Source organism: Macrosteles quadrilineatus, unplaced genomic scaffold (assembly GCF_028750875.1).
Source record: "Macrosteles quadrilineatus isolate MER2022 unplaced genomic scaffold, UCM_ALF_1.0 Scaffold_7__1_contigs__length_78375512, whole genome shotgun sequence".
In the NCBI taxonomy this organism is placed as follows: domain Eukaryota; kingdom Metazoa; phylum Arthropoda; class Insecta; order Hemiptera; family Cicadellidae; genus Macrosteles; species Macrosteles quadrilineatus.
Window position 1 is genome coordinate 13,169,020 of NW_026542600.1, and position 288,358 is coordinate 13,457,377.

The window sequence follows — 288,358 nt, forward strand, 5'->3', positions numbered from 1 at the left end:
ACTAGTAGTATGAAAATCCGCAATTCAGTTCCGTTGAAAATAGTCTGTCAATTCATATTTAAAATTCTGATACTTTCTTCCATGTAAGTATTATAAAAATACAGAATAGCATGGTTTAAATAGAGATATACCTCCAAAACACAAATCTCTTTCAATAGTACAAAACTCTTGAAACTGCAAATAGTACTAAAAATAAAAGTTAGTGAATATTTTGTGAGAATTTTTTTAAAACCTTTAAACCCTTTGTTTGTAATACGAGACAAATATATGGGGGATGTGTAGTCTGATTGGGAATTGAGCATTCAATTAAACCAGCCCCAACTGAATCTAATCCTACCATCAATGTAACACTAGTAGTACGGAGGCAGTGTCAGCATTGATCTGTAACCTGAAATATTCTACACTAAGTAGCAGTAATTACTATATTAATTTGGAAGTACCAGGGGGTCGAGCATTGCTCGTTGTGTTTAATTAGTTGGAGACATACAAAAATAAACACAGACCTAAATATACAGGGTGTATTTTTAAACACTTGCTTCCTTATTTATGTAAACTGCAATGGATGGAAATATGCAGTTTGCAGGAATCATCTATTGACCTAGAGGCCACAATTGTTGTGAATTTAATGTGAAGTTCCCATTCACCCCCTTTCTACTCCTAACCTTAACTTAAAATGTTTAAACTGCAAAGTACACCTTTTGTCATATAAAATGTCAGGGCATGTACCGAAAAAAGGAAAAGAATGGCGCAAACTAGAGATCTCTACGTCAATCTTATCAAAATTTGAATTTTCGCCCCTATTTTTTAAGAAAAACACGTTGTTTTAAACGGCTGTAGCTCGAAAAATGTAAGAGCTAGATCAAAGATTTGAAAGAATTTTCATGGTCAGGAACTACAAAACACACCTGTGCGATTTTGAATACGAATTTGAAGGTTCATCTTCAAAAATCACCCTACTTCTTAAGTTTTAAAATTTTCTTCCTTAAGTTTTTCTTTGATTTTTTACGGTTTTTTTTATTGAAGAACTATTTTCAAAGGTGTGGATAGCTGGCATTAGATTAGAGTAATTAATTAATTAGAGAATTATTAATCAGAGGAAATCGTCGGAGCCATGTTTGAAATCATTGTGCGCAAATGTTACTCGTATTATAGTATAGATAGATATTGTTATAGGGGCTTTTACGCACCAAAATTACGAGTTTCGTTAGACACTTTTTATCGAAAAACATGCACGCATGTTTGGTATCCCTGTTTTCTTTACTTCATTTACTTTCAGCTAATATTTGTTGTTGGATAGTTATCTATTTGTGTTAGTGTTATTGGGGCTTTCTTTATGAAAATGGGTCAACTTGGTGTTTTTGCAAAGCTCAAAGAGAAAAATTATTGTACATTAATAGTAAATTGTTGGTTTTATACCAAGAAAGATTTGAAATAATGCTTCTAGGTGTGATTCCAGTATCTTAAAAGTCAAATGATCAATAAATTTCAAAATTTAAGGAAACGGGATCTGTAGGGAAAAAACGTAGAAATTCAATAATAATGAGAACAAACAATTTGGAAATGAAATGAAGAAAAAAGGAATACCTACATATGGGATGGTTTTTTTGTTGAAAGGTGTCTCAAGGTCGTTGAATTATTTGTGTTTCGTTATAAGAAACACCTGTATTATAAGTTGTTTGTTATAACACCACCATTATATTTCACCATTGACAATGCTTCTCATACTGTAATACTTTATCTTGCTTTTACATGCAAATACACGTGTTCTTAGTTAACGTTGTTTCTTTCATAGATTTTCTTACATCCATCTGTTGTTAGTATAACAAAATTCAACGTATAATACCATAAGGAAATGCAATTACATCATATAAAACTATGGTAAAAAATAGAGACATTTTATTGAGTGTAAAATAGGTTTTATTAGTTTTAAAATGCGGAAAATAGAATGCAATGCGACATGATTAGTCTCTAGATTACGTTTATACAAATACACGGTTTGAATTACTTTTGTTAATGTGAATGATTCTGTTCTCGTTTCTAAGAGGACCGAAAGCCTTTGAACATAAAGTATCATAATATAACATATAGTTTGTTCCAACCATATTTATTCCTGCAGTTGTGGAGGATGTCATAAACATTTAGACAAATATAAATATACAAATATGAAAAAAACTAAAGTAATTTAACAGATCATGATAGTGAGTCATTACCCCAAAATCACTAGCTATTCAAATAAAAAAAACAAACCTTCAAGTTTAATATAATATTCATCTAATAGGGTTAAAACAGGGAAGTTTGGAAGAACAGGCCCTTGAAAACACTTAAATGTATTTTAATGTATAAAAGAATGGTGTTTCAAAAATTTTTAGAAATCAGTGTTCATAATTTACGGGAAACACAACTTGCTAGTTTGCAATATAAATGCAAATGCTTCATTTTTAACTATGCCAAACCTTGTCGATCGTAGCGCATACAATTATGTTTAATTTCTACATGGCTCGGTTCTCAAAAGTAATTTTTAATTTATAAATGTTTCGTCAACTGTTTCAACAAATACTAATAAAGCTAGAACAGACCGGCGATCTAGTGTGGGGGGGGGGATAATTGAACTAGCCACATATCAGTATAATCCTTCCTCCGTAGGGATGCGGATAAAACTATAACTAATGTAGCCAATATCTGGGACTTATACGAGTAGGGAAAATATTGCATAGAGAAATACCACCCTGGGAATATATAGTAACCAATAAATTCGGAAACATAATTTATCGTTTATGTTTACTTTTTAGTTTCTTACTTTACGGTTAAATTAGTTCCATCAAAGTCATAATCTCTTAATTGTTCTTCAACCAAAAAAAACAATTGACATTGTCAAAAATAATATCATATAACAATATCATATGGCATGACATCTTATCGTTAATTTAACAAAGAGATCGAATAAATTTACATAAGCGTTCAGTAACCTCAACATTTCAATAAAATAAAAAACACTTTATTGTCTAACTTGTAGCAGCAAACCTTAGTACTCATAAAACCTAATTTTATTTCAAGACGGAATAAATCTGGAAATATTAAGGAAATATTTTACAGAAAATTCAACCTGGCAATTTAAAATTCACTTAGTCTGCAGGTGTGCTGTGGTGGAGGTAGTTTAAGCTGTTAGTGCAGCCTTTATCTTTTACCATTAATTAAATATGAAGGAGACAGATTTTTGCTGAGATAAAAAATGTGATTTTATACGTATAATACCATTGTATAACATCATATGTATAACAATAATGAAATTCAATAACAAAACGTTTATCGTTGAAAACTGAATATTTAGCGATTGCTAACGACAGTTCAATGTTGTTTGTTCAATTTCAACAAATGGATCTTTAGTTAACAGGTTTTTTAAAAGGTTGCCTATACAGTAGCTACCAATATTTTTCTTTACGTCATTTATTGTTTTACGACTTCACAAAGTATAATTAATCAATTAAACCGTCTAGTGTTTTATTCCTGTATTGATTGATTATATTGAATCATTGAATTGATACAATTCAAGATAAAATACTTTATACTGGTAAATACAAACAACATACCAATTGTAACGTGTGTACAGGATTTGATCTTAATATTTGAATTAAATTCATGTCAGATTTTCATTATCGCATTAATATATCTACAAAGATTTTGATGGCTTTATTTAAATATGGTATCCTTTGTCAATTGTTTTAAACTAAAGAACTCCTTGACTTGGTGAAGAATTGATACTTCCGGTCCTTATATAAGCTGTCATAAGAATGTACTCTTTATTTTAATATACGAATGAGAGTTTTTTTCTTTGTTTTTAACAAAACTCTAAGGTAGTCGCAAATTCAATGAAGCATGGCAGATCAATAAGTCCTTTGATTTTTAATTGAACAAAAGCTTATATTGAATTTGCATTGCTATCGCATGTTTTGGTGGAAAATACATAACATAAAGTTCTTAATTAACAGGAATTTTACATAATCGAAAATTAACTTCAACTAAAAGTTAATTTGATCTACCTTGCGATAAGGCTCTGATTTGCTTTCCTACTAGATAATTAAATGAAACAATAGATATACACGATGTACCAAATCTTCTATTACAATACTCGTATACTAGATTTGGGTAAACTCCTACTGTATACAGCTGAATACATAAATAATGCTTAGTAAAACAGCATTAAAGAGAAAAAAAGGAGAAACACAGATGTTCATTGACAAATTTCAGCGAGTTACAGACAAAAGAAATCATAAGGACATTTTTTAAATTGTAAGGTGGTCGATTCCGTAGTACAGTTCAAAACACAATATGCCTTGAGAAATTCATTCTACTTAAGTATGGAACGTTATTTTACATTATTACTTATTAATTACTAAGAAACTTCTTAAATAAACATAATTGTTAGTTGCAACAACTATTTTAACTTGTATGTAAGTAAAATAAAATAGAATGATCACTATCAATTAAGATGAGGACACCACCTAGGTATGTATTGTAACTCAATATGAGTGAAGAATTAGTGTGAAATCTAGTAAGATTATCTTTGTTACTGACTAAGATCAGCTGTTTCATTAGACAGGCTTTTTATTATTTAAACCCCAATGATTAGGTATAGCTGTGTTCAGTTTCAAACCATAAAGAGCTACTACTGTCTTTTCTCAGGATCTGGAACCTTTTGATTGTTAAATGAGCACTAAACCATGGAGCTACCCATCCAGTTATTGATTGTATCCTTTATTGAGGTGAACTTAGGACCTCATGGTCCTTTATTACTTTTAACCTCTAAAAACTAATAATAACAAAACATTAACAAAGACAATAATGAATGTACTGTATTTAAAAGATAAGTATATACGAAATAGTTATTTGTGCAACTAGTGAGCAAAGGGAGCAATTGACTCACTCGAGAGAAATACTTACTCACGAGCCGTAGGCGAGTGAAGAATGGTTTCTCGAGTGAGGCAATTGCACTTTGCACTCGAGTTGCACATTATATTTTTCCTACAGTTACCATGAAACAAATAAATTGGTAAAGAAACGTGACATATTTTTACACAGAAGTGAACTTTTAATATGAAATTTAATGATACAACAGTTACAACAGCTGACCAGCTGATTTACAGCTAGTATTGCCAACGTATTTCGCGCGCATACGACGTTGCCTGCATGTTACGCGCTCACTATTTCGTGCCTTCACGTTGCAAATCTGGAGTGAGTGAGACAAAGTAATTAGAGTGAGACAATGTTAACATTGTCTCACTGATGAGCGAATTGGCCACTTTGCTTTCTCAAATCAGTGAGAGAACATGTACATTGTTAGGTAACTGTAGGAAAACTAAATTTGTCTAACATAGTTGAAATCCTATTTTCAGCCTAGAACAGTAGATCAAAGAATAGTTATTTGTGCAACTAGTGAGAAAAGTGAGCAATTGACTCACTCGAGAGAAATCCTTACTCACGAGCCGTAGGCGAGTGAGGATTGGTTTCTCGAGTGAGGCAATTGTACTTTGAACTCGAGTTGCACATTATACTTTTCCTACAGTTACCATAAAACAAATAAATTTGTGAAGAAACATAACCTATTTTTACACAGAAGTGAACTTTTAATATAACATTTAATGTGAAGTGACAAATACAACAGTACAACAGCTGACCAGCTGATTTACGGCCAGTGCTGCCAACGTATTTCGCGCGCATACGACGTTGCCTGCATGTTACGCGCTCACTATTTCGTGCCTTCACCTTGCAAATCTGGAGTGAGACAAAGTAATTAGAGTGAGACAATGTTAACATTGTCTCACTGATGAGCGAATTGGCCACTTTGCTATCTCAAATCAGTGAGAGAACATGTACATTGTTAGGTAACTGTAGGAAAAAAAATTTGCCATACGTCCGCTATCAAATTGACACTCGATAGGGAAAATGGGAGGAAGATTTAATAACTGAACAAAGTATTAATTTTTGTAAAGAAAAGCATATTTGTAAAAAAAACTTCATAACTGGGATAACCTGTTATAGGAAGAAGTTACTTTAAATTCCTGTGGTATCTATGAAACGTGTATTAAGGAGATTCGGAAACCTGGTAAAGTTTAACACATTTTTTAAACTGTTTTATACGTATTTATCACCTATTACGAGTATATAAATAATATGTGTTGATACATCAAAGGGTTTTAGAAATTGTTAACAATAAGCTAATAATACTTATCGTGGTCATAAAAAAGCTATTTATTCTTTTTGACCCCTAAACAGATATGGGTAGTAACCAACGGATAAAATTAGTAGTATTAAACCTCAATATCATCAGATATTGTATTATCGTTATTAAATTTCCATAAAAAATCTACCATATAATTTAATATTTTGTGTTTAATGATATATTTTAATAAATGTAATGTGCTGTAGTAAATTATACTCTAAAGGAAAACAAATAGTGATTGAAATCAGTTTTCAGAATAAAACATTGACTGCTATCCTTAATTAAGTAATTGACATTTAAATATGCACTGATTACCTTTTATATTAGGACAACTAAAACTGTATTCAATAAAATACTCTTACTGATAATTGTAGTTTGAATTGGTAGTGAGCTCCTGTTCAGGGATCTAGGCAACGTACTTAATATCAGATTGTTCTAATTGGAAGAGTGGATTTCCTGAATCAGATACCATCGCTGGGCTCTTCTTTTTATATGGAACACACATTCTGTTGCTTTAGAGTTTATTAAGGTTTATAGATCTATATACCTATGAAAACACAATATGGACAAGAAAGATTAAGAAATAGACATCTGAAATATTAATTTATAAACGTGTTTTCATTACTTTGATTTAACATGCAGTATAGATCAGAATTTTGCACAAAAATTAGACCGGAGAGTTGTATAGTCCCATAACCTGTACATGATTTCTTAAAACATAGTGCAATTTTGAATTGTTTGACTTCTCTACCTTCACCTCTATCCCTAAATCAACCTACAACTTTAACTATCACCTTATGGTCCCCTGATTGAAATTATGAATTCAGAGGGTATTTATAGAGTTTATTATTTATATTATGCATATTTAGTGCCCCAAATAATGGCTCAGTGCATTCGTGGTTATAGTATAGTACAAACTATAAGGCAGGAATGGCTGCTCCATGACCTTATCTAACATTATCTATGCCTCGATGTATCTTATACAGTAACAATAATTAATTGTCTTAAAATCATCACACAGACAAGCATCTAAATATGACAAGCAGTTGAGGTGTTGCAAAGAAATAGCGTTCAATTGCTTAGTTAATGCATTAGAAACACATTTTCATCGAATGCAGAACACAAATACGATTTAACGAGTTGTTAAATTACGAAAGAGTGTCGAACTATAAGTGTAAAATTATCTAGTGTCAACTGTATTGGCTGACCCTTATTTATTTCAGGTTATCTAAATTCGTAATTTACTTTATACACGCTATGGTTAGTGTTAAAGTACCCAACTTTCTAAATACTGCTTAAATAAAACCAGATCCCTGATGCACTCTTTTTTCGTTCAAGTAATCAGGAAAAATGTATCTACACCGTAATGAATTATAATATTGGCGAGACATAATTCGATATCACACTGTATAGTTACGACTAATTACTCTACTTGAAGTACTTCGAAGTTCCACGGTGTATGATTGAACGGTATTTCCTCGAACTATCTGATCGGCTCGGCGGGAGGGAGAGAGTTCGAGAGTGCTATTTTAGACATAAACATCCGTCGCCTCTCAAACATACTCGAGAGCAACCAGATTGGTCGAAGGACAATTAACACTGCTATCTTGTTTTATCACGGAAAGTAGAACAGAACCGAACGTGCGAAAACAGAATTCTCTGCTTGAATAAATGTTTGTACTTCAGGTAAAAAATGCCCTCCTCCATTCTTACGAAAACCACTCTCCATCGACTACGAAATGAGATGGTTGGTGTGGTTCGTTTCAACCGGAATCTACATAGTGTAACTTTGGGAATGTGTTGCTAAACAAATAGGTTTCTACTGTGTGATACATTAGATTATATGCAATCTACTTATGTGAAAACCTCATTACAATAATTTATTATCGAACTGTTTAAGTGTAAATCCTATCTGTATAATTTAAAATTATATAAACGGCCGGTTAGGGGTATTTAATTCTTCACACTTGGACGAGGAAAATAAAATAAATTAGGAATATAATTTTCATAACAGGTAAATTATGATAAATATATGTACATACAATATAATTTTTCTAAATATATTGTGAGTTATTCTCAAACAATAGTACGCGTGTAAAATTAGGGCTTTGCATGTATATTCTGTTATAAAAAGTTATGCATATGCTTTTTTACACAGTAAATAATTGATTATTTATGGGTTTAGAAAAGAATTTGAACTATTTAAGTTCATTAAAAATGAAAGAGCAACCATTCATTAATTTAGGTTTGTAATAGCACTCACATTTAAATATTGAAAATGTAACCATAAACTCGTTATGCCTGTATTATATTGTGCAGGGTTTAAATTGTACAAAAAATTAAAATAGAGTCTTTAAAAATGATCTAGCAATTCATATGCGATTATCGTAAAATAATTTCGATATTTTTCTTCTAGTGTTCTTCTAATACAATTGAACCAAAACCCAACGAACACTGAAAGTTCCAAGCATTAAATTATTATTTATTTATGAATAAACCTATACAGGAGAATGATGAAGGAAACATTACCTAAATGGCATTTCCTAGCACCCTTTATTTAAAGCTGGTACAAAGGCAATAACTATTAGGCCTCTTGCTTGGCATCGGTGATAATCTTAGTGGAAACCAATGCCAGTTATCCTGTACAGCATGTACTATTTCTTTACCAACTAATTCTTTTATTAACATGCCTTATGCACTGAATTAAACTTAACTCCTGAAAATATAAGTGTTTTTACCCACGCTTTTTAAACTCAGGCTGTAATTTTATAACTGAACTCAACGACACTGTAGTCATTGAAACTAGTACAAAAATTGATGAAAGCATGTCGCATTTTTTTTCTTCAAACTTAATTATTGGCATTATTAATATTGTTTTATATTAAAAGCAGTTTTTTACATTACTTATGCTTTTAACCGTGGTGTAGTGTCCCAGGCCTAAAATCAATCCAAGTCCTACAGGCAATCTCCACTTTGTAATTGATTAATTGGCTTCAACTGAATCCGTACAGATGTACTATTTTGCCTGCCACCACATTGGACCAGATTTAGCCCTGAGAGAATGGGTCAAATGTCATTCTTGATAGCCAGAGTTAGGTTGAGTGTGAAAGACTCAAACTCCGTGGTACATGATAGACAGAGGTCTAGTTTTTACATACCACGTTTGTATCTATCCCAGCATACTAACCAAGGCCGCGAAACTTAACTGATCCAGTCAGTGATGCTAATGATATCATATTTGATTGAAGCTTCCCATCATTAGATAATATCATCAATGGGGAGAACAGTTGGAAGTTGATTGAGAGCAACCTGTTTATAGTAGTTTACGCAACGATTGCGTTAAGTGAGTCTTTACGACACGAGTAGAAAATTTAAGGCACGAGCCTTGGCGAGTGCCTTAAAAACTTCTACGAGTGTCGTAAAGACTATTAACGCGAGTTGCGTACACTACTTTACCTACGACCGTTTTTTAATTACTATCAATCTGGATTTAATTACTAACAATCACTAATGATAACTTTTTAGAGAGGTTATGTTTTCGTGTATTGTCATTGCCACTGAAAGTGATGCAACGACTTGTTGTATAATCAGCTGATTTCCTGTAATTACGTGTTTGTTAAACTTCGTTAAATATTACATTGCTAGCAGCATTCTTACCATAAATAATATTGTATCAGGTACAATTCGGCAAATATTTCATTTATTTTTGGACTTCCACCAACTTAATTAAGAATACGCGAGTATCAACATGAACAAGTCGGATCAACAATTAAATTGGTCAACTGATCAGCTGATCAGCTGATTAGTTGACGTTCGAAGCATTACAATTTTAATTCTTTTCTCTCAATACTTGTACCTCATTGGTCCGTTACCTGTGTGGATATGAGAAAACTATGCTGATATGAAATGAAACTATGCGGATATGAAAGTAAACAGCTGTAAAGTGAAACTTTTCAATTCTAAGAACTGGACTGAAATGGCTACTTTAAAAAACGGTCGTAGGTAAAACATTTTACAATATATAAATAATGGTCATAAAGTTGCTGGTTTGTTTCCTGCCAAGCCATGTGCAAGTTGTTGGAGTACTGCATGAGACAAAAAGTACTATCTATACGTGAACACGAATATCTTTGCAAGCCACTTCTTGTTTGAGATGAGAATACTAAACAAAGTTAATTCTGTGAAGGGAAGAACCACACACGAATATCCTTCAAATTTAGTAGAGATTTCAAATTTAGTAGGGTAGTCAAATCAAGGTTTCCACAACTGATAAAACAATAATTCTTTAAGCTAGAAAGTTGGTTTCAATCTAATGGGCTTTTATTGAATCAGTAATTAACTTTCAAAACACTTACCTCAATACAAATTTTTCACATTACAATAATACCACTCTACCATACAGTTTTTCCGACTGTACAAAACAATAAATTAACCGGGAAAACTCACATTACAGAAGTTATAAAAAAGTTAAATAAAACATATTTTTCTATTCTTATTCTACCTAGATCAGTAGATTCTTATGATGGTGTACTATGGATATTTTTATCCTTTTCTTAACTATGGAATATTTTTTGGGGCAATTCTGACAAAAGGAAACATGTATTAAAATTGCAAAAACGAATCATTGGGATAATTTATTCCCTCAAAACTAGAGATGTATTTAAAGATATATTTAAAATTAACAAAATTCTGAATTTTCCTAGCATGTACATCTATAATGTACTAAATTTATGAAACAAAATATCTCTAAGTGTTCTGATAGTTCAGACAACCACAATTATTAAGCCAGACACAAAGACTACCTCGCATTTCCCAAACACATTATTCTACTTTTGAATTTTCGCCCAACTACTGTGGTATTGCATTTTATAATAACCGGCCTGATTCCATTAGGTCTGCACCTTCCCTCAGATCGTTTTAAAAATTATTTGAGTTTTTATGTAACAAATGCTGCTATATGTCAACGACTTTTTCCATTGACTGTTGTATTGTTTATATTAATAGTTTTATGTTTATATTCTTGATACTAGCGAGACTATTCATCTATATTTTGTACAAAATGAATACAGGATGATTTTATTTTTATTTTTTACAAGATATGGGCAACCCGAGAGCCTAAAATCGGTTAAGTTCATCAAAGCCTTTGAGCTTGAAAAGATTATCCAAAGAAAGTGTTATGTATATCATTAGTCAATGGTTTTCTGACTATGTGATTATCGTTTCTCTGTTCACCTGATGTTTCAAAGGTGGCTAAATAAAAGAATGTGTACTTAGTTTGTTCAAAAACCGTTTCACCTTTCAAGAAAATAACGACCAGTAAAGTAGATAAATTCGTGATACGTCTACATTTTAGTAGGTCGATGTGAGTTATTATGTAAATTTGTGTGTTAGGACTCGTAAACCTCACAAATTAACAAATTCCTCGAGCCTTTAAAAGGAACTGTTACTAAACAAGCAAACCAGTTCTAGTGCTTACGAGAAAGATTTAGATTTTTCTATTAGCTTTAGGATACCTTCTGTGCAGCTAAGTCCTTACGTATCAAATTGAAATTATCTTAATAAGATTATAATAATTTCTATCAAAAACTAAGGCATTACTTATACAGGGTTTTGGATTTTATGATCTCTAAGAATCAATTGACTATTTATTCATCCATTTGACACGTGTAGGCCTACTCCTTCCCCCTTTTTAACAATATATATACTCATATTGAATTAAAAATATGATCTATACCCCTTTAAATTAGCTATGAGGTAATATACTAAAATAAAATTATACTTGCATAATTATGCACTGTTAAATATTCTCAATTACTGCTATTGTAAATATGTCTCATTCATAGGGGCCCCTCTTTGAAAATTCCTGATGTTGTTTGTATTTTTTAGTACTTAGATAATAACCAATTTAGATAGCGTTTGGTTGTTCGTTTTTTTTCTGCAGACTGTACGGGATAAAACGCTTATTATGTTATGTCACGAAAATCACATGTTGGTAAACTGGTCTAGTCACGGGTACTTCCATGCTACGCCAGCACTTGCACTCATGAGATCAAGATAGTGAAGAGTTTTAATATGTTTAATTTATTATAGTTTAATACTCATAGTTTTAATGGGGTATAGCTGTGAGCTTACACTCCTTTCAATATAGGTGGTTTTACTTTAAATTTGAAAGTTTAACTTATAATTAAACATTTATTTGTTATTTCAATTACAATAAATTATTAACATTTTAATTTTAGTAACTCCGACTTTGCCTACATTTTGAAATGTTGTACTATTTTGTTACCCACACCAAAGCAAACCTGCAGACTAAGGTATTTAAAGTTGCATAATTGTGTTTTAAATAAAATATTTGTTTTACGAAGTCATATGGATTCAATAAAAAAGTATTGTGTACTTAGGTTTGCTGCTGCGTGGAAGCGGGAAAATATTGTTTTCAACTGTCAAATTGTAAAGGATGAAATATGTAAAATTGTCAAATTTGATAAATCTATAGCATAGGCAACCAAGGAAAAACTACTCTTTTCTGTATTAGGCCTACCATGAGAAAAAATTACAATTTTATATGAACAGTTTTTTTTTTACTTATCCACAACCTTAAGTTGTACACCAGTTCTCCAAAATACAAAATTGTTAGTGGTGAAGTGAACTGAAAAAGGTAGTGGCAGGTACCAGGCTCCGAGCTTACGACATCGCTGCCTTGAGCCCGACGTCCGTGGCGCTACCGACTGAGCCACCGACTCACCTAAATCTCCCTGCACGAAAATAAATTAATCTAACTCAACCACAATATCATGCTTACAGTTGATAAAACATAAACATTTCATTTTTCTTTTAAATAATAATTTTGAAAAATACAGTTTTTTTGTTCTTTTTTGTTAAGGATAATCTTACAACTTAATTTTCTATAAGAGAAATTAGAGTGAAATCTCAAGGGGATTTTCCTCAAATATACTAATCTAAGATGCACATTAAGGGATATATATGCATCCGCAGTCAAAGTGGAGTATACAGGTGCATGGAGACATGGAGATGGAGATTGGGGGAGGGTAGTGTAGGAGAGAGAGGGAGGGAGATTGATCTGAGCCAAGACAACAAGAGGCAGGAGAGAGATGGAGAACTGTGAGAGGCAAGTCCGCTTCAACTCAGGAGCAGATCTGTTTTGAGAAATCATCTCGATCCCTCTACGACTAACAATACCACTTTTTGCACTGGAGCGGTCGTTGGAAGGCTTCACATTCTGTATTGAATCGTCCAAGATTATATTTTAGCTTTTTGTAATCTTACACATGAAAAAGGCTGGTTTGCCTTTCATAATGAAGCACAAAAAATTATAACTGAAGTTGTAATACGTAGCATTTAGTTTTGTTGTTTTGAATACCGTTATTCGTAGATTTCACATTTGTGTTAAATTAATTGAAAACTAAATAGGAATACGTTTATTGAATCTTGAAACATAAATTTACTCTTATACTGTTGACTAACAAGACATGCATTTAATCGTTAGTTGTGATGTATACCATATTGGACATTCAAATCATCATCAGACCCAATAGGAGAATGGTTGGATTCGATGATGATCATCTGCCTATTGGGTCTGATGATGATTGGAGTGTCTAATCGAAATCGATCACAACTTACTACCATCTGTTAAATGTATTTACCGCCTTGTGAGTCAACACTATAAGTGTATAAAATATGTTTCAAGGGTTATTAGACACACGTATAATGCTGAACAAGAAGTTATTTAGTTAAATTTAATTCATGGTATCAAACAGTGAATCGCCAAATAAACTTTTTACTATCATGAAAGCATTTCATGTTGACAAATTGACAAATTCAGTGTTTAAAAATTCGACATGTAGTGACTATAGTACAGTTGTCAATTTATAACCAAAAAGGGTCGGTTCTTAACAGGCTGTATGCTGAACTCATTTGACATTTTTAAATGGGAAATTAATGTTTATTTACATAAACCAGACAAAGTGAGATATTACATTTTGTATTATTATATAGATAGTACGGTACGTGTACCGACAGATTATAACGAATCAAACAAATAATTAAGACGGTTTTATAAAAACATCGTTTATTGTGTTTGCATATATAAAACGGACTACTAAAACCAACCTATAATCTATACCTATCTATGTATAACGTAGGCATATTAGTATATGGTATTACGTGAAAGCGCTAATAAATATTATTTTAGAAGTTTCCTTAGTACAAGTGTATTATTTCTTGTAAGGTTTTACAATCGCCTTTATTAAATTTTAACGTGTTATGAACTTCATTATTTTACAGGTTAAACAAGTTCATAATTGGTTCTCTCTTTGTTTTAGGTAAGCCCCAAAACAAGATGGATTCGTATGTTATCACAACATACCAAATAGTTGAAGCAAGTAAGTTGTTGTGAACCTTTTCTTTGACATGTAAGTACATTGCCGTAATTAAAACATATTTAGTAGAAAGTTTGCTTGTAAGGGTAGATTTTTTTTAATAAGCCAGTTAAGTATAGATATGATAGTTTAAACGTTTGCTATTGGTGGAAACACGTGGTATATATTTTTTTGTGTAAATATTTAAGACCCCTCAGAATTATATATTTACTTAAGTTGTTTGTAACGTATAACTTCAAATTGGAAATTGGACAGAGCTGTGCTCATAATGTCAACATCTCCTTTCCTCGTCGAATACTAAGTTTATCGAAGATTTGCGTTTTTTGAGAGATCGAAATTGGGGATGTGTATATGGCAAAAAATTCAAATTGGTTGTTATACTTTTTTTGTTTTCAAAGCTCGAAATTTTTTTATTTTTCATTATAGGGTGTTGATATTTTTCGCCTGAAAACAAAAAGTACGCCTAATATCACTTGTAATAATATATTTACACTCGTACTGTTGACTCACAATACGGTAAATAGATATAAAAAAGGTAAGTGGTGATAGATTTCGATAGGACACTCCAATCATCATTAGACCCAATTAGCGAATGGATGGTAAGTATTTTTACATGTTTTTGATTACTTAGACCATGGGAATTATTTTGGCCCAGAGAATAGCTTTTTTATTTTCAATTAGGCTAATGCTGATATTTGGTTTTGTAGTTTTTAAGTCAAACAACTGTTGATTTAAGGTGTATTAATGATGATATTCTTAAATTAACTGTTTGATCAAATGAAGAAAGTACGGGTTGTTTTTGTTTCCAAGAAAATAACTTTGTTTTATTTTTCAATAAGGTCAGTGTTGTACGTTTCGCAATATTCCGTTTTATATTTTGATAGTTAATACGATTTAAAAGTTCACAATAGGGCGTGTCAAATATATTGTTATCAGATACTATACTGGGGGGGGGGGTGTTCGTTTGGCCAAGAAAGAAACTTTACCAATTATTGGTGATATTTATTTACAGTTAAGGTATATTCTCCACGGTTGCCGGTTGCCGGTTGTCGGTTGTCGGTTGTCGGGGGGCAATGCACGGGTGCACGGTGGCGGGGTGGCGTAGGTGGCACATGCGCGTTGTGAAGGTGGCAGCGTGGCGGCGGCAGTGGTGGTGGAGTATAGTCAGTCGTGTCCGGGCATTGTTCGCGTCCGTACATCTACCCCTTCAGTCCCCTGCCCACGTGCTTACGGTAAACGGTACACGGCACACGCTTGGCATACTGTATAGTGCAGTGCAGTGGTAGTGGCAGTGATTAGCAGTGATGTGTAGTGATTTGTAGTGATACCGGGCACCACCAGTCACCCACGACCGTATGTACCTAGGGATGACAGAGTCTCAAATGGGATACTAACTAATATCGACCCATTTCTCTTATCGTAATTAATTAGTCTTTTACACGAGAGTAAATGTAGGTTTAATTCTGGCATCTGGTTGATTTGTTTAGTTTGGTTACGTTCCACCCCTTTTAAGTTTTTCAGTATTTTTATTTTTTTCACCTAATATACGTTAGGGTCATCAACAATATGTCTACATAAACAAAATCTACTTATACCAGTAATAATTCTTTAACTATAAAAATATTTACTAATAAAATTAAATTTGCATACTGAAAATAGGAAAAAATCATAGAACACAATAATTTACCTATACTAGTACAATCTTACCAAAGAATATCCATTAAAATCAAAGCCACGTTGCAAACAAAGAATTTAACCTAAAACGTGTCAGTGCCGGTGATATAAATACTTGCAGGGCCGAGTGTACTTTTATGATATAAACACATGTGTATAGTGTATAGCTGCCAGGTAGGTAATAACTATTGGCTGGGGTTTATGAGCTATGAGCTAGCAGCGAGTATAGAGAAACTAGGGGAGATCCATTTTCAAGGGCAATATCGAGGGGCATCCAACGCTCCCTCATTATGTAGCGGCGTTTCCGCATTTTCCCTTTTCGCTTTTGAAATACCTGTCTTTGTTTCACGAAATAAATTCCCAACTTTCTCGCCACCATATCGATGCAAAGAATTAACGTTGAATCGAAGTTAAATTAATTTTAATCATTCAGTTTTCCCGAGTATTATTTTCCTTCGTTTATTATTTGTTAGGATTTTCACTAAAATAGTTCCGCAGGGAAAGTCCTTTGAGAGGCCCGGCGTTAGACTATTTTAGTTCAAAATCAAGTAGGAAAATATATCTTCCTTTTAAAATGTAACAGCACGATTTTGTTTATTTCTCTCACTGGCACGGTTTTTACTTTCACTAGTTAAAATATTTGCATGCATAAAAAAACGTTCAAAATTAAGCTATATACACACCGAATTTAAACATTTAATAGATCATATTACCTTAATTAACACGCGTATTAATACCCCTCATATTCGACCGTAAATGTTTATCGCTTTAACAGTGTTATTACTTGTATATAAATAATACTTGTAATTAGCTATTGGTTGATTATAATTTTAATGCATTGATAGAGATGATTTAAATTCTGAAACATTATTGCATAAAATATCGTGTATTTGAAATACATATTTTCTATTTCCTAACTTTGAGTCTTGTTCTAGTACATAACAAGATATTCTTATTAACCAACATCTTAAACCACTCGATATATCATGATTACTAACAACCTTCACATAATTATTATTATATTTATGTATTAAAATACGATGGAGGTTATATAAAATAGTTAAATTAATTTATAACACAGTATACATTTTATTAAAACTAGTTACTACGTATATAGCGGATTTATTATTAATCCTAATTTAACGAAATGTACACTTTTTGGTACAAACCAAAACAAAAATATAATAGGATAGGTATGTTTAGATCAAAACAAAGAGTTACAATATATTTAATGGTATCGTACGACTTAAATATTGTAACCACTTTTTCGTAGCCGACGGCCGGAGATGAGTTCAGTAAAGACTGTATCAATAATATCTTACTAATATTATATAGATGTTGTCGTAGAGCTCTGTACAAGTAATTTTGTCGGTAAACAGTATTTACTAAGACAATGTTTTACAACTTTAGTGAATGAATGGATCATTAACTAGTTTTTTAACAGTACATGTCACACACGTGATTGGAATTGTGAAGATTCATGCTTATGACTCTTAATCCATATTTAGAAAACTAACCCTCAAAATATTATTTATAGTAGTTTGACATGAGTTTTCATACATGTAGTCAATAATAACCAAAACAGAAACATAAAACAAATTACTTTTATTTTCTAGCGTACATTAAAGTCATTAGCCTAAATATACAGAGGTTTTTTCCTTACTTTAATTATTTTACATAAAATTACTTAAGCCATATTTAAAATTTATTGCTTTGAAGGTAACATAATTTACATTGGATCATTTTATACTAAATGCCAAATATTTAATGAATAATTTAAATACGTTGTCATTAATTTTTTTTTCTAATTAAGGAAAATTGTTTGTAATTTATGCTATTTCCATGTATTCGTTTTAATTTCTTTAACAATCGAAAATGTATAGTTTTATACCCAAATTTATAAAAAATGTTGAACTAAAAGTTAATAAAACCAAAGTTATTTACGTTTGCTAATTCAATTAACTAATTTAAGTCTAGAAAGAGTGTTGAAGATTAAAATATTTCACCGGAGGAATACACGGAATTTTTCTCTAAGACAGACACATGAAAATATTTCATTAGTTATAATAAACCAACTCCTAGAGTCTTGCCTTGTCAAATCACCAGAGAAAAGAGATCAAAAAGAAATGTTTGTAATCCTAATTTAAGAAAGTAAGTTAGAATGCGACTAACAATTTGTAATGTTATCAGCATTAAATTAACTATATTTAGTTATGCTTACGTTTATTAGTTTTCCAACGGCTTCAAAACAGTAGTAAAATTAGAAATTTCCATTAAAAAGTGCTAAAGGAAGTAAAATGAAAAGAAAGAGTTTGAAATCCCAAAGCCCAGCGCATGGTCTGATAACATTATTTATACACGTTCGTGTCTTCGGTCCTAACTATTTTCCCTTTTACCAGAGGGGTTTTTATATTTATAAAATATAGCTTCAATTTCTACCTACTACCGATCTTTTCATAACTTATACATATATTTATTTGCAATCCCAAGCTTATACTTAGTTGTAATAATCGCAAAAGTCAAATTTAGAAAACCTATTTATTGAAAAAATTAATCGAATTACCAAATCATCAAGAAAATTGAATTTAAATGTGTTATTTAGTGTTTGGAAATTTTAAAATAAGTAATTTCAACATAATTACATATCTTATTAAATATAAACATATTTATTGCTAGTTCCCCCACATTTACGGCTATAACAATTATTTCTTACCTCTTAACGTAATACATATTTGTGTCTGTACACCACGTAATACTAATTGTTTTTTTGTTAATGAGTAGAACCAATGAAATAAATATTAAAATGACCACAAACTAACCATTATTACCATTATTTTTATTATTGTAATTCATTTTATACCATAATAAGAACATACAGAACATTCTGCGATTGAAATATATATTCGCCGGTTTCTCACAACTCTGTATCTTTTTTACATTCTTCTTTGTTAAGGGGTTTATAGGTAATGTTAAAATTTTAAATGCCATTCATTTATTTAAATTTCATATCTTGTTATATAAATTGAATTGGATAGTGCATAAGCATTAAGAAGCATAGTTTCGGTTTTTTGTCAGTAGATATTTTATCTAGATTATACAAGGCTGAAGATGTAAGTTGAATTTAAAATAATTCAGTTTTGTTTGGAAAAACTAAAAATTATTTATTTGTATTGACATAAAAATAATAAAATTAGAAATATTGTTGCAATTTATAGAGTAAGTTAATGAAACATACGTATATAACGCGTTAACGTTATAATCATTTTACTCATTTTTTCATAACATATATTTTTTCTCTTTTCGGTATTGCACTTAGTTTTAAGATAAATATGTATTTATCGTCCTAAAGGTAATGTTTTTCTGTTCGAATCATAGTTAATTATTTGTTATTCTTTAATGTAATTGGAGTTTGTAATTCATTAGTTTAAATTAATTTTTTTGTTATTGTTAATATTTATTTCACATAAATTAGGAAGTAAAAATCCGAAAGTTAGATTGAAAATATATGGGTAACATGAAAGATTATTTTTTAAATTTATTAATTACATATTTATTTTATTATTTATTTTTAAAATATGTAAAATTATGCGTAGAAGACATACATAGTTTATTTATACTGTAATATGTTGCTGTACAAGCACAGTAATTTTAATATTTTAAAAGTTATATTAGGAAGTATTTAACAATCTTTTTTTATGAAAAGAAAACGTAGCAATGGCATAAGCAGTTAATTTATTGTTGAGCATTATTAAAAAAAGAACTATGGGTTAGTAATAATCGTAAATTTAAATTTGGTCAAAAATATTAGATCTAATAGGGTAAATTTTAACGACCTATACATTTAAAGATCGTATTAATGATCGCTGATATTGGGAGGACAAAAATTATACCAGTTCTTAGAACAGTTGTACATCAAACTTGATACGGATATTAAAAGCTTGTTTTAATTATTTATACTTTGAAAATAAACCCTTATTTAAATACATATCATATACACTCAAAAATATTAATTATTAATAAATATTAAAATATTTATTATATAAATCAAAATATTAAGCTTTTATTCACAATTAGAGTAAAAATAAATAGTTTTTTTAGCCAAAAAAGTAAAAAAAATACATTTTAGTGTAGAGTGTATTTACCTGAAAAGGAATACTGCATTTAGGGAAGGATCAAAACAATATACGGTAGGAATTATAAGACTAACCTTCCGAATGAAATGTTGTATTACTAACATGCTGGTTTCATGTATGAAATAGTTTTAAAATAGCTAATTTGTTTGGTTTTCAGTTACCTTTTATAGTAAAGAAAGTGAAACCATGTCCCGAGTTTTGTTGTTATCTTAATAACCTATATTGCATGGTTAATATTAGCAATTACTTTCTCTAGAATAATTAAACAATTCCTAAATACGAGTATTATTGAACTAAATTATGACATTTTACGTTTTTACATTGCGTAGACAAAAATAAATCAATATTGACCAATAGTAAAATAAAATTACTAATCTTTGGTTTGGAATTGTAAAATCATGAACACTTTACCTATATGTAAGAAGTATGTGGTAAGAACTTTTAAATAAAGCTATTGCTATAAAATTCTTGTTACATTTTGTTCGTATATAGATTTCTTTTGTATACAGTAAATATCAGCGTAGTTAAACTAAAAGAAAATCATATTTAAACTAATATAAATATATCTATATGATTCCACTACACAGACTTGCATTAGTAAGATAAGTAACACATACACAACATCCTGTTTGGATTATGTTTATTAATATGTTTAATCGCCTTTTTTGTATTTATTTGTTTAAGAGTTAATCTTGGTCATACTTAAAATATTAAGACAGTTTTATTAGTTTGGGATAACTTTCATTACCAAAGTTTTTAAAATAAATTCATTAATTATAGTTATTATATCTAGAGGTTTTTTACTAAACAAAAATATAAATTACTTCTATTCCGAAGAGTATACTTCTTGAATATTTATATTAAACTAATTTCATTTAATTAAAGCAAGTCACACAACATTTGTTGTTTTATCCTGATAGAAATAATTAATAATTAATTAATTTGAATTGAATTAATCAGAGTACAAATGATAGGTTGAATCGACAACCTACAAACTCATCATTCTTTTGATTCTTTCGTCTTATATAACAAATATCTTTAAGATCATTAATAATTACTCGATACATTAAACACTCCCTAAAGATATATAACTTATGTATCAGCTGAGTACAATTTTGACATTGGTACCGTCTGGTTCACACATTTTGCAATTACTATGTATTTACAAAATCTACTGCTGTCCCAAGGTAGGCCTACTATGACAACCAACCGGAGTACAAAATAGTAAAAACTATATAAAATACGTGCAAAACACAAGAACCGGGATACTTTAACCGGGGCTTGACGTAAACAAACACACACAAATAACCTTTTTATTTACCACAGGATGAGTAGTCTACTTGTAATATTCAAATGCTATAAATAATTGAAATAATTTCAAGGGTAAAATTAATTTAAACCATTTTATTGTGTTTACCTATGATTAGTAAGTCATAGGGGGTGGTCTACGATACATTTATAGATTTGATGTAAACGACTCACTACAACAGAAATTAATTGATTGATTAAATTATGTACTAACTAATAAATGTGTCATTTTGCACATTAACATGAATTACTCCTAATATTTTTAAACATGAAAAGTAATTCCACACTATTGATATTGTTATTGAAGAGCTGAGTGGTATAGGGTATAGGTGGCGATACAATAGTACATTTATGAAGACGACTCTTCAATTGTGAACAGTTAAAACTAATACCAGAATAATTTGTATCACTATAACATAGCAGAAATATTTAAGACTTTAAAATTGCCCATAGTATTTTATGCAGTAGAATTTATTACGCTCTCCTGTCAAAATTATGGAAGAGGAGGGAAGATAAGGGGTAGGTGACGATACACTCGTAGTTTTGATGAAGACGACTCACTACGAGAGATAGCGTGAGTCTATCGCGTGATTCATCTGTCTGTCTGTCTGTCTGTGTTGTTTTGTAAACATGATAAATCGAGAGGACACCGTGACGTATAACGTTTGTCATATCCGCGATACGCAAAACCAGATTGTCTTGAGAAATGGCTTTTAGACCCGGAGTGCCCCGGCCTTCCAGCGAAGATAAACTTTTAATGTATTGTTTAACGCGACTTTATTTTCTCGGCTTAAAGAGTTACGGTGATTTTGTGAAAGTGTGTAGATTTAAGGCTATAAAAGTGAATTTTGTCACTGTTTGGGATTGAGTATTTGAATGTTTACACGAATGATCCCTCTTATGATAGCCAGTGTTTTATACTAAAAGAAAAACAAAATACGTTTTCCTATATTTTGAGATACATCAACACGAATGATGGAAAAAATAACATGACAGTACATATTAATAATATGTTTTCAATGGCAATATATTTGAGAAGTCAGATAAAAGGAACATAAAGTAAATTGTCCAAGCAATTATGTTCTTTAATTTCTTACATTAACAATGGTTCATTTCATAAAACTTTCAAAAAACTTTCCCACAAAATGATGACATTTCCTGGTAATCTGAAAAAAAGATGTACTATATGCGTTGTATAGTGTATCTTATCTCATTTGGCTTCATGATCATTATGGCAGGTAAAAATAGGTTGCCATGGTTATATAAATATATTTTTATTTCAATTAAGTATATAGATTCATATAATTCTTACAAATGTTTATAACTACCGTAGATAAAATAAACACGTTAAATACCGTATTTAATCATATTTTTAAATCGCACTAAGATAAAATTCTACTCATAAAGTTATTTTTTGATGCGATGTAAATTATATTGTAAAAAATATGTTTCTGTAATGTTGGTTTGTAACCGACTTTACTTAGTAAATTTTGCAAAATAGAAAATACTTAAAACATATTGTAAGATTATCACAATAATAATCAACACATCAGAGAAAATCTTAAGGTCTTAACACTAGGCCTATCTGTGAATTAAATTATATTTAAGTTAATATATAATAACACTAGTTCAAGTTTTTCGTTTCCGTTATCCTAGGAATAAGGTTTTTAAAGTATTATGAGAAAATAGTTTTCTTAGGTTATCAACTGTAATGTTAACCTCTTTTAAAATAGTCGAAACGTGTAAGGCTAAATTCTGTCTCCAAAACAAACATATGATTGGAATGGAAATTCAAATGTATTAATCCTTGACCTGCATATAATAAAAAGTTTCTTAAACGCGTTTATTTTAGAATAATATTTATTGAATATATTGATGTATATAACAAATAATTTCCTATCAGAATTCGACAAGGTATTACATCTAAATAAGTTGTTTTCCCTAAGACGAGTTGTGGTATGGTTTCAAAAACAAACAATCTACTCAGACAAATTAATGGGACCTTAGTGTTAAGTGGATAGTTATTATTATATTTTACACAGCTGAGTATTCAATGTTTAACTTTAGAAAGGTACATCTGCTGAACCGTTCATCATCTTAAATTATTAGAAGTATTTTCTCAGACTGTTAAATAACAAGCCTTATTTGTTTAAAAAATATGGATTTCGGTTCAAGGTTCTTTAGTAAAATGATTTCAATTACAAATATAAAAACGGGGATCAGCATAAAGGTTGATGAAAATACATTGTTTATGGATGAATTGGACAACGGCTACCGAGAGAATTTTAATGAAGTGGGGACAATCCTTTGAAAGAGAATAGATCTAAAAGAGCTTTTCTGGAATCCTCATATGTGAAGGACAAATTGTAAATTTAATAAGTAACTACGTTTTATGTCTTGAAATCGAATGTTTTATCTTCCCTTACACAAGAAATCATAAGAAAATAGATGACTGTGACCCTTTTTCGGATTTAGGGGATTTTGTATGTTAATGCAAATAACAAGAAGCCTTTGTTATTTCAGGTCTAGGTTAGAAAACGTCTCTAGTTTTATGAATATAAAGAATAGAGGTTATGTTGGAAAAGGAAGAATGAGGATCTTTATAAATTGGCCATTCGGTTTAACATAAAAAAGAAAAATATTCACCATAATTAAGCCGTTTAAAAGTGTTAAAATTTAGAAATTATTTATAACAGAAATGTAGATCGATGCGTATTATTAACTTGGTGAAGCATTCTTCTAAATGGTTTTCTTCAACGTCAATGTCATTAAATAATTTAATAAGTATTACATAGTTTAGTATCGGTTTATATAAATCGATCTATCATAATTTTGTTCTGTTTACCTTTTGGTTAAGGGGTTTTAGGTGCAGAATGCACCAACTATTCAACTATTTTTTGAGTTTTTCAAATTATTTTTTTTGCCGCAACGTTTGTTACAGTATGTCTGGTGAGGCTAAGGGGAGAAAGTTCTTGACATTTCGTGGGTGGAGAAAAGAGTTTTGATATTTGAATTATTGATTTAAGATGATTCTGTATATTTGACGTCTTGAGTCAAAAGGGTTCTTGATATTTGGCGTCTGAGTCAAGAGGCTTGATAGTGGCCGCTTGAGTCAAATTGGTTAGAAAGAGGTCGTAGACCTCTTAAAACCGCCTGCTCTATGTGTTGATGGGTCGGGGGTTTTCGTTGTTAGGAAATGTTTGACTTCATGCGAGTTTTGTTTATAACATATTCCGGCGATTTCGATTGAAATTTTCACATTGGTGGTTTTATAAATAGTTGTGGATCAAAACTCTTTGAAACCATAAATTGTTTTTAAAACTAATACATGTAACTTGGAATTATATACTTATTCCTTCTGAAGTACTAATTTGATTTAGTTCACGATTTCCACGATAGAAGTTTAATTCTGTTACAAAACATGTACAGAGTATTTTCTGGCGTAATAATTATCTGAGATCAACTAAGGCAAAGACAGTCCACACAGAGACACTAGGACAGGAGGCATGGACCAAGGTTAGGTGACGTGTACAAGCACATACCGGGCAGTAAAGATCGGTTGGCCGTTTATCTTGTGTTAGAGAGACGATCCTTTCTCAGTAAATACGTAATGTCCTCTTTAGTGGTGAGAGGGGGGCATTACTAGTGTAAATTCACCGACACCCTCTGAATCCTAACAGCTTCTCGCAGGTCCACTAAAAGTTTATCTGAAGCGATATCATGGCTACTCTATCCACCTGTTTTCTTTATCACCTTAATTTCGGCTAAGAAGATTACACGTGTAAAATTTAACTTTGCCTTGTTTGGTTTAGTGTATGTGTTACTAGATAGCTTTTTGTATCACGTTTAATTTTATATTGTGATTACTTCCCCACCTTAGGTTTAAATATTTATTAGGCCTAACCATATTCTACGTTGAAATTGGGCAAATAATGTCCAAACTATAAAAGCTATGTGATATTATAAATCAAGAATTATCCGCACCTTTTCAAGCGTAATCTACCCTCCAGTTATTTTACACCTTAAGTAAAGCTAGATATTACATCAAACCTAGAAACCTTTCTAGAACTGTATATTGCTATTCAATCTATATCCGTATACTGTCAAAAAATATAAAGAGGTATTTTTTCTATTATGGCTAAAGTATCCTATTCAATACATTGCCATGCGCAAAACCACAAGCAATGGTAAACGATTCTAGCAAATGTGTTGGGAATATATATACAAAGTTAAAATCACGTCAAAATATAGTTTTACCACACATTAAACAGCCCTCAAGTAGCGACAGGTTGTAATTCTCTTGGGATTTTCTGGCTGGAAACAAGGTTTTTGTTGGATGGTGTCTAATGTGTGATATTGTTATAAGTTTCAATCCTTCTTTTTTGTTCTAAAATGCTAAATTTGTGTAGGTAATATGAAATATATCGCTGAAACTAATATTTTAACACTGAAATTGTTTAGTTTAATCAAGCGAAAGATTACGGAATCGTTCGTCATATAGCGTATCATTTTTATCATTCAGCGTTCGTCAGATAGTGCATAATCATACGCAAAGCATATATTAAAGTAAAAATATATGAGGAAACAGTTGGAAATTACTAATAATAAGGAAATTGCTTAGTGGAACAGTAGTAATTATTTTAGCGACTTATTTATAAAAAAGGGTTAAGATCACAAATTACTTTAAGGCACAACTGCAATCGTATTTCTTTGCAGAACAGGTAAAAGTTTTAAATGTACTTCATTTAGGATTATATAACAATGAGTTATAAACGATTATACACTTAATTGTTTTTCTTAATTCACGAATTTAGGTCGTTACGTTTAGGCTATTACCAAATATTAGCTTTATGTAAACAATGTGTAAAAAAATATGGTTATGTTAAAAAATAAATTTGAATATTATTGCATATTTTATTAGGAAAAAATTTAGTTGGAAAAAATTAGGAATATATTTTTACTCAGAATAAATGTTTGGTAACAAGTGTAAAGTGAATTTACAATTTAAATTATATCATACAAGGTTTTGTTGTAATGATAATTTGTCAATAATTACAAATGTAGTTTTATTGAGAATTTAGGAACATCTATCCAAAGGAAAAGCGATGGCTAAAACAAAATTCATAACACATATGTTTGTTTAATAATGCTGTTACTTGAAGCAGAAACAATGAAAAATAACGACTATCAAAATTGCATTTCCGCGTCAGCTGCCACGGTGGTTAGAAAAATGTCATACAAAATGTTTGCTGCTGAGGCATTGTTTTGTGGCATTCTTTTATATTGGGGGACATTTCACGTTTGTTGCCATATAAGTTTTTTAAAAACATAATGTATAATGTAGTGAAAATATACATTGCTTTAACAGTTGTCCTTATGATATTTATTATACACTACTCGGTAAGTTTCAGAAGTATATTAATGGTTTTTTTTACTCAAATTATATTACCTTCCATTGTCTTGTTGGATGTCAATATATTTGATACATATTAATATTCCATTCATTTGGTTATTTTTTAGTTTCGTCATTATCATATATTTATCATAAGTATTTATATGTTTAATTGTTTTAATGATATTTAAATCAAAATACATAACATAGAGCTTTAAACGAACTGATATTGTACTTACTAAAGTTTAGAACTTCTGCTAATACAATATGAAGATTTTACCAACTTAACAAAGATTGTAAGACAGGATATTTTTTCGTATTATTCTGTAGAGGAATTTTTCATGGCCATTATTGTAATTTGTGTAATTTAGAGTCCGATACGAATAAAAACCCTATCTTTGATCAGTTAAGTGTGTTTGTGAATGGTAAATATATTTTGTTAATATTCCTTTTAAATCACTAGTAAATAATATATTTAACTTAGACATATACAGCGAAAGTACATCGATAATAATTTATTTAAACTTATATAGTTTTTAGTCACAAAACGGTAAATACATATTAAAGATTGTAATTGGTAATCCATTTCAATCGGACACTCCAATGATCATCAGACCCAAAGGCGAATATGCTGATGATAGGTTAGTACAATTTTAAAACAAATCTAATGTGAGTTTTTTACTCTTTTATTTTAGTGCCGATAGTTAATAATTAATTAAATTAAATTGGGCTGCTTAGATGGAAAGCATTTAAGTTCTTAAAGCTTAGAAAATGGTCCTTATATACAGTTTTTTTCTCTTATATCAAAACAAATTAACATTTTTTATAAAACTTTTAACCCAAATTCATTTAAACGTCTTGTACCGAACCTCCGTAGGTTCATGCAATAATTCAATAAATAATTCACATAATTATTCTTATAATAATCCGGACAAAGTTGATCTTTATACATTTACATGATGGGAATTTAAAAAAAGAATATTTATTAATCCAAGTATAATTTTTCTGTTCAATAAATCGTAAAAAATGGTATTTGAATACAAGTTTATTGGCTTAAAGAATGTCAATTTGTGGTTAGAAACTGTAGTGCAACAATACGTTAAAAAAATAATTTATACCCAAGCGCTTTAAATTTCCAAACGTAAAAACAAATTCAATGTCGATTCCTATATGCTACGTATAGTTCTGTCAGCTGCGTAGTTTGACGGACAAATGGATGAGGATTATCACATGATAGATAAGTGATAACATTGATAAGGCTTATCAATGACACTATTGATTTACCATAACATCCTGCACCTTGACTAGCACACCTGCCAGTTTACAAAGACCTAGGAAAATGCAGTTAATGGAGGGTAAGATGGAGAGAAGTTAAATGTAACATATTACAAGAGTAACTCTAGTAGGATTTTGTTTTCGCCATTTACCATGTTTATGCTGTACACTCTGTAAAACAACTGTGGTTTACAATACATTCTTATAACTTTCTCTGTAAAGTGTTGGCTTATGGCTATTGAATTTATTACGCTTACTAGTTACGGTTTACATGCCAATGAACTATAGCACATTTACAACACCTTAATATTAATGCATCTATTTAAGGTTTTGAGGAGCTAGAGTCATGTATTTTGTGCAATGTTTAAATTAATAAAGGAAGCGATAGCCAAGCAGTTAAAAAAATTAAATATTTTAAGATGGAGATTTATCTTTTTATGTTTTGATTATGCAACAATTAATTAATGAGTGTTGAACAATTGCTCACTGTTCTATTGTTTATGGACAAAGCTTTTATTTGTTGTCATCATCATAATGGTTGCATATAGAAAGACACAATCGACAAAACCTAATTTTCTACGATTGGGATTTTTGAAAAAATAATAGTAAGCTAAACTAGATAGTTGCTTATGAATATCCACTTGTTTACATATATAAAATAGATTCCTCTTGGTAGCTATGCATCAACCCGTCTTATAACCTTTGCACGCCGTATAAAAAGTCAAGAGATTTAATACGAGATTCAACAGATTTATCGTTCGTTGCCTACTTTGTGCCTTCGAAACTTCACTATATATTGCCCTTCGAACGTTGCGCCTTCTGCAAAAATATCTAACCCAACTTTATGTTATAAAAGAAATGCCCACGACCTAGTAGGTTGTATCTTATTTTGACAGCTTTTCTTAAACATTTACTGTAATCTTTGTTATTTAAAATGGAATCATACGACTTTAACTCACTAATATATTTTTCGTTGTGTAAAATGGCTCACTGTTTGAAATTGATTTTCTTTTTTTTATGACCTAGAATAGGATAGTCATGAATCTTGAAATATTTTACTATGCAAATTTTAATTATAACTATAAGTAAAAGTATTAATTAAAGTAAAATACGATATACATACATGCAAGTTACATTATTTGTCATATAATGGTGAAATAACTACTATAGTATTACATCTATACACATGTCAGCCTACTTTTGGATTGGTTTAACAATTATTATAAGAAAAAGTTTTATAAGAAATTGAAGCTATGATGTTTATTTTTGCTTGTTACTATTAAAATATTAAACGTTTAAACTTCTGTGCGAGAGGGACGCATTCTATCCCTGACAAAGCCCAAAAGAGTTGGGGGTAATCGTACATAAAACCCTTAGTAATTGTATCTTGAAATATGTAATTAATTACTGCTTGTTTAACCCAAAAAACCATTTTAACCTCTAGTATGTATAGAGGTCATATTAAGTTATCATGTAGGTGACCCTAAAATTTTATGAAATATTATATGAATATAATATGAGTATTATATTAATTGAATGTCGTGTATAAACATATCGAAGTTTTCAAAAGTAAACCACCAATAGAATAAGAATATAAATTTAATCCATTAAATAATTTTGATTTGAACTATTTGTGCTATAAATAATTCGAGGTATCACATACACGGTAGGATGTTCTGTACAGTATGATGTGAACCAGCGGAAACCATACGTAGTCACTTAAAACTGGACGACCAATGACTGATTTACCACTTGAATTCTCCTAAACAATCTTTTCAACATTCACCGTAAAGATTCTAAAAATATTACACACATGGCGGATTGTTCTGCACAATAAAATATGAACCAGTGAATACAATACGTGGTGCATGACGTCCTGAAATAGTTGTTACCCAGAAATGCATCGACAAGACTGGGGCTCGGACGGGGGCATAGTGTTGTTCTTATCGCCACCATGCTCCAGAAATACCCCCGCGTGCGTGATTGTTTGTACGGCCAGTGTATACAACGCGGCCTGTTTAATCTCGAACCCAAACACTGCTTGAGCGTTCGAACCTCGACAGCTTTATGTGAAGGTTAAAAGGAACGCGTAAATCTGCTAGGTTATACCTGTCAGACTGGCGGGGTTGCAGTTTTTGAAGAAGGTAAAAGGAAAATTTTACAATAAGGAAGGGCTGTTTAATTAGTGAACTAGAATGACTATCAATGATTCTTTGTCATAATTGTTTGTTAGTTTTAACACCAATGACATTTGCAATAGAATTTACTTTTAAATTACGTCTTATCTTTATGGGAAAACCAGTGGGAGAGCGAGCTGGTCTAGTGGTTAGAGCACGGCACTTCGGTCTCTGAGTTCTGGGGTTCAATTCCCGTCAAAAGACAAAAAAGAATCGATTCCTAACCCAGTCTACCCGTAAGCCAAAAGACTCCATCACCACGTTAGGGTACCGAAGAACCTGGTAAGTCGTATTTGATCCTAAAAATGAATATTAACGGCAATGCATTACAGGATGGTTTGATCATGAGGAAAGGCAAAAGCGTTATGTTCCGAAACTGAATGGAGCCGTCCTTGATCAATGTGACTTTAATTAATTAGACGAAAAACCAGCATATCTTAGTCACAAAGCTCTTTTATTTTTGTCTTATTTATTCATACTTCACTCGTCTTTCCCTTCATAATCTGTTGTCAAAGTAGAACAAATGGAATCCAATCTAATCTGTTGGGTAAGACTGTTTAATCAGCTTTGTTACTGTCCGAAAAAATTCAAAACCCCCATTAATTGATCCCAATAAGCATAAAAAACCCAGGTTAAGACTCGATATATTAAAGGTTCATATTCGGAGACATTGTATATACATTATACTCACCCTAAGGAGTAGAGTTTTTTGCCATAAATAGCTATAAGTAGTCATTTATTGACTTAAGTTTGATCCCTTGCTGAATTTATTGCTGCATTATAATATCTACAAATCGGTCCGATTCATTATTGTTATACACCCAGACTGCACTACCTAATTTGTATCTATGTACTTTGCACTGACTGTTCTAATACGGGGTTAAGGATGGGATGTCTATAAGAGTTAAATGGTTAGTTTTACTTATCCTGTATGGTTCTTAGAATGATTCATGATTTTGCAATCCCTATTAGCTATTATTCATGTAGAACTACCAATACAATTCGTTTTACAAAATTATTGGTCTGCATTTACCACTAGAAATGATATTAAGTAATGATTGATAATGGGGAAGAATTTGATTTTGGAATATTCAAGATTGGTATTTTGGTATGTCAAAAGTTTCAAAATATTAGAAGTAGATGTTTTGAATATTTTTTCTAAAACACTATAACCGCTTACAACCACACACTGACCTTCTTTAATTCAAAAGAAACTGTACTACAAAATTTCCACAAGAAATCGTAAAATTATCTTTAAGAATTTTTACTATGCGATTCTATGAAGACCGACTCAATATAAAAAGAAAAAAATATATATATATTTATTTTAATAAAATAAAATAAAAATTCTAATCGCGGCCGTTTAAATTTTTTTATTGAAATTGCAAGAAAATGGCTAGAACACATTCATTTAGCATTTAAAATTTCCTATCAAACGTCACCAAGTTCAAAAAATCGATTAAAAAAAATAACTGAAATATCATGATTTTTAGTTGTAAAATGATTTTGAACTAGTCAGGTTTTCCTCATAACTGTTTACTTATGGGACACCCTGTATTGTACTATTTATTCGTTGTATTTTAAAATGGAATTGTTTACAAATTATAACCAATCTCAATTACATTTCAAACGTTACAGAACCACATTGCTTTGCCTACCGTTTGCAATCACACGGCCTAATTAATCTTCAATCCCTCATCTCAAGATGTCTAATGTACAATTCACTCCCTTTGTGTTAACATACGTTAATAATTATGAAATTGTATGTATAGACATCATGTATATGTCATGTTCCGTACACTAACAGCCTTGGTGTTACAAAATACCTTCTTTGCATCAAACCTATGGACTAAGCGATTTCCATTTGTCTGATGGATTTTTACTACAATTTTTCCATAAACAAGTTATAATTATTTTCCCCTTTTACAGTGCGGGAAAGGGTAAAAGTATTTTAAAACAAATGATTATAGTGTAGTATGAAATAAATAAATTAGCAAAATAATTTATGCTAATGCATGTAAAAAGAAGCAAAAGAAATCAGTTTTCCTTTCCCTATAAGGATAACATAGTAATTTCTTTTGAATTTTCTCCGTAAAATTTTATTCCTAGAACAATACTTCAATATCTCAAATTATTTTTAAGCTCTACGCTTTTTATGGCTGTAATGAAAATTTTAAAAACTAATTTTGTGAAATGTAAAAACCCCATAACACCCTATTTATATTACCCGATCATACTGTTTCGCCAGCTCACTCAGGTTTATTCAGCTGTGTTTACACACTCACAACAGATTTCATCAAAGTCGGCTTAAAGTTACTCGAGTACTCTGGTGACATCAAAATGAAAAATTAAATCGATCCCGGCTCTAGGTCTTTTTGTGTAACAACGGTACTAAATTCCTCCCGATAGAATTCGCAAAATTCAAATCTAAATATACATATTAAAATTATTGTCTGATTGACTAATCGACGTGCATCATAAAATACAGTATCAATAGCATTCCGTTTAACATAGGTTACTTACATACCAACACTATTTGATAAAAATGGTGATGGTCTTGGCTAAAAAACTAGATATTTTGGAAATACATTTTTGACATTAAAAAAAGTCCTGCTTAGTAAAATTTTTTACTAAATCCTTAGGGCTTTGTCCGATCCTTATAAAGAAACTATTTGTATACATTTAATTGAACCGCTGAAAACTGCAATGTGTATACAAGTATTTCAGAAAAAAAATTTTATTGAAGGGACCGTGATTAAACAAGGGATCATTTGGGAACATGTGAGTCTACTTTTTAGTTTAAATAAATATTTTACAAAATTTTCTGTGGTTGTGAAATTGGCTTTTACAGTATAATATTTTTTTAAGTAGTGTTATGGAAATGTTTAAAGTAGTAAAATTACGTTTTATTATGGAACCTAAGGAGGATTTCAATGTTAAAGGAACAAATAATTTTGTTAGATTAACATTACAGTACTTGTTAAAAAGAGTGTTTATACAGTGTAAGAAGTGTTACATATAATTTTGGTTCTTTTGATATATTGGTAACCTATGAGTCAAGACCTATTAGGGGCATGTATCGCACCTCTACATGTTATAACGTTATTATTCTGCTTAGTATCTCCGTTAGAGTTCCAATGCTCGATGTCGATCACCAAATAAATCTTATACCGAAAATACCAAATTCGTAGTTAAATGGGTCATATAATATGTTGTCGTGGCTTGGTGACGTGGTATATTTACAAGACATGCTCACTGCGCAGTGCCGGACATGGAATACGCTGAGTCGCCGACGCCGTGACAAGCTCTAAACAAACACACGTGTGTACTGATTCTCACAGAAAATAGTTCCGGAAAAGAATGATAAATTAATAGGCAACAGCAATAGTAAAACATATAATATATTATATCGAAGATCGAATTGTTTTTGTACGATTATTACTAACGGAGAAAATAAAAAATAAATTAAAAATCCCCATGTTATTTTTTATGGAGCGTATTTCGATCAAACTTGGCAAATTTATTTAATTTTATACTAAACTATTAATATTTTACTAAAACCACACTTATTAGTTTCCTTGTAGCAGAAAACCTAGGTACTCGGTAAACCTAATGTTATTTAAATAAAATTGAAAGTGAATTCAGACAATGGAAATTCGCTTAGTTGGCAGGTTTGCTGCGGCACGTATTTAATATACTTGTGAATAATAACATGATGGACGATTTATTTAGTTGAGTAGATTGAGAGATTCATTGCAAACAAAATATGAACTTTTATGGTATTCAAAACAAAAAACATTAAAAGTTATATTCAAAACATTTAAAAGACGTTATTGTGAAACAAAAAACATCCTGACAACAGTCTGTATTTTAGCAGAAGTTATTTCTTTTAAATCAGGTTTTTAAATATAACATCATTTGGGTGAATCACTGTAAAAATGTTTATTGGATATGACATTTTTTGTTGACTATTGTGGAAATGTATCAAAGATTTTATAATAAAATGACTACACAACATATTAGTAATAATTTGTAAGTAAGCAACAAAAAATTTAATTTTTATCATCTCGGACCATTTAGTTTTACCTCAGTAAATGCATAACCGAACAAAATAAAGGGAAATATGCATGTAATATATATTTGACTGATAAATATGATAAAAACAATCACATATCAGATAGAATCTAAAAATTATGTATCCATGTATTAAATTTGAAAATAAGTTACTTTAGCCTTTGATGTAAAATATTGGAACGAGGCATTTTTAAGAAAAGGCAAGTTTCATACAAATGGAAAAGTTAGCTCTTACATGAGGTAGCCCAGTGAAGTAACAAGTTGCTTCAATGAAGATGTAGTAATGGTAGTTAGGCTGAAACTTGCCCCATCCTGGTCAAAATTGCCTGTTGTGGATGCGCTTACCTTACTTTTTCCTAAACTCAACGCGTTCATCCCAAAACCGAGTACTGGTATACAACAGGTTGTATGAAACACGCTGTATCATGTAGGAGCTTAAAGTATTTTATGGTTACTCAGATTCAGATTCAGATTCAGAAACACTTTATTCAAGATTTACATTTTACAAATATAAATGCATAATGGCGTCAATAAATACAATTAATTCTATAAAATATTATCAAAATGCTCACTAAATGAGTAGTAACATTTGCTTATTATAAATATTTTCAATTTCTTTTTAAATGTCTTAATATTATTAATTTCCATTATTTCTTTAGGCAGAGAATAAAAAAACCTAGTACCTGCAGCAGTGGGTTTTTTATTATAAAACTCTAAATTATGCCTCTGGATGGCTGGGTAGTTCCGATGCCGAGTATTATAATTATGTGTCATTCCCAATTTCGGAAGTGTATGTGTATTCATTCCACTTTTTAGGTTAACTATAGTTTTATAAATATATAATCCATACGCTGTAAAGATATTTAATTTAGCAAAATAATGTTTTGCCGATTGGTTTTCTCCTAAGTTTAACATGATACGTATGGCTCTCTTTTGTAAAATTAATATACTATCTAAATTTTGAATGGTTGTTGCACCATATAATTCAATGCCGAATGCAATATGTGAGTTTATGTGAGCATAGTAAACCTTCAGTAAAACATTCAACGAGCAGAGTTTAGACAAGTTGTGCAGCATAAATAGACCTGAACAAATTTTACATTTTAGTTTATCAATGTGGTACAACCAAGATAAATGTTGATCAATTATTAGTCCTAAGAATTTAGTTTGAGTCACTTGAGTTAAGTAATTGTTATCAATTTTTAAATGAGGTTTTAAAGGTTTTTTTTGGGCAGTTGAAAAATTTATGTAATTGGTTTTCTCTGAGTTAAGCAATAAGTTTTTGCAAGATAAATATTCATATATAGATTCAAGGCTACTATTGCCTATATATTCAATGTCATTTTTTGATCTACCAGAAATAGAGGCATAATTTCCTGTTTAAGTTTGTTAGAGCTGAAGGCAGGCCTTTTATATAACAGAGGGATAAAATTGGACCAAGAATAGACCCCTGAGGGACTCCATATTTGACTTGTTTTAGAGATGATTTGACTTTAAGTAATTGATTGAATTCTGTAATCGTATTCAGTTCAACATATTGCTGCCTGTTTTCTAAATTACTGAGAATGTCATTATTATTATTCTGGTAAAAAATACATTTCCAAAAAATACAGTTGGTTGTGTAACTTACAAAAATCTAAACTTAACTTATCATGATGCAGTATTGATATTTAGGACTAACATAATAAAGTCGAATAGGCACTATCCAATCACAAACATTAAGTTTTAGACTAAAACAAATATTTACTTGAATTATAGAGTTCATGTAGAGCCTAATTAATATAAATTCACCGGTTACAAAAAGTAAGTAATAGTCTTCACCTTACAGTGTAATTGGGCAGTGGATTGAAAAGTGTTATGACAACAAACAACCTTGATTTCTCAGAATTATGTTCAATGGTCAGGGTGTAACCATTGGTGTGTTTGTTCAGTTAGAAAATATGAATGTTTATCTTATTTACATTTAGGCTAAGATTAATAGGGTGAGGAATTTCTGTTACCAGTAAAAGGTATTAGGAAACTTTAATGTTTCCTAAGGGACAATTATTTTTTATTTCATTTTATGATTTATCTTCCATAATTAGTCTTTGTAATTTTCATTTCCATTGCCCTCATCATCTGTATCACTATAAAAAAGAATAAAAATGATAATTCTATTAGTAGTAAGATATATAAGCAGTGCATTTTGGTTCGGAAACATCACAAACCTAATAAATAACATCCAAATGTGACGTACAACTTAAATGGTGAATTTATTCGTCATCACTGGAAAATTAAACATTACTTCGATGACGAAGCACCTTAAAATGACGTTTGCGAAACACATATTCTTATTTTAGGTTATTTTACAGCCTTTTCAGACTAAATAATCCAAGTTCATTGGACAAAGGTATTTTTATAACCTATATATGTACGCATATATCTAGTTCCTGAAAAAAAACATGATACTGTCGAAATAATTGATTTATCAGTGTGATATGTGTATTGTGTATACGAATTTAATACAAGATTTCTGCCTTTCCGTTCTCATTCAACTATAATTTTTGACAATGTTCTAGTGAAAACCACTAAATATGGTGGAGCTAGCGTTGAATTTCGTTAGCAGGGGCTGGGCTGAAACCTTCATAACTCCATATACTTAGTCCACATCTTCCGCATTCACGTTGCCATGGTTAAAGTAAAACACCACACTTAAATGCTATGATTAAAAGGTTTATGAAAAATAAAATTCAATATATAATTATTATATAGCAAATGTAATAAGGTATCGGGTGTTTCCAAAGGCGTAAATTACGTAGTATTCTTAAATATATAAGATAGGAGAATCTAATTGGTTTTAACGGGTAAACCTAACGTATTACAACAATAAGTGAGTAATACAATAATTAGATAATAGTTAATGTCACACAGAAACATAAATATAGCGCCATAATATACCAGGAAATAGTGATACCAATAAACAAAAAACAATACATGAAAATACAAAAATTCAACTATTCGTAAAACAAGCTTTAACATAATATTCTGAAAGTTTAGCTTTAAAAACTTGTACAAAATGCAACCACAAATTAACTCAATAGGGTGGATCTAGACCTACGTAATAGATTATTTCCCTTCTAAAAGTCCACGAAAGGGTTGTTTTTTAATGAGGGTAATATTTATTATCTTATAGTTAATAATAACAACTTACGTCAATCAATCCAGTATGTTTATGGAGGACGCACGTTTCGACCTTTAGGTCATCTTCTGCTCCGCTTTTTCACTAGGTTGTTACGTACTTAGTTGCAACATAGTGAAAAAGCGGAGCAGAAGATGACCTAAAGGTCGAAACGTGCGTCCTCCATAAACATACTGGATTGATTGACGTAAGTTGTTATTATTAAGTTAAACATCAATCCGTTTGCTACGAATCAATCATGATCTTATAGTTAGCTAAATATGGTTCATATCCGATACGGATAGATTAAGTAAGTGATTCTTTCTCCACTAAATACCTTTATATATTTTAAAAGGCAATAAAAAGTAACTGTAATTGGTTAAGTGGTCTTAACAGTTCTAGAACATTCATAACTTTCAAGTATACACTATTTTACTTTTAAGCCTATTATCTTATAAAGTTTTCTAGGACAGTAATTTCCTAGAAAAGCGTTGACAATTCTGGTATTTACCTGTAACGGAGGCAGATTATTGGTTGATAAGAGAACTTAATATCCACCATATGCTACTTTCATCGTCATCTTCCTGTACAATTTCCTCGGCAATAGTGCGGCTGTTACCAGGCAATGGGTAAAGTTAGACGATTGCATTGGTTTGCTTGTAAGATGGCTAAAATTAATCATGTCCACTAATATGCTCACAAAATTACAGTTTGGTGCAGTTTTAATTTATTTGTTGTATTTTAAAATTCACTTGAAAGCCAAACATGTGTTTGCTATGGTTAGTCGGTTTACACCAATTGTTGGTTCAAAAACAAAATGGCAGAATCAAAATTGATAATTAATGATCTTATATGTATTCTTCTGGAAATACAAATATAATTAAATACCACTTTCCATACTCAACAATACACTTGTGCACTAATACTGAAACCATTTGGAAGACGCTTAATACTTTCCGGATACATTTCCAACAGTTCCAGGTGCACCTTTGAACAACATTGTAGGCCTACGATTTTGTTTCCATCTTTTACTTTCTCCCCCTATACGATAGTATATGGAGAAAGTATTGTTTTCGACAAAAAACCCCACATTTTTGGGTTCAGGGGGATCCAAAATGGATGAGTGGATATATCCATTGATGTCCAGTGATGTCTGTGTGTGTGGATGTGTACAGAGCTACAGATTACAAATGTAGTCCGATTTTGATTACATTTGGTATGTTGGCACTAATCAATCCATGGTATCTAGAGGCCATTTTTAAATTTTTCAGAAATTTTGATTTTTAAAGGGGATTTTTCCATAAAACCCAATAAAATAACGGAAAAATCTGACTTTCTCAAAAATGGCCCAAACGATTTTGATAAAAATGTTGTATGTTATAGTCCTTTCGATTCTGAACAAAACTGTACAAATCCCATTTCCATATAAAATTACGGTTCAAAAGTTATTGTAACTTATGTTATTGTCCCATAAAAAATCGTATAAAATTACAAAATTCGGATTTTGAAAAAACCCTGGTATTGATTAAAACTAATGCGTTATGCGTAACAATAATTCTAAACAAAATAAGGCAACCCCCATTACTGTAAAAATTACGGTTCAAAAGTTATTGCAACATTTGTGATTTTTCCCCTACAAAATTATCATAGTTACTTCCGCCGCTTACCCATGATAAAGGTTGTTGGCAAGCTTATGTGTCAGATTACATGAATATACTCTATCACTCATCTTTCATATAGAAAGTATTGATTTTGAAAAAAAAATATATGAATAATCTTTTTCCCTAAATTACAGACATCTAAAATTCTCTATAAAATGAATCGTAAATCTTAAAGGGATTGATCGGTTTCAGTAAAAATAAACTGAATATATAATTTAAAATAATTGGTTATGTACATTATGTACAACATTGACTCAACTAACCACCATAAAACATAGGGATCATACCAAACAAAACGTTTCCTAAATTTAATTAATATTAAGGGTCTCTTCGTAGAGACAAACTAAAACACAAGTTTCTCATGTCACTCTGAGATATGTTCTAATTTACATATGATGGAGTATAAAGTATATGTCCTTTGAAAGCAAACATGACAAATATAATGAGGTTATCCTGCTTTTGTATTCTATCTAGATAAGTGTACTTTGAATACTAATAAATCATGACGGATTTCAAGAATCACGTTCATCTTCAATATTAACACGAAACTAACTTTTCTGTTCGTGTTCTGAAACCGTGAAACGAAATTTCGTCAAAACAATACTGGATGTTTTTAATGCTTGAATTATTTCGTAACATTGGAACAACCTAACACAAATTGAAAGTTGAATACATTTCTATACATTGTTAAATTTACCTTTTTTGGTTCCCCAATCTTTAAATATTTTTAACCGCTGCAATTTCCGTTGAGCCACTGGCTTCTATACGCCATAGTATCGCCAGTTTTCATTGATGGAATTATTATAATTTTATTCAATGAGATGATTATTAAATCCATAATGAATAGCAGGTAATAATTATTCTTTAACTACGTAGTTTCGTATATATTTTCAACAAAGCTGTTCGCCAAAATCGTTAAGTAATAAACCAGCTTAAAACATGTTGATATATTACACTTTGTACTCTACATCTGTTTATAGAGATTACAAATTATAAATGCATTTTGTTTGCTCTATGTTATTCCAATAGAGAATAAATTAATAACAGGTATAAAAGGTATCATATCCTAGTCATTGTCGTGTCGGTTTATTCGTATATATTTATAAAACTTGACAAACCTTTTTATTTCCAACGACTATTTCAACATTTTGCCAAAACAACCAATTTCTATGCTCCTTGTAGAAGCTAACAATGGTAACCATAGTCCAAAGTAAGTTTTTTTATTGGGCGAGGAACTAAGTTCAAATGTTATTTATTTATGAACCTATTACAACAAAACACTTTACTAACTAGCTTGCTTACCCTGCTAGTTTTCTGAACGGATTTTTCATTACATTTTGACTTTATTTGAGGTCAAACTGGCTTAATAATTATGCCAGATTATTCTAAATTGTTTCGGTTAAATTATTTAACTGTTCTAAAGGCCATTTACTATTAAAACTTCTTTTTCCTACACTCACCTGTCAAAGTGGCTTTTCTTGCACTGATAATAGCACAGAAAGTTGCTAATTGCTGCATCTACTTACTTTTGCCGCACACTTTTTACTTTTCCTGCACAGTTTTTTTAGCCGCACACCAGTATTCCAACCAAACAACACTAAAAAGTGTGCTTTTATTAGGCACGTAATACGTGTACGCTTGAAAATGTGTTAGCAACACTAAAAGATATTATGACTACGATCAGCTGGTGCAGCGTTTCCAATTTCGTTAAATGTTTGGACCTAATCTAAGAACGTGTTGTACAGTGTTTGAAAAGCTAATTATTCATATGCTTTATGGTAACTGTAGGATAAATATAATGTGTAATGCGAATGCAAACTGTCTTTGCTGCACTCGAGAAACTTTCCACACTCGCCTACTGCTCGTGCGTAAACATATCTCTCTCGTGTGCAGCAAAGTGCCCCTTCGCCCACTAGTTACACAAATAACTAGTGTAGGCAGCCTAAAGGGCCGTACAATATAAAGTCAGTTTCGAAACTGAGTGGTGTTATATCCGAGTAGTTATCGTGATCGCCCTCTAATCTTATGGCGACTGGTTCGATCCCAGTAAGGTGGTACAAAAAGTCAACTTGCCAAAGATGCTAGGGGTAAAATTACCCCAACTCCCCAAAAAAAGGTGGGGCCGATTTTAAACCCAGATGTCATTGGCCTAACATGATCCATTGGGTTTGGATTTGTTTGGGTATCAATTAATCATAGTCCAAACTGAAAAATAACTTTCCATTTTCTTAGATTTGTAGGGTAACTTAAAGAGTAATATTTATTTATTTTTAATCCAATAGTTACCCTTACCTCATCCATAATAACATAATCTTTGAGTAAGGTAAGCAATTATGGTGATCAAAAATAAATAAACTGTTAAATTAAATTATTAATAATTAAAAAATTAAATACTGTTTGTTACTACCTATGATATTATTACTTTAAAATTATTTTTTTAATTACCACGTAATATAAAAGTGACGAGGACGGGCTTTGGGTGGAAGTAGAAGGCTTGAGGGCAGCTATCGACCCCTGTATCGAGTACTCAGTACCTTGATATATGGGAGTCCTTACACGGAAACCTCCTAAATTAACCCCTTACTGACACCATTTTTGGCCCTTTTATTCCTCCAGGACACTTTGAATTGAATCTTCTAAACGTCCATACTTTATTAAGATAAAATATTTTATATTCTGCAAAAAATGAAGAAATAGGTTTCGTTATCAACTGTCTTGGTTACAGTTAAAACGGTGTGGTAATTTTATAAAATTATTGATAATTTAGATAACATCAGTTGTTGACTTCCATAGAAATTATAGGACAAGCTTCTTTGGAAGGTATTTTTATAGCAATGTTAATACTAGCACTTGTTCGTCCACAGCAATATGTGTTTATGTATTTAAAATTCTAAAGCTATTGGTTTTAATATTATACTGTTTTTAATACATGGCCCTTTGAGTTAAATTATCCACACATTGGTTTTTGTTTAAAACTCTTGATTTCTCGATTAAATGATTTTATGCCCTATTTGTAAGTAAGATTTTTTTATTATGGGAGTGAGGTAAAATAATTAAACAATATATAATTTAATAGATTAATTGTATGCGGTCGATAGGACTGATATTAAGAATATCTTTGTGTAAAATGTTTTTTTCGCAATCGTTTTAGTTCTAGATTATTTTAAATCATACCTTATTTCCAACATGTTAATGTAAAATATAATAATGTAGCTATATTTTTATTTTATTATTTTTATCATTGTGACGATTTATTTTATTCATGATCTAACATAAACAATTATCACTAAATTATTTTCATCTTTTCTTAATAGGCGTTGAGTTGATTTTAGTTTCCTTACATTATTCATATTGTAGTACTACTTAATAAAGCAACTAGAAATTGGTTTTGTCTGCAGGTTTGCCACATTATAGGGATTAAAATCATTTGAGGGTAAAATAGGATGAACTAGGACTACTACAGTTTACATTTTTACTACAATAATTAAGGTTATTCAAATACAATCTAAATTTTAGCACTCATCAAATTACGTTTGGGGATTGTTTGGTAATAGCTGTTTAGATTAGTGTTAGTATATACTGTAAACAATGACGGTAACTATTAACATTAAATTTGCTATAAAGCAAACAAATGACAAGTAAGCAAACAAATCTTATAAACTTATGTAGATCACACAGTCATCAATATTAACTTATTTTATCGATATATTTCTATATACTGATTGAGTCTTATTTATAAAATCATGGTCAATTCTTCGTATCTTATTACATATTCGAATTTTACCATGAAAATTAAGTAGTGTAAATGAAAATTCTAATCTTAATGGTAAGCACTATTGCACTGTACTTTCGCCTTTGTTAAACCTAATGTTTCAGTAAAATCAGTAAAAAAAAATCAAAATGTTCAACAGGATACACTGTTATTTGATCTGAGCAAAGCTCGGTCCCCAAGTGTTTCCTATTGGCTAGTGATTTGACCCGTTGTTTTGTTTGAATGTTGAATGTTCTCAGAGTCCAATCGGAAGTTAGCTTTGCGATATTGAAGGTACTTAGTCTAATAGTTTCCATGCAGAGTTGGATTACACTACTGTACTGGGATCAGATCAATGGTTGAACAATCAATTGCGTTGTTCCCTTAAGTAATTCGTAGTACGATTAGACGAGCTTGATTGATTGGTTGGATATTAAAATGATGTTAGGTGTTTCCTAGCCCTCCTTGTAGTTTTATTTTGAATAAATACATCGATATCGGTGTATGAAAACCTTCATGTGTATCCATCGCCTATCTAGGAATACCAAAGTTGATTTTGTTGAGATATTCACTGCAATTGTTGGCCACAAGGGGGGTAGAATTGCAATTTCTAGTTTATATCCGCATTTGGGTTGAAAGGTAATGTTTGAATAATATCGTGACTTGTATCCTTTGCTGCTTGCTGTATTTTTGTGATTAATATACAGGGTTAGTAAAAAGTCTGGAGACCCCTGTTAATTTTTGAACGGCCGATACTAGAAAAACTAAATTTGGCACACCTTTATGGCATGTTATGAAGTACTTTTTGGGCATAACCTCCTCATTTTGAAGGTCCTGGTAAAAAAACCAACAACGCAAATTAGAGGTCTCTATCTCAATCCAGTAAACTATCCCAGCTGATTGAAATCTTTAGAAATCGGAATTAACTTGCAATTTTATATTCAATTGGCTGCCATATTTTACTGTGTTAAGATAGAGACCTCTAGTTTACGTTGCTAGTTTTCTTTTATCACGACCTTCAAAATGAGGGCTCACTCAATGGGGCTTAACATTTAAAATCTTTGAGTTTCCCCCAAAATCACCCATTTCGGGTTTAGGAACCAGGTAGCAATTAGGCTCAAAAAGTACTTCATAACATGCCATAAAGGTACGTGTAGAGTTTAGTTTTCCTAGTGCAAGCCGTTACAAAATTTACAGGGGGTCTCCAGACTTGGAAAGCTGTAAGTTAAATATAACTTCTGAAAATTTCAATTGGCTCCCATTTTGTACCGGATTGAGATAGAGGCCTCTAGTTTGCGTTGTTGGTTTTCTTTTACCATGGCCTTCAAAATGAGCTTCGATGGGTCTTACCGTTTGAAACTTTTGAGTTTCAATGATGTACACCAAGTGGAGGTTATGCCCAAAAAGGTCTTCATAACATGCCATAAAGGCCGAGTTTTGTTTTTCTAGTATGGGCCGTTAACAAATTAACAGGGGGGTCTCCAGACTTTTTACTAACCCTGTATATTTAAACTACCTAATACAAATAAATATGCGACTGATATTTTGAATTGTTGTTTGAAAGCTAGGCCATATTATACACTTAGAGACATTTGAGAACTACCTCATAAGCCTGTAAATAACCGACATTTAGGTTTTTAAAGTCCAAAAGTATCGTATAAAAACCCGATGGTCCACGGAAGTCTTTATATTTTGTAAACATTATTTGTATTGTAAATTTTCGTGACGCAGCCTATCCAACATATGCTGGTATCAAGATAAGGAGGAGCTAATAAGGTAATTTTTACTAGATGCAATTACTAAAAATTGCATCAAGTCATATTTAATTGTTGCGAACTCTTTAAGTTGGGTTTGTAAAAAAAATGTGTCTGACTTCTCATGACGTTCTCATTACTTATACGATTGAGTTTCCTAATTTTTTTTCTATGGTTCTGCTTTAAAAGAATGCTTTTCACCATTTAATTCGTAGCCAAGTAAGTAGGAAAGAATTCGTGTACAAGGCTAACTTTCATTGCTCAAACGTATTTATAGCAGAAGTATGCTGCAATAAGTCACCTGTACTGTGCCAGGTGGTCTATACTACTGCACACAAACTAAAACAGTGACAAATGATTATACCTAGTAACCTTCTCCATCTGCTGCGTTTACTGTTTATTACATACAGAAAATATTGATTATCGTGTCTATTTCGTAAAAAATAACAACTCAATAGCCGTTTTCAAGCAAAATGAAAAGACAAATTTGGTTTTTATAAAAAAATATATTGCAAAAAAACATGCTCAAAAGAAAATAAATATTCTTATTCTTATCCATAAAACAAACCTTTAATTGCATACGTATTGAAATAAACACCAAGGGGGCTTTTTTGCACGTGTGTACCATATTTCATTGAAATCGGTTTATTTTCACTATCTACGGATGGTGTTTTGGTAACTGAGGACATCGACAATAAGAAGTAAATCGGTTTATTCCAAAGCAATGTTACATATAGTATTTGACCCTTTTAACAAACAATTTTAGAAAAGAAAATATTTATCTTTATTGCTTAAGATAAGATGTCAACTTACAAATAGTGGAATTAAAACAATGGACAATTTTTGAATTTGTGTTAGGATTTGACATACACTTAGTTTTGTTGCAAAAAGTGTAATCCTTTAAAGGTTCAAAAAAGCTTAGTTTTATTATTGTGCAAGTGTAAAAAGAAGATTCTGATTGGGAAACAAAGCTATGTTTATATGGCTTAAAAAATAATTTTAAGAATTTACTGTACAGTCCTTTTAAGACGTCAGATATTATACATGAAATCCTAAAATTATTTTAAGGATCTGACTAATTTTAATATTTTTTATATTTTGAAGGTGTTGAGTAGGCAATTGTCGTTGTAGCGTGGTCAGCGTTGAGGTTCATTGACGAGGTACCGCTGTAACAGTTAACGCCCGGGATGCTGCAGTAAGTCACTGTTACTGTGACAAGTGTTCCTGGCCATGTGTAGTGTTGTCATTTTGTCGTGTTGTTTGGTTGAGTAGGCATTTGTCGTTGTAGCGTGGTCAGCGTTGAGGTTCATTGACGAGGTACCGCTGTAACAGTTAACGCACGGGATGCTGCAGTAAGTCACTGTTACTGTGACAGGTGTTCCTTGCCATGTGTAGTGTTGTCCTTTTGTCGCATTGTTTGGTTGAGTAGGCATTTGTCGTTGTAGCGTGGTCAGCGTTTATGTTCATTGACGAGGTACCGCTGTAACAGTTCACGCCCGGGATGCTGCAGTAAGTCACTGTTACTATGACAGGTGTTCCTGGCCATGTGTAGTGTTGTCATTTCGTCGTGTTGACCGGTTGAGTAGGCATTTGTCGTTGCAATGGGGTCAGCGTTGAGGTTCAGCCTGTGCATATTGATCCCCGCCTCACTGCTCTAGAGTTTCCCTTCCCGCTCTCTCTCTGTCTATTTTACTCCCTCTGGACTGAAATAATGTAACTCGCCCCGTCGTAGTCACGTGGTCCTACAACCCACGTGGTTGTGAGCTACTCTCAATGGTAAAATCTGTTGTGAAAAATGTTTACGGAAAACTCTTCGACTCTATTAAAACTTGTATTCCATGAAATTCACTGTCTGTGTTATAATTAGACTTGACTTATTAGGAAAATACATTTCAATGTTGAAAACCAAAAGGTTGTACCAGTAAAAACGTATATAGGCTTACCTACATAGGCTATTTATTTTTTGGGCCCCATTTTGATTCCAATTTTCCTTATTGCTCTGACTGCTGGTTTATAAATGTTTCAGATATGTTAGATTTGTATTATCTTTTCACTAATAAAAATACCTACAACACCTATACTGGATACCAAGGAAATAACTGATTTTGATATTTTCCTTTCGATTTAAACTTGTATCATATGTGTATATTTAAGAGTTGTTTTGTCATTTTTCATGATATCCTGATTTAAAAACTGATTAGTGATTAAACAAAATTCGGAATCTTTTGTTCTTTGGCCGTAGTTAATCTCAGACAAACTTACTTTCAGAAAATCTTTCTAAAAAGTGTTTTGTCGTGGATCTTCAATATGATCAATGTTGAAATTAATGAAATAATAATAATAATAATATTATAAAAGTTAGTTTAGATTGGTTCTATGAAATTGCTGGCAGATTTTGTCCCGTAACGAATGTAACAAAGAGAGCTTTCGAAAAATATTTTACTTTTATACTTTAAAAAATTACAATGATAATGAAAAAGTCATGCAATTGTTTCTTTGAAATGCACTTTTTGAAATAATTTAACAAGGACATGTAAGATCTACAATATTACTTAAACTAAATAAACACTCAAACTGACAGTAAATTATATACTCTTGTTACTCATACACTAACGCATTGACTAGTTCAAACAAACTGTAATTGTTTATTTATCTATTGTAATATTTATAAATATACACTACAATAGTGAATAAAAAAATAGTACATCGTTAGGTCCAAGATAAGTTGTTTGATAAATTTACGATTAAATTGTAAGTGTCTATACACCTACCAATCGAAACCTAGGACATAAAATGAATATAGATACATATGTAACGGGTTGTTCAACTATTAAATGTAGTTACTGCCCTCAAGCCATTTTAAACAAAATGATTAGGCCCTACTAGAGACGAATAAACTCCAAAAAAAAAACCTTAAGATGGTGATTAGAGGTTGTGGTTGATATCACATCAAATTATTTTATATACATAGATCTTTTCAGTAAGATTATATATTTCAATATATATTTATCTATTCTGAATATATCTGAACATGAACATGTAACAACATGAACATGTAATCATTTCAGTTAAATGTATCATTTGTATTGGGTTTCTATGCAATAAGTAAACTTAAAGCACAATTTGAAGTTTTTGATTTACACATAATTAAATACATTAACATTATTTGCTTCTAATTGTAATGTTATTTTTATAATTGATGTTTTAAATGTTGATTTTTTAGCTGTGAAGACAGAAAATATTAGTAAACTAAATTGTTCTGCTCACAACAGTTTAGAAGTCAATATTAATGAATGAATTGAAATATAAATAAAAAAAACATACATCACTAAACATTATTATATTATTATATTATGATTATTTTAAATAAATGTATCACTTTCCAATAGAATGTACACTAATCGTACAAATAAGTTTATTTTTATGCTACTGCTCACATTCGTAAGTAAAAGAAGGAATTATATTAGAAACCAACTAAATCAATGGTGACTTGATATGTTTTATATTAAAATACAATGCCTCTATATTTAATCACAAAAGTATATCTTTTAGGATATAAATAAATGAACATATATAAAATTAATATATGAAACGAAATGAATATATAAACTTTCCAATATCATGAACACAAATCTCATTTATTGTCTGCTTTTGTTCACGTTTGTTGTACAATGTTGAATTATTTATTGTGTTTCGTATATGAGGTTTATGAAATTATGATTGAAAATATTACGCCTCTATAATAAACTAAGCATAGCTGTACAATAGTCAATTATATTAATGGATGCGGTTAATTTCAAATAAAATGTACCCTAAACTCTTATTATAATGTACCTGCATATGTTCGTTGTAGAAGAGTCAATAATATTTAAAACAGAGTAGAAAACCTAGTTGTGCTCAATTTAGAATTCGAAAGAGATATTTTATATTTTATTAATCGCGTTGCAAAAGAGAGCTCATAGTACACATAACTAACCGTATAGATAAATGTAGTTGATTAACAATAGCTAAACTAGACTCTTTTACTATCTGCAGCGCGCGTTGGTTGTACAAGAGTGGATGTGTCGTCAGCGCTCAATTGTCGTCTGCAAGGTCATTGCCACGTAACTACTATCAGCTGTGAGCTCAGCATCTCAGGCTGATTCACCCACCCCCACCCAGTCATCCCCTAACTCACACGAAGCTATCGATTGCCCCGCACTCATGACCGTCCGTCCCGCTTGTCACTTTCACTCCAATCTCTTCCCTGGAACCCGGAACTGAATCGGAATCAAGGTTTAGACCAGGGGATGTGTATAGTCGATATGGATAAAGCCAGCTGAAATGTGTGATGCTATGGAATATTTTAGTTGAAAAGTTATAGTAATTATTAATCGTTGTGTTTTAGATACAAGTAATTAATTAATTTAAAAGAAAATATGTGGTAAAAAGTTGACATACATGGTGGACTAGCTTTTAATACATTTGCTTCATTTCTTCATTGAAACAAATTACTAATAATTTGAATCGAATATATAAATATTTTACAGTAAACATTACTAATATACTTTGCGTCGTGGAAGTTAGTTATAATGAAACTTATTATTTGCTTCGATCAGCAATATTAATAGAGTAATTGTTTGGTAAACAAATAAAATAAGCGATCATTTGTTGATAAAGCATACGTGCACGAACTTTTATTATTCTTTTCTGTGCTATAATAATGTTTTCATCTAAATAGACAGTGAGGTGTTACAGTCAATTGTTACTTTAAAAAAACGGTTTAGATCTATTTGAATTGGTAATACTATTGTTTATTATATTTGTTTTGTAATTAACACGATGTTGTTAATATTAAACTTGATTAAGTTACTATTATTAAATTGGACTTTTCCAACATGTCTTGTGTTTAAAACTACACAACATTTCTGGATGTGGATCATCTTCTCTCATTATGAAATTAAAATTTGTATTCTTCATTAATCTTTATTGGCCCTCAAAAGGTGGCCCGTCACAAAAAAACTGCTTACTACAAACTACTATTTACAACCTATAATAATTGATTATGTTACGGATTTATTTCCATGCAGTGGCCATAATATGGACTCAGTTGCTTTACCAAAGGCACATTACACACATTAATGTTACTATCACGAAAATATTATTCACTAGTACAGTATATAATGAATGTATGGTGTGTTTCATAACACAATGTGTAGGGGTTGAAAGGCAACAATACTGTACTATCTGAACAGCCTACCATGAACTACTTTATTACCCAATCGTAGGTTATACCTCATCTCTGGAAGGGTCAATCTTTACTAGCGTTTGGAATGACTACTTACGATTTCTTACGATAGAGTGCGATTTTAGATGTTATTGAGAACACTCCGTTGACAATGTAATCTTTGGTTTCACGTTATTAGACGAACGCTAGCGTTTGGGACACTGGTAAGACGCATGGGTGAAATCATTCTACCTATGGTAAAACATGTCAATGAAATCTCCTATTGCATGAAACCTTTGGATTAAGTAAATTGTAAAGTGTTATAATGAGGTTGTATGTGATCTCAAATTACATATCAGCTTAAAATAAACTCTTATTCGGATCACACCCAATTTAAATAACACAGGCGTAATGAGTAACACAAAATAAATGTAGTTTTGTTTGGATTTCCTAAGACTGAGGAGATACGGGATGCTTCTTTCATCAATCCACTGTCATGTAGTCAGTGATTTCTGTCTTGTTAGATTTACTAGAAGGTCAAATTGTTTTAGTTAGTAGAGTTTTTTATATTTGATCTTGTGTACATTTCATTAAAAACTTGACTATTCCAATGCAATGTAATTTTGTAATTCTGGAATAAAGAACTTATGACTTATGACTTAATCCAATCTGACTAGTTCTTGAAGTGATACATGCGAATGTTGTTTTGCATAATTTTTCCTAAAAATGTCAAAAACAATGTTTCCTGGATGAAAGTAAATTAGTTTGCGAAAATACACCAATAGCAATATGATACGATAGACATAACAAACTAGACAACTTTACCTTGGCAAATTGGATGCATTTAGTCTGACAACCTAGGTTCGTTGAAAATGGCAAACCAGACACCTTTACCTTGGCAAACTGGATGTGTTAACCCTGACAAACTAGATAACTTTACCTAGGCAAACTAGATATCTTTACCTTGGCAAACTAAATACGTGTACCTTGCCAAAATAGATACTTTTACCGTTTTACCTAGGCAAATTAGATCATGTTCTCTGGCAAACTACATACGATAGCCTTGGAAAACTAACTTCAACTATGCAAAATAAGTATATTTCCCTTGAATTTTAAAGTTCGTTTATCACATTTCCAATAATACTGTCATTTCCTCTTTTGAGTTTGTCTTATATTTCATAATTGGGAGAGCTGTCATCCACATGAGCTAATGTCAAGTGACGACTCGTAGCCGAGATGATGGTTGTAGGGGGTGTAGGGTGTAGTAGAGCGGCCTGGTCGGTCAAAGGGCCACCAGGCTGGGGCCGGGGTTGCAAGAGGGTCCTCGAGGCCTCTTTACCTCACACGCTCGCTTGCCTCGAGTGAGGGGCCTGAGACCCACACGACTGTTTGCAAATTAGGGGCGGAAGCAAGCCCAAGAGTGCAACGACACTTTCCTGTACTGGTTTACCTTTTATATTTCACACGTGGAAGGTTTTGTAAGAGGGACACGTGTGTTAACAAACCATCGACAAAAGAATTGCTCACTGTTGGGATTTTATGTGGTCAATTTGTTGTTTTTTATGAAACATAGAAACACTATACCGGACCTATTTTATTAAATAAAATCAATTATGTCTTAGACGTCATTGTTGCGTTTTGAGACATATTATTATATATTTTATGATATATTTATGACAAGTTAATATTTTACTTGAAAACTTATAGTTATTGTATCTTTTTGACGTGTATTCCTCTTGAAGTTCAGAAATTAAATATAAAAATTTACAATTTATTCATTTATAATATCACAACTAATTGTATTGTTTTGTGTGTTTTACATAGCAGCTGTAAACCTAACTGCGTTAGATGTAACTTTTATACCAGATGCGTTGTTGAAACTTTAATGCTCATACTTTAGGTATGAAATTAGATTTTCTGTTGTGTTGTTACAACTGTAACACATACATGCAAGCCTAGCCTCTCAGATGAAAATACAAGAATAGTATATTTTCAAGCAAATTAAAGTAGTTTGTAATCAAATTGGCAAACTCATAATAATTCTTGTTCACAAAATATTTTTCATTTTGTGGGAGGAGTGAGCTGATAAAGTTTAGATAAGTTGAATCATAAATGTAATAATGAATGTATAGAATCAGATTTTTTACAATTTGTAAGGGTGGTAGCATGCATACTAATATATAATAACTCAATATGATTAGACTTTTGAGAAATGTTCGTTTCTTTATTAAGAACGTAATAATTAAAAAATAAATGTTAAGTTTATGTGGTGCTTTGACTGGGATTGAATTGATGAGCCACCTGGAAGTACTATGACTATAATTCAGACCCTATAATAGTCTGAAGCTTTTAACTATTTATCTTAAACATTAATTTGATTCTAGAAATACTTCCTTGAAAGAAAAAAAAAACTAGAATTTGCTTGTATTTTTAAGAAAATAGCTCTGATAACTAAACTGTAAACATGCCGCATGAGTATTATTTTGTAGTATCGCAGTTTTACACATTAAGTAGGGTTTTTCAAAAAGGTAGGTTAAAACAATTAACAATTTAAAGGGTTTAACAATACTAACATAGTAAAATTGTTATTGTTAAAAATGTCTCTTACGAGTATGCATTTGTTAAATGCATGCAAATTCATTCTCCTTTACTAATAAGGTGACAATACTAGTATGTTTTAGGGGAGCAAAGTTAACCTGGGTATATTTTGCATTTGATAATTGAACAGTAAAAAAAAAACTAGTTAACTGAGCAAAACTCGTAACATACAATATCAAAAGACAAAATCTCGCCAGACAAAAGAATGGATAAAAATAAATCGCAATATTATTGTTATAGAAGTACGCTTCAGTTGCCAAAATACAGAGCCATTAGTTTAGCTCCATATAATTAAAACTCATAACTTGTTTGGGAGTAAAACAAAGTTGTCTAAGTAGCCGGCACAGTTGTTTAAAAACTAATAAGGAGTTAATCTGAGGAATAAATTATTCTTAGATCCTGGCAACTGCTTAAGTTCTTCTCAAAAGTCTGTTGTTTGGATGTCTTGTGACCTTTAATCCGGCTTGCGCTTATTGCCATTACAAGTCCACTGTGCTCTGGTGATAATATCATTTAAACAATGGTGCCCTTGATTTTATTTTAAAGTGGAAAATTAAAAATTTATATTTCCTTATAGCTACAGTAATATTTCGCAAGTTGTAACACACAAATATCTGCAAATAAATTCCTGCGCTGTTTTTACTTTGTAACACTTGTTCCTTATACTTGTATACACTAGTTGCAACTTGCCGTAACTTTTGCTAGCAACATAAAAACAGAAGCAAATACCTCTTAGAAGCCAGACGAGGTTATGTAAGGTACGAGTAATGAATTCTGCAACAGACACACACACATAATGGTATCTTCCTAGTTAATAACCTTTTCGTCATAAATAATAATGAATTACCGTATTACTAATTTCTTGATTTAAATAACTATTTATTTTGTAGTGAAATCTATGCAAATGTTAATAAATAAATAAAATAAATAAAGCCAATAAACAAAAAAAGTAGTCGGAAATTTCCTTGGATATTTCGTTAGACCTACTCCTTAATACCGATACGTATCAAGGGAAGTACAAAAGGTTTACCCTTTATGCTTAAGTTAGACATTAAAAAGAAATATGCAATTTGTGTGTTATATTTACTGCAACAAATGTTTAATGAGAACTCGTGTGTGGTATCTAGGCATAGGTGAAAGAGTAGACGTTTGCAATATACAAACTATTCCGTACTCACCATTGTATAGAAAATTGTTCTATTTATAGAAACTAATTTAATTCTATAAAGAAATGTATTTTCCTTGCTGAACTCAATGGTGTTTCTGATTATTTATATTTGGTGTCCACTAAATCTCTAGTCATTGTAAGATTTTCATGCTATGTTATGGTTTGACATCACTGGATTTTAAGTAAACTAATATATTACTATAACTCATAAACTTAGCAAGATCTAATTAACATGTTATAATACTTAGATGTTGCACTTTATTGAAGGCATATACTGAGGTATACTTAATATACTAGATGTAAATAGGCTCAGAATATACAGGGTTTAAAATATATAAACAGGAATAATAGATAAATTTCACACCTTTATGTACTGTTTTGTTAACCTTAGTTAAGTGACATATGTCTTAGTTTTGAATTTCAAGATTTTAAATTAAAAATTATCAATGTAAACAAAACTTTACTACAGCCCAATATAAAAATTACACAAACAAATTCCATTCTAACTTATGAGGGACAAATTTATTCCATAGATTGGCACATTATATGATTAAATAAGTCGTCAATCTCGTCAAAATAATACAATTCATTTATCTTATCAGTTTTCAGTAAACAGCTAACAGGTTTGTACGTGTGCTACCTATTTTTGCACAAACGGAATTACCCTAGTAATAATTTCAAAACTTTTCATTCTTTCAATATTTCTTCGTCTCTACAAAGAATGAAACGGGTTAATGTTTAACAGCTAACGTAAGATATTATTAATTCGGTTAAAAAATCCTAAATGTGAAATATTTTATTTTACAGTAAATACCATGTAAACCATGTTTAACAGAAGGCAGTAACAATTATAGTGTACGGTTTAAACAACTTTAAAAGGTAAGGAAATGAAAAAAAGTAACTTCTTGAGTTCGCATTAAGAGACGTGTAAAAGCAATAAGAGTGTACAAACGTTTCTTTTAAAACCTTGGATTGGTTAATCCTAAGAATCCAAACGAGTTTTATACTCTTATAATCGCTTGTGTCATGAGCGTTTTGCTAGCAAACTTTACCCTAAGTCCTGTTTATGGAGTTTCTAGACTACCCTTAAGCACGTGCCGCTCATTTTATGCGATGTTTTAGCTCCTAATGACCGTGCAATAGTTATTTTACTTAAACCAGGTTTAATTGTCCCAAAAGATTTTAGTTTAACCTTAGATCGCAAAGAATACGTGAGCCATATACAAGCCATATAAAGTGATATATTTATTACACAGAATTGATGTTTTTGTATTAATTTAAATTCATAATCAAATGCAATATTTGAAATATTTGGGATTTATTTAGTTTGCATATACGTGCAGATCTCTTGGTTACTGCTATCCATTACGGGAGGTATGAGTGTATAGAAACATTTTATATGTGAGCCAGACGGAGCTACAACGATGACAGTAAACTTCGACATAGCTTTTATTATTACAAAAAATGAAGCCCTTATACTTGTTTGACTGGTATGTTGCTTACATAGAATAAATTCATTGGCATAGCGAACTTAAATATGAATTTGATCTCAAAATGGGATTTTATCCATATTTCTAATAAAATACTGGATAAAACTATCAATTAGCTAGCAAATTATACATACCTATGTAAAGTTTCCTCTTCCATTGGGTCATTTTAATAAAAAAATTAAGAGGAACTTTTAGCCTTTAAACTAGACTGGGTTGTGAAGTATAACAGAAAACTATATATTGCAATGGTAAATCAACTATAAAAATTGTCGCATATTCAGGGTATATATATATTTAGTAACTTTAATAAATATATTTTCAAAGTATATCTATTATCTTTGTATATCTATAATGGGAGCATAATTGGCAACAAAAACAACAGCATGAAAATAATGTATTGGTAAAATACCAAAAAGTGAAGACTTCTAGGATAATCTCCAACAGCTAAATACACAAATAATGTTTTTAAATTTCTTATTTTTTAAATATAAACGATAAACTGTTACTTTAATTCATAGGAAACTTGAACAATTCAAATGTTTTACAGGTCTGATTACTTTACAATACCATAAAAAATTTAGTAATTAGACTGCACTAACCATGACCAAATATTAAACTCTAAAAATAGTTTTTCATAAAATGAGATAATTCATATCTGTATATAAAACACATTTCTGTGAATTTAGCAAAACATGTGTGCAGAGACGGAGTAGCTAAAACCACAAACGTCGTTCCAATTGATCTCTTAATTTGACAATTAAACATTCAGAAATGTATTCATCAGCCTGGTAAATAATTTGTTTCTTACGCAAATTCTGCCGGTTTAATAAAGGACTTAATATAAAGTCTGTGCAAGTAAATAATCGCGTACTCTTGACAGTATTGTTTAAACGCGACTGCCGGTCGCGCCGTGAGGGGGCTGCTACGTGATGGTGGGGGCATGTTTGGGGGTAGAGTACGTGGGGGGGGGGTGCTTAGTGAGGCAGACTCCAGCTCTAAATAGATTTACTGCTTTTCCCAAGAAAGTTGCCAGTATTAAACCGTGCATTGCCAATAGCTACTTCTTCCTTTTCTTTATAAACGGCACCTCCTAGCCGAGCTTATACGTAAAGGGGGTTTTGCAATATTGACACATCACTTGGATTTTATCCATGTATTAACCGAGCTAAACATTGCCACTACCACTGTGACAGTTCTTTCCATTATACTACAGTCGTGGTTATAATAACACTAGTTGTTTACATCCCTTTTCATATATAGAACACTTCTCTTTTTCATTTGTTTAGATATCATTTTACATTACAATAAGCTAGATTACTTTGCTAAAAAAATACTACCCTGAAACACCTTTTAATGAATCTTAATTACTCATAATTATAGGTATTGAATTAAAATATAATTTTTCTATTTTCCATACTACTTACTTCATTTCATTTCATTCATCGTAGCCAAAATAGACCGATTTCCAGCTAAATGATTATCAACCATATACTATCAATAAATATTTAACTAGAATTACCACTCAAGTCAATTATAGTTCCAAACACAACCGTCTGCTAAGCGTGTGCCGTCACCACTAATGAGTTTTCTTCTTTTTCAGGAACGTTCTTTTATAGTAGTCTTTCTGATAGGCCTATACCTCTGTGTGTCTTCAAACTTTTATACTTTGTGAAGTTTTCGGTGCTATAGTAGTAGTTAGTGCTATATAGTGCCGTAGTGTTGGTTGGTTTGGTGAAGTGTTTTGTTACTCGGAGTACATTCAAGCCGCCAAAATTGAGGCGTACATTCAGCCGGGGGCGCCGGACACGCTCTACGATCCGGAAGGTAAGTTTACATTGTTAAGTGAAGATCAATACACTTTATATAGTATAAGATGTATGAGACGGAGAGGAAAATCAATGCTCACATGTGATTATGAGATAAACAGTTTTATAATGTTGAGAAGAGTTAAATGTTAGCACATATAGCGGAGTGAAATTTAAATGCTTACTTTTAGTCTTTACGTAATTACTACAACGAGAAGTGCAAAGGTTGATGTATTAAATGAGGCAAATCAATTTGTATTGTTGGGGGAGGATAAGCATGCAAACCTTATAGAGTAGAAGCAGTAGATAGAGTGAAACATCAATGCTCACTCTTTGTCAATTATACATATTTAATCATATATGTTACAATAGAGGGATACACCGCTACGTATTCAATTGAGACGATTGTAAACAAACAAGAAATTAGGGATTATTTTACATATAATGAAACTTTATAAATAAAACAATAATTTTGAAAATCTGCAAATGTTTTACAGACAACAAATTTATTGTGATATGTTAATTTATAATAATTAACTACTACTATATTATTCGGTAGATTGCCAATTCAATACGGAGGAATGCCAGTGAATATCTGTCCTTAACCATTAGAATGTAAATATTGGTCTTGGATAAAACGAAAAATAGCTTGTCCCAGTCGGTAACAAATATACAAGGTTTCGCAATCCAGGCTGTATCCATCCTCCACTTATAATCATATAAAAATACACCACATTATATTCCAGTCTCAACTATAGTTATATAGATATTTTTGATATATCGATATCTGTATAGAGGGTTTAACATTACTTCTGTATAGTGAGTTTAAAATGGTTCCTTCTTTACTTTATCTATGGTTTTAACACATAAGTCAACTACTCAATATTGTTGACTGAATTTAAAGTGGTAATAGGTAGTACTACTATAGTACTGATTGTCCTATTACAAATATAGACGTCATTTATAGGCTACCATTAGAATGGATTGGAATAGAATGGATGTAATAGTAACCATAAAAATGTGATTCGGATTCAACTATAAACTGTAGGTCCCTTATTAGCCATTAGCTGTATGGGCTATTAATAATTATTAACAGCTGTGTCTAAGGAATAAGTCGGCCTTAGTCACTAACAAGACTACAAGATCACGCCACTCATCCTACACTCAACTTCATTCATATTTGGGTTAAAATACCTACTTTCTATGGTCGCCATTTCATTGAAAAGTATTAAAGTATTAAGTTATAAAATTTAAAGATGGACTTATATGTAACTTTTTACAGAGAGTATATACGAGTACGTTTAATAACAATTTAAACATATAATTTACACTTGTACAGTAACTTTTTACATAAAACATGATACCGTTATCAGTTTACATTATTTCCTACTTATTTGTTGATGCTATCTTGGGGAAAATTAAAATAAAATATCTGATAACCAGAAAATCAAGTTTTGGAAACCCAAAAATATATAATGTATGTAAAATGTGTTCTTGATTTGAAAACATAAATCGTATATAAAAGCTGCTTATAAATCCATCGCTAGTTACGGTATTAATAAGATTTACAGCATTAAAAAACCTATTTTGGTCGTAGCTAAGGCAGTATAGCCATTCCGAGCCTGAGAAAGACGACTTCGGAGTTTAAAACACGTACACCGTTTGATTGCATAAGTTATAGTAAGCCTACGTGATATCTATGCTATATAGCCAGGCCCACTTCTCCATCCATCTTGGAATTTAATCTCAACTGGTATAAAAAATGTTACCTTAAAAGTGGGCATTATGGAAATAATAAACCTGTCCTTGAATAAAAACAGACATATAATTTAGACAATGTCCAAAATGTAATAAAGAAAATACGAGCATTGTCTGTGAATAATTAAGGTCTCCACGGAGTTTCGGTCAGAACTAATCAAGCTAGTTCAAATCTGAGACGAACTTAGATTTTCTTTCTCTATTCCCTCCATTCTAGCTTGTTACCACCCTTAGGAGACTGTAATCTGGTCATAGTATTGGAAAACTATGTGAAAGAAAATTTACGCTGTTGCCCAGTATGAATCACTATCTGTGGTTAGGTTTCTATAGAAGGGGGGGGGGGGTTCTATTCCTGGTGATTCATGTGGCCAGTTGACAGATTGGTATGCAGAAAAGTAGTCCGACGTGGTAAATGTGCATTAGTGGGTTGGCGAGTGCGTAGAAGCCCATACATATTTGCAAAACAATACCAGAATCGAGTGTCCATCAGTTTCCATCATGACAATGATGGAATTTGAGAAAATTTATCTTGTAGATATGTGCGATTAAGACTTTAGGGTTAACTGTAGGTTTTTCATAGTCTTACATAGTCGTCCCATTTCGGAAATTGCTATAGTTCTGGCACGCCATAATCCGCATGCAAAATTACCGTAATTTTGGGCAAATTAGACTGATCCACAAGAGCCATCACCATGGATAATATCGTGGAAATGTTAAATATTGTATCAAAAACTGCATTTACTCTTCGCATATTTTCTACGTCTAAATAATCAACCACATTCATGTCTGTCAGCTGGTGATTTACAATAGCATTTGACGACTGAGAGCGCAGAATCTTAAAAAAAATCTAATACTTTGGCAAGACTAATCGTTCCACAAGGGTGGTAACCGTAGTAGATGAAGTAAAGAACAAAATCTTGGCCTCAGATTTAAACTTGGCTGTGACGGAGCTCCATGGAGACCAAAATTTTACGGATAGCCTTCTAGTGTCATAATTGATAAACTGCAAATAATCAATACACACATCCCTAGTATATTACTTTATATCAAGAAGTTGTAAATTATTCAAGAGGTTAGTGTTCTTATTTAACCTTGAATTTTCTGACCAAGTGAGCTTCGGACCTGTTTGTGGTATCAAAGCAAGGGATGAGCCGGTAAAGTAGAATGATAGGACAATTAAATGTTCTTGTAGAGACAATATTTAGTTGGCCAATTTTAGTCAAGTCGGTTGCGTTAGTTTGAAATATCTATGTACAAAAAAGTTTTAACTATACGATTCACCCATTGAAATTACTAATAAAAAATAGACATTACAAACGTAAATTGTATACAATCTAGAACCCGTAATTATATCCAAATACGTTATTATTAAGGACCGAGTATAGGATTCACACAGCCACTATTTACACAACGGTTAGGTTAAGGAAATTGGAGTTCAGGTAGAAAACGTAAACACCATTCCAAAAATAGCAATAATTTATAAAACATTGAATTCACATTTTTAACTGCCTTGGCAAATTTTAATTCTCTATATGACAATGCAGTGTAGTTGTCCAACCTATATGTATGTTTAATATATTTCAAACATTTTATTTAGATTTTTCAATACAATTATTTATTGGAGTTCGATTAAAGAATCACCACATGGCCACTAGATGGGTATAAAGATAAGAGAGAGTTAGATTGACATGGGCGAGCAACGCGGCGCCGATGGTTTATGGGGACAACTACCAATTTCGTCAACGGTTGTATTAGGGTCGCCCCAACAAAATTGCTGAACATTGATTTTATCATTGTGCAAACGTAAAATGTCGTCAATAAAATTTTGATTTGACTGGTGATTAAAATTGTTTTTGGAATTGCAATTGTTTTTGAAATTGCGATGATTATATTGTTTATGTTTTAATAGTGTTGATTGTTTATGCTTTTGTGGCAATGGAAATTGTATATTATGGTTTTGGAAAAATAAACGTTATACTGATTAAAATAAATATTATTAATTGTAAACACAATTTGAAAGTAATGATAAAATGTCAATAATTGTTGTATTCATTTCTGACCATTCACATTTAACAATGGTGATTATTTCTTATTATTGGCTCAAATCGTGCTAAATGTGTACGGAAACTGGATTAACTATTTTCTCATGTTAACTGAGCTGGGTGCTTTATAAATAGAATAGAATAGAATAGACTTTACTTTATTACTATTAAATAATAGTAATACTACACATGTTTAAACCCTTAGACCAACAACACTAATGTTTAAGAATTAATCAAACCATTGGTGTTTTTTTAAGGGAGCTACTGAATATATTGTAGACATTTTACCAATCCGCATGTGCGCCTGCAGATTTTTGGTTTTTAGAAGGACGAGAAATATTGAGTACATTTTAATACACTTAACCTGAGGTGAGGTTTAATGTACTTAGAAGTATTACAAATATAAATGACACAATCTTATAGTAACAGACATTTCAGTTTCTTCCAATAGCTTTTAAGTTGACAATGGTCTATGTGTTCGCTGGTCTATACATTGTGATAAGCATTAGGCCTATACATTAGCTATTGATATATGCATAGATAGTTTATACGTATAAGACTAGGAAAAAGGTTATATGAAAAAAACTTTGAATTAATTACTTTGACTGTTGCTTGATGCTTGTTAAAAAAGTAAAAACGTGATATACAATTTAAAATGATAAGAACACAACAAAACCAACGAGTAAAATGATTAAAACAAATCGAAACGTTTTTTGTTACAATGTAATACCATTCCCTCTTTCCTCTTGATTAATTTTACTTTACAAGAATGTTACAAGTTTTCCGGGGCATGACCAATTTTGTAAATGTTTATGAAATAATTGATTTCCTTTGTTACTGAAATTATGCGATATCTAAATGTGATACTGAATGAAATATTGAGACTTAATTAAAATAATTGCACGGTAAAATAATGCTTCAATACACTAATTATATTTATTTTGGGTTACTTTCTTGTATGTTACTGTCCGATTTAAGTGTTCCATGATTTTTGTTTTGAAGCCCGCATCCCTTACGCCAAATGTTGAACACCCCCATGACAATTGTCTTAGTTCCTTTGTGTAGACATTTTTAAAGATTCTTACTTTAACCCGAGAGTTCCAGGCACTCAATTGAATTTCTTTTTTTTTATTTTGGTTAAGGTATTTAAGTGTAAGAATAAAAGATGTTGACCAAGTGGTTGATGGTACAGTTGAATCACCAGTCAGATTGAAACAAATAATTTTTAACTAGTAATCAGGCTTTTACATACAGGTATATATTGATAAACAAATAATGTTTAATGAAAAAAATAATTAATTATGGAATTTTTTTTTAATATTTATGTTTTCATGGATATTTTCTATCCACAAGTATTTCACGTTATCAATCATTCTTATGTGTCGTACATTCTTTATACATATTTTGTTAGCAAAGCAAAATATCTGCATACTATAATACATGATTCATAAAATGAAAAATATAATTGTTTTCCAATTTAATTTAGGTATAAAGCAGTAACGGAAGACTGCGAAGTCTTTCTTATAGGAAAATTTACTAACATGTCAAAACTGTGAAAACATGGTCATAAAAACCTGTTTTGTACTCACGGTAACGGAAAACATGCACAATTAATTATCCCTCAAATAAAATAAACTTACCATCATCAAAGATTATATAAAGTTCAATTTATTATTTATAGGTTTATTAAATATATTTCTTAAAAACTATAAAAGAGGCTATAAATTTTATGAGAATATCTGAATTCATCCCCTCTTTTCAACTACCACAAGGTTTCACTTAAAGACAGAGCAGCAGATACATGTGGGCCTCCCCCCTCGTCGTACCCCCCTCCTTTGCCCCCCAAGTGAGGGGTAATGAGTCCTTCTTGTGACACAATCAGCCACCGTACCCTTGATGATGTCTGACATGCATCTAACGAACAGCCGGCATCATCCTGCTGCGACTATCATGTAGTTGAATCTACAATCTACAATTGAATACATAGACTCGTGTAATTTTGACTTTGAAAAACCATTTATATGTTAAAATTAAGTGACACTTCTACAAAGAATATCGTAGTTTAACATAATGCTGTATTTATTTTATCAGTAAACAGAGACAAGAATACTATAAGTAGGTAATGCAGTTGAGCAAGTGACAAATTTACAATAAATATAATTAAAATTCATTTTTAGCCCCTGAGCTGTGGTGTAGATAAAAATTGGGTTTACCTTTCGTCTACATCTCAATAAGTTGTAACTTGCGTTACGGTCGTTTCGGCATTAGCCATCATCAGACATCTTCGGCTGAAGCAGCGTCGTCACAGTAGAAACACATAACACATCAATAACTAAAGAACTAAATATAATCAAGCACATAGCATCATCAAATGGCTACGACAATAATATGTTTGACATATTATTAAGTAAGAAGAAGAAGAATAATACAAATTCTAAAGATGTTCAACAACAGAAGAGGTATGTGTGTGTAAAATACTCATATTCAATTCAATACACACTTAAAAAAGAATTGAAATAACATGATATTGAATTAGCGTTTAAGACAGACAACAAGACAATTAACGTGTCGGATAGTATAATTGACAAAAGTGAGAAGTCAGGTGTGTGCAAAATTAAATATGCAAGTTGCTCCAGGTTTTACATAGGAAAAACTGGACATACATTCGGAACTAGATACAAAGGACATCGTCCATGCCCAAGAACCGACCAACAAAAATCCTCTTTTGCACAACATCTGGTTCATGAAAATCATGACATGTATAATCTGAACACTGGCCTAGAGATACTCCACACAAGTAAGAAAGGAAATAAACTGGATACACTCGAAGAATATGAAATTTACAGAGCTTTTAAAGAAAATAGTTTAGATGACACAATTTTAAATGACAAACTGAAATACAAATCACACTTCATATTCAATAGTATTTAAACCAGGATCGTGCAAAAACACTTCGATATACTGAATTGTTTGTTTTTTAAGCTCTTTAAAATGGTCTAGAGAGAAATTGGGAAATTTTGAAGGTCAAAAATTAGAAAAATGAACTTTTACCCCATAAAACCCCCCGTAAAATGCCGTTCCCATGGTCCGATTATGGTGGTTCGCGAACTCATTCAAGTTTACCCCGCCTAACACCTTCAAACCAAATTTCATCAAAATACTTAAGTTACTGCGTTTAATGACACCTATATATACATATATATCTGTATATATATACATATATATAAATTTTAACGATAATTGTTTTTGGCCTCTGGAGCCATGAAAATTAAAAATTTTATCGGTCCCGGGCCTAGGTCTTACCAAGCCACCGAAAGTAAGTTACTTTCCTTTAGGGAAATTCGTTAAAAGACTGCATTCTTGTAACTTTGAAGAAGAAATCCAAACATATATTTAGTAAGTAGGAACAATTAAAATATTGCATAGTAGTTACTTTTTTTATCATGACAATTAATGTATTTTACATTATGGTATGACAATTAATTTGTATTTATAGGTCATTATACACAGCATTTAAAATTTGTTTGTTATGAGGGACTATAATTGGACAAACTATGGCGTGAAACATTTAATATCCCTAGCTAATAATCTCATTGATGTCAACTAGGTGTTTGAAACTAAAATGGCATCCATGGATGTTGAGCATAACAACATTTATGTTAAAAATAATTTCGTTATCTATTGTTGGTTTTTGATTGCTTTTAAAGCTAACAGGCTATGCATGAAGGGTGGGCATAAATCGCTATCCCCAGAATGAGTTCTACAACTCCATCTAAACAATGATTTTTGTATCCTAGTCGTTTGACGGACATTGATATTTACTGTAATATCTGTTATAGAATTAAAGGAAACTCAAATTAAATAAAATTAAATTAAATTAATTATTTAATTAAATTAAATTGTTGTTATTGATTTGAAGGAAACTCAAATACAGTAAAATACTTTGTTCAGTTTTTGTATTTACTATTGTCAGTTGATTTTGAATTAAATCTGCCTTGCATCAAATGTATTAGTACCGATATGTAGGATATGTAGGATGTAGTACCGATATGTGGTCACCTTTTCCCACCACTTAGACGAATAGGAGCCACTCCAGTGTAATTTTTTTATTTGTCAATTAAAAAACCAATTTTTAATCACTATATAGTTTTACATATAACTTCCTGTGGTTGTAATCTAACTGATTCAATTTATAAAAAATAACACGGTACCACTCATAGTGCCAAGGGTTAGAAAACAAAGTAATAAAATACGTTAATTTAAAAAATGTTAATGCCTTTTCCATATACTGAATAAACTTCGTGTACTGTAAACCAACATATAATCTGTAAAATATTACAATTTCCAATATATATGACACTGAATTATACAGGGTGTCCCGTAACTCTCTGGACATATGTATATAGCGTTATTCCTTAGGTCAAGACAAACACATTTCGCCATAGGAACATGGGTCTGTGGTGCCTAGTTTTCCGTCTGTCTGTATGTATGTGTTTTTTACAACAACAACAAAAACTAATAACTCCTAAACTGTTTGAGATACAGTGTTGATATTTTGCAAACATGTTTATCTTATTAAGACCTATTATCGATATCAATTATACTAAAAGATCATTAACTGTTTCAAAATGGCAGCCGTTTAAAATATTTGATGCCAAATTTCATGAAAACCGTTAACTTTAAAATAATGACATGAGACAAAAAAGTTATTAAATTTCATGTAGTTTTCACTGATACCTTAGTTGTCAAGATTGGATAAATAATAACAGAGAAACGTGTTATTTTCGTAATATATGACCACTTTTCTCCATTTAAACCATGTAAAAGGAGTATTAGCATTGTTTAAATGGAGAAAAGTGGTCACCACCTATGGAATAACGCTATATACATATGTCCAGAGAGTTACGGGACACCCTGTATAATTGCATTGCCTTAGACCAAGTGTTGGTTTCGATTATGTGTTTCTTAACATTTGAAATTAGAACACTGTAAAAAAAAATCAGCTAGTGTATTAAGGAAAACCTAAATCTCAAAACAGGACGCTCCTTATACCTTGTGCACAGATTAAATGAAAGAACATCGGATTAACAACTTCTTTTAAACATTGCCCATTGTAATGGTATTGTCAAATTGTAAACGAAATCCCCATAATGACAGATATTGATACTGTATGAATTCAAGAAACAGAAAAAATTACACTGCAGAGTACAGTTCATTGGTTTTGATTGGTAATTTTTAACAAGTTAAATAGGTGAAACTATCAATGTATTTAATGCAACATGACAGCTCAAACATTAAAACCAGAAGTTTGTATTGTTACTAATTACTTTAAATGAAGAAAAGTAAGTCTAGGTACGTATTTAATCTGAATATAGATACAGGGTGTAGAGTGGAGCGTAGGTAGGCGAAACGTGTAGATGTTTTTTTTAGCCAGGTCTATTTATTAAAATCTCTATAATCAAGGACGCCATTTTTTAGCCACCAAAAAGCTACTGACGTTTCAAAGGACCTAACCAGTGGCGATATCTTAACCATCAGGTGAACACTGAACAAATTATCTCTCCTCACGAATTTTTAAAATTACGAAATTAATAATAACAGTAATTATCTAGTAGGTAATCAACATAATAGATATATCGTAAAGCATTATGGCAAAAAATTTTACCTTTTTTTAGAAGGCAATTCACGTATATTCTTATTTCACTTTGATGTTTTTGGTTTTAGAAATAGTAACCTTACAAGTGATTTTCTACGCTTGGTGAAGCACAGAGCCTTGCACGTGGTCTCCACACTAACAATAGAGAATTGTATATAAACCCCACTATTATAGCTGGAACAGATTATGGTTTGCGCCAGTTAACTTCTCTGTAGGATGTTCATGGGACGTAACATTTATGGAACAGAACTTCTTTAGCTGTACGTTCGCTTTGACAGATATTTCTGCTAGTTTCAACGACGTTTGTTAGGTTGTTGATAGTTTACATAGTCTAGATCAACAGTAAAACTGCAGCATGCATACTTTTATCATGTTATTTTGTTATTTAGAATTCGAAAGATGTATATAATTTTTGTATATCCAAACAGGTAACATCGTTACACTTAGAATAAATAGGATAGTTAGGACTTTCTCAATATTCTTTTCACATCAACTATTCATTTTCCTATCATTTTATTGCGTATTTTCATATCAACGCACCTTATCCGGATTGTTTCAAAATAAAAAAGCTGATTTTATATGTTTATTTTGAAAAATGTTAACCAGACATAAAACATTGTGTAAAGCAAAGAATAAATTTTCATTGTTGTACTATCTTATTTCCTATTATTATAAAATTGGTTTATTTTTATTACATTCTTGTAAAATGCTGTAACTTCTCAAGGAACACCTTTTGGTATTTTGGTGAACGAAAGTTTTGACAAGAATTCAAAAAGCGGCCACCTTGGCCCGAAGGAATTTATCACTAGCATTGAACTTTCGAAAAAAAAAAAAAACCATCACAAGACGATCTCAATAATCAGGAAAAGTGTCTGAAAAGGCTGTAATGAAACATAAAAAAATAATGTGTTGGGAAATGATAGTGTGCCATCAGCTGAAGCGACAGTGAAACTTATTTTTTTTATCCAATGACGTAAAGATCATGCTTCGTAAATTAATAGATTTAAAGTAATACACATTCAAATTATGCTAATTTTGAAACATCCTGCATATTATTTTACTTATATACCACGTAATTGTATACAACTAGGAACATTTCAAACTTAAAAGTTCAGGATAACGTTTTTTCACTCATTGAGTGAGTGTTTTTCTTTTGCTGTAAACAGAGGACACATTATTGACGCTTCGTTTATAATTCAGACCCTTTTAGTTTACGTTTACAAAATCAGAGTGCATACAGTTTATCTAAATAGACAAACAAAAGCAAATAGCTTTAAGCCCTATCAACTATTAACTATTGAGTTATACCAGCGGTCGAGTTACCTATGTTGTTGCTCAAGACTTATGCTATATGCAAGCCAAGATACAGGTATGGCTTAGAAACCTCTTTACAGAATTAGGTTAACTACTATTTGAGTTTCAACTTTAAAGTTTTAATGCAACTTAGTAAGCAAACACTGAGATTTTTTCCCAATGAGTAAACTAAAAAGGGTTTTGTGTATAAAGCTTTTAGAATATTCTTTGAGGTAATTTGAAATAGAAGGTCCTTAAACAAATTTAAGAACAAAGTAAAATACACCTGTCAAAAACACTCTTACTAAATAAATTTACAGTATGGATTTGAATTTTCGTCAGAAGTATGTTTACACCCACACCTTCACCTGAGAAAAGTTTATCATCCTTCAGAAGTAATTAGATTTCTAGCAAAGGGGTTTCTGTTGGAAATGTTGAAAATCACCATTTAATCGAAGAGTTAAACCAAAATTTCATGTTCCACAAACAATGAATCTCCAATCAAATCAGAGTTAACCATAAAAATTATGGCAAGGAAGGTAACATAGAGACTATTTAATATCTAAGTTACTAATAAGTATAGTAATGTGTTGTCAGAAATTTTAGTCACCGTTAATTTAAAGATCAATAGTGATAAAGGTTTCAGAAAATATTAAACCTTTTTTTGGGAAATCAACCAAAAGTATCATTTTGTGGTACAAATTTCCCTAAAACGCCGTTATCTCGAGGTTTGTATGGGGTGTTAAACCCCATTTTGATATGCACGCTGCTGTGCACTTTTTAATAGAATCATAATATAAGATGTACAGTTTAAAAATATTATTGCGAAAATATTTATAAACATATTTAAACATATTTTTCTCGTGAGGACACTTAAGAAACGGTACAATAGTTTCAGGCCTACGTTTTAATATGAATAATTCGATAACTACCTCTGCCGTGTACAGTAATTTGAAAATTGTTTACAAAGGAAACCTTCCAAAAACAAAAGAAAGAATTTTTGATTTGATGGTTTTGTGTTTTCAGAATAAAGATTACCCTTTGAATATTACAGAAAATCGAGTGCAGTATATCCAAAGCCTTGAGGTGGTTACGGGCTATTTGACTAGATCAAGCTAGGTTTTGTTGCATTAGCTAGAATAAACACCATCTGAAAACCAATACTACTTCTAGGTAAAGAGAAGCAAATCCTTTATATAGGTTACATCCATCGACGATCTCAGTGTTGTATGCTTTTTTAATACTGTTATCAATAATATTTTTAGATCATTTATAGCAATCAATTGAAATCATGGGCTATGTGAGCAAGAAACGGTGATCATAATTCAATATCCCTTCTTGTTCTGTTAAATCTTCAAAAGAGTGCGAGCTAAAGTAGTAGTATAACGTGGATCCCGGGTTTAAATCCCGCTAATCCCCAATGGTCTTTAGCTACCTTATAATACCGTAACATTATTACTAAGCATAGACTAAAGTAAAGTGTAAAATACCCCCGGTATAAAAGGTAGTTCCAATGTAAAAGGCCATAAATAAAAAAGTATGCATTTTGGATAAAACGTCTAATTGCATTATATTGTATTCTCAATCTGCAATCATTTCATCCATCCAAGGCTATTATGGTAACATGAACGTCCATGAACACTACTTCTGTCCCAGTATGATACACACACGTGCACATAAACACACACACACACACACACACACACACACACACAAAGGGCAATGAGACGAAGCTGTGTTAACGTGCTTGCACCATAACATGATGTTATTGAAGCCTAGGATTAGACCAGCCAACAGCAACGGACGTTGTGTCGAGGTGAACTCATCCAACCTAACCGCACACATTCTGTCACCAACCGCTCAACAATATCATCACACCTGTTTTGTATCATCTATATAATAAAATTACTTTTAGCAAACTCGTACATAACAGTTCAACACTAACACAAAACGTCCTTTGGATTTATAAAAAAAATAACAACATCCAGGCAGAGACTACAATGTCATTAGAATATTGGGTTTCATATGACCAAAACTTGGCTGTATATTTAGTTGTAAATTGTGTAGCCCTTGGGTACACATATTTACCCAAATATAAACATCACATCAATATGGACCATTCTTATTTTTTGGTTAGTAAATTTTAATGATGCTGCTAGTTGATGTTGTCCTTTACAGACTATGCTACTGTCGGACTTTTCTTTTTTTTAATTTTGTATTTTCAAACGATATAGTTCATATGGACGAAATGAGGTCTATAGTGTACGTAAGCTACCATTTTGGTCTCATTAAAAGGTGTGTGTGTGTAAAAGAACCATGATTTAATGTTGGATCAGTTAAAATAAGATCTTTAACTCGTTAAACTAACAAAACTTTAACTTAATAACACTCATACATTAATCTATTTAAATTTCCAAAACATACTCATCTTAATAATCTTATTTTTTACGTCTTGATCACAAATGAAAGGTACAACTGGAATATTCTCTTATTTTCAAATAAAGAATTATAAAACTCCGATATTCCCATCCATACAATTTTTAAACAACACCACATTTTTAATGTAATTAGCGAATATTTATTTATGATGGTGTCAAATATTTTACTCAAATACTCCCATTTCAGGAGGGGGGAGGTGAGGTGAGGTATCTTTCTGTCAATAGTTGCCTCCATTGTTTTACTTGTTAATATACTTAGATAAATCTAAGAAGAGAGTTTTCTTTTTATGGAAAGCTACTTGACCGATCAGGTGACGATAACAATAAAGCTAACACATGAAAGTATCAAATACATGTATTTAAAATTATAATAAATATCATACAAAAACCTAATCGAATGTGCTTAGTTGGCCTTCACAACGAAAAAACAGTCAAAAAGGTATTCCAAAATCAGTGAGACAACATCCTCTTGGTACGATGTCCCCATTTTAAGGCATTCCAAAATCAGTGAGACAACATCCACTTGGTACGATGTCCCCATTTTAAGGCATTCCAAAATCAGTGAGACAACATCCACTTGGTACGATGTCCCCATTTTAAGGCATTCCAAAATCAGTGAGACAACATCCACTTGGTACGATGTCACCATTTTAAGGCATTCCAAAATCAGTGAGGCAACATCCACTTGGTACGATGTCCCCATTTTAAGGCATTCCAAAATCAGTGAGGCAACATCCACTTGGTACGATGTCCCCATTTTAAGACCAATATTATTGATACCTGTATGTGTTTTTATGTTTATAGTAGGTTTTATTAAATATTTTAGAGCATTATTAATTACGATAGAGCAAAGTAGCCCTTTTTTCAAACGAGGGAAAAATGTTGCCGAACAACATTGTTGCAAAGTAATATTGTTGTAGTCTTTAATAATTGTTACTCCACCGCTATGCCTGCATTTTGTTTGCTTATGTTATTGTTGGGGGTAAGCATATTAGTGAGCAAAGAAGTAGGCTAGGAGAAACCAACTGCTTTACAAACTATGCCATTTCGTAAATCCAACAGTTGTATTATGAAATGACATAGTCTGTAAAGCAGTTACTGTAGTCAAAATGTGTGAATCGAATTTATCAATTTGTATTTTCATTATACACACCAATAATTTCATTACATTGCGATAAATCATTGACAAAATCATGTTCAGCAATTATATAACGCAAATGTTTAACTTTCATTACTAGCAACCACTGCATTGTGAACGAATGTATTATGGGATCGGAATTGTAGGGGTAGAAAGTGCGAACCAGCGCGGCATTGAACCGTTCATACGAGCAGAGCGACGGGCGAACCAGTGAGAGGGTGGGACAGAGCCGGGCTCAATGACAATTTATGAAGCTATTCGTCATGTGCAAACATTGACTGAACGTGAGTTAAATAAAGTTCCGTCTATGCTAACCAGTCGAAAAAGTCCCGATTCTTGCTTACACTATCAACGAATATTGATTGTAAAAAATTTTTGATCGAAGGTTTGCAACCGGTGTGGAAATGATTTAATTGCGATTGTTTGGTGCATAGTTATATGTTTAGTACTGCTTTGGATTTTTGTAGTATTTTTGATGAAAATATGTTTCAGTAGTGTCATAATGCTATTATAAACTGCATTGACTAAGATTAACAAGTCATTAACACCTAGTTGCTGAATACGGTATTTCATCACAAGTGCTTACATAAACTCTTTTCGATAAGCGTTAAAGTTTCAAGAGTCAAGAAGACAATTTTTCGCGTGTTATGAATCATATTCTTTGTGTTGCATTCGCATTCTTTATGCAAAATAATTTACAGCAGTAACGTTTGATTATTTAAACTTTATAGGTTGACTTCCAGGATTGCTTCGATTTTGTTTTGCTACTATAAATAAACATGTTACCGAGGTATTATTCTTTACAATCTAGATGTTTAAGATGTTGTTTAGATGTGTTCTAGATGTTGTTGTGGTTACACATCGTATGACCTTTAGCTTAAAGTTTTTCAACCAAGCGATGAAATGGACTACTCACGCTTTACAACACATGTTTTGCAAACAACCAATTTCATTTGAGTATGATGATGAAAGATTATGTTAAACCACCTCGTTCGCTAATCGCCATGCAGTGGGAAGTCATGTCATAGAAGGTGTACCTTAACATCAGTTACAGAACTTTAAACGTTAGGGTGTTTACAAACTAGTTACAAGTCAGCGGAAGTTAACAAATTCAAAAGATAATTGATGCTGTAAGTACTGTATAATATATTATACAATGATACTAATGATACTAATGATATAATTATTATATATTATAATATATAAGATACTGTAAGTATATTAAAATCACCTTGTTTTCTGAACAGCCTTAGAGTGCTATTTGTCCGTTTTGGGCTTCATTGTTCACAGGATTGGAGTCAAAACGACGGGGAAATTCTTTCCAAAAATATGGCGGATTTTATATTTTTAGTGATTGAAATGCTGACATCAATTTACGGAAGAATCAGAGAAAAGCTTGTACTCGCAGTGTTTTAATATACAGGGTGACCGTTAAGTCTTAGGACGACTTTATAACTTCTAAACGACAAACGATATCACAACCACATTTGGTATACCGTTACTGGAAATTGTAAGCTACTTTTCTGTGTACATGGTGGTCGGATATCACCTTTGGGGGACGGCCCGTCGGGGGTCAGAAGAAAATCTTTAATGACAGCCTATATTAGGAACATTACAGAAATCATTAATCTTTGATTTAACAGTTCTTAACAATTTACAGACAATGTTAGTTTGTGACTTCATTGAAGGGTCTTAGAAGTTTTTTTTTTTTTTTTTTTTTGGGATTCTGAATTTAAAAAAATAATGTACCTTGTTGTATTGCATTGTGGAACTTTTTATTTAATAAGTGACTCATCAAAAATAAAAATTTTTACGGTGCAATTGGACATTGTTTTAAGCACTTACATGCAATTAATTCTAATTACCTTTTTAAAAATACATAAGCTTAGTTTTATGGTGAGTACACGTTTAAACTAACACGAATGTGTTTCTAGACTACTTGTGAGCTTTTTGGACTTCAGTACGAGGGAGACGGGTTCGATCCTGAAAACATCCAAAAGTTTTTGAGGGACCTTCGAAATCGTTTCCCACAAAAATTTGTGTAGGCTACTAAAAATAATAAAAACCCTAATCCCCAATTTAAATCTGGTTTACATATAAATGACCGTGTAGGGTGGTGTGTGGAGTATTCAGCGGGTTTTATCCAGCAATTTGTATATGGTCAGACCGAGTGAGCGATGATGACATAAACGTGTCCTTGGTGACTTGTTGTATCCAACGAGTTATGGTGATTGGTCTGTCAGTTTTACACCTTGCCGTGCTTATAACTCGTGTTTAATACTTCCCTGGACAAACGGCGTGTAAAACCACTGCGCTTGATATTTCAGTTTAACGTTTTACATTTAAATCGAAAACAAAAGTGGACCTAAATACCTCCTTTGGGGGACTCCAATATGTGTGGTTCTAAGTGATTTGTAAAGTGCATGGGTTATAGTTGAATAGTGGAAAAGAAGTAAAGGTTCTATTATATACTTTAAAGAAAATCAAGTTTATAGAGTTACAAAAATATTTTTAATTGCTAGAAATAAAAAAAAATATTTATTGTATTACATTTTACCTATCTACTTAGGCTGCATAAAAATTGAAATTTAATATACTATGAACAAAGCTAACGTAATTCAACTTTAAATGTTATATTAAGGACCAAACAAAAATATTAATTTAAAGGCTGCTTTGCTTTTCTATATTTTTATACAAGAACGTTGTACATGTGATAAGTCGGCATAGACAAGTCAAAAATATACACATATATTCTAATTTCAATTTTATTTTCATTGGATTGAAGTAGATTTGTTTCTTTTTTTACTGTCAAGAATTTGAAAGTATATTAGTTTAGACCAATGTACAGCAAATTTTCCACAGTTGAATTTAAACAAATATTCTTTTATATATATTTTCAATGTTTAGTTTCATAACTAATGGGGCCGATTTGTTATAAGTGTTTGTTATTTCTTATTTAGTAATTCAAATTCACTTATTTTCAATTAAATTATTGTTATAATTCTGGAAAGGGTTGCATAACAAAATTAATTTTGGAGATTGTACCTCAGACCGTTCATGTGACCGTTCCTAAAATCTTGAAGTCTACGAACACATCAGAATACACAATCACATATTATCACTGGAATTTATTATTACTTTCTCGTTGTTTCCCTCTATTATTATTTTCGTTTTTGATATGAAACATACTCCTTTAAATGTTGGTTAACCATCACGTACTATGTAGACTATTAAAATAGAAGTGCAATATTATATTTATTATTTAATGACATTTTATTATACTAGTCCTTGTCACTGTCAGTGACACAATGGACTTGGACCGACTTTGCAATAACTGTTCAACTATAACCCCCTATTCTGACCTCTTTTAATACTTTTATAATTAATATTTCTTTATTTTCACCTCACTCTTTACCTTTTTATAACGATAAAAATACAGCTTTGAAATTTACCAATTTACGAAAGCTGATTTGAATTAATAATACTAATGATTTTATGCCAAAACTCTTGAAACACTGTGAAACAACAAAACAAAATTGTGTATTATCAAGTATATGTACCTCACATATCTTTTTACGATACCGGTTGCTCTCCCTTTATTGAAGATTCAACTTAAATAATAACGGAATAAATCAATATGTACTGAATAGTCCTCCAATGAGGAACCTATTTTATTTCAACACAACCGACAATTACTCGAATGTTTACGATTTTAGCTGTACCAAAGGGTTTCCAGCCATGTAGAGAGTTGTACATATTCATCCCTCTTTCTCTCTCTCACCTGATGCCATTCTATCTTTGTTTATCTTGTCACCCTCTGCAATGTTAGTCTTGATATATGGCTTCATATATTTCCATTCGCTGTCCCAACAGCAAATATTGTAGTGGTAAAGTTTTATTTAGTTGATCCTATCCAGTTTGTAGGTTTCCGAGACAAGACCTTTTGTGACGTCCCAACAGTTTTCAGTCCAGGGAATACATGTTGTTCACATCAGTCATCGTTTATACCTCAGATGTTTTACTTTTGCTTCTGTTTTTGCCTTGCTGTAAATAGTTGTATTATTTTAACGAATATGGATCTCTAATTTGTGCATTTAAAAGTACATATGTATTCCACACGGTTGAACGTAAACTGTAGTCATTTACCCGGAAGCAAACATAAAATGTACAATATGTTACTATATCGAACACTATATCAGGCCCAATGACACAATAAGACTCTGGATGCAACATATTTTATATTTACTTTATTGTAACTGCTGATAGTCTAAAAAAAGAAGAGAGAATAATTGTCTAGTAATGTTTTTCGCCTTACACTAATTTGATTTAATGGACTTTCCACGCACGAATTTAGTCTAGTAAACAGCTGTTTGCCACCTGCTTAATCAAATGGGGTTTCATTGCGTACTACTGTACGGTAATGTAATCTTACCAGTCAACAGCTGATTAAAATTTTCAGTGAGTGGTTATAGACAAAAACATAATCAGGCAGAGAAGTTGTGGATAGTTATTGATAATTCCTGTAGTAGTATGTATATACATAACAGATTTGTACAGTTTTCGTTATTGTTAGGTTTAGGTTAGCTGTTAGGTTAGCTGATTAAAATTTGTAGTGAGTGGTTATAGACAAAAACATAACCAGTCAGAGAAGTTGTGAATAGTTATTGATAAGTCATGTAGTAGTATGTATATACATAACAGATTTGTACAGTTTTCGTTATTGTTAGGTTGGTTTAGAGTAGTATGGCAAAAAATATCGTACGTTAATGGCCCAAAATTTGTTTACTAGGATTCCCCCGCTCGACTCACGCGAGAACGACCATACTCAACCGGGAAAGACCTATTTTCCGGACTAGTAAGGTAAATAGACTATAACATTAAAATGCTTATTACAAATTTTTTACAATTGTGTTATTGTTTTAAAATTGTATAAGTATTCGTTTATATAAGCGAAAATTTAATATATAGGGATAAACATCATCCGTTTAGAGAATAGGTGAAATGTTGAAAAAGTCCATAAACAAACGTTTGCTTGTTTATGAATATATTCTGTTAAATTATTGCATACTATAATATATTTTTTTACATTTCATAATAAGCTATTTATATTGTACTAAACACGCCTTATTACATACATTCCTTGTAACAACAACCTAAGACTAATTGAAGCTAATTTAATTCAAAAAGGGAATACACATACACCATTTTGTTGGAAAATCTAATCAGGCAAATATAAATTCGCTTAGTCAGCAGGTTTGCTGTGGAGATGTTTTAATCACACACCACCTAAAATATGTATATTGCGAAGACCGTGGAATATTGGCAGTTATTTTTTTCAGTTATATTTGCTTACTATTGGTAATTGTGTGTGATCAAACGATGTAATGTAAATTTAAATGATATTTCAATACCATACAATATTTTGGACATAGTTATATGATATTGACTTAAAATTAGAGGCAACAAAAACACAAACAAAATATAATTCCAATGTACGTAAATAACCATTCTATGCCGTCATTATGGCCTTATTGTATTAGCTGAATGAATATTTACTGCTATTAAATCAAAATGAATATTCAATTTCGAAGTATATTACTTCAACAATGTCCCCATTATGTGTTAAGCGAATACATAACCAACATAGAGGAGTGATACATTTAGATAGAAGTAACCACTTATACAAACAATTTCTCGACCTTGGGAAGCAAAAATGTACATGATGAAACCTTATTGACGGTTCATCGTATTCACACAAAAACTTTTACCATCCTAAAGAGTATGTATCATAATTTACATTTCTGTCAATGAATAATCGGAAATTGATCTATTCCTGGTTGTTTCAGACCTGATAAGAAGGAGTTAACATGATACAATTTTTAAGTGTAGTTGTTCAAAATATTCTGTTGAAGGATTCTTACATTTGAAAATTGTGAAATATAAAAGGTATTTTATAACCAATTAGGTGAACTTATTGAAAATGAATATCACTGATTTATTGGTATAATGTAACAAATTTTGAAAAATTCCTAAACACCTAGTATAGACCTACACCCCCTGAACCCGCAGCCGCACCCAGAGTATGGCCATACAGTATTATTCGTTCCTAAAAATGTTTGTTTGTGTTCGTTTTCGTTATTTATTCGTCTCGTTGAAATCTTTATGACGACCTCCTAGGAGCAACAACCACGTCTAGGCTTGACCACTAAGCACCATAAGTACCACAAGCACCATAAGTGTGTCGAAACCGCTAGCCATTACGACTACCAAGTATTACGTTGACAACAAGGTATTTAACCTCTAGAGTAGTTTATATATATTCAGCCAACAGTCTTTGCCCAAAAAAGGATATAATGTGTAACTCGGCGCTTGTAGTGATTGAATCTTTATATGAAGGTTTGTGTGCTACAGTACCACAAATTCTTATTGTACTATCATAACACAGATACCATTATATATTAAAGAAAGGTCGATGTTGATAGTAGGGTGTTGTGCACAATAAGCTGTTCCAGCTGCGATGCAATACCATGGTCTCTTGTAAGCCTAGCCCTCTGTAAAAAAAACTTGGGTTTGGGCTGTGCTTAAAATAAGACGTCAGAAAAGCTGGTATTTCCAACAACCTCGAAAAGAACAAAACATATAAAATAAAATGTTGCCATTTTTATAGCTGTGTATTTTTAAACAATTAAACACGCTAGTGGGTTCAAAAGACCTAAAAACTAATTTACAACTTAACACTACTAAAATATCAATAAGACGTCAACCAGTGTTCATATATAATATTTGAAGAGAATATATGTATACCTTACATATAAATTGTAACAGATTCCGAGAGAAAAACTCGAAATAGTCTGTAAAACATGCATCGAGACATATTTCAAAATGGTCTGATTGAAACCCATATGGCAGCTTCGTGGCAGAAGCACATGTGGCTCATTCCATTCCTATATAATAGTATTCCTAGCTCCTCTGCTCGGAGTGTGTTATTGTTTTATCAAATCCTTATATATGACTGCATTGGTCGACTTGTAAAATATTTCGTTGAAATTCATTTTATAACTAAGTTAAAATGTTAAGTTTTTTGTGAACAAAATAATTATTGGTTTAACAAGTGCTTTTGGTTTGTCTGATTGGTTTACTTAAATGGTTTTAAAGTCAAAATATTTCTATAGGTTAGTTTTAGTATATTGTTTTTGGTTTGTGTTATGACCTGAGTCTTCTTAAACTAGTTTGTAACTAAATGGTTGAAAATAAAGATTCGATTAATAATTTATTTATGGCTTCCCATAGCTCATCTAAGGTTATCTAAAATAAATAATGATTAAAGTGGCATACAAGTATTTATCGAGCATAACTGCATTTTGATATTGTAAATGGCATTGAAATTGAAAATAAAGTAAAATAAAAAAAAACATTTGTTTAACTAAACTAATGTAATAAGCATTTACAGAACCCTAATGCTAACCTGTAATACATATTTCCTATAGCATATTAGCTATGTAAAAATGACTTATTTGTTTCAGGCATTAATTAAAATACTAACAATTTGGTAAATTCTAAATAAATACGTGTACTGAAGGGTAGATTTGTAATATGTAGGTTTACCATAAAGTCATATATCTATAATATTTTCTTCTGTATAATGCTATGACATTTTTACTGTACTCTAGGAAATAATCTGCTTTTCTATAAATTAAAAGTGATATAAAGTTTTCTGTGCTCTTAAGTGAAAAATATTTTGTAGTTTATACATTTTTCTTTTCGTTTCAGGTAAGAAAGGCGGTAGTGTTAAATACGTGATTGCTATGGTAAGTATGGGCTCAAGATACTAGATTTAAATATCAATACTTACCCATGGCATGTATATTTAATATTATATTTTGGTGTACTAACCTATCACATGAAAATAGTTTTACTGTACTATGAAACGAAAGCAGTTTAAGCAAATATATCCCATTTAAATGACCCTAATTATCATACAAGCCATTTAACTCGACCTATTTATAATACATTAATTGTTTTCAGGAATTACAAAATGTATTTTTTATCAGTTTAGCAATTCTAAAAACTAGAAAACCCTTTAAGTTAAAACAACGTACACACAAAGTAAATATAAATTAAATTACTTAATACTACGTTAACGTACCACATTGACGAATTACAAACCTTATAGTGTTGATAGTTTCTGCGCTTATGTTCGGAATAGTTCAACGCCAAAGGGAACTCGGAAAACTCAAACTCAGTGTCTGGATGTAAGTGAAATTTCTCCCTCGGTGTGTACGGAAGGAAAGAAAACTGAAGAAAGTCGGGAGTAGCTGTCACCATAAATATGGGATGAAACCCAGCGTGAAAACAAGGAGTATACCTGAGAGGCCTGGATCTGTTAGCGTATGACTTTGACGGCAAATGCACTCTTATGTTTTGGCACTTTGTAATTATTGCAATAAAACAAGATTTCAAATCCTTCATGAATAAGGCGATATGATTACGCAATATCAGCATTAAGTAAACTATAACATTACTTTGACGTTTATAGTCTGTTTCCCAAGCTGTCTATCGACATTTGAGAGAATTTTGATGACATCATAACATTTATCTTTTGGAACGTTGAAACAAGATTAATGTTAATTAATTTAGGACCTTTTGCAATCGATGTCCAAACATACCCTTTACAATATAATACGTAAAAAACAGGAAACACCTAAAACATTAGTTACAGGTGACTCTTTGTAGATTAATAAAAAATCCTAATAATAATGTTGTTTAAAAATATTCAAAATAATTTAGGCTGACATTTTCCCTTTTGATTCAAAACCCAATTACCTTCAAAACAATTTAATTACTTGATTGTTGCCGTGTTAACTTCTAGTACACAGAAAGTTTCATCCTCAATATTAAAATGAGTGTAAATACTTTATATCATTGTTTATATTCAATGAAAACATTTCATTACCACTCAATCTTTGGCCACATTATCATCATTTTGAATTATTTGTTGTTTCCTTTATGTCCGGTTACATATTGAAATTTTTATTGATTTATTATTGTCACGTTGTATTTACTTACAAATTAATTTTACACATAGTTATGCAATTATTTATTTCTTAAGGTAACTAATTATGATGGCTTATACTGATCCAAGCAACCTTGCTATTGAAACAAAAAAATCACAAAACACATGTTAATTGATAGTAAATTACCGAATACAACAGAAGATTTTTCCAGATTTTTTCAAAATGCGGTGAAACAACCACAGTTTACATTATACTTTACATAACTATTAGATCATAAATGACGGGGCATTTTCATTACGTAGAGCATTAGTGCTAATTATTTGGACACAGACTAATCCTTGTTGTTTTATGAACGCCGGCCAGTTTTATTTGTTCTCATTAAAAGGACAATCGATATTGGCGCTAATGAACGAAAACGTTTATTGGCGTAAATTAAACAACACAAGTTGAGTCAGGGTTTAAAGTTCATTGCATGGATGTCTTACTGTTTTATTTTGTGTTTACAAGTTACAGCACTAATTTTCATTTTATCATTTGAAAAAAGGTTTAGTTTTTTCAACAAACTTTTTTGTTAATAGGGTTTTACATAATTGTTCGCCACTTCCCAAGTAGTCAGTTTTTGACCGAAAACAAATTGACGGAGTTCGTTGTTTTTTACGTAATGTTAAACATTTTAGAGTAAAAGTCATTATTTAAGGTTTTTCATAAAGGGGTAAAAGTTCTAATCTTAAAAAATGAATGAAATTTTGATATTGTCATCAGATATACACATAGATGAACATTTATCCATGAAATTCCAAAATCTATTGAGCGAATCGCACATTAATAAATTTAAAAACAAATGGCCGGTCAAAATATTTTGCACTAGCAAAATTTATAAAAAGCAGACACTTTATTTACGATACCGCAATAAACGATGTAAATTTTGGGAAAGTTCCAAAACGTCTACTATACTCAATGTGCTAGTAGAGACAATATTAGTCCTATATTAAATGTTGTTTCTTCCATTAGGAAGAGAAATAACTATTTTCTAGCATCCTTTGTAAAATACAAAAACAAAGAGAACATACATGTACTTTTTGTAAATTTACAAATTCAGTTTCAACTGTACGATATAAGTCTAGGATCCAACGAATACAATTTACGTATAAAATTAAGGTTTGTAATATCTCCAGAGCACTGACGTAAAAATCGCACCTGAAAATGTTGGCAAGGAATATATCCTTTAAAACAACTTTCTTGGCCTGGTAAACTCTTTCTCGGAAAGTTTTTCTTTAATACGTCTTTCAAATTAAAGTCTTGCCTAATTTTGATAATGGAAACCCCACCATAAAACCTTTTTATTCAACTTTCTTTAAGGAAATATATTTAAATGCATGTAACGGTGCATGACTTGGTAATAATAATTGTCTTATGGTAGATGTTATTTATTTATATATCAGTTTAATGTTAATATGCATCTTCTTTGGAGAAATTAAATGTAGAATAATAACTTCTTAATACAATAAGTAAAAGCGAGTACTAGATTAATTTCATCTTCACAGTAAACTTTATATCAAATACATTTGACTCGTTTTCGTATATTTTAATATATGACTACCAAACCTCATTACTGTAAAACTTATATTATGACAATAATAAACAGGGTTAAAAGTGCTATATAAGATCTTACATCATTGCTACCCTCCAACTGAAGTGAAAATAGTAGATAAAGACGAAAGCAATGCGTTGTAGTTACCACATATTATTCAACTACTTCATGTTTCTTTAATTGTATTCAGGAAACACATCTGTGTTACCTAGAAAGGTTCATGCAACATGCCTTTGTACCTTTTGTTACACTCTCCACGATATCCAAAGAACATAAAGTACTTAAGGGCAAAATGGTTGAAGTTTACCAATAGTAAAGGGGGTAATGCATAAAATAATAAAACTAAAAAAAATCTGATAATCAATAATAAGAGACGAATTTATAGTAAAATACAAATACCATCTGATACTTGTGAACGGCAAAAATATGTATTTTAAATTTTTTCTGAAAGTGAAACATTTTAAAAGATAAGAATGACTACCCGCTCCTTGCTTAGTCAAAAACAAAGTGCATACAAAAATTGGTTGCACAAATTAAAATATGATTTTCAATATTTCCAAATTGAACTAAAATATCGTCCTCACATGTTTTTTTGTATTACTTTAAAACTTTAATTATTGGAAGTAGGCTAACAAGAATATAATTTTAAAATGAATCAGGTTAAATTTCAATGAGCAAGAACACTTTGCAAAAGTATAACGTCAATTTAAACCTAATGGCAAATATACCTGAATTAGTATATAAAATAAAAATACAAATAAGTTTTACTCATTTAAAAATACAACTGTAGATTTTATGAATGGTATGTTTGTAATGGATGTTCCTTATTGTAAAGGAAACTGTAATTAAATGAGGTTGGCTGGGATAAAATACTTCAAGTTTTGTTTTATCTTGTTCTTCCTAATAATTTACTTAGACTGGAATCTTTTCGACGAAATTGTTTTGAAATTATAATTGTTATGTATTTGCATCTTCACTGGATTCCACAAATATCCAAGAAAAGTTTGTGTTCTTCTAAGTTCCCCCTTGGGGGTTTTACTAGTAAATATTTTAAGACTGTAAATCTTTGATCTTGGCAATAAGTTAATGGACCAAGAAAAGGGTACAAACTATTTAGTCAAATATGTCTTTATCTGGAAACCCCTCATAAACTATGCTAAGAGTCACATTAACATGTCGGTCTTATCTTCAACAAAATGTTACAAAAAGTATAAACATTTAATATTTTTTCATAATATTTTACAATAAATGCAAGTGCACAAATAACACGATTTTCATTTATTTCGTGACCTCAGTAAACTAATACAAATGGAACTCTTTTGTTACATTTCGACTTGTTTTATACTATTGCAGAAAGTTATATTGAAACATAATACGTATAAAGAATATATTTAAAAAGCATCATGGTTGAAGTAGTTTATTTACAAATAAACTAATATAGTTTAACATTTGTAACTTTAGTAGGTCATACTAGGTATCTATTATTATGACTTACGATCATAATGACATCAAACCATTGAAACAGTTACTTAGCTACATAGAGGAATATACAAAATCCATTCGTGCAAAACTTAAAAATAATGATAGTTTTCTCTAAACAAATTGAATCGCCTTTTAGTTTTAGATGAAATCTTGTACTTTATGATAGTCCAGCAGACATAAATCTTGAAAAGATTTGGGGTAGTAAAAACTAATATAAGTTATTTATAAATCAGCTGTACGATTATAAAACCATCAGTTGTATAAATAAGTGTAAAATAGGACGTCAAAGTCTTAGTATAAACCTCACTCATCTCGGAATTCAAGACAGCAGATTTGAACACATTGAACTGTTACGCAGACAATATTATGTTTAATGTCAGGCCTGATCATCCTTAGCGAAGGTTTTTTAGGGAATTGTCCCAATTGATTATCATATTTTAATTAGCTACCTCATGAGTATATTTAGATTGTACTTTTGATAAACTGGGTTTAAAATTATTTAACTTATTGTAATGTATTCCATGTTTTATATTGAACCACCGCAGATATCTAGCCCGGTTACAAAATGGCATGTAATAATAAGTGCCTAATGGTAAGAGCCGGAGGAGGCTGAGTTTTCAATTTCAGCTTTGTGCCGGTCCGCTTCACTTCCATCCCGCCGTATGACCCACAGTCGCCCCTCCGCTCCCCCTAACAAAGATTTCCCCCATCCAGTGCTAGCAATTCGATATTTTCTTTTTGCTTTATCATCTTTGAAAGGTTTACGTTTAGAGTTTTTCGATCATAAATGTAATTTTAACATAAAAATGGAATTGTGTGTGCGCAGTTGTTAATCAATACTGTACTCGAAAAACATATATCAAAAAGCTATTCATGCGAGTTTCATTAAATCGTGTTTTCAAACTATCTCAAGTAAAGACTGAAATCTAGGATCTAGACAATTACAGATAGATCATTGCAGGTACAGTGAGAAGTATCAAATGTTTATTTTTTACCTTCATGGCCCTGAAAAAGTCATATAGCTTAGAGCTCTTAATATCTTGAGAAAGACTTTTATACAATCAAGGGACAAAATTAAAGAAAGACTCTTTCCAACTTCAAGCACCACTTTAGTAAAACGAAACCTGCGTCCCTGTCTTTGTGACGCCTGTCAAATTAATGATGTATTGGTATTACGGAAAGTAAATAAAAGAAAGTCTTATAACACTTATAACATATATTTACGCTTATACTGTTACTCACAAGACGGTAAATATACAAAATACCCCCGCCGCAGCAAACCTGCCGACTAAGCGAATTTCCACTTGTCTGAATTGATTTTCAGTTAAATATATTTTAATAACATTAGGTTTAACGAGTACCTAGGTTTGCTGCAACAAGGAAACTAATAAAGTGTGTTTTTGAGTAAAATATTGATAGCTTAGTACAAAATAAATAAATTTGCCAAGTTTGATCAAAATATATCCATAAACAAGCAAACTACAACATTTGACAATATTCTCCATAAGAATAACATGGGAATTTTAAATTTACAATTTTTTTAATTTTCTCCGTTACTAATAATCGAACAAAAATACTTTTATATACTAAATTATTTGTTTTTTTAAGCTCTTTAAAAAGGTCTAAGGAGAAATCGGGAAATTTTGTGTTTTGAGGGTCAAAAGTGAGAAAAACCAATTTTTACCCCATAAAACCCCCCGTAAAGCCCCGTTTCCATAGTCCGATTGTGCTGGTTCGCGAACTCATTCAAGTTTATCCCGCTTTACACCTTTAAACCAAATTTCATCAAAATCGGACCAAAATTACTCAAGTTATCGCGTTCACGGACGTATATATATATAAGTCTATATATATATATATATATATATAAGTCTATATATATATATATATATATATACATATATAAAAATTTGAACGAATGGTGTTTTTGGCCTCTGGGGACATCAAAATGAAAAAGTAAATCGGTCCCGGGTCTAGGTCTTACCGTGCCACCTACGGTAATAGCTACTTCCCTATAGGGAAATTCGCTAAAAGATGGTAAGTGGTGATCGATTTCGATTGGACACTCCAATCATCATCAGACCCAATAGGCGAATGTTTTCATGTTTAAATGTTACATTTGCCTATTGGGTCTGATGATGATTGCAGTGTACAACCGAAATGGATCGTTTTATGTACTTTCCGTAAATTTAATAACACGTACAATGCTGGTCAAGAAGGTATTGGTATTGCAAAAATAATCCGGACTAACTTGTTGTGCTTTATATTTATATCTTTTATATCTTTTTAGGCGTGTAAGAAGTTGGAAAGGGCTAAGAATTATAACGTGGGGATTCTCTATTGCTTTAAATTAAAATAATATACATATAAAATTTCCTTTTGATGCGTGTCAATGTTTTTACTCTGTGGCCCGAGGTCCACCTTAAGCTATAGTTTCAAATATATTTACCGAAAAAAACTATTTTAACTTTTTTTTGTTGCATGTTCTTATTATACCAATAACACCTAAAAACAAAACTGTTCTAATCCAACCTAACCTAACCAAACTTGCTGTAACATTTCACAAGTTCGTTTGATAGCAGAAATGACATGTAGGAATATAAAACAGCGAGTTTAGTTAGGTTAGGTTGGTTTAGAACAGTTTCATTTTATCGTTGTGGTTGTTATAATATGAAAGTACAGTTTTTTTTAATTTGTCACTTTCAAACCTAGATTTATTCAAGCTAACCAACACAACGAATAACCATTGAACACTGAAACGCATTGTGTGAATACTGTATAGAATCGTTTGATTGAAGTACACAATCATTTTTAGGGGTTTAGATGGGGGAGTATTTGTCCATTATTTCCTTTCACCTCATATTGACTATTTTAACTGCTCCAGGTTATGGCCAAACTTCACCAATTCTATTGTTATTTCATAAAAGATTATAGAAAGTTGGATATTATTTTGATTTGTAATTGTAAGTAAAAGCCTGGTTTATTTTCAAAAGTATGATGTTGAGCGTTTAATAATTCTTTTTTAAGTAATTTCTTAATAGAGAAAAATTCACTTTTAAACCAACCTTACATATAAAATAACGTTTTTCGAAAGTTATGCACTTGTGAAATATGTGTATATCATAATGTTTTGTGGTGTAATGTTTCGTATTCATAAACACATTTACATTAATTCTAGTACTCTAACTACTATGTCTAAGCCAACTAGATTTCAATTGTCTTAATATCAAATGTGAAACAGTGGTTCAAGTATGTAATAATCTAATAAAATAATGCATTAAAACGTCACAAAAATAGATTCGCAGCACAATTTAGAAACGCTGCAACGACCAATGCATTCATTGGCAAAGGCGCATGTGAGTAAACGCGTTTTGGCAACGCCAACAAACTAATAAAGTCGGATTTACAACTGTAGTGCAGAGTGTTGTTAAATACTTCATTATTTTATAATGCTGTAGCTATTTAAGAATATTTTATTCTATATAATCAATATAGCTTTGAAAAGTAAAAAACGAGATTAAAAATCAAGTTCCTTTTTGTAAGCATTTATATTTTATACAGATATTTTATAGTAGTTTACGCAACGATTGCGTAAAGATAGTGTTAACAACACGAGTACTTAAAAACTTCTACGAGTGTCGTTAACACTATTTACGCGAGTTGCGTACACTACTTTACCTACGACGGTGAATTACTAAAAATCACTACTCATAACTTCTAAGATAGGTTATGTTTTTGTTTATAACCTCTAATTGCCACTGACAGTGATGCAACGAAACATTGTATCAAAATACTAATTGCACCAATCAACAATTAAATTGGCATGAACAGCTGATTAGTTGAATTTCGAATCATAAAAATTTTGCTTCTCCTCTCTCAATCCTTGAACCTCATTGGTCCGTCACCCGTGTTGTTATGAGTAAAACTATGCTGTTATGAAAGTAAACAATGCTGTTATGAGATACTTTTCAATTCTAAGAACTGTACTGAAACGGCTACTTTAAAAAACGGTCTTAGGTAAAATAGTTTTACCTATTCTAATCGTATGTTAATTATTATTTTATTTAGATTTACACGTATATTTTTGCATCAAAACCACTCTGAAATGGTTAAGTCATATAAAGTTTGTAATAATCTACTATGAAAATGACAAAAAGAAATATGTTGTACCAAACGATATTGAAACGCTGTGTTGACGCGAACACAGCATGCATATTTGGGGGACGAGCTGGGGAGTCGGTCATCAAAACGGCATTACTAGAAAGCTGTTCCTACCACCAAGACACAGTTCCATTCGTCATTTGTATCATGTAACCCATGTAGAAGTTGTTCCAAACATTTTGATGCGACTTTTATGTTTTACGCATATTTCCAAAACATTACATTTACATATCTTGGTAGTGGTTTTGTTTTTGTTTTTCCGTTGTGATATTTTAGTAATTTTTTGTACTCGATGCTAAAACTGAAGTGAGGATGGGTGAATGGAAAAATTTATTAAATATTTTGTTTGTTTTTATGCCATTGGTATTGTTGAAGGTAAGATCTGTAAATAACTAGAAAGTCTAGATAACCAAGTGGAGATTATTAAGTTCTTTAAAACTAATATACAATGTTATTTCAAAGATAATTGATGAAGCAAACTTTGAACAACCTTGTGTAAAGATTTCGTACAAAAACAATTTAGTTTGTAGCTTGTGAGTAAAATCACTTTTGTGGATTTATAAACTTTTAGGAAGCATTTAAAATTAAATTTTTGTATCAGTGTTGAAACGTGAAATATGTATCAAAATTATTTAATAAACAAGGTCAATTTCTGCAATTAACTGTTTCTATGCATGTAGAAAAAGCATGTATGTATTCGACATATATATTTTCAACATATATATATTTTTCTTTTGTTTTGGGTGAAAATATCCCCTTTACCCAAAATATAATATTCTAAATTATGTATGTGAGTGAGATTTTTTCATGTTTAGAATTTTTTTATATATTTAGAAATTTTGATTTTTTATGATAAAAACATATAATTTAACGAAAATCCGATTTTCATAAAAACGGTAACGACCACTGTGAAAACAACTTTTATGGCCTTTTTACTCCAATCAGAATGGCACAACAACCCCAAATGCTGTAAAAATTACAGTTTGAAAGTCATTGCAATTTTTGTTATTTTCTCCATGAATGTTATAGTTAATCTCACCAATTAATTGTCCATTATGAAATTGTTTTTGTTGTTGACAAGCTAATGGAAGAAAGTATGTGTAAATTTGCTGATGCCATTTATTTCTAAATGGGATATAATTTTAATTTTGGATATTAGTTAAACCTTGTGCTTACGGAGGAAAAATTCACTATTGTGCTCGACTAACATCATAGCAAGATTATGTAGTTTTAAATGTTCGCAATACTTTATACCAAGGATTATTCTCGCTTCAAACAATAGAAAGGATAATTACAGTGACATGATCTCGATCAAACAGCAACCTTTAAAGCTGCACAGGATTTACAAATTGTAATCCTGGCAGACTACATGTGTATATTAGCCAGAGTATTATGGTTCCATCCATGAATTATTAATATTCCGGAATGGGACTTACCACTATTAGTCCAGTAGATATTCACTTTTTACCTGTAAAGTATTCCGAACTTGGTGGAATTTTTACATGTTGTCCGGGGGTACTCTGGGATGTATATCCTGAGTTTTCAACCTCTAGCACCCTGTGCTAACCTTATGAGAGGTCAAAAACATCAAATTGTTGGTATATTTTATGTTTCTTGTTTATTTGTTGTAAATTAAACATATTTTGTGTACCATTGTGCAATACAAAGCTGTAAAGAATAACTATTCCTAAATTTTTGTTGGTAAAAAAAATTTTTAGACTCAATATTAATTGGGATACGACCGAACAAAGTTTAATTTCTTTTTTTTATGTAAGCAAATAGTTGAAAACGGAAAGTTTCGGCCTTATAGGCCTACATATTTATTACTATCTTTGCTATGTAGTTATTTTAAAAACTCATCAATATTAACATATTGGAATACCTATTGACCCCCCCCCCCAACACCCTTCATGCACTCACCAAACACTTTCGGTGAAAACTTGATCAAAATTGGTCCAGAAGTTTTCATTAAATCGCTGAAAATATATACGTACACATATTATGTAAAAAAAGTTTGGACGAAAGAAATCCCAAAATGTAAAAAAAACTATTTATTTGGAAAATTAGTATACTTTCTTTATAAAATAGCAGTGGAAAATCTAAAACTGACATGGTTAACATTCAATATAGTATTCACAATATCTGAATTATTTAAAACACTAGATTTAAAGATAACTTCTGTATCATTTGATATATTCATCGACTGGACTATATCATTCCTTTTACTTGTTTAAGGCTTTTGCTAATTTGTTATTGGTTTCACATGTGGATATACAATTAGAAATCTGCAATGAATTGTAATACATTAGACTTTCATAAAACTGTATTGAATGGTAAAAGACGTAATTGTGTCCACTTTGAGTGAATTTAAGTATTTAAATTAAATGTTTCCATTTCATATGTTACCACATGGTATCTATTAGGTGTTCTGTGCCATATCTAGTTAATGAAAATAATTTAAGGCTCTAAAAAGCATATTATATGAAAAACGTGCGCATCCTGGTATATTTACTTGTGAATCATTTAACATATTACGTAATTGGCTATGGTGCGAATTGATTAGTCAAATGTTATATAATTAATTGACTAACCACTGCTGTTCTGGAAATTGGTACCATTTTTTTTATTGATTGACAAATTTTTATGATATGGTGTAGGCGTTGATTTGCATCAGTTTTATATTTGACAATTCGATAACAAAACCCTCAATAGCACGTCACCCTTTACTACAAGTAGAATTTTTAAATAACCTTGATTATGTACTTCTCCTAATTGATCAAAAATGTCTCCTTTGATAATCCACATGAGATATTTGCTATCGAAGTTCTACTGTTTTATAACTAAACTATTATGGACCGAAATTTCAGAGCTAGTCACCAGTAAATTATATGTTATAATTTAAATAATACAACTTGTTTCTCAATTAATTAAGGCAAATGGTTATGTTCTGCGAATTGATCCCCTAGTTGTCTCAGTATGGTCGCTAAAAGTGAGGTCTGGATAAAGCATGTTAACTGTTGTCATAATATTTTAAAGTTTAGTTTTCGAACTATAATAGGGGTTTCACTAAATATCTAATATGCATTTGTATAGCATAAATGTTGTAATAATTCCAGAATAGCCAGTTCCTTTCCATCATAAAATTACTTTTGAGAAACTATCAGAGAGTAGTATTTCCATCAAAACTTATAAAAATTTTAATTTGAAAGCAAAAATGACTAAGTCCATCATGTTTATTATTAAGTTAGTACCATCTAATTAGCGTACATATTTAAATACTTTTAATGCCTAAAAATATGTCAAATTAATTGCAACATATTGTGTATGATCCTCATTTGAGTGTCTAAAGCCTTGAATATAGTTTAATACACGAATTAATATAATAAATACTCATTTTAAGTGTCATTAATTCGAATATAAATTAGACAATATCCCCTGAAAATAAATGTATTCCTTCAAAAAAGTTTAGTATACTGTCACATGCAGTTATCAAATTGCAAAACACAGTTTATTAATATTTTGAAAATATAAATAACGGTTGGATTCTTATATGAACAGCCAATATCAGAATATCAATCAGTCACCAGGATTAGATTCACATAAATTACAATGAGGTCCACTCATAATCCTCTCCCAAATACTCGAGCTTCGTACATCATTATTGTATGAACAAATCATACCATTGCTTTCACCGTTGCTGTAAATGAAAGTGATCTTTTTGTCTATTTTTGTTTCAAACTTTTTCTCCTTTGTTTTGCATTATTTCCAATAAAACACATATTATACAGAATTTATCAACAAAGAACGAAATAGGTTTTTGAAATAATTGTAGGCCCTAACCAGTGTTAAATATTAGTTGGATTTTTATCTTAATTTCCAATTAAATGGTAAGATAGTTTTTAGATGTTACGTTTTCCTTTGGGCTATATTATTTAATTTTATGTATTTAGTACTCAGTATTGTAAAATTAATCAAGTTAATAGTGATACGAAACAATAAAATATCATATTATCAGATTTGACTATAATATTAAATCCAACTAAATTGTATTTAGACAATTTTGCAGGTTATTTTATCACAGGTTAAAGAAAAAAACGAGACTATTTAGGTTTTGTTAAAAAAAGGAACATTCACCAAGTGGGACCCTAAACTGAATTACGGAAAGGCTGTTTTTCACTGATGAACAATGAGAATAAATTACCAACGATAAGAAATTGTGTATACACTTGTTTAAGCTTTATAAATTAAATATTTAGTTTAAGCTGTGTCTCACCTTATAACACTGTTATTAAAAAGAAATTGAACGGTCATAATATAATCTTCAATTTAGTGTAATATGTAAGCACTGTACTTTTTATTTTACTCCGTTAAATGTTTTATGAAACGAATAATGGGCATAAACGAATACAGTAAATAATGGAGGCTTTATTTTTTTACCCATCACTTCTACTACGTATATATGTAACTAAAATTATTGTTTTCCTCCGTAAGTTCGTGTCTATTATAACTAAATGTATGTTTTTCTTACCTCGTCATAAGTAAAACTAATGACATTCATTTCGTTGTAAACACCATTACAAGATCTGCTTCCAAACATTATGTGTTATTTTTAGATATTTGAGATGTATTCAAGAATATTTTTGTTGGTAGTCTAAGCTAAGGTGATAAGCGACACTCTTGGGTGCCTAGTGCCTTTTGTGCCTTTTTATTGATTTTTGGCCTAAAACATGACCTGTCAACATTACAAATAGAGAAATCCATAAATAAATACGTCTACTTAAAATTTAGGAAAACTGAAATTGTTTATGGGCAATAGCTCTTTTTGGGGTATTATTTTTACACGACTCTGATAAACAAAACTGTACACAAAAATTAGGAAACATGTTAGCAAAATTGTTTCTTATAATGAGATATTTTGGTCAAATTTCGGATTTTGTCCCCAAACTCGGCAGTACGATGTCAACATTTTCCATCTCTGGGCTCCAGCCCCCGCATGTCAAGGGGTAGATCTCCTACGTCCCTAGGGGTTCTCTCAGTTGCACACATTTTACGCTACCTTTCCCCTCTTTCCTATTTCATATGTGCTCCCTTATTTACAGTCATAGCCCAGTTTGGATATGGCCTAGGCTACGATAGCTTACAGGAAAGTAAGGTTCACCCTCACAGTATTTTAAGTTTGGCCAAACAAAAGTGAAAATTCCATTATATTAGAGTTTAGTTATCAAAATAGGGCTGGGAAAACACACATGAGTTAGTAATATATGATTTGGTTTTGCTTCAACAATGTTTAATATGATAAAATAGTTTGTTTTGATGACAAAAGCTAGAAAACAACGCATTTTGGCATGTCTTGCTCGGTGTACTGACTTTTGCTACCACTGTCATTCGCTACCAATAAGGTCAATTCCTACGATTCCCACCGTCACCATCCCCGTGCGCCCCAACCACTGTGGTAATTGTAATTAGTGCAATGGTTGCAAATCGAATTTGAACTGAGAATTGTGAAAACAAACTTTACAATCTTGAAGCCTAGAAGTTACCATCTCCAGACGCACGTTTTGAGTCCTCACATCGCATATTTTGTATGGATTGACAAAAAAAAATCAACTTAAGGCTGGCCTCTCTGCGGGTCTTTGAAAGCTGTCAAGCAATACGATCAGCTGATGTTTGTTGGCCTTTAGAATGATTCATGACCATTAATCTATTTTCATTTACACACATTGTGCTAAGTCTGAGAAAATTTCAGGACATTTTAAAATTCTATAAGCTGATGAATCTAAAATTGTATTTCATAATATTTTAGCCAATGACACACAACTTTTGAATTGCTACCTTTAACCCATTATCTAAATACTCCTATCATATCAAATACCTTTGATGACGCATTCAGTTTAAAAAAATATTTAGAATGAGTAAAGATAAAAAGAGTAAAATTGCATTCTACTTTATTACAACGTCCTGTTATATATGTAGATACATGACAGGTAATGTAATTTCCATCATAAAAACCCTATCAGACAGTTTTACAATGGTGTATAGTAAGCTGTCCAATTTTGTTTTTAAAACCAAACACAAAAAGGAAAATTGTACCTGGTGAAATACACTAACAGAGCATGGTGTTATTTATAGTCAATATAATTGCTTACCAAGCAGACCTGTACGAGTCTATTGCAGTGCATGGAAATCTGTGGCCTAAATATTCAAAAATATTTCCTGATTGCATGCTAACGACGTAAGCGGATCCGCGTTCATATTGTCATGAAAATTGGTTCAGTGGTTTCGGAGATTTCGTGATGGGTCAGAGCCGGCTATTCGGCAATCCGATAGGCCTGCTATCTAATAATTCATGTTTCACAGGATCAATCTTGAGTTGTAAGAGCAATTTGTATCATTTCCCCAACTTATATCAAATAATTGTATTTAGGAAGTGAATTCAAGATATTTAACCACAAGACGTTCAAGTTCCATATTACGTGTGTTCTTAATTCATTAGTAAGGGTAGTACTGTAGAATCACTAATTTTCTAGGAAATTCATTTATTGTCTTCAAAGGTCCTGCAACTCCCAAAAGAACTTTCCTTTAGAAGGGATCAGATCCCACATTCAGCAATAATTCTAATCCTCAATACTAGGTGGTGGTAGACCGAACCTACAGATAGGCGTGGCAGCTAGGAGAGAAGGTTTAATGTGTATTTTAAATATTTACACGCAGTGAAACCTCGTATATCACCTTTATTTACTCGTATATCAATAGTTAGTGTAATTTACTTACTAAACTATACATGACATACTACAAACTATAATCAATAGAAGCGAGAATACGTTTTAATGTCACTTTATACAAAATCTACATTCATAGCTATATAATTTAAACACGTTAAGCAAAAACAACAATAGGGTACAGTTATATATAAAAAGTCTATCAAATTGAAAATGTTTAAAAATCGTCAAAAATTTACATTTGAGCATATTGGGGATTAAGTAATCTAACCACAAATAGAAACTAAGTATGATAACTATTGATTTATACAAACCTACAAACTTAATATAACAGTGATAGGAAACATTGTTACTTGATCCAATCGATAATCTAAACAATTTAAAGATTCATTGACAGTATTTTAGTTTCAAAGGCTAGAATAATTATTCTAAAAAATCATTCTATGTCGAAACTTTATTATAACACAAGGAATTTTACTAATTTTCAAATTTTGAAATTTTCAATTCATTTGTAGGAAGGAATACAAATACTTAAAATATGTTTTGGTTGGCAGCGAGAACAAGTATTCGATTATGGATTTTAATGCTATTTTATTACAGCTTCACCTACTATGTCAAATGTACGACAGAACTTACATTGAATATTGGCAAATTTGTTGAACACGTGAACAACAACTCACATCAACAGGTAAACAATTGGTTTACTGTAGAGAACCAACATTTCCCAACAAACAGCTACGCCCTTATATCGAACATAACCATTTACTTACAATAGAGCGGTAATATTGGAAATTACTGCACTTGGCAATATTATTGCAGCCCTTGTAAAATACTGAGTTGCGAATTTATATGTGGTTGAAGTAGTTGTGTAAGGAATAGTTAGAAAAGCCAAGTGGGAAAATACGCAATAGGTAAATTTGATATTATTTATTATGTGTATTTACACATCGTGTTTTAGATCTATTTCCGAGGCTTATGAAATTAGATTACACCAATAACAGAAAAATCTTTAAAATTATAAGAAACATTTCACCAATAGGTTTTTAAAGCAATTATCATAAATAAAAGGTTATTTTTCATTGATTCTGACAGGTGCTTTCCTACAACCTCCTTAGCTGGTTGAATATTATTTAGGTTATGTCCGACCCTCATTAAATGTCCGTCCAAATTATGTCAATTGTTGGTTAGAGCATGTTTAAAGTCTGAACAGTCTCAACTTGACTTGTACTTGTTTATCTTGACACAGATCTTAAAAAGTAGACATAGTTGTCGAAACGTTCGCCATAGTCTCGTAGAAAAGGTTACTAAATCATCTGACGGAATCAAGGTACATGCCTTTCTATTATTACGTCAAACGATTTTGAAGAATACGTGGAGATTGAAGCAATCGTCAACAAGTGACCTCTAATTTTAAACTTTGAAGATTGGAAAACATAACCATTCACCTTTATATATTGAATATTAATTATAATTAAATATGCGAAAATTTGTAGATGGAAAATTGTAGTTACAATATAAGTTTTCTAGAGGTAGTCTTAGAACATTAAACTTAGTCCTGCTATACTATTTAATGCCATTTACTATGCCAGATTAGTGGTTACGAAACATTAAATCAATCGGTAAAAAATCTTAAATTCAAACTAAACAACTTTTTTGTGAAGTAACTTTCTGTAACAAATCCAGGTGGAATTATTTTTGCATAAGATTATTGTACGTTATTAAGTGTGGAACTTTCATTATAAAAACAATTAATAAATATGTATTAAGTTACTTGTCAGTATTCAGTAATTGTATTAAGAAAATTATTTTGATTGTTGTATTATCAATTTAATTGCAATCAGTTATGAGGGGCATGACTTGGCTAAGCCAGGATTAACAGTGCTTGGTTCCTAATCCTAGAGTACCCGTTATGAAACTTTGTTCATTGTGTGGGTAAGTCCACATCTCATACCATCGATTGAAAACAACTTGTCCTTTTAGTTTTATTCATATTAAAATCACATGAACAATTTCTAGTTTTTCTACATATTTAATATACAGAAATAAACAGAAAATACGTATTAGTTCACGAAAATTGAAATTACGTACCAAAAGTCACTACTTTTGGTGACACACAGACCAGTCAATTTCAGCCCAAATCAATTCGCAGATCAGTCCAACTGCTTTGATACAGATAACCAGCCTGTTATTGTAAGGCAAAAATCCCCATCACTCGTCATTTAAACCACGTAGAATACCGTGATACGTTATTCAGGCATAACATACATGTTTGTACTAAATTGGATTATTGATATGAACCTTTTGTTATTAGGACTAGCTCATTATTGGTCTCATTGGCAATGATTACTAATTGATTGTCCAGTTCATTCCTTATATTGAACATCAACAATGTTCAAGTATTTCATAAAAGACAAATTGGGTATCTTCAAAGTATATTGTTGTCAATATAGGGTATGAGAGAATAACTATACCATAAACAGATTTTATTAATTTTGAAATCGTAACCTTTTAGCCTTAAAAATTTTTTTAAGGAATTTGGGGTTCTATGTATCGCTAAATCAAACAGCAATTTATGTGTAATCAATTAACGAGAAAAACACCATACAGTGGATAAAACGAATAAAAATCATACTCGACAGCGTTGTAGTTCTTGTTTACATCGCAAACCCTACGTTAAAAGACCAAAATGACAGAGAAGTCACGAATAAGATCGTAAAACTCGTGATATGAGCTAAATAAATAAAAATTGCCCGTGTAGAGATGAGCAAATCGTGGTTTTCAATTTCAGCTCCACCACGGCCCGCTTCACCCTCCCCCTCCCCCCTAAACCTTATTGAAGCTCTGGCATATTGCGGACAAGACGTATCCTACTTGCTATATTTACACACAGTTCGACAAAAATATTAAATCTGCATTTTCAGTTATGTGTATAAAGGGGAAAATTGAAATCTTAAGAAAATATAAAACATATGTTTTGTATTGAACTTTTGAGGATTCGGCGTATTTTATCCATTTGCCAGACCTTCTAATTAGGGAATTAAAACTTTGAAGTTGCAATTGTATTGTATTATAATTTTGTGCTGTTGAATTGTATTGTTCATTAGTTTTGCATTGTTACTTAGTTTTAGTATTTAGCCATGAAGAGTAACTCACTATATTGTAATTCATTATTGTAAATTGGTGAAGTCCGTTGGCAATAAATAAATAAAGTGTAAATATAATATAAATAAATAAATAAAAATGTGTTCATTTATAAGTAATTTTCAACTAAAGACTTCCTGACTTCATGCTAAAGTTCTTCCTCCGTGCCGTTTCTGAACGACAAGTCAATAAATTACCTCTCAATTAATTGAGTCCCAAATTGCAGTTGCCCATTTACCCATTTAAAATTTTTTTGAAGGAATAAATACATTTTCTATTAAAATATTTTGTGTCCTTAAGGATACAGTGAAAATTAACTATTAATGTGTTTCACACATTGAATCCCTCCTATCTTAATTAGATTTTCAATTTTTATTTAAAACTTAGGAATTAAAAGAAACCTTGAAACTATTTAGGGCTTATACCATGACAAATGAAAATAATCTATACCTATACTCAAGGTGAAAATAAAATTAACACAAGTTTAAAAGGCGAAGAACTAATATTTTATAAACCATAGCAAGTAGAATTTTATATCTACTCGTAAAACAAACAGCAGCTGGCAAAATAGAAATAATATCTCCACTAGAGGGAACTGAACGACAGGTATTTCACGAAGTACATAGATACATTTAGTCAATAATAGTGGAGAAAGCTCAAGGGATGTCTAGAATTGACAATCCTGGATTGTGTCCTACTTGCACACCCTTTTATCCCTACGTCACCGATAGCCTCCTTTACCTTGTACCTTGGAAAGATGGAAAAACAAACACATTTAACACATTTTAAAGTTTTTATTGCTGGTTTTTGACTCCGAATAGTATGTGTTCGTTCACATAAAATGCATACTAACATATATGTTGTAAAATTAAATTATTTATAGAATAAAAACAATTTTCTTAGCAGAATAGTTATGTTTGGCTATTTAATGAAAATAATTTTCACAATTTTCGTTGTTATTTATATTATCATATAATTTTTATATTGATCCGAATTGCATCTCTATGTTGTTGTTGAAATAATTGGTCCATTTCAAAATAATTCATTGCGATTGTATACAGACAGGTTAGGCACTTTAATTATGTGACACTCCGCATACTTTTTTATCAGCACTACTATTCCCTCGTTAGGTTAGGGACCATCTGTAATAATTTCCACTGTAAGTAAATTTAATGACCGTCTTATTACCAATCTAAACAAAATTATTGTAAATAGGGTTATTTTTGTGATGCTCGATGAAATAATTGTAAACTTAATACATTTTATTTTTGTCGACATCAGGTTTGTAGGCCTAATGCTTTGCTCACGTTTTTAAAACCTTTTACAATTATTAGATAATTCTTTAAATATTAAACATCTTGCAACCATATACTACTAAAAGATTGGTCTACTACATTACTATTGTTATAATGTTTTCAAGCAAATAGTACTGTACATATCAAAAGTTCATTGGAATAAAATAAAATCATGTTTTGGCATATATGACATTTGTTTTCAGTACTAAAAATATTCTAAATGGTTTACTATGGTTAACTATGTTATAAAATATTATATTTAGATATATTAATGACGTAGCTAGAGAATATAAGGTGTTAAACTACTTCTGTATCATTATTTTCCAACTAGTTACTTCAAAATGTACTACGTCAACTATATTAATATTCACAAAAAGCTAAATCTAAAAAATATTTAATATTTCTTTGCAATGCATATTTTTACAATAATCGAAAATAATTTACACAATATATACTTACATAATTGAATACCTAGACCTTTTGCTAGGGAGATACAATCTACCTTCCCTAGGCCACACTACAATTCTCATCACTCTAGGTATATTTAAGAGCTTGCAACTAAGTGGTTTCAATTTGTTCAAAAAATATAGAAAGATTTTAATGATTTCTTAAGAATAATACTCTTTAATAATGATCCCCGATTTTTATTGACGTCTTTACACTTTATACTTTATATTTTTATACTTCTCGTTCGTATTTTTACTTTAAAAATCTAAAGTATTGATAATACTCAATAAATGAGCAACTATCCATTAGTAATTCATCCTATATCTATATTTGTTTAGTTAGGTCAAATGCAATCTAATCAATAAAAGGAAGTAATGAAACATCATGACTGTCTTGTATAAGCAAGATGATTGGATTGCATTGGGCTATAAAAATCCTTAAATGGTTTACATTTGTGTATAATTAATAAATGATTATTTATCCTGTTTTTCCTGACTTATGTGCATATAATATAAATAATATTAAAAATCCAGCCATATAAATTACACATCCTGAAATCAAGAAGAATATTATATTTCATAAATCACAGTCAACTAAATAGAAATTAGCCACAGATGATCTGTTTACACATATTATTGGAATGTCAGTCGTACCAACTTAAAACTACTATGCAATAAAATTATAATTCAATAGTTGAATATTTCAAACTTTTGAGTAACATAGAGTAACAAAGTTTCATGTGTAAAGACTGAATAAAAAATTGCACAGCTGTGTTAATATTGGGTGCCTACATTGTTTGATTTACGATTATACATAAACCAGCTGATCAATACGTCTGAAGAGCGTGGTTCTGTAAATAATTGACCAGGTAAATCTTATCATGACAGGTATAAATTTTTAGGTTGCATGTTGTTCATTTACATACCACGCCCGAATAGTGTTGCAGTACGAGTATTGTGTACTTCAAATTTATTACCATTCATAATTCATTTTAATTCAATTTGACTTTTCACTTTCAGAATATGACTCGAACTCAAAATATTCATTGTTTACTACTTAAGAATATTTAAGTAGGTCAAAGCTTAAAATAATTTCATCACTGAATTTATTTATCTATATGTAATAATCCTAAGTGGATATTTAAAATATTCAAAACTTAATGTTAAAACTATTTTAAAACTGTCTTAAACTATTCTTAAAATTTAAGTTAGACAGCTACTTTATTATATAATTTAACCACCTTATTAAATATCAAAAATATAGGACGTTTTATTATTGTAAAAATACGTTATAGTACTATAATATATAATTATACAAATTATGAATATATTGAGTTGCCGATTGAAGGCATAAAAATCAAATTATATAGCCTAGTATCATGAAAAATAAACAGAATCATAGTTGTATATGTGCATATATGTTCTTTTAAAATAATGTGATAAATATCTATGATCAAACGATGATGATGGAAATGCCATTTTCATATATGCAAAGTCAGCCATTGATAATATTTGCGTGAATGTAGAGATAAAACATTTGCTAGTTATGTTTTCAATAGCGACTGTAAACATCACTATTGGATTTTACATTGTCCGTGTTGTCCAGCATTGTAAACGCCAAGATTCAGCTGAGCTGTGCAATAATTTCTGATGAACATGTTTTACTTAGTTAAAATTAAACTAAAAAAAAACATTTAAAAAATGTTTAACGTTTATATTACTATAGCGTAAATGAATGTAACGTTTACGTAAATGGCAATATGTAAGGTTAACTCAGTAGATAAAGAATATTTATTTTTAACTGTAGACTATTCATACAGTAAAGCTTTAAAAATAAAATTGTGTTTAGTTTTTCTTTTCTCATACCAATGATTTGAAATACTTCCGGGCTTAAATATTTCAAACTTTTGTCATACTAATCCAAAATATAAGATAAACCTAAATGAAATTATTATTGTAAATAAAATGACACAATAGCGTTTAACTTAACTTAAGTTACATTATAACTTCTAAATATGTTAATCCTGAATATTATATGAATTACTTGTTTACATGGATACTGTTATGAATGGTGTAGGTATACTGTATAACACTTCAAAATTGTAATTATGTTTGTAGGAAAAAGGCAATTTTATAAATTACATTCGCGCATTTAATCGGTTAATTATACCACTCGAGCTTACTATTTTGTGAATAATTACAGTAAATCATACATATTGTAACAAAACACAAAAATATCTTTTGAAAAAAAACGTGTTTGATCAAATTATTAAAATTTATTATCAAAACCTTTGAAAAATCCAAGATTGCAATCTTATTTTGCGATCAATCATATTTCTCATTCCTCAGTCAGCCATATTTTACTAGCATAGTATATAATACTTTTGTAATTCACTTTAAAATTGATGTGAATAAATAAAATATATTGGATTAGCATTATTCAGTTGTAGAGGTGTAATAGTTGAAACGAAAACGAACGTACGGGAGTTGATTATTTACAGTTTTAATCGGACGAAAACATTAACGAATGTAAAATAAGAACAACTAGAAAGAGTTGTTTATTCAAATTGCAACGCTTGACTGAACACAGTACTTTAAATAAGATTTATTAAGTAATTGAGACACTAGAATCCAAACCGGGATTAAATTAAAGTACCTCTCTTCGTTGTAGAAAGTAATTATACATCTTGAATCAATAGAAGAGGCAATATTTGACTTTGCTTTCTATTCAACAGTTGTGAGACCCAATATAACTCAGTCAAGGGGGGAACGAAGGGGAATTAAAGTAATTGTTTTACCATAAGGGTAAAACGTAATTTAAAAAATATTTTAAGTGCATACTTTTCCTTCTTTGGTTTTGGTAAATGAGAAGGTATATTTAGTCTTACGTAATTAATAGATATTTATATTCACGTTGTTTTGAGATTTTATACGGATAGAGATTTGCACTTAAAATCATAACAAAATGTTACACTTTAAGAGGAAAGAAATTAAGCTATATAAGTTAAGGTAAGAGGACTTTTATCTAAGGTGAAAATCCTTTTACTCTAAATTCGCTTGTTTTAGACTTGGAAATTCAAAATATTTTGCGAACCTTAAATATTCTTTTGAAATAGACATTGACTTAGCTATACTACGTAAATCTTTTATTGAAATAATATTGTAGATTACAGCTTTTACATTTAGGGTATTTCAGAACCTACTCAGCCTACTTAGGGTATTATATTTTGACAGGCAATGAACACTTAATAACTTCTTGATCTAAGGTAAATGAACACTTACTTTACGTAAATGAACACTTGTGTTTATTTTTTGTTTACTTGTATTACACAATATTTTTAAGACCTTATTTATCGTAAAGATTACTTTATCAAAGTTATATAAAGTTTTCAGAGGCATAAATGAACGTTTCTACCATAGAAATATGTCTAAGAATTACATTGTACGTCAGATGTGAAGCCTACTTCGCTTTATATCTCATAGTACTATCGTACTGGCTGGTAGGAAAATCGTATCTCAACGATCAATCTCTGTCTTGATTTTTATCGGTGTGGCCTAATCCTCCGTACCAGGGCGAATTTCTTTGTGTTACGCAATCTTAAGAAACGGTGAAGAATTATGTAAACAAACGTAAGCACCTAACAGTAATCAATCCCTTACGGCCTACCTGTGCTAATTAAATCACTTTGTTCAGTACATTAATTACTTATGAAATGACTACGGGTTTTCAGATTAATATACAGGGTGTATACGAATTTCCTGAAGAGATTTTGTGTCTTTATTTCTTTATATAAACAAATAAAACACATCGTACTATTATGGGTCCAAATTGCTTGGTTTTCTGTCTGCTTGTAAGTGTTTTTGACCAAATTTACCCATAAATTTTGCACCCATTAATTGATTGAATCTTTAAACTTAGTAAATGAGTAATGACAGAGGACCAATCTTTGCACTTAGTATCAGATAACCAAATTTTGCTGTCTAAAATGGCAATCGTTAAGTATTTTTGTCTTAAAAACTAGTAATTTTACCAAAAACTATTAGCAGTCTCGTATTTTGAAAATTCTATGGCTAATCAAATGATGATTCAATTGTAAAAATTGACAAAGAAGGGACGAAGATGTTTGATATTTTTTGAGACCATGTATGAATTTAATCTAGGCATTTAATGTTGCACAACAATTGTAATATCTTCCTTGTTTATTATCAACTGAAGATGACCTGTTTTGGTAAATAAATACCCATTATAGCCTGAAGTAAACAGCTCCTATAGTATTTGATTGTTACGAAGGGAAGGGCAGCGATTGAAAAAGCAGAAATCCATTCAGTGGAAATCACAGTTATGGATAGAACACATTGTTCTGAACTTGATATTATTATTGAACTAAACATATAAAATACATATATAGTTAAAAAAAGTTTATCATGAGATTTAGGATTAAAAAACTAGGTTTTATAAAAAAGTCGGCTAACTTTCGGGTTACAGAATAATATCCTTCACTATCAATGAATCTCTGATTGAAACCCAATTGAAACTAATATACTATCACACCATCGTAACTATTTAGCTTAAACGGTTTTACGTTATTTTTTTTATCCAACAATCTTATTTTTATCCTTCTTTAGAAGATCTTTATAGAAATTTATCAATTAATGTCATTACATTTATGTTTTTTTGGATTGTAGGGCACAAGCATGTTAAGTTTCAATATGATTTGATACGTATGAGAATAGATTGTTTACACAGAAAATAATTATATGGAATTATTTTCATATACCGAATATTGTAAAACTGGTCAGAGAACTGAAAAGGTATCTGGAAGGAGGAGGGGGTAAACCCAACTTAGAAAACGGGTAGGCCGCTAAGTGCTAAAAGCTGTCCCCGGCTACAGAATGGATGTAATGGAGAGTGTGCCACGCCGGACCGGCTCGATAAAGTATATATACTTCTTTATTATATATAATTATATATTTACTTCATAATATATCAGGAACACGTTTTTATAAATAGTATTTTAATGTTATTACAAACCTTTATAATGTACTCAAAAGATAAGAGTCGTCCGGGATGGACAAATTATACGTTCACGTGATTTGATCTTTCAATATACTGTTCAATGTTTACTCAAGACCTGGCAAATGAAATTCCACCTTGATGAATGAAATACAATTTATGAGGAGAGTTTCCTCATTGATCTATTTTCTTTATAGTTCGTTTTCTTTATTTTCCCCTCTAGGTTCTATCCCGGAATTGTTTTCCACATTACTTCAGGCTATATATAGAGGGGGTCGTGGTGTTATCACTTAGATTAAATCCATTGGTTATCGGTGGGTTTTGACCGCGCTCTACCACTAGACCAGCTCACTCCCCAACGGATATGCCGGTGACTGAATCGAAGTTAGAAACGTGTACCACTGGGCTAGTAATGCTCCCCCCTTTTTCTGTCTTTTGTTTGATCGGTAGGTTGGCCAACATATGAAAATGTGCTAGGAACGTCCAGTTTGCGTGCATAGGCGAAATTGTAACCTTAGCATCCAGTCCGAAGATTTGAGCTCCTACCATTGGACCAGCCACATCCCTCCTTAAAGAAGGAAAAATGCCGTTGAATTCCATACACCTATTATAAATCCAATTATGCCACTGAAAACACCAAAATTTAAATAATATTTCAAACTAACTGTGTTATTTTAACCATTAAAAACATCCAATGTTATATAATATTTTCTCAGTTTTTACGTTGTACCCCTTATTATGTAAACTCCTTGATCTGTCCCAATTGTACAGTAAAGAAGACTCAATTTAAAAACACTAATGCAAGAACACTGTACCCACAATATACTCACTTTCTTTGGAACTCCGTCGCAGCGCTCGGGGCAGTCATTCCCATTGACGACTGTGTCTTTGAAAGTTGTGTCCAAAACATAAAGCCTGAGGCAGCGGTGCAAAGGAATAACACAACTGTCTTTAACAGTCCAGCCGCATTTCCTATCATTCTTGTCTTATTTGTTCTTACAAGTATATTCAACTTGGTTACAAACTGTTTTCATTTAGTGAACTCACCCCTATTGTCTACAGGTCCATATATTTCCCAGCTCATACACAATACAATAGTTTTTAGTAATAGTATTTATACTAAGAGCGTATCGATAAATATGATAAAATATAACGTGATGGAACCCAAGAAGAGATAGTTTGCACTTACACTTTTAATTTTAAGGGATTCGCATTTGGCGGTAAAAAGATCAGAAGGTGTTAATATTTTCTTTTGTCATTTTAAGATGGTTGTACTTTTCAGTTGTTATTTTACCTTGGGTGGATTCTAAAATCTTCGACACACCAGACGACAGTTTGATGACATCCATGTTTACACATTTCGGCCAATGTCTGAATAAAATACCCACTCCGTGACGTGAGTATTTCACATTTCCACATCGCTATATGTCCTTATTCGGAGTTTGATCTTAACATAGATACCTCTAATATGAGTACAAAAAGTTACATAGGTGGAAATACAAGGTAAGTAGAAAGTATTGGCACTACATGTGATATTTTATGTATTATTTATATGTTAAAATTAAAACAATCATCAGGTTTTGAGGAAATTAGGAAATCGTCAGAGCTTATCTTCACTCTTTCCCCTCTGTTTAGTTTGAGTGTATATGTCTGTATGTGTGCAACAATTGCCCCCAATTGAGTGAGACTCCTTAAATGTTCTGATTCGAATTTTTGAGCTACCAGCTCCGATAGTTAGTTGAAGGCTGGTTTTCAAATTGAGATTTAAATGTTATAGTATATGTATACATTTAATGTATACAGTCGTGGCATTTTTAGAGAAACGAGTGACATTTTTGTGTCCCTTAAAGTTTTCCCAAACACTTATAAAATTTATTTATACTACTATTAGACCAATTTATAATTTAGATTTATCTGATGAGAATAAACAGATTAATAATGAGATATTTCAAAATTGCTCTTTCGCTCTGCAGAACATGGGATTTTTTTAAGCTCGGATACAGTTGGTACATGGGCTCAACACATTCTCTCGTTTTTCATGAGCAACTGCTCCCTATTACTTCAAATGTGTAAACATTCTTTTCAGACCTATCATACCTTCATTTTGAATTGTTTTCTGACGAAAGTTTTCTTAAAAATTAATTACAAATAAACTTTACTTGTAATTCCAATTATGGCATAGTTGCAGGCTATACCCCAGAGTTTAATTAACATAATACTACGTAACATTTGCTGAACACGCGTGGTTACTTTGTAATGGGTAGTAAGATAAGCTAGTATGACATTATATATTCAACTTGTAATCTAATAAATGGCCAATCTATTTAGATTGGGAATCATTCTTTTACATGAAATTCACACGATATACAACATTGAACACTAAATACACTTATAGATTTTAACATTTTGGGACATATTTGAGGAGTAATCTTCATATGGAAAGAATTGTATGTTTGTTTTTTGGATTTCTCTCTGTTTTGGATGTTTGCCAACCATATTCCCATAATTCCCATCATATCTAATTACCTAGAATTACCATCATTATCTCTAGGTCTTGTCATCCAACTTCATTTACTGCCTGAACGTTTTAAATGCGTACGTTCTCGTCCTTCACTATATAAAGCCCCATTCGGACCTGGAGTCTAAGCATCAAGTAAGGAGGTTGTAGGTGGCATCTGTTATCTTGATGACGGATGTCAGTTGGAGTTCAATGTAGTTTGATAATTTTGTTCAAGCCTAAGTTCAAAAAAGTTAGTCAAAAAACACCGAGTAACTTTTTTGAACTTAGGCTTGAACAAAATTATCAATCTACTTTTTACTCCATCTGACATCCGTCATCAAGATAACAGACTGGTGGATCAGTCATTGAAAAGTAAAGAGTGCAAAATAGGGGCCGAAATGTCATTGATTTGCGTCCTAACCTTTGTATCAGTGATTACAACCCCAGCTACCATATGGAATTTTCATACACAGTTCTATATGAAACGTGAGTCCATATAGGAGGGTTTCCTTAGAGTCCTATATGGACGGGTAAACTCTAGGTTAAGAGAGGCAACCAACATATTAAAAAAGTAAACATTTTAAATACAGGGTGATTGATATAAGTGTGCCAGCCGTTTTATTCGAAAACCATAAGAGATATAAAAAAAGTTAAATGGTAAGTGCCTTGGATTTTTTATTTAAAAAATTGTAGTCGAGTCAAAAAAAAATTTTTATCCGCCATTTTTCCAATATGGCCGCCAACTTTGATTTTTCATACGGAACACCCTGTATTTTATGATGTATTCTGGTAGAAAATGTAACTTTAAGACGATTTTATTCATGTGATTTGTTTCATAAACCTAACCGTTTCAAAGATAATAATGGTTTAAGTTGTGAAATTTTGAATGGTTTTCGAATAAAACAGCTGGAACGCTTGCTTAAGGCCTTTATGGAAACTCTTTCTCATGCAGAAATTTCAAAACTTTAACCATTATTATCTTTGAAACGGTTAGGTTTATGAAAAAAATCACAAGAATAAAATCTTCTTAAAGTTACGTTTTCTACCAGAATACATCATAAAATACAGGGTGTTCCGTAAGAAAAATCAAAGTTGGCGGCCATATTGGAAAAATGGCGGATAAAATAATTTTTTTGACTCGACTACAATTTTTTTATAAAAAATCCAAGGCACCTACCATTTAACTTTTTTTGATATCTCTTTTAGTTTTCGAATAAAACGGCTGGCACACTTATTTCAATCACCCTGTATAGTAGATTTCTAAGTAATTTTATACTACAGAGGATCACAATATAAAAACTAAATAATATGTAAATTAACGTATTTATATCAATTTGTTTGATAAAAACTATTATTCAATTCCCCAATTGAACTTGTGTAAATGTCAAATACCATATCGGAGTAATATTTGTCCATACAGTGAAATACAACAATAATCTTGTTCAATAATGAGGTCAAACACAAAATGAGAAATAATTTTTTCGCGAGAACATGGAAATTACAATGTGTTTTGATGTTTCACAACGGCTGTCAATGTAATGTTATAATGTAATACTAAAATCAGATCTGTAGGGGATACAACAGCTTTCAATTACTGGTAATTCACCCCTCCTGCATGTTCCACCCTTCACATCCCAGATTTTTACCGTTCGCCCCCCATTTCAATGTATTTGGAAATTTAGGAATTTTCATTGCCAGCAGTACTTACTTGTTTGTAAAATTTAATTTCAACTAGATTTTCGTTTTAACTACTTAAAGAAAAAGAAACTGAACAGTAATAATAAATACTTATAAATATTAAAATAAATGCCTAATAAAACGGGTAATTTTTAGATTCGTTTCAAGCTAATTAATTAATGGATTTATTTATTTATTTATTCCAACAGCAGACTATCAATTTACAATGTGGATGCAAGAAGCCTATGTGATAACAGCATGCATTTTACAGGAAAACCGTACTTATTTTACATAGCAAAAGCAACATCGGTAACAGGATATATAAACTTGACTACATAAGCAACAATATAACAATGAAACACAAAATAAAATATGAAAACTATAACAATGGTAAATATTTTATACAACGATAACATTTTTAAATTAAACAACAATTCTGAGCCAAAGGCGAGTAGTACCTATATGCTTAAACAATTTAGATAGCATTGTCTACAAAATATAAGGGTTAGGGATACATTAATACCTTACATTCTAAAAAAAGTAACGACATAATCTTACTAAATTTAATGATAAAATATACTACATACCATTTCGCGTATTTTAATACGATGTTCTCGTAAAATATGTTTTAAGTCGGACGTAGTAATTATTTTATTATAATGCATACCATAAATTGGAGGTTAATTGATAACAGACAAAATACATGAATTAAAGCTGGTTCGCCACTATGTATAAATAATTGAAGCTCCCGATTTCACTGCAAACTGAGTTTATGGTTTACACGGGTTTTTGGTGGCCTTGACCAAAAACGTTCACGCTCCACTGGCTGGAAAATCTTGTTTAAATTGGAGCAGGGTTGTGTTTAGCCTTCCAATGAAAGTGTTTACGTATGTAACATTTTTGGTCAAAGTGTGAATTTTTTTTGTTCGTCTTATGTTGTACACATGACTGTTCGTGCAATCGGGTTTGTTCTTCTGTGGGGAAAGTGAAATATTGATTGTACATATCTTTTATATATCATTTTAAGTACACAAATAGTGTGAATATTCGATACCTTAATACACAAGTGAAATTTACGTATGTCTGCCAAACAGCCAACCTGGTTGAAAGATTTTTCAGTGTAATTATTGTAATGGATTTTTTTTTTAGTTTCACGTTTAGATCTTGTTTTTGATGTTTATTGTTAGTAAATGTTTATATTTTTATTTTGAGTGAGGGTGGAGACTGTTAGAATTTTTATTTGCAAGTGACTATTTAACATTATTTATCTTTGTACTTAACTATTTTTAAAATTCTATTTTATTACATATTGATATACAAAAGCAACATCTCAACCTCTCGTTAAAACAAGCAGTCAGTAGAAGCAGGTAATACTTAAACTTAATATTGAACGTATTAATTTTGTATGTATCATAATTGGAACGATCTAAAAAGCAATACTGTATAACACTAAGCAAAAATAGAAAATATAACAAACCTCTATCAGTTACAATTAATCATACAATGAGAAAGGATATTTTAATCACTACGCTTTTAAGCAAAATATAAAATTTACGTAATCACTGTAAGTTATAACTACATATTACTTGTTATATACCATGAATTTCTACCAAATTGATGAGCGTCAAAGGAACGATCGTTTTTAATTTTTAACCACCTTGGAGAAATGTTACACGAACGTTCCTTGTAATTCCTAAACATTTTTAATTCTTATTAAGAGTAATCGACAAGTAAATGACATGGCTGAGTAATTCAATGGTGAGGGTAAAACTGTATCTCTTATTTAGTACTTATAAAAATTTTAGATCTTTATTTTTATTAATGTAAAATTCTTTCTTGATTGGTCGTATACAGTGTGTAAATTAAGTCTTGAAACAAATCTGTATTTTTTATACCGAAATAAATAGAAATCTTTTGTTTGTGGCGTTGATTGTTAACAAAGGTTCCGTAATTTTTTACATCAACAATATTTTTTAACCCCCCTAACAGGGTAGGGGGTTGAGGGTGACTTATTTTTTTGAAATAGCAACCCCAATTAAGTGTCTACTCATTTTGAAAGATTTGTCAAAAGAAACACAATGACGCAAACCCGAGGTGGATATCTCACCCCTAGCAAAAATGGTAGGTAATTCCAAAATTGGATTAACTGTATGTGAAAACATTAAGAAAAATATGGAAACAAATCTGTATTTTTAAATCCGAAATATACAAATATATTCTGTTTGGGAATTGATTGTTAACATAGGTTCCCACATTTATACATCGAGAATATTTTTTAACCCCTTAAACAGGGTAGGGGGTAGGTCTGATTTATTTTTGTAAATAACAACCCCTATTGAGTGACCCCTCGTTTTGAAGGGTTTATCAAAAGATATACAATGAAGCAGACCCGAGTTATTTCATCCATAGCTTAAATGGCGCGTAATCCAAAATTTTATTTATGTGAAATAGCACCCATTTTGGAATACCTGCCATTTTGGCTAGGGGTGAGATATTCACCTCGGGTTTACGTCAGTGTGATTTTTTTTAACAAACCCTTCAAAATGAGGGGTCACTTAATAGGGGTTGCTATTAAAAAAAGAATAACCCCCTACCCCCTACTCTGTTAGGGGGGTTAAAAATTTTTTGTGTAAAAAGATGCGAAACCTTTGATAAGAATCAATGCTACAAACAGAATATTTCTATCTATTTCGGTTTTTAATATACATATTTTTGTTTTGAGACTTAATTTACACACTGTATACCTTGTCAAACATTTGGTTAGAAATTGAATGGGTGATATAAAATTGTGTATATTCAAATAACAGTAAATATTTGATTTGTTTTTTAGCATACTCGTATAATTTAAGGCTTTTCGTCTTACAAAAGTGAAACGAGATATCTTGCTAACTTGGCTAATTGGCTAAAGTAGTTGACATCCAAAAAGCCCCTCTGCATGAAAGACCGGGAAAGACAATGCGCTCTAAGATGGACAATTCGTGGCTTAACCTGAGTGCGGCCGGAGGCCTAACATTTGTTTAACTGGCTTATTACAACAATGGCTTTTGTCCATGTTGTGGAAGACACGAGGAGTTAAATTAAACAGGTTTTAAGAACAAAGAAATAAAGAAAACGATAGCTACACAACCTTACAAAAAAACTACTTCCGTAATGGTTCTAATATAATTTAAATTATTATAGTCTTGTCCATCGTACATGGCTGTTTCCGTGGCTGGAGTCATCTTTATGGTTTGGACATGACAGAATAAATAGATTGCTCCAGCCTTAGAAAACCTACAGACTAAGCGAATTTCCATTTGCCTGATGGGAGTTTTACTTAAGTATTTGCTTACACATGTCTGGTTCATCACTGCTTGATTAACATTTGATAAAAATAGTACTAAATATTGCTGCTTCAGGGAAGGTGATGTGGTTTTTAGCAATATGATAACAGCTTACGATGAGGTTTTATCATGTCGATCGTTAAATACTTGGAAAAGGAGTTTCGCAAATCAACCTACCTCATACAACGAATTCATAAAAACAGTTCTGGTTAGTCCGTTCCCATATTGAGTCGAATAAGGATTTTGTTCATAGTGCAGCCCATCTACATCTTCAGTTTAGTCGAATTAAAGATAGTGGAAGAACTCAGACAACAAAAAGGTTTTCTGACTACTACAAGCAGTTGCCATTTATGATCCCGGCTTACAACACAGGGAAAGGGAAGTCTGTAAACCCCGCTTTATCAAGCAAAGCTTGGCCTTCTAGATGTTTTAAAGTTAATTAATTCACGGAAATTTGTGTTTTGTTAGAACTAACGAAGCGAACCGACTTTTATTAGGAACAGAAAGTTTTGTAAGCGCAATTCGCTGTCTCGTTGAGTTGGAGCTAACATTATGTTAGAGGCAGGGTAGGCAGATGCCTCTGGCAGGCATTGACTATACACTAAACAGGGTCTATGTTTCCGGCCCAATGACTGTGTAATGCAATAACGTGGCTAAATGCTCGGCCCGCTAGAACCGTTCTGCCTGCAGAGCCTGTTCTACTTTATCACTATAGCCTACATCTGTTAATAGCTTTTTTGTATATTCCGGTTGTACGTTCTGCTAGGTTTGTTATCCTTGAAAGTTAGAGTTTTTAACGTTTCACTAAACTTATACAAGGTCAAGAAGTTGTTTTGTAGGTAAAAGTATAGATTTGTTTTATTTGGGAATTAGATAAAAACACATTTTAAGACAAGGCTTTTTATGTATATGACAGTATTACGACGGTTTGACTTCAAGTATCTTAAAGGCAAGCATTAACTTTTTTTATACAAAAATATTTAAGTAGAGAACCACTATTTCCACCCCCATATCTATGTCAAGATTGAATATAAGACATTTAGTAAGATTCTTGTTTAAGCACAATTCAATGCATTCAAGAAGAGTAGAGCCATACTCATTCCAAAACCGCATTAGAAATTGTGTTTACCTGCAAAAGTTTTTTTTAAAGTAGCCGTTTCAGTTAGGTTCTTAGAATTGAATCTTTCTCATAACAGAATTGTTTACTTTCATGACAGCATAGTTTTACTCACAACAACACGAGTAAAGGATCAATGAGGTTCAAGGATTTAGAGAGAAAAAGTAAAATTGTAATCGAACTTCAACTAATCAGCTGTTCAGACCAATTTAATTGTTGCGTGGTGCAATTTGTGTTTGGCACAATGTTTAGTTGCATCACTGTCAGTGGCAATGGGAGGTTATAAACGACAACATAACCTATCTTAGAAATTATGAGAAGTGATTTATAGTAATTAAATCACTGTCGTAGGTAAAGTAGTGTATTCTACTCGCGTAAGTAGTGTTAACGCAATCGTTGCGTAAACTACTTTTATAATTACATCGCGTTTCGTTACATAATAATAAGTAGGATTCTATGGAGAAAGTTTGAGATTTTAATGGTCGACATCTATATAATCGTAAGTACCTTTTTTTAGTAATTTTTTATTGTATAATAGTCGTCATAAGTGAACCGATTCACCGTAAAGAGATATAAATAAGATTTTTACTTACGATAACCTAGTTTTGTTGTACTGTATCTGCATGTAACATATACAGATTTGCTTATGACTTATGATAACTCTAACAAACCCAAACACGTGATGCCCTAAACGCTTTCACTAACCACCTAGGTAAACAAATCTACTAAACGGGTTCTACAAATCAACATACAAGAATTGTTTTCAAGTGCCAGGTGTATTTTAATATGTGAAATAGTGGATGCTGGTTAATGTATAAAAGTAGTCGAGTCAATATAGGCACTTGAGATAGAACAAATTCCAACAAATGGTTTTTCGACGGTTTTTGGTAGTAATAGGTGTAGAAAGTACCAGGAAAAAAGTCTACCAAAATCGGACAACCGGGAGTCGGGTTTTTCCAAGATGGCCGCCGCGAGGCCCTCAAATCGACAAGATGACTGCAAATTCGTCGATTCATAGTTCCAGGATTGGCCGATTTCCACGAAAATTGGTAAACACATGTAGAACTATATTTCCAACCTTAAATATGAAAACTAGGCAGACAAAGTAACCCAAAGATGAATTTTCAGGGTATTATGTGCTAAAAAAATAAGATTTTTTTACCTCAAATATATGTTTTTCTAATATTTTGTACAAAGTTTGTTATAATTTCAAATTTATTTTTTCACCATTAGATTCAACACAAAAAACCTAACAATTAAGTATATTGAATCTTTGTTCTGCTTCAATTTGTTAAAAGTAATATTGAAAGTAATAAATTTAGTATGTTTTCTTGCCGAGATAGCTCAATGTTAATCTTATGGAGAATAAGCATAAATATTAATATCATTTTTCATTAAACCTATATAGATAAGACTTTTTTCCTGCTTCATATTATCTGTTTTAATATTTTTTTACTAAAAATTCCTTTTTTGGCAGTTACCATTGCAGCAAACCTACGTATTCGGTTCCTCAGTTTTAATAATAAAGAGAATAAGCAAAAATCAATTTTTTTATTAGTCCGAGAAGTAAAGAATATTACCTAAAAAAATTGCAAGAAAAAGTTTTATGGTTTTATGTTGTAGTTTTGGGTGTGCAGAGTCGGATTTTCCCAACATTGGACAGATTTGGAAAAAAAGATACCATAAGCATTTTCTATGCACAATTTTCTAAATATTGACTTGGGACCAACATCGATATTTATTAGGTGGTCAGTACTTCATTTCGATGGGAAACGTATTTTGGCCGCCATTTTGGATCCACCTTATTGGATATAATTTTTTGTTGTTTTAACGACAGTGTTGTGACACATTATAACTATATATACTAGATTTTCACGCATATTCCATTGCCGAAATCCGTTTTTAAATACATTTTTTTGTTTTAAACGTTTTGTACTTACTATTTATTTAGTAGATTATTTTCCTTATCTTCAGTTAGTAGTTCATTCTTAAATAATTAATGATGTAAGGGCTTACATTTGAGCTATTGATCATTAAAATCAGACGAGTTAAGGACTAGTTACCAACCCCAACAAAATATTAAATTTCACTTTTTAGAAATACATTTTTATTAAAATATTTATATCTCGGGTTCTTAATACGCCACCAAGTTCTTTCTGGTTTCAAATTACTTATTAAATGTTTGGGTTAATTTTTTTAATCATTAAATAAAATGTGACAAATTTAATATGGGTTCGTCTTATTTAACAATAATTTATTTTTTCGAGATTAGTCTTTAGCTTAAGACATCTACCCCCAAATCGAAAAATAACTCCCAATACTCTTTATAATCTTAAAAGATTCATCAAAGTATTGACTTTTACTGTAGTTATGGATTATTTATTGGGAATTGTTAGAATTGGGGATATATTTACTTAACTAAAGACAAATTTCAAATGCAAATAATTTAATATTAAATTAAGGTGCATGACTCATTTTTTATTAATTAGTCAGATATTATTTAGTGACTAATAAAATAAAAAACCCAATTCTCTACTGAGTAATTTGAGACAAGAAAGAACTTGGTGACGTATTAAGAACCCGATATATAAATCATTTAAAAACTGATTTATAAAAAGTTAAATTTAATATTTTGTTGGGGTTGGTAACTAGTCTCTAACTCGTCAGATTTTAATGATCAATAGCTCAAATGAAAGCCCTTACATCATTAATTACAAGTACAAAACGTTTAAAACAAAAAAATGTATTTAAAAACGGATTTCGGCAATGGAATATGCGTGAAAATCTAGTATATATAGTTATAATGTGTCACAATACTGTCGTTAAAACAACAAAAAATTATATCCAATAAGGTGGATCCAAAATGGCGGCCAAAATACGTTTCCCATCGAAATGAAGTACTGACCACCTAATAAACATCGATGTTGGTCCCAAGTCAATATTTAGAAAAATGTGCATAGTTGCTTATGGTATCTTTTTTTCAAAATCTGTTCAATGTTGGGAAAATCCGACTCTGCACACCCAAAACTACAACATAAAACCATAAAACGTTTTCTTGCAATTTTTTTAGGTAATATTCTATACTTCTCGGACTAATAAAAAAATAGATTTTTGCTTATTCTCTTTATTATTAAAACTGAGGAACCGAATACGTAGGTTTGCTGCAATGGTAACTGCCAAAAAAGGAATTTTTAGTAAAAAAATATTAAAACAGATAATATGAAGCAGAAAAAAAGTCTTATCTATATAGGTTTAATGAAAAATGATATTAATATTTATGCTTATTCTCCATAAGATTAACATTGAGCTATCTCGGCAAGAAAACATACTAAATTTATTACTTTCAATATTACTTTTAACAAATTGAAGCAGAACAAAGATTCAATATACTTAATTGTTAGGTTTTTTGTGTTGAATCTAATGGTGAAAAAATAAATTTGAAATTATAACAAACTTTGTACAAAATATTAGAAAAACATATATTTGAGGTAAAAAAATCTTATTTTTTTAGCACATAATACCCTGAAAATTCATCTTTGGGTTACTTTGTCTGCCTAGTTTTCATATTTAAGGTTGGAAATATAGTTCTACATGTGTTTACCAATTTTCGTGGAAATCGGCCAATCCTGGAACTATGAATCGACGAATTTGCAGTCATCTTGTCGATTTGAGGGCCTCGCGGCGGCCATCTTGGAAAAACCCGACTCCCGGTTGTCCGATTTTGGTAGACTTTTTTCCTGGTACTTTCTACACCTATTACTACCAAAAACCGTCGAAAAACCATTTGTTGGAATTTGTTCTATCTTAGAGGCTTTTTTGGGCTAAATCGACTCGTCTAAAGGTACAATAACGTGAATGTACGTATCTCCGATTTGCATGGAATGTCTTTACTTGAAAGAACTGTCCTATACAGAATATTGGGCTTATATAAATGTGAAGTAAGAAAATCTACTTGTAAATTCCTTCCATTTATTTTAAAACTTAACCTAAACACATGAAATGGTTTTACATTGGCAGTCACCATTCAAACAGTACGGTAAACTGTTCTTTATGGATTACCATTGGTTTGAACATAATTCAAAGGAAAACTGGATTGAACACCATCCATGTATGTAATTTATATTCAACACAAATCCATCGCTATGGGGAGGTGTGTAAATTCAAATAAAACTCCCCAACACTAATATTACGTTGTTGAAAATGTCGATTTTCCAGCCAGTGACCTGAAAATGACCATCCGCAGTTGGCATCGCCGCGAAACTCAATACGAGGTTTGGATTATGAAATTCCGGGTTAGCGTTGGATGGACGTAAATTATTATACCATTATTTAAATCACGATTTATGTAAAAAAACGTTTGTATGCGTTGTATTTTTATACTAAAGTTTTCTATTTGGAATCCACCAATGAAAATGGTAATGTCAATTCCTCAATGCCATTCTAAATTAGCAAACAATACTTTATGCAGAAAATAAAAAAAAGGTCTTCAAAAGTTTGAAATAAGACCTGATAGATAAATGTTTATATTTATTAGAATTTAGAGTTTTCATCTTCAGTTTTACTAGAACTTCTGAAGACCACGTATTTCAGCTGTGTCGTAATTTGATTTGGGAACACTCCAATTATAATTTATATTATATTTCTATATTTATCTGATGTTCCACTAATATAAATATTGCTATACTCATTTATTTATTGTTATTCTATTGAGTTATCGAATGTATTGTTAAGTTATTTTGTTAGTCGCAACCAATTTCGTACTCTGTAGTATCTACTCTCTCTCAATCTTATGTATTGGCTTAAGCCGTTGGCATGTAAATAAACAATTTTACAACTTATGGACAATAGGTACGATTTAAACTAAGAGTTAGGACTGAATTTTATTAGTTAAAACCTTGGTATAATTTTTTCATAATATAAAAATATTTACAAATCATTGCGTGCTGTTTTATGAAAAAAAAAACAACTTCAAAAACTTTAGTTTTCTATTAGGTTTAAGAGTAACAAGTTTGGGTTACTTAAATGTACTTATACCACCAAGGTCTGTGAATGATTTGTATAGGTTAAATAAAATCTCTAATGCTATTTGCTTGTTACATTCGTGGCACATATTACCTACGATATAACTATGTTATAAAATGCCTGTTATCTGATATAAACTTTGTATCAACGGCTTACCCTGAACGGATGGCAATGATAATAATCATTCATAAAAAAACACATTTGGGTATTAAAAAATATTCAGTCGTAGTGAAAAAAATCATTTGGTCACAGAAGAGAACACGGAATACTTACCAATGTTACTTAAAAACTACTCAAAGTATCAAAGAAATAACGAAAATATTGCTTTTAGCCTAGAGATCGTGTACATTTTTAATTTTTCTCTGTTTTTTGTCTGTTTTTTTTTTATTTTGAATACATGTGTTTATTTAAATGTTAAGGTAATATTTAAAATTGTATTGCAATTGTTTTTCACGTGCACTAACTTTTCTTCTGTTTTCAGGTATGTTGAAACGCATCTACCTCTCGTTTAATGTAAGTATGTTTTTGAGATTGAAAATGTCTATTTAATTTTTCAAAACTTTTAGTTTTATTAGCTTTCAGAACACGTTATTGTAAACATTTATATTGCCGTTCTAGAATAAAGTGATGATGATGAATTATTATAATTTCAATGGTCCAATTGTTTTGTTTTATATTTATACATCTATTATTTATTATTAAATCTATTATTTAACTGAACAAATCTAGCTTATTTGAATTTTTTTTTGATTTCGTGGATTTTATGAAGAAGGGCATAGCACACTTATCCGATGTTAAAACTTATCCGTGAACTTCATCAGACGTTATTATTATTATTTTTTTTAAAATGTGCGTTTGTTTACTTCATATTTTGACTTGATATAAAAATAAAAATTTTAATACTAAGTGTTATAAAAGTTTTTGTATAGAATTTTTAATATTTTATCCCTGTTGAATGTCTTGAACGTCTTGACAATCAGAATTCTGTGGGTGTGACCCTGAAAAATGTCAGCAGTTTTTTTATGCCCTAAACTTGTACCCAACTGTCCTTGATCATCTCGAATTCAATTAATTACACGGTTAATGGAGTTGCTGTTTTAGTAAAAACCTACAAATACGTAATATACTCTATTCTACACTCACTTGCAGTCACGTAGCTATGTTTATAGAACGTAGCTTAAACTAGAAACAAACAGTAGATTGCTGTCATACTGAAGCAATACTGAGTGATGTTCAATGGCTGTGAAAATATTTTTAATATTTTATCTCTCTAGTGCTTTTATTTTGACCAAAGAACTATTTTCTATAATGGGATAGCGCAAGGAGATGGAACAGGGTGCCCAATATTCCCATCCAGCGCCGCCACCCCAGGCTTTGTGTTTTGGACACAACTTTCAAAGAGACAGTCGCTGATGGAAATGACGGCCTCCGGCTAGCGTTTGAAAACGTTGTTACTAGACCTTGAACAGATATTTTTGTTTAAGATGTGATCAAATAGCTTTCGTAAATTTGTATGAACCCGATAAAAATGTATTCAGTTTTTAAAAATAGGGGGTTTTTATCATTATTTTATTATTTTATGTTTAGACCGATTTAATGGTTTGCGCATTTCCAACCTCTCTTTATGATGATGGATTAACTTATTGACTATAAACTAAATTAAGGCTATTTGTGTTGATATTTTTGAACGTATAATGGTATGCTGGATAATGCAATTGCACTTGTTTTAAGTGATTAATTTTTGTAATAATACTAATATATTCCTGTGTAATAATACTGTGTATTTATATTACAGCTGTAAAAAAAAAAACTAAGAATCAAATTAGATATAATAATGCGATATTTTTTCAATTGTTCTCTTTCATTTTTATATCGTTGCTCGTATTGGGTTTCAATATAAACTAGAATTTCTTATTATTGTATACAATTCTTTGTTGAAATATTTAATCAAATCACTTTTGAAAGTTTCGATATCAATTATCAACTTTACTATTCCGCAATAAAAGTATGTTTCTACTTAAAACATTATCGGGTAGCGTGCTGGTCTAAAGGTAGAGCACAGGGCTTCGGTGACCAAGGTCCCGGGTTCAAATCCCTACAATCACCAATGGATTTTATCCATGGGATAATGCCGAAACCTCTAGTTCTAGCCTGAAGTATTGTGTTAAAACAGTTCCGGGCCAGAACTAGCGTCCTAGGATGTGAAAGTGGGACAACAAAAACTTCAAACATTATTACAGCCTCAGTTACAGGCCGTCAATTAGTTTTTTCCTACAGTCACCCAACAAAGTGGGCTTCCTTGCACAGATTATGGTACAGATAGTCTTTCTTTGGTGCACAGTTTTTACTTTGACGCACACCAGTATTCCAATCAAACGATACATAAAAGTGTGCTTTTATTATGCACATAATCCGTGTACGCTTGAATATAAGTTGGCAGCACTTTGAGATATTAAGACTACGATCAACTGGTGCAGCATTTCATTTCGTTTATTTTTGGATTCAATCTAACCTAAAAACCTGTTGTACAGTGTTTGAAAGAGTAATTAATTATTTATATAATTTAACTGTAGGAAAAATATAATGTGTAACAAGGGACAAAAACTGCTTTTGTCCACTAGTTACACAAATAACTATTCTATAAAGCGTAGACCTTTTTACTACAGATAAAGAATAGTAGCACCACAACCAAAATTGATTTTTCTGACTGGGGCGTAGAAAAGATTTGAGAAGCGTAACGAAAAAACGTATATACTTTCATATATTTGATAAAGATAGCAGTAGACACAATTTCTTCGTAATTAAGATGTAAATATTCGTGCATTATCATACGTGAAACTGCTCGGGTTAACTAGTATTATATATAAATCGTTTTAATTAAACTAAGAGGAATTTAGAACAATTCCTATCGATATGAATACCAAAAGATTCTACGAGGTTGACATGTCATACAGCGACAGTAAAACACTCCAGTTATGGAGGAATTATAACGAGCTGTATAAGCGCTTCGAGTATCGACTGCTCCGGTTTACAATTCACTGCCTTTTTCACGGGCTCGCTCGAAACCCGCGCTTTGTTTCGGTAAAAAGATTTAAAAAGCATTAAGAGCCTCACATTTACGGTACGTTGAGTTGAATATATAAGGGCAAAAAATAATCCTTGCAGCCACACATTTTGTGTTTAATAATGTGTAAACCCATTCACGTTCTTCCCTTTGCCGTTAACTCCTTTGTACTTTGGTGGTTTCAACTCAAATCTGTCAGTGCCTTTCGTGCCGATTTCTACAAAATGATAATTATAACTAGTGTTTTAGGTTATTTACAGTCATTGCTGTCAGATAAAGTGAAAGATTTAGTTCAGAGATATATTATAGCTCACTAGTCTCCCTGTTTTATAAAATTTTGTGTTTTCGTTCGTCATCGTTAACTTGATAATGTTGATAACTTCAATGATAACTATTCGTTATTGATAACAAAATACCACACGAGAAGAATTAATTATGATTTTAAAAACGTTTAAAAATTATAGTGAACAGTTTGTTATTTACTGTGGTAATTACAAAGGGTTTCAACGAAGTATAAGTAAAAACTCAAACGTTTTATTCCTTAGGAACAGCAAACCTGTAGCAGCAAACCGAAAAAAAACCTACTCTTTAAATTAATATTACTTGAATAGAAGTTGTATCTGACAATTTTGAGGGAATATTTAAGTGAAAATCCAACCAGGTACATAGAAATACGCTTATTCCACAGGTTTGCTGCGTCAAGGGTACATTTAACAATTTCACAAAAACTTGATAATACTGAGAGTTTTTCAAACAATAGTTTTTTCATAGTAAATCATTTAGTAAATGTAGTTATAAACGACCAAACGTAGAACTAACTGGTCTTCAATCCAGTTCTACAGCATCAGTTATTTATACACTTATGTTGAGTTCCCGATTTCCCGTAGTAAGGTAACCAGAGGCATTTAGGTCCTGATTATTATAAATACGATTAGTTAACTTTATGAATCAATGTCCACAATTATGGTGTATTTTTGTTATTGAGAGTAGTATTGAATTCGTTTTAAAGAGGAATGCATAAATCCACTTCACAAAATTTTAAATAAAGTTTAATGCTTTGCGTAAGTATTCACAAGTATTTTGGAGCTTTTGAATTTATATACCACTGATCAAACAGTTTGTACAACGGTTTTGGTCAGTAAAATAGAAGAACTGTAGGGCCTACTTTAGTTTTTGGACCTTAGTAAAATTACCTCGAATCATTTTAAACTTAAAACTGAACTTACAACATTCGATAACCTATGTTTTTCGTAGTTTTCCTAATGTAGTTGGATGTATTTGATTTTGATATAATAAATTATGGGCTTTTGTATACGCGATTTGTGATGTGGAGTATTTTAACCCTTGCCTTCAGTTACCAGATCCCGGGCTCTAACCACTCCTTCTCCTCTAGACACCCCTCCTCAGCCCTTCTTTTACAGCCGTTGACTTAACTGTAACCAACAATAATTTTACTAACTTGATTGTCTTACAACTTTTTTGCAGCTCAGTTTTTAACCTTTTTACTACTTTTTTATGCAATTCCTTTTCACCCATATTCAATTGTTAACACATCTCCTTAATCCTGTTTTATAATCATCAATAATATTAATTTATTTACACACAACGTCCAAGACCCATACACTTGCTGCCCACGCCAGTAAAAATACCTACTTGTAGTTACTAGTAGTTAAATATATACCTATATATAGGTATATTTTATAATTGTTATCAGTTTGTATGAAATATTATTGTAAATATATTTCGTTTTCCGCATAGATGTATTTCTATTAGTTTCAATCAACCTTGTGAGAAATTATGTAAACGAGACTTGTTCGTCGTTAGTTCTCGATTTTAACTTAAGCCTCGGGCGTGTTTTCTCAACCAGAATGCAATTCTAGCCTCAATTGCGCTATAGGGCATGGAATCATTCGCCCAGGTTAGTTTTGAGAGAGCTCGATGCCACTTCTGAAAACTCGAGGGCTTGAGGAGTGTGATATCACGTCGATCTGGTGGCTTCCACCCCCTCAAATGAGCCCCTCAGCTCATTCAATCTCCCCTCTTCTTTGCCGGCGAATTTCCCCATTTACTTTTTTTACTTACTAACAGTAATTCGATAATTGCCTTCCCACTCTACAAAAACGCAAATAATCGCATAATTCATTTATACTTAATGTCATTGACAAGTACGTGGTCATAGGAATAGTCAGTGAACAGTCAACAAGCAATTATTATAAAACGATTTTTACAATTGGGCTTAAATGTTTGTATTATAAGAGGTAAACTAGTTGAGTAGAGTGATAATATTCTTAACGCTTGTTTCTAAAAAAACTATTTGGTAGGTAGCATCATAGATAAAAAGAGTATCTATGGTAGCACTAGAAATCAGGCTTATGCCAGTTATAAGACATGTTTCATTTAATAAAGTATTAACTTCTGTTTCTTATTCACAACTCACACCACAAGTCTTATGGCAGCAAATCATGTAGACAATTTATTAAACAAAAAAGGTTGTGTAAGACAGTATTCCAAAAATTTTGAATGTAAGTAGACACTGATATATGAAATAAAGCAAATATTTTCTCACGTACTGTATTTTATTTATAGTCAAATACGATGATTTTGTTCAGGCACAATATTTAAGATGTAAAATCAGCTTCTATGTTGTTTTGTTTAATGTAATTTTTTTTTAAACAAGGAAATCAGAAATTAAGGTTAAGAATATACCAAACCCACCATTTGAATACAAGAACCGTTCAGTGCTACAGGTTGAATAAAGTGCTTGTTACTGTTCACTTCAATGTTTGTGGGTTTCCCGGTTCTCGGCCTTGGTTAGGGACTCCACTTGAAAATAACGTCAAGAGTTTGCATTCAACCAAACATATACATCTTACATTAAAAAATATATTAAGCATGTTGATATAATTTTAAATTTTTCTGACATAATGAAAAACTTTATTGGTATATTGACAGAAAAGGTAAATAGATTAAGGTACGATTCGTGTAGTTCTACTCGGTTGTATTGCTAACAACAGCAGTTAAGGAACATTAGGCTATGCGATGTCAAAGGTATTTTTACTGCAGGTATGGCTGGTGTACCAATGTTTGAATGGCCGTTGTGATGAGGTTTGTTAATTTCGACTCCCTACTGGGAGCGTTTGAATTAGATGGTAAGACCAGTAATGATCGTTATTGTATGACTAGAATAGGCACACAGCAGGTAAGGAATGGGACGCTGTGATGAAGTCTGTTGAATCTAACTCAGTACAGACTGGGGTTGGAGAAGTGGGGAAGATAGGGAATGATCGTAATGGGATGGCTAGTAAAGACACACAGCAGATACGGAGTGGGATGTTGTGATGAAGTCTGTTGATTCCAACTCAGTATAGACTGGGGTTGGAGAAGTGGGGAAGATAGGGAACGATCGTTATGAGATGGCTAGTATAGGCACACAGCAGGTACGGAATGAGACGTTGTGATGAAGTCTGTTGATTTCAACCCAGTATAGACTGGGGTTGGAGAAGTGGGGAAGATAGGGAATGATCGTTATGAGATGGCTAGTATAGGGACACAGAAGGTACGGAATGGGACGTTGTGATGAAGTCTGTTGATTCTAACCCAGTATAGACTGGGGTTGGAGAAGTGGGGAAGATAGGGAATGATCGTTATGAGATGGCTAGTATAGGCACACAGCAGGTACGGAATGGGACGTTGTGATGAAGTCTGTTGATTCCAACCCAGTACAGACTGGGGTTGGAGAAGTGGGGAAGATAGGGAATGATCGTAATGGGATGGCTAGTAAAGACACACAGCAGATACGGAATGGGATGTTGTGATGAAGTCTGTTGATTCCAACTCAGTATAGACTGGGGTTGGAGAAGTGGGGAAGATAGGGAACGATCGTTATGAGATGGCTAGTATAGGCACACAGCAGGTACGGAATGAGACGTTGTGATGAAGTCTGTTGATTTCAACCCAGTATAGACTGGGGTTGGAGAAGTGGGGAAGATAGGGAATGATCGTTATGAGATGGCTAGTATAGGGACACAGAAGGTACGGAATGGGACGTTGTGATGAAGTCTGTTGATTCTAACCCAGTATAGACTGGGGTTGGAGAAGTGGGGAAGATAGGGAATGATCGTTATGAGATGGCTAGTATAGGCACACAGCAGGTACGGAATGGGACGTTGTGATGAAGTCTGTTGATTCCAACCCAGTATAGACTGGGGTTGGAGAAGTGGGGAAGATAGGGAATGATCGTTATGAGATGGCTAGTATAGGGACACAGAAGGTACGGAATGGGACGTTGTGATGAAGTCTGTTGATTCCAACCCAGTATAGACTGGGGTTGGAGAAGTGGGGAAGATAGGGAATGATCGTTATGAGATGGCGCTGCGAAAGGCTCTATTCAAATCAGAGATATTCCAGTCCTCCCGAGACGAGTCATTTTTAAGTGGCTGCTTTCAAACGCAACGCTAATACTTTTCTTGAGACATTTTGTTATATTAGTTTACGTATATTAAAAAAATTACCATCATCACATTTTTTTTCATTTCAACGTACGTATCATTCCAATACAAACTGTTTGTATAACGTTTAAACATATAATTCGTAACGAAGTAGTACTCTTCCGGTAATAATCTTTTTTTAAATTATTTTTTAGCGAGTTTTCTTTAGGTTTATGTCAATTTGATCAATCTATTAATCAAATACTATACATCCAATATATTTATTATCTGTATTAATATGATGGAACGATTTAATATTGTACGTACATAATAAGTTGATGAATGTAAAAGTATCTTAGTCGTTTGGAATAATAATCAGTGCTGGGGGACAATTGTTGTAGAAAAACTAATAAAATTTTATTAGTGGTTAAAAACAAACAACATATTTTGGATTTTCATTTTTTTAAGTCGGGTAAACACTCTCAATTTATTAAAATATAGTTCAAGGCTCTTACGCTGCAAACCATTAATGAATATGTATTCATTAGTATTTACTATGGTAACAAATGTACTTGAGTAAAAAACCAAAGTATAAATACAAATAAGGTGATAAAACATAAACCAGCTAGACCCCGAAAAATATATTTTCCATACGTAGATTTTTAATTACTGCTGATAGAGTTGGGAGTGAATTGAACAGAATAATCTCTTATTGTATAACAATACTAACGTATATTGACATCATCCCGATTTACGAAAATGCACTTAAACAAGGTAATTAAAAGCTTTAGCCTGTTGAAATGGCGGTTAATTGATTTCATAACTATTTTAAACGAACCGGAAAATACCGTTTTCACAACATGAGGTAGGTTTGGTTCAATGGAGCTTTTGGGCTGGGGTTGTGTCAAAAGAACCGGTGAGGCGGGAAACAAAAATACTCCTCCTAAATCGTCGCAGGTAATTGCTACGAGCGTCACAATTATTTTCAATCGTCTCCCGGAATTCATCTAAAAAACTTCCAAGTCGATATCAAATCGTTCACGCTCCGTGTATTTAGGAAAGGATTCTAAATTAAAGTCACTGAGGGGTTTCCTGAAATTTATGTCTATTTAGAATAAATTATGGTAATTAGTTATAAAAAAATATATAATAGGAAAAATCTGATATTTATATAACATTATTAATTTTCATTGGTTTCCTTACTGAGTACTAGCTGTACCCGCGGGCTTTGCCCCGTTTAACTTCATAAGTATTCGCATGGCTCAATCACGTCCTGGTTGAAGTTCGTTCGCTACGCTCACTCACCTTTAGGTTGGAGCTCGTTCGCTACGCTAACTCGCCTCTAGTTTGAAGTTCGTTCGCTACGCTCACTCACCTTTTGGTTGCAAATTAGCTGTTGTCATAAATTAAAAAAAATAATTGTGCTGCACCCTGTTGGTAATCCTTGTAACTTTAATGCTATTGAACATCATAGAACAGAACCAACTTGTTGAATTGAAACAGCTGTTAAGTTTCATTAATTCCTTTTAAATATGAAAATTCATAAGGCTAACATGGGAAACTCCAGAGCCTCTGGGGTGGAGCCCGATAGCCCGATCAGAATAAAAACTACTTAGTTTTCCTATTTAATGCCCAAAGAATCGGTGTACCGAATTCCAGCCTCCTAGTAGATGGGAAGTGGGAGAATTAGTGATGAGTGAGTGAGTGTGTGAGTGAGTGAGTCAGTGAGGGCTTTGACTTTTATATATTTATATGACTTCCTCAAACATTTAATATCAAACCTACTAATACCAAGTAAATGATTACAAAATGTAGTACTAATGGGTAAACCGATAATAGTAGTTTATACCTTTCTCTTTATAAACAAATTCATAGTTTTTTTTTACAATATTATTCTACTCATCTGCAATACTAGATGTATAATATGTGTTTATACCTTTATATAAATAATATTTATAAATGTTTTTTATTATAATTCTTGCAGCCTGATCTCGTTATAAAAACGTTTAACATTTTTGAGACAAGCTTTTTTATCTATCACTCTTGATACATAAAAAAATGTATATATATGTATATCTTTGCATAGTATTTAGTGTGTGTTTTAAATCACAAATAATGTAATAAATACATTAAAACCCGTACTTTAAACAATAGAAAAAACATTTCAGACTGCTACCCATCGAACGAAATACAATCTAAAATATATTTCCCATCACACGATGATTCGTAAATGACACGTCGCGATAATTTACCTTGACCTAGAAAATCGTGGGATTTTTTCCCAGCGTAAAAAACTACCTTGACCTTATTTTAAAGTTGAATGTCCTTTCAACATGAAGGGCAGCCCAAGGCTACTGTGGGGGTGGGTTGGAGGGTTGGGGAGAATTAAGGGAGACCCATTACAGACTTGTATAGTGGTTGCGTCGTCCCTCTAGCTTAGGCCACTTAGTGATCGCTACAAACAAAGCTAACGGTAACTTTGCGAGTTCCCCTCAGTGGCTGCCACTAATTCATTTGTAAGCGTTATACATTTAAATTCCCCCATGTGTGACTTAAAAAAATACTTCGAGTTATTGTGGTTTATGTGTATTTGTGTCCTTTATTTGTGTTACAACTTAGTTCTCTCTGTGTAAGCTGCTTTCACTGATGTTTGTATGACCGGGTAGTTGTCTTTTACAGTCTAGTGTCCCTAGAAACGTAGATTAATGGGGTGTATACGTTTTTAATGTATGCTAGAAATCAAGAAAGCACTGCACATGCAATTTCTTATATGTATAGACACGAGAACTCTTTCAAATCATCAAGCTTTATACATTTTTATGAACATATCAACTAACATATTTTAACATAATTCTAAGTAAGCCGATTAAGAATCTATCAAACAGATTATATACATATTGAAATAAAATGTTTCAGCAGCGAATGAATATTCAGCATCATAAAAAAATATTCAGTATAAAAACCAGCTCAAAAAGACACATAGCTTAGTATATGGATACATATGGATTACTTATCACGTTTAACATTTCAGGCGAATTGGTTACCAAATATATAAAGTATTAAACTCCTTATGTTTCATCTGTTTTCTCTTACGGATCATTGTTATTTTATTAGACAGCTTATTGGTTTATTTATTGACGGAAAACTCCATTTTACATGTTCATGCAATGATGGTAAAACTCGACATTTCAGACTTATTACATCTCATACATGAAGACAGAACAATAAAAAATTATTCATATAAAAATATACCAATGCCAGACCATAATCAACAACAATAAAATAACAATGTAACAATCAACAAGGGAAACGACAAGTTTTTTTTTATTAGCTAATACTAATATAGAATCAAAAACAAGTAACAGTAGAATAAATCTCTCAATTATTGACAACAATAAAAAGCAGACTTAACAAACCTAAATCAACATAATACAAAACAAGAAAACATGTGAAGACTACGTAACAAGTAAATAAATGTGCAAAATACAAAGATATTTAGTAAACGAAGAAATGTAACAAATTGCAAATTGATACTGATGACTGCCAAGCGAAGAGTTTCTTCAGACTATTTCTAAAAACCTCTTCAGTCGTGGTGGTAAGTGGCTTATTTATTTATATAAATCCTCAACGCTTTATAGATTTTCTTGATTTGATAATAGGAGCAGCAAACCTCAGTATTCGTTAAATCTAATAGTCTTTTACAATTTTACTATAAACGGGTCCTTGTATTATTTGTAGGACAAAACCCAACTGCTCAAGCATAATACGTTATGAACCGTATTCCGCTTGCATACAAATTGTATTATTCAATCACAAAATCGCCTACTTGGAAGTTTTCTGCAACGGGGGTGCTTTTTGTTTTTGATTACAACTTTTTTGTTTATCTGACGCATCAGCATTGCATCCTTAATTTTGGTAGGTAATTTGAGTTGTATGCGTTTACGCATACAGTGATACAGTCATTATTGCATTTATTAGAATTTAACTGTTCAGGTTTGAAACGTAAAGAATAATATCGATGCGACATAAACAATTAAAAAGTCCTTGCGTAAAAATATAGATTTAAAACAATCTTGAGAACCATAACGCCAATATTTTGATGAATTTTGTCAAAAGTTGCCAAAATATTGTATTTTAGCCACCTATTTGTTCTTAATAGCACATAGATACATACTTCGACGTATTTTAGTTACTTAATGTAGATACATGTATAGCACGTGCGAATATTGTCAAACAAATTTGGAAAATACGGTCTGGAAAATTGTTGTAAAGCGGTGTTCCCTCGAAACGAATACGTCATCCATCATCAGTATTGACAGCTTTGCTTATTGACAACCAATCAACCGTGGCTCTCCCACCAACGATATTATTAAATATAGAACGCCTACTGAACGGTGAACTAAATTAGTTACAAATTCCCATCGTGATAAACGATAAAGGGTTAAATATCTAAACCCATTTTCGTGACATAAATATCAAATTTATTTGCCCTAATGGGAGGTGTTTGATTGAAATGGAGCCCAACTTTGTTTGAACAAATAAATTATATGTTTCACAAAACATAACGGTTACAATTTGGTCTACCTCACACTACATTATGTGATGCCTCGAGAAAAATTCAGAATCCTCAAGTTTATACAGGGTGTCCCGGAACTCTCTACCAATATTTTAGGGCATTGCTTCTGGGTAAGAAACATACCTAAATATCATATTTAAATTGTCCGGAAGTCCTAAGTTACTCTCACAGCCGCCATTTTGGTTTTTTCAGTTGTTAATTTTTTTCTAGAGAATGGTTAAACAAACTAAATGGAAACTTTGGACAAACATTTATGACAACTAGACAAAGCTACAAAAAAATTATGACAATTTTTTCAAATTCATAAAACAAATTGCGGCCATTTAAAATATTTTTAAAAATCAACGGTTTTTGAGTTATTTAAGAAACAAAATTTTAAATGGCCGCCATTTTGTTTCATGAATTTGAAAAATCTTCATAATTTTTTCGGAGCTATGTCTAGTTGTCATCAATGTTTGTGCAAAGTTTCCATTTCGAATGTTTAACCATTCTTTAGGAAAAAATTAATAACTGAAAAAAAAAACAAAATGGCGGCTGTGTGAGTACCTAAGGACTTCCGGACAATGTAAATATGATATTTAGGTATGGTTCTTACCCAGGAGCAATGCCCTAAAATATTGGTAGAGAGTTCCGGGACACCCTGTATTTAATAGAGATTAGGGGACGTAGTGCATTACTGATCGATGTTAGCCTCCTGATTGCTGTATAATACTTAAAGTGGTTTAAATACCTGCATTTAAGTAATCCAATTCGTTGCTTGTCCTGCAACCGGTTTCAACTCCCTGGAGTCATCTTTAGGCTTCCAAGGATATGAGAATGAGTCCACGCAATTGAAACCAGCTGCAACGTAAGCAACAAATTGGATTACTTAAATGCAGGTATCTAAACCACTTTAAGTAGTGCATTAGTTTTAGATCTTATTTAATCATATATAAAATTATTGCATTCGAGAGCTTTTTCAGCAATAAACTATAAACGAATATCCAGAATCGCTGTTCAACAAAGATAACGTTTTCAATGGGTTTTGGTACTAACGTTTCTTTATATCCAATTAGAATACTTGTTATACTTGTATTCATTATCAACCAAACAGTTAAATGAACGGAAAATCTAAATATTAATAACTACATAGCAGGAACCGAAGTATAGATAGCTAAAATAAAATTTATTTACTCGTACGAATGTAAGGAAAACGCAACATAATAAATTATCACATGTAAAAGAGTGTATGTGTGGATAAATTCACATTTAAGTGCTGTGAGGGTGGTAAGAATTTAAATGCTATCGTTGCAAGTGAAGCATCGTCAATCACCGTTTCATAACGACAGCTGCGGAGAATCATCATCAAGTTATCGCCTTATTTTCGGTAACTCGTTTTTCAGTTTTATTTAAATTAATTTTTATAGAATTTTGTTACATAGTTTATTTTGAAATTATCTTAATATGTAATTAAATTGTATTGTATTGTATCGAATGTCTATGTAAAATCACGCGAATTTCATGAAACAATTGCGAATCAATTAATACTGCAGCGAAATCTTAAATATTGTTGCAGAACTTACTGCTTTGTTTTAATTATTGCTGAGCGAATGTTATTAAGGAAATTAAATCGAATTGAAATAAAATAAAACAGATATAGGTGTATTAAAAACGTTACTAATAGCATTGGGAAGAAATTGCACAATATCTATATATTAATAGGCAAATGTTTCATTAAAACCTTTTTTCTCAGCTCGTGTGCATCGCAGGGAAAATCCTCGCATACTGTTAGAAAGATATTTTCCTGTAGATGTGCACAACCTCTTTATAAATTAAAATAGGATCAAAAATAAGTACGAAAAATGAATTTAAAAAGTTATACAAATTTAACATGGGTTTTGTGGGTCGCCATGTTGGTGATGAAATAACAATAAAATTTGAACAGAAAATCAAAACAAATGGAAGAAATTCCAATCACATGTTTTATTTACAGCATGGGGTGAACATTGAGAAGTCTGTAGATTACATATTTTTGGCCGAGTTTCCGACATCTAGTTAATATAAAAGATTGACTACTCACTACCTAGTGACTTAGTTTAATTTAATTAACTATACGATGGACGAACTGTAGGTGACATTTGGAAATCATAAATAAACCATTACAAACTAGTTAAAATTTAAGTTTACTTGTGACTATGAATATAAGTATTTCCAGTATTGAAATATGAATACTAATCGTGCAATCGTTGAATAGTTTTGAATAATTTTTTATGTCCTAGGACGCTATAGTCCAGTAAATCTGTCAGAAAATATGGGGTTGCTGTGCAAAAGGTCGGGTAGTTCTGATTTTTGGATATGTTGTTAGTATTGGGCCCATAACATAAAATCCAAGTTATCCACCTCGAGATGCTACCGCTCGCCGCGGGGCGCGCCACTTGTTATCGAAATATAAAAAATATGACAATTCCTATTGTTTTTCACTCAATATCGCGAACCACTCATTTTACCGAAAATTTAATATTATTACATTAAAGAAGAATAAATTTGTGACAGTTTAAGCCCAACAGCAAGTATGTAGCGTAAATAATGTTCAAAATACAGACCATCAAAATAAATAAATTTTCCAAAGACCGATAAAAATTGTGGGTTTTTCAATATTTCCACAATTTTAGTGTTTGAAGCAAACACCGTATTGATTTAGAGAGTATGCCAGTTTATTTGCTATTAATAGAAAATAAATGAAAGTATGAATAAAAATACCCCCACCTCAGCAAACCTGCAGACTAAGCGAATTTCCATTTGCTTGATTTGATTTTCACAAACCTATTTAAATAACATTAGGTTTATCTGGTGCCTAGGTTTGCTGCTACAGGGAGGGTAAATAAATTTACCCAATTTTATAAAAATGTGTCTATAAATAAGGAAAAAAAAACAATAATTAAAAATCTTCGCTATTGGAATAACTTGAGGTTTTTTAATTTACATTTTTTAATTTTCTCCGTAACCAATACCTGTAAAAAACATTTTAATGTACTAAATTATTTGTTTTTAAGCTCTACAAAATTATCTAATGATACAATTGTAAAATTGTATGTTTTGAGGGTTAAAAATGACAAAAAAAAATTTCTTACCGGCAAAATACCTATAAAGCAACCGTTCCTATGGCCTTATCATGCCGATAATGCCTTGCGAACTCGTTTTAATAAATAAATGTACGTGTGCATGATTCAATGATTTATAAAGGTTATTAAGCAAAAGCAATAGGCTAAGTCACTTACAATACAAAGTAAATGATAAATAGTCCATCTCTTGATTCACAAATAAAAGTAATGTTTGTACCAAATTCCACTAAATCGGATGATTTTTGGGAATCATCGTGCTAACGGACGATAATAACTTTTTTGGATACAGTTTAGTAAAATCTTTAGTTTTTTTTTTTTGATACAGGGTCTCCAAAAAACTTACATAGTTTGAAAATTTATTTATTTATTGTACTAGATACAAACTACCTTTCAACGACTGATACATAAAGTAATGCTAATATGGTATCATAATAAAATATGGTATGATAATAAAATAAAAGTTATTTTAACACTATCACACCTCAATATGCGAACCATTTGTAGCCCTGCAGACATGCAAGCTATTTTTACTCATTTGTATCATTAATATTTTATAATTTGTATTATAATTTATTACCAAAACTATGTTCAAGGTCAAATAGGTGCACGCAACTCATTGCCAACGTACGAAACTAAAACTTTGAAGTATACTCTACACAGCACGAAATGATTATTACTCATCCATTTGAACAATAGTATCGTGAGGTATGTTTAAAACTATTGAGTCTTTTTCGGACACCCAGTATATATATATTTATATATGTTATAACAATTTGAACCAACAGTATTTATGGCCTCTTGGAATACCAAAATGAAAAAGTAAATCGGTCCCGGGTCTAGGTCTTACCATGAGACCTACTGTAATAGCGTATTCCCTATAAGGGAAATTTGATAATAATCAGCATATCATTTATATTGAATGGTGTGTGTTGAGGAAACCACTATTAAATCTTTTCATCAATTTCGTTGTCTCGAGCAATGCGAGAATGGCGCACGTCAACATGTTGCTCACTGTTGTTCAACTGACGTCATTTTTTATAATATTTCTCAACTTCCTACAGATTTGATGAGGACTGATCATCCCAAGCGCCCATCAAGTTACAACTTCATTGTCTTTATGAGGGCCTGTTCGATGGCCTAATCAGACCAAATTCCACACCAGAACTTGTCTGTACGTCTTGTAGTGAAATTTCCGATCTTTGTGAATTTTTTGTATTCTTCAATATCAATCCTGTATTTCAATTCATATTCAGCATGTCCTGTATAGATGGGCGCACTTGGCGTAGAAAAATTACCCGCTGCATGGAAGATCTGTAGAGTGATTGTAATTGGAAGATCTTATTTGCCTGATCTTTCAGCCTCAATAAACTGTTAACTATGTTAAACTGTTTTATTTTGTTTTCATGTGAAAGTATTGTACCCAAAGCTTAGCTTAAATGTTTATGTATAAACATTTGACAGCTTTGGGAAGGGTAGTTTTTCCGTTGAAGATATATTTTGAAGGTCTGATTTTCGGCATGTAAACCTAAAACGAGTTCGCGAAGCATGATCATTGAAGTATAAGACAAAACTTAGGAAGTTAATTTATGTTTTTAGAAACGTACGCGAAATTCTTAACATTAATGAAACAAAAATGTTATACTATGCATTTGTCCAATCGGTACTCGGTACTTCAATATGGAATTATAGTATGGGGAGAAGCTAGTAGCAATATTTTAAAGCCACTTTTTGTCATACGAAAACTGATTATTAAAATAGCTTTTTAATTCAACAGGCGTTTACCTACAAATTTATTATTCAAAAACACTCATTACTTTCGGTGCGTCAACTTTTTATCAAAACTTTACTTGTATATACCTATTCCAATCAAGATTTGATAGTGACGCCAATCACACATAACTATTCCACCAGAGGAGCTGTAAATGTAGGTATGCAGGTACCCCGAGTTTTCAAGTCTGCAAACCTTACCAATGCTTTTTATACTGCGAATTTTTTGTATCAGAGATTAGAGATCTACAATATCTCTTCCGGTTTATAAACGTTCGGTAATCAGTTGGCTGTCGGAGATTGGGCTCGATCAGTCTGAGACACTTATCAGTTCAGTATACAATACGTATAACAATAATAAATACACAAGTACACCAAACAATATTTAGCGTAGTAACTGCAACTCCATTCACTCGACTACCTTTTACTTAGCACTGTTCCTTTAGCTGTCTCATAGCTTAGTTGTAAATAGTATTTTGATTAATTTGGTTTTAATTTTTAAGAATATTACTAATTTGATTTGTAATAGAGCTCGTCCTGCGCACAGGTCTTTTACGGCCTATGCGGGACTATTGTTCGTATTTTGTATACCGTATGTATACAGGGTGATTGATATAAGTGTGCCAGCCGTTTTATTCGAAAACTATAAGAGATATCAAAAAAAGTTAAACGGTAAGTGCCTTAGATTTTTTATTTAAAAAACAAAAAAAAATATTTTAGCTGCCATTTTTCCAATATGGCCGCCATCTTTGGTTTTTCTTACGGAACACCCTGTATTTTATGATGTATTCTGGTAGAAAAAGTAATTTTAAGACGATTTTATTCTTGTGATTTTTTTCATAAACCTTACCGTTTTAAAGATAATAATGGTTAAAGTTTTGAAATTTCTGCATGAGAAAGAGTTTCGATAAAGGCCTAAGCAAGCATGCCAGCTGTTTTGCTCAAAAACCATTCAAAATTTCACAACTTAAACCATTATTATCTTTGAAACGGTTAGGTTTATGAAAAAAATTACAAGAATAAAATCGTCTTAAAATTACTTTTTCTACCAGAATACATCATAAAATACAGGGTGTTCCATAAGAAAAATCAAAGTTGGCGGCCATATTGGAAAAATGGCGGCTAAAATAATTTTTTTGACTCGACTATAATTTTTTTAATAAAAAATCCAAGGCACTTACCATTTAACTTTTTTTGATATCTCTTATAGTTTTCGAATAAAACGGCTGGCACACTTATATCAATCACCCTGTATATTGTAAAAAAATTTTGGAAATAAAACAGATTTTGATTTGATTTGATCAGGCCATGGGAACGGTTGCTTTATGGGGTTTTTTTGTTAAGAACGGGTTTTTCGTATTTTTGACCCTTAAAACATACAATTTTACAATGTATCTCTAGATCATTTTGTAGAGCTTAAAAAAAATAATTTAGTACATTAAAATGTTTTTTTACAGTTATTGGTTACGGGGAAAATTAAAAAATGTAAATTAAAAAACCTCAAGTTATTCCAATAGCGAAGATTTTTAATTATTGTTTTTTTCCTTATTTATAGACACATTTATATAAAATTGGGTAAATTGATTTGTTTCTTATCATACTATTATTATTTTATATACTCTATTACCCTTCCTGTAGCAGCAAACCTAGGCACCAGTTAAACCTAATGTTATTTAAATAGGTTTGTGAAAATCAAATCAAGCAAATGGAAATTCGCTTAGTCTGCAGGTTTGCTGAGGTGGGGGTATTTTTATTCATACTTTCATTTATTTTCTATTTAATAGCAAATAAACTGGCATACTCTCTAAATCAATACGGTGTTTGCTTCAAACACTAAAATTGTGGAAATATTGAAAAAAACCACAATTTTTATCGGTCTTTGGAAAATTTATTTATTTTGATGGTCTGTATTTTGACCATTATTTACGCTACATACTTGCTGTTGTGCTTAAACTGTCACAAATTTATTCTTCTTTAATGTAATAATATAAAATTTTCGGTAAAATGAGCGGTTCGCGATATTGAGTGAAAAACAATAGGAATTGTCATATTTTTTTATATTTCGATAACAAGTGGCGCGCCCCGCGGCGAGCGGCAGCATCTCGAGGTGGATAACTTGGATTTTATGTTATGGGCCCAATACTAACAACATATCCAAAAATCAGAACTACCCGACCTTTTGCATACCAAAATGTCTTATTTTACTGGACTACTAGGCACGAGTCTGGGATTGTTTTTTACATTACTTCAGCCTAGACCTAGGGTTTGCGGCATTATCGCTTAAAAATCCATTGGTGACTTGGCGGGGATCGAACCCGGGACCTCAGGGACTGAAGTCCCGCCCTCTAACCACTATGCCAGCTCGCTCCCCGTTTTGAATACTAGCAACGACATAATTACAATTTTACGTAATACGTTTACTCACCAAATGAAATGGTGGCTCAGGTTTTCATTTCGATATATGTGTGCAAGGATTAGGATGATACTTATAGCTTCTTGCAATATTAGTTGTTGACAGGTCGGTTCCTGGTGTCTATATATTTAGTTGGGATCTGGTTACAAAACAATATACTTAACAAATTCATTTATGGTTTAGTAATAATTTAATTTAACTTTTCAAATGGTTAACTAATACTTTTCAAATGGGTTATCAAAGTTAATTCCGTCAATAAAATGTGTATAATTTACTGAATATATAAATTCATTCAAATAATTCAACCGAATGTGTTAGACCAGAACAGCGTTTGTCCACCATACGGTCTTTTAGAGGAAAACATTCGTTTTTAACAGTCATAAATAACCTCGGAAGAGGGAATTAGTCGGTAGTTTCACTACTTTAACCTAGTTGTTTCGTTCGGGGCTATTGGGCGCTATATATCATTGCGATCTCTGTCGCTTAGGCCAATCGCTTTGTTCGATATCCTATTAAGAATGTGAATATTGTCAGGCCTAATAATGATAGTGTAACAGGGATTTTTCTGATATCGAGAAGAGAACTATTTAACTATGCAAAACTATTGAGAAATATATTTACTTCTCTGCATGTTCATAATTATTTGCTCAAGTTACTATGCTTAAATAGATTCTCCCACTATTATTAAGCATTTTACTTTATATTATAATAGGTAGTCCATGTCCAATAAAGGTATTTTCAAAACTCTCCCCCGAAACTCCGTGGTCATGTTCTTTAGGTCAAAACAAACAAAAAATATCATATAAACATATGCTCTATCTCGCTTCGTTTTCCTTTTGTCGGTGTGTATGCATGTTTTACATGGCTTCCCATAACTTTCGAATCACTTAAGCTACCAACTTCAAACTTGGTAGCTGGAAAATAACATTTTCTGAAGTTAAAACAAAACATTTGGGAAAATTCAATAAATTAGCAGGTATTACCTAAAAAAAGTGCAATCTTTTTCGTTATTTGTGTTATGAACCTATGCAAATTATACTTTTATGTAAAGGAAACTAAATTTCTATTATTTTTGTAAATTGTAACCTTTTTTAAATCCTATGGTTTTTTAGTTATTAAGTTAAAAAAATTAAAAAGGTCGTTATTTTGAAATTATACAAAGTAGAAACTTGATTCTTTGTGAAAGAATAGTTTCTATAAGTCATCAAACACGTACCAAGTTTGAATTTGGCACCTTAAGTCATTTCAAAGTTATTTTAGTTATGTAAAAAATTAATACGGACACCGACAGATGTAAAATGAAACGAGATAGGGCATATGTTTATGTAATATTTTTGGTTTGTTTTGACCTAAGGAACATGCCAGTTCCTCAGTTCCAGGAGAGAGTTTCGAAACACTCTGTATATTTAACTATGGATAATTATTATTATATGTCTATTTAGGTATTCTACCGATTGTAGAGTAGTATACTTCACTTAAGTGTAAATAAATACAATTTAATAAAGCTAAGTATTTCTCACAATCCCAGTACTCGTATGGGTTTTTATTTAAGATTTTTAAGAATCATATTATTTTTAAGGAGCTACCTACTTAAATGCCTCTCAAATAATATTTGGTAAGTCGGTGGCTCAGTTGGTAGCGTCTCGGACTTCGGGCCCTTGGCAGCGATGTCGTGGGTTCGGATCCTGGTCACTGCCACTTAAATTGATCAGTACGGTTCACTTTTGTACTGTACTGGCTCATCCCTTGCTTTGCTGGATACGTTCCACGCACATATCTGTAGTCAATGTGGACGGGCAAATGCAAGGTTAAAAGAGGTCGCCTACCTTTTAATATATATATATAAAATAATAAAATATTAAAACATAAAACCTCAAAATATTATACGAACTCAAAACACGAAATCCTATCACAAAATTTGTGTCGGTGTTAAACGTAAACAAAGAGTTATAAAGCTAAATTAGGTTTATGAACGGAGATGGGGAGATTGCATCTTGTAAATTAATTTCAGTTTGCATAAATCGATTACAACGACGCGTAAGCTAGCATATTGAACAACACTCGTTGGTGGCATTTTTATTCTCCTACCTCCCGCCTAAACACAAAAGCCCATTCACCCTTAGTTAATGAGGGTTCTAATTACAGAAGCATTGACGTAACACGTTGCCAGTTTCTACACTCTCCGTCAGTTCTGCGAAACGTACCACGATATATTTGTGCGTAGTTTGGCTCTATTTACGTTTCATGGATTGTTTAACACGTTATTTTCATACGTTCTGATAAGTGTTTGAATTTGTTTCTATTATTAAGAATGGTCAAAATCGAGGAATGAAGATAGTATGCAATAAGTAGGGACATTTTTATAAAACAAAATGATCGGAATAAAAGTTTTTTCAAAGGATTGATAAAATGCATTCGGTTTTAAAAATATTACCTAAATATAGTAATTAGGTATATCTTTATTAAGTTACTGAAAAAGCAAATTATGAAAAATTGAATCAATATAAAACTTTAGTAGGCCGAGTAATTTTAGTGTTCACGTAGCAAACTAAAGGTTTTGGGTTCGATCCTATAAAATTTTAGCAATAAGTCAATAAGTCATTTATTGGGCGAAACTGACAATACTTGCATTAGCCAAGTCAATACAAGAAAAAATAAGGTATAAAACAAGCAGATTTTGGTAGTTCAAAACTGGACCCAGCAGTCAATGATCGTTGGGTGGGGGAGGATATATGTATATATATATATATATATATATAAAAGGCAAAGCCCTCACTGACTCACTGACTGACTCACTCACTCACACACTCATCACTAATTCTCTTACTTCTCATTTACCTAGGAGGCTGAAATTTGGTACACTGATTCTTTAGGCATTAAATAGGAAAACTAAGCTGTTTTTATTCTGATCGGACTCTCGGGCTCTGGAGTTTCCCATGTTAACCTTATGAGTACTCATATTTAAATGGAATTAATGAATCTTAACAGCTGTTTATTAAACATTTTGGTTCTGTTCTATGATGTTCAATACCATTAAAGTTACAAGGAATACCAACAGGGTGCAGTCAGCATCTTTTTATTTTTTACACAAACAAATAAATATTTGAAACCTTATCTCTTGCATTGACTATACTATTATTTCTTTTACATTTATGACAACAGCTAATTTGCAACCAAAAGTTGAGTGAGCGTAAAGAACGAACTTCAACCTGGAGGCGAGTTAGCGTAGTGAACGAGCTCCAACCTAAAAGTGAGTGAGCGTAGCGATCGAACTTCAACCAAGACGTGATTGAGCCATGCGAACGAGCTCACTTATGAAGATAGTGAGGTAGAGCTCACTAGGTACAGCTAGTATATGTATATAGCCTTATGGTAGGGTTTGAGGAACGTAGTTGTTAAAAAAGTAAGTTATTTAATTTTATTATAACAGTTCAAACGGATCATAAAAAATCACAAATGAAGTCCAAAAAACATCAATAATAATGAGTCATTTCCAATTAAACTCAGCACTAATACTGGCTTCAAGTGGCCTGATTTATTGGCCTAGAAACAATAGCGTTCTATCAGGGATTGTCTATGTCTATCGATTTTGAAATAATCTCGTTTCTATTATCTCAAAAAATCAGAAAAATATTTCAGGGATTAAATATGTGTGTAGTGACATTAATTAAGATCAGAGGTCAAAAGAAAAAAATTCAGTGAAATGCATTATTTTTTACGAACAATCCCGTTTCTTAGACGAATTAGCTTTTAATTTTATCTGTTAATAAGTCGTATAAGAAACCGGTTTCAAACAATATAAATTTTTGTAGAAACGTTAAAATATAAACTGTTAAGGGATTTATGTGATTTTTAATAGAGTAATATTGTGTAAACCTGTTTTTTTTGTTTTACAAAAATAACTTGTTCGTTTTACTTCGTCTATACACTATCCTCAAAGGTGTAATAGTGATCGTTTGTATTTATTTAGATGAATATAGCCTATTTGAACTCCTTGTCCCTAGATATTCTTTACGAGTGACCAAATAAATTGTCTACATCCACAACATACAAATTTTAATTTTATTTTAGAATATACCATTTCAAACAGCGTATATGTGTTAGTGTGCAACCAACAATAAAATCTTCTATTGCCATTTGTAAAATAAATCTTTGAATGTAAACCTTTCTTTTTAACAATTGTGTATAGAACATTTCTACGATAAACCCCATAGTTACATAAACTTACCATAATCAAAAAGGAAGTAGAAAAAATAAATTTAGTAAAGAATAAAATGTTTAGATAATCTCAATAAATTAAACAACAATTAGGATATGAGGATTAGAGATATGAGATTGCCTCAATGAATGAGTTACAACTGACCTTTTTCTACCATACTTAGAGCCAATTTTGAAAATAATTTTCTGTCCCTGTGAATGCACAAATAAAGCTATATTATACATATGAAGCAATATAAAGCTTTAATGTCTACAAAATTTTATTATTATTTTAAAAAGATTTCTTGTTAAAACTATCTTGCATGATTATGTTATTGAAAATAAAATATAACTTTAACTAATGTTGTGTCACAAAGAAAAAAAACACCAAACAATCCAAATATGAATCCACAATGTGCGGACTGATTGTGTCAAAGCTATTATGAATCCGAAGGTTAAGAAAAACTCAGAATCTATAAGGAATGAGTTCTATAAAGTACAATTGTCTACTAAAGACAATTATTTAATATGCAAATGCAAAGCAGTCTAGAGGATAATTCCAATACTTGTGGACAGGAACTGTGCAAGGATCAGTGTAGACAGCCATGTTACTTCTCTCGTATCTTTTATCTTTGCAAATTAAGTAGGTTTAATCTTTAATACAAATTTGTATAGATATATTTTTTTAAGCTAACATTAATTCTATCCGGCCCACGTATGTGTCATTTAAAGCTACATAACATTGTTAAAAAAATTTACTTAAGTGTCAAGGACCAAAATTTTCTTTTAATTTTCTCCAATATAGTCTGTATGTATGTTTCCGTTAGTACTATAACTCACATAAAAATGATCTGAATTGTATTAAGTTTGGTACAAACATATAAACCAACTTTTATTCGAACGAGTTCGCGAACCAGCATGATCAGACTATGGAAACGGAGTTTTATGGGAATTTCCCCATTTGTTCCCCTTAAAACACAAAAGTCTGCAATTTTTCTCTAAACCATTTAGTAGACCGCTTTATTAAGTATATTGAAGTGTGGTTTTTAAAATTATGGCTTCGAAGAAAATTTTATGAGATATATAAATTTAAATTTCCTATTGGCAACTCTTGGCAACTTTTGGCAACTCTTTTTTATTTTAAATTAAACTATTTATTTCAATTTGACTAAAAAACCCACCAACCTTCCCTGTAGCAGCATCCTAAGTACCCGTTAAATCTAATGGTATAAATTAGGAAATACATCTGACGTATTTTTTGACTTACTGTAGTGAAGATCCAACCAGAACAATTGAAATTTGCTAAGTCTGTAGATTAGCTGCTGTGGAGGTATTTCCCATTTTGTTAAGTATGAATATATACGAATAAATTACCAACATTTACATTATTTGGATGTGAAATACATCTGCTTTTGCAACGAGGTAGTGCTCTGCCCGTAGACTAATTTTCTCTCTTGCAACTCGTAGCCGAGCATTATCATAACATACATATTTAGAGAATTTGTCTCACTCCGTATTTCTATCTGAATGTTATTTGTTTCTACTATTTCGTTTCGGTAACAATGCTCTTTCCTTTATAGAGCGCTCCAGTATACATTACTTCATTAAAACCTATTTTAAAGTTATTATGCTAAATGCAACTACTCAAAATTCTTAGGAATATACTTTTATAGGATACGTCCAATAAATGCAAATTGTTGTAAAAATAATATTGCAAATCGATAAATAACTTTCGATTAAATAGCAAACACATTTTGATATTTAAAAAAATTATGTTTTTGCCCAAATATTAGGAAGTAACAAAGAAATAAATATGCATCCAAGAAATGCAAATTATTGGGAAATATATATTCCTCGATGTAGAGAAAATATACTCGTTATTTTGGACCAGTCTTTGTATTTCAGTTATTAGATAATAATAAACTTAATGAGATTGTATCGTATGTATCTATGTATGTATCTGTATGTATGTATTGTATGTATCTACTCTGGTTAGCGTAGGTAGGCTACGTTTTTATTCACTAGAACTTAATGTTATTAAAACTTATTATTCAGGTGATCCGGGAAATAAATGCACTATTGACCTACTTAAAGAATGGCAGAATAAAAGAGTATATACCGAAATTCATATGGATTTTCGGCTAGGAAACGAATTCTCAACCCATGTTGACCTCTATAGCGACATCCTAGTTTCACTAAAACAAAAAATCCTATACAATAAAATTACACTCAAATTCATTTTAAAGCTATGTAATAAAAATGTATTTATTAGTTGAATTTTTTATAGAATGCATAATTAAACGATTGTTAAAATGTAAAATTATTTACATTCTTATCTAATTCAGTTTAGTTCTTTCATGGTTGCATTTCACAAACATGACTTAAAAGCTACAGTATAACGAATAACATTTAAAAACAAATACACTGATTACCTGTCAATGTTCTTTACGGACATAATCAATTAATTGATAAATCAAAAATAATTATAAAGTATTTGAGATGGGGATGCTTCCTAAGTGAGTATACTAACCCAAATATGAGTGTGTGTTGTAATGGTGTGAAATATTCTAGCTATGTTACTGACAAAGATCAGCTTTTTCATCAGTCAGGATCATTTATTGAAAGCCAATGATCAGGAATAGCTGGTTCCGGTTTCGAGCAATCAAAAAGCTATTGAATTTTTTTATCGAACCGGCAAACTTTTGATTGCCAGGCTCACTCGCATTCATAGCCATAGAAACAGAAAAAGAAATATAAGCAGATTTTTCAGTAAGTTTTAAATAACTTCTAAATCAGCATTATACGTGTCATTTATTTTACCCAAATTAAAAAAAAAATACGTCTAATGACACTTAAAACATATATGCACTTATACTGTTTTAAACAAGACAGTAAATTCATGTATATAAAAGATTGTAATGGTGATCGATTTCGATTGGACACTCTAAACATCATCAGACTCAATAGGCGAATGACAAGAATTTTGAATGGTATTTTCACTTATATCCTATTGGCTACCGGACAAGACATTTCTATAATGTAAGTACAACTGGAGTCAACATTTATTTATTTTTGGAGACATGGCTTTTAAATCAAACGCTTCAAAATAGTCAAGCTATCTTTGTAATGGAACTTCATGTTACTCCATTCACCTGACTCCAAATCTTCATAGAAGTCAAGTAAGGTATTTTCTTCCGTTCTTTCCCATGTGCCACAAGTTCTTTTGCCTCTTTTGCTTGCCCAATTAAAATGTCATAATAGAGCTATCTTTTCAGTTGCATTATCTAACTTCCGATGAGTGTGGCCCATTCACCTCCATTACTCATAGTATAAGTAAATTTAAATTTTGAAAAATTATTAACTTATAACAATAACTAAATGATATTTATACATAGTTTCATAAGTAAAATGTATATAATTTATTTTTCAAACACCTCTCTTCAATTATTAAGAAAATTAAAAGCAAAAGCAAGCTAATTCTCCTTTACATACTTTTCTCTTTAAAAATACAGTCAGTACAATATTAGCAGTAATTAAACTTCCTCAGCGTACATATATTACATCATCGAACTTGATTACGAATCTTAGGGCTATTATCACGATTGCAATTAGTAAATAAGTTTGTTTACTCTGCGATAAATTAAAAAAGGTTCGCAGTTAATATGTATCTTAATCTTGCGCTATAAACAGGCTAAATATTATGCTATTTATTCTTCAAAGAGCTAATTTATTGCATTAAAAAGTATTATTTTATAACTGAAGGGTGACTAAGGTGCGGTTCTTATGCTGTTAAACCAAAAATGATCTGTGAATGTAGACACTCTCTAGAATCCTTATAAACTTCTATGAGGCTGTATCATACAACATCAAGCAGGTTATAGTGTTTCAATACAGTAAATCTTGCTGCTAGAAGAGCTAGAAGTAATTTATGTAAGGGTTGACTTTGATATCAGTGGTTGGCCAGGTACTAGGTCCTTTGCAAGACTGGGTAAAGGGTATGTTTGACAGTCCAGTAGCCAACTCTAACTGTGACTGGATGAGGGGGAGGGGGCAGAACAACGTGACGGGTGACTAAATATGTATGAGATGCTAATGGGAGGGAGGAGTGAGAAGAAGTGAGGGAGAGGAATTATTGTCTTCCCAGCAAACTTACTGGCATGACAAAACGGAAAAAAATCTTCCTCGATATTTCTTCATTAGCTTTCATTAAGTGCTATGTAACTTTCTTGGCTATTTATCATGAGAGTTCTATCACAATCATAAAATCCACGATCTTCGGGATACATTTTTTGTATTGTGTGATAAACTTTCTAATGAAATGCATTATCTAAATATGATCAAAAATTTAACAGGTGAAGAATAAGGATAAAAACTACATTGAGGTGTAGATGTTATAAAGTGCATCAACTAGTTGCCACACATTTACTGGCCTATTTTCATAAACATCTAACCGTTTTGTAGTTGAAACTCAATTTAAAGTCACATTCTTGTTGGAAAATTCTAAAGTAGTTTAGCAAATATTACATATATGGAAACGTACCTTCATGCTAACGATAATTGTTGAACAATTGGTATTTAAGAAAATAATTATTTAGATTTCATTAATATTCAAAGTTAGACTATTTTACAATTAATATGTCATATAAAAAAAAAAAAAAAACATTTATTTCTTATCACTATAAATCTGTTATGTAGTTCAAACTTTGTCGAAGAATGTTGATTGTAATGTTTTCTTAATTAGTAATAAAATAAAAATGATACTAAAATTGACCTCACTGCTAGTTATTTTATGTTTTAAATTGCGCATTGTTGGTTGGAATCGTACGATAACATAATTTGTTCAGGCCTCTCTAAAAATTCATGTGTACTTAAATATGAAAAACCCTATCGGACAGTTTTTATTCCTTTATTTCAAAATTGTTTTTACATAAAATGTCAAAAACATTCTGTAAATACAAACCAACTTATATCTTAGTAAATTAAGTTAAACAACTGATATCATAGTTCAAGTTCGTTATACAAGAGCTCGGAAGAATTAAGCAAAAAGAATCAAATATGTGCATTTAAAGTGGCTGAGAGGGGCAAGTCGGACGTAGCTTTAAGGTTGTATCAGAGTGTGGTGACTGGGGGGGGGGGCTGTTTGAAGGGGGGTTGGGGGGCTAGGAGCGTGGCTGAAATTGTAATTAGCACACTCATGAGTCCGGATCGGCCCAGTGCTCGGTTCCTTTGTTTTCAAAACATATACTTCTTGAATTAAAAGATTAAGAACTGCGAGTTTCTTCATTTGTGAAACTTCAAATTCGTCTTTGATATTCTGATATTAAATATAAATATAAATGTAGCCTATACAATTTTTTATATAATGATACATATAAAACATATTAACTCTTTTGACGTTGTATTGTTAATTTTCTCAACGTCTTGTTGGACATTTTGAAAAGTAGTAAATTCCTTCTAATGAACGATTTTTATCTCATTGTCAACGATAAAATTGTTATCATTTTTTGTTTATCTATCAATTTTGCCATCCTAACTATTATTCAGTTGGTTGACAAATTAATTTACACTATTCAAGAGGATTTTCCTCAGTAGAATTAAATTCTATTATATGGTACTGGGCGGTTTTTAAATTTCTGCATAATTTTTTAGTGGACTTAAAATCTACCTGATTGTCAATATATTAAACCTACATCAAATGAAATGTAGGTTATTATATAAATATTACTATACAACGCGATCATATGCGACGTGATACATATGTGAAATAATGTAAGAATGTTCAAACTAGTAATATGTTAGTAATACTGTGTTCAGTTATATAACTTATATTAACTCTCGTGGACATAAAAATTAGTTGAAAAAGATCCTAAAATGATTTTATATACCAAATTCTAGCTGAAGCTGTTTAAATGATTATATGGGATTGCGATGGTCGTTCAATAAATTTATATTTTTCAAGATATTGTTTGCGAGAGTAGGTTTTAAGAACAACACTAAAATTTCCAGTCGTTTTGAATATTGTTCAGTCGTTGATCGAACAAAAATTACATAGTCATATCGACAAATTATTCAAATGATTTTATTTTAACCTGCAACCCTATAACACGATTTTTCATAGAGTCATCTGTAAAAACAGTCATGCTAAGCTTAAACTTTTTTAATACTAAAATAAAGCAAATATTGTATGGCTGGTGTTAGGGTTTTTTGTGTTTGTATGCACAGAAAATGTGAAATAACTCCATATTCTTTCTTATACTTGTATAAAACCCGGCTACTGTATAACTAGACGAACCCATTCAGCCAATGAGTTGTAAGTACTGTACTCTATAATATCAAAATACATTTTAGGACTCTCGCATATATTGTTTATCGTTTTCAGTTATCTTTTATATTCGCCCGATTCGCCTATTGGGTCTGATGATGATTGGAGTGTCCAATCGTAATCGATCACCACTTACTATCTTTTTTGTATTTTTACTATCTTGTGAGTAACAGTATAAGCGTTAATATATGTTTTAAGTGTTATAAGACGTCTCTTTATTTACTTTCCGCAAATTTAATAACACGTGCAATGCTGATCAAGAAGTTGTTAACTTTTATTAAACTGCTTTCATTTAAATTTTAGAATAGACAAAAAAGCTTCTCTTTGAAGATTCTAAATCATCAAAAAACCTAATGAAGTGGTTTTGGTAACCCATATTAAATTAAATATAAAACTTTCAGTATTAGTATAAATTTACTAACAGGCACAAGATTAAAATTATTATTTATACCACTAAGTCCATGAAACAGCTAAATATAACCTTTGCATACATGTTCAGAAGCAGCACAAAGAAACTAATTCATTATGGTTTGAAATTAAGCGGATAAGCCACAACGTCGGGCTACAAGCCCTTGGATAAAGCCACTTTAAAATCTACACTTATCCCTCACCCTTGTGACCTGGCGTTGTTTGGTTAGCTTCACGTTTTCTGAACATTTTCTGCTGGTAGCAACATATGGAAAATAACACATCTAAGCCTTGTGAACAGTTAAACATATACAGGGTGTTTTGAAACTCCCTCACGAAACTCTGTGGTCATGTTCCTTAGGTCACAAAAAATCATACAAACATAAAATGCCCTATATCGCTTTGTTTTCCGTCTTTCGGTGTGTATATTTTTTTACATAAATTCCCATAACTTTTGAACCACTTCAGGTACCAATTTCAAACTTGGTAAGTGTATAATGACTAATAACTATCTCTTTGCAAAGCAGCGAGTTTCTACTTTATATGATTTCAAAATGGTGGCCATTTTAATGTTTCAAAGCTTAATTACCGTACTCAAAAACTATAGGATTTATTTAAAAGTTGCAAATAACAAAAAGGATGGAAATGTAATTTTAAAATTATACTAAGTAGAAACTTGATTCTTTGCTACAAAATAGATCCTATTAGTCATAATACACGTACTAAGTTTGGAGTTGGTACCTTTAGTGGTTCCAAAGTTATAGTTATGTAAAAAAATACATACCACCAACATGCGGAAAATGACCCGAGATAAGGCATGTGTTTATATAATATTTTTGTTTGTTTTTAATAAAAATAACTAGTTTATTGGACCAATTATAGACATATCTACATGTATTGGTTACGTAAATATAGTACAATATACAATGGCATATATCTTACAATAATAAAATAACTTTAAACATAATATTTACAATTTATTTTGTTTCCAATGATAATTTAAAATCTAGCCGTCAGTCAGGAAGTCACGGACGCTTTAGTAGCATTTATTTAATAGAAATGATTTTAACTTCCTTTGAATTTCAGATAGTCTGACTCTGCCTTTAGATGCGTTGGAAAGTTAAAGATATTTACTGCATTGTAACGGAGATTTTTTGTAAAAAAGGTTGTATAGTAGACCGGGACAGGGAGATTATAAGAAGTTCTTAAATTGTAATCATGGTTATGGGAAATATTGAACTTGTTTTTTTTTATATTTTTTTTATGACAAGCTTTTGTCATTCCTAATGTATAGGAATTACATACGTTAGGTTATGTTAGGAATGACATGTATTCCTAATTTAGGTTTTGTCCTAAATGTAAAGGGATGGAAACGTTAAGATGTTTGAAAAACCGGTTTTCAAGTTTGTCGTATTTTTAAGGAAAATATAGATCTAATTGCCCGCTTCTGGAAACGGAATAGAAATAAGGTCCACTTATTCTCATGCCCCCATATGAACAAGGTGGTTGCCCTATTGGATATATTTTACAAAATTTTAACCATACCAAAATAAATTCTTAAAAAATAAAGGGGAGTGCCCCAAAAGAAGTTAACTCTGTATCTTATAATAAAAAAGTTAGCCATTGGTTCACCTAATATGAGACACCCTATATATAGGTATAGGTATGTATTGCACAATGATCAGTAAACATTGCACAGTGACCGTAAATAGTACACAATAGTGAATATTGAAAATTTATCAATATTAAACTAACAATGAGCAATGAGATTTAAAAATTACCCAGTTCTCAGTGAGTAATAGATAGAAAAGACTGAATAGTGAAAAACGAATGGTGAAAGCTTTTACCTATACGGCGTGTGCAGATTTCAAAAGGCTGATCAGCAGTTAGTTTAAATCAGCTAAATTCAGTTGTGTTTGTTTAACAGTTAAGTAAAAGTTAAAATAACTAGTAAACAGTAAACAGTGAGCATTGATTAGATAACACTGAGCAGTGAGCACCAAGCAGTAAGTGGTGGCTCGCCGCGGCCAGCCTTACCACAACCCGCTTTTACTAAGCCACTTATAAAAGATACAAATTGCGGTCGCAGGAGAAGCACCAGACCTCGTTTGTTATTTATAACACACACGAGAGTAAGAGCATTAACAATGTTATCTTCAAATTACAATTACTTTGTTCTGTTTCCCTCACACCTAACATGTATTCACCATGGAAACACGGGGTTTAAATACTTTTTATCGATAAATATTCGATTTACAATTCTGTCAAACTATTAAATGGTTAACGATTTGAAATAAAATTTTGGAATTCTTAAGAATAATATAACTTATCAAAACCTCAATAAACTTAATTTCGTTCAAGTAGACAATAGCACACAAACAGATTTCTGTGAATATGTTATTGTTAAATTTTTATATCTGATCTAACTTTCAAGCATAAATTCGACTGAACCTTTGATCAATTATTTCATTGTTATTACAGTTTTATAATTACTTGAATTTTTATAAATATTTTACATTTTAGTTCAATCGTTTCTAAACATAATTTTATTTTTCTTATGTCTCAATAAACTAACAACCACTATAATACCAAGGTAGTGAATTTATAAGCAGCATATCAAAACAGCAAACATGTGTAGTTGTTAATGTACATGACAAATATAGTAGAGTTAACTTTTCAGAATAAGCCTACGTACTATGACACCTGTAATTCACAGCTTTACACTATGAACAATTAAAACTAATAAGCTTTTACATTCATACTTTAAATAGACACCTAATATTTAACCCATATAGTTGTTTACAACTAATACCGTGGCTGCAAAATTCCTACTGTATAACTTTATACCTTTATTCCTTTATACCATGTGTCCATCGATGACCAGTAGTTACTGGATAGATTTCGTCAAAGAAAAAAACATTTAAAAACATTTAAGTTTGAATACTTTATATAACGTTAATACTATCGTTTTAATTGTTATCCTTATGTCATTCATAAACAGAAATTCATTGTAAACGTAAATAAACAAAATACAATACAAATGAGCTGCAGGACTTGATGCAGGAAAATTATCCAAGCAATGTATTAGATAATCATATGGAGTAAAATTATCACTAATTTTAATATTCAAAAAGAAAATAAATTCAGGCCCCTACCGAAATAAATCCGATATTGATGGTGATAACTAAAGTAAATAATGAAGGTTAATTATACATACTGTAATTGGCATTTTTTGTTCAATTTAATTGTAGAAAATAGCAATGTTAAACAAGTTTGAATTAAAATCAACGTGCTAACGAAATTATTTAATATGATAAACTTTGCGGAAATTGAATGATCATTATTTGAATTTTGAATATGGATTACTGTGGGCAGTGCGGAGTGGTAGAAGTGCAGGTTTTTAAGTGGCTTAAGCCAAAGGCTCGCGGCCGTGGCTTAGCAGTTTAATTTCCGCTTATGATGAATTATTTTCTTTGTTTAAGCTAGGAAACGCATAAAGGCGATTCAAAATTTGCGAGTTTTAGCATTTCAAAAGTACGGCTTGGCGGAAAGGCTCACTGTTTCGCTAAAGGATTTCGTTTGCGTAATTCATAGCCTAAATGTTATAAAATAGAAATTGAAATATCACTCCCAACATTGCTTGTACATTTGCTCTTTTTGTAAACCATGATAGTTAGTATATGAGATAACTACAAACTTCATGTTACATAAATTCGTGATAAATAAACTGCAAATTTATCGAAGTAACAATTTTAGTATAAAAATGTATTATTTATGTAACAACTCAGTAATTCACATTTTGTCATTTTGTACATATTACTAAACCATCTTTGAATTTTTCCATACACTTTAGCAGAGCCCTAAGAGACAAATTAGGTATCTTCTGTGATTTGCTTCCATGACAAAAAGGCCTGATAATACGGTTAAACATATATTGAGTTATTAGTCTCCGTATTGCTTAATTAACTTTGTGATTTGAAAATAACTTTTAAGTGCATTTCGTTAATACCTAAGAGGTGAATAGTAATAGGCGTAAGTAAAAATTATGCATACATTATAATTTCATTGCATTATAAAGAAACGATAATATTTTTCTTTTTTGGTTTATGTTGATACCTTATTTAAAAAAAAGGGAAACAGCCAAACTAAGCTGTTTGGCTAGTCAATAATTATTGGCTGGTCAGGGTGACACATTTTGCCTCATTTTACAGCTAAAAAAGTTATATTTTAAGAAACTCAATATGTTTATTGTCATTTGATGGAATATTTTAAATGATGAATAAAAGTGATAATGTTAACTCTTAATAAAATTGGCCATTCTTTAGTAATTTAAGTTATATAACAATTTTCGCAATTCTAAAATCTAAAATAGGACAATCTTAATGTTTTATAACATTGGTCTCTACTTCTTTAAAATACCTAGGCCTACCAAGTTTCATGAAAATGGGTCGGAAAAATACAAAGATAAAAAAAGTTTATGTAAAACACAAAAGTGTGGTTAACTGGCTAACAATGCTTTTTTGAGTAATCTCTCTTTATTTTGACCCATGTTTATGCTAATGATCATGTTTAGTAAAATGAAAATCAAATTACTATACCACTGTCAAAAGTACAAAATATTTGTTCCTATTTATAATAAATGATTCATACACTGCTGTCTTTATTTTTGAAGCTAATATCCAATAAGCTAATGCACTATTATTTTTTTTTGTAGTTTAGGGGAAAAGTTTTTATGATTTAATTGGTTAAGTACAATTTAGTACTTCACATGGTAGTCACTATTTAATAGGAATAAGTTCAAGTAATACGCAGAATTAAGTTTTATGAACATAATTTTATTAATATGCATTAACATTTTCGTTCCCTAACTTATAGTTTGAAGGGCTTAAATCAAGATTCATTAAATACCCCATATTAGGGTAAAGAAAAGTGTTTTATTTCTCCATATAATGTATTTATACCTTAATTATTTCATACTTACCTCATAAAAATTAATATTTTCAAAACGTATTTGATATGTTATTGGCTAATGTCATGTGTTAATTTTATTTGTATTGCCTCGGTTCCTGAACACCTTGCTTCGCAGATACCCAATTTCAGAGTTATTTGTCTTTGCATACAAATTTGAAATATTGCTTATTTTAAATAAATATTTTTTGAGTATCTTATTTGAGTCGTGCATTATTTTATGTTGTTCACCGATAGCAAACATTTAAATTCAAATACCAGATGATGTTTTTCAATTGTTTGAGCAAAGCACAATTGTTTTTATTTTAATTTTAGACGTAAAGATATATTTTGTTTGACATGACTAATGCAAATTTGTATTTGTTACTTTGGTTTAATAAACGAGTTATTGAGTTATTGAGTTATTGAGTTATTAATTGATAGCAACAATAGCTAAAAAAGCCTATTCTATGACTATGCTTCCGTACAAGCCACAATCGGAACATAAAAGAAACTAATTTATCTTCTTGTAATACATTTTTAAAGACCTTTTCAAAAAAGTGATTATTGTAAAGTTACCTAAAAACTATGTTTGATTCATAACTATCAGTATTATTTTAACTTAGTTTAGTAGAAAAGTTATGGTTGATATGATTCATGTTGTCTACTCATAAAACTACATTGGCATTATTATACTTATACTAACCAACAAAACAACCAGGCCCCGCTCGTGACACTCCCACCACTCAACTCAAATCCATGCGTTCTTTATGCGCCACCCATGTTGAATGATATTGTTTTATGACTGCCACTACAGAAGACTGACATTTTTTTCTACCATTAATTACGTTCTATTTTCAATTTCTATTGTAAAAATTTTTGTTGTGCAGGTATGTCCACAGTGTACAAGGCTAACATCTAATTGCTACGATGTAAATAGAATATTGCTGTTTTTTACTATTGTAAATCTTAAATACTTTGTCAATTTGTTTCAGGTTTTAAAAATGCAAATTTATTTTACTATAAAATTTGTGAGAAGCATTCATTTTGTTTGAAATTAAATTTTGGATTTAAATAAAATAATTTTAGGAAATTATAATGTATATTAACATTTAAAATTAAACTCGGGACATTTAAAACACTATAAAAATAAAGTAGCCATATTGGGCTTACAGATTTATTAAATGTTAAATTATCTATTGCTGTACCACGAAATAAACAGAATGCAATTGCAACGATATTTTACAGAATATTATTTCTAAGTTTAGCAATCGCTCCGTCCGCATACATCATTCAGTAGTCTTTAAATAAACGAACATCTGTTTTGAATTGCTTAGTGAAACACGTGTAGGGGAAACAGAACAAAGTAATTGTAATTTGAAGATAACATTGTTAATGCTCTTACTCTCGTGTGTGTTATAAATAACAAACGAGGTCTGGTGCTTCTCCTGCGACCGCAATTTGTATCTTTTATAAGTGGCTTAGTAAAAGCGGGTTGTGGTAAGGCTGGCCGCGGCGAGCCACCACTTACTGCTTGGTGCTCACTGCTCAGTGTTATCTAATCAATGCTCACTGTTTACTGCTCTATGATAACCGCTTACTGCTCATTGGTTACAGTAAAATAACCACTGCTCACTACCTAATTATCTACTAATAACTCGCTGATAGGCATTCAATGAACACTTACCCGCTCCACACGCCTTACCGACTATCGTTTATAATCAACGTTCAATGCTCATTTTAAAATTGTGAAATGCTAATTGCTCACTATACATATACTATCAAATGTTGTTTATAGTTACCCACAGGTCAAGTATAATCTAATTTAGACAATACAACTAGCATTCTTCTGAATATTTATTTATGTAACTAAAAATAATATAAAATAAAAGGTGTTCAATTTAATCATCTCCAACAGTTTGGTGTTAATATAAACTTTCATATTTTACAGCAAGTAATGCACTAACAGAATACCGCTATAAAGTAGGAACTAGTGTTGCTTCAAATCCAATGTAGGACAGAAGGTACGTGAACACCGTAGATGACATGAAATTAAACCATTTCATTTCAACACCGTAGATGCATTTCTTCATGATGTAAACGTTCTTTAACAAAAACATTGAATATCGATATGCAATTAATATAGTTTTGTGTGTTTTCAGGTATGTCTTGCTGTCAGAAACTAGAATGTGGGTAAAGTATTAGTAGTAAGCAATTGATAACTTAAGAGTTATAAGTTCAAAGTATGATAATTGAAACGCAATTCCTAGTCATCATAACATTCGATAAATATATAATAATAAGTGTACCATGGAAGTATAAGTAATCTTTTCCAAAACATATTCGTTCGTTCACCCTATAACGGTTTTCTACTTAATGTTGTAGCTACGCTTCGGTTATTGTATTTCTTCTACCAAAACAAGAGTTACAGCTACATTTCGATTATCAAATGTATTCATCGCATTTCTACTTAACTCATATCAGTGATGTCTATATTTCTAGTATCGTAGTTCCTTTTTGTACACAACGAAAGCTGTTTTGGTAATATATAGCATCCGTATACTTACCGGTGGCAGCTACGCCTCGAGTGGCGTATGTCTTCACCACACACCCAGCATACATCCTCCTCTGTTTTGAGTATCATATATCCTCCCCACTCATAGTGGATTTAGCTACGTTTTTAGTATCGTATTCCTTAGATGTTGTTAGCGTAGTTTACTAGGTGGATGTTCCAGGCGAAGAAATGAAACCTGACGTCATGCCTTTTCTTACTAATCGATAGAAAGGTTACGTTACTCCTTATAAGGAAATTACATTCGTTAAATAAACAGTTACTGATTTACATGAAGTTATTTTATTCCTTCGGGGATGAATTTGACTTAAAATGTCAATCGTAGATTTTTATTCACAGATATTTTTGACATCTTAGTATGAATTACACAATGGTATATATATATATATATATATATATATAGTGATCTGTCACTCGTTTATATTTTACTTAATTTGTTCTTTTTATAAATAGAGACAGTGGTTTCTTTGAAAACCTGAAGTTACTAATGTGTTGTCAAATTTCCTGACAATGATTTATCAACTTTCAATGGAGTGATGAAAATATCTTTTGTCTTTGTGTGACTACAAAAGGATACAATAACTAACATATTTGATTAAATAACTAAAAAGTGTTACTATTGATGATTATTTTAATTTCACATAATCCATTTCCATTCATAATTAAAACACATTTCCAAAACTCATAGGTTGTTTGATTTCATATTTTAGTATAATCACTTAATTTATATCCATACTATCCTCCTTTACTTTACAAAATAGTCTTGATGAAATCTGCAAATACACATAGCAAAGTTACTAAGCTACTGAACCTCACAAGTTCAAGAATTGAGTAACATTATCTTACTCTCTGGGACGGAATAATTTTGAATAAAAATTCAGAGATAAAAACTTTAGAAATCCTTTTTATGAAACTCCTTATCTGAGGGTGCAATAACGGCGCATGTTGTCCCAGGCGTGGCGCGCTTTTACTGTAAACATGGCTGCATTCTGGTGGGATGGCGGGGAACTATTGTCAACATGCTCTTCTCCTCACACGCACCGCTAGCTTCTGTGTTACTTCTGCTGGAAGTGAAATTCCAACGCAAATCCTAGTCTGTTTCGTTATAATTTTAATTTTGTTTGAAACAATTCCAGGCGAATGTCTTTTATGCGATCCCCTCGCTTTATTTAGAGGAAACGCTTCTGAATAGAAATGGAACTTGGTTTTGTAAGAGTAACGAGGTGGTTCAATAATGAACAAGTTCTAAAATAGTGGGTTTTTTATAGCTGTATACACATGCTGTTTTATGTGTAAACCCCCTTATGGTTTGTCACAAATAGTCTACTAGACGCTTTTGCTCTGAACAAATCATTCGTAAAAGTACTTCAATTAATTGTGTGATGGTTTAAATCCCAAATCCCAATTCTTCGGTTTACATTTATACGGTTTATATTTATTCATCGAGATTTTTCTTATGTTGTTTGGATAAAGATAAACTTTGTGGACTTAACAAAGACACGTATATCTGGGTCTTCATGATACGAAGGTGATATAACCTAAGCAAAGGTTATTGTTTCTCCCAATATCTATAGATACTGTACTTGTAAAAATAAAAAATAAAAACTTAAAGTATCTTGTGTGACTTTCAGAGTTAGTTATCATTGTAGAATTGGTTTGATGCATTGTACACATTGTATCTTGTAGTATCATTATTGTTCTTGCTGGGAGGGAAAATAGAATCTCAATGTTGGCTTTACTGGATTTTTATCGGCGTGGCCCAATATTCTGTACTGGAGGTATATTTACGGAGAGTAAATAGTAAAACTTCTAATAACACTTGAATATATATTTACACTTGTACTGTTCTAAACAATATAGTAAATATATACATAGGATGGTAATATTGATCGATTTCGATTGGACACCATCAGACATCATCAGACCTAATAGTTAAATTACAAGAATCTTGAAAGGCGTTCCTACGTATATCCTATTGGTTACCGGAAGAACCGGCGGAGTCAACATTTACTTGTTCATTAAGCAACTTATTCATATTTTTACATTTCCCTTATAAATATACAACTCTTCCCAAGCATTCATTGCATATCCTTTTTTTAAATTCCTTAATATACATAGATCATCCATAATTTCCCCCATAGAGTGGCCGTTTTGTAACAGGTATTGTGCGTATTTTTATCTTTCCGGTTTGTTAAAATAAGTAGGGACGCCCTTCAAGTTTCTTGTTATTCGGCCTATTGGGTCTGACGATGATTGGTTTCCAATCAAAAACAATTAATTACCTAAAATATTTTATATATTTATCATTTTGTTTAAAACGGTATAAGTGTAAATACATGTTTCAAGTGTTATTACACGTATTTTAATTTACTTTCCGTTACTTAATTTACGCTGATTAAGAAGGTTCATCTATGTTTTGTGTTCTTTAAGGAAATGGTGAATAGCAATATCTAGTACAGTATATCTGTATACGGGGTGAATAAAAGGCAAGACCCCCCTCTTCTAATATTTGTCTAAGTGAATATGCAGAGATATTCTTTTAGTGGTCATGTAATCTTAGCAGGAAGTTTCATTTTACGATTTTAAAATTTTTGAGTGTCCCCCCAAAAAGGGGGAATTGGGGGGCAATTCAAAATGTTTAAACATAAACCCCTATCAAGTGACACCTCATTTTAAATTGTTTACTAAAACTTAAAGATGGTGAAAACCAGAGTTCGCTATTTCTTCTGTATTAAAAATTGCATACATTTATTTTCTTGTGTAATAAGTAATTTTTCTCCCTCTAATTTGTTCTTAAGTAAATATTACAGAGTTATACTTTGGATGGTCATGCTGCCTTGACAGGAAGATTCATTTTATGATTTTGAAAATTTTGAATGCCCCAAAAAGGGGGGACTTTGGGGACAACTTAAAAAACTTTAATGTAAACCCCTTTCAAGTGACACCTCATTTTGAAGTGTTTACAAAAACTTAAAGAATAATGAAGAACAGAGTTCGCTATCTCTTCCTTATCTAAAATGGTAGCCAATATTACCATTACGAACCAATATTACCATTGATTTTCCACAACATTTGACGGGCTACGATTTTGGACAGAGAAGAGATAGCAAGCTCTAGTTTTCACCATTCTTTAAGTTTTTGTAAGCACTTCAAAATGAGGTATCACTTGATCGGGGTTTACTTTTTTGGGAGGGCACTCAAAAATGTAAAAAATCATAAAATTAAACTTCCTGCTAAGATTGCACGACCACCAAAAGGATATTTCTGTGTATTTACTTAAAAAGATATTAGAGGGGGGGGGGTCTTGACTTTTTATTCACCCTGTATAGATGTGGTGAGGTGTTTATTGTAGATTTGTGTGTATTGGTCTGGTATACAAGGGGAAGGTTGTGTAATAGGAGATAAAGAGAGACTGTTAGTCACCATTACAGAGGTGGCGTGGGGTCGGCACGTTCATTACTAGCACGCGCCTTAGTTCTACCACAGTCCTTATCTTATTTAGCCATCCTAAAAACCACGTTGTAAATTATCACAGTATATTTTAATACATTGTTTGAGCTCGTCTATTGGTATTATTTGGCGGGGACCAAGTCATATATAAACCATTATAGTTCAATTAGTTCCATGGGAAAACCTACTAGTTTTTCTAGGGGTATTATATTTAAATAGTATAATTAGCTGCATAACTGCTTAACATCTTTGCTTATGTCCATTCAATTTTTTGTTTCGTGTGGATCACGTTTCAATTGTGTTTTACTACACGCTTTTTACAGTTTCTGCAAATCGTTGAAAGTATCATATATGTTTTATACCACTAAGCGGATTTACAGACAATTTGTTTCATGGTACAATAAAATGTTTATCAACGATGATTGCTACCAAATCTAATTTTTACTATTTTCTAGTTAGCTTGGTTGGTCAGAGCTTGGAGTACGTGACTTCAGTCACGAAACCCAAACGGTTCAAAACGGTTCAAGCAGTGGATACACTTGTCGGTTTCGGTCCGGTCAGGTCCTTACCCATTATAGGTGGTAATTATAACCATTAAAGGTGGTTATCTAGAGTGTGGGGGGTTCCCTCTGGAACCTCAATTGAGTTAAGGGTGTCGCCACCTTTGGTGGATAGGTTCATCCGGGTGGGTCCCACTTCTAAACCCGCCTCCTTTTGGGAAACCCTGAGGGCCTGGCAGTGATGTTGGGCTTGATGGGCAAACGAAGTAGATCGGGTGTTGGGATCAAGCCCGCTAGGGGTATCTGGGGATCTATCACCCTGGGTATCCCTGGTTTCCCAGCAAAGGGATGGCCTCGATCGGATAGTGGTAGAAATGGGGGGTTGGGGTTCCTCCGTCAGCTTGCTGGCGGTCCCCTTCCTCCTGGCTTTGATGGCGGGTTTTGGCCTGTCAGGGATTGGATAGGTCCCGAGTGTTGCTTGCACTAAATGCGTCAGGGCATTTCATTATGGGCCTTCAGGTTTTGTACCTGCTGGTTCCAGGTGGAGTGACGCTTAAACAAGTAGCCGGTATCCCTTGTTAGGATTGAGGGGCAACCCTCTTTCCGAAGGGTTGCTTCGGCAGCCGGTGAGCCTGATGACCTTAAGTCATCCGCCCATGGTGTGTTAAGGTTGGTGAGTATGCTCCGGCTTACACCATGGGGCCCGGGTATGTTTAATTATAGGTACCGGGTTGCAGTTGAGGGCCTTTGGCTCTTTCGACACAAACGAATCGAAATCGAAATCGAAAATCGGCCAGGTCCTTCAAAATGCGGAACAATGCTTCCCATGTATTTGAATGGAGGCGGCAACGCTCTGGTTTGGTGCGAAATAGTCGTCCAGAGAGCATTCATCCACATTTGGCGGAGGAAAGCGGAGCGGACCGGAGCGGATCTGACAAGTGTATCCACATACTTCCGAAGTTCGGGTGAGGATCGGGGAGTTCCGGCTATTTCCGACGACACGTGGTTACCGTTGAACGTGTGTGTCCTTCCAAATATCGTTCAAGCGTAGCCACCTCTTCCGGCAGAATCGGACAAGTCTAATAGCCACCCCTCACAAATTCTGGCCGGACTGAACCGGACCGGACCGATTCGGACAAGTGTAGCCCTATACATTCCGTTACAATGAGAAACAAATATTAATATTTTAATCATGAAACAAGAAAATATTATGCCCATTATTTAGAAACATGGTTGTAAAAAAATAACAAAAGAGCGAAGTCAAATAAAGTTGTATAGCATGTTTAACAGAGACTATTATTGGCTTGTAGTACACCTCTGAGCTTTTGATGCCCGGAAGTGTGTTGCTTAGCGGAAATTGAGTGTAGTAGTCTAGAGTCTGCGTGCTCTCAGCATACATCACCACTAGTCCATAACCTGAGCTTGACTCTTGATACTAGGTCAAACTACTGCTTAGCTTTCTATGAATAATGTATATCGGTAACGTGTTTATGATCTCCCTTATAGTTCGCTACATCCCTGCCGTTCTAAATCTCAAACTTCTTCACTGAAGAATCGCCACGATGCATATTTACATTTTACTTTTGTAAATGCGAAGTGTGATAGAACCAATCGGACACTGTGAAATGTGGAGTCATATTTTGTACTTTTATATTTTTTACGGAGTTACATTAGACCATCGTAATGTAATAATATAGCATACCTTTATAGAGTTAATTTACTATCTACTTAATAAATTTTCGCTGTAGCCTATTAAAGTAATATACAGGGGGGCTGGTGATCAGTGTTACATATTTTTTTTGGCGTAAGTACAAAGTAAATGCAGTGTTATGATTCATATAAAAGGTTCAAAGTCCAAAAATTAGCTTCCCAAAGAATTATTTTATGTTTTTCAAAAATAACTATGTTTTCAAACTTAATACAGCTATTTCTCAATTACCGGTAAATGGATTTGAGTAGACAATGTCATTTTCGTGTTCTACATTAAATTTTGAATAAGAATAATAGAAAATTACGGAGGATCAGTTGTAAAAACACCTTTGTAAATAGATTCAAAGATAAAGATTTAGATATTTGATACAAATTTAAAAAAAACTTTGGTCTATTGTATTTGTTCACACCCTGTATACAAGAAAGTGGCCGATTATGTTAAAAACTGCGCCATTTTATAAGCTTTCTAACCATATGCTACACTATTGAGGTTAGATATTCTGTTGTTTGTTTTAGTGGTTTGAATACCAGAAAACAGGGAACTTTTTTACTGTTTTTACTGTTCAAGCTGAAACAAAAATACAAATTTTGCTTAATACCTGCCGGCTTTCTATGTTTGAAATGTTAAAGACACCCTGTTTTCTGGTATTCAAACCACTAAAACAAACAACAGAATATCTAAACCTCAATAGTGTAGCATATGGTTAGAAAGCTTATAAAATGGCGCAGTTTTTAACATAATCGGCCACTTTCTTGTATACAGGGTGTGAACAAATACAATAGACCAACGTTTTTTAAATTTGTATCAAATATCTAAATCTTTATCTTTGAATCTATTTACAATGGGGTTTTTACAACTGATCCTCCATCATTTTCTATTATTCTTATTCAAAATTTAATGTAGAACACGAAAATGACATTGTCTACTCAAATCCATTTACCGGTAATTGAGAAATAGCTGTATTAAGTTTGAAAACATAGTTATTTTTGAAAAACATAAAATAATTCTTTGGGAAGCTAATATTTGGACTTGGAACCTTTTATATGCACCATTACGCTGCATTTACTTTGTACTTACGCCAAAAAAATTTTGTAACACTGATGACCAGCCACCCTTATAAATTATAAACATGATCTAACTTGCTATTTTCGTAGCCCTCGTGTTTTCAAGAATTTTTACTCCCAGGATGTCCATTAAATCGGCAGAAAATTAGGACCTATCATATACATTTTCAAATGTTTTTTTAGACAATAGTTTCAGATTGGCCCCTAGGTTTTACATAGAAGCGATCAAGACAACTGGTTATAATTCCGAATTCAACCCTGACTGGTATACCACTAATAGGACTATAATTATCAGTCAGCGCACGAATAACTTAGAAACACATAATTCTCTGAATACTACAAACAGTAGATACAGGAAAGAATGCATATTATTACTATGCACTGTTTTTCAGTTCCGAAACAAACTACACGGAATCGTATATCTCTCATACATTATTACACACTACCTTTAAATATCAACTGAGTTAAGTATATAAGCGAATAGAACGGAATTTGCTGCAGGAAACGACTTCCCGTAGAGGGAACGGGAGTGACAAAGATAAACTAATCTCTCCACAGCAAAGAGAGGGAGAGAGTAAAGGGGAGAAGAGAGACGCTCTCAGAGATATGAGATCCTTTGAGTTAGACGGAGATGGAATTGGCGAAGCCTTTCATCTGTGCCGATGTGTTGGCGATGTGGTCCTTGTATAATAATGATGTTTGCAATATATATGTTTGTTGTAAAGAAACAAATGCGACTAACCAAGTACTATAAGCAAGTTAATCTCATCATGCATGCAGCAGAAATTGAATTAAAAAGGAAAACAAGACGCTGACGTGAAAACTGGATTATAATTTGTGGTCCATACAATAATCTAATATGTGAATATGTGAGATAAAAAGTGGACAATTTATTGTGTGGATTTTCCAGATTGTTTTAGAAGGGAGGCATTGCAATGGAAAATTTTTTTTAAATTATTCATTCCAAATACATAATATCACTGACTATTGGATACTGAAGTAAATAACTTCTTGATCAGCATTGTACGTGTTATTAAATTTACGGAAAGTAAATAAAGATACGTCTTATAACACTTAAAACATATTTTTACGCTTATACTGTTACTCACAAGACGGTAAATATACAAAAGATGGTAAGTGGTTTACCAATAAGTGGAAACCACTTAACATCTTTTGTATATTTACAGTCTTGTGAGTAACAGTATAAGCGTAAATATATGTTTTAAGTGTTATAAGACGTATCTTTATTTACTTCCCGTATACCGAAGTAGACATACCATCTATATGGACCAGCTGTCGTCAAATAGTTTTATTAAAAAAGAACATAGTTCTGAAAGCCAGCCATTGAATGCGCTAATTTCTATAATTTTCTAAAATTCTATTTACGCACTAATTCCGTGTTATTGAGATATTTGAAGGGGAATAATAGATGTTATAGCTTACAATGAGTCATCCTATTAGTTAGATTTGTATGAAAAAAACTGGCATATTTGTTAGAAATAAGCTATTTACATCAGCATGTCTTGTTATTGAAGTCTTGTTTTCCAGTTTTTTTTCACTACTTTTGTACTGACCTGTGATTATTTTCTGCTTCTTCTGCATGTAAGACATTGTATTATTCATGTAAAAATGGTGCAACCGTTAACAAATAAATAAATAAATCAGCGTAATCTGACGGTGGCTCACGACCACTACAGTTCATCCATTTTGATAAAACAACTGACGAAATTTGGGGATGGAAAGTAATTTGTATAGATAAATCATTAGTCAAAGGTTATTTTTATTAAAAATGTTAAGAAATTAAACAAACAGATATTCAATTGAACAAACTTGTTTTCACACGTATTAGAAAAAATATATTGTTCTACTTCAATGTTATCCCTTCTCTAATCAAAACTGCAGAGTTTAATTACGGTTCTTAGTCTTTATTTGCAGGTATAAGCGGTCAGTGCCATCACTAAATTCTTGTCTTCTACTGAGAGCATCGACAAAATTGGGATTTATACTGTCTACATTAGTTATAATACAAGACAATCCTAGCTGTACTAAGATGTAGTAACCCAGTGCTATAGCTGAGTTTGCCATTTAGGATGTCATATTTGAGCATGAGCGATACGTCTAGTAGTTAAATAGCTCTAATGGATAAAATATCATTTCGACGCATCCCCCGCGTAAAGAACAAGAATGTAAAGTTCTTACCTGATACAATTTTCTTCTCCTCCGTACCTAAAAATGAAACCCCTTTTAGCTTGCTTATAATTTTTTGTGTTGTTTAACTACTTGTTGAGACTATTGCCGATGCTCTTAAAATTTAAAAGAAACTTTGAATACTTTAGCCATATTTGAAGCTATTATTTCCTGTTAGCCAATTGGGACTTTAGAGAATGGCATATTAGTTCTTATTATTCGAATACTGTACTGACTCTATGAAGTGATCATAGTGCTCAACTGAAGGTTGTTGGTCCTAGCCTGAGCAAGAATGGCTCTGAATACATTTTGGCATTGCTATCATGGGTTACAGTTATCAAATTATGATATCCAAAAAAGGTCAAAGCTGGATAGTAATGAGCTGGATAGTATGAGTAGTATGGTCCGGGTCTGTTCTACAACCTTAAAAAGCCGAAGACGTTGAATCTTAATAAATAAAAGAAACCCATATACAACATTTTATTTTATATAAAAATCGACATTGTAATTCAGCATCAACAAACATATAAAGATTTTGGAGATAATATTTTTTTACATATAAAATAAATAATGAAGTACTATTTTTAGCATGTGAATATTTAATATTAGTTTTTAGAGTGATTGAGACAAAACATTATAAATAAATATAATATTTCAATATGTATAATGAAAATATACGACATATATTAAAGTTAGCGAATTTGGATACATGTGACTTTCGTAAAAATATTGATATTGGTTAAGTTTGCACATATATCCCGTGGATTTGTTTAAAACCTTATGATCCACTCTATTCTGTATTGATGCTTATGTGTTCTTCCTCTAGCAAGCTTATACATTCTTATGAGGGCGAGTCACGTCCCAGAAGCTTTCCTTTAACCTTTCTTTTAGTTTCTTTTGACAACATGCATGCTACAGAATTTAAAAATATAAATTGTGGTTTATAATATTGTGTAATGCTGAATCATATCCTTGATTGGAGATTTTATCCTTAATTTATTTTGAGAACACTCGAGGTAATTCTAAAACGTTTATCTACTTCTAAATTATAAAATAGATTGTCTTTAACAAGTTTGAAAGTACTATTAAAAAAGAAGTATTACTTAATAGTTTAATAGTTTATCGCAGAAACCCCATAATCAACATGTTTTCGCAGTTGTGTGATTTCTGCACAAAATTATGTATTTCAACTTGTACATCACTAATATACTAAAAAGTCAAAATCTGAAGGAATTCTGGTTTTGGGGTCTCTAAATAAACGATTCAATTAGTAAGTTAAGCTAAACATCTATGTATAAAATAGTGTTTAATCGAGCTTTAATGAAATTTGCTAAGGCATTTTTTTACAGGATATAATTTTTAAACTACTAAGCATTTTTTATTATCAGAGAGATTTCTGTTACGATATGCATTTGTACAAATTGATACCTGTTTCATTATTATCATAATGGAGACATTAGTATGCGGAATAATATATAAACTCCAAAGTAGAGCATGTTAAAAGTTGAATATCCTAGTTAGAATTTATGTACCATTACCCTTCAATGGCACCAACTTCATAACTGTTCTTAATTACTTTTTAATATGATATAGTTTGAGAGATAGAGATAGTGACGTTAGTTCATAGATGAAGTCAGTCAGCTGTTAAGGTAGGTCAGTGTTCTGACGTCATACACCCCAGCCAACCCATTCCACCCCCTTCGCCAAACCCTTTACACACACTGGCGCTCAACTTATGCCCTATATTCTCGATTGTAGAGGGAAAAAGTCTTCATAAAGTAAAATCTAAGGTTCAAGGTTTCAATCATAAAATTTTGTATTCTTATTTTAGGAATAAAACTATCGAAAAAATAAATAAAATACAAACAGAAAAAATGTTATTCACATAAACAGTGTATTGATGATAAAGTGTTTCCTACCATTGCATCGAAATGATCACTTTGCCACACTTGTAAATAGGACGCAAAATAGCCCATCTCCGCTCTAGTGCGGGAATGGACCATTCCCGCTCGCTAAATCGACTTATTTCCGTGAAGCACACGTTAGCAACCGGTAAGCAAATTGCATAACAAATAAAACAAACCTAACCTAAATGACATATTATTATTCAGTTCTCGAGAGCGGCAATGGTGTACTTTGCTCTCTTAATACACAAATGGCTGTATCGACAGAATTTTGCTAACCGATTAATAACACCATGATTATATTAAGTAAACGTACACAGTATAGTTGCAAAACATTATCAGGTCGTTTAAGATTTTCAGCTTTCTGAATAAATGTATTTTTCATAACGACATAATATACTAAAAAATGGTCGAATAAAAAATAAGTACTGAAGTAAGATTTGTTTCATAAGGTGTTGAATCAAATTGGCATTTATCATCTTAAAAGTCAATGTATCGTAAAACTAATGATCTTTTTTCATAATAGCCAATGTTTAAAGAATATTTTCGTAGTTAACAAAAGCTGTTAAAAGTTCTTAGAGTTAGTCTTCGATCAAAAAATACATTAACAAAATTGTAGTTCATTATTATCATATCCTTTACATAAACATAGTTTGTATTGCAAGTATACATAACAAAATCTTTAACACATTTCTTCTGTTATTGTTTGGATCTTAATACAAGCAAAAAGTTATTTTTGAACTCATCAACATTGAATCAATGAATTATATTGATTTAATGTTAAACCGTCTAGTATATTTTAAGAACTTTGTAATGAAGAGGGTCCCGTAAGTAAGGAGCCAAACACCAGAAAATGGTTCTATAAAAAAAGGAAGAGAAAATAAAAAATCAAATTTTTCCAAAAACACTTCGTTAACTAAATTATTGCCATGTTGTATTTTACAAAACATTTTTCTTAGTATCGCTCTGATCAACCGGTCCTTGCTAGGTATAAAGAGTGTCTACCGCTGCCCCACTGTTCCTAAAAAAAGATTACTTTTCAGCTGTTGGCTAATAAATATTTTTGAAATTAGTGTCTTTCGAAAGGCAAAATTTTTAATGCAAATTAAAATTGTACTTGACATGTATTCATACAATTGGCAATCATGTAGAAATTTAAGTTATTAAACACGCTCATCATAAAGAAATTTAAAAGTGTACCGACTTAATTTTGTTTCTAGCATAGGTCTCTTCTCCCTTAAAATACATAAGTTTAATAAGGATTGGTTTTAACAATTCAAAATGTTTATGTAAAAATACAAAACGGCGGAATATCCCAATGAATCACTTTGGTAAAACTTCATTCTCAAATTTCACTTCATTTTGACCCAAATTATATGTATAGCGGTTTTTATTTACCTAAAAATTTTAAGGCTTTGGTGATATTTGTTATTTATATAGTATTGTAAAAATAAAAATAATGAGAAAAATGCACAATGATTTTTCTGATAAAAATAAAATACTACAACGTATCGGCCTATTAATGTTAATAGCCTTCTGCACAAGCCTAGTAGAAACATGTTTATATTTGTAGCTTGTTTACAACGGAGTTGATTAAAGGTTTCAAGGAAGTGATTAACATGCTTTCATCTTTAGCCTCGTCAGTACAAAGCACTTAAACATATGCTGTTCTGAGCGAGCCTAGCCTAGCGTGTACCGGCGTAGCCACTTCACTTGACACTTAAAGTTTATGCCCTCTTGCTTCCGTAGGGTGTAAATTTCACTTATCTTACTTTTTTGCATACTAGCAGGTTTTATTTCAATGGAAGAGTTTTCTAACGGCCCTTTACATGCACTGTTTTAGACTGGAACATAATCCAGCTGTAGTATACTTGACTTCCTGTGTACTTGTTAGGAGGGTACAGGATTTTATTAAAACTGTAAAATGTTGTACTAGTATTTGAAAATTTGAGTCTCGTTGTTGTACATACATATATGTATATATTTCTAGAATTCATTTTTGTTTAATTGTGCATTTTATTAAGAAGACCACCGTAAGAAATATACTTCTGTCAGAAAATTGCTTACACACATAACAATAGATCTGCTTAAGATTTTGTAAATATATTATGTTAATTCAGAATCGGACTTGACATAGAATTTAATTTTTTTTGTATCTGAAAATTTTTATGTCATTGATGTACACACTATTTAGTTTTTTCAACGTGCAATAATAATTTGTGAACTTTTGGTCTCTCAGTATATGTAACATTTTATGATTATCTCTACCACATCACATTTCTATTTAAATAAAAGTATGACAGCCCGTAGTAACCCATATATAAAATTAGTTGATTTTCCATAGAATTCCTTAAATCTCAATACAATCTGTGAACTACGAAAAAGAAATACATCAAATAAAAAAAAATTAAAAAATTTCAGTATGATATAGGAGACTTAATATTACTTGCTCAATTATACTGTATATGCCAAACAAATTATTTCTTATAAACTGTTAGTAAAAAAGTGCACTGCTGTATTGGTTCTCAAAGCACAACATAAAAAATCACATAAAAGTTTAGTTAGCATCAACTCACTACACTTCTTCGAAGTGCATTTCATGAAGTCTAGATTTTATATTAGTCAGTTTAATTCATCAGTACTCTGATTCGTTATTCACTTTTTTTGTCCAAATCGTCTAGAGCGTAAATGTTTGTAAAATATCAGTTAAACTGTTTCAAAATCAATCCTTTTACAACAGAGAAATAATCACGTTTTATTTAATAACCTAGTATAGTTGGACAATGCAATATTGCTAAAGGGAGTTCTATACTCAAAACGTGGGAGCTTTTGAAAATACACACCTCTTAGGGGACTAAAGGAAAATAATCATAGTGAAATATTAAAAAATCTAAAGGATTGTGGGACCAATTCTTCGTCTGGTATATTACACACACTTATCTGGTAGTGAGTTCACACAAGTTTTAAATTTTTATTAATCTTTGGGGTCCAATCGGTTTCGGATCAATTGGTATAACTTTATTCGTATTTAATTTGAGTTGAAATAACATGTCAAAGGAGAAGTGCACCAATAGGACTCGGTGTTGAAAATAACCTCATCCTCCACAGTCTGGCTCTATACAATTGATATCAGCAAAGTAAGAAATTCTGTTTAAGAAAAGTCTGCAGAGTATTTATAATTTTCAAAAGTGTAGTATCTACAGTACATTTTCAATGATTGATTTATGATTATGTATTTTAATATACAAGATATAAAATTTAGAGAATTCCCAATCATCACATTCTCGTATAAAATGCTCTTGAATTTAAGCTACATGATGCTTTTTAACACATAAACAAAATACAATTATTTTAATGTAAATTGTTAAACAGTACAGTTTTAAGTTTCCGATTTTATAATTTGGTTTATGATTAAATATCCCTAAACCCCAACACAACAGCTCTAGAAATACAAGTATTTATAATTTCAGTCATACCAAAATCGAAGAAGTAATTGTTGAGCAAACATCAAAACTTGAATATCTCAGTTGTTTATTGGACTATTCTACACAGGGTTATGATCACGCCAGAAATTGTTACACTGTTATTAAAGCAATACACCAAGAAGTTATGTAAGACAGTGTTCGTATTTATGCGTAGACCGCACGACATCATGCAACTGAGACCAGTCAGGCAATTGGGTGGGTTTAAAAACCGGGTAAATATTGTAAAGTTGCCGCCAAAACAGACTTCTTGTTGTCTAAGTATAATTTGATTACTTTCTGATGTGGTTGGCATATATGTTAGCCTATTTCTACAGTAGGCCTATATTTAATTGGTTTATAAATTGTAGTACACGCATTCAGTACATCAATAATCTATAAGTTGTTATACTTATTTCCAGATTAATATATCGGGTTTTTGTTTAATTATTTACGTCAACGATATTATTTTACTCTTTATTGTCTTTGCCTTTGAGTGTTTTAAGTATAATGACTAATGCTACCTTAATTATTCCTCTTTTTACTGGCAGTTCTAATTTATTTATTTCCCACTGTATCCCAATTTCATACAGGATACACAAATGATTTCACGAATACTATCTCTGATACTTTCGACACTAATTAAATTTTTACTACTGTATTTTTATGCGTGATTATTAGTACGTTGAACCTTGTAATACTTTAACCCAAGTATGGTTTAGGTTTTGGACCATATTGTGTGTAGTATTCAGTAAAACTTTGGAATTGGTGTTAGCCGTATGGTTAAGTAAATAAATCATATCCGAAAAGTGTAGGAACTATTAAAATTGGATTTTTCTATCTCCATATAAGAGTGAGACTCGTCATATACGTTTTTGGTTAAACAGCGGACACTTTATTAGAATTTTTAGTAGGTAACAAAAACACTGTAGACAGAAAGCATTGCAAAGAACAGTGTTGAAAATATTGAAGGTGATTGAGTCGGTGACGATGAAATAAAAGGTATTTCTACTGGATGGTATTCCAGCCAATGTCTGGTATCTAGTCTGTCTAGGCCGTTCAGTGGTAGCACTGAAAGTAAAAGGAAACGTGGGTTTATCAGCTTAAAAGATCGTGTAAAAAATGGCGTGTAGGAGGTACAGGCTCCCAATAACGCTCAAAGTCACTCGCAATCAATTGTTGAGATAGCTGTACAAAATATGAGACTGTAACTACCTTGGTAAGAGGAGGGTTCTTGTGTGCATGTGAAACCCGCCAGACACTCTAATTGACACGATCTATAACCTCAGTACGATAAGAGCTCTTGAAAACTACAAATTAAATACATAAAATCATTCTAATAATAATTTTTCTAGGATTTATTAACATACGGAACTATTTAATTTAAGCAGGGAATTGATGTTTGACGAATTACGTAGAATAGAATGGTTGTCCCCACCACTTCGTAGACTCCTTTTCAAGCAGGAGACACCATAGACGGGTCGCCGGAAGACTGCCCCCCGGACAACTACCCCCCCCCCCCAAAAAAAAGGTTCCTACGTCATGTTGACATCATCAGTGATCGGGGGGAGGGGGTAGTTTTCCAGTCATGGACACTTAAGTTTCGTTGTCATACTGTTCTAAACTAACCTAAACAACCAAACTTGCTGTAACATTTCAAAATTCTGTGTGATATTCTCTGCATGCCTTTTCTGTTATCAAACGGAATTACTTGAATTAAAATTACAATTACATAAAATCACATTTTGCTAGAGGGTGTAGTATTCCACGGACACGGCTTCCATATTGGTTAGTTGGCAGATTTCGTGACGTCACGTTTCACCTGGGGGGGGATGGTTTTCCGGGGAATAATATTCCGCATTCCCCCGTAGACTACTCTGGAGCTTAAGCCAGTGTGTGTTCATTTATTTAATTAAACCTCTTAATTACCAAACACACTAAAAATCCCTTAGAGTATCTACTGCTTGGAAAACTCCCCTCCACCTTCCTTTTATACTCGGGGGAAATCAGATATTAACCGGTGTCCCACTTTACCACCGTTGTAATCTAAAGACGGGGCATGTTTTCGTCTTGGGTAGATCTGTTCTTCAACTGGATATGTTTTAGATATCTGTTTTATATTTATAAAATCAATAATTATGTTTAGAGATATGATTTAAGTGTGATATTGCATTTACAGATATGGTATAAGTATGATATTGTATTTTTGTAACTCCATTTTATACAACTGATAAAAAATTAAATGGGTATAATCGAACACGTTATGTTCAAACAATATCTTTCCTAAATAAAACTTAAGAATGAATTGACGAGACTGCATTTATAAGTAATGTATTTTGTACATTTAAGTCTTCACTGTTACATCCTGACCTTGATTCAATCAGTAGTCATTTTAGGTATTGTAGCAATCAAATGTAAAAGTAAATAAAAGCTGAATAACTTTTTAATATTTTACTAAAGCATTGACTAAAATATAAGCATTAATGGAATAGTAATATTCGACTTTCTGAATGTTTTATAGTTTGAACAACGTTTGATTCAACTTCCTACACAAATAATAGTTATTCGTATAATCTCTAAAACCTATAAAGATAAGGTTGTGTTGTTGTTGTTAAGGTTCAAGATTTGGATTATTTTGAAAAGATCAGAAACTTAAATTTTTATTCTACATCAAGCAGATATACAATTGCATGCTTAAACGCAGTACGCTGTCTCTTTATCTTATAATATAGAGAATAATTGTAGATTGGTTTTCATGTTTTTTTACATTCTGACAGCCGTATACGTGTTTTATATGCTTTGAAGATTCAATAAAATCTGGTATTTTTGTGATCCCTGTATTAGAAAACAAAAACATAGTCGCTCAGGAACTAGATTTTGTCCAGAAGTTGAAGACTAAATCTTCTATTTTAATAACCTGGTTCTATTATTTTCAATCGAAAATTTAAATATCCTTATTCTACAAGGTGTTTACAACAAAGTTATTTAAAACTTTGGTCGCCAGAAGACCATGATTGTACAGATTCTATATTTCCAACTTATTTAAACTAAGCAAAATTCTTCGGCAAAATGGTACCTCCCTTAGGCTATACATGGACGTATGTCAACGGTACTCTATTGACACTAGTCACTAAAATGAACACGGAAAAGTACACTGACAAACGCACACATATAGACCCAACAAGATGTTTTTCTTTAATGCGCAACCCAAATTAAAAGTACTGTGAAACATATTTAAATTACAACAGAGCCATATATTTTGGTATCTTTGTTTTCTTTACTTCATTTTCGATCAGCTGATATGCGTTGTTGCATAGTTATCTATGAGGGTAAGTTTTATTGGGAATTTATTGTTAAGACACAACACGGCGTTTCCCCAATCTCAAAGTTAGATTAATACGTTGAAAGTAAATCGTTGGTTTTATGCCAAGAAAGGTTTGAAATTAAGTTTCCAGGTTAAATTTGTACATGTCAACAACGGTACAAAATACAACTTAAGGAAACAGAATCCGTAGTAAACAGAAATGCCTTCGTCAAGCAAACGTGCTGATTAAACGAATTTACATTTTTTTTTATTTGATTTTTACTCAAATCTAGAGATTTAAATGTGAACATGTCAATAACTGGTGATTTTTTAGGTACTGGCATCACACCTAAAAACATAATTTTAAGCATTTTTTGGCATAAAACCAACCATTTACTTTCAACGTATTATTTTAAAACACTTCCAGATAAGGATACCAAAATATAAGGTTGTTTTGTCATGAAAATGTGTCTCACTGTACTTTTTATTTGGGTTGCGGGTAGAATAAACACCCTGTATAAGACATGGAAACAATATATAAGTAAAAATGATCAGCTGAGTTTAAAAGACCCGAACCTGGAGGCAGTGGAGCGTAGACTCAACTTGACCGATTTCCAGCCTGACGAAGGCACTACTTTGGTGCCGAAACAAGTTGTAATGAGCAATATGATCATTGCCAGTGACAGGCAGTGCACAATTACTTTATATATTATACGTAATTCAGATCAACAATACTATAATGACCCTACTATATTGTGTACGAGTGTTTGTACTCAACTTGCTCTCCCGTGATTTCTCGACCTGACTATTCCAGCGTGAGATAGCCTTGTCTCAGTAATGTAACGGTCAGGCCTCATGAAGGCCTGTGTCACACGAGAGACCTACATTAGCTTATCTCCGTCCACGGTCGACGGTGGTATCAGGGTTGGTGCCACACCTAGTGCCGCCCCTACTCAACATGCAATAATGCCGTATCGGTTTGTATATCTAGTGTACGTTGGCTAACTGTATATTCTTGGTGGAGGATGACTATAGGAACAGGTGTCTGATCAAGGATGTACTTTTTCGAATCCCTCCAGAGAAATGTGGTTTGACTTGACGTTATAATCGTACTAAAGAAATACACTGAGGTAATTGTTACGTGTCAAAAACGTATTGTTTGATACAATTAATAACTCATGGCTAAAACTAGTCACTAAATGGCAAAACTAGTTCGTATTTATCCTCAATGTGAATTTAAGATAGATGTAAATGAAGTTAGAGGATTATTGTAGCGTTTTATCTGACTGAAATCAGCATTTTCTTTGGTACCTGGTTACAGTATGACAGTTATATCTAGCTTCTAACCATTGAAAACTAATGAGATTTTCTCAGGATCCACCTTGTCGATTTTTAATTAATAACTGATTTCATAAAAGTTTACATCTTGGGGACTCTATTTGTATTGGCTAATTTATATTACAAACCGCTGATTAACAGAACAGAAAATTACTGAAAAAACTATAGATTACTAACTGCATGATTAAATTGTTTATATTTTATTTACATACATGAAACAGTAAACTGATCAAAATTATCTATGACTCTTTTACTCTAAATTTGATAAGGAATTGAATTGAGACATTTTGACCTGTTTAAAATCATAAAACATAACTTTTTTTGGGCAGTGTGGTGCAGAATTTTTATAAAGTTTGAAGCCCTATGAAGAGTTAGTTGTATAAATAAGATTTGGGATACAAATTTTAGCCAATGGTAATCCTGCTTTTAACTTACATTACTTTAACGTCGAGGGAAACACGAAGGAGCAAGCAATCTCCACCGCGAAGGGTATAATTAAACAAAAGAAGGGATAATAACGAATGTTTGTGGCAGTAATGTGCGAAATCCCAGGTGAGCTCCGTCCCGGTGACGTACCTCGATGTATGCAACGGAGTAATTGTGGAATTGCACGCGAACTACACTATCTCCATCATAAGTCCCCTGGTATCATCCCTGAAGACAACTGACTTATTTTGGGCCTGATTATAGTATATTATGTTACTAGTCCTGAAAATAAGTGTTTACCGGATGAGTGTGGTCGTTCCCGTGCTAGATGAAGCGGATTACTATACGAGTCCGGTAAACACAAGTTGGATGAGTGACGTATGATATTTTACGGCATACTACACTAAACTAACTTAACAATAAAAAATACTTATATATTCCCACCGACTAAAGGACTAATAATCACTACTCATAACCTCTAAAAGAGGTTATGTTTTTGTTTATAACTACTCATTGCCACAATCAGATGGTTCGTGTCCGGTAAAACTTCATTACATTACAGTAGTACGTAATGAAACCCCATTTGATTAAGCTGGCAGCAAACAGCTGTTTTCTGGACTAAATCCTTGCGTGGGAAGTTCGTTGAAACATTGTAGAGTGGTATTTAACGGTTCCAAAATATTAAATGAAAATTCTCTGGAATGTTATTTGGTTTTTGGTGGGGAGGGGCTGTGTTTTTCATGTGAATAATACTTTGGTTCAAGGGATGACCTTATAAGTAGGAATCTATAAGTAGGACACTTCAGGATCTATTATAATGATAAGGTACCTTTACGCCAACAGTTCAACAAATTGTAGTCGTGAAACTCCATTAATAGAGTCTTCAATTACATTCAGCTAAATATACATGTGACATTACAACGTACAAAAAATAAATTTAAAGTAGACCTACTACTAACTGGTGGTACGGAGGCAGACTGGAGGGAACGTTGACGTAAATGTATGTACCATATAATTGACTAATTAAATAGTTCAGGGGCTAAATAATAAATTTTAATTCCTATTAAAATAATAAGAAATTCTAAATAACAAACACAATAATTGGAGATGATTGACCATGGTCTTAAAGGTTTTTTGTTTTTGATGATCCTCCTCTATTATAGTCTGATGAGACTGAGACTGCGAATCCACAGGGCTTGTTTTAAAATACTACTTGTCTTATTGTTGTAGGAAGGCTTAAAATAGTTATAGATTCAACCTATTAAATATCAAGGATTCAGTAATGAATGATTTTTTTTTAAGGGAGGGATTTTCAATTTTTATCTGCATCACAAGTTTACATGAAATATCTCTAATTTAACAATTTTGTTTATTATTATTTACATGTCCGATTTTAAGTGCATTATTTCTTGTATTTTTAATGGGGCGGTGGACGATTTAATCCTCATCGTTCACCGGCCCGACCTCAGTATATAACTATTTATCGTTGATCATATTATTGTCACGTCAAAAACCTGAGAATGATTTTTTAAAGGGAATATGTTTTCCATGTTTTTTTCAAATGAGATATTTAAAATTCACAGTTAGCCTGTCATGTTAATGGTTCAATTACTTTCAGACTTACTTTATCTTCAAACTGTTAATTTTGCAAAAAATAGTAGGCCCTATAGTAAACCTCTTTCTTTAAAGATGTATTTTAATTTTTTACCCGTTTACGAAATCATACACAAAAAGTTTGAAGTAAGATAGGTTGTTAATGTATGTCCCACTATTTTTTTGTTTTGGAACAAAACAATATTCGAGCATCTAGTCCCAAAAATATTTCTGGGCTACGTTGTTTCATTAACATACACATAACAAAACCATGAGAACAGTTCATTAGACCGGTGAGAGTTTTGCAAGTTTATATCTTGTAGGGCAGATTGTAGCATGGCAGGTGATTCTCAGATAATGATGCCATTGATGCCAAACACCGCAGTTCGTTTTGTCTACGGACTTCATAAGCGGGAACACATATCCTCTTTCCGGGATTCTGCTGGTCTGTTGCCAGCCGATGCTGTATGCAGAGTGCAAACTTGTTGTCTCATCCATCGGGTATTATCTCACAGAGAACCAAAATACCTGGTGGAGAGACTTGTGACACGTGGAGCAATTGCTCGACGGGGCACTAGGCAGGACACCCTCCTCCACTTTCCAAAAGTTAATTTGGAAATAGGTAGGAGGGGGTTCTCCTATTTTGGCCCAACCCTTTACAATGACCTCCCCTATCAGATCAAAAGCCTTTCGGCCTTGGCTTTCAAAAAAAAAGGTTAAAATACATTGTAAAGCAGGCATGTAATTTTTGGTTGATTTTTTATTCTTGTACATAATTTGTTTAGATATTTGACTTTTAAATGTTTAGTTTTAGTGACGTGAGTTATTCTGTAAACCAATATTGTATTGAGAAGCGCTCAAGAATAAAGGCATTTTGATTTGATTTGATTTGATTTGATTGTAGAAAGGATTTTGCGCTGTGGGGCTGTAGAGCTGTGATTGCATTCTCAACCCCTTGCTACATTTCAAATGTGCTTGACAGTTTTGTACGAAGCGTTTAATCATTATTTTGAATTTAACCATCCAATCAAAATAAACGAGTTTGTTCAAAGTATCCAGATTGTTTATCAGCAAGATTTGTTTATCAGAAAATAGTTCTGGATTAGTACTGTACTACTTTTATTTTGTTGTAAAAATATTATATCCATGATGCTTTTGCGAGAGTTCAAAGGTAGTTTAATGAAAGAAGATAATTTAATTATTAAAATATTCCTTTACAAAAGACAGTTATTATATCGAAACTAATCTACCCATTATACCAAGAATCTCGGTGTCTTATACTGCTAACTACTAATATATAAATAAAAAACTCCGACAGCACACTCTTAAAATCACAAAAACCAGTGTGCAGAGACAGTGTTTGAAGTAGAAAATATAGCTAGTGAGTCTGTGGGATACGGTAAGTTAAGTTGACGTTAAACAATTAAACCTAAAATCTTGTCTGTTAGCATGATTGGAGTTATTTTCAATCTTACAACAAAACTAAGAATTTCCTTCGTGTTTGAAATAAGATTCTGATTATTTTTTTTCTCTCTTTTTTAACTGAAAAGTGTCAAAACTAAACTAATTAATAACGATGCTTGTGTGGGTGCACGGATTGAGTTGCACTTGAGGCTGGAGCATGAGTAGTTTAACCCTATATTCTTTATTTTTGGTCTTATAAATTAATTACCCACTGATTTCAACAGGTCAATGGATTAGTACCATTGTTGTACAAGGCAAGTTAATCAGTAGGGAATAAGAAAAAACAGGTTAACTGGATTGAATTAGCAGCACAGTGCAAGACCCTACACTGAGCTATCTTTGTGGATTCCTCCCAAAATGTTACGGTCCAGTAAATCCTTAATACCTCATCAGTACTACAGTACCTGGAATGAATGTTTTTTTTCTTTTTCTGTCCTAGGACACTAAGCACGAGCTCGAAATTCTTTTTCACGTTACTTCAGGCTAGACCTAGGGGTTGCGGCATTATCACATAGATAAAATACATCGGTGACTTGGCGGGAATTGAACCCGGGACCTCTGGAACCGCAGTCCCCCGCTCTAACCACTACACCAGCTCACTCGACTGAATGTGTGACTACCCTTCACTACACATGTTTTCATTTACCTAGAGCACCTGTAGATGGAATTACCACACAAGCGACATACAGTGTAGAAGGCTGAAGGTATAAAGTAACGCTAGGCGGGGAGTCCGCGCTGGTGGGCGGGGGAGTTGAGAGCTTTTTGTAATAGAGCCGTAGCCGAGTTACTGACGCAAGTTTGGAACTTGTAATGAAAATTCGCTAACCAGATGTCACCTCCCTTGGCCCTCTAATCTCGTTAGGTCTCGAGGAATTGCTTAATCAAGCCCACGCCGTTTAATTTATGCACTCTTTTCCACTTTCAGCACATTTTATATTTATTTAGGGTTATGTAAAAGTTTATGCGCACGGGACGTGTTTAACGCGTATTTACTTAAGAAAGAAGACTGCTAGGATTTCATGACTCTTTTTAGAAATTTGCATTCCTTCCGAAATTTTTACTGTTGCTGACACAGTTTTCTGATTTTGTAGCTTTACTTGTTGAAATTTAGTACGGTTTTTTATGAATTTATTATTTTTATTTACATTTAGTTTATTAGGCACACGTCAACTCCGGCTTTGAATTATTGGAACACACTGAAGTAAATGAAAAAGTTAACGTAACCGAGCTTAAATTAGCGCAAATGTAATAGCATACAAATGCAAAATAAAGATTCTTACGGATTCTCATAATGACTTTAAAATTTTTAACATAAAATGAAAGTGTACCTTACCCATATTTTTATTATGGTTTAAAATATCGAATGACATACTTGATACATTTGGAATTAAAACATATTATGAAATTTAATATGATTTGGGATCAAATTTTACGCTTATAGTTAATTCACTTTGATAAAATAAAAAAATACTCAAAAACATCAAAAGCCTGTAAAACCACAATCATGTGAGATACTAAATTAATATTATAGTTATCCTACTGCAACTTCTTAGGTCACATAAATAAAGGCACTTCAACCAATTTATAGTATTAAATGTGCTTAGGGTGCTACAATTGAATAGTATGGAGTAAGAGTAAGTATTATTCATATTCATGTTCATATTCATATTCTTTATTCATATTTTTTGTACAAAGGTGGTACAATGATTAGCGTCAATAATATTAGTTGTAGCAATACGTGAAAGAACTTCATTTACCACCAGTAAGAACTATAACCATTAACGTCAAAAATTAAATATAACATTTTAACAGCTGTCTAAAAAGTTTAATTATAAAATTCGTTTTATGGATATTTAACTAACCATCTCCCTTTAACCAACAATTAACTACTTTGTATTTTAAACGGCACTGATGTGAACGTTTACATGTTATAATACCTGACAATGTTTGGTTTTAAACCGAACATCACGGGAATGTATAGTCGAGAGCACTGGTATCTGTTTAATCCTTCAGAGTGATTATTAATAAGGGTGAAAGGGGGGGAATAATGACTCGGGAATTAGTTAGTAACAGCCGACTAGCCAGTGTGTGACCTTTGAATGAAAGAGACCGGACTTTGCTCTCTGTGAGATATCATAAATGGAGAATAAACTATTAGGTAATATATTTAGTATTTTAGATAACATGTTTAAACTACTATTATAAGTTCAATGCAGTTTAATATCATTTAGAACCATGTGTTACATGTTATAAACAATAGCATTTCTTTAATTAAAAGGGGTTTTGCAATGGGGATACCTGTATATGATATGTATATGATGTGTGAAAAAGATGTACGTCTAATAACACTTGTAATAATATATTTACACTTATACTGTTGACTTACAAGACGGTAAATACAAATAAAAGTTGGTAAGTGGTGATCGATTTCGATTGGACACTCCAATCATCATCAGACCCAATAGGCGAATGTTGGGTCAGCTGGAGTGTCCAATCGAAATCGATCACCACTTACCAACTTATATATGTATTTACCGTCTTGCAAGTCAACAGGATAAGTGTAAATATATTATTACAAGTGTGTATATTTTTTTCAGGCAATTTAATAACACCTACGATGCTGATCAAGAAGATAATATGTCAGAATATAAATTAAATAGCTGTTTTAATTCTAATAATTATTATTCCAGTATTCTACTAAACACTTAAAATGAGTGTAAACATTTACGGTATGTTTTGAATTGTTTCAAGAGTATAATTCATTATACGTGATAATTTAGCACACGAAAGCATATGATTCGTTTACATTTTAAAACAAAATATCATACAAACAATTTAATAATGTTTTTCTGTTACATTAAGGTTAATTATAACATTTACGTTATAAGGTATATTACACAGTTTTCTCAATGCTTAAATGATGTTTTTATTTTTAATTGTCTGCTGTGTATCAAGGAAGAAAAATGTGAATAAACATTTTTCTTTCTTGATTCACAGCAGACAAATTTCAATGAACTGATAAAAATTGACGTTATACTTACATTTAATTGGGTTTAAAATATCCAATTAAATACTAAAGTGGTCCCTTACAATATGTATGCCAAGCGTCAGCTGACAAATTCGGTTTGGGGTGAATAATTTGTGCAGGGTCGTTTCGTGAGTACCCTCTTACTTGAAGGCCCCTTCCCCATGCTGTCTGGGTTCGCTTTATCCAAGGTGCGTTAGTTGTGTATGGGTGCAAATTACCTAAAAATATCAAATTTTATTTACTTCCATTTGATCTATTAGATGTAACGATTTTAAATAATGTGGAGTGTTTGAGTAAATTAATGAAAAATTAAGAGAGAAAAAAATAAAAGTCATGTTTACAAGAAGAACAGAAAGGAAAATTGTTAATTTTTATAATACAATGGATTATCTTTAAATCATCAGCTGTTTTAGTAATTTAAAAATTCTAAACAGGCTAAAGACAAATTTTAGGTAAAAGAACTGAACATCTTGCTTGCATTTTTTTAATATTCGTAAAAAGAAATATAAACGTCATAATACCAATAATATTTAATAACACTCCGTAAGTATGCTAAAATTCTAATGTGATTTTTACAATTTACTCTAACGTTTCGTGTATAGGTATCTAAAAAATAAATCATTTATTGAGACGTATGACTTGTTGGGAAAAGCTAACGGAGAATAGGTTTTGAGAATGGTTATTTTAAGTCATGACGAAATATACATTTTTTAAATTCAACTAACAAAAAGATTGTGAATTTAGAATAATAAAAAAAACTGGGTTTGTTTACGGTTGTGTGAATGAACTGAGCAATGAGCATGAACTTTCAATAAAAACAATATAACAAAACCGGCGTTTAAAGTCAAAATTCTAATAAAGTTAGTGGAGGGAAATTTAGGATTTTCGATCTAAAATACTCTGTTACGTATTTTTTTGTACATATTAAAATTGGGCAATTTTGTTATTAATTAGTAATTTTATTAACATTTAATTAACTGTGTGCATAGATTGTAACATTAATTTGGATATTCGCTTTTTATTTTAAGTATTATTAAATGCCGTCCACTATACACATGTAGGGAGTTGAAGTTTAACTAAGATGACATACTTCGACCCAAATTTTGGAAATCAAAAATCTATTTTATAGCTATCACTCATGCCTCTAAACTATAAATTCAAATACTCTAAGACCAAATTAACCTGTAAGCAGCTCTAAGAATTTCCAGATTTTCATTGTTTCTGTGGCTGAAAAAATAACCTAATTTTAACAGAATGTTTGACATGGACATTTTAGAACATACACATTTTCAACTGACTTATTATTTCAGAGACCAAATTAATAGTTTGTAGTATGTGTCCGGTGACATATTTTTAAATTACCATGAGACTGCTTCAAAGTATGGTACAAAAAAGGGGACTGGTATTCTTTCATTGCCATTTGAAATGGTTTTGAACTGCCCACAGAATGTTTACGAAGTTTTCCTATCATAAAACGGTGTATGTAAATTTATATAATACTACTGAAAGTTATGGGTGATGTAAGTGTAAATCATTTACAATAGTCCACAATTAACTATACATGACTAAATTACATACAACATTGAGGTATACCCTAACAAGGGTTTAAACTATATTTTTATGTAACATACTTATACAAGGAATTATTGAATTATTTGTAACGAACTTATAAAAAGAATTTAAGATTAATTTAAAAACATTTTATGACTGAATGAGTTAGAATTCCCTTAAAAAGGAAATTTCAATATCAACAGGCAGTTAATATTTGAAACCTCTTGAATAAATTGGAGGCTTCGCCTGTATTAGCTTTTTTCCTCGCCGCACAATTAATGCTAATATTGAGTATTTGCAATGGTAATACTGCAATCACCGGCTTTATTCTTTCAAACAAACTCGACTCTAATATTGTTATGATACAACATTGATTACAATTGCTATGTTTGTCATGGGAAATTGTGAAGTGTGTTATTAACGGTGGAATGTAATCAATTTTAGTTATTTATTTATATTAATAATTTTATTATTCGTTGACCATTTTCTTCATAGTTCGACATAAATACTTCAAAAAAATTTAATTCTCAGGAAATTAAATTATAAGATTTTACGATGATTCACTTGCCTAATCCGATAATTTTAATAAACCTTTAAGAGACCGAGTATTATAATTTGTCAGTGTAATTTAGTACCTAAAGTTTGTAGACACAGTAACTTACACATAGGAAGAGACAAGTAAATGAATATAACATTAAGTATACATACCTACCATTTATTAATAAACCACGATGCAAATAGGATTGCCGGTTATACCGAATAACTAATCTTAGATTAGCAAAATATACTTAGCCAAATGCAAATGTATGAGCTATTTTTTCCAGACTCCGATTGTAGCTCATGATGACCGAGCTTCAATTATTCGCCATTTTATTACCTTGCATGTGTATTTTCCAATATTTCATATTTTCTCTTTCAATACAAGGATTTTATTGATTACCCTACGATTCAAACACGTTAAGTATATATATGTGGGATGTGTTATAATCACAGGGAAAAATATTAAAAATAATTCTTCATATTGTATCTTCTCTCACAGACTGCTTATTGCAATAGAAGAACACACATTTTTACTCTAATCCACGATTTAAATAATATTGATTTAAATATTGGGTTGATATCTTATCCTATTCATAATCCATTTTAGTTAATAATGTCTACCCCAACTTAAGTTTAATCTTAAATCCAAACGGCAAAATATGCTGTTGTTAAATTTAGAAGAAATCCTTGTCATGTAACAGATTTTTATAATTGTTTACAACTATACTTTCGTCACACTACAACTATGTTATTGGAGGGATTTCTAAAAAACAAGAATTCACGACGTTTCGGGATGTGGAATCTGATCCCGTCCTCAGGCGAAAAAGTACCTACACCATATAAAGAAAGTCATAAAATTTGGACTGAAATTACTCGTGTTATCATTTAAAAAAGTATGGATCGTAAAAAAATAAACCAGCCAGTCTTGTCATACCACATATGGTAATACCTTTTTCCTACAGTTACCTGACAAAGTGAGCTTTCTTGTACTGATTGTAGCACGCAAAGTAGCTAATCATTTACTTACTTTTGACGCACTTATTTTACTTTTGTCGCACTCATTTTGTCTGTTGCACTCCAGTATTCCAACCAAATAACACAAAACAGTGTGCTTTTATTAGGCACGTAATCTCTGTACCCTTCAAAGAGGTTGGCAACACTTAAAGATACTACGACTACGATGAGCTTTTCCATGCAGTGTCCTATTTCGTTCGACGCTTTGATTTACCCTAACCCAAAACGTGTTGTTTAGTGTTTGAAAGAATAATTATTTCTACACTTTATAGTAAAGGTAGGAAAGACATAATGTTTAACAAGAGCGCAAAGTGCCTTAGCTGCACTCAAAAACTTTCCACACTCGCCTGGGGCTCGAGCGTAAACATTTTTCCCTGTAGGGAAATTCACTAAAAGAACACCATTAACCGAGTAGCTTAACGTGTCAAATACGTATAAATTACCATTACATTTATTTATATAAAATAAACGGAAACACTAACTCAGCCTCAACGCATCGTAAGTGAAAACTGACAAGAGGTTGTAACTGCTGACATCAAAGTAGAAACCCACGAGTATGCCACAGACAATGCATTATGTATAGTTTCCGTCCGACATGGAGAGAAGAGCACACATCTTGAACAGTGAAGACGAAATACTCAAGCCTAGAAAAGCACTTTTCAGGCTCAAGTCAGAAGGTTACAGAAATATCTTTAACGCGGTTTATTTTTGTAGATATTTTACAGAAAATGCAGGTTATTTTGTCCTAAGTGTACCATATTGTAGCTTTCTTCAAGAGTTTTTAAGTGAGTAGAAGATAGTAGTTTGACAGTGTTACTTTTTCTAGTTTAGTAAGTGTTTAGTAATGACTAGTGTCCAGGATTGTTTTCTGCATATTTCAGGCTTGGTATAATTGGGTTCGCAGAATTATTACTTCGACAAAAGTTTTCGGTTATTTGCTGGGATTGAACCTGAGACCTCGGAAACCGAAGTCTCTTGCTGACTAACTACAGACTAGCTCGCTCTCCAACTGTGTGCTCGACAGTGTACTAAATGTTTGGTAGTTTGGAAAGCAGGGAAGTTACAATTTAAAACAATAAGTTTAAACCGATATTTACCATCATAAATGTAGCCTACTTGATGCAAACTTGTTAATTTGAATGTAAGTATATAATTAGCTAATTCTATTTTTCACAATAGCGAACAAAAAAGAACAGTACTTTTCTTTTGAACCTTTTACATATTTAATTGTTGACTAAGAAACTACCTTTAAACCTCATTATTTGGTGAGCAATAGCTTTAATATAACAACTCTTCATCTAGTTAATATTCTTTTAATATGTACTATAATCGGTGCAAAAAAGAACTTTTGTCTGCTTCGTATAGCGAAATATTCATAAAGTTGATAGCACATTGAAGGTTAACCTGATTATAATCAATATTTCTTCGTTTAAGGAAGCAAATCAATATAGGCCTAAAACAAATACTTACCATAACGTAGACTCTAGAGGTTGTATGATACAACCTGACTCCAAATTCTAAAATAAGCTTAAAAATTTACTACTTATTAACAATAAAATATCATTTATTTAATATATAGAAAATACTACAGCACCGGACTCAATTACACTATTGATAACTAGTTTGAATAGCACACTTACAAACATACATGCACAAGCTCCGTGAAAACCCCGCAATGGATTGAGCGTGATAGTTTCCTCATTTACGTATTGATTAAATTGAAGTTAAGGGTGAAAATTAAAAGATGACAAACAACACGTTGAATCTTTACCTATAGGATCGAGGCTTTTAAAAACAGATATTCCAAAAGGAACCAGTCTAGGACTTTCCTAAATAAACTAATCCCTTATTCTGTGATTATATATTATCCTAATGCAATTTTATATTTTTATGGGGAGATATCAAGAATTTATTTTTTTTTGCTCTTTAAATTTAGAAATTTGCTTATTATTCAAACATATTACAGTAATCAAAAAAATTGCATTGACAGAGTAAACAAACCATAAAATTTTCTATCATATGGCCATATCAAAGAACCCCTTTGATAGGATTTCCGTGAGTTTTTGAATAACTTGGTAAAGTCTAGGATAGAATACTGAGAAAGGATAAATGGTTGCATCAAATATTTAATACCACAGAGCTGGGTGATAGATTTTAGTTTCATTTCGTGCATCATAAAGTTGTTCCTTTAAGATGTATAAAACTAAAATAGCTTTGTACTTTTATTTTTTTTTATTGATACACAGAAACATGCAAAATTAATATGCCTAGATACGTAACAACAGTTTTCTAATTGTTATTGTTCTCAAATGATAGAATACGCTTTGCAATATGTTGATTTGGGATTGCGTACAAATGTATACAGGGTGATTGGTACTCAGTATGACAAACATTTTTTTATGTAAGTAAAAAGTAAATGAAGTGTGATGATGCAATTAAGAGGTTAAAAGTCTAAAAATTACCTTCTCAAAGAATTATTTGAAGTTTTCCAAAAAATAAACATGTTTTTATTTTTAAACCTAATACAGCAATTTCTCAATTACCTACAAATGGATTTGAGTAAATAATATAATTTTCGCGTTCTGCATTAAATTTTAAACAAGATGAATTGAAAATGACCATATAGTGGGAACGCTTATAAAAAGTGCAGTTTTTAACATATTTGGCTACCTTCTTGTATACAGGGTGTAAAAAAATGCAATAGACCAAAGTTTTTATTTTTTTTTTATTTTTTTTACAAAAACCAATTTTTTTTCTTTGGATCTATTTACAATGGAGTTTTTACTATTGATCCTCCATCGTTTTATATTATTCATATACAAAATTTGATGTAGAACACGAAAATGACATTATCTACTCAAATTCTTTTACAGGCAATTGAGAAATTGCTGTAATAAGTTTAAAAACATTGTTATTTTAGAAAAACTTAAAATACTTCTTTGGGAAGGCAATTTTTACACTTGGAACCTCTTATATGCATCATCACATTTCATTTACTTTGTACAGGGTGTTTTTAAAAGAATGCCGGGATTTTAAATGGTGATCGCTCGGATACTATTCAAGGTAACCTAACGTTTTATACGTCAAATTGAAACTAAAATAACTAAGTTTTGTTTCCCGTGTAGCAAGGGAGGAAATTTTGACCTTGGTATGCGTAAAACAGGTGCTGGGTGATAGGACACTATTGTGACTTATATGCCTGACGCCAGTCGCCAGTACGACGTTTACAGGTGCAACAGGAGGCACAGATTGTAATCTGTAGTTCGCAGTTTATATCCATTGCTAAATTAAACTAAATTTAAATCTGTCCCCTTAAGGGGACTTTGTAAAGTTCAATTCGATTTGTAAAACGTAAACAAACGTTGCGAAGACTGGGTGTATGTGTTTTTAGTTCAGACTCAATGTTATGTTTATTTTCCAAAAGTCGAAACTCGACCCTTCAAAAGCCTTGGGCGATGCCTATGTGCCTCTGAAAATACCTTAACTTAAAAAAAGTTTGAATAAAAATGTGTCTCTCTCTGTTTTTGTGCTGTTTTATTTTACAAATATTCTACTGGCATTTGTAATGCATTTTATAATAATTATAGAATCGCCTTTGGCTCGCTGGGGTTTTTGAAGGTGAATGAGTGCGAATTTCGATGTAATGCCTTCTCGGGCGAAACTGTCTTGTAGAAAATTTAATTACGAACCTACGTTTTTTCCTCAAATCAATTCTAGCTCTTACAGTTTTCGAGCCACAGCTGTTTAAAATAAGCGTATTTTTCCAAAAAAATGGGTTTTTAATAGAAATTTTTGGGGTGGTTAATTTTGAAAATGGGGATTTACGAATCTTTTCCGGTAATGTAAGATCCCGTACTACAAAACTACAAAATTTTAAGTCTCTAACACGTTTCTAAACGGTTCACATGAGCGTACGAATGTCTGTATTTTTCAATTTAATTTCCCATAAGAATAACATGGGGGGGAAATTGTTAATTTAAGGGGAGTTGAAAGGGAAAAGGCGACTTTTCGGAATTTTCCCGGGCGTTCGGGCCCAAGACCCATATGCGTGCCAAATTTCAACTCCCTGGTACGTCTAGAAGTGCTCAATTATATGCCTGTCAAAACATGCTAATTCTCCATAAGAAAATGCGTTAAAAATTATCCTTTTGATTGAAAATCCACCATTTTTATTTTTTTTCCGTAGGTTAAAATTATAGAAGGTCACTTTGGGGACTTTCCTCTCAATGTTGGGAGCATAAAAAGTGGAAATATATATACGAAAAATCGTCTTAAAAATTAAAAACACGTAAAAAAATCGGGGATTTTCACAATTTTTGGAATTAGAGCGTTTTTGAAGGTGAAGGAGTGCGAATTTCGATATAACGCCTTCTTTGACAAAACTGTCTTGTAGAAAATTTAATTGCGAACCTACGATTTTCCCTCAAATCGATTCTAGCTCTTACGGTTTTCGAGCTACAGCTGTTTTAAAAAAACATGTTTTTCCAAACCCGAAATTTTTATGGAATTTTTTTGGGGAGGTAGAATTTTGAAAATGGGGTTTTTACGAATTTCCCCAGTAATGTAAGATCCCATAGTACAATACTACGCAAATTCCAAGTCTCTAGCACGTTTCTAAACGGTTCAGATGAGCTTACCAAATTTGGTGTTTTTCAACGATATTTCCCATAAGAATAACATGGGGGGAAAATTGTTAATTTAGGGGGGTTAAAAGGGGAAAATGCCACTTTTCGGATTTTTTCCGGGGGTTTGGGCACTAGACCTACAAAACACCGAAAATTTCACGACTCTAGCTCATCTAGAAGTGCCCAAACATCATTTGGATTGCATAAAATACTTAAACCACTTATATTGTAATAAAAATGTGTTGCATAGCAACAGTTCACTTTTAAATTAATCTTCATAGAAAAGGTGTATCAAAATTAGCTGCGAGAAAATTCAAATTTTGAAAATGTTGAGAGCGTGTAGGTGTAATCAAAATGTAGGTCCTGTCGTGACAGCGGTGATGTACTTCGATAAGAAGAAAGGAGTTAGCGTCTCAGATATCGCTGACTTTCTACGTCACAACTACGGCCTCAAAACTCTCCTGGACTATAAGAAGTCTTTGAAACTAGCAGTAGAAAAGGGATTCTTGACTGTCAGACAAAACCGCTTCTACCCTGCACCGAACACACTCTTGGAGGTGCGTATGAGACGCAAACGATCACTAAAGCGTCGAAGAGCTAGACGTCACGACGACAATGATGAGGTAGTCGCAGCCCGTGGTTGCAGGCAACAAAGATATCGGTACAAAAGGAGAAGCCGTCGACAAACGGGACGGCAACGTGAAGCAGGCAGTGAACTGATAGAGGCTCGACGCAGGAGAAGGTCTATTAGCAAAAGACTCAGGAGACATAGCATTATCCAGGCTCGAAGAAGACGTAGGTCTATAAGACGTCGCATTGTTGACTCCGACGATCACACTATGGCTCGTCGTCACCGGAAGAGATCTACAAGACACGCTAGGAGGCGAGATGACTCCGACAATCTCACTATGGCTCGTCGTCGCCGTAAGAGATCTACAAGACACGCTAGGAGGCGAGATGACTCCGACGATCTCACTATGGCTCGTCGTCACCGGAAGAGATCTACAAGACACGCTAGGAGGCGAGATGACTCCGACGATCTCACTATGGCTCGTCGTCGCCGTAAGAGATCTACAAGACACGCTAGGAGGAGAGATAACCTAGATGATCTCACCATGGCTCGTCGAAGACGCAGGTCTCGTAGAAGCACGCGCAGACGTCGAGGTCGCAAACACGAAGAATTATCTGCTCCTCAAGCTTAAGCTGGGGAGTCTCCCAACAATCCTCCAGAGCCATTGGATCAGCCGTCACAATAATTATATTTTGTCTAATTTCCTTCCTCTCATGTCCCATCGAATAAATTATCATCCTCTATGCTTCTAATAGTTGTTTATTTAGACGTAATGTTATAGTTTAAAGAATTAAAAAAAGACATGGTTTAGAAAGATTTAGTTGTAGCTCAATAGCAGTGATCATAATACCTTGCCTTCGTTTATGAGAATTATTGTGTTACATGGTCCTGAATGTGTTAACTAATCTCCTGCAGAATGTATTACCAAATAATGCATTTGGGAAGACGATAATTAAGGAGAATATTTAAACTAAAAACAGTTGCAATCTTAAAAATAATAAAAGAAACCCCAGATGCGTAGTATATAGAAAGTAAACTACAACTACGAACAGTCTTAATCCTCTCTATTTACCTTACTGAGATATCAATTACTAAATTAATAATACTGAAATATCAATCAAGGAAGGAAGATATGATCCTCTCTCAGGTTATAACATGATTAGAGACATCAGAAACTAAACATCAAAAGCCTCGCTCCAGGCAATATGTTTGTAATTGTTATTTTCAAATGCACGTGACTTACATCATTGTAAAGAAGAGCCTTAAATCACTCATTTAAGGGGGTCCTTAAGGGGAAGTGTTTGGAAAAGACATTCACCTGACCGGCTAAAAACAAGCGATGACATAGACGAAGAAATCCGACAATTCTGCATCATAAGCCCGAAAAAATCGATTGCCCGACGAAGTCTTGAGTTTAACAAACCTAAATTGGTCACCTTATGGTGTTATCTATATAAAATATAAGAGATTTGTGCCGAAAAAGATTCAGTTAAGACATCAGATAAACCCCCCTCTTCCTAAGCGTAAGGTCTTTGCCAGTTTTACGCTCATATAAGATTGACGAAAATGTTAATTTTATTAATTCATTCCGAATTGTATGAAAGAATGAGAAAAACGACTTTATTCTTTTCCCTTCAATTTGACGTATAATTCGTTGAATTATCTTGAACTGTCCCCTAGCAACGACCGTTTTAAATCCCGGCATTCTTTTAAAAACACCCTGTACTTACACCAAAAGTTTTTGTCACACTACAGTACACTTGAGTACAAATCACCCTGTATTTGTTGTAGATGTGTGTACATTGCGTTAAATTAAACTACGACCAATTAATTGCTCTTTTTTATTGGTAACACGTCCATAAAGAAAACCATAACTAATACGAGTTATATTACTTAAGATTATATTTATCAAACTAATGCCGAGCTTTCAAGTTGGACACTTGGCTAAGCATGGACACCATTGACCTGGTTGAAGTATAGCACATGTTCTACGTTGCTTACAATTGTAGATAGCTTAAACCAATAAGCACCAGACGGTTGTGGTATGTCCAACAACTTTCAGTTGTTCCAACTTACTGACCACTGTAGGAAGTACATTCCTTGAACATTTCAACGTGGAGAAAGGATCGGGTTTCAGCTTGGTTTGAAGTTCCGGAGCTACTGTTTAGAAAATCTTTTGCCTCTTACGATTTTGTACGAGATAAAATATAAAGTTGTGTTGTTCATGGTTTATTTAAAACATTGTAGTTTGTTGTGTTTTCATTTTGAGGAGGTTGTAGCAAATGTATTCGATACAGCTTGACTCAAGCTATTTTGAAACTTTTGGAAACTTAACAGTATTGTCATTTTGTTTATTATTGTTGTTATTATTACCTGTATTATTCATTTCATAGAAGATGCAATATATAATAAGTATCACTGTATAGATTTTTGAGAATTTAAAACTAAAATAAGGCTTTATTATATACACATTGTGTGGATATACAAGTGTAATATTTTTGCTATAGAGGGGCAGTGTTTTGTATACTTAATAAAATTGCAAATAATCCATATAGTAGTTTTTAAGGGATACATTTTTGTTGTATGCAGTTTTTTTTGCTGGCTACGAAAAATCTTTTTAACGTAGGGTCAATTAATGTCGGTCATCTTTGCCATAAAAAACGGTTCATAATACAAGAAAATTTGTCTTAGCCTTATAAACGAAATGTTTTCAGTTCGTTAGAGTTTCGTGAAATGGATAATTGCTTATATAATCCTTATTTCTGATTCTATTGAGTAAATATTTTCATCAGCCTGCTACAACACTTCTGCTTTTATCATTTAAGACACAAGTTTGATATTTTTTACATATCAACTGAAATTTCAACTATGCACCATGCCTTGGTGAGAAAACCCACTGTTGAAAGGAAAGAATTAAACTTTAGGTAAAAAAAGGAGCATCCACAATTAAAATCACGTATGGTTATTGGTAGATTATGCTAGTGAAACTTACTTCATCATTAAAATCACTGTTATGTTTATCATGAGAATTGGCCGGGTTATGTTCATTGATAACTATATCAAAGCTGAATAGAGGCTTTACGATTTAACAGTCGATATTAAACCAGTTTAAAAATATATTTGAAAATTGCAACACTATCGGCTGTAATGTTGTGCAGTTGTGGAATATGCTTAGATGAAATACCATAGAATGGCGGACAATAGGTTTTCATAAAGATATGAATATTGCTTGTTTTAAACTGGGGGATGAAACAGTTAAGCAACTCTGTCGGGAACGTGAAAACTACCTTTCATTGCCAAAAGCTTTTAAGAGGGTGAAATATTTATGCAAACGTTAAAAGCGTTAGTCCTTTCTCTTTGTTGTGAGAATTGGGATTTAATGTTTTAATGATGTATTAATTTTTAATTAAATGATCACGATTGTTTTAATTTGTTCCATTAGGAGAACATCGATAATTACTTAAATTATGTGTTATATTCATTAAATCACTAAGGAGTTAATAAAATCAATGGTTATTTTGTATAGTGAGTTTTATTAGATACCTAGGACCAAAATATATATCTAACGAAACAGTATAAGGAAATAGTATATTACGTTACTAGTCCTGAAAATAAGTGTTTACCGGACGAGTGTGGTCGTTCCCGTGCGAGACAAAGTCGAGTACGGGATTACCATACGAGTCCGGTACACACATTTTGGACGAGTTACGTACGACAGTTTACGCCATACTACTTATTTCGTACAAATCCTTATATAGTTCCACCAACTAAAGGACTAAAAATCATTAGTCATAACCACTGAGAGAGGTTATGTTTTTGTTTATAACCACTAATTGCCACGCAAATACAGTATAATCAGCTGATTGGTGTCCGGTAAAACTCATTGCAGAACAGTAGTACGCAATGAAACCCCATTTGAATAAGCTGGCGGCAAACAGCTGTTTTCTGGACTAAATCCTTGCATGGGAAGTTCGTCAAAATAATGTAGTGCGGCGTAAAATAAATTTATTATGTAAAATCCGTTAGTTTACAGTCATAATTACTTTACATTTAATTTTTATTCCATTTATTTTTATTCATACAAAATTGTATTGCTGTAGGATGTTTACCTGTAATTTTGAAAAAAAATACAATAATGGATAATTCACAAAACATATACCTGTACTCGATTCCGATTAATAGTTCTGTAATAACCTTGTTTAGTATTTGTTTTGAATCAAATGATATTTTATTTCAGCCATTATTTTATACAGGCCACCAACTTTGTACAATTTGGTACAGAGTAATTTACTAAGGTGCCTCCCAAAGGGTCATTTTATTTCTCTGTTGTGTTTTCGACTAGATTTGTAAGGAAAACAGATTCAATAAGACATGACGGACAGGTCATAAATAATGTATGTCCTGAGAGCAATTGTCTGTCCTCACATCAATACCCAATATTCTTGTGTTACTTTGATAAATCTTGAACAATCTTAGACAAAAATTTATATTTATAGTGAGATTGCTGTATAATTGGGTCGCTAAAAAAGTGTTTACTGTCCCACCGAAGACTTTTGTTCGTGAATTGGCCAATAAACTAAAGAGTTACTTGGCAACCAAATATAAACATTTAAAAAGAGAAGAAGATTCAGAAGCAACATTTTAAGCTTTTATATAGGGATAACATACGGGAAAAGTAATTTAAAGCCCTTGACCTAAGTCCGTGCTTTACAAAAGGGTTTCTATGCTAAAATATGCTAAGCTAGCTCTATGGTTATTTCTGGGAAATGAGCTATTAAAAATGATTAAACGTAGAACCTTTTGTTTATAAAAACTTTAGAATCTTTTCTTCAACTAGAATAATCATCTAGATAAGATGGATGTAATTAGTTACCATTCTGGTTACAAATAGGATTAAAATGGCAAGGGTTTCTGTTTAAACAAACATTTTATATCCATGCCATTTATTTTCACCATTAATTTTTGTATAGGTTTCAAGATGATGTACTAGTATGGAAAATGGTATTATGTTATAGATAGGATGTCTAACTCATTCGTACACACAATTAATCTTAATGAAGTTTTACCTACTAGTTTTACAGTGTTAACATTATTCTTAGCACTGATTACACATATAATAACCCTTTGATAATATTAAAAAATAGGTTTTTAATACACGGGGTGGTTTGCTAAAGGTACACTAGTTGTTTTAACTGTTATTTCTTTAAATTTTGTTTCTATTGTACTTACAATACGGGTTTGAGTCAAAATACGTAAGATTATCGAATAATTAGATTTTTACCCATCTTTTTGGATTGAAAATATAGATTTTAGGATAATATAACTACCAAGTAAAGTAATTTATTTTTTTTTCTATTTAGAACCAACTGCCTCACAAAAGGTCCATCTAGTGTAGAACGGAAACAATTCCTCTCCCATTTTGGATCAATGATCGGTCACTATTACAAACGTCCAGTAATACTTTGAGCTTCATTTGCACGTGCTTTTGAGCCAGCCAATGTTCATAGTCCACAAAGACACTGAAAATGATACTATTGTGGTCCGTAATACTCACCGATGTGCTTTGAACCAGTTCACTCACAGAGTTGATTATTTCCAGATTGACCTCTGTCATGAGATTACTTTTAGTGGGAGATACTATTTCTCTAGTCACATGGAAAGTTTTAATTTCTTTGCTTAACATAGTGCAGCATGTGGGGTGTTCAAGTAGAGACTTTTGAAATACAGAGGAAGTTATTCTCGCTTAGGAGAGCGTTTTTTTTCTTTTTTTCAGAGTAGGTAGGCACACAGCTAAAGGTGGTTTTCCAACCCTCTGGTTATGGAACATTCACATAGCTAAAAAAAACTTGGTATTTGGTGAGATTTGAACCAAAACGTTTAGGAAAGAAGTCCCTAAAGTAGTGTACACATCCTTATCGTATTACAATATCTTGGATCATCTATGCTTATGCTGAAAAACGTGATCGAAACAGTACAGCATCATGAGTAAATTAACATCCTGTACCTAAAGTCCTTCGTGGGTAGACCATATTCTTCAATTAAATTTAAAGATGACAATGCTATTAAGAGCACTAAATTAAAGGGAAAAGAGCCAAATATTAATTCTGGACACTAAATAAATGATCCTCTCATTAACACAGTATTGCGTTGATTCATTGCTCCAATCAACTTATCAGATCTAGAAGATGCATTGCTTTATACTGTATCCTTCTGCGTTTCCTAAGGAGGGAGCGAAGGAATCAATGAAAGATGACGGGGTCCATAAATAATGGATAGTCTCCGAGGAATTCGCTGTTTTTCCCATCAATATATCCTTGTGTTTTATAGAATAAAATATTCTGATGCATGAGCTAGCCTAATAACCTTGTTGAACACAAGTATGCATTAAGAATTCTTAAGCTTATTATCGATTGTCATAATGTATCAAGTTTATTACAATAGATACTTTCCAGTTGGGATGGGTATGTAAAATGTAATTTAACTTGATTTAAACTATGATGGAAATTTGATTTACAATTTTATTTCATTAATCACTAACAAAAAGGGGGAGGGTGTTTTGAAAAAAAAACTATATTAAAATACTTTGTCGGGAAAGAGGTTGTCATTTAAAAACTTGCAAACTACCCAATCATTAATTGTAGCTAAATGTCAAATAATTGTATTTATTATGCTCAATTTATGTAATATAATCTTTAACTGATGACTAAAATTATTTTCTGTATGTAGCCATAGTAATTAATACTAATTCACCGTTGGATTCAATACAGTATCAATTGGAATGCAATTTGAAAATAAACCATTTTATGACAGTATAATATTGATGTTTAATGTTTCCACATATTAATTAAGAGTTTCAAACGATTCTTTTGATTTTGCGATACATTATACCACCTTCTTATACCTCAATGTCGATGTTTCGTAAAAGTGAATTTTTATTTAATTTTAATATTTAGTGTCAATGTATGCTTTATAGTTTTAAATCTGATTTCTCTTTATCGTGCTATCTTTTGATGTTACAGTAGACCTATATAAAGTAAGTCCCCAAACACTGTTTGATATTATAACGTATCGAAATAGTATTTGGTTTAAACACTTAACCTGCACAAGTTTCTAAATAAATGGCGAAATGTTTTGACCAGCTACGTCAGCGATAACCAAGCCGAACGCCCAATGGTAGATTGTTATGATTTATTAATATCAGTAAGTAACAAAAATTTCTCCTATTCGTTCAGCTGCAAAAGTCACAAGTCTCAAGTTAGACTTGTCGAAGGCCGGTGCAACTGATCGAAACGAAAGATAAATATTAGAAATTTAACACGTAGATATTTCAATATAATCAAAATAACGCGTACAATACTAATCCAAAAGCTTGTCCAAAAGCCTTTAAAATAGAAATTGAGAAAAACTATAAACATTATAAATTAACTAATCACTGAAAAAAAACATCTTCCAACACCTTCCGACGGATGTTAATATATCTTATACGAAATCAAATACAACCTTAGATCTCTGTATCTGATTGTGTATGTAGATGATCTTTGTAACTAGCCGAAATCGATCGCTATTTCACCGTATTTTACTAACCATCATAGAAATTATGATACGAAAGTAGAAACATAATATTTTTGGGAAGGTGTGTATTTTTCATACTTCTCTAACAGGACAATTACTTACAACGATAATCAAGAAGTTATTTTGACTAAATTCAAAGACTCAATCTTAACATTGTCTTATCTGATTTATCACATATCTCTAACAATAAATATTTTATAAGAAAAGGAATTTGTTTTCTTTAGAACGATACACGTTGCTCAACATGTACAAACCTAAGTGTTGTCTTTGCTACTCCAATATGTTAAGAAGACCTCATGGTTTAAAGATCAAAGTGTGATTGTTGGACTCACAGAAGCAATCCGTAACTCAAGCAACGTGTCTTATACAATACATTATGTATTAACTCGCTCGACCCCGTTCTATTGAATTTAGTTTGTTTTTCGTTTAAGAAGCACGTTTAACCCTTGTTAAAATGAACTTTAATATAGCATATTTACAACAATTATATTTACAAAAATAGGTTTCGTGGAAGAGATTTTTATAAAACTATATGTTAAATATTTTAAATTTACGTTGGGCTTTTTGTATAAATTTAGATCAAATAAAATTACTTAAGGTTATTCCTCTAGTTTATAAATAGTAAATAATAAAATTAGAATAAATGAAGAAGAAATAATTAAATAAGAAATAGGAGCATATTAAATTATAAATTTAATATTCAAATGAATAAGTAACAATCGTTTTAACACACCTAATCTAAACATTTTGATTACTAACCTTTATGCTTTTAAATGATTAAATTCAACCATACGAGTGTTTGTTCCTATGATGGCAGTTATGTAATTTATATCTTTAAGGCAAATTATGAGAATTCCTTAACTTCTTATGGTTGAAAAGTATTAATATTATTATCTATTATATCCATCATTTCAAAAAAATAAGAACTTTTATAACTCTTAAATTTAATTGATTGTAATTTCAAGCTTATTTTAATGGTGTAGAACTATGGGTACAAAATCCGGTGTTTGAATTTGACTGGTCCATGAGCACATTTAAACAGATGGACTCCTACGATCCATTAATCCGTATAATAAATTGTGAATTTTACCAGGATGATTATAAATAAAAACATTACAATCTAAATTTAGAATTTTTTATATTTATTTGGTACCTAAAACGAAAAGTGGTCCCGTACCTAGGTCGTATCATGAATACTACGGTAATAGCTACTTCCCTATAGGGAAATTCGCTAAAACAAGTCTCATCGGAGCAGCCATTTTGTACAGTCATACACTGGTTTCCTGTACTGTTTTGTTGATTTGTCTTTTTATAATTTGAATTTTAATCTTTGTGTATTTTATAACTTGGTTATGTATGTCTCGTAGGTAGGGTACACGCTTGTCTATTTAGTTGTGTACTATGGTTTTTCGTATAGAGAGGGAATTTAATTCCAGAACTATAAATGTGAAAACCTTTTTGTTTTACTGGTCATAAATTCAATTCGTTACCTTATTAATGAGTAACTTGTAATTGAGTCGTTTTCTCCGTCCGTGAAATATACAAGTATATTTCGTAAATGTGTGAAAAATATCTCTGTGGGAATTGTATGTATTAATAAACACATCAAAGAGTAGTAAGAAAGCTGCTTATATTTTGGAATTTCCCTTGGAATGAGATTTGTTCTAATTATTGTCTAAAAATTTCAGTAAATATATATAACAAGGGGCACTTAGAATATAATTTATTTTGTATAACTTCAAGAAATTACAAAAATATCAATCCAAATAGTAGTCAAAACCTTAGAATAAATTTTATACAGCAGATTACAACGGAATAATAACCGTACATCCAAAATATTTGAACTATCCGTTAGAGTTTACGCACATTTTACTAACGATTTGTGACAACATTGTAAAATTAATGTTTCTCAATATTTTCAATTTCGGTTTTCGTAAATTAATGGATGCTGTAAACACAGGTGAAGCTCCATAGGATCTTTGGGAATTGTAAGACATAAATATTCGGACGGCACCTGCTTGAGTAGAAGTGGTGCTTCTAGCATAGTGAGTTTAAATAGACGTGTTTCTTACTGACAGGTGGTAGTGGAAAACAATCTTTCAATACAAATTTGTTCTTACAAGGTCGTTAAAAATTACACTTTATGATGAATTGTAAATAAATATATATTAAGGAGTCGTTCTTAATATAAAATCCATTTATACTTAATGAGAAAGTTTAATTGCAAGTTAACTTTAAATAGGTTTGGGCTAATTTGAATTGTATTTTGTCTCATTTTAAATTATTCTTTGTCTGAGATTCTGCCTGCACATTCGTCCAATGGCTTTACTTATACAAGAAAAATATAATCTAAAATAATATTTATTCCAGACATTACTAATGCAATATTTCACATGTATCTTTCATAGGTGTTAGAGCAAAGATAACAACACACAACACACAGACTCCAACTTTATTAGGTTTGGACCACTTTCCAATAGTTTGTGATTCTTGAGTACGAAATGCCACTGGCGCATATAGCCATCTAAAAAATTACGTACCTCATTGTAAAGTACCCCGTTTATGGCAAATTTTAATGTATTTATAAATGTGTCTCCAAGGTACAACATACCAAAACACAAAGCTAAGTCATAAGTCGTTTATTCAGCCAAAATTAACAATAAATGCATTAGCTACGTCAAAACAAAATGAAATATTTACCTGAATTTAAACATCTCTTATCTACATTTAAACTATCAACTATGCCACTGTATTTATTTATTTTGACTGAAATAAATGTAATTGTTAAATAAATTAAATAAATGTACACTATAAGTTTCTAAGGTATTTAGGAGTATAATAAATGGTTTATTTAGACTGGGCACTTAATTTAAGTAAGCGTAACCAAAATAATTGTAATAATTATATTTCTACCTTTAGCATACTAACATTATCCAATTAATTTAAGGTTTAACGAACTATCTTATATTGGTTTAGTTGAACTAGTCTAGGCTAAGAAAGTTTAATTTATTTTTGGATTGAGTTGAAAGAACCACCACCCTAGGTTGCCGCACGAAGGATACGTTCATAGATTTTTCATTTAAACAAAAACTATTAAAATACCTATTTGCCAATTTTAATTATACATGAATAAAATTCTTATAATTAAACAGGTTGGAGTAGATAAGATTGTATTCATCAATGATAAAAGGTATCCCTAATAAACCAGATTTGACAGATTAATTCGAAATGTATCTTTTTATTTAAGTGTAAAATGTTTACAAACACATTTAAATATGAAATGTAGACATCATTGTCAGTAGGGACGTTTGGCATTCAAGGCTCGCACCGAAGTTGCACCATACATATTCACAACAACGTGGGCTGTTTTTAACGAAAGCGTAATCCCGTAATCGTATTTGCGTATCCAAGTTGGATATAAAGATCTCATAAAACTACGCACGATTCTCCATTAAGTGTAGACATGTGTAATAAATGATTTTCAAACAAGTTCTTTTTGTTTGATAATTGTTTACGTTCAGAAATACGAATGCAGTAAACACCTAATATAATTAATTTAGTGATACATTCCTCAAGTCATAGACAGTTATTTTTGTTTCGCTATAGGGAAAATACTTAAACTTTATCCAACGAAATATTTACGTCCAAATAAAATAGCAGTACTATTAGAGTCCTGCAGTTTTCTTTCCACTTAGCCTAGAATCAATAAAGTTTAGAATTTAATTTTTTTGGCTTTAAAATCCTCCTTTGTTTTTTTTACAATATTGTACAATAGGGAAGGATAACTTTTGTTTGTTATTTACGGCTTCATTTATTTGCATAACAGTAATAATTTATATATTCCTCTTAATATCGCCCTATTAACGAGCGTATGGATTCATATTTCATTATCAATAACATTAAGCCAACCTTGACACTATTACTGATATATTTGATTTTATTTAGTAACCAAATAAACTTGCTTTGGATTACAAATTTCATTGCAGTATGAAAAGTACGATTTAATTCTACGGGGGAAAATATTTATGTATTTTAGTAATGTGAGTAAAGTGTTTTACAGATATTATTGGTGATGGCTTTTTAATACGTTTGGTTCCCAGCATAAAATCATTTTCAGTATGATGAAAATAAATTAATGGAAATAACACAGTAGGCTTTGCTTCTCTTAATTATATGATGAATAAATAATTTTAGTAAGTTAATAAGTTATTATTTACAGGCTTTCCTTTTTGCAAACTGGTTTTCAGGACTACTCAGAATTAAATACAAACTTTAACAAGGGTTTAGCTGAAATTATTATAATCAAATTAACATAAAACTTTTACTACACAACATTGAGGTAGTTATAATGAATACGAGTTAGGGCTAACTAACTTCTTAACTAACCTTACATATTTTAAATATCCTTATCACTAGCGTTGTGCTATTGAAAAACGTATCTATAAACATGACAATGTCAAATTATACCATCAGAGTCATACATTTTTTTTTTCATTTTATAAATCAAAATTCTTTATTTGTTGACCATTAATACACTATCTCATCCAGATTATAATATTTAAACTACTCGTTTTTCCTTCTAAAAACGTTAAGAAATAAACTTGAAACTAATTTACTTATACGTTAAACTAAATGCTATCGATAATTTAACGTTTAGATTAATGTATCTCACTTGTGATTGTAAATGGTCGATTTCGATCAACATAGTATCCCTATGTCTCGTCACAAGAAATTCCGCTGGTGCCAGGGTGTGGATCCCCCATATTGGGCCTGCGTTCCAGCACAATGAGCATTCCTCTACAAACCTAGCTTCATAACCTCCCCAGTTCTACTTTTATACGTTCCATAAATACTGATAACTTTATCTATTTGTATGAACTGTTTGTGTGCAAACACAATTTAAACTGCTCTATTTCCAGAAGTAACTCTAGTACTATATTATTTATATTTTCTGAAGAATGACTTTGCAATAAACTGTGTTTTACTATACCTACTTCATACAGTGTAACTAATTTGTTTACTGGGTAATGTCTTTTGTTTTAGATAAAGACGTAGCTATACATGGTGCCTTTTGTTTATTATATACCAAATATATAAATCAAATTTCACGTAAAGAAACTCTTCCTCATATAAACAAGTAATTTTTTGGAAATACGTTTGTTTTAATTTGAGTGGCGGTTCATAAAATGTAATAAATTTAATTTATACTAAGGGTGCATGTAAAAGACTGTATTGTACAAATATTTTTAAAGGTTCCCAAATTAAAGTATCTTAACACAAAGGACATCCAAATAAATGTAGCAACTCTTTATTGTTAATTTATTTACGTTTTGGAAAACACTTTGGCCATTTTTAAACACTAAGTAGACATTAAATCGATGGTATCGTATAGTTTAAGATCAATAACTTATATTTAAAAAAATGTGAATAATATCTTTTATTGAATGTTTAAACAATTTTCCTAAATGTGAAGCGGTATTTTAGTCCTTGGTCAATGTCTTGCTGTAAATAAATATACAGGGTGTTCAAAGAGGTAAGAATATAATTTTCGAGGTATATTTTTGGGTTAAAATAAAAAGAAAATCAAGAATAAAACATTTTTCCAAAATCGTTTTGTTAACCAGATATCCAGCGTTTTGTATTTTTTATATAAACATTTTTATCTTTGGGTTGATCCTACTGATCTTTTTGGAACTTGGTATGTATGTTAGGTAGAAGCGACCCACGTGAAAAAACATAATCTTGATCCAGTTAAGAATGTCAAAATGGTGGCCATTTTGAATTTTTAATTTGATCTTTTGTTATCTTTTTTTATATGATCTTTTGTCGTAAATTGAGGTTGAATGGGGCTACGCTAGTCAGGTTTGCCTTTTTTTACAATCTAAAATTCATGATAGGCCTATTTCAGCTTTTTTTCACAAGGAGCCCTTCTACCTTTACATACATGGGTACCAAGTTTCATAAAGATCAGTTGCATCAAACTAAAGATAAACATGTTTATGTAAAAAAAAAAATGGCCGTTATCTGGCAAACGACGCGATTTTGGAAAAAGTTTTATTCTTGATTTTCTCTATATTTTGACCCAAGGAATTGCTAAGTAAATTATGTCCCTGCCTTTTTGAACGCCCTGTATATCAGAGAATACCAAATGAGTTTACCATCATACCTGTACGTTTAATATTTTAGTAGGTACATATTATAGCTGAAAGTAAAAACAAATGCATTCCACAGATGAGGGTTTTATGCATTTCACAGATTAGGCGTGGTTTTATCACTAATGTGATTAAAGTTGTACATGCGTGATTGCGTGCGATGGGGCCATTATTCGCTCCGTGTTTATAATTCTATTATCATCCGTGTGTGTCCCTCTTCTTTGCTCACAAAGCAGCCTTTTTAAACGTGTTTTCGTCTCGCAATCTGTGTTTACTGTAAAATTCCTATAAGGTTGTTTGTTAATGTCTTTTTTTATATGAATGGTTTGTGTTTTGTAAGTTAGACTTTGTTTTCTCAGTGGGTTTTAAGTAGTTTTATTTCAATAATTATTATAGTTGCAGGTTTAATTTTACAAGTGTACTTAAATGAGTTATATTGTGTCGGTGAATGCTGGCGATATCGTTGGTTCAGGTCCTGGATCCTGCCAATACTTTTTACCCGTACAGTTCACCCTTGTATTGTATCGGCCCATTTCTTGCTATGCGTTGGGCTAAATCATGTCTATTGACTCTTATAACACACACACGTTAATCTATGCCTTTTATTAAATACTTACTTCGGAGTTTTAGATTTATATCAACGGTTATTTATTTAGAGAGACGGTAGCTTATTGCGTTAGCGCAACGGACTTAAAAAAATCAGTTATGTAATAGGTTCGCGTTCCACTGTCACCACTAAAAATTATCAGTACTAACAATATAGGCTATGTGCTCCTTTGATACCCATGTGGACTAGCAAATGCATGATTATAATTAAGCTGCCAAACATAAAATAAAATTACAGTAGTGTAAGCCATAAGAGAAATAGGACAGTGATGGGGTTACACATACATTGTATAAACTTATAACTGTGAAGATTTCCCAGAAATATGATGTAAAGACATTCCAGAATATGACTAAATGCCATTAGGGGCCCGGTCCATTATGTCGCCAGGTATGTTGGTCGTTCCTGTGCTATGTAGCCGGGCTGTCGCCGTATTATAGGTTTAGTAATGGTGCTGCATTCTCTCAAAGAGTAAGGCACAAATTTCTCGGTTTTATGTCTTTAGTTTGCTTTGTTTTTGAGAAGCAACGTGACTTTTGACCACGTAAAAATCAAATTTTATCCATCACATAAATGCTCTAAAACATTATTTTATGTTAGTATTAATTGTTGTATGAATTAGTACATTATAGGTGAAATGCGATTATAGATAATAAAAAAAATCTATCATAATTCTCTTATGATTCCATAATGTGTTCTAAAAGAGGGAGAAAGTGACAATTTGGGTATGTGATAAGTAATCCTTATTTTTAGGTATACAAATAGAAAAAGTATTCCTTGTGACTTTGGTTTGTAACTGGAAAGTTTGTAAATCTTCTCTTGAACCAAATCGGATGTAAATGTCTAAGAACACAATATAAGAAATGTCTAGTGTTATAAAGTTAGTTTTACTTTTAGGTATTAACCAAAAATGTACTTTATGTTTAGTTTTCAAAATATACAATTGATTACTTGTCATGTTAATGATGTAGAATTATCCTTTTTTGCCATAACCACATATCTTTGATAGGAATATTGATAAGACGTTTTATTGTGCCCAAAGATTCTTGCTAAGAGGTCCAAGTTTGGTTAAAAAAAAATTAACCTTGAACTAATTTTGTATTATGTTATTATGAAAACTATAATATTGTCATTCAAAATTATAAAGTAAAGCTACTATTACAATCAAGGAGATCAGTTACATTTATAAACCATTCCTTTAGTAGCTACCTATAATACATTTTAGTTGGTGTACAGCTTGAAAAATTTTTTTGATACTTTATTAAAAAATATTATAAAAAAAGAAATTATTGAAAATATTACAATTACATAGGACGACTTGGTATTTTACAACACAACTATTTAAATAGTTTTCTTAACCTTGTGTTAGAAGGATTAGTTTAAGTAGTTTTAATATCAAATTAGACGTGTCAGTCGAAAAGGCGTGTTTAAAAATGAATTAAGTAAATGTAAACAAGTACAAGTATCAAAAATAAATATACTTGCAAGATTTGTACCTTAACTGGGGATTTAGTTTTTGAGTTGGATTATATCCATTTTTGAGTTTGGGTTTTCTCTTAGAATTCTCACCACGATATGTGGCCCTTATCAGATCAAGGGAGCTCTTGGCTTAAGGCAGCTGTAGATGCATATTTCATTGCCTTAGTTGTGGCTTCTTATACTGTGGGTACGTCGTTACTATACGTGTAATCTTAGAGAAAATTTCGTATGATAACAATACGCTGTATTACGTATGTTAATATACTCATCATGTATGCATATAATAAATATTAACTGTTGTATTTATAAAAAAGGTTCATACAGTATGCAGACAAAGTAAGTGCATTTAGTCCCTGAAAGATTGTTAGTTATTTTTTTGTTAGTTGATTTTATCTAGCTTAAAATTTGATTCCGTAATTACTAAATATTACCATAAAGATTTTAAGGAACTGAAAACCATTTGAGAAATCTTTACACCCATATTCGTACTGTTTTATTAAAGGTTAAAATAACAGGAAGATTGTTTTAATTAGAAAGTGTTGAATACAATAATGCTGTTAACATATACAACCAGTACTTTATAGTACAACCGAAACAAATAACTGAAATTTACGAAGAAAATATTTCATTTCCCAAAGCAAAGTTTTAAACAATTTTAATTTTAGGATTATCTTTAACTAAAAATACAACAAAAAATCCATGCATAATCTATTACAAAAATAATGATGAATATTAAAAATAATTTCAAGCATACAGTTTACGTTTTCAGGAATCGCTGTGAAAAAGTCGACATCCAAGTTTTGGAATGGTGCCAACTGCTTTACATCTACTGTACACGTTAACTTGGAAATTTCTGTAAAGAGAATAAACTTTTAGACTTCATTACGACAGTTTTTATACAACTGCTTCAGTTTATAGATAAACCATAAGTGGGAAAAATCAGAAATTCTCTTCAAAACCATAAACAATCCATTAACTCGGCTGAAGATTTAACCTTAAATTTCCTTTGTGCAGTATATTAGTAGACCGGTTATGTGAACTGCCAATTGCATGCTTGAATATCGATAAATTGCTCGCTGCAATATTCTAAGATTTTATAGATTTGTGGTTCTTTAGAGAAAAATTTGACTGAAAATCAAACCTTCAAATATTTCTCAACCTAAATACTATTGGGTAATTTCTATAGGTTGTGCAAGTCCCTAGGGATTTATTGCTCATATTTAGCCTAAATTACAAACTAACAATACATCGATGAATTTCAAAACTGTCTAATGTGATAGTGACATATTTTCAGCAGGTTTGCAATATTTTAGTCACATAGTAAATTAAAATATTGCAGATTAAAAAACATAATGTTTTGTTATACTTATATGAATTCACATCACATTTTACCATTTCCATTTTACCATTTGAATCGTGGAAATCTTAAGCCTATCGTTATAACATTATTTAATCCTTCGCTCATGTCATCGTAATTGTGTTAGCTAATAATGAGGCTATTCAACCAATTTCCTTTTTTTTTTTTTATAAGTGTTCAGGGTGTTGTAACACGCTGAACTGGAGTCGATAAGAACTTTACACCAATCTAAGTCAATGTCACAGTTTTAGGGTTATTGCAATGAATTCTAAACACATATTCATCCTATTTGTAGGGTAAATTGTATTTATAAATATTTACAAGACTTATGAGTAAGAAATATTTTATCTTCGATGCCTGAAACCACAATTTACCCACATACCATCAAACTGAGGTACTAAAGAAAAGAGAGGTGCAAAACAAAGCATCAACTTCAACAAATTCTCCATCCAAGAATAAATACTTGCATCCTAAATCTTCAAGTATGTTATATGGCTAAGTACACTAGATAAATTCTGTAGTATGGTTCTTTTAAATTTTTATAGAGCACAATTAAAATAATCTGAATCTGAAACACACATTTTTTTCTACAGATATGTCAATTTAATCATAAAAATTTCGGACGAAAATATTTGTGAAAAATATAGTTTTCTAGTTATGCCCAAAATAAAGAGCAACAAAGAAATGACTTAATCAATTATACAACAATAATTGGCATAACATTTAATTTACGTTTATTGCTGTGCATTCTATTTCATCATCGTTTTGCTGCCTTAAACACATGTTTTATACAAAAAGCTTGATATAAAGTATAATCACGTAAAATGCTAAATTTATAATTTAACGTGATTATTAAAAGTTATAAATATGTCTAAATATTTAAACGTTTCATTTTTGTCCTAACTGCCAATTCAACAGCGAGTCTCAGCGAAAAAATTCTTTTGTTGTACTCAATTTACTAGATGCATTATTTATAAAGTGACATAGCTTCTAAGCCGTTCCATAGGCGCCATATTGGAGTCGCGTTCCATCCGAATGAGCATTCCAGGACAATCCTAGCCTCATAACCCTACGAATCATTGTATCATCAAGCTTGCATATTAATTAATAATACCACGTAGCTCATGTCGTCACATTTTGTAATTCTGTTAATTTTTCCAAGTAAATTATTCTATTTTTATAAACGCGCTTTATATGAATTTTAACTGCTGATTACCTTATTCATTCGTTGGAAAATATGAATTTTAAGGGTTAAAACTATGAATAAATTACTAAGTGCAAAACTGGCGTTAATCTATATGTTGATACTGCAGGTAATGAACCCGTTTTTCTTGCAATAAGGTCAAAGACACCAAGGAAAAGTTATAGCTTTGTTTGAGTGAATAAATTTTTTTATTTCAAGGTTCTATATAAACTTTTCTAAAGGTTTGAAAGGCTAAACCTTGTATGTGGTTTATATTCATAGTTTCATTTTAAGATAATGAAAGTGTTGATGCTTGATCGATAAATTTGGACATTTAAATTTAAAACGGTGATGATATCTGTGACCACATCTTCACCATACATTTTCAATGGCTATATCCCTATGTAACCTTTCAAAGGTGTTACTGTGGACTTAATCATTCATTGTTTAGATTGGTTTCATATGACACCGGCACATGAGGATGGTTAGTATTAGCAAAAGAGGAAGTGTGTTGAATTATAACTATGTTACTCTGTACGATATGTTGAATTTTTACTAGACCATAAAGGACTAGGGCTTGATGTTCAAGGACATCTAGGTACAGTTTTGGTGAAATGACGGTTAACCTTTGTTAAGAATATATAAAAAAACAGTGTTATTAGCAGATTACACAATATCTATCCAGCTACTTAAGTTTCTGCATACATATCTGGTATATTTGCCACCCAGATACTTTCCTTATTTCTGTGGATACATCTTATTGTCCCCCCCGTAGATAATTAAACCCTTTTATCATGAAAACACTGCTATACTTTTAGTGAATCCCCCATATAGATAATAAGCTATTACTGTATGTGATATTTTAATACATAGACCTTGGACCCATTTACTTTTTCGTTGTGATGTCCTTAGAGGCCGAAAGGACCATCCGTTCAAATTTATATGTGGATATGTGTTTATTTGTGTCTCAGTTGCACGAAAAATTAAGTAAAATACATAGAATTTTGATGAAATTTTGTAAAAACTTATAGATCGGCTTTTATTTTATCAAGTTCGCGAACCTGCATGATCGGACTATGGGAACGTGGTTTTATAGTGTAAATATAAATTTTTTCTCATTTTAGATCCTAAATGTATGAATGTTGGTAGTTTCCTTACAAACCATTTTGTATAACTAAAGAATAAATAATTTAGTACATTTAAGCGTCGTGTACTGGCTATAGAGAGAATTAAAATAACTATAAATTAACATTCCCACGTTTAATCTTTTGAAGGATTATTATACTGCTGTAGTTTACTTCTTTCTGGATACATTTAATCAAATTTCGTAAATTGTATTCATCTCATACCAAGCTATTAACATTTTAATTGAAAAACACCCTTTTTGACTTAATTTATAGCAGCAAAACTATATAATCTCCAAACGAAAAATCTAACATGTTGACGGAATATTTTAGTTGAAATCCAAACAGGCACGTGTAAACACTTAGTCAGCAGGTTTGCTGTGGCGGGGGATGTTTTCACGTACTCATAACATTAAGGAAGAGTAGAGACAGTAAGTAGAGGCATGAAGCAGTGGTAGATAGCAGGCAGGTATCTCTTACACAACTTCCGGCCTTGTCAGCTTCTGAAGACGTCTCTCTTCCTCTACAGATAATAAACCTATTCCACAATGGTAACCTGGAAAATCTACTCTCGTGTGAGAAAAGTCATTTAAATATCTTACATATTATCATTACATGTTTGTAAAACCACGAGGTGTGTGAGTTATTTTAAGTTTAAATGAAATATAGTTCATTAAAGAGTGTGTAATTCTTATTGTTTGGATACAAATTATTATTTACTTTTATTGTAGATTTTTTTAGTAAATGGGAATCAACGTATATACATTTATACGTTTCTGCTATATGAGGTATTATACCTTATATTTACGAAATATGACGGTTCATTTATATTTTCAACCAACGTATGACGAAAATACACTTTACTAATCGTACGATGACAAGTTTTGCAAGATGAATGTCATATTTTATAAATAAGAACTATGACATAATTTGTAATATTAAACTATATAGATACATAGTGAATATCATAAAACTTATGACATTGCTTTATACATTTATATCGTAAGTGTTGTGAATATGTTTGTGATATACAACCAATCTAAGTTTATAAAAATTACCATTTGTAAATTAAATTCAGGGTTTGTATGGCACGTCAAAACACAGTTTACTAGGGCATTTGCCTGACACTTAGCAGGGTCTGGAGAAGCTTATCAGTAAAATGACCTCAGCGCTCATGCATACAAACGTAACGTAATACCATACCTCTCCGTTAAAACAGTTATGGACCTTAAAAGGTCTTATAGATCAAATTTATTTGCTCAGGTTTTTATCGAACGCCAAATCTAAATCGGTTTACATACATTCATAGTATAAAAAGTTGTTAAGCCATTTCTGAAAAATAAATATTAACTCAAATCAAAAATATATTAAAATATGAAAAATAAAAGATTTTGAAAAAAAGTATACTACCTACAAAATTTCTACGCGGACCTTAGTGACAAAAGATTTGTACGTGGACTAAAGACGTTTAAATATTATGGTAATTCATTTAAGAGTTGGTATGATTTGACAGTGATAAATAGTTCAACCAATCAAAACTATTGATCCCGATCTGTAAATTAATAATAGATGATGAAGTGAGAAACCAGTTGGCAGAAAATATAATGATGTACAGAATAATATGTTGACAGGTTTTTTCAGGATTATTGACCATGAAATGGGATAACTACACTATATTGCTTTCAGAATCTGCAGCTGTAAAAATTTGAATAATGAATAGGCCTGCAATTTATTTCAAACAATGTATAAACTTTATTGCAGTTCATTATTATATTTAACTAATTTTGCTACCTCTTTCAGGTAAAGAAAAGTCTCAAACTACAACTAACCTTACAATGGCAGTTGGTGAGTAGTAGTTGCTGTAGCACTCTACGTTACATTATAAGTTATTAATACAAAATTTCGTCGATATGATTCTATTGCCTACGAATATTGGCAATAAATATTAATGGTGTAAATTACTGCTCATAGTATTCCTTTAGATAGCGTTTCGCAATTAGTTGCACCGAATTGTCTACGTATTGACAACAAATGCCGTCACAGTCATTTTCAGCTAAAAATACGTCGGTAAATACACAAAGACACGTAACATAAAAGGTCAGCTGATTTTGCAAGACATAAACTCTGGGAAAAGTATGTATGGACTTTGAAAAAAAAGTATTCCTAGTTACACTTGTTGTAAATACGAAAATAGAAGCTTTTAAAACTTGAAAAACGTAGATTTTTTTAAATACGTACTACGATATATAAAAACTCCTAAAGCACGTTAGAACTTAGCGTGGGATTTAAATCCAAATGGAACTAATCCTAAAAAAATATGGTTTTGGAGAACAATTATAAAATGGATGGTTTTACTTCAAGTGCATAAAGACAAATTGTCCACTGGTCATACATTTTTTAAAGGAGGGATTCAATTTAAAATCCAAAAAGCTAAACTTACAATGATCATACACAAGACAAATGTGTATCTGTTAAATTTTTCTTTAAAAATCCCATATATATGTAGTTTCACTTATCCTAAAGGCAAGGTGAAATATCAATAATTTGAAAATACTTTTGTGTATTATCAGTTAAGGACAACTAAGTAGTGATATAATAATAATAAATCACTGTTACTTTTTGTTTGAGTAATCAAATATTTGATATAAGATTAAAACTTTCCATAAACAAAATTCGTACTTGCAAATTAACATTAAATACAAATACGGGTAAGAAAGTAAATAATATGTATCAAAACAATCTGGCACATACATTCTCCCATTTGCCCGTCAACAACCCTTATTTTTTGTAAGCGTTAGGACTATTTTATGGGAAAAACCACAAAGGTTTCAATAACTTTCGAACCATAATTCTTTCATCATAGGTGGTTGTACAATCTTGTTTAAAATTAAAAAAATATATAACATAACGAACTATGATCAAAATCTTTCAATAAATTTTTGTACAAATCAGAATTTCCATTTTGTATGATTTTATGGAGATTCACCATTTAAAAAATGTCCTAAAGAACAGAAATCACGCGCACAGAACCATGGATTCTGGAACACATATATAAAATATGATCAACATTTGACAAAAAGTGTAGTCAGTAATCCTATACAAATATACACACATTACAAAAAAAATACACTTTTAGGTGTTTAGTTGGACCCGATACGGCTATTTCCATAAACGAATCAAAACAAAAAGAGCAGAAAAACTAGTAGAGAACCATTAAATAAAAATAACATTTTAAAAGAATGTGTTCAAAATTTTGTCAAAAGTGAAGTCAGTAACTTTGTACCATATACACACATCACTTCGAAAAACGCTTTTTGGTGTTTAGTGGGACCCAAAACGGTTATTTCTATCAAAAACTTGAAATTTGAATGAAAACAATATACTTTCTCCATATTTTATATGCATAGGGGTAGAAAGTAAAAATGAAACTGAAAGTTACGATTATCTTGACGCAAGAAAAGGAGGGGAAGAATGACCACGTCGTTTGTGGCCAGCCGTTGCTAGTCGAAGGATGGAGAGAGGATGTTATACATTCACTCTCACTTTGGCCGTTAACAAAATGCCAACGTCGTAATCGCTTTATTTATTCATATAATGCCTATTCTTGGTACGTTAAAAGTTACAAGGAGTGATTAATTAACAATTAAATATTCGTTATTTTTTATGAGATCATCACTCTTTTTTATCTAGATATAAAAATCTTATTTTCGCGCGTAAGAGAGGGTCTTTTGGTTTATGTAATAAACTATTAGGTATATATAAGACGGTAAATATAATTTTCATATTTTTAACCTTGGAAAGCTTGACAAAGCTTGGAATATCACTTTTTACATATTTATTATGTTATTTATATCATAATATTGCCGAGGTGGTGTTTATAACTAATACATATCTTATTTATTCCGGTGTAATTTTTCAATAGAGTGCATTTAAAGATTTTGAATTAGTCGTCCTCTGTTGTTAAGCTCATTTCTAGAGAAAGGGGGGACTCTTGAATACTTGTAACATATTCTATTGAGGTTATAAAATTAAACTCAAGCCCCTTTCAAAAATCAAGCTTCTTGAATTATATTTTCGTTATTATTGGAAATAAAAAAACTTTTTGATGTCATTTCAAAACAAAGGATTTTGCTTTTTGACTTATTCTATACTTGCATATAATGTCTCAATATCAATAATGTCGGTCAATATGTTTAGTATTGACATACAACTGTTTACGTTTCGATCTAATGTGATTCAAAAGTAGAAAAACACAATTTTCCAAACATAGTTTATAACCAATGTAACGAAGGGCCTACACCAAGGATACAAATAAAATCTCAATTGTGTGTATATACATCATAGCATACCATTTTTATTAATAATCTCTTCGTTTGGAACTTCAATTTTTTTAATCAAGAGTCGGAACTCTTATCCTTTTTCAAGGACAATTTTGTAGTAATTAAATATGCTTTCTTGTAATAGATGTACCGTTGACCAATGCGGGACCTAAAAATTCAAATAAATATGCGTATTTCAGTAAAAATTATAAAGCATATTTCTGCAAAAAACAGAAATAATTTTGACCTATAAAGATGACTTATTATAGTATTCATCGAAAAATACCATGTTATTATAGTAAGCAAAGTGATGAAAATGTTAAGAAAATACCTTATATACCTAGTTTCTGCTCTGATAGCTCTGATTAGCTTTTTGTTGATAAAGTAATGTATTGTAAAATCGATTTTCGTATTAGCTAAATGCATCGGCAAAATTATTCTCTCACAAATCCATTGGTTTTATGACATCAGTTACAAAAGTACTAAAGATTCCAGATATAGGTCAATCACAAGTCAATTCGCAATACGTCTATAACTCCTAATGACTTTTATTTGACAAACTATAGAAATGATAAATCCTACTTCTTTTTGCAACTCGTATCTCGTATTTACAGCTATTTATATGCTACACAAGGTTTAAAACCTTAAAAGGTTTTTTTCTTTTAACTTACGAAAATGAAACACGACCCTTATAAAATAAAGTACCAAATTAGTTATCTATTTAGTATAATGTGATGTTAAATTACACTATGGATTAATATTTTATTTACTTAATGGAAATGTTGGATGTTCAATAAATTACGAAAAGGAAGTTTGTTTGCAGCTATGTTGAATTTGCTAAAAAAAATTAAAACTTATTTACAGTAGGTAAATTTAAATAATTATACTTCTCAATAGTGTAAACTAGACAAATTAAAAATATTAATGCATTATTTCTCATGTTTTAGGTTATTTTGATTTATTATTCTTTACATTAAATTTTTTTTCTTACATTTTTTAAAAATTTTTATTCTTTAAATTTTTTTCTGATTTATTATACTTGGATTGGAAGTCTTTCTATTATGTAATTAACTTTACTGTTTGGCTTTTTCAGCAAGCGCAACAATAACTTTACTGTTTGTTTAAAAAAAATATTGAATGGTTGGATTTTGATTAAAAAATTGAATATATTTCTTATAAAACTAAGTTTCTTTTTAATTTACGTTGACCATGGTTATTTGGACACTAAAATGCTTATCTATTATAAAAACCTGTAAACTCGATCGTTATTCAATCGCAGTGATATTGAATAACAAAGAAAAAATCTTCAAGATTTGTGTCCCATATTAATTTGGAAAGTATAATATTCGGATGACATCATTTAAGGATACCTAGTTAATACTTATAGCTTAAACCCATGTCAATAACATTCGTTACCACATTTTGAAATGTGATAAATAAGTGTAGTATTCAAGTTTTTAATCTAACCATGTTTGAGGAATAATATGTATTGTCTTATAAATCTTAATAAAATATAAATGTTGTATGTGTTAATTTTAGCTTGTCGATACATTCACGAACACGAAAATTAAACATTAAAGGATCATAAGATATACAACCCGGAACTCTTAGGATTTATATTTGTTTAATAATTTTAAAACAATAAACACTAAAAACAATCATTATTATTTTGTAAAAGTAAAGTCTTAAAAGTGACGAGTTATGTATTTTGTTTCAAAGGTGGTTAATTTTCCCGGCAACAAAAGACACAGTAATCTCTGATGGTGAAAGTCTAAGAAAGCGCCTTACAGACGGGCTTCTTTTCTTTCTACTTTATTTACTTCATTATTAGTAAAGTTTAGGACATAGCACTGTCGCCTCTTGTGTCGTTCTTTCACATTGTTACTGTTTACATTTTTACCTAAAGTACACCAGGTACTTTTAAACAAATATGAAACTATGGAAAGTACACAGTTAAACACGTTTGTATTTTATACACTCAATTATAAATGAATTATATTCAAATTTAGTAATATCAAAAGACACATTTGATTAAATAATTTTGTGCTAATTATTTGCAAACAAAATATTTCTTTATATTTAAATATTTTTGTGACATGTACATTTTTTACCTATTAAAGGCAAGCTATTTTAAGCTTGAAGTGTAGTGCGTTCAGTGTATTTAATTAAAAAAATATTATTATTCTGAGATTTAATCTACGTGTCTATCTTTGGGTTGTTTTACGAAGCTTTGAATTATGGTAAGTCGAAAACTAAATTGCTTAGTAATATAGATAATTAGTTAAAAAAGAAAAAACATATAATCGTAGTGTGTTGGTTTAATTACAAATACTGCTGCACATAAAATATTTTTTTTAATGCAGCCATTTCTATGATAAAAGGATAAATAATTTTGAATATCTCTGTGTTAGGTTTTCCTCAATTTATCTTTCAGGTAGTATGGTTATATTATGTAGATGAAAAGCAACGACAAATTTGTTCTCGTATAGTAAAAAGTAAAGGAGTAGCCTATACTGCATTCCAATACGCCAGTAAATAAAAAATACATTAAAATAAAACCAATATTTTTCAAGGAAATAACAAAAAAATATTCTCAATGATTTTCTTTTTTGAAGACAAAGTGCTACTCTACTTGTGGGTCAAGAAGTTGGTATAGGTTAAGAATACATCCTCTCAGACCGTATGCATTGCTGGCTGGTTCAACTTGGCTTGGAAAACTAGTGATAACCAGTATTTTATTTCTTTTACTGGCCTAACCTAACCATGTATTTCCCACAACATATATCGAGAACATTCTGAACTAAAATGATAAATGGGCAATACATTTTTATCAGGAGAGACATTCTACGTGTTTTATTCCTTAACGCAAACAGTTAATTTTCTGAATTGGTTTTTCTTAAAAGACAATTTAAAAGGTAATTCATTAAAAATAACTATCAAACAGCTGCACCTGTGTTCACAATTAATTTTTAATTTAATTATGTTTAATATTTTAAAATTGTTTTTAAATCGTTAGCAAGAAAAATTTAAGAATTATATTTTAAATTAAAACGAAATTAGACTTCATGTGTTAACTCCACTTCGAGGTCTTCAAAATACAACGATTGACACCAATACTTTTATTGATTTAGCCATAAAGCTGTATATTTTAAAGCCTGTAAATGTAGCTTGAAATTGATATTTTTTAATTTTAATATGTGCCTAGTCTGATCAGCTTAAGTCACTTCCTACACTAATTAGCTACTAAATAATAACGTTTATTATGTTCGTTTTGTTAGTTTTTTCCATATAATTCATTATAAAGTTAAATTTTGTAGGCTACATTATTTTTTTTAAGTTTTATTGATTTCTTTAGTATTATTATTGTAGTTAAAATTGTAAACATTTGTACTATGTAGGGAATTTATTGGAATAAACCATTCATTCATTTATTCCTTTTCAATTTTTGACTGACACTTTCCTAGAAACAAACAAAACCAAGTGAAATTCAATTTTAAATCGAGTCTTTTCAGATTTATAATGGTAAAAGGGTTTTGAACTTTAAATCTCATACCTACTTAATAATAGACTACGATATGAAAATAGATTAAATAAATATTTTAATATTTTATAAGAAACATTATAGTTCAAAAATCAAGTGAAAATAAGGTGGCAAACTTTGTGTACCTACTTCTTAATATTAAAATGTGTTCATAAATATACATGTAAACGACCAATTACGAGAGGTTATAGTCCTCGCCACCCTAAGTTGAGGCAGCCAAAGGCCGCACGGTGTATATCTATTGCGGCCTTTGGCTGCCTCAACTTAGGGTGGCGAGGACTATAGTCTCTGGTCCCACGTGACAGTAGTGATAACATAGTGTTACAGTAAAATGAAATTAGGCGATTCCTAAATATAAAAAGTCTCCACTATTTGGAATTGTTATCAATCCAAATATGTGTATTTGGGCACCCTACCCTGAATTCGTTAATACAATGATTTTTAAAATCACGTTAAATTATAATACGTCTACTCAAAGCGATATAATACTACTTAAATAGCTCCCATTCTGATAGCGTTGCATACCTTTCTCAGTGAAAAAACTAAAATAATTCCATATTTATTCAACATGTTACCTTTAAAGCTATCAAGAAAGCCCTTGTGAAGTTTTATCGTGAGTTTGGCCCGATTTACTTGAGATTTACAAATACCACATTCGGGAGAGCATTTGAGTTTTCGAAGGGAACATTTTCACATTCAACTCTGGGAAATGCTATCTGAACGTAGGAATAAGCGGTTTATAAAGTAAAAGAACACAGTGGGCCTGACACGTGCTGCTTCCCACAAGGATGTGCTTCGGTAAATCCCCAGTAACATCTACGGTTAGGATTACTAAGATCATATTACTTTTGGCAGGTTACTTTCTCGATGAACGATCTGATATATCATTGCGTAGTGGATTCAGCTAAAATCGAACATAAGTCGCAAGTAAACCTAACCCAATAGATCTGTATTTTACCTTTTAATCAAATACATGAATGTTATTTACCTTTCCCCTTGTGGTGTTATTATTTGTTGTTATTTGCACTATTTATTCGTGTATCTTGGTAGATTAGTTTGACAAACATTCAGTAAGCAGGGTTTAAAGAATATATGCTGAAGTACACAGATATCACCTGCAAGGAATATAAACAATTATACATGATGAAAAAAACACTTTAACAGCAAAATACCACCAAAAAGTACATAACATTTATTAATTGCTTATTAAGGATTATTAAATGAATTCAACACTTCTAATATTTTAGAGATTAGTCGGTAAATACCAACATTATGAGCAGCATAAGTTGCATTGGTATTCATACTTTTACTTAAACTGATTTGCTTTTATTCTACCCTTTAAAACAGTTAGTAGTAAGAAGAGAAAACTTAACACAGTTTTGAGGGATTCGTTTGTTTGTAGAGGCCTTAAAAACTAATACATAGTGTAATGTATATTAAACTGGTACTAATTGTTATTTTTAGGTACTCACCTAACAAAACTAACAGAAAACATTGGTTAAATAATTATTTTTCCAGTATATTTTAACAAAGTTACGGTTGCTACGCAAAGAGATTATTTATAATCGGTTGTGTACGATCTTACATGATACCACTGTCTAACGACTTCTTATTATAGAAATGCATAATATTTGTCTTAAGCAGTAATACAAAAAGATGTGGGAGTTTTCCGATATGCTTTAAAACAATATATATAAAAATATATAAAAATATGCTGGTACAAAGGTGTATTAGTTCTAAAAGGGTAGTTTTGATTTGCCTTCATTGATCCAATGTTTTCACATGTTAACCAACCCTATGGTCTGTCAGTTAGCAAAACAAACGTAATGCATGAGATGTAATGCTAAGCTGTTTTCGACGCTGGCTTAACAACCGAACAAACATACGTGTTGACACTTGCCGTGGTGGCACTCTGGCCTGTACAATGCCAACCCTTCATCCTTTACTCTCTACGTTCTATCATTCACAATAAACATACATTTTGACACTTGACATGGTGGCACTCTGGCCTGTACATTGCCAACCCTTCATCCTTTACCCTCTACGTTCTATCCTTCACAACAAACATACATTTTGACACTTGACATGGTAGCACTCTGGTCTGTACATCGCCAGCCCTTCATCCTTTACACTCTAAGTTCTATCCTTTACAACAAACATACATTTTGACACTTGACATGGCGGCACTCTGGCCTGTACATCGCCAACGCTTCATCCTTTACTCTCTACGTTCTATCCTTTACAACAAACATACATTTTGACACTTGCCGTGGTGGCACTCTGGCCTGTACATCGCCAACCCTTCATCCTTTACTCTCTAAGTTCTATCCTTTACAACAAACATACATTTTGAAACTTTACATCGTGGTACTGTGGTCTGTACAACACTAAACCTTCATCCTTTACTCTGTACGTTCTATCCTTCACAACAAACATACATTTTGACACTTGACATGGTAGTACTCTGGCCTGTACATCGCCAGCCCTTCATTTCCCACCCTCCTTGGTTCTATCTGTCACAACACATATACATGTTGACACTTGACATGGTGGCACTCTGGCCTGTACATCGCCAGCCCTTCATCCTTTACTCTCTACGTTCTATCCTTCACAAAAAACATACATTTTGAAACTTTACATGGTGGTACTGTGGTCTGTACAACACTAAACCTTCATCCTTTACTCTGTACGTTCTATCCTTCACAACAAACATACATTTTGACACTTGACATGGTAGTACTCTGGCCTGTACATCGCCAGCCCTTCGTCCTTTACTCTCTACGTTCTATCCTTCACAACAAACATACATTTTGAAACTTGACATGGTGGCACTCTGGCCTGTACATCGCCAACCCTTCATCCTTTACTCTCTACGTTCTATCATTCACAACAAACATACATTTTGACACTTGACATGGTGGCACTCTGGCCTGTACATCGCCAACCCTTCATCCTTTACTCTCTACGTTCTACCCTTCACAACAAACATACATTTTGACACTTGACATGGTGGCACTCTGGTCTGTACATCACCAACCCTTCATCCTTTACTCTCTACGTTCTACCCTTCACAACAAACATACATTTTGACACTTGACATGGTAGTACTCTGGCCTGTACATCGCCAGCCCTTCGTCCTTTACTCTCTACGTTCTATCCTTCACAACAAACATACATTTTGACACTTGACATGGTGGCACTCTGGCCTGTAGATCGCCAACCCTTCATCCTTTACTCTCTACGTTCTACCCTTCACAACAAACATACGTTTTGACACTTGCCGTGGTGGAACTCTGGCCTGTACATTGCCAAACCTTCATCCTTTACTCTCTACGTTCTATCCTTCACAACAAACATACGTTTTGACAATTGCCGTGGTGGCACTCTGGCCTGTACATCGCCAAACCTTCATCCTTTACTCTCTACGTTCTATCCTTCACAACAAACATACGTTTTGACACTTGACATGGTGGCACTCTGGCCTGTACATCGCCAACCCTTCATCCTTTACTCTCTACGTTCTACCCTTCACAACAAACATACGTTTTGACACTTGCCGTGGTGGCACTCTGGCCTGTACATCGCCAAACCTTCATCCTTTACTCTCTACGTTCTATCCTTCACAACAAACATACATTTTGACACTTGACATGGTGGTACTGTGGTCTGTACATCACCAACCCTTCATCCTTTACTCTCTACGTTCTATCTTTCACAACACACATACATTTTGACACTTGACATGGTGGTACTGTGGTCTGTACATCACCAACCCTTCATCCTTTACTCTCTACGTTCTATCCTTCACAACAAACATACATTTTGACACTTGACATGGTGGTACTGTGGTCTGTACATCACCAACCCTTCATCCTTTACTCTCTACGTTCTATCCTTCACAACACACATACATTTTGACACTTGACATGGTGGTACTGTGGTCTGTACATCACCAACCCTTCATCCTTTACTCTCTACGTTCTATCTTTCACAACACACATACATTTTGACACTTGACATGGTGGTACTGTGGTCTGTACATCACCAACCCTTCATCCTTTACTCCCTACGTTCTATCCTTTACAACTAAAATAAATTTTACCATTTGACATGGAGGTACTGTGGCAGGTACAAAACCAACTCTTTATCCTTCAACCTCCTCTGTTCCATCCTTCACAACTAACATACATTTTGATACTTGACATGGGGGTACTGTGGCCTGTACATAACCTAACCATCATCCTCCACCCTCCTCAGTTTTATCCTTCACAACACATTTACATTTTGACACGTTATGTGGTGGCACTTTGACCTGTTCATTACCAAACCATCATCCTCCACCCTCCTCAGTTTCATCCTTCACAACACATTTACATCTTGTGACATAGGAACTCGTTAAAATTATTTTAAGATTGTATTAGAAAATGGTTTATGTGATACTTATTTCTCTAAGTTCCAAGGGACACTTTAAATTTCATGATAGTTTCATAATTATTGTCCCTGGCACACCTGATAGACAATTAGACATAAACTTTACGTAGCCTACATCCACAAATAAATGGTACTAGGATGTTCGTCTCCCTTGTAGACCAGCACGCGAAAATTAAGTGTATTTATATTTAGTTATATGATTGTCTTAGGTTATAAATTAATCTGATTAATAAATAATAACGTTAAATATTAATAATACAAATATAACAATTAAAACTGTTTTGGATTACATTGAAAAATCGTCGTCTTGATTTTGAGGTAAATATAACATAAAATAAATATTATTTATATATTTGTGTTATGTTTTGTATGGTTTTTGGGTATTGTTATGTTTGATTTGAGGCGTGATAGTAAATACGATACAAGATTCCTTATCAAGTAAGTACAAAAAACTTACACATCATCAATTCGCATAACCAAACACCTAATTTTATGAGCCAAATCACTTTGATTATGAAGGTGTTTAAATAAATCTTAGTATGTCTAGAGAAACAGTTTCGAATCTGGTATCATGAAAACCGACAGTCAATCTTTGATTTTCCATTGGGTATAGTTGTACTCGTATTTAACTGAACCTGGCAATAGGTGTGTAATAGAATATAGATGACCAATATGTATGCCCATATACAGTACCGAGTAGGGGTTCAATACAATTAAGACATCAATAAACGCTTGTAATAATGTTGCAGTTTGAACTTGGTCATCAATCAAAATTATTCGATATCAATATTAGGGGCTTTAAATCAATACAAAAATATACGCCGTGCTTGGAACACTATTTGTACAAATTATTGTAGAAAATGAATTGTTTATGATGCAGGGTACAATAGGTGTAAGAGTGTTTTATGCGTTACCTAGTTGCCATCTTTTCGGACTTCGGTACAAGAGAGACGGGTTCGAATAATGGCATTGACAAACATTTGAGGGAGTTCTACTGCTTTCCCTAAGAGTGTTAGGCTTCATACGTAAGAAAATTCTACTGAAGGACTAAAACGAAGAATTATCTTTTCGTGATATAATCTTTAGGATACTGAATTTAAAGTATAATCAAAGTCTGTACCTAATAATTTCGGTATTGTGGTCTTCCAAATTTTTTTAGTAAGGGATGCGTTTTTAATGTTTAATTTAATTTGGGTATGATGAATACCCAACACCAAAAAACCTGGGTATGATGAATACCAATTTTGGTATGATGAATAATTTGGGTAGCAAATGCTCAACGTAGCTGCAAAAGGGGATAATACTATCGTTTAAGGGTGGTTGTCCATCCCCACCTCCCAATGTGCCAAGACCGTAATTTAGGTCCCTAGACACTAGGGCTTTATATACCTGGTTACCTGCCATTCCCAATGCTTACAGGGAAACCAGGGCATTTACAACCCTATAAATTCTTTAAACTTGCTGAATAATCTGAGAATTAATTTAACATTTAATGATCACACGAACAATAATTATTTTAAACTATTAAAAATTGAACATTATCCGTTAGCAATAAAATTAGACTGAGTCTTAACGTAACATACTGATAAAAATTGATCGTTATATTATATTACTTAAAGTATTTAAATACTTGTAAATGTTCACAATATAAGTTTAAATATATCGAATTATGTTGGCCGATCTATTTTGTTAAACCTGTATAATAGCACCGAACGTTACAATTGGAAAAATAATTTATGTGATACATATATGTCTTAACTAGATAATAAATAATTAATTAATCGAAAACTATATGAGGCCACTTACTTAATGTTTCACAATATGACGTTTAAAAGATTCAAAATTAGATGATATTTGCTACAAAACCTAACAATGTTGTGTAAGCAATAAAACATGACGGCATGAGTTGTGATGAAAATGTAGACAGTAGACTATTACATTGCCTGTTAAGTTTATGCGATGAACTAAACCACAAACAAAGGAAATATCTAGGACGCTCGTCGCTCCCCCATATATCTAAAAGTCGTAAAAGTCACTTCACACAAAATGTACTACTACATCGCCTTAGTCGTCAAAACAGTTCTCAAACATTAAAAATTATATTGCACGGATCTATGTCACAACCGTGTAATGGATAAACGGATTTCATAGGCATGTTTATTTTAATTCACATTTAAAACTGTGATACTAATGCTAAAGACTGATTGTTGTAAAGTTTATGTTGTATTTAAACCTGCAACCATTATTAGTTTACAAAGGTTAAAAAAACGATACAATGTTATATAAATATAAAAAACAATAAATTTAAACTATATCAAACGATAAATATATTCCTTTAAAATTACAAACGAATACATATACGATGAAGGGAAGAAGAAAAATAAGTGCGTTAATACATCTTGATCATTATAAAGAAAACTATGCAAGCATTTGGAACCAGAACAATAATGAAATAAATATTAATTAGGTTTTGCTTAAAAATTGTATACGAACGACTGACACCCCACAAAAATACTTCCTTGGAGGATGTGTGTGCGTTTTGTGTTGTAAATTTTATGACCATTCTGGTGTTTAGAATTGGACTTATAGACAGTTTTTTTTCTTCTCAAAATGAATGAATTTATATTCTTGCTAACTTTCCCATTGCTTCAGTATACATTTTCAACTGATATACTTAAAGTCGTGTATTTTTACGTGATAGTTTCATTTCATCATTTGAAAATTGATGATAAAATTCCACAAACATCGCATATGCATTTAGAGAACAAGATCGATCTTACCATCAGTTTCTTTGGATTTTAGAATATTGCCTTACAGAATCGGCTATATCTCACGGTGAACAATGGGATGCCCATAATATTTTGGGACAGAAAGGAGTTTTTTACATAAACCGCTTAAGACTGGGGCTCTGAGAGTTCGAGTTCAAACTTTCAAAAGCCTCTATAAAACTCCCCAAGTAGCCGTAGACTTATAATGTGACGGTGGGCTTCGCCTCCCCATATTTTTGTCACCCTCTTGAGGCGGGGATAGATCAACGATTTAACCCGTTTCAACTAGTATGTATTTTAAAACTACAGTAATCTTTGGGTAAATGAATTATAATTATATTTGGTATACAGAAAATGAAAGTAATTGAATAAATATACCTAAATTAGGTGATAACCAATATAGTGCATTATAAAAATTAAGTTGAATGGTAACAACTTTACAGTAGTCAACAAGACCGTATAATAATGCCTTTTTATGGGATCCTTGTTTTATATCCATAGATGAGCCTGTTAAAGATTTTTTTATGGTATCAAATAATTGTTTTCATTGATATTTTTAAAGTGTTTTTTAAGTACGAAATGTCTTTCTACTTAGTCCTATTGTAGGTAAAGCCAGGAAGAATGTATATCCGTGGAAGACTTATTTATCTGTTATTGTTAAAAATATGGAGCGAAGAAAATATGTCAAGTTCTAATATATTTTACATTAGTATTTTTTTCTTTGTGTTTTTAGTAAAGTAAAGTTTTATCATTTTAATTAAATTGTTATTCAAATGAGAACATATGACGAATTTATCTTTAATGATATGACAGAACACAATAGCTTAATATATTTAAGGTAACTGAAACATTTTGTGATTTCTTAGCGTAATATGCTTAGATTTTACATGTTATTTATGTATTATAATACCTCTTGTCTTAAAGGTTTAAAATTTCGATTTGGCTAGTTTCCAACCTTATTTTTTTTATTTAATGACGTTTACTTAGCCCACATTAACTCATTTGTCTTTTTTTTAGTTTTAAGCATATAGAGGAAACATTAATTGTCATTTATGATTATATGAATTGGTTTTATGAAACATTGGTTGTGGTTTATTGGCATGAAATTATTCTTTTTTCAGCTTGTTTTGTTAAATAAACTTACAACTTTACTAGTTTATATTCATGCAGATAGTAATAGCTAATGTTAATGAGGTTTCAGAATTAATTTCATTATAGTGTATATGAAGTGTTGTTTTGAGTAGTAAGGCCACGTTGCTGATAGGATATAATGAAGTGGTTATTCATTGTTTTGTTTGTAGTGCTTAAATCGTTTCATTGGATTGTAATTAACAAATAACTTGACAGACTAAAACTTAATTCGAGGTTGTTTTTTTACATGTATGTCTTTAATAAGGTATAATTCACGAATAACAGTGACACTAAGGTAAAAAATTTATTGGTGTTCCACTACGAAGGAACGTAAATGTGTAACGTTTACTTTTAGTTGTCTCCTTAGTCCTGCATTAATCAAATATATTTATAATACACAACATTATTTCCTGAGTCACATTTACATAAATAATGTCCATGAAACTACATCAAACAAACTAGGTTAATCATACATTAAATTATGTGGAGGGCGTATATTCATAGATTTATAAACATAGATATTACTTCGTTGAGAAGTTGCCGTATTATTGTACTAATTCTCATCGGACCTCCTGATTATTATGGGAGGGATCCTAGCATCTAGGGACCTGTTCTCTTAATCTGGTATCGTGGTCTGTTTGAATAATTGTATTTGAAATGTTACAGTTTTAGTTGCACTGTTTCATTTTCCATAGCTAAATAATATAGCTATGGAATCATGTAATGTAGTATCATGTAATGAAATACCATGAGGTAAACTTAAACTGGACAGTTTATTGATTAACGAATTACTATACCAACACAAAAACTGCCCAGGCATTCTCGATGACGTGGAATATACATTTTTCCACTGCCAGCGTGGAGGCTCAACAGGCCCCGCCTGGAGGCTCAACAGTTAGTAGGACTGTTGTCGGTGGACACGGTCATACCGATTATGACGGAGGGTGAGGACAATTGGACCTGTGTGTCACTTATATCCAGGGTATTCTCCGCGCCCTAAGTAATGTGACAAACAATTCCAGGTCTGTGTCCAACAGAGTAGAGGGGGTTTTTTAGTGAGTAGTCTGATAATTTTCAGGAGTCTCACACTACAGGCTGGCTACCTGTGTGCGTAAAAGCATTTTACCTCCTCTCCCTAAGGAAAAAAAAAACTATACCAACACAAACAAAACTGTTATGACTTTTAATATGGCTTTAATGGAATATTACTGTATTATTTATTAAAGCTGTATTTCAGAGATATAGTTTTTTTGGTGTGGGAACACAGATACTTTAACGTTTGGACAAATTTCGTGTTTTAAATTACACAACAAAAATATAATTATATTGGTTAGTGAACCATATATTTTTTTTATAATTATCTCTTTAGTTTCATAGTTTACCACTAAATATGATGAATGAACAGAAAATATATTAAATTGTGTAGCATTTATTGAAATCTATTATCAGTTATATTTATCTGATTATCAAACAAAAGTATAGTATGAAAAAAATCATCTATAGAGATATCATAACAAAATTATTAAAGACAGCGTCTGTAAAAAATAGACTTTACCGTGAAATCAATGGAAAGAAAAACGAGTGGCTAAGAACAATCAAAACATAATATGTATTAACCATAAGGAGTTAATACAGAATATTATGGTTTAAACCGTGGTGTCTTTTGAACGGATTGCCTTCGACAGGTTAGTAATTACTTTTGAATCGAAACTTTAATAACGGCAAAATAAATTAAAATGAGCCTCATTTTCATCCAATGCTTAAAGTAATTTTATTTTTTGGACGATTTAATGTCATAACAGGTTTTGTTTAAATATATGACACGTTGGTAAAGATGAGATTTTGTCTTTACCAGCAAAAAAATTCTAATTTAAAAAATTTTTAGTTTTACTTGACAAATGAAACTCAAAAGATTTTTTTATAAGATTTTGTATAGGCCTATATTGCAAAAATAATCATTGATCAACGTATAGGTGTTAGTTTATATTTGACAACAATATAAGACAATATCATGTACTTATGTTATCCCATGCATTTCAAATTTTTATCGGAAACCCGTAAAAACTCATCCTTAGCTAAACAGGTGATAGGAAGAGCTTAAAAACGTTTGCTTTTAATAATCCATCCCTAGTTAGACGGATGAAAGTTTTTCATCTATATATTTTGATTTGATTATGTCTAGAACTACTGCCACCATGCTCTTGTTATAAAAAGTTCATTCAGTTGCTTTTTCCATCGATATCGAAGCCTTTAAAACTACTTCAAGAAAAACTTGGTTGTTGTAAGACTAGTGTCCCCAATCATATGCACCTAAATATTCTATAAAGTGCATCGTTAAATTGCGTTGTAGTTGTGGTATCGGTAGTTGTGTGTGGTGGTTGTTACACGATAGTGCACTATGTACACCATTATAGTTAGAGTGTAGTGATGACAGCAGTTACAGCGTTGTAGTTGTGGTATCGGTAGTTGTGTGCGGCGGTTGTTACAAGATAGTGCAATCTGTACACTATTATAGTTAGAGTGTAGTGATGACAGCAGTTACAGCGTTGTAGTTGTGTGTGGTGGTTGTTACACGATAGTGCACTATGTACACCATTATAGTTAGAGTGTAGTGATGACAGCAGTTACAGCGTTGTAGTTGTGTGTGGTGGTTGTTACACGATAGTGCACTCTGTACACCATTATAGTTAGAGTGTAGTGATGACAGCATTTACAGCGTTGTAGTTGTGTGTGGTAGTTGTTACACGATAGTGCACTATGTACACCATTATAGTTCGAGTGTAGTGATGACAGCAGTTACAACGTTGTAGTTGTGTGTGGTGGTTGTTACACGATAGTGCACTATGTACACCATTATAGTTAGAGTGTAGTGATGACAGCAGTTACAGCGTTGTAGTTGTGTGTGGTGGTTGTTACACGATAGTGCACTATGTACACCATTATAGTTAGAGTGTAGTGATGACAGCAGTTACAGCGTTGTAGTTGTGTGTGGTAGTTGTTACACGATAGTGCACAATGTACACCATTATAGTTAGAGTGTAGTGATGACAGCAGATACAGCATTGTAGTTGTGGTATCGGTAGTTGAGTGTGGTGGTTGTTACACGATAGTGCACTATGTACACCATTATAGTTAGAGTGTAGTGATGACAGCAGTTACAACGTTGTAGTTGTGTGTGGTGGTTGTTACACGATAGTGCACTATGTACACCATTATAGTTAGAGTGTAGTGATGACAGCAGTTACAGCGTTGTAGATGTGGTATCGGTAGTTGTGTGTGGTGGTTGTTACACGATAGTTCACTCTGTACACTATTATAGTTAGAGTGTAGTGATGTCAGCAGTTACAGCGTTGTAGATGTGGTATCGGTAGTTGTGTGTGGTGGTTTTTACACGATAGTGCACTCTGTACACTATTATAGTTAGAGTGTAGTGATGACAGCAGTTACAGCGTTGTAGTTGTGAGTGGTGGTTGTTACACGATAGTGCACTCTGTACACCATTATAGTTAGAGTGTAGTGATGGCAGCAGTTACAGCGTTGTAGATGTGGTATGGGTAGTTGTGTGTGGTGGTTGTTACACAATAGTGCACTCTGTACACTATTATAGTTAGAGTGTAGTGATGTCAGCAGTTACAGCGTTGTAGATGTGTTATCGGTAGTTGTGTGTGGTGGTTTTTACACGATAGTGCACTCTGTACACTATTATAGTTAGAGTGTAGAGATGACAGCAGTTACAGCGTTGTAGTTGTGAGTGGTGGTTGTTACACGATAGTGCACTCTGAACACTATTATAGTTAGAGTGTAGTGATGACAGCAGTTACAGCGTTGTAGTTGTGGTATCGGTAGTTGTGTGTGGTGGTTGTTACACGATAGTGCACTCTGTACACTATTATAGTTAGAGTGTAGTGATGACAGCAGTTACAGCGTTGTAGTTGTGGTATCGGTAGTTGTGTGTGGTGGTTGTTACACGATAGTGCACTCTGTACACTATTATAGTTAGAGTGTAGTGATGACATCAGTTACAGCGTTGTAGACGTGGTATCGGTAGTTGTGTGTGGTGGTTGTTACACGATAGTGCACTCTGTACACTATTATAGTTAGAGTGTAGTGATGACAGCAGTTACAGCGTTGTAGTTGTTGTATCGGTAGTTGTGTGTGGTGGTTGTTACACGATAGTGCACTCTGTACACTATTATAGTTAGAGTGTAGTGATGACAGCAGTTACAGCACTGTAATTTTTGATTGTTAGTGATGACAGTAGTTACAACACTGTAATTTTTGTTTGTTAGTACTTAGTTTTGGTTGTTAATGCTAGTATATATCTAGACTATGTTCACTATCGTAGTAAGAGCATGGTTGTATAGCCCTTACCACATCGTTGGTAATTATTATTTCAGTATCTCAAATTATTGATATGGATTGATATGGTTTTGTTGCTCTTTGATTTAAATTTTAACCAACTAGTGAATTGCGACTAGAAATTTATTTACATATCATTTTCAAATTGTAATAACACAACAAAGAAAGCTTAAATACATTTGTAAGCGTAAAACATCATACAGTTTTTAATATTACCATTTACTTCAGTCTTCTTGTTTTAATTTTTATATTTTTATCGTTCTAGTGTAATTTGCGATTTAAATGTAGCCAAAAATTGGTCTGTATTTTTTTGAAAGTACAATATTATTTTGGATGTCAATTCAAACTGCATTGGGTTGCTATAAAGAAATACCAGTGATGGTACCAGTAAGTAAGTAATGAAACATTATGTACTTCGTCCAGAAAAAATATATAACCTGGTATATGCAATTTATGGGATTTTGATGTCATTTCGCCTAGATGGTTACAGGCATCGTTTAGTTTTGTAAACTGTACCTGTTGAACAGTTAAATAAAATTTTCGCTGTATAGTATGACCTATTTAGTACAAACATCTTTATGTTGCATATTTATCATATTTATTCTTGTATTTGTGAGTACACGTTGTATATAAATGGTTCCAGATTAAAGGTATAAAAAAAAACAAGTGACGGCTGTCTTTGTTTTACGGATTTAATTCCAGAATCTGGTTTACAGGGAGACGTTTTGCTATTACTATGTGTTGCTAGATTGTTTTATATCGCGTCCTCAAGACTTGTAATACAAACCCACTGAATGTAAAATGGTAAAAATTGTCTCCTAAAATATAATTAACCAACCAAAATACAACAAGAAAGGACTAACTGGTACAATACAGGAATAAACATTACAAACGAATGAAATATTTTGACACCAGGACGCGAATCAAAAACATCACTAATTTAACAATCCGTTGCACTAATGACTCACCTATTGTGACAAACATTACCTGAAATCATAAACATATTTTAAATAACACTTGTAATAATATATTTACACTTATACTGTTTACTCACAAGACTGTAAATACATATAAAAGATAGTATGTAGTCGATTTCGATTGGACACTCCAATCATCATCAGACCATAGGCGAATCTTGGGCGAATTCAGATTCCCGTACTGGGTCTGATTTTGATTGGAGTGTCAAATCGAAATCGACTACATACTATCTTTTATATGTATTTACCATCTTGTGAGTAAACAGAATAAGTGTAAATATATTATTACAAGTGTTATTTAACGTACTTTTTGTGTTCTCGGGTAATTTAATAACAAGTACGATGCTGATCAAGAACATAAAAACCTTGCAACACAAGTTCCTACATAAAACACCTTTAGTCAACACCTTTTACACTAAACAAGTAACTTGCAGACTCTTTTGATGATGAAATGCAGACGGCTTTCATGAGGGTAGTCATAATTCAAATTAGTAGACGGATATTTCAACAAAGCAGCCCACATAAAAGCCAAGTTATCTCGGCCCATAATCGAGTGACAAGCATTGCGGTGTTAGGCTACAGTTGTAACAATGACTCCCTTGTACATCTATTGTCAGTCACTAAATGCATTTGCGGTGCTACCTGACTGTCTCCTGTGTTCTCTGTAGCATCCCTGTCAGTGCTATGTCATCGTGTCTTTTTGTACCTTGAAACTGTATTATTTTATTTTAACTTATAGTAAAGTTCTTAAGGTTTTTCAGAGATGGTAAGATTATTGTGGACATTTTTTAAAAAGGAAATAAATTTGTTACAACGTTTTTATCTCAGGTAAGAGAGTACTTAAGCTTAAGGAAGTAAGTACATAAACCTACGTTATGAGATTGACGAAGAAAGTATTATTACTTTATTATTAGAATTATTACAAAATGAAATAAATCTAAATTTTCTAAACTTAAAGAACTGTTTCTAAATAGCTAAGCTTATCACTAAATCGGATTTTACAAAAACACCTTATCGTTTGTTTCGTTAAACTAGGTAGCCACATACAAATATATGCGTTTAGAGCTTGAATATATATGTTTTTGGGAAATTTAATTAAACATTAACTTGTAGTTAACTGAATTTCATAGTAGTTCGTAAATATTAGTTTTAAAAAATCCTTACCAGTAAGATTTTATTTAACTATACCAGATTTATTGTTTACATAGTTTGTTTATTTTCCTTTGTCCGTTTCGAAAAAAGTTACTGTTTTCACTTAATTAGTCCTATATGTTATTTCGGCAACCACGTCTTACTTAATCTTTAATTTTAATTGGATTTTTACAATTTTACTTATTTATATTTAAAATACAGTTTCAGTAATTTTGAATTCTTGAAAACACAAAATTAATAATTTTACTATAACCTACGAAATCTTCCCATTTGTTTTATTTAGTTGACATTGTTGTCTTTTTTCTAGTAACAATAATGGAATATTAGTAAGTTCACTTTAATAAAATAAAATAATAATAAGGATACATATAAGGGTCCGTTAGTAAGTATTTATCAGCTAGCATGCACGAGGAAATTAGGACAATCCGTTTGTAGCTCGTTAAAATATTTGCAACTAAACATGTTGCTTATTCTAAAATCAAGATATATTTTTAATTAGTATTAAATTATATAATGAAGAGGATTTAGTACGAAGAGTTTAGTATTATACACCGAAATATAACTCCAACGGCCTCATTTAATGTTTCAGAGGGTCAAAGGCTTCAGCTCCGGCATAACACAAATATTTATTTAACTTGCGTGTCTATTTGGAAAGGCAAATTAATGCACATTGCTTTACAGGATTTTCTGCTTTGGGTACATTATTGCACTCGTATTTAATTTACTATAAGCAAGCAATTATTACTTATTAAAATACACTATCTTGAGATAATAAGGGTTGTTTAAAAGCCGCAGTGTTTCAAAGACTGTTTATTTTTTGGTAGAATACTATTTATTGTTGGTTGTGTTCAATATTAATAAAATATAGAAACTGGTCAGTTTTGAATTGATTATAAGATTTGGCATTTAACTTAGAGAAACCTTCATATATAATAAGAAATAAAAAGATGGAGCGAACCTAAATACAGTTTTTATACTGTCCTAATTCATGTAAATATAAAATCATGTTGGTCCTATAATAGGCATTGATTGTTTGTTTGTGGGGGAAGGGATGGTTTCATTTATGTATGTATTTTTAGGGAAAACTTAAGTTAGATACAGACACAAAAATAACCAAGAAGTGTATTCATTTGGTGTGATAAAGGAAACATATTGTTGTAATATTTAATTGTAATTGACATTTTGCACAATTTTGTTTACCGTATTTGCTATGGTCCAGGCTGGAAAATGATTAAAAGGAAATAAAAAGAAGTTATTTCAACGCCCTGTAGTGATTATTCTTTTTTAAAGTACGTTTTATTGCATATAAAAATTATGAATTTGCGGAAATGCACAATATTAACTCATACAATATTGCATGTTGTATACAATGTCGACGACAGACCACTCTTCTAAAACTCCATTCCGTAGGGTACTAATTAACAAACAAAGATCTCTTGTGCTTGTTTTATCGAAACTGGATTATTATCTGAATTCCACATTAGGCTTGAGGGTGGATCACAAATGCGCTCTTTTGACAGAGTTTAGAGCTGTGAGCAATGCAGGTTATGGTTTAGCATGTGTGTTTGTGTCGGTGGAACGCTTGACAAAGCCAAATGAGTATAGCTCCAAAATATTTCTCTCTTGGGCTATGTGCTCGGTATGTCTGTTGTATGTTTGGAACCATTGATGCTCTCCTACAAACATCTGATTATTGATTCATAGTGTTGAAAGCTATGTGCGTTTCAAATATGCACACGATATACTTGTCCCATTACACACGTTTCGATTTCATATTGAGTTTTTTTTTTGGAACTTTCGTAATATACCTAGTTTATTTGACAAGCAACCAACTTGAAAATGTACAGCTACAACAAACATATAGGTATGTAAAAGAAAACACCTTGGATAATCAATCAGTAAACGTCGGATCAACAAAATAATGTCCGTTTTTATTAGAGCAATTTTGCATGACCAAATTAAATTAGTCCCTACATTTTTTAAACTGTTACCCAAGGAAATACAATTATAGAAATTAAGGAGATTATAAATGGTTAATCATAAATTAAACTAAAATATATGAATCAATGTGATTATTAGGCCTACTTTATTCAAGATCCTCAAGATTAGTTTTTCTAATTTTCTCATTATTTTTCTGTTCTTTAATTTCGTACTGATTAATCATAATTGGATGTGTAGTTGTAGTTTTTACATATTTGTTAATTACATCCGTAGAGTTTCAGGTTTGTAGCATTTTGAATGGGTCTGAAAAATTAATTTATAAATTCTAACCTCTTAGTGGAAAATCCGGTATATCAAGATATTTTTATTTCGATTGTGCGTAGCAATAATATCCATTCAAATATTCTCTTTCTGAAAGTAATATTTGACACTTCCGTGCAAATAACGACAGCGTAAAAAGTAAAACGGAAGAATCATAATGGCGAAATATAAAGGAAGATTCATTGAATGTAGAATGGCAAGAGACCACTTGTTTTTGCTCAGCTTTAAGCCGACCTTTCCCTAATTTAGATCACAATATGGAAATATGTACCGAGATAAGAAGCCCTAGACCCTTTCCATATAACACTGGACCAGGACCGTTGCTTATATAAATTGCTTGTGGTTTTTTACTCTTCATTATTTTTTTCATATATGTGTCTTATAAAATGTATAACTTGGAATTCAAAATCACAAATTCAAAGTCCATGTGCATTTTAAATCCCATTCCTTTTTTAGTGTTAATAAAATATGTTAATGTGTTTAACGTTTACCATTTCAAGAATTAAAACTTTATAAACGTACACTTATCGTAGCTAAGATAAATTTGAACGTATTTATTAATATACTTCATAAAATAATAGGTCGGGTGAACAATCCAAATCAAATATTGTTAATAGTGATTAATCATAAATAGTGAAACGCTATTTTTAATAGTGCATCAAGCAAAAGCTTTAAAAACGTACACTTATCATAGCTAAGATAAATTTGAACGTATTTATTAATATACTTCATAAAATAATAGGTCGGGTGAACAATCCAAATCAAATATTGTTAATAGTGATTAATCATAAATAGTGAAACGCTATTTTTAATAGTGTATAAAAGAGTCTTTATACATAATTTCGCTAAATGAAATACATAATAGAAAACGGTAAAGATATAATCAGAATTGGAGAAAGTTAAATTAATTGGTCTAAACGGTTACTCAAACAAACGAATTTCAAAATAATAAGAAACGTCTATAAAAATATTACAAATTAAGGTTTAAAAAGACCATACCGTATAAGTATATTTTACAATGAAAGAAAAAGGATTTCCTGAGTCGCAAAGACTTAAGGAATTTTGAGTAAAATCGTCTCTATTCTATTAGGCTGTACTATGGTGATAGAATCTAATATACTATTTCTTAGAATAACTAAACGTAGGTTACCTTTATATGCCTACTTTTTATTTTAAGTCCTACAAATCTAATATCATTTGGCAAGATGTCTACTAGCTTGGTTGGCAACTTATAAAATTTATGAGACATTTAAAACTACAATGGAATATGATATAAAAAAATTAAAAAAAAAATGGTATGAAAAAATTATTAAATGTAGTCTTTATTTCAGTTTAAATATTTATGAGATTAGCATTCATATAAACCTAAAATACCCCCGCCGTAGCAAATCTGCAGACTAAGCCAATAACCATCTACCTGGCTAGATTTCCACTCAAATAATTCCAAAAATTGTCAGATTTATTATCTATATCAATTACATTAATTTTAATCAGTACTAAGGTTTGCTGTTACAAGAAAGTTAATGAGGTGGAGTTTTTTTACATTTATGGCTTGGTGTGAAATATTCAATAAACAAATACAGATGATTTGTTATTGTATTTGTATAAAATTGCAACGTGACTATGACCTTAGTGTAGAAACTAGTCGTTGATTATCAAAATGAGTTTAAAGGGTACTAGTGTTTTTATAATTTTTTTCAAATGTATATATATACATTTGAACAAAAAGTGATTTTGGCCTCTGCGAAAATCAAAATGAAAAAGAAAATCGGTCCCAGGCCTAGGTCTTACCGTGCCACCCTACGGTAATAGCTACTTCCCAATAGGGAAATTCGCAAAAAAAGAAAATCGGTCCTGGGTCCATGTCTTACCATGAGGCCTACAGTAATAGCTTATTCCCTGTATGGGAATTTCCCTCAACAAAGGTTACAGGTAAAAAATATACATTTTTATTTCTATCTCATAAAATCTCCATATCAATGTTTAATAATTCACAACTCTCTACAATTTACTTGTAAATCCACCAGGCTATTTACGAGTAAAGTTTTTCTGCGATTCCAATGGAAATATGAAGTGTTTTTTACTTACGGAATCTATTTAAATAACGTGCAGATAAGGGCGCTGCGTCCGAACAGGCCTGCCGTAAAGTTTGGGAATAATCCTGCCCCCTACTAAAACATACCGGCTTCGGCAAAATGGCTTGGGCACAAAACACTGTTTAAATGTAAATTGAGTTTGTTGATGAGAAGGGAGTTGTTAAAAATTTTAACTACTGCTGTATTGCGTCCAGGGATTTGCTTAAAATATTCTGGTGTAAAAATGTAAACAATTCAAATAGTCATAATATTTCTTTTAAGAGTAAAAATTTTGAGTTTTTCGTATGAGGTTTTCATATTATATTTCGTGTAGGGTTTTTTTAAAGGGTTTTGTTTCAAAAATAATTTCCTACAGTGTTAGATAGGTTACGGATTAATCAAATGAAGACGAACTTAATTATGTTTCATTACAAATAAATGTTTTTTACAAATGCGTTACACTCCTGGTCACTCACCTGCATAGCCAAATATAATCACTCAAAAGACACATAATTGATACTAAGCTTTAACCACATTAAATTTTACCAACTTATGAATTTGTCAAACTATTAACGAATACCTAGTTTTCACATTTTATTTAAGATCAATCTCAACCAGGTTATTTAATTAAAACCTGGCATTAACCTTACAGGACATTTTAGTGTTCTTTGACATTAATCGATACTTGTGAGGGCTATGATCACCTGAATGTTGTAAATTTAGAAATCAGATGGACGTGAGTGTTTTGAATAATATATATATATATATTTTTATCTAGGTTTCTTATAAAAGTTCCATTTCTGCGTAAACAATAATTTTATTTACAAACGCCATTCTGGATTCAGCCTATCCTAAGAATAAACCCCTCTTCTAATTCGTTTAGTTCATCAAACATATTGTTCGATGTTACCCATAAAGTTAGTTTAAAATCCTCTAAAGAATTAATTGTTTAGAGTAACAAACAAGTTACTTAAAGAGTTTTATGTTTTTTTTATATTTTTTTTTCAATGTTTACTTTTTATGAAATTTTTATAGCACATGATTTCTTACTTAAAAAATATACATATTTCTAATTACTAACCTAGAAAAGTATAAAAAATATATTTTCCATAACATTGCAGTGACGTTTTAAAGGTAAAACTCATAGACCCTTGGAGGCTTTTCTTATCGATTTCCGCAACTTTACTTTTTAGAGCCTTAATGTAATTTTTTTCAGGACTGGTAATACATACAGCTGTAAAATTTTTACCATGTAGTCTTAGTGACTAATTCTAAACACAGACATACGGATTTCCTTATATCTTTAGTAGGAGCCTGTAGAAAAAACATTATTTATTTATGAAATTACTATTTTTAGAATCTATAAAAAACCATAAAATAAATATTTTTTATTTTTATAAATGAAAAAATGAAATCTTGTGTCTGTGACTAGTTTATTAGGTAATATAAAAGTATACCAAGTTTCACTATCCTACCTGTTCTAACTCCTGAGAAAAGTGACATTTAGTTAACATTACTAAAGATAGGAACTCGGACTCCCCCTAAAAGTGTTGCAGATAATTTATTGAAGTTATTGTTCTTACTATCATAGTTTTTTTGTTGTTTTCAGGCTGTGCTTTCCTGACGTACTTTAGTAGGGACAGCGCCGCCTTGGCTCAACACGCGCTACATGAAAAACGGACATTACCAGGGGTAAGTGATTATTTTATAGTTTAAACTGTGTACATGGGTGATGAAATTCATTATACAGGGTAGTAAAAAAGTCCCTGGACAGTTGAATATTTTAAAAAAATAATGAAGATAGAGCTACAATACTTGGTACAAAGTTACAAGGCATAAAACTCTATTTTAACACATATTCAGTGATCCAATAACTCTTCAGGAGGACGGCCCACAAGGAGTCGGAAGAAAATCTTAAATAGAAGCATAGGTCAATATGCACATCAAATTAAAGGTCTTTTTTAGTAGAATACAATGCCGCAAACCGCACTTCAAAAGGTTGATCCAGCGCAAAATGGCAGATGTTCAAAGATTTCTTGAATCCGCCATTTTGAATCTTTGAACGACTGCCATTTTTTACTCAGGCATTTTTTTGAGCTTGAATTTACGGCATCGTAATCTACAAGTGAAGACCTTTAATTTGATGTGCATATCGACCTATTTTACTATTTTACTAAAAAAGACCTTTAATTTGATGTGCATATTGACCTATGCTTCCATTTAAGATTTTCTTCCGACTCCTTGTGGGCCGTCCCCCTGAAGAGTTATTGGATCACTGAATATGTGTTAAAATAGAGTTTTATGCCCTGTAACTTTGTACCAAGTATTGTAGCTCTATCTTCATTATTTTTTAAAATATTTAACTGTCCAGGGACTTTTTTACCACCCTGTATATCCAATTTACAGATTACTAATATGGTGTTATGTAACAGATCATAAGAGGTTGGTGGACACTTTTTACTTTTCATTTTCCGTCCGTATTAGCCTCATGTTTGAGCGTGGAGTATATAAAGTACAACAATGATACTACAGTAAGGTCCACGAGAGTCTGCAGTTGAGGGAGGAACCTTTTAACCACGTGACTTCGAAGGAGCCAATGAGGACTGCGCGTTGTTGCCAAATCTAATAAAACCAGCTGATTTGAAAACATAGCTTAGTATATTTTAATTAGGCTTGTCAACAGGTGATATAGCAACGTCGCAATATCCCTGTCTTGTTATTGGCTGACGCCAACTGCAGACTCTCGTGGACCCTAATAAGATGTCATCCTTCCTAAAAAAAAGTAAGCACGGAACCAGTGATTGGACCAACGACATCGATACAATTTTTCAAAGCGACGGACTACTGACTCATCTAAATTTTAATAGTAAAATTTATTTCGTGTAGCAACTTTATTGAGCCATCATTTGGTAACGCAGAAACTATCATACAACTTGATAATGGGAACCATGCCTTAATTTTATTTTCATGAAATTGCGTGGTTAAATTTTCAAACATAGTGGTCAATTATAACACTTCTTACATACGGAAAACTTAAGTGATCCCGTAAACAAAGGTTTGGCAAGAATAAACATAATTGCAAATGTTACTTTGAATGTGTTTTTTTTTCATAGAAATTAAACATGTTTTACCTATCCAAGTGAGGGATTTAATGACATAAAAAGTTAGGTCATGTTTCCAATGTATTTTTTCTAAATTTTATATTCTTTGGGTTTACCATTGTTGGCACATCTTATTTGTTCACTCTGTTTCTTGAATCTATAATTTAAAATATCAAACCTGTACCATATTTAATTCAAGCTTGCGGGTAACTTTATATAACATTAAAGTTATAACATAAAAATAATTCATTTCATATTCATTGTCAATGCACTTTGTTAAGAGTAATGGGGTGTTTTAGAACATTGAGTGCTAAAACAACACAGCCAATAAGAGAATTGAAGAGCCTCTAATGACCAATTGAAGTAATAACTTCTAGGATTGTAAACATTTCTAAAAGAGTGCTTTATAAATCAAATTTTAAATTTTCTAAATCAAATAAAAGGTAGTTTGAAAATCCTACTATAACCAACGGGCTTATTACATACAATTAAAAAATCAGACCATTTTAACAAGTTTACTTTTAACATTACTTTTGTATGTTTGTATCCAGAAACCTGGGTTTTTTTTTATATATAATACAGTGTATTTACTCGTTATTTTATCAATACACCTTCTAAATTAAGCTAATCAAATAGCTTAGGCGTATTTGTTAAATACAGTTTTATTTCCCGAACGGAATTACAATTTTGTATGTCAACATTTGTATGGCTCGACAAATAACTTAATTTTCCCTGTATGCTACCCAAATATTTTATCCTTATGTTATATATTACAATTCCACTACTTCAGAATCCTATCCCAATTAAAGGTTTACTCCACAAGTAAAGGAACACAACCCTTGGATTTTTGATAGATAATATTTGTAGCTACAAGGGATGTATCGGTATCAAACAATTAATATTGCCTAAAATTGATTCATCACCAGATATACTTCTACTATAGTGGACTACTATAGAAAACAACTTTTGGATCCTATGTGTAAAGTATTTGTCCTTGAAAGTGTAATGCTTTTTGTAGGTACGGGGAATGTATTCATTATCAAACATGTAAAATCTCCCAAAAAACAATCAGTCACACATCCTAAGCGCGCCTTGCGTTTCTGTTACTAATGAAAGTAGATTCCCTACATACTCAGACCGCCCTCCACACAACCCTCTATAGCCCTGGATCCGTCTTGAGAGAGTGGTAAATTTTAGATTTCCACCTTTAAATAGCATATTTGAGGTGCAATTCTAAGGTTCAGAATAAACCCTTCATTTTACTAATACCATTTTACAAAATCATACTCCATTTTATATTGGAGAACATAGATAGCCTTGTGGTAGAGATAAGTCTAATACTAAAAATAGATTGACATTTATTTTATTCATTTAATAAAAAAAAATAAAAAAAATAACTCATACAATGGCTTGTCTGCAGAAATTATAATACATGATGTCAATTATTTGGTTACGATTTACCATTACTCATTAAAATATGAAAAATAAAGTTAAATACAAATAGTTTTACTTCTCGCAAGTATTTACTACACAAAATTTATGTTATATTTTACATTTACAATAAAAATTAAACAACATTGAATTTCCTATCAAACAAAACATTCACTACCTAAAATCTTGGAAGGAATAGTGTCAAAGTTAAAATTTACTTACTTGAAAATCCATTATAAAGCCTTTAAATGAATTGTACATTATTAAAAATATTGAAAGTATTTCTGTCAATGTTGTAGTTAATAGGGGTCTCTATAAGATGAGAATTTAAAATTTGATTATCTTATATTTTATGGGTTGTGAATAAAACTTCATAAGTGAACTTAAAATTAAGTCGTTCACAGAATTGATAAAGGGACTCTTACCAAACATATAATAACCATAAAACGTCGAAGGTATTGTGGAAATAACGATTGAATATACAATTTAAAATGTTTTACTGAGGTATTTTTCCCAGACCAGCTTGAATATTTCTCCGAATCTCTGCCTCACACAAAAGGCTAGGTATTCAATGGCGTAATCCTAGTTTATGAGCGGGCCCTCCCCTCTTAGCTCTGTCCCCTTATTGCTCCTTACTCAAACTCCCTTCCAACCCCCCCCCCATCCACTTCTCTACCACGAGTTACCACCCTTTGGTACACGTGTGAATAATATATAAAACTATATTTAACATTTTAAATATTCTAAATGACTATTATAATTATAATACATGTTTTCGTGTTTAAAAACTGAACTACTCTACTCATTTTTACCCTATTAGGGTATTTTTTTTTTAATTTTTATACGCGGTAGGTAATGCTGTATAATTTGGTTAGTCAAATTGAAAAAAATAAAACTATCCATGAAATGGAAACAATGTGAGTTTTTTTTATGATTGAATTTACATTTTTCCTCACAGCACCTCATGCTATGGTTGTCTTTAAATAATTGTAGATTTTTAACGATTTTGCTATTGTTCGTTTTCCTAAGCTCCAAAAGAAGTAAATGTTCAGAAGAAATGTTAAATTTAGATTTGAACGAGCGTTTGAATAAAAAAAAAAAATTTAATGTCTTTTAATTTCAACGATAATATTTTTAGAGTTTTTTTTTGTTATATTTCATCTAACCCTAAGACTTATTCATTTATATCACTTAGATTCTGTAGTTACACAGAAAATTATGGTCTCAGATTATAAATCAAGATTGTGATGAAAGTAGTACATAATTAATACTTATTAACTACCAAGCTCAAGGAAATCTTGTTTCAATAAATCGGATGCAACATTACCCAATCAACCAGTGTTCTATAAAATCACATTCTGTACCTACGCAAATGAAATCAATGCAAGGTAAATTTAAACGTAGTGCATATCGAAACAGTATTGTATTTTATAGTATAATCTTGGCGAATATTAAAACTGTATTTTGCGATTTAATATGGATATTTCCTCCATATTATTATCTTAAAATTTTCCTTAAAATTTTAAATTGTAATTCATTATTGAATAATTAACTTAAATAAAATGTGACGGCAAAAATACACTCAAGAAAAGCATGCTCACCTAGATTTGCAGCATAGAGTCAGTTATTGATAAGATATTGTTGGAAATGTATCTCGGGGGTTACAGCCATAACTCCAGTGGTGATAGTGCTGTGACGACTATCTCTTCTGATATCGCTTTGCGAAGGTTATAGCAGCCCTAACTCTTATCTCCTTCCTCCCTTTGAGATACAATGTTCCTTGGATAACAGTTTCTCTCCTTGCTTTACGAATCTAAGATGCAATATCAGTTGCCAATGCGATTTGTGATCCTCGAGAATAGGCCCTGGGTTATTTTCAAAAGTTTGGTGGGAGTCAATATTTTCAAATGTATTTTATGAACTGGGTGTGTTGCTAGGGGTTAGCATCTTGGGCTTCAGTGAGAGGTGGGTTCGATTCCCGGCACACCACAAAAGATATGGGTTTGGACAGCTTTCCTAAGCGTTTGTGAATCTCTTCTACAACTCCTTGATAAACGCGACAGGTTAAGACAAAAAGAGGTGTCACGACGGAATTATGGTTTTCTCTTAAAATGTATTTTTACATTTATTTACTTTTGGATAAACTCAGCTGATACTTTCGTTTCACTATAAAATAAAATAAACACGAAGCAAGATTAACTACCATGTACATGACTGTATTACCTTAAGTCTATTTGTTGAAACAATAAAAGCTTGCACGTATTTGGAAATTTAAGAATTTGAATTTTATTATTATAATTTAAAGGTGCGACCAGTGTTTATATTAGGTACATTTCTTAAAACCTAGAATACCAGCCATACTTTACTACTCTACAAATTAAGTTAAAATAGTTAAATGACCTTCCATTAAAATAACATTGTAGATCGTAAATGTAGGGTAAGTAAATTTAGGTTCAGTGCAAAAGTATTAGTTGTAGTATGATAACGTAGAAGATTTCCATATACATCGCAAGAACTTTATTTACTTAATTGAGGTAATTTTACAATTCATGTAGTAAGTAAAGAATCTGCTTTTTAGATCTAAAAGATAAATAAACTCTCGGTATTATTTAATAGCTTTGTATACAAAGACGACTAGTAGACTTTACCAAGTAGAAAACAAGTGGGCCTAGTTCTTTTAAATTCTGAAATGGTTTTATTAAAATGAATTTTATTCCAATTATTTTTTCACTACCTAAGTGAGTTGATCACGAAAGCTCTCAGAGTCTTGACCTATATCCAATTCGTGAGTATTTGCCCCTTCTGGAATCCTATCTAAATATTGATTTATCTATAAGGCTTCAGGCTCCCTCTGCTTTGGGGCAACATCTGTGTTAGTGTGATAACATAGACAATTCAAAGTTGCCCTATATATATATGTAAACAGTTTAATTAATTGAAACTGGACAGTGTTTGGTGAAATAAAACTATATTGAAGCTTCCATTGGTGTTCTATGCAACAATGACAACGATTAAATAACTTACAGTGTCCGTGTTGTTTAATCGTGAGTGCTCTTAATGAGTAAGGTCTGTCTCTAAGAAACAATAAATATCAAAACTCCAAATATCAAATTTCTCATGGAACATCTCTATTATAGCTGTGTTAAACTCTTCGATTCTACAATTCTAACTATCTTAAAACTTAGTCAACCGACCTTACCATCACTTCTATGTAAAAAAAAAACTATCAAAATCTCATCACTAAATGCTACTACCGTGTCCATGATTATATCACTGACGGGTATTTATGACACGATGTTGTATTTTTTATATTGATAGGCTCTCAATTCTTAAATTTGTTTATAAGTAAACGATTGTGTTATGCATTCTGTATATACTGACATGGTCAATGCATGTGCATGTTACTTCTAGCCAAACAAACCACTTATGACAATGACTGTACCAGAATAACAATAACACCTTACAATGACTCAACAAGTATAACAATAAACACAATATAACAACTTAAAGGGCCTTACATTCTTAAATTGATACAATTCAACGAAATAAATAACTTAACAACGATTCAATGCAACGAATTTAACCAAACTACGATACAATTCGATTAACCCGATTTACAATAACTTTATAAATAATGTTTGAACATGATGAGTTTATCATTCGCGGTTTTGTCTGGATTTTTGTCAATAAATTGAAAAACGCACTAAATCTACAAAATATCCAATTCACAGGTCCCAAAAATGAATTCCGAACGTAATATTATTTTGTCCTCTCAAAACAAAATATTCGGTTTAAAAGCTTTACAAGGACAAAAACGAACTAAATGTGAAATAACAACAAAGAGTGATTGAATTAGAGGGTACAAGAGGAGAAGAGAGTAACAATTAGGTGAGCACCCTGTAAACAGTGGAAGGATTAATCAGGTTAATGACCCTAACTGGGGCTAAAATAACAAGCATTTCTGTCGCAACGGCTCTGAACCAGCGTGGCTTTACCTTTACATCTTCTGATGTAACCTTAACCCAACTAAGGGTTACATCTGCCGCGTAGGTGGGGATTGCTTATTAATTGTAACCTTTTTCCATTCGGTAACTGAAAATATGACCGTTCCTTTTTCTTTCTCAAATGACTAGTCCTTCAAAATTCATAATTTCTTTTGTCCTAGGACGCTAGGTATGAGCCTCGAATTGTTTTTCACGATACTACAGGAGGGGTTTTGGCATTATCACTTAGATAAAATCCATTGGTGATTCATCGGGATTTGAACCCGGGACCTCACGGTCCGAAGTCCCGAGCTCTACCAATAGACCAGCTCCCTTCCCATAATTCATAATAGGGCTTTCTTATATTTGCAGCTTATTATTGTTTAGTTACTAGATTAAGTTTCGTGTAGTTGGATGTTTATTTTTTATTTTCAGCAAAATAAAAATAAAATACAGGTTTGGGATTTTCATGTTATACTTTAACAGCTGATTTGATAAAGCGTTCACCTGATATCAGAAGGTAGCCGATTCGATCCGATAAAGATTACATCTTTTTATGGTTCAAAACTTGACCCAGCTATCCTTGATCATTAGATTTAATAAATGATCTTGGTTAAAAAAGCATCAGATCTAATTCAGTGACAAAGCTCTAATATCACCTTAAAAAATGGACTCTGGTATTTTGGTGTCGAAAATATCTCTAAATCTATTAACTATTGTTTAAAATATCGATTTCCGTCACGACAAACTCCTAATACTTGTGGTGATATGAAGACAGCAAAATACCTACTCAGTATACATTATATGTACATAGGCAAGCCAGTACAGAAGGTACTAGCCCTTAAATCAACTAACTCTGGCTTATTAGGTCAAGGCCCTACTACTGAGCTATCACGCTCAGTATTTTTTTAATGAAAATAGGTTTCAATTGTTCTACTTCGCGGAATTCACCTTTACGGATCTTAATCTTTTTACGATTTTGCCTAAGAACTTTGAACTATGAAATAGTGCATACATAAATACATCATTATAATCGAATGCGCTGAATCCAAACATATCCATCCATGTCAAAATCAGAATAATAAATTGGATCCCCTACTAAATAATTAAATTTGGCTGGTGAAAATTGGATATTGTACTTAAATGGTATCTTTTCCATAAGGTGTTCTAGTACGATGTACCATTTGAATATATTACAATGAGGGAAACATTTCACAGAATCCAAACTATTCATTTATAACTCATTTCTTTTTTGTAGTCAGTTGCCAAATAAATTAAACAAAATAATAATAAGTGCATAGTACTTGAGAATTAAAGAACATTAAAATTTCTTTAGATATGCCTTGCACACAAAGAATGTAACGCTACTCTCAAGTCTCAATTTATTCTAATAATTTGGGACGAAGTATGGGGAGAAGGGGGGACAACAATGTAACCAAAGTAGCTAAAAATTAAATTTTTGAGCTGATTATTTATAAAAGGAACAGCATACAACATACCGGATATCAAACACCATTTCTGTAATTCCAAATCGATCAACTAATTTATAAATAATCAACAATAAAACAATTCAGGAATCGAAATTGATGTTTCAATATTTTTTCATAAAATATATTTCTGAAATATATATTTTCACATTATGTGTGTTTTGTAGTTGTGAAGTTTCAAGTTCATATCGTGAATGTTGCTAGAAATATATTAATTTAAGTATAGGCCCTATACCTCTTCAACGGACACTGGGTATTTACCCTGAATGGACGTTCCTTTTTAGTATTGATAATTGAAGTAGTACAATTTGTATGTATCATATTAGTTTATGCATTTATAAAATAATTGCATAATTTAAATAAAATGAAATAAGAAGTCGTCTGGTTGGGGGTTTCGACGTAGCACGAGTCTTATTCAATTACAACCCACCGGGGCAGAGCTCCGTGACGAACCCCCTCCTTCCATGACAATCACCCCCCCCCCCAACATCCCCCCCCAACAAAACAGCAACCCTACACTGCCTGTGTGAGACCTAGAAACACTTTAATTTGAGAGTGAAAACCCCTAAGCAAAAGTGTATCGGGTATACAATTTTACTTGTTCAGTCTGTATTGGTTTCTTTCTTGTTTGCAAATATTCGGTAAAAATCGTTTTGAATTATATTTTTTACACATTTTTGTTTAAATTTGATACAACCTTGTTCTATAAATTTAGTATAACTTGGAGTGTAAATTACTTTTGATAAAATTATAACCTTTTAATCAAAATTAGAGAAAATTGTGTTTTAATCTTGGTAGAAAGCAAATTTGGATAGAATAATTTATATTTGTATACTGAAGTGCACATCCTATCTATATAGACCAAGTATAAGCTTATTTTATATTCAAAAATAACATTGGCGAATGAGCCACTCACACAAAGTGGGCTGAATTCTTAAAATATATTTTCTTCCTCAGTGTATGTTGCTAGAAAATTTTTTAAACCATAAAATATGATATATTTACAATAAGTCGTTATACCAGTTTGCCAACTTATTAAATACAAAGTTGGTATACTCGATGGAATTGAATCATAATCAACCATCATTATAATCATCGACGCAATATGTCTTTGGCTAAATTCAACTAATTACATTTTAAATCCACAACTGGCGAAAACTGTACCAAATCATTGGGAACTGAGCTCTTCGTAGTCAAAGATAGAACGAAATGCTAAATTCTGTAAAGGAATGATTTTGCAATTTTGTTATTTAAATAAATGAGTTTTAACTTATAACTGTTAATAAATGTGAAAATAGGCTATAGACCTAAAATTTTAACCCTTAGATTGCAGTGTTGAAATTGAACACCAAACATTTCCACTATACATTTCATATATATAGATGCAGTGAACTAACATATTATATGACGAATATGGAAAACAAACATTAACTCATTTGCTAACTCATTGTTTTAATGTTACATTATCAATAACTTAACTCATTTATTTAGCCAGATTGACAATATTACATGCATTAACCCAGCTTTATCATATAACAGTAAGGCCCCATAGACTTAGGCCATCGTCAGGTATTCCCACCCATTTAACACAGCTTTAGCACAAAGCTTTTTATGCTGGGGAGTTATCATTACATGATAATTCTACTTCAATAAGAATAAAGTACTACTTCACAACACGTACGATGCTGATCAAGAAGTTATTTGTGTATTAACGGTTTGAATTAGGACACCAGTTCAGACCAATAACAGTGAAATGTGTGATTAAATTTTGGTATAAGTTAATGAATAAAATATAGGTTGCATTCGTTTGTCTTGAACCATAAAATCATTCAAGCAGTTGAAATCCTTCAACAATACTTTTTTTAGTTTGTATTTTTAGCTTTTTTATTTGACTTAGTGCAGCTAGGGTAAAATAATTCAATAGATATGAATTATACATTCATATAATGGCTCAATGTTTTTTACTAGAATTGGAACATGTATTAACATCAATAAATTTACTCATGATATGAAATAACTAAACATTACATCCAAACTACCAAATCAAAATTAAATATTTTCATAGGACATATATAAACACATACAAAACTAAAGTAGCGTTCTCGTTTCTAATATGTGAAACCCATTTTAAAATACCTACTAACGCGTATAAGTCAAAACATTTTGAAAACCCGTTGCTTTAAGATTCTAACCGTATAAACTAAAAGTGGCGAACACAAATTGATTACCAATGCAACCGGAGGACAAAACCCGAGATTTGAATACGAATTACTCCCTTCTTTAACTAAAGTATCAAAATTATCAAAATATTCATTACTTTAGGGTCTACTTTGTTAAGTAATTTGTTTAAAGACATCAAAGAGCTAGTCAAGGTTTAGTGCAACTCAGTAAAGGCAAAATCTGAAATCATACACTTGGTAGAAAACAGTGTTTGGAGTGTGTATTCGAAGTAGAAAGCCTTGACGACTGCATAAGAAACATTATAAATGTTTATAAATTGAAACGGTAATACAATCTTGGATAAAACACGTTAGATTTGTTTTTAAATCTATTAAATCAACAAAAGGTAATTCTGAGCAATTACTTGGTCAACCCCAATTTTTTTCATACTTTACTACGGTCATCAGGAGGTTCTCAGAAAGCAAGAAACATATAATTCAAGGCCCGCAAGGCCATATTACAGGTTGCCGAGCGATAAGAAGGTTCAAAGTTTAAGCGATAACAGTGGCTTGCGGGAGACGCGCGGAAGGCCAGTTGTGTCAGTACCGTTATGGCTATGGCTAGTGGTTCCTCCGACAATCCTCCCGGCGATTACTGAGTTAATTAATAACCTAACTTAACTTAACCTAACCTAACCTAACCTAACCTAACTTATTATGTTTTTTTAGTCTCAAATACATCTCTAAGGCCAATTGTAACAGTACCGTTACGTTACGTTAGGTTACGTTAGGTTAGGTTAATTAATAACCTAACTTAACCTAACCTAACCTGACCTAACTTAACCTTGCGGGGCTTAAATTATATGTTTCTTGCTTTCTGAGAACCTCCTGATGACCGTAGTAAAATATGAAAAAAATTGGGGTTGACCAAGTAATTGCTCAGAATTACCCAACAAGATAATAGTTTTTTTGGACTTTACTGTGAACTGCTATTATTTAAACATATAGTTACCAAACGGTTTTAACCGAGATAGAAACAATGTCAGCTAAATATCAGGTAGATTTTATAATAATACAGAGGGCAATCACTGTAGTGATATAAAAATATACATAAATAATTATAGTGCTGTTCCTGTTAAAAGATTTTTGTTTACGAACTTCAAACTTAGACTAAAACAAACTGAATTATTTAAACAAAACATTTTCATAACATCTATTGCTTAAAGAAAATTTTAAATCGTACTAAGATTGAAATTTTATTATTTCTCCAGTTTTTATAATAAAAAAAAACAATTTAAAACTCAAATACATCGTACTTAATAATATATAGTGTTTTCAAGTTTTAAAAACAGTTGCTAAAAAGGGTGTACAGAACTATTTTGTTTTAGTGACAGTAATTGCGGAACACGCTTTGTTTTGGTACAAAATTAAGAAACTCACGTAGGCCTAGAAATATATTCATGTTATCAATGGAAAATAAAGCATGGGCTCACTAAACAAATTTTGTTTTCAAAAGTTGTAAAAAAAATTTGTTAGTTCAACTTTCTATTTATTACTGCACATTATTATAGATGGAACGTTTCGTAAAATAGTGTGTGTAGTTTAATCTTTAAATTGACCAGTATTTTGGTGTTTCGTTCAAACAAAACAGTCAGACAACAATCTTTTGTGTGCTCCTGCAGTAAATGTATTTGGTTAGTTCAACATACAAATGTACTAGCTATGCTTTCAAAATGTTGTGGGACTATGAAATGTCAATAACGTAGGCATGTTATGATTTTAAGTTGAACTGTTTGTTTAAATGTCTAAAGTGTTGTAACAACTGTAAATGCTTGTGAAGACATAAAATGTTGTAATGTAGTGATAAAATGTATAACTAATTTTAAAAGTTCAAAAAGCCCAATATATAATAAATTGTTTTAATCACCTAAAGCGCTTTCGGAAACTATGTTTCCATCTTCAGGCTGTGTTCAAACTGGTACAAAAAGTAAATATTTGCAATAATTAATTTAAAGTAAATTTAAAACAGATGATGCAAAGGATATTGGAGAAATATATGAAAAAATAATCTTTTGAAATTTTGATATATTACAGTATTGTTCTTGATGTAATTATTTTAAGTAATTCCGAGTTAATAATTGGGCCGTCTTCATTATTCAACAAATAATATTGGTCTGTTTTTTCTATAAAATAAGATTCCCATGCATTAAGATATTGAGGTTTTATAATTTGTTTCAAAAGTTTAAGGTTTCCTAAATTGAAAATATGTCCTGTATTAATACTGTGGCTAGCAATTGCTGACTTTTCAGGTCTTCTGTATATTGTATGAGCTTGGTGTTCTTTGAACCTGGTTTGGATTTTTCTTTTTGTTTGGCCGATATATTTCTTATTGCAATCATTACAATTAATTTCATAAATTCTAGACATGTCAAATTTTGATAGTTTTTCTTTAGGATTGCATAATTTTGATTTCAGTAGGTTAATAGGTCTGAAAGTTAAATTTTGTGATGTTTTATTCTTGAAAATGTTCTTAATATTGTAATGTAGTGCTGATTAAGCCTGTTGTAACTCTCATTACTTTTGGCAAATTAAGAACCTTAATCTTCAACGTGTATGATAGACGTTATAAGCCTTTTTCTTGCTTGATAATAATCATTATGCAATTTTTTTATTCAAATAAAATAAATGCTTGTAGAAACATTTAATGTCATTTACAGAAAATGCATGGGTTCACTTAAAGTTTGTTTATATACCACTTTATCCTGAAAGTAAGAATTGTTTGTTTTTATTTCCTTCGAATTACATGTTTATAGAGAGCAATTTGGGAATTTCAATTTGTAAAATTTAGTTCTTAAATTGTCTAGGATTTTGAATTGTTTGTTCTAATAACTCGATAAATTAATGAAACATGATGTTGTGCACGCTTGTATTAGTTGAATTCGGATGCAAGACGATGATGTAATTAGTTTCGCTCCTAAACAATTGAGGTATGTCTATAAACCTATAACTGGCCGGTATCATGCCAATTTTTGAAGCTTGACTACTTTTACAATTCCTCCCTTATCCGTAAGCCAGCGTTATCATCTTGGCCAACATATTTCATGTTACATTTCGTGCCCATACTCATGTTAGTATTAGGTTTAACTTTTCTTCGACTATTTAAGATGCCAATACTCATGTTAATATTAGGTTTACCTGTTCTTCAGCTGTTTAATACAAAATTGCTCTTGTTAAAATCCTAGCTCTATAGTACACGATGGTCCTTCTGAATCAAATGTTTGAAGTGGAAACTTATAACGTGGAAATGCGATCTAGGTGTCGTCTTGCAAATTGAATAGAAACGGTCAAATGCGCTTTGATTTAAAGACTTTTAGGGGTAAGCATTGCTCTGTCTGTGGTAACTATCTTGTCTCGCTTAGGGTAACTATTGCAAATGCATATAATACAGCTTGTAAATTTCAACCTTTACGAAAAAAGTATGTTTTGACTGATAAAGATACTTTAAAAATCCAACTCCCTATAAAAAAAAATTCAGATTTTAATTTAGGACCTGAAATGACGCACTGCATAGCTATAATATATAAAAAATATTTTAAATTTTTTTTTTTTTTTAATAATGCATTCAATTAAACACTTAATTTCGTTTTAAGTGTGGTCATTCTGTATATTCAGTTTTTATTGCAATGCACTTAAAACGTTGTAACCTTTTTAATTCACAATTTTGATGTTTATGTCCTGTTAAACCATCAATGGTATATAAAAGATCAAAATGCACACACTTAAACGACTTTTCTTAATCAAAAACATAAAAGGAATCTACAAAGGAATAAGAAAGTAATGTTACCCAATGAATTTAAAAGTCTACAAATAATATTTACAAGTTAGCCTATCATAAATTGAGAATACTCAAAAACCATCCGATAAGATAGTGTACGAAATAACAAAACAAAATATTGATTTAGCTAGAGCACTGAACGCATATACACTTTATATAACATCAATTATAGGTCGAAAAGACCACACAGACATGAATCAGGCTAATAAAGTTATTAAACTACCCTCTGGTCGTCAAAAAGAATCAAGGCCAGTGAATTGTGATTCAATTATTTGTTTGAGGAGACTTTGATAATCCCCTGCAATGCAGGGTCCGGTCATTAAAAGACTATAGACTATCTCCACTCACAATTGATTGTCTCTATTTGAAATAAATGTTTGAAAATAAAATGGTTGGCAGTATTTTAAACATAATATCATAAGAAATCGAATATTATACGTTGCGTGTATGGATATGTTGCGTTAACCTAAATTATGACAGTAAACGTATACATGTATCGTGCGAATTAAAATAAATAAAATGTTTTATTAATTTTATATAATATAACCTTTGTATGTTACAAAGTTTATTAGTTTTTTTGTACAAGAACCAATATACGTTTTATTTTATTGTTCACATTGCTATAGTATTACATTATAATGAACCACGAGAGTTGAGACATATTTTTGAGTAGGGTTTCACCTTTAAAAAATCAACAACGTACATATATACATGTTGAATTAGTGTTTTTGTGTAAATGTTATGTATTTTGGAATCTTTTCCTTTTGATAATGGATTCTTTTACTTGAGCAGGATTAATTTAGATTTACTTTTTTGTACTACTTTAAGTAGTATCAATAAAACAGTAATTACGGCCCTAAGCTATTTGTTGCAAACTATTGTTAACAAAAGCAACACCCTTTAAAATGTTTTCGTATATATATCATGTGAATCAATGCAATATAAGTCAGTTGGCATACAAATATATTTGCAAACGGAATAAAACTAATGTTTCAATTCTAACAAAAAGAAGAGGCTTTAACCTAAGATTATTTTGAAACATGGAAAAATACTTGGCGAAAGTTAAAAACCACCTTACCAGTGTAACAAGCATAAAGACTGTAAGCCTGGCTTTAGCTGACAAGCAGTAGATAAGAGATAGGGTGATGGATGTATGGGCAGTACGTTACTTATCTGACCATGCGCTACTCGTCCTAGCATGGAAACCGTTTTTTAAGTACCAGAATACAGGGCAAACGGTGTAAGGTAATTTATTACTCGTTTATTCGTTATTATTCACAATAGGGTATCCAAATTTACCTGAATGAATCTATATTTTTTGTGTATTATGTTATTGTTTTGTCTATGCAGCAATCGATTCATGTTAAAAGGTAGATTTATGTAAAGGGCTAGGCCAGTTTTGATGACACCGGTGAAAATGCTTATGCGTAAAATGTTGGAAACATTTTTTGTGTGATGTTTGTCTACAGTTACTTGTTTTACCAATACATATAGGAACAATAAAATAAATGAACGATTGTTTTAAACACTTATAGAAATCCTATTAAGGCGTAGATTGAATGAAAAAGATGCATTGACAACGATCCATGAAAACTAGTATTGGTGATAGTAAAATTAGATTTAGGTCTCTACTCACCTCCTAGCTAGCTACAAAACGCTTTCACCATCAGCATAACTGGGCAATAGTATCAATATTTAAGGTTTGAAACGAGGTCGTTTAGTATGAAAATTTACCTTCCACAGCAAACTTACTGACTAAGATGATTTCCTTTTACCTGATGGATTTTCTCTAAAATATTCCGTTAAAATTCTCAGATTTATTTTATTTTTGTATGTTTGTGTACTGTGACAGGAAAGGTTATTAAGTGATTTTGGTATCGACATATAAATATTTAATAAAAAAATTTCAAATGTGATAAAAATATATTACCAGAACTCAAACTACAACAGTTTATTTTATTTCCATAAAAATAACACGAGAGTCATAAATTTAAGTTGTTTGAGAATCTTCTCCAACCCTATTAGGCGTACAACAACGTTACAATACTAATTTGTTTTTTAACCCAACGAAATGGCTTATAAAGAAATTGCAAAATGGTATGTTTTGGTATCAAAATAGGGAAAAACAATTTCTACCCCATTAAACCCACATAGTACACCATTCAAATCGTCCGATCATGCTGGTACGCAAAATCGTTCGAAGTTATGTAAGTTTACACGTTTGTACCAAATGCAATCAAAAGTATATGTCTTTTACTTTGGTTAGGCCTATAGTGCTAACGGATTATGTTAATTCAAGAAAATATTTTTGGCTTTTGAGGACATCAAAGCAAAAAAAAAATTGGTCCCCGTTCCCTATATGAAAAATTTGCTAAACAAACCACCTTACAGTACTACAATATGTATTGTAAGGTTATTACTATTACTATCTATTAGATTATTATTGTATAGGTTATTACTTATTACTATTTGTTGACTGACTATCACAATAAGCAGCAAATCATTAATGTGAAATTTAGAATCTTTTACGATTCTAAACATACAAAAACGTAAATTGTAGTAGCAAAAATCGAGTGATAATTTAACGAGATTTAAAACGTCAGCGTCTCTACAGGATGTCGAATTACGATGATGTATTAAACACATAAACAAGATGGTGGCCATAACGAGAGACAACTCATCATCCCATGTAACGATGACTGATGGGGGCCGGACCCTGTGACGGCGTCCTTTCTTGCCATCGAGTTGTTCGTTGTACTCTACCAACATCTGAGACAGTTTTTAATCCACTCTTTTCAAACTAGACATATTCCTTGGAGGAAAATATCGTAAATATTTTGCTCTAGCTAAACCAAAAAAGTGCGTTGTTTTATGTATTTTATTGATGCTGAGTTTTTGTTTTTTATTTAAATATTGCGGACAATTCCGTTACGATTGGTAGAAACTGAGTAGGACAATTAATAAAGTTTCGGAATAAGGAATCTGATTCTTACTTCCACAACCAGAAAACAGTTTTACAAAAGGAAACAATATTTAATACAACTTTCGTAATAATAAGCAAATTCAAATTTAAATTCAAAATCAAATACCGATATGTTTATTCATGATATTATATATGCATGACCTTGTCAAGTTTACAAAACTTGTCGAAAAACACCACCATCAAATAAATGACATTCAAATAAATGACAAACAAAGTTTACAGCATTTTCTTTTATTTTGTTTTTTTTTTTTTATGTAAAAGCAAGCCACATTTTTATAATTTTTAAACAAATCATGAAAGGAGATAAATAAATAAAAATCATATATTCAGATATAAATTTATTACAAGGCAAAAATCCAAAGTATATAAACGTATTGTACATTGAAAGTATAAATCACAATAATTGAAAGAGGTAATGAAGCTAGTCGCCTGGGGGAGAACTGGCAACGTCGCATGGCGGGCCTTGCAATATTGGTCACCAATGATATATGGCCCAATTTCTTATTAACGCGAGACGTTAAGGGTATTAGTGTAATAAATAAGTTCCCAAAATTTATAACCCGTTAATATTTCCATAGCTTTACTGTGGTATTTGTTTATCTACATTTGGAATGATAAAAACTATTAGAAATGCATTGTGTTTTTTATAAGTGTCCTTGAGGGTAGTGTGTATTTCTTGTAAAGTTCGTCAAAAACAGTTTTGAATCTGAACAATTATATGATTTTAAAAATGTTTAGAAGATTTAAATCATTAATTTAAAGAAACAAAATATCGTCTAAAATGAAGGATCGAAATTGAACACTTTCGGTTCTGAGGTTCGGCTCGAGATTTGTGTCAACATATTTACAGTTAATTTGTAGCAATATTCATTTTTATTTCAACCAACTGATATCGCTGATTAGTTTAATTATCAGATTTGGTGTCTTTGTCTACTTTAATACTTTAATTATTTTTAATTAATAAATCAACTATAGATTACGTGTTAGATGTGTTTTTGTGTAATTATCATTTTTTAGTACAGATAGGGTGACTTAGGATAGTAAATAATTATTGCAACCACACTTATCAGGAAAAAGTGTTTTGCTAGGTTTTTTTTCATATAAGGATGTTTTGACTGCATTTAGCAGTTACATAACTGTCTTCCATAGAAGTGTCCTTTTTGATATTACTCCTAGTATGAAATATAAAATATGACAAGGTCAATCTATACTAAACTTCAATTGAAGAGTAGGATTTCTCATTATGAAAATATTAAGTAAGAATTTTTCCTCGCTACCCAAAAAAAAAAAAACAAAAAAAACAAAGCATTCGGTTAGTCTGCAGGGTTGCTTCGCCAGGTGCATTTTAAGTTTGAATCTTCCAAATATAATTACGGGTAAAATATTTTACACATTTAAATTTTGTTACATATCTCTGTCCATATATCTTGTTTGTGATGTATTGTAGTTACGAATGAAAGGGGCCAGGTATTATTTACTTAATACTTGACAAAAACAATAATGGTGGATCAGAAGTAGTATTTTTTTACAATTAGGGCCCCTTAAAACTCTTTAAACTCCAAGCCACTCTCATTTCAAGTATTTTCAGAAATCGCGTTAGTTGTTTTTTTTTTTAGTTTATGGCGTTTACACTTATTTTTAAATATATCCTCACACTTTTAAAAGTTCCTAAAAGCAAACAAACCAAATAGCTATCATAAACTAAGTAATGAACTCACTATAATTACTACAATCTTATCACTTTTAAAACTTTCTACTTACCAATGTTGCAGATAAAAAATGTACATTCAATACAAAGTTTTGATATCTTAGAGACAAGAGAGTTGTAATGTCCGCCCTTGTACCTGTAGTAGAAACAATGAAGGCATCAATACCGCTAAACAAAGCGTATTGTTGTGCTATATAATGGCGGCGATGTTCTTATCTCGTGCGGTTTTGACAGGTTAGTTTCTCCACGTTAACTTGTGCTCTATGTTAGTAGATATAATAGGACAATATGACCCCACTTTCGGCGTTTTAGAGGCACTTTTAGGGCACTTTTTATAGGGGAAAAATGAGAAAAAAATGGAAGAGCTTTTTTTGGCCACTTTTTTTAAAGACCCAGCTCTCGACCTATACACCCCTATATAAATTTTCTACTTTTGTTAATACTAAAAATCACGTCTGGAATATGGCTCATTTTTTGGCCACTTTTTTAAAGACCTGGATCTCGTCCAATACAAGCCTATATAAATGTTCAAACTCTATTAAAATTTCAAATCCACATCCATTCCCATGTATATTTTCAAAATCATGTGAGGTTTGTGCGTGAACTCGGGCATGCTCCCGGCTTATGACGTGCTCCCTTGGACATCCTTAGTGGAAATCCATGAGTTCTGGCTACTTGGGAACCCAAGCCATTTGACATACAACGAATCACCTTTTTTCCTAATTATCTTCTCTACCAAATACATGTCCTTATACTTGGTCTTTAACAACTCCTCTGTATAGAAGCCTCCCCTGATTATATTGCCATTTTCATCTTTCAAGATATAAGTCACAGGCTTTGTATTCTTAACTTCTGCTATTGTAAATAGTTCCCCTGTCCAATTTGGAGTATAACCTTTACTAAAAACATGTTTATACTTGGAAATCCTTACGCTATCACCTACCTTATATCTTGGCTTTTTAACTTGCTCTACTTTAGAAGTCAACCTCTCATGTACATATTTACTATTCTTAACATTTACTTGGTTAGGCTTCATTCCTATAGATCTATGCACTTTATTATTATATTTTCGAATTAACTTTGGAAGTAAATCCAACCATTTATAACTCCCCTGAGCACTAAATTCCCTATATAACCAATTCTTTAAAGTTCTCTGAAACCTCTCCACAATTGCAGCCTTAGTTGTAGAAAATGTGTGATAGTGATTAATATTTAATTTTTTCATTAGTTTGCTAAAATATTGATTAAAAAATTCTTTTCCATTGTCAGATTGAATGTTTTTAACCCCCTTTGGTAGAATGGTTTTAATGGCTTCTGTAACCACTAACCCTGTCTTATTCTTTAGTGGAGCAGCACAAGCTTTTTTAGAAAATGTATCTATTAAAGTTAAAATATATTTATTGCCAGAATTTTCTCTAGCATAGTTTTGCATATCAATTAAATCTATTTGTACGGTTTCATTTATACCTAATACTTTGAAAGACCTTCTAATGAAATTCTTTCTTGCAGGTTTATGAAGTTCGTATGCAATTTCATTCATTTTTTATAACATCATCCTTTCCTGTAACTCTAAATACCTCACCATTAGCCCCAATCAATAGATTATCTTCCATTCTTTTAAATACATAGTTTTCTGGTATATATGGTCTATTATCTATATACTTATATCCACTCAAAGATGTGGGGTCAGCAACTAATAAATCAGGATTATATTCCATCAAATTAAATTTTTTTTCTCCATATACAAATTTTGATCCATCATAATGCATAGATTGTGACATTAGACAAATATCATCCAAATGTTCCCCCTCTGGTAGATTTCTTATGAATTGTTTTTTGGCATCCCAACATTTTTCTTTTTTATCAAAAGTTATAGTCTGTTCTTTTATAACACAGTCAGTGTCATCAATGGCAGGTTTAACACGTACTAACCTTTTACTATTAAAACTCCAATAGCCTGCTTCCATTTTTGGAACTTGTGAAACATTCACAGCATCTTTACTATCTGTACCTTCCATCAAATTACTAATTTTCTGTTTCTTCGCATTCCAAACACCATTCTCTGATTCTAAAAATTCATAATTATTATTGTCTTGTACAAATTTACCATCTTCTTTTCGTATTAAAGTCTGTTGTAAAGTGGGCACATCATCTAAACTTTCACCCTTTTCCACATTAGTAATTTTCCGTTTCTTAGCATTCCAAATACCATTCTCTGATTCTAAAAATTCATAATTATTATTGTCTTGTACAAATGTACCACCAGCTGTTCGTATTAAAGTCTGTTGTAAAGTGGGCACATCATCTAAACTTTCACCCTTTTCCACATTAGTAATTTTCCGTTTTTTAGCATTCCAATTTTTATTCTTGGATTCTAAAAACTCATATTTAGATTTACCTTGTAAGAAGACATCACCTTTTCTAGTTAATGTCTGTCCCAAAGTTGATACATCATCTACAAACTCCCCATCTTTAACATTACCAAGTTTACGGTTTAAACCATTCCAACTATCGTCTTGTAAATTTAAAGTAGGTTCACTACTAGCCCTGGGTTCTGCAGGCTTATTATATGGATTATATAAACGATAAAATTTATCTATAAACATATTTTTATTTAATAAATAATTCCACTTTCTCTCAATTCCTCAATAATGGAATCTATTTCATTATCCACTCCTGAGTTACCGGCTTGGCGACTTAGCCAAAGAAGTCTTAACCTATCTACAAGCTCATTAGGATCATCCCAATAAATATAGTCTATTTTCTTACCAGTCACTTGTCTCAAACCTTCACCAACAGATTTAAAAAGAGGTTTAATTATATTAAGATATTTAGTATGTCTATTACTTGAAATTGGTGCACCATCTTTGTAACTCTTTAAATGTCCATTTGTAGCTTCCAAAATTTCTTTATAATTTTGCAAATCAGCCGGAGTATAATCCTCAGGTTCTTTTAAAGTTAACAATTGCCACAAACCTTTTGTCCCCTTGTAGGTTTTATTTGCAATTGTAACATCATCATTGGCAATATCAACTTCCTTATTTCCAATAAAAAATTTATTTGCTTCTCGTCTAATACCATATGTAGTGTCTGTCATACTACTTTTACTGAGGTAATTTCCTAAATAGTCTGATGCTAAAAGACCAAAATCTAATTTCTGTGGAGTAGATTGTTGTAATGGTTGTAATCTTGGTATTATTGGTATTCTAGATGGAGTCATTGGGAGAATCTCCATTCGAGGCCTCTCTGTTTTGGCAATTTTTTTTAATTCTTGTAATGGCTCTATTAAAGGTTGGAATGTTTGGAACCTCTCTTCAGCCTCTAGAAACTTGCCACGTTTTAAAGCTCTATATTTCTCTCGTATTTGATTTGCAGAGTCAACCAATTCTTGTTGAATGTTTTTCATCTTTTATTTACATTTTATTTATCTCATTTGACAAAGGATTGTACTCAAACACTTTATCATGTATTATCAAACAATATGCAGATGTATTTGCTGGCACATTTTCTGCAGTTTCAATCTCTAATTTAATATCAACAATTCCTTCCTTCACTGTTTCGTTCTGTCTAGAACAGTCTATTACAATTAGTGGATATTTCTTCATAAACTCAGCCCTACTAATCATAGGATCTGGGATAGTATTATAGTAAGTCTCTCTAAACCTCATAAACATCTCATAAGCTTTAGAGACATCTCCATTTTCAAAGTCGAGATTTAAATCACTATAAGGATAATATTCAGAGTTTAGAAATACTTTGAGATTTTTTAACTTACAGTGATCAAATTCATCAGTTCTTTTTCGTGCACTATTATCCCTAGCTGTTTGGAAACCAAATATAATATACCTAGGCTTCTCCAAACTTGAAGATGTCTTTACTGACCATGTATGTCTTGTAGTATTGGGATATGATGGAAGTTCATGCAACTCTAAGCTTCTAAATGCAATTTGCAAATTTTTATTTTGCAGTAACATCTTTTGTAATTGTAACTTCTCCCCATCTGATGGTATTACATGTGGCATCACCCATTGAATTGAGTTAAGTGTAATTTTAGGAATCATATCAGCAGTACCACTGGCTGGAGCACTAGTGGTTGTTAATATACAATTCAAATCATTTTTGGATCTTTTTAACACCAATTCTTGTTTGACATTTACTAATACCTTATTAAAATCCTCAAATACACCCATTAACAGTTCTAATGGCAAACAAGTACTAAACTTGCCACTTTTATGGAACTCTTTTAAATTCGTGTCAGAATCAAATGCCACATTTGACAATTTAGTAGTTTTATTGTAAGAGCTCAATATTTTCATAAGACTAGAAATTCCTGGGTTTCTTACAATGTCTATTTCTTTACCTGCGACTTCATATCTAATTTCATCAAATAAGAATGCAAATGCATTATTTATAAAATGACCTTTATCATGATTTTCAATTTCTCCCTTAATATACAGATAACTCCTACACGGGAGAGTTAGCAAATCTTGATTATTAATACATATTCGAATTTCATCGGAATTATTTATTGCCAAAGTGTTGTGGGGAACATAGGAGTGATTTGTAATTTTAACCACACTATCGTCGAATTGGGATTTCCCTGTAACGTCTAGAAAATCTTCCATTTTTATTAATAGAAAATTTTAACTTTAGTCCTATTGATCGTAGGAACCTAGCATTTTGTACACTTATAGATAAATTCTTATAAATTCTCATATCTTTTTTATATGACAAGTAATTGTAGTTTCTTCTCCATTAAAGTCAATTGCCTTGTCATGCTGATCGGCAAATGTAATACTGACAACATCTAAACTTCTCTTATTTACAGGAAAATATATAATATTTCTTGGAACTTCAATAATTTTGTAGCCAGGAGGAGCTTCTGGATAAAAGCTATGTATGGTGTGTGATTTGTTTCCGTTTAAATAGGACCCGTTTGCAATATTACATTTTACTCTAATCACATTTACATTATTAATGTTTATTTTATTTGTAGATTCAAACTGAACACCAGGAGTAGAAACACCTTTAAATCCCAATAAAACAGACCCTAAACATGGTTTTGTAAAATCAAACACGTGGCTAGAAAGTAATGTCGCTTTCATAGTTTTATTATTAGCTGTAAGGAAAAAGTCTGGGATTTGCTTTTGAATTTCCTTTGCAAGCTCAACCACCTCATATGTTCCTTCAGAAATTTCTATTGTAACTGGAGCTTTGTGGTCATAATAGAAAACATCATCACCTTCTTCAATGGTTAATTTGTTGCCTTTAAGTTGATTTAATTTTGGAATAAGCCCTTTGAATAAAAGTTTGACTTTAGTATTAATTAATGCTTCTCCATTCTTATGTATTATAACTTTAAGTTTACCATCTAATAACTGGTTTAAATCATCAACTAAGATCTCTCCCTTTGGTAATGTTTTTTTCTCTACTTTGTAATATGTTAAAGTATTAAGTGGTTTTTTTACATTAAATATAGAATTATAACTTTGAAAATCTACTAATCCAATTACATAATCATCATTTAATTCAATGGGAGGAAAGAACACTGACTTTAGCTCTGGCTCTGTACCCGAAAATGTTATAGTAAATGAATCCATTTTTATAAACAAAAATTTTTTATGAATGATAAACATAAAATTCCACAAATAGAACTATTTAAATCTTGTATTTGATCGGTTGTATAGAATATTTTATGTCCCTCAAAATATTTAATTACTTCTTTTGGAGGTTGGATTCCAAATGGGTCAAAATAAATTACAATATCTTTATTTTTACGATATGCTGTCCAATGTGTGCCAGATGAACTGTCTAAATTAACTATTCCGCACTCTTTTACTTTTGGTGTTAGATTTTTTAGCTCGTTTTTTAGGTACACCCCCCGGAAGTGAGGCACGTCTTTTGCGGCCTCTAACAGCTGGTAGTTGTCCATCTTTTTTATTAAATTTTAATCCCATTCCCATTTTTGCTTTTGCCTTCATCAAATTTGTCACCGCATAAGCTGCAGCTCTTTCAGCAAGATTTGCGTCATTTGCCGTTACTCTAGTCCAAGCTAAGTCTGCTAATCTCATGTCTGCTTTGTTCCGAGCAGCGGTATCGGGATTATTCATGTAGAATATGTCATGCTCTTTACAATAAGAGTCTAGCTTATTTTTTGGAGGTACATTTTTGGCTAAATTTTGACGTATATTCGTTCCAGGTCCACAGTACCGATATGATGGTATGTGAAGTGGAAATGGAAGATTATTTATAAGAGTATTCAATAACCCTCGACCCCTGTAAGGCTTTAAGAATAAACCTTTGCCCTTTTTACATGTTTTCTTATTATTTTTCACCATTTTTATTATATAAAAAATGTCTTTTATTCAACAAAAACATAAATTTAAAATAGTACATACTAAGGAAAATATACCAAAGAAGTTGGGTCTATTTCCTACCAATATTCGATGTGTTATTTGTGGTCCAAGTGGAAGTGGGAAGACGGTTGTAATTTACAATTTAATTGTGAAAAAGGAAGGATTAAAATTTACAAACTTATATTTAATATCTAAATCTTTAGAACAAGAAAAATATAAAAAAATAATTGAAATATTTAGTTTGTGTGACGAAGTGAAATTACACACGTTTACTGACTGTGAAATCACACCAAATGATGTAAAATCACAGTCAGTTGTTGTATTTGATGACATAAATAGTCAAAATATTACACAATTTTTTTCAATGGGTCGACATAAAAATATTAACTGTTTTTACTTGTGTCAATCTTACAGCAAAGTACATAAACATTTACGTGATAATGTAAATTTCCTAATATTATTTAAACAAGATGATTTAAATTTAAAACATGTATATAACAATCATGTTGGTAATGACTTTTCATTTAACCAATTTAGAAATCTCTGTCATCAATGTTGGGATAAAACTAAATATGGCTTTTTTGTAATAGACAAAGAAAGGTCAAAGAATAATGGCAAATATAGATTTATGTTTGATCAATTTTATAATGACCAAGCGCAAGAGTATTGATGCCATCTTCCAGAATAAACCTCTTGTCATCGTCAAACGATAGTACTTTCTTATTCATAGTTAAGGTTTGAAGATGATGATTTGTAGATTTAATTCTTGTCACATTCTCATAATAATCTTGCCCAGTTGCAAGACAGTTTAAATAATGTTGATGTCTGAGGAGATGTTTAACTGTAGCACCATCAGCTCCTTTAGCTTTTTTGACCTCTAAAGCTTGCTTGTCTTCTTCATATAACCATTTTAGAGGAATATAAGAATATAACTTTGGTCTTAAACCACAATATTCATACATAATATGACCATCTAATTCGTCTTTAAACTTGCCAGTGACTTTTTTATTTTTATCAGAGTATAAGAAATGGTCTTTACTATATCCAGAGGTATCAAAAAAGTGCAAGTCACATTCTATTTCCTTGTAAAAGTCCTCTGTAACTATAGAATACATTAAAGAATCTGTATCTGTCATAAGAAATCTTTTGTTCTTAAATTTTGACATATAATTATAGTGGAAATCATACATTATTACTTTACTGATATCTAAAATGGTCATTCCTAAATATATCGGCTTATTAAACTTTACAACTAATTTATTTAAATGTATAGCATGTAAATTGTTATCGAACTTTTTGCTACAGTCGAACCTTGGATTAGTGACATATTTAGTTAATAGTGACTCATCCTTGAGATATATATCACGAAACTTGCGTTGGTTCATAATTGTTCGACCAAAGAGACTATTATTTAACAATTTGTAAAAGTCTTTTTCAAAATCATTTTTAGCACATTTGCGTTTTTCAATATTAAAATTAATATAGGGCGCAAGCCATTTAGACTGTCTAAATTTTAAAATTCTATGGTATTTTGTAACAATCAAACCCAATTCTTCATATTTTTGTAATGCTTTATAATGTAAAATATATTTAGTTTTGTCATTTAAATTAGGTATTAATTTGCCATTCATTTTCTCAGGTGCTAATGGATAGTCATTATGTAAATCATGTAAGCTTTTATCATATTTTAAATCAACTTCTAAAATGTATCCAAACTCATCATTTTGATTGTTTTTGTATATTTTGTAGTCTATCTCATTCGTCCAACGAAATCCATCCACGGGTAGTGTCTCACACATAGCTGTGGAGTATAGCGAGTTACAATCTAAATATACTAAATACACACTCTCTTGTTTGGGGTCATAATGTTCACCCATATATCTATTATTGGCTTTAGCGTAACGTGTGGAAATCATACTGACTCCTCCTCTGATTGCACTTTCTATGAACAAATGCATGTCAATATCTTGAAATAATTGTAATTTTATGCCAGTCATTCTAAGACAGGCTTCCCATGTTAGTCCTGGAAGTGAATACATGTGTACGGGGTCAAGTTTGTAATCCTTTAAACACAGGTCTCTAAATGTCTCAAACACATCAGCCAGTAGCAATACATCTGTTTTAAGATATAAATCATGATATTCTTGTAAATTATGTATATTAAAATGGGTCCAGATATGTTTTGCATGTTCATATTCGATGGGAGAGATATGTTCTTTAGTTAAAGTACTGTAAAATTTTTCAATTGGAGGTAGAGACTCTGCAAACTTATCTGGTCCTGTCATATATTCATAGGGAAATACGCCTTTGCGTTGTAGTAGTGGATTGTCTATGAATCTAAATGTATTTAAATTGGAAGCTAATTTGTATAATGGAAGGGACAGAAAGTTATAGGAATCTAAAAATACTAAATCATCAACAGAGAATGAAATGTACTTTTCCATATCTTTGGCTATGCAATTTAATTTACGATTATATTTTCCCAAGTGTTGCATTATTAAATGTCCATCGTAATTTTTCAAGTTATGGAAGAATACTGGTATTTTCTTTGTTACTTTATAGTTTAAATTACAATCATTGTGGGCAGCTCCACGGTATTGGCCATTTGAATGACAATGTTCTCGTACCCTATCAAAATATAGAGGCTTTTCACAAATATGACAATGTGTTGAGTTTTGGAAAGATGCCTCTTGCTCAGGACTCATTACAAGGGGAATATATATCGCCATTTGACTTTTAATAAAATCATAAGTCTCAAATAATCTTTCAAAAAACACATCCATAACATTTGCACCACTATATAACTCTTCAGAAATAATCTTAGAATCTTTTACTACGACAAATGCAAATCCCGATGGAATATGTATATTGGAGTTTATAAAGCACTCAAAATCAGCATAAATCACAAATGGGGCTTTAAGTTGATATTTATAATTTTTAAATTGTAATGTATCTTGTTTAGACATTTCCACTCTTTGTGCATCAAAGTTCTTACAATATGTTATATGACATTCTAATTTATCTTTGGTGTAAAAATGTTGTAAACAAAACTTGCAAAAATACTTCTTGTGGTCTTGTTTTGTAGACCGTAGCATTAACCTATCAAAATCACGAATTAAACAGTAATGTGATTTACGACCTTGTAGTAATAATAATAGATCTATGTGAGCATTACTATTCAGTTTGGTTCTTCTTAATGGATATATAAATTTTTGGTCTTCAACTCCAAATACATTAACACTTATATTATTTTGTCTTTCAAATTTATCTATATCAGATATTTTAACAGGATACTTTATGTTTGTCATATTTAACTGATTTTCATAGGGTGCATATTTCGATACCCTTTCAGCATGTTTAGCATTCCTTGGATGTAAAGCTGCTAAAATTGACCAAAGGAAGCATTTATTATCAGCATTCTTTATATTTAAAACTGCTTTTGTCAATTTAATACTTTTTGGTGTGGGGATATATGACTTTGGAGTTAGGGGCTTATACTTGTAAACGTGCAACTGCCAATATTTAGTATGGTCATAAATCCATCCACTGCCTTCGGCTTGATATTTGTGTATGGAAGCATCAATCTTTAAAAGAGCATTTTCAATTTGAGGCTTTAAATCTCTCTTCTCAATGGTTAAGGTAGTAAGGCTTCTAAAATCTGCAATACATTCTTTCTCATTAACTAATTTTCCATTTTGATCTATTGTATATTTTATAAATTTGATTCTCCTTACTAAAGTCCATTTTATCGGTAGAGGACAAGACTGAAGAGTACTTTTAAGTTCAGTTTTAATCGATTCACCAACAAATTTAATCATTGTATATGGACATTTGTTACAAGAATTGATGTGTCTTTTAAAATGACCAACAACATTTCTTTTACAGAAATTACAAGTCTTATGAGTTTGTAATATATGAGATTTTAGAGCCATGTTATTATCACAGATTATATCACAAACTTTGCACAGTTTCACCTTCATTTTATGTATTACCTTGTAGTGGCGAATCAGGTTGCTTTTTTTGGAGAGCGATGCAAAACAATGTTGACATGTAGTCTTCATTTTTATATATGTAATTAAAAAATAGGTTGGCATCTTCTATATAGTAGAAATTACATTTTGACAATTTCAATTAATGAGAAATAATAATTTGAATTAGAATTTTATATTTTAATATTCAAAACAATTTCATACAATAAGATTTGGTAATTGTAATTTTCTAAATCAAAACTAAATCCAAAATCTTAAATAAAAAATACTTTTTAGCAATTCAGATTGCTGAGTCTACATATATACAGAGTGAGTGTTACCTATTTTAAAGGGGACTTGACAAAATTATATAGTATAATTCAGCTAAGTTTTTAAATAATAACTTGTACACACTTTAGACTCAAAGTCCCCCGGTGCATAAAATTTGGCTATGTTTTTAAATAATAACTTGTGCACACTTTTGACTCAAAGTCCCCCCGTGAGTGAGTTTGGCTAAGTTTTTAAATAATAACTTGTGCACACTTTTGACTCAAAGTTCCCCCCGTGAGTAAATTTGGCTAAGTTTTAAAAAAATAACGTGTACAAACTTTTGACTCAAAGTTCCCCCGTGAGTGAATTTGGCTAAGTTTTAAAAAATAACTTGTATATATTTTTGACTCACTTAAAAATAGTAATAACAAAATAAGTTACTTTTTTGGATAGAGAAGCAGCACACAGTTGACATGTAACTAAAAAAACTAAGTTAGCATGTTCTATATGGTGGAAATTACATTTTAGACAATTTCAATTAATGGGAAATAATAATTTAAATCAAAATTTTAAATTTTAATATTCAAAACAATTTAATACAATAAGATTTGGCAATTGTAATTTTCTAAATCAAAACTAAATCCAAAATCTTAAATAAAAATACTTTTTAGCAATTCAGAATACTGAGTCTACATATATACAGAGTGAGTGTTAGTTATAGAGAAGACTATGTTACCTATGTTAAAAGGGACTTGACAAAATTATATAGTGAGTATAATTCGGCTAAGTTTTTTAATAATAACTTGTACACATTTTGACTCAAAGTTCCCCAGTGCGTGAAGTTTGGCTAAGTTTTTAAATAATAACTTGTGCAAACTTTTGACTCAAAGTCCCCCTCATGAGTGAATTTGGCTAAGTTTTTTAAAATAGACTTATATACATTTTAAGTTCCTTAGTGACTGTTCAAAATACTCTAAGTGTTTAAAAATAGATTTATATACATTTTTATAAGTTCCTTAGTGACTCAATTCGGCTAAGTTTTTAAAAATGGACTCGGGAAATTAGCTACACTCCTAAGTTAAAAGAAATACAGAGTATGAGTAGCCTACAAGCATCAATTACATCACCAATTGATCCCATGACCCGACACACGACAACATATTACATTAGTCTAGCTTAGATGTCAAAGACTTACCATAACAAGAAGATCCAGGTGGAAGAGTTAGTGATGATTCCGTAGAATGCCCCCCTTATATACCACAAAATTGTCTAAATTAATTTAGAACTTAACAATGGAAATTGAACAAACTGAAATTGAACAATTGAATAATTGAGGTCAATCAATCAAACATATTTGGCAATTGTCTAAACCTGCCCCAGACAGACTGGCGCCAGACAGGCAGAGAATGTTGACAATTGGTTTTGATTGGGGTCATTAGGTTACACTCACAGTCATTCATTTGAGTCAGGCATAGTTTACGCATAGCCATAAGCATGCCCGAGTTCACGCACAAACCTCACATGATTTTGAAAATATACATGGGAATGGATGTGGATTTGAAATTTTAATAGAGTTTGAACATTTATATAGGCTTGTATTGGACGAGATCCAGGTCTTTTAAAAAAGTGGCCAAAAAATGAGCCATATTCCAGACGTAATTTTTAGTATTAACAAAAGTAGAAAATTTATATAGGGGTGTATAGGTCGAGAGCTGGGTCTTTGAAAAAAGTGGACAAAAAAAGCTCTTCCATTTTTTTCTCATTTTTCCCCTATAAAAAGTGCCCTAAAAGTGCCTCTAAAACGCCGAAAGTGGGGTCATATTGTCCTATTATATCTACTTATGTTACCGATGTAAGATAGGTACAACTTAGTTTCCTACTTTTGTTCTAATGATAAGTTTTTTCGTTTCTTTGTTGAAGATAAGTTTTTGGTTTTATTACTTTTTGTTTTATAAAATGTAAGTATAAGGATATATGTTTGGTAATATATCAGTAATATATCAGATGGTACCATAAACTATTATGAAGTTTGGGGAGTGTTATTTTGTTAAAATAATAACCGTGACATCCAGTTACATTCAGTCCGGCATACAGTTAGTATAAAACTAACAACTCGATAAAAACTCGAGTTACCATATAGCTACCATATAGCTACCATATAGGTTATTATATGGTAAGCATGTGTTTTTGGGACCTTAAACACAGTAAAAATAATAGCTAAAAATGTATATTGGTCAATAAATAGTTAAATATAATTAATAAATAACAATAAATACACTATCGATAAAGATATCATGCAAATTTTTTGATTCATAACTAAACGATCGTCTGGTGCTTACCTTCACTATAGTAAGTATATAAATGTATTTTCAACAGTGATTTTAACTATGACTGATCTAGAAGTTGGCTGGCTATTGTCTTATGAACTGTGCTGTTGAGTATTTTGGTTTAATTAGTTAATGAGTGAAAATAGATTTATTTACAATGAATAGAAGTTGTTAATATACAATTCAAAATAGGTTGTGGATTTCTTTGTATATGTTTTTGGTACATCCCCTAGAATCTTTACTTATGTATACATTTTAAGATACTGAAAGCTCAAATTAAAACTGACACAATTGAACAAATTTACTTACTTTAGTGCATCAAAATCGTTAGAGGGTCAAAATCTAAACAAAATTATTTAATTTAAATTTAATGTTTAATGAATTAAAATTACTAGTTAAATTATTAGTTCTTCAAGTGTTTTAAGAGTTTAAAATAACCTTAGGTTGATACGAATTATAATACAACCAAGCTAAATATTAAAACTGATGACCCTGGTTCCAATTTAGGAATTTATTTCTCAATTGATTAATTAATTAATTTCTTAACACACCTAATATTTATGAATTATCATTTAACTTTGAGCTTAATTAGACATTTCTTATAACCACATTTTACCAATATTTACATCAAAATTTTAATATTCTCATAGCAACTGCATACTACCATCTCATTAAAGAAGTTATTATGGTTGTTGGTCCTAAATATTTAATTTAGGAAGGAATAAATTATAACAGTCAACAAAATATGACGACCCCCAAAGAAACAAAGAGAATACATTAGAATCATATCAAAATTACCGCACTCCGAAATGGTTCTGTAATGAAATATGAAGAGTCTTGTCTGAAGTACTTCTTTAAAGACAAAAGACGGGCTCATTGAAGAAATTAAACCCACTCGGACCGTTCTCGGTCCCATTGCACTAGGCCCTTTGTATTTTATTTAATAATTGTTTAACATTCTTTCCAAATTTCACTGAATAAAGCATTAAATTATGGACTAACTATGTATATGCAATGGATGGTCGAGGATTATAACTATCTTAGGAAATCACTAGCCATCTTGGTTTGATTTGTTGTTTTTTTTATTTGATAAATATTTTTTTTTACATATGTCTTGAAAGTTCAATGACATATAAAAATTAGGAAATAGGACCAGCCAGGTAATAAAAAACCTCAAGAGTGTTAAAGGTGTTTAGAGTGTAAAATATGTACAAGGAAAATAAAATCAAAGAAAAAATATGTTTTTTCATAAGATTTTTTTAAATCCTTAATCTTAAGCTTTGAATTTTGCAAAAAAAAATGAATTTAAAAGATTTAATAGTATAAAAAATTGTTTTATTGTTTCAATAAACATATTTTAAGATTTTAACCAAAGATCATATTAAGTAGTGACATCATATTTTCAGTGATAGGCAATATGATTCTTGTTTGTATTATTGATATTTTTTTACACATTTCGATAAATTACGTATAATACATTTACAGTGTACATAAATTTGATTTTTTATTTGGAAACCTTGGAGTTACGAATCCAAAACCACTGGCTTTAGACATTTTGAAAGTTGCTTGGCTAAAACGCTGATTTACAATACATATTGCAATAGGCGATGTAAGCATGTACAAACCTATATCGATACGTTGTAAAATTTCATAGAAAACATTAAAATTCATTCCATATATTAGGTTTTAAACAATAAATTAATTAAATAAAGTTACTAAGTTATCTTTTATATGTCATGTTTATAAAATATACACATAAAGCTAAGGCAATATAACAAATTATAGAGGTCATCAGAGTAAAAGACTTAATTATATTGTCTCTACATGTATAGGGCTAATAAATAACTACTGGTCAGGTTATTAGTTTAGCAAGAGGTAAGGTTGATATGGATCAGTTTGTCATTGCAATTGAAACAGTTAATGGAGTTGGCAACGGGGCTTTGTGAGAACTGGCAACACCGCAATTCCAGACGCTTTATTGGCCAGCCACAATATATTGTTCAATTTCTTATCAGCCTTTCGGAAAGCGACGTTGAGGCTATAGAATTATAAATAATTGGATCGTTTATATTACCGTATTTTTCAAAAGTATTGATTACTGAGCTGATTTTATATTTAATAAGATAAAAGATCGTATGAAAATTTTATTTGTCAATGCATTATGTGTAGCTCCACTGTCGTTTTTAGAATTTACAAAAAGATGAGTAATGATTTTTTTTTATAAAACAAGTTTGTGATTGAAAAATGTGTCATGATATTTGTCGCTGGACTATTTTATTTGCCATGGTATTTAAATGCAGTATTAGAATTACTGGATGGTCCAAAAAAAAAAAAAACTTTTTTATAAAACAATGGGGGATAAAAATTCATCTATTCTTTTCTAGGGGTTGTAAAAACTTAAGGTAGAATAAACAGAAATACTATGACATGATGATATTTTTTCTAAGAAATCATGCTTCAAGAAATCTTTGCGGTTATATTATGGATAAAGATCTGCTCCAAAGATTCTATCAATATTATTTTATACACACTTTAAAACTTCATACCTATACGTTGTTTTACAACTAGCTTATCTTTTAAAATCGTAATGGTTTTAGATTGAATCCAGAATAATATTTTACGAATTGTTCTGAAAAGGGACCATGGGTTTTCGGGATACAAATTAATAAATATTCACAAAACATAGACTTTGGACTGACCTTTCGTCGTTGTATAGGCCTTCTTTGTGATAAGATTAAAGAGGTATGATTTTTTTTTCTTTTATTGGTGTATCTATTATGCCCTGAACTCTATCTCCTTTAAAAACAAATCTTGACTATCTGGTTAGTAGACTAGGTTTTTCTTTAAAATTTAAGGTAATATTATCAAGATTGTTTTGTATTTTATTAGGGCATGATATTGTTTTGTCATTTAACAATTTATTGTAAGATTATTAAAGTGTCTAATGAAAATCAATCTCCATAAAAAATCGTTTAAAAATGTGGTGTATTTTAGTTTAATAGAATTTAAGATTATTTATTTATACAAGTATTTTTAGTTTTCCCATTTACTATCCGTAGGTCAAATAACAATAAAATGGGTCATGATGAAGAAGTTAAAAATGTTTACAATTTGTTTACCTTTTCTTTTTAAGCTTAAGACAATACTTCGCATATGTTACCTAAGTAGTGCATATCCTCTACATTAAACAGTATTGAAACAGAAACCTCGATATAAACTATAACAATAACTTAAACTGCTCATAATACAATAGGGGTAATTGTTAATGGTTTAATTCAGTAAAATGTGCTTTAACACACTCTTTCCATAATACAACTCTATAAGTCAAGACATATAACCTTTATAGAATATATACCAAGGCCTGTTTTGAAATATTTGTACTTTTAACTCAGTTTTTACCCATTTCTGCATATTTTTATGTGACAGTGTATTAAATCAACCTTTAGTAGTTGAATATTTTTAATTCAAGCAATAGCACAACCCTTAAATCTATAGAAATTGGTTTCGTATACATTAGAAGAGAGATTTTTCAAAATAATTATTACCTTGTTTATTTTTGTATTTAATTAGAGGTAAATTACATGAAATAAAATCAAAATGAAAATTCCCTTAAAAAAGTACAGTGATAAACATAAACATACACTTCCAGTGAAACAAAACATCTTACTTACATTTACACAAAATAAAATAATGAAAAAGGTACAGTTTAACCTAGAAATAATGGAAAAATGTACCATTTTAACTCGTATAACCGGTCCTGCCAAAGTATTAAATCCATTAAAGGATAAAAGAGAAATACTCCAACATTAATGGCCGATTTCCAACATTACAATTGTAACGTGACATTTTACACCACATATTTGTTACTTAAAAAATTAATTTAGTAATATTAACCCTTGTAACCTACAGGTGTGTTGATGACCTAGTGAATAGCATCTTTGGCTAAAGTATGAGTGAAACACAGAATACCCGGATTATCCAAAACAGAGGGATTTATGGGACAAAGTCTGGTATCTGCCCAAAACTCGATTTTTTCCCATTTACTCCTTCTATTACTTATTGAAACCTTTTCTAGGTAATAAATAATGGAAGTTTCAATATTTAGAAAAGGTTTTATCGATTGAAAATATCGATTACGATTACGAGGCATTTCTTAGATTTTCATTAACAGCACGATTGGTTAGGTTAGATTAGTTTAGAAGAGATTAATTTTATGACTGATATATCCGACTAACTTTACTAATAGATGTGTTTTCTCCAAATTATTATAGCGTGGGATTAAATCGTTTTATAAATATTGTAGTTTTCATTATTTATTACCTCCAATAGGCTTCAATATAATATAGGATTGTAATGGGAAAACATAGAGTTGCGACTAGACAACGGATTCAGGCCAGATTTATTCCCCTTATTGTTACAAATGTTGTGTTATCGCGATACAAAGTGCTACAAGTGTAGGCACAAAAATACCAAAACATCTTGTTTATTCAGTTTAGAACTTTTTGATGGTTTAAATAATTGTAATATACCTCAATTTATATTTCACGTAATAATGAATGGTTGAATCATTATAAAAAGTGTTTCTAACTTTAAGATGAACTCGTCGCTATTGCATCATCAAGCCAGCAATCAAGATACAGCTCAGGGAGGACAGTAGATGAGCTGTTTTTCAAGACACAATCAGTCGGTTTGAGACACATGCCAATCTGATTGATGGTCCTAATCAACTTCAGATCCTGCTGGCCAAAAAATCCCAATACTTGATGTTAGGGATAAGGCAGAGCTTATCCTAATGCCCCTTCATTTCGTAATACTTTGGTATGAATTCGATAGCGATGTAAAAATACTTAAATGGGATATTAAGAAACGAAAGCTTGTTCGTAGAGGGTAATATAAAGACTATGGAATACATTATTCGCAGAAAGTAAAATGCTGTACTTGAACTAACCATAGGTAGTCAGTCATTGAATTGTTTTGGGTGGAGAACTACTTATTTTTGTGCGTTATATAAAACCTGATTGTAATTTTTAAATAATCTGATACCTCACTTTTAAACATTCTCTATGTGTGATCCTATAATTATGAACACAATTTTAAATGAACATGTTCAATTTGCAACCAACGACGTCTAGTTTCATCTATATATTAAAATGTTACTTTCCAGTTTATTAAATACTTATATTACTAATATTCTTAACCTAAATTAAGGGATTAGTTATCACACATTTGTACTCTAGCTGTCATATGGCAGAAGACTAGTCATTATAAAGGAAATTAAATATTAAAATTATCTTCCTAAAATAGCTTTTCTGAGAAATAAAATTTATTAAAGAGAGAACATTTCGTTCACTGAAATCTTTACGCGTACCTTACATTGCTTGTATATGGAATATTAATCATAATACTTAGTGGTTTTTAAAACTAGATATTTGGCAAATGTACATAATTTATTAGGAATAAATATTGGCTAGATTTGGAAAAAGTAAATACATAAAAACGCCTGTAAACAATAGATGATACAACAATAAATAATTATACATTATGAGCAAGTGACTGTTTTTTTCCGATTAAAAAACGGACGAATTACAGTTTTAACTATAGTAGGGCTGCATCACACTAGAGAGCTCTGCTGTTGACAGATTTAATGATGCACTTGCTGGTCACATAAAACATGACATTGTAGTAGACATAGAGTAGCAAGTTAAACTAACAGTTATTGTTTATAGTAGTGCTGCATCACACTGGAGAGCTCTGCTGTTGACAGATTTGATGATGCACTTGATAGTCACATAAAACATGACATTGTAGTAGACAAAGAGTAGCAAGTTTAACTAACAGTTATTCTTTGTGGTTGTTCTGAATATCACTAGATAGTTCTGCTGCTAACGCCTGATGATCACTTGCTGTTTACATGTAACAAGGCTGGGTTAATCACACTAGATGGGTCTGTTGCTGACAGATGCACTTCCTGATTACATAACACAAGACCTTGTAACAGACAAATATAACTAACAGTTATTATTTACTACTGCATCACACAAGAGAGATTTGATGTTGTTAGATTTCATGATGCTCTTTCTAGTCACATAAAATATGACATTGTAGTATACTTAGAGTAACAAGTATAACTAACAGTTATTGTTTATAGTAGTGCTGAATCATAGTAGAGAGCTCTGCTACTGACAGATTTGATGATGCACTTGCTGGTCACATAAAACACGATATTGTAGTATACATAGAGTATGACATTGTAATAGACACAGAGTATTAGCATATATGACTAACAGTTATTTTTTTATAGTAGTGCTGCATCACACTAGATAGGTCTGACGCTGACAGATGCACTTGCTTATTACATAAAACATGACCTTGTAACAGACATAGAGTAACAAGTATAACTAACAGTTATTGTTTAAAGTAGTGCTGCATCACACTGGAGAGATTTGCTGTTGACAGATTTCATGATGCACTTGCTCGTCACATAAAACATGACATTGTAGTAGACAAAGAGTAGCATGACAGTCTTACAGGAATATGTTTATTGTTTATAGTTGTGCTGCATCACTTTAAGCCATGGTCTTAAAATATTTGCTCTTATAGCGTACATTCTTAAATTAAATTTAGGAGGATCAAAATATGTAAGAGAATATTTTATGAAATAGACAGCATAATAAAACAAAATGTGATAATGCGGAGAAGTTGTCATTGAATTAATAAAACCATACATTTTTAAGAAACGGTAGGAATATCCACAGTACAGTTATTAGTACAGTACAGTGCATTTCCTACAGTACTTTATTAGTATCAGCACGTTTATTAGACATAATATTTATATACTAATACTATCTTCTAAATTTAGCATATTTCTTATATAATAAATAAGCTAATGCCGTAGGACTGATGGTAGGACCTATACCTGTGAATATCTTTTTCATATTTTGAGTTATTTTTGTCTCTGGATCACAGAACAAACTATAAAAGGAATTGTAAAATGTGTTTATTTATTATGTGTCCGTGTTGTATATTTAAACTTTTGACGACCTTTTCGAAGTGATAGATGTGTTTCTTGTACAAGATCTGATGATGAGGACTTAAGCTCCTCGAAACGCGTAATCCGTAAGGACCAACAGGATCGTTCTGGCAGTACTCAGGTAATTTTATACCTTTTATAATATATTTTTCATTTAATTTTTTTGTTTTGATGTCATCAGCGGCTGAAAAGTCATCCGCAAAAATTATATATGTGCCCGATAGCACAATAGCTCAAGTAAAAATCATACGTTTTAAGGAAATTTGCTAAAAACACGTACCTACCTACGTTTATTCTAACGAGTTATAGCAGACCAGCATGAGCGGACGACAGAATTAGGGGTTTGATGGGGTAGAAGTAGTTTTTTACAATAATTCAACCCCTAAAACACAAAGTTTACCTATAAACTTCTACCAACCTGTTTTATAGGGTTAAAAAAAGCAATTAATTCAGTACACTGCAAGTACAATGGTTCCGGAAAATCATGTTTAAAATCTCAAATTTAAAATTATTATATTATTCTGAATTATTTGTAAATTGTAGTCGTTTGCTTGTTATTAGTTGTTGTATATTTTTATTAAATTGAACAAATTTGTAAAAAAACTAAGCAAATTTGATAACTAATGCATATAATGTTTAAATATAAGTGGATTCTATCAATTCAAGATTTTATATTTCATGGTAAAAGATTTTTCGACTGCAAGTTCTAGTTTATTGTTAAAATAGTGAGGTGGTAGACAGTAGTCTACATCTTGTTAATGTTACAAAATTAGGGTAAAAGAGATGCTCAAACAACAACATTGGGTGCATGTTAACACTCTCTTACCACGAAACTACTAAAGATTGTAAAAGATAAATTTATAAAGGATATAATACTTAAATATTTGTATATCCTGGACCTGAAAGACTTTTTATATATCGATTGCTTATATATTGATTACATGCAAACACAAATCATAATATCTCATGGCCATGTCGTCTATTTCCACATTTATGTTTGGTTGGATTTGTATTATTGAAAAACCCTAATTTCATAATTATGAAGCTATGAAGGACATTATTATGGTGACTAACCTTTTGAGGTAGTCGATTTATTAATTTGGTTCTTTGAATTTTATAAACAAATTTTAAAACTTTATTTATAACCTGGTTATCTTTAAGTTTGATTTGTAATGTGAAACAAGTTTTCTTAACGTACACCTATTAAGTACTCAGTAAAAAGGCTCAGAGCTGGTTTAGATTATAAATGATTTATTATAAATATCTCAATCTTGTTTGGGAATTGAAATGGCACGCCTTATTTCTAATCCACAAATGAAACGCTTACGTACTATTAAGAATATTTTGAGATTATTCAGTAATTCATTTAGTTTTAAAAATAATTAATTCATGACCAATTTATTGTTCACTAATACCACGTTTAATACTTTTCAAACCCAAGCCGAACCAAAACAAAAGTATTCTTTAAAAAAGCTTTCCTGGCTTCCTGAACCGATAGCCTTAAATTTCTAACATGATAATTTCTTGTCTGGAATCTTATGAGTCTTGAAAATGCTACGATGTAAATCCCAGCACCCGTGGAATTGATTAAAGAGATAAAGATGTTTAAAATCAGCAATTCTCGCAGTGGGGAATGAAGGTTTCGTTGGGGGATAATCTCATTTCGAAATTACATCACTCCTTCCAACAATTTTTATGAATTTGTATCTTGTTGATGAACAATTTTATAACTGGCAGAATTATTATTTCTTGTTATTATGATTTGGAATAATATTTCTAAAAAAATCATTTTCAATTTATCAATATAGGCGTTGTTGGAGTCAAAATGTATGAAGCATAAATGATCGACTTGTACTACATTTCTGAACAAATATCTTCTTGGTAGACATTAAATGCATTTAACAATTTAAAAAAATATTCTAAAAAACTAAATGAGTTTAAGAAATACAACAAAGCTTTGCAAACAATACTGACGAACCTGGATAGGCTGAACTATCAGTATCCTTGTTTCAAACAGCTTTTGTTGATTCAACAGTTTCCTGACTCGATCAAGGTTAGTAATGCCTTAAAGCTGTAAAATGAAAGGTCAAATAGAATAAGTATGTATAATTCTATCCACAAATTTATCATAGAATTGTATACACTTCGCTAATTTCACCTAGTTTGAATACTAACACTACCACACGCAAGTTAAATAGCTTATACAAAGTTACGCTGGAGCATTTCCAATTGGATACTGAAGTAGACATCCTATCTATATGGACCAGCTGTTGCCAATTGTTTTCCTAAAAAGAACATAGTTGCATGTCCCAGTCATAGATTGTGCTAGTGTAGAAAATTCTATTTCTTACATTTACCTGACAAAGTGGGCTTCATCGCACTGATTATATCACGCAAAGTAGCTAATTGCTGCATTTACTTTCTTTTGCCTTTATAGTTACCGTAGGAAAAACAGAATGTGTAACGCGAGTGCAAAGTGCCACTTCGCACACAAGTTACACAAATAACTATTTTCTATTTGCTTTCTGGCATAGTTAAAGGGCCATAACTGTTGCTTTAGCTCACAATAAGCCATTCCATCAGTTTGACTTACTAAAAATGTTTTTGTATCCGAAAAAATTAGCACAACCTGTCGGGGGCTCACGTCAACTACGATGACTTTGATTAAAAATCTGGCGACAAAATTAACATGGGGATGGAATGTCTAGTTATATCAATAGTCTAAGGTTGGAGTAAAAATATGTGTATTGAAGTTTCTTAATTGGATTTCCAATGTTAGTAATGGTTATATATTGTTGTGTACAGGGTTATGATGTGAACGAACAATTCCCGTAACTGATATGTAAAATAGAACTTGCAAAACGATTAGGGATCTAATAACACCACATTCAGAAAGGAAAGAAACTTAAAAACAAATCGATTTTATCGTTTTAAAAATTGTTGCCCACAGGGAAAAGTTAAAAGACACGATCAAAAACGTAGTACAACTTTATTTAACTAATCAGGGATGACAAATTACAGGACCATTATAAAATAATTTGGCTGGTGAAGCATTTGATGTTTATTAGTAGCTAGTAACAATATCACTAAGTAATGTCCGTACATTTTTCATTCGAATATTATGCCGTTGTGCTAATTATAGGCTAGTAGTATATATTTTTTTAGCTTTCAAAAATTTTGTTTAAATGCATTGTAAAGCAGGCATGTAATTTTTTTGTTGATGATTTATTCTTGTACATAATTTGTTTAGATATTTGACTTGTTAATGTTTAGTTTTAGTGACGTGAGTTATTCTGTAAACCAATATTGTATTGAAAAGCGCTCAAAAATAAAGGCATTTTGATTTGATTTGATATATACTCACATTTAAAAAAGATGAAGTAGAGAATCAGTGAAACTTTAAGAATCGTTAATTAGTACTGTAAATACAAAAATTTCTAAAAAAATTTAAGAAACTTCGTATATAATAAACCATTGTCTATATAAGTTAGCATTTAAAATACTATTCTAAACCTCTTGCATCAAACTACATATTTGTTTTGTTTTTGTATGGAAATACATTTATTCAGGTTACCGAACAGATTATAATTAAAAGTGAGAAAGAGCCAAAACAGCTATGTACTTTGAATTTAAGGGCGTACATTCAAGAAGCCACAGATTCACTTTGCTTTTAAGCACGCCATAGTCCTTATAAAGGCAGCAGTAATTTGGGTCTAGTCAAAGCGACTAATTACTAAGCGAGGACAGAAGATAACACTTCCTTCAAATTTACCGAATGAAGGTTTTGGATCTCATATTATACCTAAATTACAGTTAGTAGTTTATACAGGGTGATTGATATAAGTGTGCCAGCCGTTTTATTCGAAAACCATAAGAGATATCAAAAAAAGTTAAATGGTAAGTGCCTTGGATTTTTTATAAAAAAAATTGTAGTCAAGTCAAAAAAATTATTTTAACCGCCATTTTTCCAATATGGCCGCCAACTTTGATTTTTCTTATGGAACACCCTGTATTTTATGATGTATTCAGGTAGAAAATGTAATTTTAAGACGATTTTATTCTTGTGATTTTTTTCATAAACCTAACCGTTTCAAAGATAATAATGGTTTAAGTTGTGAAATTTTGAATGGTTTTCGAATAAAACAGCTGACATGCTTGCTTAGGCCTTTATCGAAACTCTTTCTCATGCAGAAATTTCAAAACTTTAACCATTATTATCTTTGAAACGGTTAGGTTTATGAAAAAACTCACAAGAATAAAATCGTCTTAAAATTACATTTTCTACCAGAATACATCATAAAAAACAGGGTGTTCCGTAAGAAAAATCAAAGTTGGCGGCCATATTGGAAAAATGGAGGCTAAAATAATTTTTTTGACTTGACTACAATTTTTTTTATAAAAAATCCAAGGCACTTACCTTTTAACTTTTTTTGATATCTCTTATAGTTTTCGAATAAAACGGCTGGCACACTTATATCAATCACCCTGTATACCATTATATAATTGGCTACATAATTTTTCTCGTAGAAATGTAGTCTAGAACGCAATTGCAATGCGTTTAAGAGAAAATTCAATTTTTATGGATATTTGATTTCAATTTCTACCAAAGGAATAAAATAAAAGAAGACATTTAACACTAGTTTATATATTTACACTCTACGCTGGCCCTGACTAGTCAGCAAATCGATTAAGTTTTTGAATTAAATAAAAAAAACTGATAAAATGATACTTAACGAAATATATTTTTTATCAAAGGTGGAAAGCTGTTATTAAGTGCTTAGTATACAAAATTAGAGTTATATTGAACAAATATAATATTTATATCAGTCTAAAAAAGGTATGCCTATTAATAATGCAAATGCTAATTAATCCACAAATAAACGACTGTGGCCTTCTTTGCACTATTTTACCTATCACATTACTGGATGCCCTTATTTTAGTTTGCCGATAGGTATTAATTATTTAGGCTTAATTAAACAACACCCGGGGCACTAACTGGGCACAAACTTCGTCGAAAGTGTGCCTAAAGTCCCCAAACTATTGGACGGGCTACGGTCACACCTGAATATATGAGTAAGCGCCCTTATAAACCTAGCAGCGAGTAGTAAATTCATTTATTATACGCATACTCATGAATTTGTATATATATTCCTTGGTTCGACCATGTTTAAACATAGCACAACCAACTCTACACCGATGTTAGTTTGTTCAAGTTAAAAATAAAATTTATCCTAATAAAACAGAATTTCCAATTGTGAAATAATTTACAATCGTCTTCGGGTAAGCAAGAAGAGTCAAATAAGAGAAAATAGCTTCTATTGTCAGTATCATTATTCTTTCTCGACGGTTGAAAATGGCATCAAAGCATTGTTGTATTGATTGAGGGAAACTCCATTTATCAGAGCTAGTGCGAGCAATCAATCTTGGTCTTTATGGTTCTTTACATGGAACCACCGATCTTTGCAGAAACAAAACTCTTATTGACGAATGCATATTCAATAATGTAATTTAATAAAACGTTTTAAAGACAAATTGCTATGCATTTAAAAATACTGTTTATCAAAGTAGTGTTGACAGTTTAAAAACAAACACCGTATATACATAACTGACATTATTATACGAATTATGGATTTAACCAGAAGGGTATTATTGACAAACATTTATATATTTAACAAATTGTTCCATTTACTAGACTATAAAATACATATTTTTGTCAAGAAAATGTATTTTGGAAAGTTAAGGCAAATCTTTTTAAATATATATACATAACCACCTATAAATGTATATATACCACCAACCTTTTGTGTCAAGAAAATGTATTTTGGAAAGTTAAGGCAAATCTTTTTAAATATATATACATAACCACCTATAAATGTATATATACCACCAACCTTTTGTGTCAAGAAAATGTATTTTGGAAAGTTAAGGCAAATCTTTTTAAATATATATACATAACCACCTATAAATGTATTTATACCAACAACCTTTTGTGTCAAGAAAATGTACTTTGGAAAGTTAAGGCAAATCTTTTAAAATATATATACATAACCACCTATAAATGTATATAAACCATCTACCTTTTGTGTCGATCCCCGATTATTTCAATAAGTATAACCAAAACACTTGTAGTATTTTAATGAGTATTAATGATGTTTGAGAGCTACAGTTGAGAGCGTATTACATTTGTTTAGGTTAAAAATTGATTATAGAAACGGGTTTACATCCAAACGAGAAAATAAAGTTTAAGAACAATTTATTTTGTTGAGGGCTGGGAGGTAGTTGATGAAGCTAGGGGCGAGCGACCAAACAGATAGCCGGTATAACGCTCCCTGGATGGTATTATTATGGAAAACGGTGCAATTGCGTTTATGGCTTTTTTAATCTTTATTCTAAGCCCCAAATAAATCTACAAGCACAAAATGTTCTCCCTCGTTCCTTTAATTAACTGGTACAATGATTGTTCATACGATTTCTTAAATCTTAACGTTCGAGCATTCTACAGCATAACTGTAATTTTATTCTCTGTATTAATGGTTAATTAATTATTTTAATTTTTTTTGTTTAAATTCGCAGTAGGCCTAGGTTTCAAATTTATTGTAAAACTCGTACTTATGTCTAACACCAACGCGAACAGTTTTTTTTTTTTATATTATATATTTATTATATTTGAAACCTTAAGACACTTATACAAAAATATTCATCGCCGTTGATACAAAAAGGACCTAAGAGATATAAAAACTAACTGCATTACTAAACAACTTACTTGAAAACATTCTACCATAAAACTGCAAATAATAATAAATGCAGGCACTCTGTTTGGGAACAATATGTGATCTAAGAAATCATTTCTTCGTGCCTAATACACAATTAATAAATCATTTAAGTTATAAATCCGTTAAGAAAAATAAATTGCTAAAAACATCCGAGGCATAAACATTGGTACTAAGCTATGAACGTATAAACTATGTATATAAACAAACTATATCAATTATCAAGTAGTGCAACCCAGCCTTGTTAAATAAAAGCAGCTAGTGTATCATCAGGTTTTAGCACCGGAACTATCTAGTGATATTCAGAACAACCACAAAGAATAACGGTAAGTCATCCGTGCTACTCTATGTCTACTACAATGTCATTTTATGTGACCAGCAAGTGCATCATAAAATCTGTCAACAGCAGGGCTCTCCAGTATGATGCAGCACTACTTTATACAATAACAGTTAGTTACACATATTACTCTATATGTCTACTACAATATCGTGTTTTATGTGACCGGCAAGTACATAATCAAATCTGTCAGTAGCAGAACTCTCTAGTGTGATGCAGCACTACTATAAACAATAACTGTTAGTCATACATGTTATTCTCTGACTACAACAATTTTATTTTTTATGTCACCATCAAGTGCATTATTAAATCTGTCAGCAGCAGAGCTCTCTACTGTGATTCAGTACTACTATAAATAATAACTGTTAGTTAAACTTGCTACTCTATGTCTACTACAATATCATGTTTTATGTGACCAGCAAGTGCATCATCAAATCTGTCAACAGCAGAGGTCTCTAGTGTGATGCAGCACTACTATAAACAATTAACAGTCGTACACGTTACGTCGTTTCCACTACTCAGTCATGGCTCATGTTTTTATTCCCAATTTGTTCAACCTCTTTCATCAGGATTGGCCTCAAAGAGCAAATTGAACTACTTCTAAAATACATTACTGTTACTTGTAATAGTTTTCATAGCTTTTGACAAACTCTTCTTGCTGACATATGTATTTTTTAATTAAGAAATTTTCAGCAGTATATGTTTATAATTTTTAAATTTTTTACAGTTGATCTACAACAAATTAGGTTATTTTTATTTTATTTAGAATTCCGTTTGAAAGTGACATGAAAATCAACATAACTTACTATCTTTAAAAACAATCATTGCATTATTATTTAGACTAAAGTTAAAGATGTCTAGCATTTTTCAATCTGTTTTCCTTTGCCTTATAAACATTCTCAAAATAGTAAAATGTGTTAAACATTAAACAGTGGGAATAAAATATGAAACTTACCAGACCTAATTTGAGAAACCCAGGATAATAAAACAGTTTTTTTTAATACTGTACATCACTACTTTCATAGACAGCATTCGATAAGTTCAAAACAGAGTTTAGTTTATATGCACATTTATTGTATTTTCCCTATATTTGCATTTCTAATTGTTTTTTATATGCAATAAATATTTACTTCTATTTCCATTCTAGACACATTAATGCTCTTTTTAGCGAATTTCCCATATAGGAAATAAGCTATTACCGTAGTACCGTAGGACCTGCACCCGGGACGGATTAACTTTTTTGTTTTGAGGTACCTAGAGGCGAAAAAACAATCCGTTCAAATTCATGCCAACGGACACACTCATATATGATGATGCATAATATATGTGTGTGTGTGTCCTTTAGCACGATAACTCGAGCAAAAAAAATCAGATTTTGATGAAATTTGGTATAAACGTACTTCTTTTCCACAAAGAAAGAAATAAAATCCATAGAAAGAAATAAATAAGAAAGAAATAAATCCATTGTTAAATGTATGGTATAACCTACATTTATCCGAACGAGTTCGCGAACCAGAATGATCGGACTATGGAAACGGGGGTTTACGGGGGGAAAATTGGGTTTTCTTATTATTATTCCATCAAACATAGAATTTAGTTATTTCTTTCCAAACCATTTTATAGAGCTTAAAAACAAATAATTTAGTATGTTATTATGCGCCTAATGCTTACGGGAAAAAAAATTAAATTTAAAATTCCTATGTTATTCTTATATGCATTCAAGTAAGAATAAGTATATAAGAGGAGAAGTAAACCGTTGTAGTTTGATTGTCTATGAACATATTTTGATCAGATTTGGAAGATGCATTAAATTCTTACTACTTTAAACTATTACAATAAAAACACTTTTTCACCCTCCTTATTGCAACAAGCCTAAGTTCTCGTTAAACTAATTCTATTTAAATAAGGAATAAATGTGATATTTTTAAGGAGACATTTTAGTGTTAATCCAATCATGCAAATAAAAATTCGTTTAGTATGCAGGTTTGCTGTGGTGGTAGTATTAATTATTTAAAACGTCATCTAACGTATGGTTATTTTCCATTAGGTTTATTTACAACATTAACATTCTCTTGGTTAAACCATGCCACAAAATTTATTTCAACTTTTAATACAAACTTACACAACCGAAGTAATATTTAAAACATAAAATTCATGTATTGTAAGGTTGGGCTTAGCCCAATCTCTATAAATCTACCCTTATAAAGAGATTTAGATTGGTGCGGAGGACCATTGACACGTCCTACAAAGCATTCATTCGCTGGGGTCATATCGGAACATCATCAATCAACTTCATAATCTGTCTTCTGACCAGCTGATTGCTGATGCTGCTGCCGTGTCATCCCTCTCTTATAACAAGAAAACAGCTGACTTGCCAATCTTTTATTCGTCACTTTAATTAATTAAATTATCCCGGCAAAATTAAAAGACTTATCAATAATTAAACTTTCTAATCATAGACCTCTTTTTTAATTTTTATTTCAAGAATTTTTTTATGTGGCGTTAATTTAAGTGACCGCAGCTATATTTTTTGTGATACCAATACTTTTAATAGTACAGGGGTTTTTATGCAACCCGAAGAAAAAGTAGAGGAAGACACCTTTTTAACGAATAAACAACCTCATATGTTAGGGCCTCTTTTTCTTTACTTTATTGCTGAACAGCTGTTTAGCATTGTTGCATAGTTATGTATGAGGTTTTCAGTGTTTTTAGGAACTTTTTGTAAATGATATTCAACATGATTTTATATAGAATGAGATATAGAACATGTATTTATTGTACATAAGTAAACCGTTGGTCTTATACCAAGAAAGGTTTGAAATAAAGTTTCTAGGTGTGATCAGAGAACGGCACCCAAAAATAAACTATTCATAGAATTTTCAAAAAATAGAGGAAACTGGATCTGTAGAAAACGAACAAAATCGTAGACTTATACATGCTCTATTTGAGGTTGCAACCCCCCCCCCTTTTCAGTATTATTTACAATTAAATATCAATAATTCAAAACCATATCTATGCAAAAAAATATAAGCATGATTGGCAATAAAGTATAAAATAATTTTAAATTAAAAATAATGCAATATAGGTAAGGCTTAAAGAAAATGTCACTATCAATATAAAATAAAAATGTAATTAGCGAGTCAAACTCAGTCCCAATTATGTTTCAAAGTAATTCATTGACTCATTGTACCTTCGTCTGTTATGAAGATTTACATATTTTTTATAATACATTCTTCAATGCTTTAGATACTAATTTTTTGTCCTAGTTTAATATCACCTTGTCTTATTTTCACAGATTTAAAAAAAATTTCAATCTTTTTCGATCGTTAAATACCAAAAACAGTTCCAGTTTATAAAAAAAAGGTTTTTGTGGTTTGGAGCGTCTGAATGAGTTGTGGATTCACATTCATCAGGAATATGTGACACAATAACATCCAAGAACGGAGATGTTTGCCAAATTTACACAAGTGTCCTGTGGAATCCTGGCACAGTCGCGCGTCTATGTCACAATCCCCGGCAGAGACCGTAGATTAGTACGTTCATATGTTGCTAATACTCTACAACTTGTTGGTCCCTTCATTCTCGCCTCTAATTTTATTTATGGCGGTAATGCGAATGAGATATAAATTTGATATTCAAGTGTGACAAACTGAATAATTCTAGTTAGAGTTTCTGGACCAAAGGATGAATCCTGTTTGCGATTTGTGAAGTGTGTAGGATTGTAAGAAAACTGTGGTTTGAAATCGGTAAAACATATGCTCTGATATTCAATAAATCTCCAGCCTTGAAATTACATTTATTTTTTAATTTTGGGAACTAAGACGAATAAACACACTTTTACCTGTATGATTATCTATTTTTTTAAGTTCCAAAAGACGGAAACAGAGTTCACACGCCTATTTTATGAAACTAAAGAAAATCAAGGCATTAATTGTGCCACCGTTAACACAATTAATATTTATAACCTTAATTTTCCAGCTCTGATAATCCAAAATCTAACTCATCACAAAACACACTATAATAACTTCCAAGATAGTTTTAAAACTACATTCAACAAACCTTATCTCGATTGAAGGTTTTATTTGGTTTGTCTCAGTCGAAATACAGTTATCTAGAAGGGCTGCAAACGTAAAATATAAAGGCCTGGGGACTTGGGGTGGTTTGCGAAATGAACCGCTAACAGTAGGCGTGTCCTGGGTGAGGTGAGGGATTTCGATGCCCTCAGAGCTTGGTTTGTATTCTGCTTGTTTTGTATACAGTTGATCCCAAGACGTATTCTCCTGCATGCAAAACCACCAATAAAACATTCTCACTAGTAGATCAATAAGAGGTGAACAGTCTGTGTTACAAACAATATCATTCCGTAAAATAAAGAGATATATTTTTGTGTTCCTTAATCGAAGGTTCCTCACACTATAGAAGTTGTAGGGAGGTTTACAATACTAGAATTTCCTGAAATTATAAATACATGAACTTTAAATAGGCATTAACTGTTTAATACTGATGCAATAAGACAAATAAAATAATAATTTTTCC

The 288,358-nt window shown here is 31.6% G+C and overlaps 1 long non-coding RNA gene across 1 annotated transcript; it reads left to right on the forward strand.

Annotated features, from left to right (window-relative positions):
- Nucleotides 1-15,686: 15,686 nt before the first annotated feature.
- LOC128998889 (uncharacterized) lies at nucleotides 15,687-237,769 on the forward strand. Its single transcript, XR_008491233.1, has 3 exons — nucleotides 15,687-15,969; nucleotides 57,035-57,258; nucleotides 237,687-237,769. It is a non-coding gene; the product is annotated as an uncharacterized LOC128998889 (long non-coding RNA).
- Nucleotides 237,770-288,358: the final 50,589 nt, after the last annotated feature.